The 241511-nt window shown below is 34.4% G+C and overlaps 4 protein-coding genes across 8 annotated transcripts; 2 read left to right on the plus strand and 2 right to left on the minus strand.

The window, feature by feature from the left end:
- The first annotated feature begins 37618 nt into the window (after positions 1-37618).
- On the plus strand, positions 37619-156326 carry LOC129743641 (cGMP-dependent protein kinase, isozyme 1-like). The gene is made up of 12 exons (XM_055735719.1): positions 37619-38484; positions 112716-114607; positions 122324-122581; positions 123529-123935; positions 138181-138461; positions 138557-138726; positions 138886-138988; positions 146818-147081; positions 147146-147597; positions 155270-155433; positions 155501-155686; positions 155821-156326. The coding sequence occupies exons 2-12, from the start codon at positions 113132-113134 to the stop codon at positions 155981-155983; spliced, it is 3924 nt and encodes a 1307-aa protein (XP_055591694.1). The 5' UTR covers positions 37619-38484; positions 112716-113131; the 3' UTR covers positions 155984-156326.
- On the plus strand, positions 125194-132617 carry LOC129743640 (uncharacterized). Its single transcript, XM_055735718.1, has 2 exons — positions 125194-131167; positions 131230-132617. The coding sequence occupies exon 1, from the start codon at positions 125798-125800 to the stop codon at positions 131099-131101; it is 5304 nt and encodes a 1767-aa protein (XP_055591693.1). The 5' UTR covers positions 125194-125797; the 3' UTR covers positions 131102-131167; positions 131230-132617.
- On the minus strand, positions 156126-186542 carry LOC129743642 (lysosomal alpha-mannosidase-like). 4 transcript variants are annotated; one of them, XM_055735720.1, is made up of 7 exons: positions 186217-186542; positions 185552-185579; positions 185263-185349; positions 176600-177310; positions 176394-176527; positions 169337-171014; positions 156126-156692 (listed from the first exon to the last, which is right to left on the minus strand). In XM_055735720.1, the coding sequence occupies exons 1-7, from the start codon at positions 186318-186320 to the stop codon at positions 156318-156320; spliced, it is 3117 nt and encodes a 1038-aa protein (XP_055591695.1). In that variant the 5' UTR covers positions 186321-186542; the 3' UTR covers positions 156126-156317. The 4 variants fall into 4 exon arrangements, with proteins under 4 accessions (XP_055591695.1, XP_055591696.1, XP_055591698.1 ...); XM_055735721.1 differs by lacking the exon at positions 185552-185579 and having other exon boundaries at positions 185263-185469; positions 186386-186542; XM_055735723.1 differs by lacking the exon at positions 185552-185579 and having other exon boundaries at positions 186408-186529.
- Positions 186543-199847: 13305 nt separating this feature from the next.
- LOC129746784 (lysosomal alpha-mannosidase-like) lies at positions 199848-229755 on the minus strand. Of its 2 annotated transcripts, none has more exons than XM_055740664.1 (6): positions 229090-229755; positions 222281-222383; positions 221600-222207; positions 202198-202331; positions 200379-202137; positions 199848-200321 (listed from the first exon to the last, which is right to left on the minus strand). In XM_055740664.1, exons 1-6 carry the CDS (start codon positions 229285-229287, stop codon positions 199905-199907), a joined length of 3219 nt encoding a protein of 1072 aa, XP_055596639.1. In that variant the 5' UTR covers positions 229288-229755; the 3' UTR covers positions 199848-199904. The 2 variants fall into 2 exon arrangements, with proteins under 2 accessions (XP_055596639.1, XP_055596638.1); XM_055740663.1 differs by lacking the exon at positions 202198-202331 and adding an exon at positions 221396-221529 and having other exon boundaries at positions 229090-229754.
- Between the last annotated feature and the right edge of the window lie 11756 nt (positions 229756-241511).

Genomic DNA, 241511 nt, shown 5'->3' on the forward strand with positions numbered 1-241511 from the left:
TTCAGAATTCAGATTCAGAATTCAGATTCAGAATTCAGATTCAGAATTCAGATTCAGAATTCAGATTCAGAATTCAGATTCAGAATTCAGATTCAGAATTCAGATTCAGAACTCAGATTCAGAATTCAGATTCAGAATTCAGATTCAGAATTCAGATTCAGAATTCAGATTCAGAATTCAGATTCAGAATTCAGATTCAGAATTCAGATTCAGAATTCAGATTCAGAATTCAGATTCAGAATTCAGATCAGAATTCAGATTCAGAATTCACATTCAGAATTCAGATTCAGAATTCAGATTCAGAATTCAGATTCAGAATTCAGATTCAGAATTCAGATTCAGAATTCAGATTCAGAATTCAGATTCAGAATTCAGATTCAGAATTCAGATTCAGAATTCAGATTCAGAATTCAGATTCAGAATTCAGATTCAGAATTCAGATTCAGAATTCAGATTCAGAATTCAGATTCAGAATTCAGATTCAGAATTCAGATTCAGAATTCAGATTCAGAATTCAGATTCAGAATTCAGATTCAGAATTCAGATTCAGAATTCAGATTCAGAATTCAGATTCAGAATTCAGATTCAGAATTCAGATTCAGAATTCAGATTCAGAATTCAGATTCAGAATTCAGATTCAGAATTCAGATTCAGAATTCAGATTCAGAATTCAGATTCAGAATTCAGATTCAGAATTCAGATTCAGAATTCAGATTCAGAATTCAGATTCAGAATTCAGATTCAGAATTCAGATTCAGAATTCAGATTCAGAATTCAGATTCAGAATTCAGATTCAGAATTCAGATTCAGAATTCAGATTCAGAATTCAGATTCAGAATTCAGATTCAGAATTCAGATTCAGAATTCAGATTCAGAATTCAGATTCAGAATTCAGATTCAGAATTCAGATTCAGAATTCAGATTCAGAATTCAGATTCAGAATTCAGATTCAGAATTCAGATTCAGAATTCAGATTCAGAATTCAGATTCAGAATTCAGATTCAGAATTCAGATTCAGAATTCAGATTCAGAATTCAGATTCAGAATTCAGATTCAGAATTCAGATTCAGAATTCAGATTCAGAATTCAGATTCAGAATTCAGATTCAGAATTCAGATTCAGAATTCAGATTCAGAATTCAGATTCAGAATTCAGATTCAGAATTCAGATTCAGAATTCAGATTCAGAATTCAGATTCAGAATTCAGATTCAGAATTCAGATTCAGAATTCAGATTCAGAATTCAGATTCAGAATTCAGATTCAGAATTCAGATTCAGAATTCAGATTCAGAATTCAGATTCAGAATTCAGATTCAGAATTCAGATTCAGAATTCAGATTCAGAATTCAGATTCAGAATTCAGATTCAGAATTCAGATTCAGAATTCAGATTCAGAATTCAGATTCAGAATTCAGATTCAGAATTCAGATTCAGAATTCAGATTCAGAATTCAGATTCAGAATTCAGATTCAGAATTCAGATTCAGAATTCAGATTCAGAATTCAGATTCAGAATTCAGATTCAGAATTCAGATTCAGAATTCAGATTCAGAATTCAGATTCAGAATTCAGATTCAGAATTCAGATTCAGAATTCAGATTCAGAATTCAGATTCAGAATTCAGATTCAGAATTCAGATTCAGAATTCAGATTCAGAATTCAGATTCAGAATTCAGATTCAGAATTCAGATTCAGAATTCAGATTCAGAATCAGATTCAGAATTCAGATTCAGAATTCAGATTCAGAATTCAGATTCAGATTCAGATTCAGAATTCAGATTCAGAATTCAGATTCAGAATTCAGATTCAGAATTCAGATTCAGATTCAGATTCAGAATTCAGAATTCAGATTCAGAATTCAGATTCAGAATTCAGATTCAGGATTCAGATTCAGAATTCAGATTCAGAATTCAGATTCAGAATTCAGATTCAGAATTCAGATTCAGAATCAGATTCAGAATTCAGATTCAGAATTCAGATTCAGAATTCAGATTCAGAATTCAGATTCAGAATTCAGATTCAGAATTCAGATTCAGAATTCAGATTCAGAATTCAGATTCAGAATTCAGATTCAGAATTCAGATTCAGAATTCAGATTCAGAATTCAGATTCAGAATTCAGATTCAGAATTCAGATTCAGAATTCAGATTCAGAATTCAGATTCAGAATTCAGATTCAGAATTCAGATTCAGAATTCAGATTCAGAATTCAGATTCAGAATTCAGATTCAGAATTCAGATTCAGAATTCAGATTCAGAATTCAGATTCAGAATTCAGATTCAGAATTCAGATTCAGAATTCAGATTCAGAATTCAGATTCAGAATTCAGATTCAGAATTCAGATTCAGATTCAGATTCAGAATTCAGATTCAGAATTCAGATTCAGAATTCAGATTCAGAATTCAGATTCAGAATTCAGATTCAGAATTCAGATTCAGAATTCAGATTCAGAATTCAGATTCAGAATTCAGATTCAGAATTCAGATTCAGAATTCAGATTCAGAATTCAGATTCAGAATTCAGATTCAGAATTCAGATTCAGAATTCAGATTCAGAATTCAGATTCAGAATTAGATTCAGATTCAGAATTCAGATTCAGAATTCAGATTCAGAATTCAGATTCAGATTCAGATTCAGAATTCAGATTCAGAATTCAGATTCAGAATTCAGATTCAGAATTCAGATTCAGAATTCAGATTCAGAATTCAGATTCAGAATTCAGATTCAGAATTCAGATTCAGAATTCAGATTCAGAATTCAGATTCAGAATTCAGATTCAGAATTCAGATTCAGAATTCAGATTCAGAATTCAGATTCAGAATTCAGATTCAGAATTCAGATTCAGAATTCAGATTCAGAATTCAGATTCAGAATTCAGATTCAGAATTCAGATTCAGAATTCAGATTCAGAATTCAGATTCAGAATTCAGATTCAGAATTCAGATTCAGAATTCAGATTCAGAATTCAGATTCAGAATTCAGATTCAGAATTCAGATTCAGAATTCAGATTCAGAATTCAGATTCAGAATTCAGATTCAGAATTCAGATTCAGAATTCAGATTCAGAATTCAGATTCAGAATTCAGATTCAGAATTCAGATTCAGAATTCAGATTCAGAATTCAGATTCAGAATTCAGATTCAGAATTCAGATTCAGAATTCAGATTCAGAATTCAGATTCAGAATTCAGATTCAGAATTCAGATTCAGAATTCAGATTCAGAATTCAGATTCAGAATTCAGATTCAGAATTCAGATTCAGAATTCAGATTCAGAATTCAGATTCAGAATTCAGATTCAGAATTCAGATTCAGAATTCAGATTCAGAATTCAGATTCAGAATTCAGATTCAGAATTCAGATTCAGAATTCAGATTCAGAATTCAGATTCAGAATTCAGATTCAGAATTCAGATTCAGAATTCAGATTCAGAATTCAGATTCAGAATTCAGATTCAGAATTCAGATTCAGAATTCAGATTCAGAATTCAGATTCAGAATTCAGATTCAGAATTCAGATTCAGAATTCAGATTCAGAATTCAGATTCAGAATTCAGATTCAGAATTCAGATTCAGAATTCAGATTCAGAATTCAGATTCAGAATTCAGATTCAGAATTCAGATTCAGAATTCAGATTCAGAATTCAGATTCAGAATTCAGATTCAGAATTCAGATTCAGAATTCAGATTCAGAATTCAGATTCAGAATTCAGATTCAGAATTCAGATTCAGAATTCAGATTCAGAATTCAGATTCAGAATTCAGATTCAGAATTCAGATTCAGAATTCAGAATTCAGATTCAGAATTCAGATTCAGAATTCAGATTCAGAATTCAGATTCAGAATTCAGATTCAGAATTCAGATTCAGAATTCAGATTCAGAATTCAGATTCAGAATTCAGATTCAGAATTCAGATTCAGAATTCAGATTCAGAATTCAGATTCAGAATTCAGATTCAGAATTCAGATTCAGAATTCAGATTCAGAATTCAGATTCAGAATTCAGATTCAGAATTCAGATTCAGAATTCAGATTCAGAATTCAGATTCAGAATTCAGATTCAGAATTCAGATTCAGAATTCAGATTCAGAATTCGATTCAGAATTCAGATTCAGAATTCAGAATTCAGATTCAGAATTCAGATTCAGAATTCAGATTCAGAATTCAGATTCAGAATTCACATTCAGAATTCAGATTCAGAATTCAGATTCAGAATTCAGATTCAGAATTCAGATTCAGAATTCAGATTCAGAATTCAGATTCAGAATTCAGATTCAGAATTCAGATTCAGAATTCAGATTCAGAATTCAGATTCAGAATTCAGATTCAGAACTCAGATTCAGAATTCAGATTCAGAATTCAGATTCAGAATTCAGATTCAGAATTCAGATTCAGAATTCAGATTCAGAATTCAGATTCAGAATTCAGATTCAGAATTCAGATTCAGAATTCAGATTCAGAATTCAGATTCAGAATTCAGATTCAGAATTCACATTCAGAATTCAGATTCAGAATTCAGATTCAGAATTCAGATTCAGAATTCAGATTCAGAATTCAGATTCAGAATTCAGATTCAGAATTCAGATTCAGAATTCAGATTCAGAATTCAGATTCAGAATTCAGATTCAGAATTCAGATTCAGAATTCAGATTCAGAATTCAGATTCAGAATTCAGATTCAGAATTCAGATTCAGAATTCAGATTCAGAATTCAGATTCAGAATTCAGATTCAGAATTCAGATTCAGAATTCAGATTCAGAATTCAGATTCAGAATTCAGATTCAGAATTCAGATTCAGAATTCAGATTCAGAATTCAGATTCAGAATTCAGATTCAGAATTCAGATTCAGAATTCAGATTCAGAATTCAGATTCAGAATTCAGATTCAGAATTCAGATTCAGAATTCAGATTCAGAATTCAGATTCAGAATTCAGATTCAGAATTCAGATTCAGAATTCAGATTCAGAATTCAGATTCAGAATTCAGATTCAGAATTCAGATTCAGAATTCAGATTCAGAATTCAGATTCAGAATTCAGATTCAGAATTCAGATTCAGAATTCAGATTCAGAATTCAGATTCAGAATTCAGATTCAGAATTCAGATTCAGAATTCAGATTCAGAATTCAGATTCAGAATTCAGATTCAGAATTCAGATTCAGAATTCAGATTCAGAATTCAGATTCAGAATTCAGATTCAGAATTCAGATTCAGAATTCAGATTCAGAATTCAGATTCAGAATTCAGATTCAGAATTCAGATTCAGAATTCAGATTCAGAATTCAGATTCAGAATTCAGATTCAGAATTCAGATTCAGAATTCAGATTCAGAATTCAGATTCAGAATTCAGATTCAGAATTCAGATTCAGAATTCAGATTCAGAATTCAGATTCAGAATTCAGATTCAGAATTCAGATTCAGAATTCAGATTCAGAATTCAGATTCAGAATTCAGATTCAGAATTCAGATTCAGAATTCAGATTCAGAATTCAGATTCAGAATTCAGATTCAGAATTCAGATTCAGAATTCAGATTCAGAATTCAGATTCAGAATTCAGATTCAGATTCAGAATTCAGATTCAGAATTCAGAATTCAGATTCAGAATTCAGATTCAGAATTCAGATTCGGAATTTCGATCCAAAATCCTAATTCAGAAATCTTATTCATATTATTTTTATCTTTTACAGATGTGTTAACAAAAATGTAAGAGAATTTTTCTTTTTTTTCTTAAGGATTCCACGAAACAAGTATGTGATTTCGGATTTTTTTTCAGAAATGCTTACATTTGTGAATTTTGTGATTTTTTCTAAAACATCTTCGATCCGTCAAACCAATTTTGTGTCAGAAATTTGTTAGATGGTTTGCAAACTACATAGTTTTGAAGATTTTTGAAAACTTATATCGGTGTCAGATTGTACTTCAAGCCTCCAGGTTTAAGTTTTATTGGTTATTTATAACTTGTCTTGAGCAGTTATGATATTACCAATGAGAAATTCTAAAATTTTGCGATCTTATAGTTCAAGCAATTAAAATATTATGGAGGTTTTAACAAAATCCGCAAATTTATGCGCCTATGTGTAGGAAATGTTTTCTTTTTAATTAAAACACGAGAATTATTCTAATTATTAAAAAAAATGTTCAAAGTTTTATCAATTCTTCATATTTTGCTTAAAATTTGTCGAATATCTAAAACACACAACCACCCAAATGAAGTGAAGGTCGTCAGGTGGAGTAAAGAAGGAAGAAAAAAAAAATGAATAAAATAGTCGCATTTCTTATAAAAATGTAACGAACTAAATTCATCCACGATAAGAGAGTTTAACCAAATAAAACTAAACAACACCCAAATTAAAAAAAAAAACTTGAGAGAAAAACGTTGGTTAAAAGTAAAAAACCATACACTTAACGTCTCGAACGAGAAAGGCGCCAAAGTTTCCCGCAACCTCAAGCCAGCATGACCAAAACACCTCTGTCCGCCTTTATGTAGGCTGATCGGATGTTTTGGTGATTAGAGAAGATGGTAGAAAATCTAAAAAAATTGAAACGCGAAAATCGATGCTTCTTTATAGGATTTAGAGAATAAAATCGGCAAACGATTGAGAAGAGGTAAAAACCAGAAACCAAACTGACATATTAACCACCAAAGGGACTCAAAACGATGAAATCTTGTTCCGTTGTGATTTTTATTGAGTTTTGAGAGTTTTTTCTTGACATTTTTTATCGGTGATCGAACGGCCCCGGAAATGGGACTATTTCCTGTTTTGGGGTGTTCCGTTTGCTGGTTGTTGACTTTCTCCTCGAATAGAATTAAACTACAATATTGATTGTACAGAGTTTAACTAGACAAAAATTTGGTTGACATTTGCGTTCGATAACTCGTTAAGCTATCTGTTTTTAGTTTATGGAAGTTTCGATAGTTTAGCATACTCTATAGATGCAAAGCAAACATAAGGAAAAAAATAGCGATAATTCTTGATAAGGAATATCATCTCCGGAATACATTTCAAGTTGGTTGTACGTTGAAAGCATCCAACTGATTGGACAACTTAAGCTGCTTGCGTCGTCAGTGAAAAAGAACAACTTTAACAACAGCAAAGGAACAAACATAAATGAAAAAAATATAACAGAACTACATCAATTGAGGCATTAAATCATGAACTTGAAGCACAAAACACAAACGGAGATAAATTTAAATCAATTAATAATTAAGTGGTAGTTAATTGAAAAAAAAAAGAAAACAAATAAAAAAGTATGTGATTAGATAAAGAAGCAGATAATATTTTGCCATCGCCCTCTTAAGGATGAATCAGCGAAGAAGCTTTTCCAGAATGGGAGCTTCCGCAAAAATAAAGCAAATAAAAAGATTTAAAACAAAAACTTGATCATCCCTAGCAGTGCTGGGGGTGGGCAGCAGTTCCATCTGCCGAAATTTCGGGGCTCTCCTAAGGAAAGCATCGCTGAGAAAGTATTTACGAAATTCTATGAATTTTCAAATAGTACAGTAAACCGAATTGTGAAGTTGACTATACGTTAAGAGGTAATCAATTTATTGAAATATATAAAATAATCAGTAATTCCTCACCCATTCCTCACGAATCACACCGAATACACGAATTGCACATATACATATACAAATATACCCACATACGAACGAATTAGGAGTGATCAGAAGCCCAACTTAAAAAAGCAAAGAAATAAAAAAAAAAAACAAAATGGTGATAGCCAAATTTGGAACTTCGACTTTGTCAACATCCTTCAGCCAAATCTTCTCAAATCTTTTCAAACTGACCATTGAGGGTCTAAAAGCATCTCCTGGTTTCTAAAATATTTACAGCAAAAACCAATTGAAATCCATTTGCCATTCGAAGGCTCTCTTTAATAAAAAACTCCACCAGATTAGAAAAGAAAGAACTAAATTCAATCCGCTATTGGATGATACTAAAAATGTACCATATCAGTAAATTAAAACAAAAATGAACTAAAAAAGTAATAGTCAAAATCACTTGGGGCACCAAATTTAAAATTTTTATTTGTGGCTTCCATTGATTTCCATTTGAAAACGCTGAAAGATTAGGTTGTTTAAAATAATCACTTCGTACTCACACAAACACAACCCGCACTCACACTATCACATAGACTGCAAGATGCGTTAATTTTTCCCATCGACCTATAACTTATACCAGATTTGAATTAGAATAATTTTACAATGTCGAGAGAAACGCAAAAATCAACTACAAACCGTATCCCACTTGACTGTCCTACCAAAACAAACTAAACGAGAGATCTAAGAATTGAAATAAAATCGGCTCATTTAGTGCGGCTCAAATTATACTTGGTACCTATATTTTCGTAACCTTTTGGTCCACAACCTTTTTGAAAAACGAAAAAAACCTGGCAAGAGCAAGAGAGAAACGTTGAGAGTCAAGGTAAAACACGGCTCAAAACTGTCGATGCTCAAAAACTACCAAAGGGCACACACACAAACACTCTCTTTGCTTCCTTCCCATCGAACACCGAATCAAAGAGTATTTGTAGTAGTCAAGCAAAATTATATGTAGCACAAACACAACAAAAACACATATGCAGAAGGAGATTTTGATTATTGAATAAAATTATGAAGGAAAAAAACCTGTAAGCAAATAAAGCCAAGCATCGACGAGCTGTATTAAAACAAAATAAAAAAAAACTAACAAAATAAAGAATAAAATCGAAGAGGTTAAAAGAGTTGCAAAGTAAACTAGAGAAAAAAGTAAAACAAACAACCCTTGTAAGTATAACAATTAAAAGCAAATGCAGCAAACGGAAAGAAAAAAAAGAAGGATGGGAACACTTCTCAATCACTTTTTGTGCAAAACATGGGTAACCCGGAGAAAAAAATTAAACAAAATAAAACCCTAAAAGAGACGCGAGAAAAAGTAGAAAGGGCGAAGCGGAAGGAAAAACAAAGACCCAAGAAACAAGAAAGAGAATTAAAGTAATCGACAAGAACTTAAAAACGGGAATGAACATTTTCTACGCAGTTTACATCAAATTTGATAAATGTGAATATTTTAATTAGAATAAACGAAAGTTAATGGACACAGTATGAAAAAAATCCATAGCATTCAACATTTTCCATACCCATACGCAACCGAAACAGAAGGATATGATTTTATTTCATCGCCGTACTTTTGTTGAATTATTAATGTAATGGACTAAAATTATTTTCTGTGAGGAAATAATTTTCTCTAAACAAAAACTTGACTCTTAGAAAAAAGTTCAGAATATCCATCCTGAAACACAATTTGAATTGTGAATTCTGAACTCCAAATCGAAATTTCAAAATTGAATTTAGAAGCTGAATTATTCTTTTTGAATAAAAACTTCGAGTCGGAATTCTGAGTTGGAATACTAAGCGAAATTCTGAGAAAGAAACCGGTGTCGGAATTCTATGTAGGAAATCTGAGTCGAAGTTCTGAGTTGGAGTTCTCAGTTGGAGTCCTTAGTAAGAATTCTGAGTTGATATTCCTAGTAGAAATTCTGAGTCGAAAATCTCAAAAGAAATCCTGATTAGGAATTCTGAGTAGAAATTTTCAGTCGGATTTCTGAGTCAAAATTCTGACAAGCAACTCTGAGCCGGAGTTCTGAGTAGGAATTTTAAGTCGGACATCTGAGTAAGATTTCGGAGTCGAAATTCTGAAATGGAATTCTGAGGAAGTTCTTAGTCGAAATTCTAAGTCGGAATTCTGAGTCAGAATTCTGAGATGCAATTCTTAGTCGGAGTTCTGAACAAAAAAATCTGTGTCGGAATTTTCAGTGGAAAGTTTTAATCGGATTTCTGAGTCGGAATTCTAAATCGAAATTCTGAGTCAGAATTCTCATTGGATAAACTGAGCCGGAGTTTTGAATCGAAATTCTGTGTAGAACTCTGAGTCGGAATTCTGAGTCGGAATTCCGAGTCGGAATTCCGAGTTGGAATTCCGAGTCGGAATTCTGAGTCGGAGTTTTGAATTAAAATTCTGAGTCGGAATTCTGAGTAGGAGTTCTGAACTCTAGTTCTGTGTTGGAATTCTGAGTAGAAATTTCAAGTCAGATTTCTGAGTCGGAATTATGAATCAAAATTCTGAGTCTGAATTCTCATTGAGCAATCTGAGTCGGTATTTTAAGAAGAAATACTGAGTTGGAATTTTGAGTCGGAATTCTGATTCGGAATTCTGAGTCGGAGTTCTGAGTAGCAATTCTGAGTTGAAATTCAGAGTCGGAATTCTGAAAAGAAATTTTTCTCGGAATTCTGAGTGGAAATTTTTAGTCGAATTTCTGCATCAAAATTCTGAGTCGGAATCCTGAGTCAGAATTCTGACTCCGAGTCAGAATTCTGAGTCGGAGTTCTGAGTTGGAATTCTGAATCGGAGTTTTGAGTGGAATCGAAATTCTGAGTCGGAATTCTCATTGGGCAATCTGAGTTGGAATTTTGAGTCGGAATTTAGATTTGGAGTTCTGAGTCAGAATTCTGAGTCGGAGTTCTGAATTGAAATTCTAAGTCAATATTCTTAGTCGGAGTTCTGAGTTGAAATTTTGTTTCGGAATGCTGAGTAGAAATTTTGAGTCAGAATTCTGAATCGAAATTCTTTTTATTTTGATTCGGAATTCTGAGTCGAAATTTTAAGTCGAAATTCTGAGTTGGAATTTTGAATCGGAATTTTTAGTCAGAATTCTGATTCGGAATTCTGAGTTTGAATTCCGAGTCAGAAATCTGAGTTGGAATTCTGAATCGGAGTTCTGAGTGGAAATTTTTAGTCGGATTCCTGAATCAAAATTCTTAGTCGGAGTTCTCATTGGGCAATCTGAGTCGGAATTCAGAGTTGGAGTTCTCAGTCGGAATTCTGAATCGGAATTCTGAATTGAAATTCTTAGTCGAAATTCTGAGTCGGAGTTCTGAGTTGAAATTTTGTGTTGGAATTCTGAGTAGAAATTTTGACTCAGAATTCTGAATCGAAATTCTGAGTTGGAATTCTCATTGAGCAATCTGAGTCGAAAATCCGAGTTGGAATTCTGAGTCGGAATTCTGAGTTGGAATTTTGAGTCGGAATTTTGATTAGGAGTTCTGAGTAGGAATTCTGAGTAGAAATTCTGAGTCGGAATTCTAAAAAGAAACTCTGATCAGGAATTCTGAGTAGGAATTTTTAGTCGGATTTCCGAGTCGAAATTCTGAAAAGCAACTCTGAGTCGGAGTTCTGTGTAGAAAATTGGAGTCGGAAGTCTGAGTCAGAATTCGGAGTTGCAATTCTGAGTTGGAATTCTTAGTCGAAATTCTGAGTCGAAATACTGAGTCGGAATTCTGAGTCAGAATTTTGAGATGGAATTCTAAGTCGGAGTTCTGAATAGAAATTCTTTGTCGGACTTCTGAGTGGAAAGTTTTAGTCGGATTTCTGAGTCAGAATTCTAAATCGAAATTAATTGTCGGAATTCTCATTGAACGCACTGAGCCGGAGTTTTGAGTCGGAATTCTGAGTAGAACTCTTAGTCGGAATTTTGAGTAGGAATTCAGAGTTGAAATTATAAGTCAGAGTTCTGAATTGAAATTCTTTGTCAGAATTCTGAGTAGAAATTTTGAGAGAGATTTCTGAGTCGAAATTCTGAGTTGGAATTCTCATTTGACAATCTGAGTCGGAATTTTGAGTCGAAATTCTGAGTTAGAACTTTGAGTCGGAATTCTATGTCGTAATTCTGAGTCGTAATTCGTAGTCGTATTTCTGAGTCGGAATTCTGAGTCGGAATTCTGAGTTGGAATTCTGTGTTGGAATTTTGTGTCGGAGTTCTGAGTTGGAATTCAGAGTCGGAGTTCTAAGTAGAAATTTTTTGTCGAGATATTGTATGGAAATTTTTAGTCGGATTCCTGAATCGAAATTCTAAGTCGGAATTTGCATTGGGCAATCTGAGTCGGAGCTCTGAGTTGGAATTCTTAGTCGGAATCCTGAGTCGGAATTCTGAGTCGGAATCCTGAGTCAGAATTCTGAGTCGAAATTCTAAGTCAGAATTCTGTGTCGGAGTTTTGAGTTGGAATTCTGAGTTGGAGTTCTGAGTTGGAGTTCTGAGTTGGAGTTCTGAGTTCGAATTCTGGGTCAGAGTACTGACTGGAAATTTTAAGTCGGATTCCTGAATCGAAATTCTGAGTCGGAGTTCACATTGGGCAATCTGAATTGGAACTCTGAGTTGGAATTCTTAGTCGGAATCCTGAGTCGGAATTCGGAGTCGGAATTTGAGACAGAATTCTGAGTCAAAATTATGTGTTGGAGTTCTGAATTGGAAATCTGAGTCAGAGTTCTGAGTCGAAATTTATTGTCGGAATTCTGAGTAGAAATTTTAAGTCGAATTGCTGAATCGAAATTCTGAATCGGAATTCGCAATGGACAATCTGAGTCGGAATTCTCATTGGGCAATCTGAGTCGAAATTCTGAGTCGGAATTCTGAGTCACTATTCTGTGTCGGAGTTCTGAGTTGGAATTCTGAGTCGGAGTTCTGAGTTGGAATTCTGGGTAGGAGTTCTGAGTGGAAATTTTCAGTCGGATTGCTGAATCGAAATTCTGAGTCAGAATTGGCATTGGGCAATCTGAGTCGGAATTTTGACTCAAAATTCGGAGTGGGATCTCTGAGTTGGAATTCTGAATCGGAATTTTGAGTTCAAATTCTGAGTAGAAATTCTAAGTCGAAATGTTGAATACAAAATCTGAGTCAGGATTCTGAGTGGGATTTCTGTGTAGAAATTTTTAGCGGAAAATTTTAGTCAAATTTCTGAGTGGAAATTCTGAGTCAAAATTTTTAATCGGCATTCTGAGTTGGAGTTGTAATACGGATTTTTATGTAGTAATTCTAAGTTGGAGTTCTTAGTCGTAATTTTGAGTCAAATTCTGAGAAGGGACTCTTAGCCAGCATTCTGAGTCGGAACTTTGAATAACATTTCTGAGCCGAAATTCTGAGTCGGAATTTTGTGTCGGAGTTCAGAGTTGGATTTCTTAATTGGATTTCTGGATCAAAATTCTGAGTCAAATTTCTGAAACGGATTTTATTTATTCTGAGTCGAAATTCTTGGTAGGAAATCTGTTTCGGAATTATGTGTAGTAATTCTGAATAAAAATTCAGAGTCAAGTTCCAGTGTTTGAATTCTGAGTAAAAATCTTAAGTAAGAATTCTGACTGGGAATTTTCAGTCGAACTTCTGAGTTAGAATTCAGGGTTAAAATTCTGAGTCAGAAGCCTGAATCGATATTTAAAATTAAGATTTTTCAATCTGCACTCTGGATCGGAATTTTGAATTTTAATTTGGAATCTCAGTTCAGACATCTGAATCCTAAGTGAATTCCGTTGTGTAAATTCTTAATACGGAGTTTTATATTCAAAATTTTATTTATTTTTCTGCAGATTATCATCAAAATAATAAAAAACTAATTTTCAAATAACCAATCATAGACTTTATTTGTTCCCTTCAAACCCAACTAAAACCAAATCATGAAATTGTAGATATGACATTTATCAAATTAAATAAAATGAATAAATAATAAATCCATTGAACATAAAATCAACCGAAAAGATTCATTCTCACAGTCTAAACCTACTAACTTTGCTCGCACTTTTGGGTCCTGTAATCACTTTGGCTAGGATTGTTTCAACAGAGACGGGCTTTGCATCGAAATGTCCACCTTCAGCTATTAGAGTCTGAACCAAAAAAGTGAAGCGAACGTTTCTCCAAAATCAGTCTAGAATAAACAATTATTCTCTTTCCGCCAAATCTTAAGCAAGACGAGAAAATCGAATCAATACAATAAGCATAATGAGAACAAAATTTAAAAAAAATCTTTTCATAGCTCTAGACAACCCATCACGATAGCAGAAAATCCCTCAAATTAGCGAAGAAGCAAAAATGAAGTTAATGGAACTCAAGCATAAAATCCGACAAAAAAACAAAAATCTTAACGAAGGCAATTTTCCGACAACTCTTATCGGGAGCATCTAGTCTCCCAGACAAATTGTGATTTTGTACATACTGAAATTAATTTTAGGAATCAAATCGGAGCACTTTAAAACTAATGCAAAAGAAATCAGTAAATAATGACAAAAAAAAACAAGATTATAGGAATGGTATGGAAAGTCACCCCATTGCGAAAAAAAACCAAAAATGTTTCATTTGGGTTTATTTGATCACCTCATCGGTTTATTTTCTATCGTGTTTTTTGGTAAAATTTTTATAACACTAGCTCATAGTGGACTAGAGAAATTAACTCAAATCACTGATTTGTACTGTTCCTCATAGAAAATTGTTGATATTCGAGTCGTAAGAGTATTAAAATGAAAGTAAAACATAAACAAACTAGTCGTCAGTTCCACATAAAAACAGAAATTTCAAAAGCAAATAATTTTTCGAGTACTACCAATTAAAACTAGATATCCGAAAACAAACAGAAGGAGAAGAATGAAGAATAGGGGAAAATACCGATAAAAACACAAAAAACGATAACACAGAAATGCGCCTCCCATGCGTTGATGCAGAACATAGATCAATAGAATATTCCAATACTGAAATAAAATAGAAAAATCCATGAGGTAGCCAGATAATACACACAGAATCAATAGAACGAAGCATGCAATTAAACGCTGCAACTCAACCAAATCGTAAGGAAAACAAACACAAACAATCGAACAAAAAGTAAGCAAGAAAAGGAATTTCCCAAATCTCACTCAACGGTCATCGAGAACAGAAGAAGCAGCAGCAGAAGTATACAAAAAAGGGTAAACAAACGTTAGCAATTTTTCAATCAGACTCTAGTTCATAAAGGTATTTAAAAATGAAAGTTAAAAGAATAAATGAATTCATCCAATAAGTGAACGAGGCAAACATTATTTTTATATTATATTATCATCGTACAAAAGAAACATTTCGTTGGCTCACTCCTCTCAAAGAAGTAAATAAAAAAAATCATATTATTAGAATTGATACACGATTACTCTTTCTCACGATGAAAAATGAATGAAGGTGAAAGAAAAAAACTAAACAAATGGATCTAATATTTTTGTTATTAGGTTTTGTGAATATTTGTTGAAGAAACAAGTAAACAAAATACACAAAGTTGACGTCTTTGATGCCAAAAGAGAGAGAAAGAGAACAAGTGGAACAGTTAAAATGTGTAAGATCCAAAATTGGAGAAGGAACGAAACAAAAGAGAAAAATCACGTGTTAAGACGAGTAAATTTAGCCGAATTCTATTTAGACCCTGATTTCGAACAATTTTGTACCTACACACAAAAAATGCAGAAAGAAAGAGAAGAACAAGCAAATGGCAAGCAAAACGAACGGCGCGAAACAGGGGCAATGTGCTACGGAGAAGAAGTAAGAGAGACAGAAGAAGTCGAAAATAAAAATTGAAATTTAAAATCTTGAAACAAACACACAAAAACCAAAAAAAAAACTCCCCAAACTCATGTTTCCGAGAAGGATGTGAGGAGAAATGAGAATAGAAATGAAAAGTATTTGAAAAAAAACTTAATTTTGTTTTACATATTATCCTAAATCCTTTATCTTTCTTTTCTATATGTATCTTCCTTCTATCGTATAGTTGCCAGATTGCCTGGTTTTATCCTGGTTTGCTTTGATATTTAATATAAAATTTGGAAAAGATCAGGTCCGGCCTGGTTGCCCGGATTTCATTGGAAAACCTCTGATTTTGCCCGGGTTTATTCTCATTTTCTAATCAAACTTAAAAAAAACAAATTGTGTTTTTAAATTTAATTTTTAAGTGTCCGAAACGAAATTTTTTGATCAAGTTTTATACAAATAATCTTGATAAGTTTTTTGAAAGCCAAAAATACAATTCAAAATCTGGTAGTAAATTTAAATTAAAAACTTTGTCCAAGTTTTTTTAAACGAGTAATTCCTAGGATTGAACAAAATTTGCCTGGATACTGCCCGGATTTTGATCGACAATTTTGGAATCAAATGCCTGTATTTTGCCAGGTTTGTAGACAAAATAGACCGGATTTGTCCGGCTCGGATAGGTTCTGAATAAATTCTCGCAATCTTTTAGGGAACAATGACCCTGGCATTTAAACTCCATTGAAAAAAAAATCTCGCAATCTTATTCTATACGCATAATAGCTTAAAGCGCAACACATTCATTTTGCAAACATTGGAATAAAAGCTCAAAAAAGGTGTTTTTGTAATAAATTCCTTATCTTCTCCTGAAATTGTAAACACTTTAATTTTATCCTGACTAGGAGTGAGGAAAACAAAGCAATGGCTTTTATAAGCTTTCTTGTATTAAAGATCCCCCAAAGAAAAGCTCTATTACCTTCATTCGAAGTTGAAATATCCGAGATATTTTTTCATAACTCTTCATTTGACATAAGAAAACTTTAAAAAAAAAAATATTTTAATTTCTAAATTTGTATAAAAACATAAAAATATAGGTAGCCAAGATACCCCACAAAATGTGGCCCACGATTTTCCACAGGCTATGTTTTGCAAATTGGTTGCGTTTGTGTGACTTATTGATGTTTCATCAACTATTTCTTTCCCACGTGAAAGAACATGGCAAAACTAAGATCAAAAGCGTATGAGTATATTTTTGTTATGAACTTTAGGTTCTCCATCGATGCAGTTAGTGGGTGCAAGTTTAATTATGTAAGTTATTTAGAAAAAAAAAACTTGAAAAGAACCATATGATGCGTATTAAAGTCAACAAGATAAAGAAAAATATGCTTACGCAAAGGGACAGCTATGACAGTTGGATTGAGAATTTTATTTCAACACACATCTAAGATATTCAGAGTGGCCCATGTTTCCCCACGGCCCACGTGACCCCACTCTCCCACACATATTTTTCTCTGTTTCAATGGTTTCAATCCTTCTCATTACTTTAAAAAAACAGACAGTGTGAAACCGGTGCAGGAAGACTGAATGAAAAAAGATAAAAAATTCAAACGTCGAATTTCTCTCATCAATCTACCGACCAGTGCGAAGGTTCTAATTTTACTTTCTTATAGAGTGATTTTCAGTAAAACTTGTTAATGCTGAAAAGCACCTGTTTTTCATTTATGAAAAATTTTATCAGCTTCCAAAGCTTGAACGGAATTTGAGCGAATTGACACGAATCAACCTTCAAGAATGTGTCAGAACAAAACAAATCCTTATTCAATAAATGTTAGATAAATGAAAAAGGTGCTTTTCAAGTTATTAATGGTTGTTCAAATTATAACAGAAATCGATTTTTGGTAGTTCTCATGGATCAAACATCATTTTTATATAGTTCAAAATGTATATATTTACAATAGAGTTGGCAGACTGCCATTGGATAATTTAGCTGTTGTATTCAATTTCGATGTTTACTTTTGAATCTGCTGCAATTTACTCAGAAGACGCATTCCACGCGCTTGTACCGCTCATAAGTAATTTTGTTCCGTTCGCTTATCGAGAAATCTCAAACTTGTCAATAATTTTGATAATTCAAATCACACAAAACCAACGGAAAAAATAATTTATTAAAATGTTTCATGAAATTTGGAAAATGTTTTTATTGTAAGGTGTAAATTTTGACAACTTTTACAAAATAAGTAATTAAAACAAATAGATTGATTTGTTTTGGAAACTTTTTGAATATGATTCGAACCTCAATGCTGCTTTATTGTGTAGGAAAAATAACTCGTTTATACCCATCGGATTGTTTTAAAAAGTGAACAGAAACAGTCGCAAATGAGTCACGTTACCGAAAAAAAGAAACTTCTAAATTTTACTAGAAAACTTTGACAATTTATAACAATAAAATAAAGATCTTCTTTGAAAATGATAAAACAATTCTTATACACTAAACTTTATAGAAATCGGTTGGAATTCATCTGAATTACAACAGCGCGAATGAGTCAAAAAATTAATTTTTTTGTGAAAGTTTTCCAGAGAAATATGCTCTACTGTTTTGAGCCTCCAGATTATTTTCGAATAAATAAAACAAAATAAAAAAGAAATAAAAATTGATTTTTTTTTGTGGTGAATCTTCGAATTAAGACTGCAAGAAACAGTGATTATTTTAACGTGATTATTTTTCCTCAATATATTGCTATTCAACTGCCAGTCAAAATAAGAAAATAATTAGGAAAAAGTACCTACTGAAAATTTATGATTGTACATGTTCGAATATAGAAAGTGTACAGAAAATTTGAGAGAGCCTTCTCTAAAGAATGATCTGTAAATGCTCATCTAAATAGTTGTATAATTTCAACGTGCTTTCGCGAATCAATTTGCAATTAATTTTTTTCTCAAGCGGTTTTTTCAACCCTCTTGGTTTAAATAGATGAGATGCTTGGACTGTCATCTTGACCCAGCTGATTCACTTTCAAGCTGTCCTCTCGACTCGGAAGTAAATCAATCAATTAATCTAGTCCTTTGGATTTCGTCACTGTTTAATGTCATCAAACTATCCGCAACATTGGTCATTGATTTTTTTAGAAACGAACTCTCCAACTTTCTCTCAACAAGCTTGATGATTAATCAGAAGAGCTGCTTTCTCAAAACGCTTTAAAATTCAAAGTTGTTATTTCGACTCACTTGAATTATGAAAAATCCATTCAAACTCTCCTCTCGCAATGATTCAAAGATTGTTCTTTTCTCAAGCTGTTCTTTCAATCTGCTTAATTTTCAATTTGGTAAGTAACTTAGGCTATGCTCTGAACTTGCCTTTAAGTTTCAAGCTATTCTTTAAATTCACATGGAATTCTTATCAGTAACTTAGCCTGTCTCCTCTGAATTTAGCTTTCGATTTCAAGTAGTCCTCTCGACTCGCTTGTTTTTTCAACAATAACTCAGGCTGTATTCTCAACTCGCCTTTCGATTTCAAGTTGTCCTCTCTACTCGCTTGATTTCTTATCAATAACTAAGGCTGTCCTCTCAATTCGCCTCTCGATTTCAAGTTGTCCTCTAAGCCCGCTTGTTTTATCATCGATTACTAAGGCTGTCCTCTCAATTCGCTTGTATTCTCATTAATTACTTTGGCTGTCCTCTCAACTCGCCTTTCGATTCAAAGCTGTTCTCCCAATTCGCTTGTTTTTTCATCAAAAACTCAGGCTGTTCTCTCAACTCGCTTGTTTTCTTATCAATTACTCAGGCTGTCCTCTCAACTCGCCTTTCGATGTCAAGCTGTCCTCTCAACTCACTCGGTTTTGGCTGTCCTCTCAACTCACCTTCAAATTTTATGCTGTCCTCCCTACTTGCATAATTGTTTCTAAAACGTCCAGGCTGTCTTCTCAACTTGCCTTCCAGTTTCAAGCTGTCCTCTCAACTCGCATGAAATTTTGAACATGATCAAGCTGTCCTTACGACTTGCTTTATATTTCATTTTCATTCTTATTTCGGCATTATTTCATAAGCCGCACATTTTCCAAAAAAAAAAGTCCGGTTATTTATCACATATGGCACTAAATTTTAACTTCTACTACTTCTCGCTTAAGGAGTATTTGAATTACTCATTTCACTACGTTTATTGCGCAATGCGTAATTTATAAAGTGTTTGATTTCTAAGCAACTTTGATTATAATTTTCTCAACGTTTTTCTGTTCGATTTTTTTTTATAATTTCTCGTTTAACTAAGATTACGGGAAATTATCTGTCACGGTCGCCAAATGTGCAGACCTGTGCGGAACTCCGAAGCTCAGACGCAAAACCGATGAACCGCCGGATCACGAACTACCAGGGGAACACACACACACTAATTGACTCGCTCCTTGATCGCCGACTGACTGGATGACTTCCTGCACTCTGAAGACGAATGCCGCGATGTCAGTTTATTCCGTTCACACACCTCCCTTCGCGGAAATATTGAAATCACAAATTTGTCTTCGAAAATAGACGGGCTGCCTTGAGAAAACATTTGAATCATTAGAACGTATGGCATCTATAAACTCGTATGCAAGCTCATCAAAGCAAATAATATGGATCGTTCGTACTTGCTTTTCTGGATATTATAATTATTTGTATCATAGACTTTATATCTAGTAAATAGGAACTATTTCTACATTAAACTAACGTATCTATATAAGTTGCTTGTTAGTTAATATCAGTTCTATCTAGTTTATCTTCGAATAAACATCCCCCATAATACAACCAGTTCAGTTTAGTGTCAAGCTATCTAACATTGCGAAAAACAATAGTTTACCGTAAAACGGGGTAACTATGATCACCGGGGAAACTTTGACCAACAATAAATTTTTGCACATTACCATTAATAACTCAGTCTATAGTTTGAATTTTTGAAAACTGTTTTCTACATTTGAAAGCCTATTTAGTGAGTATCGAATAGGCAAAATTCTGTTTGCATTTGGAAACTTTTTCTGTTGGTAAAAATGTTATTTGAAAATCCTAGAGTATATATTTTTTCCAAGGCTCGCAAACAAACAGCTCTCTAAATGATACCAAAAAGCATTTAGAAGCAAACGGGTTGTTGAAAGTTAAAGAACTACTTTTTTTCTTTTTATGTGTATAGCTATAGTGCTGTTTTTGAAGAAAAAATTAAAATGGAACAAAAGGGAGGGCCAACAGGAATGTGTGATGATAAAATTTCATTTGTATTTTGTAGCTCAAACTATTTAGCAATTAATTTAATTTTTGCCCCTAAATGTATGCACCATTCTAGTTCTTTTTTCAATTATAATTGTTTTTAAAAGAAAACGTTAAAATGGTAGGTAAAATTTATAAACAGGCATTTGTAAATATGATGAAGGTTTTTTGTATCCTTTATGATAAAGAAAACTCGTAAAAACCGTCGAAAATAGAGACTGATCAATATTACCCCAAAGCATCAGATTCAAAACAGAGACGAAATAGATTTTTAAATCAAATTTAAAGTAGTCTAATAAATTTCTGCAACCATGTTTTACGTTCATAGAAGTCCAGTACTGGTTTTAAAAATATGAAACATGCCATTCCCCTGTACAGAAAAAATAATAATAAAATATTGAAAAAAGTGAGTAATACTACCCCGGATTACGGTATTACAAAATGGCTTTGAATTGTGACAATTGATTTAACATGTTACTTAAACACTCATCATCAAAAATGTTTCTTCGGGTTGACTCTGGAAAATGAAGACTGATAGTGTATTTTGGATTCCTAGTGTTAGTTTTTTAACTCCTGAAATAAAAATCTGTTCCACAGTATACACAAAAATGATGTTGATTTTTCACTACAAAATATTCAATTTTTCCATAAAAACCTAACAGTTGAAATTTACTCATGTAAAGTTACTTAAAAATTATGCAAACATCATGGATGAGTTTTTAACCAAAATTAATCTTTTTAGACCCCACGTTTGGTAAATTCAAAAATGACCTCAAATCAACTCACTCTGTTGATTCATGTAAATAAAGAAAGCGCCTAAATTTACTCTACAATTCCATACATTTTCCGTAATCCTGCAAACATAACTTTCGTTATGCAACAATGCAGTCAGCAGTAGCATATTCACCCTGGCCATTTGGGTTTTCCGGAAAGATCTGGTGCAGAACATTTCCACCATTCAAAGGACACAGGACAGAAGGAAACATCACATCCATCTATTGGCCAGACAAAGGTCAGTTATACCGGAAAATCAATTCCACTTCGTGATGATATTTACCCAAACGGCGGGTGGCTTGCCAGGTATCGATTTCACAGGAACAGGGTCAAATTTTGTAAGGCGAAAAGCTGGGTCCCGCATGTTTGGTACCAAAGTCGCGGTCAAGGAGCTGAATCGGACTCTTGTGTTGGTATTTTGGTTTAAAGTGATTCAACTTATGTTAAGTACGACGGAGCGGACGACGGATTTCTTCTTACAATGCGATAAAATCCAATTGAGATGAACCAACCTAACACACCTACGCGGCAACATGAGGCTAATTTATTATTAAGAATTCAATCACTGCCGAATCACGGAATGCTTTTTGGGTGGCAGAACATTCTAGTTTGTTATTTGCTGATTTTTTTTTTCCAAGAGAAATATAGGTACAGGATTTTTTTTCAAATTTAAAGCTTATTATTTTTACCTACACGCATAACCATTTTAAGCATTGGTGAACTGCATAAAATATGTTTGAAAAGAACAACTCTTGTATACATGACATAAATTAAAGATTTTAGTTTGAAACTTTAAGTTTGAAGCGTCTGCAATATAAGTAATGTTAAACAACAACCCGTAAGATATATTCCTAGCTGAATTTTCACCTGAAGTTTCAAAACTAGGTTTACGATCAACATTAAAGTTTGATTAATTTAATTAATTTTAAGTATCCTGTGAATAACTATTTTAAGATAAAATCATAAAATTATATTAAATTTTTTTATTATATTTGTAATTTCTTCTGGTTTGTGTTGCCAAATTGACTCTGATATAGAGTACATTTTTTATTTTGAATCAAGATTCTTTTTTTTGTAAGTTAATTTTAGGCATATCGGTGAAAATGTATATTCTTAGAGAAAGAATAACAGGATTAAAATCAATTAAGATGAATAAAAAATTTAGTAGAAAATTTACAGATATAGGAAAGAGCAAAAGAGCATTTACTATTCTTCATTAATTTTCAATCCTTTATCCAAGAATATACATTTTCACGGATATACCGAAAATAAATTTACAAAAACGGTGGTTAACTTATCTAAAGAATCATGAATCATAATTATGAAACTGTGATCTCTTGCTAATTGATTCCATAATGAAATTCTCACATTGATATTTTAATCTTCAACTAAACTTAACTTTAAAGCTGAAGTTTGAATTTTAATTCCGAATCTGAATCCTGCTTTTTCAATCTGAGTTCAAAAACTGAGTTCTGGATTTTTGGACGGTTTTTTAATCTGAAGTCCAGATAAAAATGTCTTTGTATTATGAACCAAAAAGCATAATTTGTTTCAGAATCCTCAACCAGGAATCGTTTATTCGAATTCAGAATTTTTGGATATAATCACAATTCTTTCATTATTAATTCATTCTTAATTCAACTTGTGAATCCAAATAAAAATTACGAAGGAAGAACTGTTTCATCATTATGAAATTGATTAATTGATTCCAATTTTAAATAAGATTTTTTTTGTCTTTATTTAAGAGGTTTTCAGCCACAGGCTGGTTCACCTCTGGAAAATAAAAATTAAAAGTATAAAGTTCTAATCCAAATCTTTCAAATGGTTTAAAATTTTGAATTTTTTCTTTCATACTGCGAAATTATGAGTTTCCAATATGGATATTGCCGCTAATTTAAGCTTGAAATGCAAAACCAAGATTCGATTAAGGATTATGTCCAAACCAGTTTAAACCCGAGACATTAATTTCAAAATTTTTCTCAAAATCCAGCTAATTTTCGAGCAAAATTGAAAATTATTCAATGCAAATTTATAATTTTAAAGACTCAATTCAATTTTTTTTTTATTATTCCAATAAAGTGGAAAAATGGTAAGAAATATGGGCAATCTGGCAAACTCAATCTAATCTTGTTAAAATTTGATATTCGGAACGAAATTTTTATCAACCAGTGAGAATTATTTTTTTAAATCTGTTGTAGAATTGTGTACCTGGGAAAAGATTTCAAGGGTTTGGCTTTAGTCCAGAGCCAAGATTGTTACTCTTGAATCATTTTGGTCGTTCTCAAAAATTTTTCGGGAAATTGAAATTAAAGTCTGTTTCACATAGAATCTGGTCGCATCTTTCCATTTAGTGCAGCGCCCCTAGTTGTCACATCGCGAATCTATTGACAGTGTTTAGATCCGAATGGTTTGTTTATTTAGTGGTGAAAATTTCATCAAGATTAAAGCAGTCAGTCAAAAGTTATCGACGATGGAACGCGAAAGGCGAGAGAAAATTCTGCACACTCACGTAGAGAAACCGACGTGGTCAGGGGTAAAGATCACGAAATTCCTGAAATATCCAAAATCGACTGTAAATTCGGTGCTGCAACGTTACCGAGAGACCCTCACGGTGGATCGAGCAAAACAAACCAGGCGTAAAAGTGGAACATATGACCGGAAGCTGCGAGCAAAGGTAATTCGATCAGTTCACAATAATCCTGGAATTTCTTGCGTGATTTGGCGAAAAAGTTCAAGACGAACCACAGTACAGCTCGACGAATTTATTTGCGAGAAGGCTTGCGGTCGTATCATGCAAGCAAACACCCCAATAGGACGCTGAAACAAAACCGGGTTGACAAAGTAGCCAAGTTGTACTAGAAAGTTTTGACAAAGTACAACGGATGCATTTTGATGGACGACAAAACTTACGTCAAAATGGATTTTGGACAAATACCCGGTAACAAATTTTACCTTGCGAAGCGTAAAGGGAATGTTGCGGGTAGATTCAAGTTTGTTTTCGCAGATAAATTTGCTCGTAAGTTGATGATATGGCAAGGGATCTGTAGTTGTGGGAAGAAGACTAAGATTTTCATCACTGGGGACTGGGGACACAATGAATGGAAATGTTTACAAAGAAGAATGTCTCCAGAAGAGGGTTTTACCATTCATTTGGTCTCACAAAGGTCCGGTGAAGTTCTGGCCGGACCTGGCAATTTGCCACTACAGCCGAGATGTAGTTAAAAAAACGAACACACACATATAGGATCTCAGTGAAACATCATGTTTCTTTGAAGAGATCTAATTTACTTAACTCTAAGGCGTACAATCTTTCAAGGATATAATTGGCTAGCATCTTACAAATGCTAAAACCACCAGACCACTGAAAGTGTACTATGTGTGCCGTGATCGGGATTCGATCTCATGGACTCTGGCTTAGAAGACTGGAACGCTGTCCTCTAGGCCACGGCCGGCGGCTAAGATGTCGTACCCGCAATGATGGGTATTTGTCAATTGGGATAAGCTATAAAAAGTTTATTTTTGCATTCTGACGCTATCTTTAAATCCAGGATGGGCTAAATGATAGAAGTCAAATATCTCTTTTCGCGTTTCTCTGAAAATCTGTAAGTGACTGAAAATCCCACAAAAAGCACTACAATACAGACCCCGTTCGTTTTTGGCAACATTCGATTTTGGCAACATCGAATTTGGCACATGTGCCTAAATCAGACGGTTAACAGAATAGGATTGGTCGATCTTGGATCGATCCTTGCAGAATCGATCTTTTCAACTCCGATTTTCGATTTTTTGGATCGATTCTTCGGCCAGGAAAAGATCGATTAGATCAGTTTATTTTCGATTCGATCTTTCGATCTTTTTTTCTCATTTAGGAGAAATAAGAGCATAATGGCCACATTTAGGAGGACGCTTATTTAACCATAGAAAACAGCTATAATATGTGAATTACATCATTGTTTCGTGTTCAGACACTAAAAAAAGTCAATTTCCTAACTGAATGAAACTTTAAAAAGGTAGACATAAACGTTTAAAAATGCATTTCTAATTTTTGTGCCGAAATCTGACAATCAGTCACGGTAGGGGCACCATAGGCACCATCAATCGGGGCAAGATGAACAATTTCTGCCGTAGAATATAGCAGCGAATTTAATTTGATGAAGTCAACTGAGTTATACACTTGACTTATTTACATCTGATGATTTACCTATTGTTAAGGTGTCGGAGAGATAATCAGAAAACTCGAGTGCGATTCCTGGTCGAAGCGATTTTTTTTTTCATTTAGCATTCTTGATTAGTTAAAAAATAATTTTAGAAATTTTCAATTTATTGCAATACAATTTTGCAAATTATTTCCAAACCTTGTGAATTGGGTGCAGAAAGGTGTTTGTGATTGATTCAGAAAAAAAAATTTGCAAGAATTAGCTAATCTTAAGAAAAAACAGCGATTTTCCTAAAAATTACTTTTGTTTTTTGATTTTTTTCTGCATATTTTATTTGATAACTCTAATATACATTAGACAATCTTAATAAAAATACCTAATAATAATTTCTTTTCATCTTTTGAATATTTCTTGTCAGTAAATTTCTTAAAAATTTCAAAACTGTTCCGAGTTTTTTGGATTTGGATTGGTGTTGATTTTAAACACTTACTCTGGTTAACCTTACATTAAAGCGCCTAAAGTTTTATTCTTTCCATATGTAGAAGGATCCTACAAGTTTGAAATTTTGTGTCGTTTTTTTATATTTTTAAATAAAAAGGCACAAATGGAAAAGATCGATTAATCGGAGATCGATCTTCAAGCTCCGATTTTTTAGATGGATCGATCCCAGAACCGTTTATCTGAATCGATCTTGTAGATCGATCTTTTTCCGAAGATCGAACAATCCTATAACAGAAACAACATAACCTTATAGTTTTCGCTAGAATAAGACCAATACAATTTAGACATAATAGCATGATAGGAATAATAAAATTACATAAATGGCAAAAAATCAAATACTATAAACAAAACAAGAAAAGTTCTAAATGCATTAGAAACCTTATGAAAAATAAGAAAAGTGATATAAAGTGATCTAAATTATCTTAAAATAGTAGTTTTAATGTAGTATAACGTGAAAAAAAGTTGTGTTCAAGTGATTTTCATTGATTAACAGCATTTTAAATTCAGTGGAAGCTGCCATCTTGGATTCCAAGATGGCGTCGGAAAGAAAAAAAATCCACATCTTCTAGCTTAGCCTTTTTATTCAATACCCGTATAGTGGTGGTTTAATGCGATTTTTGTCAACATTAAGCATTAAAAGTTGAGCGAATGCCGCCATCTTGGTTTTCAAGATGGCGTCTGATAGCGAAATTCAACTTCTACTCGTTTAGCCCTTTCACCCGATACCCATTTTGTTGGGGTTTCATGCCATTTGAAGTCATTTACACCATTTTAAAGTTCAGCGGAAGCCGCCATCTTGGATTTCAAGATGGCGTCAGACAACGAAATTTGACGTCAACTCATGATTTATTCCACCGGTCATTCACAACCAATCCCTTTTCATTCAAAAAGTCTGTCCTCATTTACTGTACTAATGATTAACAACTCAGAAATGAGGAACTCAACCTTAGCGTGTAATTGGTTGGCTTGCGAGAGAAACGTCAAATCGTAGCTTTTTTTGGGGTCATCATTAAACCATAATAAAACTATGAATTGACTCACGCCATGTTGGTTACAAAATCGAAGAGCACAAAATGACGCCATGTTGATGGATTCACAATGCAAGCATTGGAAAATATTTTTTCAGGCCTTTTTTCATCAATTCCATCATGATTGGCCATCAGATTTGACGAGGCGCATTTATTTTAAGATACTATTTCATATACATTTTACCTAAAATCTTGACTGGCAGTAGAAAAGACGCTCATTGTATGGTTAAAACATTGGTTTTTTAGCTATTTTACCGGATCATGTCTGAATAATGTAATCATCATTCATCAACCATTATGGTTGCTGGAAAAAATAAAAAAAACTCCGAGAACTCACAGAATCGAAAAAAAAACAAAAATTTCTAACATGTTTAATAATAGCTTTTTAAAAACTTTGGTGACCAACATTGATGACCAACAATGATTAGTCTTAATGACGTTTCTAGGGTAGGGCCAAATTAGGATTGTTCGATCTTCGGGAAAAGATCGATCTCCAAGATCGATCCAGATGAACGGTTCTGGGATCGATCCATCTAAAAAATCGGAGCTTGAAGATCGATCTTCGATTAATCGATCTTTTCCATTTTTAACAAGAGGGAACTGCTATTTATTAAAAATACGCAAAAAAGACACAAAATTTCAAATTTGTGTAATCTTTCTACATATGGAAAGAAAAAAAAATCAAGCACCTTTATGAATGGTAAACTGGAACTAGTGTTTTAAAACAACACTTATCAAAATCCAAATATTTCGGATATTTGATATTTTATATAATGTACTGACAATAAATATTTAGAGCTTAGAAGAAATCATTTCAAGATTTTATTGTATATGAGAGGCATCGAACAAAATATGCGGAAGATTTTTTTTTAAATCGCTGTTTTTTTTAGATTAGCGGATTCTAGCATTTTTTTTAAATCTTAATCAACCACAAACATCTTCCTGAGCCCAATTCACAAGGTTTGGAAATAATTTTCAAAATTGTGTTGAAATGAATTAAAAATTTCTAAAATAATTTTCCAACTAATCACGAATGCTTATTGAAAAAAACTTAGTTTTCTTTATTATCTCTCCGACACCTTATAAATAAGTAAATCGTCAGATGTAAACTAGTCAAGCTATTGCTCTATAAATCAGTTGACTTTATCAAATTATATTCTCTGCTAGATTACACGGCAGAAAACGCTTTATATCTTCTTTTTTCAAATTGAGAAATTGACTTTTTTAGTGTCTGAATACGAAACAATGATGTAACTCACATATTATAGCTGTTTTCTATGGTTAAATAAGCTGCTTCCTTCAGGTGGCCATTATGCTTTTTTTCCCTAAATAAGAAAAAAAAGATCGAAAGATCGAATCGAAAATAAACCGATCTAATCGATTTTTTCCTAGCCGAAGAATCGATCCAAAAAATCGAAAATCAGAGTTGAAAAGATCGATCTTCCAAGGATCGATCCAAGATCGACCAATCCTAGGCCAAATAGCCTAATTTTGGCTTTATAAGAGTCCAGGTGATGTTATAGAATGCGTTTTAGCTTTTGATGAAGATTATTGCGATAGTCCAAACGAAATTTTGCTGACCATAATAAAGCTTAAATTGTTACTTGGGGGTGGACCACAAAAACAGATGAAATTTCAACTTGTGAAAAAATCGAGCAAAGTAGTGAACTTTGAAAAATTCCAGTTAATTCAATTTTTGTTGCATCAAAAATCTAAAGACAACAAAATGTCAGTTTTAGAATAAAATTTGTAATGATATTTTTTCAAAAGTTCTACCACCGCTCAAATAGTTTTTACTAGCAATCGAATGAAAAGTAGGTTTTTCAGACCACTTTTTTGACCATCTCATTAAAAAAAAAAAATTGAAAAATATTTCTTGGCTTCATGATGTAGGCATTAATTTCAGCTTTCATATGCACAAGGCAAATATTTTTTGGACGTGTTATATATGAACTACAGCAGTTTTCCTGAGGCATGTTTTTTCGGATTTTTTTTTCTTTCATGCTGAATAACGAGAAAACTAGAAGCTTTAGCTATATATAATGTTCTAAACATATTTTACTGACATTACAAGGTTTCTATTGATATAAGTTTTATATGAAATTCATAATAATTCAAACGACTTTAATAGATTTTACTTTTGGAGTGTCAAAATGACACTCTAAGTCGGAAAAGGGATTTTTTTTTGTCCAGGCTTCCAGGGTTCGTCCATAAATAAAGATACAATATTAAAGAACTTTTGAATTCATTTAGGGTACCCGAAGAAATTATTGTTTTTTGAAGCTGCTGAAAAAAGTTAAAAGCCTTCAAACTTTCAATAGTGTCAAAATGACACTCTAATGTGGATGAGAGTTAAAGTGCAATAAACACCCTACAAAATGACATTTTTACTTTTGTTGTACGTTATTTATTTGCGGAGAAATGATCTATTTTATCCGATCAGATTCTATTTGAAACAGACTTTATGAATTTGAAGAAGAACATTTCGCTTGTCAAATTTGGACCTTCATGGGGGGGAGGGGGAATGTTTAACCCCCCAACCCCCCCCCCCCCCCTCTCCCCGTTTCTACGGCCATGGCAGGAGTAAAACGATTTTTATATTTCACTATATCAGAAACCACTGGATAAAATTCTACAAATTTGAATATCTTTGAGTTCAATTTTGTAAATTTATAGAATGATTTTTTTTTAGAAGTGTAAAAAGGTAAGAAAAATAAAAGATATCTCATGAATCATGTCTCATGTTTGAAATATCATGTATCATTTCTCAGGTACATCCTAGCAAAAATTTAAGAAGGTATATCGCAGTAACAAAAGAATTATTCAAACAAATATACCAGATGAAAAGACTGTATTAAACTAACCAAAATACCATATAGCTACAGAACTGGAGGCGATATATCTACAATGACAAGATTTTAACAATTCGATTCCTCCACAAAAAGCAAAATACACGATTTCAAGTAATTTGAGTAAAACGAAGTTGGCTGCCCGGTATCTTACCACGATGCCAACTCATCAGTTGATATGATTCACGCTATAACTCTTTATCTAAGATTTTCTGTTCACGAACCGGTAAAAGTAAGAAAGAAAGAAGGATCGCCCATTTATCGTAAATCAGTTCACTCAAATCGTAAATGTCGAATTAGCATATTCTTAACTATTTGGAGACATCCGATTAAACTTTTTTTGGACAAAGCTTGTCGTAAATGAATGATAGAAAATCACTCAACACCAACTTATTTACGATTGTTCGCTACGAAAGCTGCCAGCAGCAGCGAGCGATTCCCAACACGCGACGCCGATGTCCAGCAACGACGTCCGGAGCACTCACGAGAAGGAGAAGAGTGCCACACCGACGCGAGAGTACCGCGCCGAGAGAGCGAGGAGGCTGCTCTCGCTGAAAGTAAGAAAGTAAGAATATTTAAGGACGCATTCTCAATGCGCCTTGAGCATAGATGCCACACCTACCGATTTTTCGGTATTCATACCGATTTTTGGGCAAATTTTTGTCCAAGAATCGGTATATACCGAATACCGATTTTTGGCAAAACATACCGATTTTATACCGATTTTTGAGATTTTGATACAAAATGCAAAATATATTTCAGTGTAAGCGAGACTATCGAAAATATTGGCTTTCTGTTCAATTGAAGACGACCTAATTTATTTGGCGTTATCTAAGTAAGAAACACTTGAAACTTTTATGATAAGTGCACGTTTTTCAATATTTCAATCGAAATTCTCAAATTTTGAAGGAAAGAAGTATTTAGTTTTTGATAGTCGAATGTTTAAAGATAAGTCTACGAATAGAGTTTTAACTATCCTTTGGAATTTGGAGGTAATTTTTCCATTGAGAATGTTGGAAAACTGTCGTTTTTTATAACATATTGCGCCAAGATAGCCAGCGGAAATTAATCTAATGAGGTTTCGTATATACACTGCCGGCCAAAAGTTTGGGATCACCCGCTAAAAAACATGCAAATTTTGATCGTTCATATCTAAGCCGTCTTATAAGACATATTGCAAATCTTCTGATCTCATTTGAAAGATAATGAGCAATAGCTATTTCGGAGGTATTTTGTGCAAAAATTTAACAATGTACTATTAATTAATAAAATAGACACTTAAGTTATCGTCCAAAAGTTTGGGATCACCACTAGTATGGTGTATCGGCCAAAAGTTTGGGATCATTCTTTTAAAAACATGAAAATTTATTTCATTCATATCTTTATCATCTAACATCGTATAGTCCTATTTGCCGCTAGTAGTATTCGTGTTATAATTCAGGGCGTTTCACTAACACTTCTTCATTTTTGGAACATTAACCTCAAAAACGACTGTGTTCGTCGGCCGGCTGCTCAATTTTTGCACTGGAATTTTTGGAGGTTAATTGTCCCGTTCTCGTCCGTACACGCCAGTGGAACGCCAGTTAATGTGCGTGAGAAATGTTAAAAACAACTCTATTGCAGATCTGGAGGGTGCATTTGAAAGCTTAGGAATTGTTGTTTTTTCATAAATTCATTGAAAAATTATATTTTAAATCCATAACTATCAAAAATTCACAATCATAAGTGTGACTTTTCAAAAAACAATTAATTTCAGGTAAATTTTGTATGGTTATCACTTTAAAATATAATTTTTTATTGATTTTATGAAAAAACAACAATTCTTAAGCTTTCAAATACACCCTTCAGATGTACCTTCGATGTTAGATGAGAAAGATATGAATGAGATAAAATTACATGTCTTTGGTCGATACACCATACTGAGGGGTGATCCCAAACTTTTAGACGATAACTTAAGTGTCTACTTTATAAATTAAAAGTACATTCTTGAATTTGTGCACAAATTGTGTGTGATTGTGTTTTGAGAAGTATAGAATAAGGATTCTAATGCAACTTCAATTTTGAAATTTAATTCACCCTATCGCGAGATGATTGGCTTTGAATATTGAGTGCGATTTTTTGAAAATGTTCTAACTTTAGGTTAAGTTTTAGGTGCAAAACTAAAACATTATTTATGGGCAAAATACCTCCGAAATAGTTATTGCTCATTATCTTTCAAATTTGATCAGAAGATTCGCAATATGTCCTAAGACGGCTGAGATATGAACGATCAAAATTTGCTTGTTTTTTAGCGGGTGATCCCAAACTTTTGGCCGGCAGTGTATTGGTTTTCTGAATTTTGAAAATATAAAAAAATTGTAACATCCGATTTGCACGCGATTTTTTTTGTTGTGTTTGTCTTCACGCGAAGAAAAACACAATGGTGAGACAATTTCAAAAACGTTTTTGTGGAATTTGAAAATCAATTTTTAGTTTTTATTCGTATCAAATAAAAGTCATGGCATCCAATTTCCATTTTTTTTTTTCATTCAAATCACCCAGAGTAGGAAGGCGCCAAAAGCAATCAAGGCTTACTAATGTTCATCCATCTACCTATCTATAGGAAGTTTTGGCGCCCATTTTTATTGCCAGTGTACTTTTCACGTGGCACCAGTCAAATGGATACTTGGATATGATTGTCCCCATGGGGTGCTGCAACTAGCCGGTAAGGGGCCGTTCAAATATTACGTAACGCGTTTAGGGGGGGAGGGGGTGTAAGAGTTTGTTACGCTTTGTGAATTAAGGATAGAAAATATGAGATGAATGTGTTACGTAGGGGGGTGGGGGGGTTCAGAATGATCGAAAATTGCGTTACGTAATATTTGAACGGCCCCTAAGAAGCATATTTACGAAATTTGTTTTTTGTTGTATCAGAATCAAGGCAATTTAATATTTCTTAGATGATTGTTCGTGCACCCTTAATTTTTTTTGAAATGTCATATTCTTTTAGTAACTCAAGCAATATGGATGTAAAATTTTCGATAGACTCAAAACATTACCATTGCCAAATCATTTTTGATTAGTTTTGATAACACCAATAGAAAGTCATATAACTGATAAAAAATTACCTTTATTTATTTTTTGTTGATTCTAAAAGATGTTAGGAATTTATCCAGCCGGTTTGAGAATTGAATGTTATCAATTTTATGATTCCAAGTAAATTGCATCACTATCATAAGAACGCATTGGAGGATCAGGAAACATTGAAAAATGCACGCTACCTTTTATTTTTTATGCTCAGTGGTTAAAAGAAACTTTTATAAAGTTTAGCTATGTAGGACTTTAACTTAATATTAGATCCAACTCTCAGTTTCAAAAGTCAGAAAAAAGGATCGTAATCAAATATATCATCAAACTTGAAAGAATATAAAAATTTAACATTTAAGTAAAAAGCATGCCACCTAAAATTTCGGAACATTTAAGTATGTATAGAGAAAAATCTGAACCAATACAAAAAAAAATACAAAAAAAAGTTTCGATATCAGATAAAAAAAAACAATCTATCAATTGTGAGTTTAAGAATATAAACACTTGAACTCGATCAACAAAAATAAAATCAAGATCATAGATAATCAGCTTTTAAATTTTCGCTCAAATATAACTGAAAATCCATATTCATAAAGCTAAAATCAGAATATTGATATAAATAAACAATAAAACATTTTTTTTACCTGTTTGGATTACAGTTTCTTATCTTACGATCATAAACCAAAATTTCAAATAATTTGTGATTGTTTTGAATTTTTATTCCAAATACTCGAAATAGATTTCCCTTCATTCAAGGATTCAAATGCTAAGAGAAAAGTAGTCCAAAAACATGACAGTTTAAATTCTTTTTTTTTTAATTTCCTTAATTTAAATGACAAATTTTAAAGACATTTTCAAACATTATATTGATTAGAAAAGTGTTGCTGTAAAATGAGAAGAATAGTGACTTTTCCTGAATTATTAAATATTTGTCAAACTCAGCTATGTCAATTCACAATAAGATTTGATTAGGGTTTTTAATACAAATTCCGAAAAAAACGACATATGAAATAATGAAAAGAAAAATTACAAATTATGTTTATTTTCATTATTCTTTAAATGTTCTGGTTTTGTCCAATTCATTTTTTAATTTTTTCTATTCTGACGATCATGCTTAAAGAAAACTTCAATGTTTTTAAACACAGAGGTAAACACAAATCGAAAAAACTCAGTTTATGACGACTCCAGCAAAAAGATCCATTTTCTGTTAAAATCAATCTTCAGCAATTATAAAATACTTGATCAGATAGGAGTTTTTGAATAGGAATGATGGCTAAACTAAATTGAAACTTGATAGATTAAGCGTTCTTAAATTACCGGAAGAAAATTAGTTCGCTAACCAAAAGTTAGCGTAACTTATTTGTATATTGAACTATAATTCTGGATTTTTTTTTCTGACACAAAGGTATCTGTAGTATGGATAAAGAAATAAGCAAAAACAAAAATAAAAAGATTATACATCATGTCAATAAAATTATGTCATGAAATAAAATTAATTAATTGGAAAAAAAACGCATTTGCAAAAAGAGATAAATACCGAGGCGGCTTCGAAAAGTGGTCATTCGTTTACAGACATTGCAAGAGGTCAGAAGGTGAAGAAATCTTCCTTCTCGAAGCGAATAAAACATTCGGTGAACTCTCACAGTGTTGAAAGAGTTTACTGTACCGAGTCACTGACTGTTTTGTTTAGCCTAGGAAGGAAAGTAAATTGAAAAAAGTAGGAATAACGGAGAAAAGCCAAACCCCTAGACAAAAAGTGGATCCGAAAAACCAGACATGGCCAAGGAAAACGACAGTATCTACTTGCTTTTATCCACTCAGAAGGAAGGCTGACTAAGGAACAGTGCTAAAATATAAAAAAAATCTCAAAAATACAGGTTCAACAAAGTTTGCCGGGTCAGCTATAGTAATGTATAAAAAAAACGAGCACACAAAATACTATAAGGCATTTATTAGAAAAAGTATTAAATAACAGACTTCAGAATCACTATCGAAAATTTTTTAATTGCCGTAAAATACCGATTTTCATACCGATTTTTCGGATTTCAATACCGAAAAAAGAATTTTTAGGGTTCAAAAATACCGATTTAAATGTGGCATCACTGGCCTTGAGTTAGTTCCATTTAGTAGGCAGTGTTGTTAAGTTGTATAGAAATAGAGTAGTGAAGAGAAAATAAACGTGACAAGAGACAAAACTGGATATTTTTATTGGTGTTCCTGCCTTTCTCGTCTTGGAGTTTATTTCTCTGCTCTGTTCCGCTGCTTGGATCTCCGGTAGTGATTAGTGACGCAATCCCGGTTCTTGTCAGAACCAAATCCCAAGAGTTTAGTCTTCTCGCGTCCAGACCAATACTACCGATCCAGTCTGCCGTGTCTAGTGAAGAGAAGGCTCTCTTCAGACACGTGTATCTCGGTGCGCTGTTCGCACATCGCTTGCCAGTCCGGAAACAATCAGTCCACTAGCTGATCCACCCCGTGTGAGTCATATGTTAAAAAACAACGATCTTTATTCAAAATGTCTTAATAAAAGGTGATTCGGTTAAAATTTGGTCAAGGGAAAATGCGTGTAAATCGGTGAAATCGTTTATTTAAAAAATCAAATTAAATTTGTTTTTCAAGTTTAATTAGTATAAAATTCAGGAAACATATTTAGTTAGGCTTCCGCTTTTCCAAATCCGAATTGCCGGGCCTTACGGTTAATCTCTGCCATCAGATTTTGTACAGCCACCTTGTCCACCTTCTTCGCCGCAGAAAGCCAGTTTGCCTTGAACTGCTGCTCGTACTTAGCAGTTTTTTTCGGTCTTCTTTAGGTTCCGCTTGACAATAGCCCAGTATTTCTCAATTGGGCGGAGCTCTGGCGTGTTGGGAGGGTTCTTGTCCTTGGGAACCACCTGCACGTTGTTGGCGGCGTACTACTCCATGGCCTTTTTACCGTAATGGCATGATGCCAAATCCGGCCAAAACAGTACGGAACAACCGTGTTTCTTTAGGAAAGGCAGCAGACGTTTATCCAAACACTCTTTACGTAAATTTCTTGGTTGACAGTCCCGGAAGCTATGAAAATGCTGCTTTTCAAGCCACAGGTACAGATGGCTTGCCAAACCAGATATTTCTTCGCAAACTTTGACAGTTTCATGTGCTTGAAAATATCTGCTACCTTTCCCCTTCCTTTTGCCGTATAAAACTCCTGTCCCGGATGCTGCTTGTAGTTGGCTTTGACGTTGGTTTCGTCGTCCATTACCACGCAGTCAAACTTCGTCAGCATCGTCGTGTACAGCCTCCGGGATCGCGCTTTGGTCGTCGTATTTTGTTTATCATCGCGATTTGGAGTCACTACCTTCTTGTAAGTCGATAGTCCGGCTCGTTTTTTGGCTCGATGCACGGTTGTAGACGATACACCCAGCTTATTTACGGCATCTCGGAGAGAGAGCTTAGGGTTTCGCTTGAAACTACCGACAACTCTCTTTGTCGTCTCAGCGGCTTCCGGTTTTCGATTTCCTCCCGTTCCAGACTTCCTGGCTGTCGACAAACGTTCCCCAAACACTTTAATTATATTTGTAACGGTTGATTTGGCAACTTTTAGCGATTTTACCAGCTTTGCGTGCAAGTAGCTCGGATTTTCGCGATGCGCGAGCAAAATTTTGATACGCTGCTTTTCTTCCTTGGACGGAATTTTGACAACTGAAGAGTGAATTCCAAAATCAAAATAGGAGTAACATTCTACACACACACATCTTCAAAATGAGGGGTGTTCAGGTTTTTTAAATGCAAAATTGAAAGAAATACGTCAAGTTGATATTGACCTAATTTTGACCGTATCTCCCTTTATTCGATTTGAATTATCCTTTCTTTTACGATTTCATGTTAGCTGGGACATCTCACCAATTTCATTTTCAAACTTTATTGACACTAAACGAACCGGAGGGTGGTCAAATGACGGTTTTTAAAATTTCAATGATGGTTACGCGTTATATAATTTTTTTTCTCGCAAATTTAACTACAGGACTATTTTTATTTAAATTGTTTTAATTTTTTTATTGTTATAATTCTTTCTAGATGACTTAGTATCTTTCTGAGAATCATATTTCAGTCACATTTCCAGCTATCCAAAACTTTGACTACATCTTGTAAAAATCGACTAAAAAACAAAAGAGTTTTAGCGAAACAAGTGTTTGCCGTTATTTGACCGCTCACGGTTCAAATAGGTATAAACAGAGTGTCATTTTGTCAGTGTTAAAAAAATTTAAAAACATCCGGAAAAACTTCTCAATATCTTTTTTGCTCGGGTTCTCCTCGAACTGTTCACAGGGTTCTCCAAAATTCACCCCTTCATTCAACCCCCACATGGCAAAGGAAAAACAAAAACACACAATCAACCGCACCAGAAAAAGTTACTTATCATTGGCGCACGTATGTCTATAGGTATGTTTATCGCTAGGTATGGAGCATGAATGAATATATGTATCCGTGACCGGGCGGGTGTCTCTCTTTATGCCGGCAACAGCTAGAAGTGTAGCAAGTAGGAAAAAAATGTAAAAAAGAAAAATCACCCAGAACAGACAACCATACATACCTGGGGCAGTTGGGGTTTGTTACTGACTTATTGTGTGTGGACGAGGTGTTTCTCGTTTGTTGTGTTTGCTTTGGAGACTCGGGCACCTCGACGGAGCTGCGGTCGGCTTAGTTAGTTGTCTTCGGATGGCGTAGCAGAACGGTAGCGTGACTAGTCCGCGAAATACCTTTGCTACCGTTTGGCGTGTGAACGAATTCGCCGGTCATTATCCGTCGTCAGTCGGCCGCTGTCAGCCTTCGCTCACACAGTTTAACTTACACGTATCGGTAGTACACCCCCGCACTTCGATCCTCACCAAACAAGTGTGGCAACGGAAAAACGGAAAACGAAACGGCTGAGCAAAAGTGAAAACGTGACTTCCGCTGCTGGAAAGTTTTGGTGAAAACGTGGGAAAAACCCGGTTAACCCCGGTAAGGATCGTTTCAATGAGTGCTTTAGAGTATGGAAAGAGTCGTAATGAAAATCAACACCCTTTATAATTGGCTGTAAGACGACTGCCGTTGGTTGATGATGTACCTACTTAGTACAGTATAGTGAGTGACCTTGTGCTCAAAAGCACCCAGCGGATGTGCGAAATGAGACACGCGGCTTAAGATTAATTGGAATGTCAGAAAGGCAGTCATAAGAGCGCAGATTTGCTGCCGGTCACGAAATCCAAACCCGCGCGGCTTCTCGGTGCAAAATATCGGTCAAACATGTGATACAAAGAACGCGCTAAATTGGGGCAGAATCACCAGCAGTGTCATCGTCGTCTTACAGAGTGTGGTGGCGAGCCGTGTTGAATAAAAACATAACACAGAAATATATACATCTAACTACATAACAACAAACCTAACACTGATTCGTTGAAAGAAGAGTAAGTAATCCGGAGAAGTTGGTTGAAATAGCATAGAGGCACAAAACAACGCCGTCGTCGACACTTGAATACCGAATTGGTGACAATTCTTCAGAAAGGACATTCGACTCGGTATGTATGGTGCCTATAGTAGTTGATTTGTTCATTTGTCATTAATCATGCGTCTCCTCCATTCAACGAAACACGTCCGATGAATTTGGAATTTTAAACAGTTGTGTGGCATCATCAATGATGTTGGTAGAGCTTTATTTAGGTTTTAGCTCTGTATGAACCTCGAACAATTTGATAGAAATCATTTGGAGAACGGTCCACAATGAACCGCTCAATCAATTATTGATTGAATGATTTTTAACTCATAACTCAAATGATGTAATAAATCGTCCTTATTCAATTCACAAGGTGTCTCTCTAAAAAAGAGAAATTTAAAATTTTTAATTTAAAAATAAACATTCGCATAAGACACCATAAATGTTTCTAGTCATTTTGTTGCTAATTTATACCGTTGGATAAGGTCAACTGGGTCACTTTATGAACTACTGGATTCAGCTCGATTACGCTTTTTTGTTTTGATGTTAAGCGGTGTTTTCGATAAATATTTTTCAAACCTCAAAATCTTTGAAATTTGAACAGTAAAAAGTTGTAATATAGAAGCTGAATATATCTTCTATGTCTATACATATAAACATGAATTTCTGTCTGTCTGTCTGTTTATAAAAGACTCGGAAACTAAAGGGCGAGCATGAAATTATTGCGACACCGAAAATGGCATGTCAATTTTATATTAATGTTTAGAATCAAACCAAAACTTTAGGGTTGTTTTCTACATATGTTTACTTCAAAAATCAAAAGGAAAGGTTATTCGATGCAGCATTAAGTGTAAAATTGAGCGCATTTTCACTTGATGCCCTCCATCAAAGTCTTTACAGTGTCATCTGATACCAGTTCCTCAGTTTTTCTTCCATTTTCTTCCATTTTCTTAACATGTCCTTCTCGTCTTTGACCGTCTTCTTGCTCTTACAAAGTTTCCGCTTTATTATTGCCCAGTACTGCTCCACCGGGTGCAACTCCGAACAGTTTGGCGCGTTCATGTCCCTAGGAACAAAATGGACAGAATTGGCCCCATGCCACTCCAGGACATGTTTAGAATAGAGGCATGATACCAAATCTGGCCAAAATAGCGGAGCTTCGTCGTGCTGCTGCAAGAAAAAGGCACTTCTCGAGGTACTCAGATTTGTAGATGTTGGCATTATCTGTGCCCATTGTCACGAAAGGCTCACTCCTCAGCCCGCAAGAGCAGATGGCCTGCCTAACGTGATCTGGAGACGAACTTCGACATTTTCTTCTTCTTAAATTTGTCATCTACATCGAACTTGCTCTTGCCGCTGAAAATATCCAACCCCGGAACTTTCTTCAAATCGGCTTTTATAAACGTTTCGTTGTCCAATACACAGCAGTTATATTTTGTCAGTATCTTCTCGTAGCGCTTCCGTGCCGGAGCTTTAGCTGTCGATTGTTGCCACTCATCCCGGTTTGTGAAGTCCTGTACCCTGTATGTAGCTTTCTTCTTTGCATTCTGAACGTAGCTCTGCGGCATGCCAATCTTTTTAGCCAAATCACGGCTTGAGACGTTGGAATTTGCTTGGGAATCATCCCCTTCACCTTTCCTCCGTCTTTTTGATCTCCAGTCCCGGTTTTCTTCCAGTTACTTTACCGTGGTCCAACGTCAACCGTTCCTGAAACCGCTTCAACACTCTGGAGACGGTTGGTGAGTGTTCAACATTTTTCCCAAATGCCGGTGCGACAGGTAAGAAAATTCCAGGGTTTTGGAATGAATTTATTCTCTCGGCTCGCGTTGGTTTACCTCCATTCCATCGAAAAACACGACTTCGAGTGTGACAGCATGTAAACTATACACATCTATGAAAAAGTGTGCAAAATTTGCTTGATTTTACCCAATGGTAAAAAAGTTATGCCCTGTTGAATGTGTCGCAATAATTTCATTATCGCCCTTTACTCCTTCTTCTTCTTTTGCCAACATAGCCAAAACATGTAAACATCCTGGAAAATGAAAAACTATTGTCCTTTATTGCTCTTTTCAACGTAATATCTGCTACATGTAAACATGCATTGCAGAGATTACTACGGCCAGGCCAACCATGTGATAAATACCGCATAAGATACTGGAGGAAAGCAAATAAAGCGTGGAGTTCCCTGCCAAACGCTTCATATAGTTTTTTTTAATGAAAATAATGTAGAGTGTAAAATTATAAATCTGTTAAAAGGTTGGTTCTCACTCACTTACAACTGGATTCGATGTTTTTTTTTTAACTATTTTTTATACTTTTTTCTTTCTCCGTGAAAAATTTTTTAACGGAGAGATAATTTTGACCTTACAAAACAACGCCTATTTGAACTCTCTCATAGACTTGGAAATTTCTGAACCGATTTACGTGAAACTTAGAAAGTGGGGGTGTTGGAGTCCGGGGGAGGTTCCAATTATGGTTTGAGACCCATCCTCTTCAGAAGATTGAGTAGAGGACCTCACAAACATATTTAAGACAAATGTTTGCAGAACTCGAAAACCGGTCAAGCAAATGGTACCAAACTTGTCATGGGACGATATTCGGGCACTGCAAATGTTCATATGATTATTTTATAGATCGATGATTTCTTTTTTCAATAGGGATATAGCAAAGGGGAAAGGGGGCTACATTACAATTTCTTACATTACTCAAAAACTAATCGAGCAAATGAAACCAAATTTGGCATGGGATGGAATTAGCGCATGGGAAAGCATGTGACGAGAAATGGTAAGATGATTACGGGAGGGAGGCTCCTATACTTTTTTTTGCACAACTCGATTAGGGCATGCGAAAACTTAGACACCACCCTTCTTCCAGTGAGTTCATAGGATAAGGCCCTAACAAAATTTTATTGACCTATATTGAAAATTAATCAAGCGAATGGAACAAAGTTTGATATGGAAAGGAATTTGGGTATGTGATATATTCCCATGATTGTTATAAACCCTTTTGCCTTGCAGGGAGGAGAGAAGACAGATATAGGGAGGACGAAGGACGGACATATACAGTGATCGGCACAAATAAAAATTCACCCATCGTTTTTACCTTAAAATGCCGATATTTTCAGTTTCTCAGAATCTTTTAAAATTCAATGAGTTCGGATGGTTGGTAATTTCAAAAACATTTAAAAATAAAATTGATTTTTTTTAGCTCAGTTGCATACTTTGTGGGTATGACATAAAAAAATCCGTTTTGTGATTAAATTGATAGATCTAATAAAAACTTAATAACCATTAGTTAAAATGACCTTCATTGGCCTTGATGATTCACTGACGACACACTTTTTGCAAGTTTTTTCATGAGATTTTGGTAATATTTCAATTTATCGTCGTTTGGAAAAAACAAACAAACTATATCGCATTTGCAATTTTCTTGCCTCAATTTGCCTGCATGAAAATTTATCTTTCATCTTCATATCAGTTAGTTAGCTATTCTTATCAAACCAAGCTCGGTAGCCTGCCAGTAGAGGCACGAACCGTTTTTCAAATTCCTGTAGTCCACAACATTTCCGTACATCAGGTAAACTTTTTCAAATTCCCATTGTCCAATATCAAGGCACCCAAATGGCTGCCTGCTTGATCGCGCTATAGGATTGATTTTACAAATTTTCAAAAATCGACCAATTTAAAGAATTTCAATATCTAGTGAAAAACGTTTGTTTTGAAAGAGTGATAGAGGGAATCTTCTGCAAACTGACCTTTTATTATTAAATTAATATAACATTATATCACAGACAAAATTATATTATTATCATAAGCTCATTTAAGAATATCAGTCAATTTATAAATGAAAATAATGCAGAGTAGAAAATATTAAGAAACTTTTCAAGTATTTTTAGTGAGCTTCTTCATTACAAAAACATACATTTGAGATTGAAGGGCACAATATTCACAATTTTCATAACGATGCTCTTGAAATAATTAAGGAATAATGAAATGAAGAACCAATTTCTGATAGCATATGCCGACAAAAACCACATTGATACAAACAATTTAAGGATTGTTGTAGACTGATTTAGGATTTTTTGAAAATTTGTGCATATTTTTAGAAAAAAAAATGCAAAATACGCTCTTTGTGATGTCAGAAATGAAAAAGTTCTATGATTTTCATTTGAATTTTCTAAAAGTTGTTTTCTACCTAGTTTTTGGTGTTTATGCTTTACTTATGCGTATGATACAGACACAGTCAGACCTTGTCAGCATCCCGGGGACCCAAGTAACACAGATTATGCCAACTAGCATTAGGAAGTTTTATCATGGTTTAATTATGGCATTTTTTTGTGCAGCTTGTTTTATGGCGGTTTTATTATGGTCATGCAGAATGCTTATAATTTTTTTTCGACTATATGTTTTCAGATGGTTTTGAAAACGCTAATAAAACTTTTATTAAACATGCTGTTTTAGTTATTTTGAAAGAGTTGTGAATGCTTTTTTTAAACTATAATAAAACACAAACCTAGAAGTTTGCTCCAAGCTTTCTTTTGCATGTTCTATAATAGCACTCAGTGCATGATTATTAAACCGCCATAAAACTTAGTGACAGTTCTCGATCAAGATGTCAAAACAGGACACGCTCAGATTAGATAGCACATATTTGAATTGGAACTCCCATTTTTACACATTTTTGGTAAGTTATGCGTGTTGGTTTTGAGTTAAAATTAAAAAACTACATCTTTGAAAACTTGAAATCACCGAAAGTGGTATGAATATCTTTACAATATGAGTATTGAGTGAAAGGGCCCAAATAGTAGGAAAAAAAAATGTTGCTTGACGCCATCATTAATTCAAGATGGCGGCTTCCGCTTTTATTTTCAAAGCTGTAAATTACTGAAAATATCGTGAAACCTTCACAATATGGTTATTAGGTGAAAGTAATAAGAGAGTAGAATAAGAGTAGAAGTCAAATTTCGTTGCCCGTCGCCATCTTAAATCCAAGATGGCGGCTACCACTCAACTTGAAAATACTATAAATGACTGAAAATCGCATTAAACCTATATTATAGGGGTATAAGTTGAAAGAAATCAACCGGTAGAAGTTGAATTTCGCTATCTGACGCCATCTTGAAATCCAAGATGGCGGCTTCCGCTAAACTTTGAAATGTAGTAAATGACTTAAAATGACATGAAACCCAGGTGGTAGTGGGTGGAAGGGCTTAACGAGTAGAAGTCGAATATTGCTATCTTACGCCATCTTGAAATCCATGATGGCAGCTTTCTATAAACTTTAAAAATGCTCTAAATCATTGAATATCGCATGAAACCTCCAAAATATGGGTGTTTGTCAATTGGGATAAGCTATCAAAAGTTTATTTTTTCATTCTGACGCTATCTCGAAATCCAAGATGGTGGCTTCAGCTGAACTTAAAAATACTGTAAATGAATGAAAATAGCATGAAACTCCCAAATATACTGTATTGGGTGCTAAGGCTAAATGATAGAAGTCAAATATCTGTTTTCGCGTTTCTCTGAAAATCTGTAAGTGACTGAAAATCCCACAAAAACCACCACAATACAGACCCCGTTCGTTTTTGGCAACATTCGATTTTGGCAACATCGAATTTGGCACATGTGCCTAAATCAGACGGTTAACAGAAACAACATAACCTTATAGTTTTCGCAAGAATAAGACCAATACAATTTAAACATAATAGCATGATAGGAATAATAGAATTACATAAATGGCAAAAAAAAAAACAAAAACTATAAACAATACAAGAAAAGTGCTAAATGCATTAGAAACATAATGAAAAAAAAGGGATTTAAAATGATCTAAATTGTCTTAAAATAGTAGTTTTAATGTAGTATTACGTGAAAAAAGTTGTGTTCAAGCGATTTTCATTGATTAACAGTATTTTAAATTCAGTGGAAGCTGCCATCTTGGATTTCAAGATGGCGTCGGAAAGAAAAAAATCGACTTCTAGTTTAGCCCTTTCACCCAATACCCGTATAGTGATAGTTTAATGCGACTTTTTGTCAGCATTAAGCATTAAAAGTTGAGCGGATGCCGCCATCTTGGATTTCAATATGGCGTCTGATAGCGAAATTCAACTTCTACTCATTTAGCCCTTTCACCCGATACCCATTTTGTTGGGGTTTCATGCGATTTCAAGTCATTTACACCATTTTAAAGTTCAGCGGAAGTCGCCATCTTGGATTTCAAGATGGCGTCAGACAAAGAAATTTGACTTCAACTCATGATTTATTCCACGGGTCATTCAAAACCAATCCCTTTTCATTCAAAAAGTCTGTCCTCATTTACTGTACTAATGATTAACAACTCAGAAATGAGGAACTCAACCTTAGCGTGTAATTGGTTGGCTTGCGAGAGAAACGTCAAATCGTAGCTTTTTCTGGGGTCATCATTAAACCATAATAAAACTATGAATTGACTCACGCCATGTTGGTTGCAAAATCGAAGGGCACAAAATGACGCCATGTTGATGGATTCACAATGCAAGCTTTGGAAAAAAAAATTTCAGGCCTTTTTCCATCAATTCCATCATGATTGACCATCAGATTTGACGAGGCGCATTTATTTTAAGATACTATTTCATATACATTTTACCTAAAATCTTGACTGGCAGTAGAAAAGAAGCTCAATATATGGTTAAAACATTGGTTTTTTTAGCTATTAATTTTACCAGATCATATCTGAATAATGCAATCATCATTCATTAACCATTATGGTTGCTGGAAAAAATAAAAAAAAACTCCGAGAACTAACAGAACCGAAAAAAACAAAAATTTCTAACATGTTTTATAATAGCTTTTTAAAAGCTTTGGTGACCAACATTGATGACCAACAATTATATGTCTTGATGACGTTTCTAGGGTAGGGCCAAATAGCCTGATTTTGGCTTTATTAGAGTCCAGGTGGTGTTATAGAATGCGCTTTAGCTTTTTATGAAGATTAATGCGATAGTCCAAACGATATTTTGCTGACCATAATAAAGCTAAAATTGTTACTTGGGTAAGGTAATATTTAAAGACAAAAAACCTTAAAGACATCTTAAGATAAAAATTAGCTACAATGATTTTTTTGATTGGGTAATTTGATTGGCTCAAAATATACGTGAGTTGAACGTTCCTCGATGTATCTTTTATCAGTTTCTTACTCGTTCGATTAGAGCTAATCTTTGATTCATTCGAGTTGATTTTAGAATGAAATATTTTTTATATTCTTTTATTCAATTTATGGTATTTTAGCGAATTATGAAAATCATGGTAGAATTGTTAGGACTAGGATTTGTCAATCTTGGATCGATCTATGAAATATCGTTCTTTCAACCTCAGATTTTCAATTTTTTTTGGATTGATTCTTTGGCATGAAAAAATGTTATGCTTTGAATTCCGCATCTATTGGTATATCTTTTTGTTCTGTGCGCTGTTTACATTGAATTTAATACACGGTTTACCGAAAAGTGGGTCTTAAAATAAATCTAACGTGAGCACAATGTAAAAATGTGAGCTAAAGCTTTTGTGTAGTTTTGAAAATTAAAATGCAATTGAAATTATAGAGTTAGTTTAATTGTCTTTATTATGCATTCTGTCAAAATCGGGATTGGTAATTTAAAATGTATCAAGAAATTTAGAATTGAAATTTATTTAAAAGTAACCACAAGAAGAAACAAATTCATTTCCTTAATTTCAAACTTTGTTAGATAGACACTGAAAAATACTGGTTTTTCTATGTTAAACATGTCCGTTTTCAATTTTTCACTCTATGAAAAATTATCAAAAATTGAATTTTATAAACCTTCTAAATCCCGGGGTTTTTTACAATTGGCATGAAACTCAAACTTACTTTATGCACGGAATGATTTAAAATATGTTAATCTAACAATCAATACCTAGGCAACTGTTTGACAAGCAGTTGTCAAAAGCTTTATCTGAGAATTTACCTTAATATGAGAAAACTGGAAATCTTTTTTTTTTTTTGAAAAACTACACTAGGCAACAAAATTCACATTTTTTCGATGGCCAAGAATTTTTGAACTAGTTGATAATAATTTGGGCACGCTCGTTTTTTTTCTAGCAGCCCTTGTTTTTGAGCTATTTTCCAAAAACAGGTTAAAATTCATTTTAAAAATTTGAGCACTTTTTTGGTCAAAAAATAGACCAGAACGAAAATTTGAAATCAACGATTAACTTTGTAGATTTAATTTATCGGCCTAGCGATGAAAAGTGAGGAACAAGCCGCTAATTTTCAACATTTTTCATTTCATCTAACCTTCTATCCACCTATATAAAACAAATTTCATAATCCTTAGATGTCTCTACTAAAAAGGACATCACTTTTCACCGCTAGGCCGATAAATTAAATCAACAAATATAAATTACGGTGATTAATCCCTCATAAAATCAACGATTGACTTTCCCGGAAAACGGGAATAATTTTGACTACCCAGGTAAATATAATAAATGTTTTATTTTTGTTTATTTTTCCCAATTCTGTAAAACACGAGAAACGGGACGAAATTTCATAAAGGTTTTAAGACAAATGAAATCTGGGTGATTTTTTATTTAAGAGAAAAGTCAAATTGTTTTGAAATCTTCCATATATTTGTTGAATAAGTGAAAATCATTAATATAAAATACTTAAAGACTTTCCTAAGTGATATAAAAAATTGTAATACCTATTAGAATATTTAAACTTCTAAAAATTATAGATTTAGTAATTTTGAAGAATAAAATTATTAATCCTTTATTGAATGGAAGATAATAAAGAAATTTAATTGGTTTTCGTTTTTAATTTAGTATTGTTAAGTCATCAGCTATAATTGATTGTTTTTTATTCAAAATTTATCACTTTTAATGTTTCCTTCCACCGATCAATCAAAGCTAGAGGTGATAAACAAAATCTGCCAAATGAATGAAATACAGAACGCCAAAATCTTTAAAAATTAAATAGATGTTTAATCATATGCACCAAAACTGCTGTTGCCTAGTGTTATCATTTTAGTCGCGTTAGAAATGATTGGTTCATCCCAAGCAAGTTCCAAAACAAGTCTTAGTGATCTTCTATTCAGCTCCCAGCGGCCTTTTTATTCAGCTTCCGAAAAATCTTAAAATGAGCAAAAAATTTCTTTCTATCTCAACTGCACCCTTGGCATCGGTTTATTTCACCTTCTCTGATTATTTACTATGTTCTGTACATGGTGCCGCCATGATGCCACGCACCGGATTCCAAACTTGACCAATTGCTCAATTGCTTCTTTCCTACATTTCCTACATATATCGCATCGGAATGGTCACTCAATTACCAAATTACTTATTGAAAAAAACTTGCCTGGCTTGGGGATCGAACCCCGACCTTCGTGGTGAGAATCGCACACGCTACCACTAGACCACGCCTAGATGTTGATCTTACTGAAACTAAAATTCGATATGGTGATTTGATTTTGAAAGCACCTCAATGCACTTTTTGTGACTTAGTAAAGCACGTTTGTACCCTTTATGTGATTTAGTTAATCCCGTTTTGAGCACTTTTGTACCCTTTATGTAACTTAAGTCCCATACAATGTACATATTAATCACTTTTGCAGCTTTCAAGTTCATTGATGAGTACATAAAGTTCACTTAAGGGAATCGGGCAGTTGATTCTCTTTGTCAGCCAATATGTAACTTTCAAAGCCTTCATTCAAGTAAATATGTGACTTTTGGTTGCATGGGATGTGTTTTTTCGATTTAAAATAGCTATTGACAGTACGGTTTTAAACTTACCACCATTCTGGTTTTTATTCCTGAAAAAAAATGATCCAATTGTTGTAGGTAGAATATCAGAAATATTAAACTCTTAAAATAACGGTTTTGGAAAAAAGACAACAAATCGACAATTAGGTTTAATGATTGTAAGCAAAAAAAAGTACTGAAATAAAGTGTTTTAGCCCATGTGGTTATGCAATTTTCGGAAAAACTGTTTCCGAAACGATGAAGTTATTCGTAGAACTAAAGTGGTATGTAATCTTAAAACTAAACTTCTGTGACTTTTTCAGCTCAAAATTGGTTTTAAGAGATTTAATATTTAATAATGAGTACTTACAATATCAAAAGAAAGATATGAAAGTTAGACAGCCAGTAGAAGTCCTAAGCTTTTGAAACGCCTATCAGAAAATTGATCACTCCAATGGAAAATTTGACTGCAATTTGTTCGGCAAACATTCCCTCGGAATAGAAAATTTTGAAAATTCAAGGGTAGACCGACTAGGAAAAGTTCTATATTTTTATGAAGTTCAAGCGCTTTCGTATATTTTTGACGGGATTTTCCCGCTTGGGGGGGTGCTCACCCCGATCACTCCCCCCCCCCAAAGTCCGCGCTTGATGCCGAGAAACACTTAAATTCGGCATTCTATATCTCAGACACTCCTGGATCGATTTCATCAAATACAACATCATTCAGTTACGGCAAATGTTCTGTTTAATTTTGTCGAATTAAGTTAAGCAATTAAACACAGAACATTTGAGTAATGCACACCGTTGAAGATCGGAAAAACGAGATGTCTCGTGTTTGGTCCGCAATGTGTTAAAATTCTTCGAGTACTGGATTATACCTCATTTTGATATGAAAAAATTGAATGTCTCATCTTGATATAATTTTGTTTTTTTTCTTATGATCGGGGATCAAGAAAAAAATAACATCTTGGTTGTACTTGGTTGAGAAATACGCGCCCAATCGTTCCATTTTTGCAGCGATGACTGATCAGCATGCTTTGGTTTCTATCCTCTCGCGATTGCTGTCCATGGAGTCGAAAAACAAACCCCCTAAAGAAAAACTAAAAAGTCGTTGAAAATGGATGCCACGACTTTTCAATTTCAGATTTTAGCATTAGTCAGAAAGCTCTGAAAAAAGAGACCCAAAATAATCCATCCTCTCGTATTAAAAAATGTGGCTTTTTATCGATATGTCTGTCAATTTTTTTCTTTTTTGTTGGTTCCCTTTCCATACGAGTTATCAAGAAAAAAAAATAATTTTATTTCTGCGCAAGAGCTACGGAACCCTAGTCTTAAAAAATCATAAACTTGCCAGACGGAACGAGCAGTAAAACGCTTGACCTAATCAAGTGTCATAACATTGCTCGCGGTTGTGATAATTGCCTATAATCATCGAATGCAGCTCCGATAGCAAACATGAATTCATTGACTGTAAATAATAACGACGCAACGCATAGATAAACCAGCGTCGTTGTCGTCCAATAGCACGTGGCTTAGTTTTAGCTAGTTACAATTATTGGATTATGTAGTTGTGGTTCTTGAGGTTAAACAAATTTCAACATTCATTCAGAGAGCAACCGAAACAGTTCTTAAAACTTGAATGATTTTGCGGTCTTCCGATAGACGACAAAACGGCTTAATCTCCGGGAATAACAACCGAAGAAACCGTGAGCAGTGGAACGTTGATAGAAAACCGCAATTGTCATCAATCATCGATTAGATTATTGTTTGCCGATCAAGACGAAAATCGAACCATAACAGAAAATTTTCGATAAGCGAATGGATGGCCAAATTTGTGGAAGCAAAAAAAAAGAAGTTCACAAAATTTTGTAAATAATCGAAGTAGTTAAATCGATGAGTCATTCAAGTGAAGTTACTTTCCAAGCAATATAGTTTGTATATTTATTTTATTTGACGTTCGCATATTTACGTAACAATAAGTACCTTAAACACGTCGTTAACCTGATGTTGACAATACACTTGCGTCTCGAGTTGTATGATACAGGCGTAATATAGAGCTCGTTCGTAGCAAATCTGATGGTTAGTCTGTCAGTCATGTAGTCAGCTCAGCGGTGAAATGAACCACACATCATATTGCTGACAAAAAAGTGACAGCTATTATGATGAATCGTTTGAACAAATGCACCCATTCCCAAACGGTTAACTGAACTTAAGTGATATAATTTGAGTAACTGATAGCATATCACTAAACTATTGGGGCTTGGAAGGGGTCACGGTATGAAAACAAATGTTTGAGCAAAACCAGAATTAGTTGCAGAGTAAATTATTCGATTCAAATAGAAAAGACTACAGCAGGCCATTTTAAAATATCTGAAACGTAGGAACGAAAAACTATTTTGTAACTGGGTATGCTGGGTGTTGATATTCATAGTTGAACTTCCCAGCCCAGCAAACATTTTTGTATGTATATTTCTTAATAAATTTGGTTGTACGTTTCATATACGTTATAGAATCATCGCATAAAACTCGAAAAAACAGCGTTTTCCTACAAAAGTGGAGGCATTATAGATACATATTTTCTATTTCTGGCTCATGCGCTAAGAATTATACATGTTGGACGATATTCAACGCCTGATTCGTCCTTATTCGTATCCTAAAAGTATGCGAGAGAGCGCAAGTTTTTTTCTTAATGCATGCAAACCGTTGCCAGCGACAATATTTGCTGCTTGTCTCGTTGGACAATTTTCCCTGCTTTCCGCAGAGAGTAGAGCAAGGTTGTTATTTCACTTGAATCCCGCACGGGAGAACAAATGTTCAAGCATGGCAGGCTTTTCATCATATCCGATTGTTAACGATCTGAGCTATCATTTCGAATACGATTTTATGTTTGCTGGGTTAAAACTCTGTGTATCTTGAGCTCCATAATGGTACGTAAAAGAGTACCCGCTCGAGTTTCCATCAGTACTGGCGAGGATGAATCTAGCAGAGCAGTGCGAGAAAAAAGCAGAAGAGAGCCTTTCCTCAACATTTCGCTAAGTAAGTCGGCGAAAATGCAAGTAGTAAGCGTTGGAGTAGTCCTAAATCAATTCGGAAGTTTGCGGAAACCGAGTCCGGTGGACAAAACTTTGGACCGGAAAGTCAGGTGTACTTACGCCTGTAGGAAGACTGCCACAATTTGGGATGTGATCAAAAATAGGGATCCTCTCTCAGCATCCTATATCTTGCCAAGGTAGATGCCTTATGACATAAAATAAGCAGAAGAAGCGGATTCAAAATCAAACTCCCTCCGTTAAACCACCAGGTCGTAAATTATACGTACGTGTTTACGTCCGAGAGTGCCTGAACCGTCGATTGCTGGCCATGGTCTGAAAGGATCATTACCCAGTACTGTTTTGTCCGCATTTGGCTTCAGTTCACTACTCAAAGGACACGATAGCTTGGTACAAATTCAAAAACGTCCAGATCTTACCGAATGAGATAAATCCGCCAAATTGTCTTGAAGCAAGACCGATTGAAACTTTTTGGCCCGTTACCGAATCAAATTTGAGAAAACATGTGAAGCCTGTAGATTCTATCGAAAACTTTGCAAAATACTGAAGAAAAGTGGATAAAATCATCGCAAATCAGTCTGGGCTGAAACTTATGGGCAGTCTTCGATCAAAAATTTGATCACTAGCCTATCAATAACCGGAATCAAATAACGTAGAAAAAGACTTAAGAGTGCATAAAAATGAAAGAAAAATTCCTCCATAATTAAGTTTGAACAATTAATTTTAAATCGTGCTGCTGGACACAACTGATCGGCACCATGAAAGGAAAAAGCGAATCTTCCGAAAGCTACACTTTTAAAAGCTTATTGCAAAATTGTTAACTTTTTAATTCATTGGTTTCACCTTGTTGGGATTTTTTTTATTGTTTCAACTTCACCATGAACTGCTTTTCTGTGTATTTTTTGCACGAATATTATCTATTTTTTCCTGAATTAATTCAACACCTGATTTTAAGAAAGTCATAGACGAACGGAAATCTATTTTAAGACATTTTGAAACATAACAAATGATAAAAAAAATTTCGCTCGGTAAAGTAGAAAATAATGTTGATGAACGACATCTGTACCTTTTTAATTGATTTTTTTAAATCACTAGCTGACCCGGTAAACTTCGTTTTACCTTTAAATAAATAAATCCTTTGAAGGATTGACCTTAAACTAAACGTAGAAAAAGTGAGATTCTTGAAACTATAATACAAACCATCTCTTATCAGAAAAACCTTCCGATACCCAATTTCACTTCATTCCGACCGACCGTTTATACGTGATGGTGTTACAAAAAAAACGCCTCCATTTTTATATATAAGATGAAGAAGAGATTATTTGTATGGGTACTCCCTTCGATAAAAAGTGAGATTCTTGAAACTACTATACAGATCATCTCTGACCCGAAAAACCCTCGGATACCAAATTTCACCTCATAACGACCGTCCGTTTATACGTGAGGGTGTTACAAAGAAAACGCCTCCATTTTCATATATAAGATTATTGAAACGGTTTCAGGAGCTTAATACTAGATGTTTTTCGATAAAGCTGCTGGGGATATTTTTTTATTATCTGACAATTTGCGCCGGGGGTCTTCAGATTTTCCCCAAAATTGAAAATTTGGTTCATTTTTGCGACTTAAAAACACTTGTATTTTTTTAGATTTCTAAAATTTTTATTTTTTGAGTTAGCTTCGGTTAGATTTTTTTGTAAATAAAAAATAACCATTTTTCAAAGTTACATAGCTCTGTTATTTTTCAACGGAGATTATAAAATAGCACATCAAAATGCATTGAAATTTTATCAGCTTTCCAAATAAAATAGTTGAAAAAAATTAAATAATGACCTTCAACATGAAAAGTTGTAAATAAACCTTAAATGGCGTCTAAAAGTACCGGCTGCACCACCGAATATTTTGCAAAAAATACCATTGTATAGCTCGATTTATGATGCAACTTTCATCTGAAGACACCAAAGTGGGCCATTAACACCTTGAAGAGTTATGAAAGAAATAATGAAAATAAATCTCTTTTTTTGCATAGAAAACAAACAATGGTCGAACAATTTCACTCACATATGTAGATAGCCAGCACTTCTAACAACATAGAAACAAAAGAACTTACCAAAGCAGGTAAAAAACACTACTTTTTCGTGCTTTGTAGAGTGTTTGCAGCAAAACTGACTTTAAATTTCAACCAAAATTCTTAGTATTGTATTGTTAATGTGATGTAACTAATAATGAGAATGTTGCTTTTACAACCTGGTCATATACAATATAACTTATTAACTTTTCGATCAAAGATCGTTGTGAAGCATAATCAATGCCAATAGTAGAAGATTCAGTACCTGTGTTTGGGATCAAAAAAATGTGATTAAAAAATGAAATATTGACGTGCTTTACATGGTTTTTATATCGCGAGCTAAGCACTGAACACCAAAATCATTTCCCATTGATACTTTTACCGTATTCGTTTTCTACATTCGCCCAGTTTTGAGGTTTACCATACTAGAACGAACATAATTCGTCGTCAGTGTTTTGCTATCTCTATCGCTCACACACGAATCTACAGTGTTCCACCGTCCATTATAAATCAAATCTGGGGAATTACGGATGCAATACTAAGCGCATAAACTTCTAAAAATGACAGTAAAATGTGCATAACTTGTTGTGACCTGGTGCAAAAATGAGTAAAAACGAATACGATATTAGATTTTTGGATATAACATAAAGTCAATCTACCGCCCCTACTTTCATAAAAGTCCCATAGGCCAAAACAAACAAGCGAGGAAATCAGCTTTTTCTGTTTCGAAATATATTTTTAAATAGTGACCACCACTTTCAGCATAAACGAAAATCGTTACTAGGTTGTCATAAAAAATCGTTAGACCTGAAATTTTCGAATTTGGGTTATTGGTAAGGTCGAGAGTACCATTTTTATTCATTATGGAACTGTTAATCGACCATATTTGAAACTTTTTTTAAATCTTCTCGCATAACAGTCCCATACAGAATATATTTTTCTCACCAAGCTAATTTCTAAGACTTAAATTTGATCATTTTTGAACTTCTAAATGAAATTGTCAGAAAAAGTAATATACTTTGGGGAAAACTATCGCGAACTCCACATTGTAAGTTGAAACTTTTTACGAATTCTGATTGCATCCGATAGTTTTACGCTCAGTAAGTCATTCCTATGAAAGTCAGACCTGCCTTCGAAAACTAGTGTGCATCATTCGATATCAAGTGAGTTAAAAAAATGTTTAAATGATTCAAAGCAATAAACCAAAGACTATTTCGCCGAAAGAAGCATTGAAAAGTAACCAAATCCGTGGTATTTCACATATAGGACTGTTATTCAGGTATATTTCATATAGGACAGCCACGAAGTGATATTTTTTTCGAAATTTCTAGAACAAAACCTCTTTTTTAGTGATTTATTTTGAAGTCTTATGTTGACAAAAAATGACAAAAATTCATATGGGACTGTTATGCGAGTAGGGGCAGCCTGAAAAGGACGAAAAAAATAGTTTTTTTACCTGCTTTGGTAAGTTCTTTTGTTTCCATGTTGTTATAAGTGCTTGCTATCTCCATATGTGAGTGCAGTTGTTCGATCATTGTTTGTTTTCGATGCAAAAAAAGAGATTTATTGTCATTATTTCTTTCATAACTCTTCAAGGTGTTAATGGCCCACTTTGGTGTCTTCAGATGAAAGTTGCATCATAAATCGAGCTATACAATGGTATTTTTTGCAAAATATTCGGTGGTGCAGCCGGTACTTTTAGACGCCATTTAAGGTTTATTTACAACTTTTCATGTTGAAGGTCATTATTTAATTTTTTTCAACTATTTTATTTGGAAAGCTGATAAAATTTCAATGCATTTTAATGTGCTATATTATAATCTCCGTTGAAAAATAACAGAGTTATGTAACTTTGAAAAATGGTTATTTTTTATTTACAAAAAAATCTAACCGAAGCTAACTCAAAAAATAAAAATGTTAGAAATCTAAAAAAATACATGTGTTTTTAAGTCGCAAAAATGAACCAAATTTTCAATTTTGGGGAAAATCTGAAGACCCCCGGCGCAAACCCGTCAGATAATAAAAAAAAATCCCCTGCTGTTAGAACCTTTTTTTTTGTTTTCTTGGGTGGCACCATGGTTTCCAGTTATTTTTTGGTTCAAATTACCACATGTTTTGGAAACTAAGTTTTGGCTATCACTGGTACTTGTAAAATATTCTTAACTTACTACTTAAATGTTAAATAAATAGTTTTGTTTAATATCTGGTTGCAGGCTTCCAGGCTGTAGTATTCAAAATATTAAACCATTCTTTTTATTTTATATGAAATATCCAAATGAAAAATTCAAGCAAACCTGAAATCTAATGATTTTGTTTCACGTAGGAGAGATAAGGGCATAATATCCACCTTAAGGAAAACGCTTTTTTAACCATAGAAAACAGCTTTGATATGTGAATTACATCATTGTTCCGTGTTCAGACTCTGAATTAGTCTATTTCCTTTTTGGCTGAAACTTGAAAAAATGCGTTTTAAAAATTTTTGCCGAAAGCTGAAAACCAGTCACTGTAGTGGTCAAGGCCTTGCGAACGGGAGGGGTTTAAACCCCCCCCCCCCCCTCATGGAGATTTTTTCTAAGTAAAATTTTCAGTTCAAGAATCGAAATTATCTTAGTAACGTGAAATGTCAGAAAATTGGCTCGCCTCCGGCCGTATTTAGTCTTATACCACTCCAGGAAATAGACATTTAATTTTACGAGACACCATGACGTTCACGCGTTGAAACTAAATTTTCACTCTCTATTTCAATTAGCAATTTATTAAACCTTCTGAATGAAACTCAAATCTTGACTCACAAAATCCCTATCAAGTCTTTAAAATTGGTTTCTTTTTAAGAAGTGTCTCTAAACTTGTTCATCCATTGCTTAATTTTTTCACAATTGGATATAAAAATCGTTTGTATCATTCTAAATTTTATGCTGGTATGAAATATTCTTAAACAAACCAGTTGCATGCTCTATTTTATTTTGATTTTCTTGTTTTCTAAATGCTCAACTCCCCATTTAAAAAGGTTTTGATAAATTACACAAGGTTATCAAATTCACATTTTTCTGAAGTTAAATGAATTTAAGAACTAATTTTATTTTTGGTGCCCTAAAAATAGGTTAAAATTATTTCTTAAAAATTTTGCATTTTTCTTTTAAAAAAATTTAACGTTTCAAAAAAAAATTTGAAATAACGTTCTTATCAAATTTCCCCAAGATCGCAAGTAATTATGACCTCTGCGAAAAAAGGTACAGAATTTGTTTTAATCATTGTCCCCAAATAGTCATGCTGACTCCAACAAATTTGTTAAATGAAATAGAACTTTTTATTTGAAACTTTTTTCTGATGAATATTTTTATATTCCTTATTTTGAATGTGAAAAACTTAATATCTTGCCTTTGTTTTATGAAATACTCTATATTTAAAATGACGTCGAAAAAATATTCAGAGCTTGAAATTGTGAACTTAAACTGCGCTTGAAAATTGATAAACGTTTCACTTCTTTAAATTATTTTTATTCATCTTTTCTTGTAGCGATCATTATTATTATTCTATGAATAGTTCGAAAAATGAGCAACTTAAAGCTTAGTTTTTATGGGCAATGTGAACTAAATTACTATTTCCTTTGTACTTTCAATATTTAGAACAAAGCTTGATATTCCTTTTTTTATTTTTATCAGTTTTATATTTGAGCATTCAAAAAATCACTCATTTCCCAAACTGTACTTTGTCAGTGATTATGAGCTGAAAATGTTGTATTTTACGTATTTGTTGTCGGTATACTATGAAAATAAAGAATAAATATTTAAAACTAGCTGACCCGTTGTGCTTTGCTACACCTTCCGGAAATAAATGTAATTTTTAATTTTTTTTTTTTAATTACACATCATCATACTTAAGAACCAACAACTTTGAAATGACAGCTGCAGCTGCAGTTCTGAATTGCAATTCAAAGATGGTATATATTATTTACTGAAACTTGATTTATAAACTCGTTTTTCAAGATCTGAAATATGTACTCTGTATCAAAAAAAAACCTTTTTAAATATGGTCCCTTCTTTGAAAAGCTCTTTATCTTAAATTTACATGGGAGCTCTCCCATCTTTTCCAATTTTGTCCCCCACTGCTTGAAGAAGGTAGGCAAATTTAACCGGCTTGAGACTCAAAAAGCACTTATCATGGTAATGAAAAATATATTAAATTAGTTATGTATTAGATACAGTGCAAATTTCTTTATTTTTTAAATAAATTTACTGCGGCAAAAATATAAATATTAAAAAAATATCAGTTGCATCTCTAAATAAGTTCTCAGCGTTTTTTTAAATTTTCTCTTTGAAAGTCAAATATTCAAAAATGTTGGCAAAAACAAACTTCTAAGTTTACATTTGTCCCGTATATTAGGGCAAGTGTCAATGCAAAGCTTATTTACAGATGCGTCAGAGTAATGGCTTTAAAATGGATTGAATACGAATTCCTGTTTTTTGTTCTATCAAGTTTCACTGATATATCTGCAGTATTCCTGCAGTATAAATTTATGTTTGTTACTCCACTTTTAACGAATGCTGTTCAAAGGGAATGACCTTCATTTACAAAGACATTTAAGAATTTTCAATATCCCTTCTGGTCTTTCCAACATAATGAATCATTTTGAAGATGAATTGCTTCAAAGTTCGACGTTTGCCCTTACCCCACCGTGTAAGTTGACAGGAGGGAATATTGTTTTTAACGCTTTAAGGGTATACTAAAAATTTCTCATAAAGATTTTGCGTCCAATTGAATATCAGTTCTAAAGTCTCGCTTTTCAAAAACCGAAGCGGATCAAAAGTCTGTTTTATGCAGCCAGGTAACACAAAAACACTTTTCATGTTAAGTACGTACTTGAATTGGTATGTAAGCTAAAAGTACGATGGTTTTTTTTCAGAATTATTTAAAATAAAAAGCTCCCATTTTCATTTCTGAATTCGTTTCAGTTGTGTATTTGGGCCGAAGTAACAATTTCTAGAAGAAAACATAATTTTAAATTTTTTTTTTTTAACAGAAAAAGTTGAACGTTTGAACATGTTCTAATGTTCCTTGAATGAAAAGTCGAATGCTGCCTACATTAACACGAACTAAATATGGAAGTATTTTTGCAAATCTTTCAATTGGGTTTGATTCGATTGATAAAATAACAATCCGTGTCACATCTAGGCGTCATAATCCGTGGTAATCCACGTGCAAATAAGCAAGAAGAAAACACATCTAGGTTGCATATCGCTCCCACGTGCATAAAAAAAAGGTACTTGGTTGAGAAACAGGCGCCTGATTGTTAAAATTTTCCGGCGATCAATGAACAGTATGCTTTAGTTACTATCCACTTCCGACGACGTTTGGTTGACCATAGAGACGAAAAACAAACCCCTCAAATAAAAGAAAATCTCTAAAAATGGATGCCATGACTTTTCAATTTCAGATTTTGGCAAAAAAATGTATATGTTTTATTCGATCGGCAAAATGTCAATCTGGGTCTCATCTAGGCGTCATTCATAACCATGTGCTGTACAAATGAGCTAGGGATCAAGTCGAAAAAAAAATCACATCAAGGCATATCATATCATATCGTCACCCCTTGCATTGAAAATATGCTTGGTTGAGAAATACGCGCCAAAATATTCCCACTGATCAGTATGCTATGCCTGGGTTACTATTCTTTTGCGACGTTGGCTCGCGACGCCTCGACCATGGAGACGAAAAACAAACCGCCCAAAGGAAGAAAAAATCTCGAGAAAATGGATGTCATGACTTTAATTTGTTTCGAAAAACTACAATTTTTGTATGGAAGCCCCTCCTCCCGTAAGTCGGATGGAGTTTTGACTATTACAGAAACCATCCCCGGCCTCAAAAACCCTCAGATGTCAATTTTGACGATGATTGGTTCAGTAGTTTCCGAGTCTATAGGGAACAGACAGACAGACAAACATTCATTTTTATATATATAGATATACAAAATAATTATTGTGAAGTCAATGAAACATGAACTTTAAAGCATATTGTATAAAACAGATTTTTTCTCTGACTTAGATCGCTGGTACTCCTGAAATAAAATTAAATATTTTTGTATTGAAATAAACTTCAGTTATTATCTTCTAATTTTGAATAAAATCTGTCAAGTTTAAAATGGATATTTTCCCTTATCGATAATTCTAACTTTGAATTGTGATTTCAAATTTAAGATATTTCAGAGGAATTTTCCTATCAAGCTTTCAATTGAAAATGAGGAAAACAATGTGAATTCATATGAATAATAACAAACAATTTTTATCGATTTGCTCAACAGTTTTGAAACATGGTTATTTTCTGACCTGATTTGAGTTTTATTTAAAATTCGGACTTAAATAAATTTGTTGTTATATTTGATGTATCATATTTCTGAGCACTGATCTTATGCCCGATGCTTCAAATTCTGTTTTTATTCGAAATCCTAATTCGCATTCGTTTTCTGGTGTTTTAAAATATTGACTTTAAATTTCTAGTTCAGAATAAGAATCATCATTTTGAATAATTTGTTTATAAATAACCGGAAATAAAATTGTATTAAAACTTTGACTTCGATTTATTTTGATCCGTACCAGTAAAACTTTGTTTTTGAGTTTATGTGATGGTCATGAGTTTAAATGAAAATGGTTTTAAAAATTTCATTATTTTTTGTGCATTTTTGGTATTGTTATTATATCTAGCTAAATTTGAATTTCGAGGGGGGGGGGGTCCCCCATTGACGTGTCCTTTGCACGGGCCTGGTAGGGGCATAATGAGAACCACCGTTGGGGCAGTATAAGCACCATAAATCGAGGGGAATATAGCAGCGTGTTCAACTCGATGAAGTCAACTGAATGATAAATCTACAGTTTGACTTGTTTCATCTGACGATTTGGTCTATTGTAAGGTCGGAGAGATAATCAGAGGTCAAATCGTCAGATGTAAACTAGTCAAGCTCTAGCTCTGTAATTCAGTTGATTTCATCGACTTGAATTCGCTGCTAGATTATACGGCAGAAAACGCTCATCATCATCATCGATTTAAAGGTCATAAGAGTTTATTTCGTGGTGCTCAAAAATTATAATGTTTTCGTCACTTGAGGACCTAGCTAGATTTTATTAAATATTTCTGTAAAGATGAAAAGGAGGTTTCTTTTTAGGTGAAAAATTTATACTATAGGAAGTAGAAAACAAATCCTCACGAAGATTTATTTAAGAAAACACGTACTTTTGTCGAGAAGAGAAGTGCTTATTATGCCCCGGGTGCTAGATCCCAAGTAACAATTTTAGCTTTATTATGGTCAGCAAAATATCGTTTGGACTATCGCATTAATCTTCATAAAAAGCTAAAGCACATTCTATAACATCACCTGGACTCTAATAAAGGCAAAATCAGGCTATTTGGCCCTACCCTAGAAACGTCATCAAGACATATAATTGTTGGTCATCAATGTTGGTCACCAAAGCTCTTAAAAAGCTATTATAAAACATGTTAGAAATTTTTGTTTTTTTCAGTTCTGTCAGTTCTCGGAGTTTTTTTTTTATTTTTTCCAGCAACCATAATGGTTGATGAATGATTGCATTATTCAGATATGATCTGGTAAAATTAATAGCTAAAAAAACCAATGTTTTAACCATATATTGAGCCTCTTTTCTACTGCCAATCAAGATTTTAGGTAAAATGTATATGAAATAGTATCTTAAAATAAATGCGCCTCGTCAAATCTGATGGTCAATCATAATGGAATTGATGGAAAAAGTCCTGAAAAAGTTTTTTCCAATGCTTGCATTGTGAATCCATCAACATGGCGTCATTTTGTGCCCTTCGATTTTGCAACCAACATGGCGTGAGTCAATTCATGGTTTTATTATGGTTTAATGATGACCCCAAAAAAAGCTACGATTTGACGTTTCTCTCGCAAGCCAACCAATTACACGCTAAGGTTGAGTTCCTCATTTCTGAGTTGTTAATCATTAGTACAGTAAATGAGGACAGACGTTTTGAATGAAAAGGGATTGGTTTTGAATGACCCGTGGAATAAATCATGAGTTGAAGTCAAATTTCGTTGTCTGACGCCATCTTGAAATCCAAGATGGCGGCTTCCGCTGAACTTTAAAATGGTGTAAATGACTTGAAATCGCATGAAACCCCAACAAAATAGGTATCGGGTGAAAGGGCTAAACGAGTAGAAGTTGAATTTCGCTATCAGACGCCATCTTGAAATCCAAGATGGCGGCATCCGCTCAACTTTTAATGCTTAATGCTGACAAAGAGTCGCATTGAACCATCACTATACGGGTATTGGGTGAAAGGGCTAAACTAGAAGTCGATTTTTTTCTTTCCGACGCCATCTTGAAATCCAAGATGGCAGCTTCCACTGAATTTAAAAAACTGTTAATCAATGAAAATCGCTTGAACACAACTTTTTTCACGTAATACTACATTAAAACTACTATTTTAAGGCAATTTAGATCATTTTAAATCACTTTTATTATTTTTTCATTATGTTTCTAATGCATTTAGCACTTTTCTTCTACTGTTTATAGTTTTTGTTTTTTTTTGCCATTTATGTAATTCTATTATTCCAATCATGCTATTATGTTTAAATTGTATTGGTCTTATTCTTAGGAAAACTATAAGGTTATGTTGTTTCTGTTAACCGTCTGATTTAGGCACATGTGCCAAATTCGATGTTGCCAAAATCGAATGTTGCCAAAAACGAACGGGGTCTGTATTGTGGTGGTTTTTGTGGGATTTTCAGTCACTGACAGATTTTCAGAGAAACGCGAAAACAGATATTTGACTTATAGCATTTAGCCTTAGCACCCAATACAATATATTTGGGAGTTTCATGCTATTTTCATTCATTTACAGTATTTTTAAGTTCAGCTGAAGCAACCATCTTGGATTTCAAGCTGGCGTCAGAATGCAAAAATAAACTTTTTATAGCTTATCCCAATGGACAAACACCCATATTTTGGAGGTTTCATGCGATATTCAATGATTTAGAGCATTTTTAAAGTTTATAGAAAGCTGCCATCTTGGATTTCAAGATGGCGTAAGATAGCAATATTCGACTTCTACTCGTTAAGCCTTTCCACCCACTATCACCTGGGTTTCATGTCATTTTAAGTCATTTACTACATTTTAAAGTTTAGCGGAAGCCGCCATCTTGGATTTCAAGATGGCGTCAGATAGCGAAATTCAACTTCTACCGGTTGATTTCTTTCAACTTATACCCCTATAATATAGGTTTAATGCGATTTTCAGTCATTTACAGTATTTTCAAGTTGAGTGGTAGCCGCCATCTTGGATTTAAGATGGCGACGGGCAACGAAATTTGACTTCTACTCGTTTATTACTTTCACCTAATAACCATATTGTGAAGGTTTCACGATATTTTCAGTAATTCACAGCTTTGAAAATAAAAGCGGAAGCCGCTATCTTGAATTAATGATGGCGTCAAGCAACAATTTTTTTCCTACTATTTGGGCCCTTTCACTCAATACTCATATTGTAAAGATATTCATACCACTTTCGGTGATTTCAAGTTTTCAAAGATGTATTTTTTTAACTTTAACTCAAAACCAACACGCATAACTTACCAAAAATGTGTAAAAATGGGAGTTCCAATTCAAATATGTGCCATCTTATCTGAGCGTGTCCTGTTTTGACATCTTTATCGAGAACTGTCACTAAGTTTTATGGCGGTTTAATAATCATGCACTGAGTGCTATTATAGAACATGCAAAAGAAAGCTTGGAGCAAACTTCTAGGTATGTGTTTTATTATAGTTTAAAAAAAGCATTCACAACTCTTTCAAAATAACTAAAACAGCATGTTTAATAAAAGTTTTATTAGCGTTTTCAAAACCATCTGAAAACATATGGTCGAAAAAAAATTATAAGCATTCTGCTTGACCATAATAAAACCGCCATAAAACGAGCTGCACAAAAAAATGCCATAATTAAACCATGATAAAACTTCCTAATGCTAGTTGGCATAATCTGTGTTACTTGGGATATGCCCTTATCTCCCCTACACCATAACGCTTCAAAAGTAACACAAAGTTGTTATTGAGCTTTTAACTTTGACGACAGTGTTGCAGGAAGTAATTATAATTTTCTTTTCCATTTTTTTTTTAACTTTTACCATAAAAAGTTCCATAAAAATTCGTTGGTCTTTGAGGGCAGCCTTATTCATTTACCATTGATTGATACAATTTTAGGGAATGGGAGCTTGATTTAAAACAAAATTGGAAAATAATTGCCACCCTCGTAGTTTTCTATTCTATTGATGTTTAGAAACGTTATTTGGCGTTCAAAGAGACTTATTTATTTTAAGTCCTTTAATGCTCAAAATCAGTGTTAATGGATTTCCAATTAATTTTCTATACAGAGCGTCAGAGATCACCTTTTTTTGCATATGACAAAAATGACAAAAATGACAAAAATGACAAAAATGACAAAAATGACAAAAATGACAAAAATGACAAAAATCACAAAAATGACAAAAATGACAAAAATGACAAAAATGACAAAAATGACAAAAATGACAAAAATGACAAAAATGACAAAAATGACAAAAATGACAAAAATGACAAAAATGACAAAAATGACAAAAATGACAAAAATGACAAAAATGACAAAAATGACAAAAATGACAAAAATGACAAAAATGACAAAAATGACAAAAATGACAAAAATGACAAAAATGACAAAAATGACAAAAATGACAAAAATGACAAAAATGACAAAAATGACAAAAATGACAAAAATGACAAAAATGACAAAAATGACAAAAATGACAAAAATGACAAAAATGACAAAAATGACAAAAATGACAAAAATGACAAAAATGACAAAAATGACAAAAATGACAAAAATGACAAAAATGACAAAAATGACAAAAATGACAAAAATGACAAAAATGACAAAAATGACAAAAATGACAAAAATGACAAAAATTACAAAAATTACAAAAATGACAAAAATGACAAAAATGACAAAATTGACAAAAATGACCAAAGTCTGACCAAAACATATCGGGATGGTTGTGGGATCGAATGAACGACAAATGCGTTTTTGGAGACACTCTTTTTGGTATAGTTCCGACACCATTGTCTTATTTGTAACGAAAACATTCGTTTTTTTTCCACAGCCCACATCAAATCATAAATTTTCGTGCAAATTTGTCAGCAAAAACAAATTTAAATTTGGCTGGAACATCCCCCCGAGCCGTTGCCACATAACATTTTTGACCTGGAATTTGCTCGAAGTCAGCCTTGACATAGGTTTCATCGTCCATCAGGAGGCACCCGTCGAGCTTCGTCAGCACCTGGTTGTATAGCTTCCGAGTTTGGATTTTTGCCACACTATTATGTTTTATGGTCCGATTTGACTGTTCGCTAACTCGATACTACTTGATTCCTTCCCTGAGTCGAATTCTACTCACGGTACTAATAGGCAACAACAAATTTTCTGGCCAAATCACGGTCAGACAGATTGGAATTCCTCTTAATGGTCTTCAAAATCTTACCACGCAGTTTCCGGTCAACAGTTCTGTAGAATATAGATATAACGCAAAATGAAATATCTAAAAATAGTACAAACCACGTTTTGAGTAAACTTTGACAATGAATATTCTTTGTAGAGCGTGTAAATATCGTTTTGGAGCGATTATTGAAAAGAAAGGGAGAAACGGAAGTTTCCTGCGAAGAATCCGACAAGTTCCACTCCGACGATTGTCTTGAGGCTTCCGAATCGGCCTCAATGTTTCAGCTGTTCAGCTGAAATGCCTAGATGCCTAGATACCTAGATGCCTAGGATTTCCCAAATAACTATGCATAATTTTTTTTCCTTCTTTCAGCTTCCACGTTGATTGTTTACAAAGAACACTTAAGTTTTTTTTGTGTTGTATGAATTCCGTTGCCAACGTATAGGACTTGGAATATTTTCGCTCAACAGTCGATTCGGGGAATGTCAAAAATTTATACGTGAAGCTTACAAAAGTCCCGACACGTGAGCGCCAAGAACTTCGAAATCTGCCCACCAGGAGCGTCTCAATATGAGCAAAAGTTTGTTCTCATTCTAAATGAAGCAAGCTTTAGCTATCATCGATTGTTGTTGTTCAGCAATATGATATATAGATTAAAAATAGATTTTTTTCATTGAAAATTTCAAATATATTCTTTGTTTCAATTATAGTCGTTTTATCAATCTTTATGACATTCACTTATTTATATCAACGGTGCATTTGGTGGACATCTATTGAAAAACTTATCCGGTAGAATTCGCGAACATCGGCGCAAGAGGCAACTGACTTGCCCACTTTACTATATCACAAGCCCATAATAATTTCCTCCTGAAAAATAGTTTTATATCCATAATATTAGCCCACCCAGACGCCATTACTAAACGAACTCTTACTCTTTGAAACACTTTGCACTTTCCGGTTGCAACAATTGATTCACACCAAATCTTCTGTATAAGTACCTACACAAAACAGTAAACTAAAGGTAATCACATGTACCTCATTGAATATTCATTTCCACCCGGCGAAAGCAGCAAACATTCCAAAAAAACCACTCATCGTTTTACCTCTTCCCTGGTCCCTGAAGCCAAGATTTCCAGCTGGCCGTTGAGAGCTGCTGGAGAAGATCAAAGCCAAGTGCGCCCATGAGAATGCTTTCCGGAGCATTATTTATCAGTTTCCCGAGCTATTTCTGACTTCATCAAACAAACATCCGCCGATATTTTTGACCGCACGTTTGAGAAATTAGCCATTCCGTCTCATTAGCTGCTCCTTAGCATTGTTATTTTTGGAAGCTCTGATTTTAGTAACACACTTGTTTCTGCCAAACATTGGATCTGGTTTTCTGTGATAATTGGACATGGGTTAAAAAATTGTAACTTTAGATGATTGATTACAAAAGGTTTGAAAATATTGTTTGGTCACTGTTCTACTTGCAGTCGGGCATTCTGCGGGATGATACAATTAAGTAGGTATATGACGCGTGCTCAAACAGTCGGCGCAGCTGCGACGCCTCGTGACAGTTGCTGTCAAAATGGCTAGCGTGGATCAACCAGGGGGACAAATTATGACGATAGTTCTGCGCCCTACTGTAATAGCAAGAGCGTGTTGGAAAACAGCATTCATACATAGCTCAGAGCTAAGTTCATCCATCCAATGTGAATGGAAGCAGCACATACCTACCTTCATTCGAGGAAACGATCGTTCTTCTCTTGAATTGAGCCGGGGATTATCCGACTAGCTAGTTAGATGTCTAACATACCTCAATGAAATTGGACCGGGCTACGATCAACTACGATATGGATCGTGTTGTTATGTGATCGAGTAACTGATCATAAAAGTTTTCTACTGCAAATTAAGTTAAAAAAATTGAATTGAATTCCTTGTTTTTTTTTTTCAGTCATCGATCAGCAACAATCAAATGAAGTGATCTGACAAACAATATCAGAACGAGCTGAATTTCGTCGCTCACACCGCAATTTCATATGGCTTTACGAGGAATGTAAACATACTTGAGTCGTGTTCGTCTTTCTTAGAACTACAACATTCTCAACACAATTTAAAAGGAAATGCTTGTCAACATCAATTGGTTTGGTTTAGGTGCACGTTTCCTGCTGACAAAACTAGATACACACTTGCTAGTTAGTCAATAAACTGCAAAACAAATGGAACAACATGGTTTTTGATGGGTAAATTCGCACAACGATAATGCAGTTGTTTCTGCCCCAATGATTGCCCCACTACAATTTCGCATAAACGTTTCTACGTTCTTGGTACAGTCAGAGCTTCTGGGAAAAAATACCGTGATACATTAAGGCAGAAGAAATATTTGGAAAAAAGTTAAACTGTTTCAACTGAAAAAAATTCATATTCAGAATAAAAACCAAAAACCAAAAAAAACAGGCAATCTGAGAAAAATGACTTAAATATCAAACAAAAAAAAACTGATAAAAACGACAAAAATAACAAAAATGACAAAAATAACAAGAAAACAAAAAAAAAACAATGAAAAAAATCAAACGTAAACACTGATAAAAATGTCAAAAATGACAAAAATGATGAAAATGACAACAATGACAAAAATATCAATCAAAAAACACTGATGAAAACGACAAAAATGACAACAATAAAACAAAAAATATTAAACATAGAAGATACTGATGATAAAAATGACACAAATGATAACAATAATAAAAAAAACAAAAATGAAAAAAATGACAAAAATGACAAAAATGACAAAAATGACAAAAATGACAAAAATGAAAAAAATGCCAAAAATGACAAAGATGACAAAAATGACAAAAATGACAAAAATGACAAAAATGACAAAAATGACAAAAATGACAAAAATGACAAAAATGACAAAAATGACAAAAATGACAAAAATGACAAAAATGACAAAAATGACAAAAATGACAAAAATGACAAAAATGACAAAAATGACAAAAATGACAAAAATGACAAAAATGACAAAAATGACAAAAATGACAAAAATGACAAAAATTACAAAAATGATCAAAATGACAAAAATGATAAATTTGACAAAAATTACAAAAATTACAAAAATTACAAAAATTACAAAAATTACAAAAATTACAAAAATTACAAAAATTACAAAAATTACAAAAATTACAAAAATTACAAAAATTACAAAAATTACAAAAATTACAAAAATTACAAAAATTACAAAAATTACAAAAATTACAAAAATTACAAAAATTACAAAAATTACAAAAATTACAAAAATTACAAAAATTACAAAAATTACAAAAATTACAAAAATTACAAAAATTACAAGAATTACAAAAATTACAAAAATTACAAAAATTACAAAAATTACAAAAATTACAAAAATTACAAAAATTACAAAAATTACAAAAATTACAAAAATTACAAAAATTACAAAAATGACAAAAATGACAAAAATGACAAAAATGACAAAAATGACAAAAATGACAAAAATGACAAAAATGACAAAAATGACAAAAATGACAAAAATGACAAAAATGACAAAAATGACAAAAATGACAAAAATGACAAAAATGACAAAAATGACAAAAATGACAAAAATGACAAAGATGACAAAAATGACAAAAATGACAAAAATGACAAAAATGACAAAAATGACAAAAATGACAAAAATGACAAAAATGACAAAAATGACAAAAATGACAAAAATGACAAAAATGACAAAAATGACAAAAATGACAAAAATGACAAAAATGACAAAAATGACAAAAATGACAAAAATGACAAAAATGACAAAAATGACAAAAATGACAAAAATGACAAAAATGACAAAAATGACAAAAATGACAAAAATGACAAAAATGACAAAAATGACAAAAATGACAAAAATGACAAAAATGACAAAAATGACAAAAATGACAAAAATGACAAAAATGACAAAAATGACAAAAATGACAAAAATGACAAAAATGACAAAAATGACAAAAATGACAAAAATGACAAAAATGACAAAAATGACAAAAATGACAAAAATGACAAAAATGACAAAAATGACAAAAATGACAAAAATGACAAAAATGACAAAAATGACAAAAATGACAAAAATGACAAAAATGACAAAAATGACAAAAATGACAAAAATGACAAAAATGACAAAAATGACAAAAATGACAAAAATGACAAAAATGACAAAAATGACAAAAATGACAAAAATGACAAAAATCACAAAAATGACAAAAATGACAAAATGACAAAAACGACAAAAATGACAAAAATGACAAAAATGACAAAAATGACAAAAATGACAAAAATGACAAAAATGACAAAATGACAAAAACGACAAAAATGACAAAAATGACAAAAATGACAAAAATGACAAAAATGACAAAAATGACAAAAATGACAAAAATGACAAAAATGACAAAAATGACAAAAATGACAAAAATGACAAAAATGACAAAAATGACAAAAATGACAAAAATGACAAAAATGACAAAAATGACAAAAATGACAAAAATGACAAAAATGACAAAAATGACAAAAATGACAAAAATGACAAAAATGACAAAAATGACAAAAATGACAAAAATGACAAAAATGACAAAAATGACAAAAATGACAAAAATGACAAAAATGACAAAAATGACAAAAATGACAAAAATGACAAAAATGACAAAAATGACAAAAATGACAAAAATGACAAAAATGACAAAAATGACAAAAATGACAAAAATGACAAAAATGACAAAAATGACAAAAATGACAAAAATGACAAAAATGACAAAAATGACAAAAATGACAAAAATGACAAAAATGACAAAAATGACAAAAATGACAAAAATGACAAAAATGACAAAAATGACAAAAATTACAAAAATGATCAAAATGACAAAAATGATAAATTTGACAAAAATCACAAAAATTACAAAAATTACAAAAATTACAAAAATTACAAAAATTACAAAAATTACAAAAATTACAAAAATTACAAAAATTACAAAAATTACAAAAATTACAAAAATTACAAAAATTACAAAAATTACAAAAATTACGAAAATTACAAAAATTACAAAAATTACAAAAATTACAAAAATTACAAAAATTACAAAAATTACAAAAATTACAAAAATTACAAAAATTACAAAAATTACAAAAATTACAAAAATTACAAAAATTACAAAAATTACAAAAATTACAAAAATGACAAAAATGACAAAAATGACAAAAATGACAAAAATGACAAAAATGACAAAAATGACAAAAATGACAAAAATGACAAAAATGACAAAAATGACAAAAATGACAAAAATGACAAAAATGACAAAAATGACAAAAATGACAAAAATGACAAAAATGACAAAAATGACAAAAATGACAAAAATGACAAAAATGACAAAAATGACAAAAATGACAAAAATGACAAAAATGACAAAAATGACAAAAATGACAAAAATGACAAAAATGACAAAAATGACAAAAATGACAAAAATGACAAAAATGACAAAAATGACAAAAATGACAAAAATGACAAAAATGACAAAAATGACAAAAATGACAAAAATGACAAAAATGACAAAAATGACAAAAATGACAAAAATGACAAAAATGACAAAAATGACAAAAATGACAAAAATGACAAAAATGACAAAAATGACAAAAATGACAAAAATGACAAAAATGACAAAAATGACAAAAATGACAAAAATGACAAAAATGACAAAAATGACAAAAATGACAAAAATGACAAAAATGACAAAAATGACAAAAATGACAAAAATGACAAAAATGACAAAAATTACAAAAATGATCAAAATGACAAAAATGATAAATTTGACAAAAATCACAAAAATTACAAAAATTACAAAAATTACAAAAATTACAAAAATTACAAAAATTACAAAAATTACAAAAATTACAAAAATTACAAAAATTACAAAAATTACAAAAATTACAAAAATTACAAAAATTACAAAAATTACAAAAATTACAAAAATTACAAAAATTACAAAAATTACAAAAATTACAAAAAATACAAAAATTACAAAAATTACAAAAATTACAAAAATTACAAAAATTACAAGAATTTTATTTTTTTAAAGTCTAATAAAAAGTCCCTTCAGATGTTCCTTCAGAAGTCCCTTCAGAAGTCCCTTCAGAAGTCCCTTCAGAAGTCCCTTCAGAAGTCCCTTCAGAAGTCCCTTCAGAAGTCCCTTCAGAAGTCCCTTCAGAAGTCCCTTCAGAAGTCCCTTCAGAAGTCCCTTCAGAAGTCCCTTCAGAAGTCCCTTCAGAAGTCCCTTCAGAAGTCCCTTCAGAAGTCCCTTCAGAAGTCCCTTCAGAAGTCCCTTCAGAAGTCCCTTCAGAAGTCCCTTCAGAAGTCCCTTCAGAAGTCCCTTCAGAAGTCCCTTCAGAAGTCCCTTCAGAAGTCCCTTCAGAAGTCCCTTCAGAAGTCCCTTCAGAAGTCCCTTCAGAAGTCCCTTCAGAAGTCCCTTCAGAAGTCCCTTCAGAAGTCCCTTCAGAAGTCCCTTCAGAAGTCCCTTCAGAAGTCCCTTCAGAAGTCCCTTCAGAAGTCCCTTCAGAAGTCCCTTCAGAAGTCCCTTCAGAAGTCCCTTCAGAAGTCCCTTCAGAAGTCCCTTCAGAAGTCCCTTCAGAAGTCCCTTCAGAAGTCCCTTCAGAAGTCCCTTCAGAAGTCCCTTCAGAAGTCCCTTCAGAAGTCCCTTCAGAAGTCCCTTCAGAAGTCCCTTCAGAAGTCCCTTCAGAAGTCCCTTCAGAAGTCCCTTCAGAAGTCCCTTCAGAAGTCCCTTCAGAAGTCCCTTCAGAAGTCCCTTCAGAAGTCCCTTCAGAAGTCCCTTCAGAAGTCCCTTCAGAAGTCTCTTCAGAAGTCTCTTCAGAAGTCCCTTCAGAAGTCCCTTCAGAAGTCCCTTCAGAAGTCCCTTCAGAAGTCCCTTCAGAAGTCCCTTCAGAAGTCCCTTCAGAAGTCCCTTCAGAAGTCCCTTCAGAAGTCCCTTCAGAAGTCCCTTCAGAAGTCCCTTCAGAAGTCCCTTCAGAAGTCCTTTCAGAAGTCCCTTCAGAAGTCCCTTCAGAAGTCCCTTCAGAAGTCCCTTCAGAAGTCCCTTCAGAAGTCCCTTCAGAAGTCCCTTCAGAAGTCCCTTCAGAAGTCCCTTCAGAAGTCCCTTCAGAAGTCCCTTCAGAAGTCCCTTCAGAAGTCCCTTCAGAAGTCCCTTCAGAAGTCCCTTCAGAAGTCCCTTCAGAAGTCCCTTCAGAAGTCCCTTCAGAAGTCACTTCAGAAGTCCCTTCAGAAGTCCCTTCAGAAGTCCCTTCAGAAGTCCCTTCAGAAGTCCTTTCAGAAGTCCCTTCAGAAGTCCCTTCAGAAGTCCCTTCAGAAGTCCCTTCAGAAGTCCCTTCAGAAGTCGCTTCAGAAGTTCCTTCAGAGATCCCTTGGGAAGACACAGATACCTTTTTGTTTATGATGTGAAACATGACAATTTTAGCACAAATCTTTAAATTTTGAACTATTAAAAATTGTCGGTAAATTTTTTAACAATTTATAAATTTCGTTAAGCATTTTATTCTTGTCATACCTTCAGTTCAAGTTACCTTACTCAGCATTGTGGTGTTTGCCGCGGTCTAAAACAAAACCAATCGGTACATGCAAAGGTATGGAAAACTAAAAATAAATCCCCTTAATCACCTTCTACTACTATAGAGGTAGGTATTGCTACTACCAGCTCATCTGTCTAGCATTTATCGTTCGCCGCAAACATTTGTTTTGATTTCGTTACGTTTTTTTCCCGGTGCCTGTATCATTTTTCTATTTTCATCTTTCTACTGAGAACATTTCTTGTGTTCCTTCCGTGCATGCAACAACATTTGCTGTCATTAGGTATCACGCGATATCCATGCGCCCTCTCAATCGATATGGTTTGACAAATATTAACCTACTTACGGCCTGTCGTCCGTCGTTCGTTGGCCGGACAGTTCGCATTTGATGGTAATTGCAATCCGTTGCTAAATATAATTAAACGATGTGACTTGGACTTTTTTTAACAATCCACTGTCATTCTCAACAGAGATTGAGATTGAAAAATTTCAAGCTGCGCAATTTGCGTGAAAATAATATTTTTAAAATTTAAAGCATCCAAAAAATTTTTTAGAATGTCAAATCCAACCGTCTACAAAAAAGTGTATTTTTCTAAATTCAAATGTAAGAACCTAATTTTTGTTCATTGAATTACCAGGTACAATCTTTATCTGGCATTCAAAAACCTTTCGAAACATACATATGTACGTACATACACTTCCATGAAATAGTTCTCGTGAACAAACTCTTGCTCATTCCATGTGGTGGGATTCCAAACGAAAATTAGGATAAGGATAACGGAGCACAAATTTCGGCAACACATTGTTGATTCAGATAAAGCACAATCAATTAGACGTGCCGACTTAAGTCAATCTATTTACGAAGCATCGGAAATGGGCAGCAGTTTTTCGTCCCTCTCATTTATGCCGCTCTTTTTATCGTTTTAACTCATTTAGCTGATTATGTTATCTCGTGCAAGGTAGCAGTTTCGAATGATGGTAACCCGCTCAAAGGTAAGAGTACCTACGAATGTTCTGGAAAAGTTTGTTGATGGCACTTCAACGATTAAACGCAGGCTAATACATTCTGAAGGCAGTTTGACCAATTTTTTGAAGGTTGCGAAAAATACCCGGAACAATCATTTCAAATCTGTTACCCATACCTCTTTCGAATAACCGATCAAAAAAGCATGTCAGACCGTCGTCATGCTGATAACAGGTACATACAGAAGTCCCAACAACACCGGTAGCAGAAACAAACACAGAAGTGACAGAATTATCTAGAGCGTGTGAGGTGCATAAATCTTGGGTAACCGGTTCATTCGCAGTTCTTGGTGAGGACTTGATTCAAACTTGAGGTAAAAACTATGCCTATGTAAAAGTTTCTATAGTTTCGAAATAATGCTGGCAATACAACAAAATGTTCAAAATGTACATAAATACCATAAAAACAAATTTTTGTGTTTATGTTTACATTTTCATTGCATCGGTTAGAATTGTTTCTTTAAAACTATTTAGTTTAAAATAGTCGGCCCACTTACATTGGTAAATGTTTCTATGTAGAAGCTAAAACTTTCTTTTTTGGCTGAAGAGATCGAGAAAAGTAGAAACGCACTCGATGACGGGATTTTTCCTCTGAGGTTTAGTTAGAGAATGTGTATTTTTTCATTGCTCATACATTTGACATTCAAATTCGTGAGCTTTTCTGTCGTTTTCACTATTTGCTTCAGCATTAAGCAGCCTTGGCAGCACTCCTCTTACACGACATGCTTAAATAGCTATCTGTCAAATAACGAATTGCTTATAATAGTCTGATGTTTGTCCATAGAATATAAATTGGAATGTACCGTTCATATTTGGCTTGAGATCTACAGTTTGGAAATGATATTCACAGTTACAAATCGAGAAGGGCATGTGATTTTAGCCTTTCAATTGCTAAGAAAGAAATTACAAAACGATCTATAGGGTCCGGCAATTGAACTGCAACATTACTTCATCAGTAATTATTTTGTTGCACACAAAACTATATTGAACGACCCCTCGTCGCTTTGTTTACATTAAGTCTTAGCTATCATTGGATGTAAGTGTTACTTTTGTAATCAGGTGTTATCCGGGAAAATGGATCTCGAACAGAAACGTAGCGATGTGGTTGCCTTGTTTCTAGCTGGCAAACGGCAGAAGGACATAGTTCGTGAGCTGTCCGATATAAGTGTGTGCAAAAGGTTTGTATACCGTACAGTTAAAAGATACCTGGAGACCGGAAGTGCTAAAAAACGGCATTGTGGGGGACGCCGACCTGTCATGGCGAAGATCGTCAAGAAGCGCCTTAGGAGAAATCCTCGTCGTAGTTCCACTAAATTGACAGAGGATCTCAACATATCGGATCGAAGTCTCCGTCGGATCCTGAAAGTTAAACTTCAGACTAAGCCCTACGAGATCCAAAAGGTTCAAGACCTTACGGTGAAGCAGAAACAAGAACAGGTGAAAAGAGCGAAGGCACTGCTGAAGAAGGCCGCGGAAGGAAGGTTGAAGAATACTGTGTTTACCGACGAGAAACTCTTCACCGTACAGCTGGCTATTGTCCCTGAAGGAGTGAAGATCAACCAAAATACATATCGGAAACTAGTTCTACAGAATGTCGTCGAACCGTGGGTACGTCGACATTTTGATTCCAGGGATTGGGTTTTCCAACAGGGCTCGGCGCCGGCTCATAAAGCGAAGAAAACCCAACTTTAGATTGCGCAACATTTTCCAGGGTTCATTCCGAGCTCCGAGTGGCCGGCGGTTCACCAGACCTGAACTCTATGGACTTTGCTGTTTGGAGTATGTTGGAGGTCGAAGTCTGCTCTAAGTAAAATGAAGGTGTGGAGGTCCTGAAGCGACATCTCGTGGCAGCCTGGGATAAAATACCACAAGAACGCCTGCGGGTCTCATATGATCCGTTCCTCGACCGTCTGCGGCGAGTGGTTTAACTCAAGGGCGAACAAGTCGTACTTTACCAATGAATTTTGAAAAATTATTTTGTTTTCAAGAGAAATTGAATGAATTTGAAATAAAAAGTTGTTGTTTTGATCAATTTATATGCTTATCTCAATGCCGTACCCTAAATATTCTACAACGGCTTGTAGATGTATAACAGTTAGCCGCAAGACATCGAAGATAACTTACATGAAAAGCTTCAAAAGAATTGCAATACTATATGTAAAGACAACCTTTTAATATGTGCAAGAATTCCAAATCGGATCATTATAATGTGATGGAAATCTGATATCAGGCATATAATCTGTAGGGGAGAATGAGGATACTTGATCCCTGGGGATACTTGATTCCTTAGCTATATCTCGAAACTGGAATGTATTACAAAGATCAAATGTTCTAGAAAAATGTGCCAAAATGAGCAAAATAACAATGCTTGCAGTTTAAAATTTTTTAACAAAATAATTGTTTGAGTAATTGAACTTTGTTTGAAAAATTTCACAAAATGTAACTTGAAGATCTTTTTTCATCACTTTAAAATGTTCCTTACATGGGAAAATTATGAAAAAAATATTTGTTCCAATGTATCAATCGCTCGAGCGTAAAATGAACTTCATAATGCCATATTTTCAAAGCAATGGAAAACTCTCAACTTTTTTCAAAAAAAGTTTTCTAAAATGTTGATTATGGGCACAATTGATCCCCTAGAGGTGGGTACAATTGATCCCCCTTCCAAACGGCATATTCTTCATCTGAATTGATCGTTATAGTTGCTGATTACGAAATTACTAATATTTATCCAAAAACTAATATTTATCAAAAAATTGTCTGAAGAAAAGAGCAAAAATAATTAATTTTCTCCTTATTATAAAAAATAGCGCCTTTTAAGTATGCAATGTTATTAGCGTTGAGACAAAGTTATAAAATTTTCTTCTTATGTCTGCTATAAATTGTGAAATGAGAACAAACAATTAACATTCTATCTTGGGGTTTTGTTTGATTTTTATACAAGGATTACGGCTTCCTGAATAAAAGATCAAGTCTCCTTCAATAGGGGATCAAGTCTCCCATAACTTCAGAAAAATCGCAATTTTTTTACTCCCACGAAAATGCTTCTAGTTCATCAACGGGTTCAAGTATCGATCTAATTTTTGGAGCATAGAAACTTGAAGTTACAAGCAGTCAGAAAATGTCAAAGACGGCGAGTTGCTAAATTTTTCCAGAAAGATATGGTGAAAATAAGAAAAGGGGATCAAGTATCCCCACTCTCCCCTACAGTGAAGGGGATACGCGGGAGCTGATAAGACGACCAAGTGGTAAAGAAAATGACAAAGGAACGTATAAACAAATATCCAAAGGATAAATTGTTCCTCCCACTTCCAGCTTGACAACGACGCTTCTGTACATTCCCGCAAAACATGATGTGGTAAAGAAGGACGCAGACTATCAGCAACGAACGTCTCGATGGTGATTGCCTTCCTTGATGGTTTTCAACCTTCTAGGATCACAACTGATATGTATCAGTTCTGAGCGATGCGTAAAGGTCACAATATGATTTTTAATTTTTGGCTTTGCGTAGAAGAACAAAATCACTACTAAGTAACCGTAATTAATTGTCCAGCATGTGCTACGGCTTTTTTCAACATGTGGTCCTGGTATTCCTTCAGATTTTCCTTCTGAGACATTAATGATCGTCTATTACCAACGAACATTATCAACAATGATGCGAGTATAGGCGTTATTGAATGATTGTGGGAACGACGTTCAAAAGTTATCATCAAGTATGTCGATCACCGTTGATAAGCCACGTGACTTGGCATGCGGTCAGCGATGGGTTCACCCGGATCATGACTGCCCTGCAGAGGAGCTGGAACCAACGGCAGTCCGCGAACGGTGTAGGATGACTCCATCGGCGGGAAGCATCTGAGTAGTGTGCGTCCGATCCCTTGATCGAAGCTACAAAAATAAGGCAACATCTTCTGCGTAGCGGAGGTCAGGGGTGCGCCGCGAACGTGTGTAGGTCCGGGGGTATCCGAGTAGTTCCGCTTCCTAAGAGGGAAACTGCGGGGATATGACTTTACCTTCCTCGTAGCGGATCTCGAGGGAAGAGGGTTAACCACTGTCGGGGGATACCCACGGGTAGAGAGGCTCTCGACGCCGGGCGAGCCTCTCGAGTCGGTGTAGGATGTCGTCACCGTCAGGAAACATCCGAGTCGTAGCGTTCCAAGTCCCGAATGTGTGCCGTACCAGGCGCGAGTCTAGGATAAGCTGCTCTTGATTTGGCACACAACGGGCAGGAAAATCCGCGGGCCAAAAATCCTAGGGTTGCCAACCAAGGGGGATAAAGAAGACCGGACAACGGTCGGAGTAGACTGACCCCATCGACGGGGGGCTGTCGAGTAGAGTGCGTCCGACCCCACGGTTTGAAGTTACAAAGATAAGACAATACCTTCTGCGTAGCGAATGCCGTGGGTGCGCCGCTTTCGTGAGTAGGATGCTCCATCTTCGGGGAGTATCCGAGTAGAGCGGTTCTCAACGACAGAAGCTGCGGGGATAAGACATGACCTTCTTCGCAGTGGAAATCGTTGGGAAAGGGTTATTCCACGTTCAGGGAATACCCACGGGTAGAGTGGCTCTCGACGCCGGGCGAGCCATTCGAGTCGGTGTAGGATGACGTCTTCGTCGGGAATCATCTGAGTCGTTGCGTTAAGTCCCGCGCGTGTGCCGTGACAGGTGCGAGTCTAGGATAAGCTGCTCTCGATCAGGCACACGACGGGCAAGGTGGCAAACCTCGAACCCTGAAGATAAGAGGTCGGTCCTCGAGTCGTTAGAGGAGAGGTCAGGCCTCAAACCTTCAGGCAGAGAGGTTTGCGTGGTAAACCCCGAGTCTTTATGATAAGGGGTCGGGTCTCGAGTCGTAAGAGGAGGGACCAGGCCCCTTACCAACAAGAGGAGGGGTACAAGTGGTCACCTCGAGTCATTACGAGGAGAGGTCAGATTTCAAGTCGTTAGAGGAGAGATCGGGCCTTGAATCGTGCGAGGAGGGGTCGGATCTCAAGTCGTTAGAGGAGAGATCAGGCCCCAAGTCGCGAAGAGGAGAGGTTTGTGTGGGAATCTCGAGTCATTGCGAGGAGATGTCGGTTCTCAAGTCGTTAGAGGAGAGTTCAGGCGTCGAGTCGTAAGGATGAGAGGTTTTGCTGAAAGTGGTCTCGTTAATGAGTATTGCCTTGGAGAGCACTAGCGCGAATAGTCCTCCCACTATTGAAGCATAGTGTACTAAACAGTTCGAGGTGGGAACCAGGTCTGCGGCCCCAGGTGGAGTTTAAGGAGTAGGGGGTATACACGGAGTATATCATGAGTCTTCCCATTGTACCCATGGACCCAGAGTAGCAAACTGGGGGGACGCGGTGGCTCGCCGTGCCTTGGAATACAATCCGTAAACCGGGATTTACCACCTGTGGTTACCAACTAAAAAAAAAAAGCCACGTGACGAATAGCAACGGTAGCCCCCGATGGGGCATTGTATATTTTTATGTATCTAGTTAGTGTTGATGTTCGACAAACATTCAACGGATACATTCACCACGTGCGTATCACAGCACTCGGAGGTGTAGGGTATTTCGGGGGAATATGCACCTGCTAAGGGAAATGATCGAGTATGCGGAATACATAACTTGAACATCCGAATCCATTGCAACATGTGCTTCGTATTTCTATCTTCTACTCATATTCTGCCAATAATATAACTTTTTATTGTAAAAACTATGAAAAAATTCGATTTTTCACAAACGCCTTTAAAAGTAACCTTCGAAATCATTGGATGTTAAACGCCCCAGTGTAGGCAGATGATGCTCCAAAACATTGGATCAAAACAACTCAAAAACAACACAATATTCACAGTAGAAATGAATTAATTCTGTTATTTAATTAGGAAAAAAATGTAAAAAAAATTTTTCTCAAGTTTATCTACACATGAAAACAAGTGTTTTGTTTACATTTCCCAGTGAAAAAATGAAAATCTTTGAAATTTTTGACTTTATTTTGAACTGTGTCAGTTTCAACCAAATTATTCTGCTACTTTTGGCGACAAATTCAGTGAACCGGTTCGATTTTCGGTGCACGTTTTTTACGCAAACCCGATCGAAAGTTGTAATTATAATGCATCCTAATGACAATTTAGGACTAAGCAAAGAAAATGATCGGTATATCATTTCGAAATTCGGTCTGTATTCATGGAAAACTGCATTCCAAAATTTAGAATAAAACACGTGGTTTTGTTTACATCTTACCGAACAGCACCTTGAGAGGAGGGCGATTAGTCCAAAAAATGACGGGGGTATTTTAATCGGATATTTAAAATTTGATAAATCATCAGTTTACCATAAAACAAAAATTTATCACAGTTTTCCATTAATTGATAATTCTAACATATAATTTGAATAACCAATCAAATCAATAATGAGGATGTTTCAAGCGATCATCTTGGGGTAAAAGCTTATTTCATTTGATCACTTTTACAACTTAAGTGATGGATAGCCACCACAAAATTTAATTTGATTGATATTCGTATTTTAATGAAAATCTAGTTATCATTTTTATCAAAATTAAAAGGTATTGATTTTAAGAACACATTTGGGTAAAAAGAATCCACTAAAAACTTCGCAAATCTTCAAAATTCATCAAAATATAGTCGCTGGCGTTTTACCCCGCAAGGGCATTATAGACAGAAGTGCCCTAAGTATTCTAGCTTGCAACGAATCCTGATTACTTTTCTTGAACGATTTTCCTAACATTGCTTCCAATGATGCGTGTGGGGTAGAGAAAGAGCACTAATGGGCCTCATGAGCCCATCACTAAAATTCAAAAGATCGATCTTGCGAAGATCGATTTTTTTGATTCGATTTTTTAGGTGGATCGATCCTGAAACCACTCAGCTGAATCGATCTTTGCCAGAACATCGAACAGTCCTAGTTGGCAAGGTTCCATAGAATTTTACTAGTTGTTAAGGTCGATGGATGTGATTAATTACTTAGCAGGGTTGCGCTTTTAACACGTTATTTGATAGTACGGGAACTATATTGTACTCTCTTGCTTAAATACTTCACATAAAATTCTTTAAAACAGGGATATTTGTTTACTTTTTCAAAAGTAAAAATAATCTCCTACTTATTGATTCTCCCGTTCAAGGATAACGCATTCGATGCAAAATACACGTCCAAAGTCTTCTCTCGGAAGTTCAACCACAAAATGTCATCCTCGATGGCCGTCCTTCACTCGAGTGCTTCCAAAAATATATAAGACACTTATTCTTCCTCCGGTCCAAATAAAATATTGGTACCAGGGATCGAGTGTAGCATGCGGCCATCAACTTTCTTCCGCGCCTCCATTAATTCTGACTTGTTAGTTTGCTGTTTTGTTTTCCTGCTTTGTTTCACCAACTGGCTGGCCCATAATATAATCTATTTTTATCGTCAACCATAATAAAACCAACAACGATTCCGTTTCATACTTCTCTATTCTCTGACTGACTGAGGTGTCCCACAACCTTCAACCCGAAACCAGCTGAGAATGGAAATGATAAACTGCACCGAGGAACAGGGTGGTGATTAGGTGGTGGAAGATTAGGGTGGGTCGAGAAAATTGTTGTCACAGTGAGTTCCTCGTTGTTGGAGTCGTGGAAAACAAAAGGTTCCGATTTTTTTTTCTCCCAGCCATAACGTCAAGGCACTCTGCGGGTTGGGGACTTAACGATTCCGTCCAAAGGTGAACCGGATTTCTAATTTCGTCCAATACTATTTACTATGCAACTGGGACGCTGATGGCATTTGAGCTAGTTCGGTATGGATGAATACAATTAAAGGACATCTTATATCGTAAGAAATAGAGCAACCATTAGGGGAAACACTGGACAGTTGATGTACGGTACGATAAACTGAACAACTTCTTTAACCTTATTTTACATTGATGTTTAGGCGGTTTCATCATGTCCAGAAATGAATGGAACATCATATTCACTAAAATTGTTTTCTTCTGAAAACTTGTCGCGATTTTAAGATATCTGGGTTCCTCAAAAGGATACGCCATAAATATTTTTTTCTGTACGTTCATAACAAACTAGCCAATTGTATCGTCTCGATTTCCTTCGAAGTTCGAAATTGAAAGTGAAACAAGATGATATAACTCTCAAAAACCAACAGCCACTGATTTTAATCAGAACCGAATCCCACTTTTTTCTAAAGGAAAGTAAATATTTCTTAGCAAAATTGCATATGATTATTTCGACGCTTCATTTGACTGAAGGTTGAGGCTTGGTTACTCATTTGGAGGCGTCTGTTATGAATGCGACTGCTTCAACTTTATTACAGTCACAGTTTGTTGACTAATGACGGTGACTTTTTTACGCTCTGTTTAAAACCCATCCGACTTAAGGAAGGGAGAGAGTGGAGGGGAGGAAAGGGGAGAGGGCTCTCATACATAATTAAAGGGTGATGCGGTGAAAATTTGGTCAATATCAGCTAGACGTATTTCTTTCAATTTTGCATTTAAAAAACCTGAACACCCCTCATTTTGAAGGTGTGTGTGTGTGTAGAATGTTGCTCCCATTTTGATTTTGGAATTCACTCTTCAGTTGTCAAAATGCCGTCCAAGGAAGAAGAGCAGCGTATCAAAATTTTGCTCGCGCATCGCAAAAATCCGAGCTACTCACACGCAAAGCTGGCAAAATCGCTAAAAGTTGCCAAATCGACCATTACAAATGTAATTAAAGTGTTTGGGGAACGTTTGTCGACAGCCAGGAAGTCTGGATCGGGGAAAAATCGAAAACCGGAAGCCGCTGAAACGACAAAGAGAGTTGCCGGTAGTTTCAAGCGAAACCCTAACCTCTCTCTCCGAGATGCCGCAAATAAGCTGGGCGTATCGTCTACAACTGTGCATCGAGCCAAAAAACGAGCCGGAATATCGACTTACAAGAAGGTAGTGACTCCAAATCGCGATGATAAATAAAATACGATGGCCACAGCGCGATCCCGGAGGCTGTACACGACGATGCTGACGAAGTTTGACTGCGTGGTAATGGACGACGAAACCTACGTCAAAGCAGCTTCCGGGACAGGAGTTTTATACGGCAAAAAGAAGGGGAAAGGTAGCAGATATTTTCAAGCATATGAAACTGTCAAAGTTCGCAAAGAAATATCTGGTTTGGCAAACCATCTGTACCTGTGGCTTGAAAAGCAGCATTTTCATAGCTTCCGGGACTGTCAACCAAGAAATTTACGTAAAAGAGTGTTTGAATAAACGTCTGCCGCCTTTCCTGAAGAAACACGGTTGTTTCGTACTGCTTTGGCCGGATTTAGCATCTTGCCATCACGGTAAAAAGGCCATGGAGTGGTACGCCGCCAACAACGTGCAGGTGGTTCCCATGGACAAGAACCCTCCCAACACGCCAGCGCTCCGCCTAATTGAGAAATACTTGTCAAGCGGAACCTAAAAAAGACCAAAAAAAACTGCTAAGGACGAGCAGCAGTTCAAGGCAAACTGGCTTTCTGCTGCGAAAAAGGTGGACAAGGTGGCTGTACAAAATCTGATGGCAGGGGTTAAGCGTAAGGCCCGGCAATTCGGATTTGGAAAAGCGGAAGCCTAACTGAATATTTTTCCTGAATTTTATGCTAATTAAACTTGAAAAAGAAATTTAATTTGATTTTTTAAATAAACGATTTCACCGATTTACACGCGTTTTCTCTTGACCAAATTTTGACCGTATCACCCTTTAATAAAAATATTACACAATTCAAACAATTTGCGGAAACTACTGAGACAATAAACGTGATTTTTTTAATAACCTTTTTCTGGCCCGGGAATGGTTTCTTAAATAATTCTTAAAAAGGGGGGTTCCTCTACTAATTTATCAAAAATTTGACATAATTCGAAAAATTTTCGAATACTATTGAACTGATCAACGTAAAATTTGGTGTGCAGCCGTTTTCAAGACCAGGAATGGTTTCTATAACATTTTTAAACCCCTCTGAATCCGAAAAAGAGGAGGGGAGGGGGGTGGTTCCCATACAAATTTATTAAAAAATTAACAAAATTTTAGAAATCTCCGAAGTATTTTTGTTCAAAATTCATGAACGTATGCGTTTTGGCATAATGATAATGATTTATCGAATTCACAAATAATATGATGATATGCTATATGTGAGTGGAGGACAAATCCTAACTTATTACTTGCTATTTGCATCTCGATATTACATTTTTTCACCCCTTGTAACATCTGAATGCGGCTCTATGTGGTTTATCTATAGGTGGGGACAACCAAAAACTTTAGTATCGTCAAACGGGGCATCATGCAACAGCGGGGTTCGATGCAACATTTATATAACACTACATTAAATCAATTTTTTATTTAATGTATTGTTATAAAGTTATCTTTTAATGATCACAAAATGATGATGACATAATTTCTCACATCTTAAGCTAGTTTTCTTAAGTTTTTTATTTTTATGTGAAATTTGAAAAGTCGAGCAATAAATGTACATATTTTAACATTTTTTTATGCCGAAAAAAACTTTACCCAGTATGACGGATCGGCTTGATAATATTACCTACAAACTTTTTACTGGTTTCCTCATGTTATACCAACACTGTTGGTGTAAAAATATTTTTCGAACAATCACCCAATTTTTTTAAATTAATATTTTTAAAATTCCGTTAGGTGTCTGGGGTTAAATGCAACAAAATGAAAATCAAAGAAATACCTTGTAAATCTCGTTTCCATGTGTTGGAATACGAATGTTTTGCATCACGCGTTTGTAACATTGGAATTTCATTCATACAAACATTTTTTTTTTAATGATTTAAGCTATAGAATTTTTCGTAGTATTATTTAACCCCTAAATGTATGCAGCATCTTTATTTTCAAAAAAAATGTGAAAATTAGTTATTATAGACCCAAAAACTATTGCAATTGGTGTTGTCATGCGTAATGATTTTTAAGGCATCGCTAAAATATTAAAAACTATAAATTTTCGTACGTGTTCATAAGATTTTTCATTAAAAACAAAGTTTGTTGCAAGTTACCCCATTTTCTAAGGAGGGTGAAAATCGCATGTTTTTAGAAAATTAAAAAAACTGAAGAAACCTATAATTTTTCTAACTACGCCAATTTGATACCCCAGCATCCTTAAAACTTTTGATGCATAAGAGGTAGGATTAATTGTGAACATAAATTTTTTAGAAGCCATTGAAGTTGAAAATTGTTGCATGTTGCCCCAGTTGACGGTATAAGTTCGTTCTATCCATACAGTTGTTTATGAACGATTGTGACGTAACACGATGCCATCACAGAGTCAAGTGTTAAGCGTCCAAATCTTACCATGGAAACTTATCAGGTGGAATGTTTGGGACGCAAATAAAGTTGTTTATTATTGAAAACAAACAGCGTCACCATGCTGCGTGTCAGGAAGAAATACCGTAAATAAAGGGTGCTTTGATTGTGATTTTCGAAATTGCATGAAATGTTGTATGCCTCATGAACGTTTGTGACGTAGCAATCAAAACATTGAAAAAAACTGATTCTCACAATCGTGCAAGGGTAGTCTTATCCCCACCTATAGATAAACCACATAGAATGCGGCTAACATCTCATCATACACGGACATCAAAAACGACCCACTTTTGAATACTTTTGACGTAAATCGCCACCTCAGTGCAGGAACCCACTCGTGACTTAAAGCGCAACAACCTAAAAGTAGGTAGTTGCGCTTTAAGGTCCCAGTGGGTGAAAATGATTTACTTCATCAACTTTTGGGAAAATTAAAAAAATCGATAAAATTGCAGTAAAATGTATAAAAATAAGGAAAATTTCAAACTTTCAGTATGGGAAATAGTTTTCAGGCTTCGTTAGATCATGGATGTTGTGTTCGATTACAAATTAAGGGGCTTTCGAAATTAATTTATAAAATTGTATTTTATTTTGCATCTCACGGTTCATGGGTTTTTTTTTGTCTGATTTAGACCGTTGCGACAACATTTTTGTGGTCAATTAATAAGCAAACCTCTATTTAAAAAAAACTACCTTCCTCGTTCCGCGATAGACGCCACGCTACTGCGCTGGTGGAAAAGTTCGGTATTTTGTTGCAGCTCGTAACTCTGTTTCTGAGGGTTCTATTTCTAAACTAATAAATCTTTGAAATACATTCTCACTTCTGTTGTCGGTCTTAGCAGTTACTTTCCGGGCGCTTTGTTTTGAAATGCGGTTAGACCTGGATGAAATAAGAATTTCATTGAATTTAGTTTTTACCATTCCTGTGTATAATGCGCTCACTTGAGTGAGAGCTAGTTTTTTCTTCCCGATTGATGTGCGGACAAAATTGATGGGTGAGATGAACCCCTGGCTGTGGATGATTAGGGCTCCGAAGAATACTACCGCTAGGAAGGATCCATCAATCAATCTTTGGCTCTGTTTTGACGTGACTTCATGTGCAGGCTTCAGTTTTATTTGCATTGAACAAAGGTTCTGTTATGTTGCTTCTTGACAATTTTTCGGAACAAGAAAAAAAATCGCTCCGGGAGCACGAATAGTCTGGAAAAGCGGATACAGGAGCGGTAGCCAATTTTTCACACGGGAAGCAGCAATCGAACATCCACACAGATTTTTCGGTGATTGTGACCATAGGATTCCCGATTTCGTTTTACTTTCTGCCATCTTCGCTTTTGGTTCCTGCATGGTAAACCGCGGTCGTTCGCTTTGCGGACCGATTTTTCGCTGGAAAAAAAAATCTTTTGATTCGAGGAGTTGCATTACATATATTTCAATAAAATCCAATCGGAATTATTTACCTGACTTGCCCTGACTATTTTCCGGCGGAATATGTGGCTAACTATATTGAAGTTATGCAGAACAGGTGGTAAGCTGCGGAGAAAATTTTAACACACGCCACAAGCGTCTAAAAACTTTAAACAATATGGCGACTTCGTAGTGGGTAGTTTTTACTGGATTTGGGTTAATCGTTGAAAAGCCTCCAAGTGATCTAAAAGTACTCACTCAAAACTACGTACTTTAGGCTTAATGCCAATCAACCCATCAGTGGGTAGTACGGTGGGTAGTTTTTTTTTGTTCGTGTAAGTTTACTCTCGCACTCACACAACTATCGGTCAGCCAGTTCGAACAGCAGCACGGCCTCGACAGGTAACGTTCGCGGTAAACAGCAAGTGGTCAAATCGGTACTCGTCCAAGCCCATCTTGCAATCGGAGATTCCCGATTAAGTATAAATCCTGTGTCTTACAATAAATTGTATTGGTTGATGCTTTCCATTTTATTGAATGAAGATTCTCATATTCAATAAACTTAACATAGGGGATTTTTTTTTTATTATCTGACAATTTGCGCCGGGGGTCTTCAGATTTTCCCCAAAATTGAAAATTTGGTTCATTTTTGCGACTTAAAAACACATGTATTTTTTCAGATTTTTAACATTTTTATTTTTTGAGTTAGCTTCGGTTAGATTTTTTTGTCAATAAAAAATAACCATTTTTCAAAGCTACATAACTCTGTTATTTTTCAATGGAAATTTTAAAATAGCACATCAAAACGCATTGAAATTTTATCAGCTTTCCAAATAAAATAGTTGCAAAAAAATAAATAAAGACCTTCAACATGAAAAGTTGTAAATAAACTTTAAATGGCGTATAAAAGTACCGTCTGCACCACCGAATATTTTGCAAAAAATACCATTGAATAGCTCAATTTATGATGCAACTTTTATCTGAAGACACCAAAGTGGGCCATCAATTCCTTGAAGAGTTATGAAAGAAATGATGACGATAAATCTATTTTTTTTTTTTTGCGACGAAAACAAACAATGGTCGAACAACTGCACTCACATATGGAGATAGCAAGCATTTCTAACAACACGGAAACAAAAGAACTTATCAAAGCAGGTAAAAAATACTACTTTTCGTGCTTTGTAGAGTGTTTCTGACTGTTTCTGACTTAAATTTTTACTAAAATTCCTAGTATCGTATTGTTAATGTGATATAACAAATAATGGAAATGTTGCTTTTACAACCTGGTCATATGCTATATATCTGATTAACTTTTCGATCAAAGATCATTGTGAAGCATAATCAATGCCTATAGTAGAAGGTTCAGTCCCTGTGTTTGGGATCACACAAATGTGATTAAAAAATGAAATATAGATGTGCTTTACATGGTTTTTATTTCGGGAGCTAAGCTTTGGACACCAAAATCCTTTCCCATTGATCAAAAACAAAGAGTGTGGCACAAATGAAGAAATTATCGAAGAGCTCAGTATGGCCAGCCCAGGCTGTAGAAAGCATCATTTCCATTGTAGGTAATATGACATTGAAAATATGATACTTTTACCGTATTCGTTTTCTCCATTCGCCCAGTTTTGAGGTTTACCATACTAGAACGAACATAATTCGTCGTCAGTGTTTTGCTACTTCGATCACTCACAAACGAATCTTCAGTGTTCCACCGTCCATTTTAAATCAAATCTGGGGAATTACGGATGCAAAACTGAGCGCATAAACTTCTAAAAATGACAGCAAAATTTGCAAAACTTGAAGTGACCTGGTGCAAAACTGGTTATAAACGAATACGTTATTAGATTTTTGGATATAATATGAAGTCAGTTTAGCTGCAACACTCCACCGCCCCTACTTGCATAACAGTCCCATCTGCAAAAACAAGCAAGCGAGAAAATCAGCTTTTCCTGTTTTGGAATACATTCTTAAATTGTGATCACCACTTTCGGCATAAACGAAAATCGTTTCTGGGTTGTCATAATAAATCGTAAGACCTGAAGTTTTTGAAATTGGGTTATTGGTAAGGTCGAGAGCACCATTTTTATTCATTATGGGACTGTTAATCGTCCATATTTGAAACCTTTTTCAAATCTACTCGCATAACAGTCCCATACAGAATATTTTTTTCTCACCCAGCTACTTTCTAAGACTTAAATTTGATCATTTTTGAACTTCTGAATACAAATTTCAGAAATAAAAAACGATTGTATCCCATTTACCCGAAAACCATTGCCCAGAATGAATTTTTCCCAGAATGACAAATACCCGAAATCAAACCCCAGAATGAACCATTTCCCAGAAAAAAATCCCCAGAATGCACCATTTACCAGAATTTTTTTCCCAGAATGGATCATTTCCCAGAAGTTTTTTCCCAAGAATGGAACATTTCCCAGAATGGCACAAATCCCAGATTTTTTTCCTCTGGTATTTTTATTTGTTTTTTTTTTTTTCTAATGAATTCTTGTGAATTTCATATGATTCGAAATTCTTTTTTTTAAATGATTTAAATGACTACAACTTTGAAATTTTCCTACTAAATTTATTTTAGAATCAATATTATGCTTTGTTTATGGTTTGGGTACTTAAATTGATTCAATACTTACCATGCTCCTTTAAAAAACCGTTTTGGTATCCGACTCCTCACGCTGCGCGTGAGTCAGACCTGCCTTCGAAAACTCGTGTGCATCATTCGACATCAAGTGAGTTAAATTTTTTTAAATGATTCAAAGCAATAAAACAAAGACTATTTCGCCGAAAGAAGCATTGAAAAGTAACCAAATCCGTGGTATTTCACATATGGAATTGTTATTCGGGTATATTTCATATAGGACAGCCACAAATTGATATTTTTTTCTAAATTTGTAGAACAAAACCTCTTTTTTTTAGTGATTTATTCTGAATCCCTATCTTGACCTAAAATGACGAATATTCATATGGGACTGTTATGTGAGTAGGGGCAGTCTACAAAGCACAAAAAATAGTGTTTTTTACCTGCTTTGATAAGTTCATTTGTTTCCGTGTTGTTAGAAGTGCGCGCTATCTCCATATGTGAGTGCAGTTGTTCGACCATTGTTTGTTTTCGATGCAAAAAAAGAGATTTGTTGTCATTATTTCTTTCATAACTCTTCAAGGAGTTGATGGCCCACTTTGGTGTCTTCAGATGAAAGTTGCATCATAAATTGAGCTACTCAATGGTATTTTTTTGCAAAATATTCGGTGGTGCAGACGGTACTTTTATACGCCATTTAAAGTTTATTTACAACTTTTCATGTTGAAGGTCTTTATTTATTTTTTTGCAACTATTTTATTTGGAAAGCTGATAAAATTTCAATGCGTTTTGATGTGCTATTTTATAATTTCCGTTGAAAAATAACAGAGTTATGTAGCTTTGAAAAATGGTTATTTTTTATTAACAAAAAAATCTAACCGAAGCTAACTCAAAAAATAAAAATGTTAGAAATCTGAAAAAATACATGTGTTTTTAAGTCGCAAAAATGAACCAAATTTTTAATTTTGGGGAAAATCTGAAGACCCCCGGCAAATTGTCAGATAATAAAAAAAAATCCCCCATACATAATATTAATGAAACCGATGTGTTTTCAATGTTTTCATAAAGTCTATCACATTTTTCAATTTTGATCGAATTTGCTGTATCGGCGATTTATTTTTTGATTTAAAAGGTTTTTTTTATATTATTCAATACCACTCTTTTTTCCTAAAGGGATGCTCCTTCAACCTGAAAACCTTCAAGTTACATTGAGACCTATCAAGACAATCTAGAAGCTTAGATGCCATGAAAAATAGTTCTCCTTTGAATGATGTTGAAATTTAATCAAAAAAGAAGTTAATGTCAATTAAAATCATTTTTACGCACTTCATTTTTTTCCATAGAAGGGGCAGCAAAATTAAACTAGGATAGTGAGAATATTTTTTTGTATATGTGATAAAATGAAATTGATCAATGGTATGGATTTCTATGTTTGAATGTATCATTTATCAATAATCCACAGGGATTTTAATAGACGAGCAATCGTTCTCAGGTACCCCGAATTTTGTGTAAAGCGTCGGTACGGGACGATATTATTCGTCATATTAACAACTTACTTTTTTCTTAAAAATGTGTAATACATGTTGACCACTAAAAATGTCAAAAAGCAAAGAACCGATTTGAAAATCTTTGCAGAGGGATGTAGTGATAAAATCAATATGATTTTATGTGTTGAAGTTTGAATTATTGTACAACGGAAAGGAATAATTCTTTTGAACCCTCCCCCGTTTTGCGACATTGTCGTGAAAATTAAACGGGCGAACGTTTGAATTCAATAACGGGATTCGAAAAGAAACTGTTATGTCGTTTATGAAGTTGGGCTCCTACCTTATCAATAAGGGTACTCTTAAAAGGAAGGTACCTACCTATTTTTCTTCAGTGTTATTGAGTAAATAAAAAAAATCAGTGTTATTGAATGAACATCAATCTGATCACCGTTTTACTGAAGTTCGTACGGAATCAGCTAGTTATCAATTAAATTAAAATAATTATATGAATTATTTTCATTTAGTTCAGCAAATATCAGCAGTTTTAATATTCGGTGACCAATAATTGTATGTGATCCATTATTGTAGGGGGTTGTTTTTTTCTGCATTATTCATATTCTAACGAATTGTGAGAAGACAAATGAAAATAAGTACGGAAGCAAACAAATGCAAAGAAGGAAATTCAGACAGCAGATTCATGATTTTTCTAACCACTGAAAGGAAATTCAAAACACGATCAATGGCTACTCGCCGTTACCTATCCGCAGATATCGCGTAGAACTTTTCTTGATACTTTTCAGACCAAACAACAACAAAAGACGTACCACCATCAACAACCTAGACCAGTGGTTTTCAAAGTGGTCCCTACCGCCCCCTTGGGGGCGATGAGAACTTCCAGGGGGGCGGTGAGCTCAATTTTGAAATTTGGGGGGCGTTAAAAGGGCTCAGGAGGGCGGTGAGGTCGTACTTCATATTTTCACAAACCACGACACAACGTAGATTAGAAATAATAACGAATAAGTTCGATGCAAAAGAATAAAACTACGTTACAGAACTAAACATCAGGTTCAAGATTTAAATATCTACAATTGCATAAAGCTGCAAATAAATTTTTGCTGTCATTTTTTTTTAAATTGTCCCAGATTTTGAGTACGCTGTATATGTTGATCTTCCCGAATAGAAAAATATGGTGAAAAAACCATGAATTCCATATTCACAAACCATAAATTATGCGGTTTTCACTATAATTATTATCTTCCTCGATACCGTGAATGCACATTGAAATTCATATTTTTCGACCATACATTTCATAGTTTTGACGAAAATAACAATGAAAAAGGGGAATTGTTATGCAGCGTGACCATGAAAAAAATGGCGATTTCCCATACATTAGAAAGCTCAAAACTATAAAGTTCATGGTGATAACAGCTTCCATTTTTTCATGGTAAAACCATGAAAATCCATTGATTTCCATTGTTTGCCCGGTGAAATAAAAATTCTTGTTCAGGGTTTGTAAATGGTGGGATTTTTTCGCTCGTACATATGATTTGTACAATGAAAAATCTTATTTTTATGTATTGCAAATAACTTGATTTATTTTTCAATTAACAAAAAAACACATAATTTCACATATTTTTTCACTTTAATTATTCACTCAACGGCATCACCACGTACCCCTTCTGATGAGGATCCTTCGCTGGGAGGCTGGCTCCTTTTTGGCCACTTGGTGCTTCCGGTCCGGTGGCATTTTTTCCCAGTTCGAGACGAGCAATTTGTGTTCTTTTATCCCTATAATTGAAAACAAAATTTTTATTTAGAATGATCCTCACTTACGTAGACTTTTAAAAACTCACCGTTTCGAAACTCGAACACCTTTCAATCCTCCGATTAGAGCACTATTCTTAGAACAAAAGTCCTGCTGCCGATTGAAAAATTCTCCTGCGAAAAAAAAAACACGTGTCGTACGGTCAGATTGTCAACCTACACGAAAAATATGAATTGTTATAATTTGCTATAAATATTAACGCTCGGATGTTGTTTAAACTGTGAAGTACATGGTCACATTAGAATTCATTGGAACATGAATGTAATACCATGGTTCTGGCTATTCGGGTTGTTTTGTAATTTATACTTCAAAAGATAAATTTTATATAGCAATTCATGATAATCTTTAAAACCTATTGTCTCAAAAAATCTGCAAAAAAAACTTCGAAATAATCTGTGTAAAAAGGCATCATCTGTGATAAAGTAATAGATTTATTGGAAAAAATATATGAAGGATTTTATTTCTGCTGCAAAATTTTGAACAGGACTGAAATTCAGGTATCAAGAAAAATACTAGTTTAGTCTTACAAGAACACAAAGCCAAAAGCTAATGGCAGAGGTCGGCATTACAACGCTATTCGCTAGTTAGTCCGCTAAATTTTTGTTTGTATGTTTATTTTTTAACTTTATTTTTGGGGAACTTACGGCTCAAAAAACTTGATCACTTTATAGAAAATAACATTTATCAACATTCCTGCTTGAATAATTACACCATGTGGAGTTTGTTTCTCCGTGTTTTCAACAGAAATTCCGTATGAAAATAAAATTGCCAACAAAAAAGTAGCGGACTAATTAGCGATTAGCGATTTAACGCCAGACACTAGGAAAAAGCATGTATCAGCATTCTTCCTTGACTGATTACTTGTGGTGACGTTTCTCTATCTGCTAGTATAAAAGTTTGGTGAAAAAATAAATGAAAACGATAGTTATCTAACAAAAACGGAGCAGACAAATTAGCGATTAGCGCTTTAATGCCGAACACTGGCTAATGGTTTTTAACGATCCAGATTATTTTTTTTTTAAATTTCTGAAAATTTGCCTAGGGGGGCGTTGAGCTCGAAAATTTTGCAGAAGGGGGCGGTGAATGAAAAAAGTTTGAAAACCACTGACCTAGACACATACACACATTGTCATGCAAATCACCTAGATAAGCGCGCACATTTGTTGTGTGGCAGCAATTGTCAACAGATGATGAGACGCGTTCCATCCCGAACCATCAGATCAGATAAGAAATTCTAATTTTAGGATTTGTGTGATGTGTGTTGCACTTTTGGTTTGTGCATTTTGCTTTCGATGGAAAGTTTCTGATTTTCGTCGTCTTCTTTGACTCAAGCAAGACAACTTAATCGAAAATTGCAGCTTTTCAAAAACAAGAACAACAAAGCGTTAACAGTCTTCGAAACAGTTCGAAACGCGTTTCAACTGGTGGATCTGATATGATTTGGTCAATGTTTGTTGCCAATTAGCTGGTGATAACATGTCTCGATAATTGCTTCAACAAATATGTGATGACGATCTCAAGAGGCCATACTCGTCTGATCTGCACTGGGAATGAATGCGCCTGGTAGGTAGGCAATTGATAATGACGCTATTAGAACGGCGCGATGGTTCGGGGAAGATTTTTTTAAGATTCAGATCTGAAATCTTTCTCGAGATTTAGTTTATTTATACTGAGATGCTTTGATAAAAAATAGCTTTTTGATTTATCATTTGCCTGAGATTTTTTTTTCCAAACTCGTGTTGTAGAACTGTACAGCTAAATAGTCTGAATCAGCAACCAGGGATCTAGGCAAGATAGATTTAAAAAAAATTAAATACCTATTTGCCTAGATATACATTTTGTCGTTAGGGAAAGATTTGAAATGTAACTCTAAATTTATAGGAGCCTCTAAAATATCGTTTTGGTTATGGTGTAGGGAAAGCGAGTTAGTGCAGCACACTTTCCCTTTTCCTCCTATTTGATCTCATTGAACGAAATCAGAGGTATTAGATAAGTTTCTGAAATTATCTTACTTATCTTCTGCATACACTTATTTCGATATCCTTTAACACAACTTCAATCTGCGAATCTACATATAATGTTCCATGCAAGAAAATGTTGATAAAATGGTTTTCTTTGTTTGTATACCAGGGAGTTAAGCAAATATCGAAAAATAAGCACGTTTAAGAATCTCTTATTTCTTATTGTCAATTAATTAGATGAAAATAACACATTTCATGTTGATTAGAAGGAAATTTTAAGGAATCTATCAATTATCTTTTTTAATGAGCTTCTTTATATTAGCACAAGGTTTACAAACCGAAATATTATTGATCCTCATTTGGAAACTTTACGTGCGAAAATGCGAATATTTTAAATGAAATTATTAAAACAATCTCTATGAATTTAAAACAGATTTTGAAACTCTGACAATTGATTATTTTTCTGATTTTTTTTTTCTGAATAAAGAATCTGAAGTATCGTGTAGTTGTTATTTTTTATCTGAAACTCATTTCTTATTGTGAATTGTGGCCGAAGGATTTTGTTTTGTTTTTTTTCCTTGATTTTTGTTGAGTAATTCTTGTGTTTTGGCAAAATTTGCTTGGATTATGCCCGGTTTTTGGAAATCATGTGTCCGGATCTTGCCAGTTTTGATAAAACTGCGCGAATTTTTCCGGCCCAGATACGTGCTGAAAAATTTTGACAACCTGACTCTAAAACTCAACCCGTATTTTGACAGGGTTCACAAAAGTTTACGTAACACCATACTGTCAAAGGAGGCATCATGCAAAAGCAGGGTTACATGCAACATTTGTATTCCACCATAGTACATGGAAAATAACAGGTAGGCCATTGCGCTTAACTTCACTTCGAAGCTCCGTGTATGTACACAGCACGCTTGCGTACCAACAAAAATAGTTATGAGAATTTGGCAATTTTATATAGAATGGCAATCAAAATTATTAATTTCTCCGTCGATAGCCATTCGATTCTTTTGAAAAGGGCTTCAGATTAAAGGTAGTTTCTTCAGGGTCATCGGAAACTTTTTTTTGCATTGGATTTTTGGATCTGAACCATAAATAATGAGCATTCAAAAGAAAATTTTCTCGCTGTCCCTGTTTTTTGAGAGCAAGCAATGTAATATTTTCTTCTGTCCACGTTAAAAATTTGATTAATGATCTAAAACACTTCATGTTTCCGTGTTTAAAAGTCAATTTGTTTGAATTTTTATACAAATCGTACAAGGAAAAGGCCACACAAGGCAAAAATATCACCAGATTTTAGTTTGAAATCGACAAAAAGCCCATTGCATATTACTTTTAGGGATTTTGAAAAGCCAAATATTGTTTGTTGCTTTAAAAATGCATAAGTGCATATTTTTGTCATAATTTTAATGCTTGTCAATTTTAAGAAAAATGTGATTTTCTGATAAATTCCATACATTTGCCAGTTTTTTTCATAACTATTTTTCGGGGCCTCCAACTAATACTTTGAAAGAGAGCGGAATGGCCTACCTTATATATTTCTCAAAGTACTATGGTATACCACAACACTCATTCAATTTTTATTTCAATATACTGTAATAAAGTTATCATTGAATGATAACAAATTGATGATGACATAGTTTTTAACATCGTGAAAGAGTTTTTTAAAGTTTTTGATTCTCATAAAAAATTTAAAAAATCGAGCAACAGATGAATAAATTTATACATTTTTCGATGCCGTAAAAATTTTACCTAGTATGGCGGATTGCCTTGTTGATATCACCTACAAATTTCATATTGCTTTCATTATCCTATACCAACACTGTTGGTGTATAAATATTGTTCGGACAATCTCCAAATTTTTATAAATAAATATTTTTATAATTCAGTTAGCTGTCTGGGGCAAAATGCAGCAAAATGCAAATCAGAAGTAAAGCTCATAATCGCGTTTCCATATGCTGGGATATGATTATTTTGCATCATGCGTTTGTAAACATTAAAATTTCATTCATCCTAAGATTTATTTACATGATTTAAGATAATATTATATTTTGTAGAATTTTTTACCCGTATATGTATGCAGCAAATTAAGACTTTTTTCTTAAAAACATTGTTAACAGAAAAAATGTATAATTTTTAATCGAGCAATTCAATTACTGCTATTTTTGCTTAATGCGTTATGACATCACAAATGTATCAAAAACTATAAATTTTCAAGTTTTTTCTTTAGATTTTTCATTAATTACAGAGTTTGTTGCAACTAAGAAGGTTGAAAATCGCTTATTTTTTTAAATTTTGAAATTTCCTAATTTTCCTAACTGGTAAAACCAATAATTTTTCTGACTACGTCAATTTGGTGTCTCACCAACCTTAAAACTTTTTATGTACTTAAGGTATGATTATCTGTAAGAATTAAGATTTTAGAAGCCATTGAAGTTGAAAATTGTTGCATGTTGCCCCAGCTGACGGTATCCAATTATTAATATTTCACTTTTGCGCAGAATATTTCAAGGCACTGTAGAGAATATTGATAGAGTTATAGTTTAATTTGAGTTAACAGGATTGAAATTATATTAACTGTTGAGAACACTGATAGTTATAGTTCATGAAAACTATAAAATAGTAAAAATAATAATTACAAAAAAAAATCAGGGAATCATTACATGAAATTTAGTGTGTACATCAGTCATTAATCATTAAGCGAAAGGTCAACTTTATTCCGAATGGTTTGCTAGTATAGGTTTCGTACGTTCCTATCATCGTGGGAGAGTTGAACCGAGAGAGTCTTTGGGTATTGAAAATGGGGTGCTTCCAATTGAGCTTTTTGGGTGTTGAGTGTTCTCTCAGAGGAAAAGGAAAGCTTGGTCGACCTGGTTAGAGCAGTTTGTATAGAGTTGTGATAAAGCGCAAATCGTTTTCGTCGTTTCTAGCGAGAATTTAAGTGAATCGGATAGGAATCTGTGTAGAGTTCAAGTGTATATTGAGAAAGAAGAACCATCAGTCACGACAATGGCGTGGTTGGTAGGCGTACAATATGTAACCCGTAAGGGAACTGTCCCAAATTAAGGAATAATATCTGGTACGGCTGATTGTTAGTGCTTCGAAATGGATCTTTTTCTCAAGATGGCGGCCAGACAAATTCCGTGTATTGTGTTTTTCAGTGATTGTACTGCAGAGTTGAGTGAAGAAAATTTGGATTGTTGAAAAGAAGATTGTGTGAAATGGTTTAGGGTAAATGATCTTGAGCGGAACTAATTGGCTCAATTCGACGCAACTCAGAACAGTTGATCAAGCGGTATGGCTTTGTGATAGATCCGAACAAAATTTTTTTCAGTTCAGCGGATGGATCTGGGTTTCTGCTTTCCGATGATGATTTTCAAAATATTTTAGAGTAAATCCTTATAGCTCTAGAGCTGTTTTACTGAAGTAAGAATTCTGATCTTGAGCGGAACTACGCTGATCTTGAGCGGAACTAAAATATGATCTTGAGCGGAACCATTTTCTTATGTCAACATCTTTAATAGCACTTATTCCTAATACTTGTGTAACTGTGAAAACTTCAATTAAATTTCATCTTTGAAGATTTTAAAGTTCAAAAATTAATTTTTTTTACGTAAAAACAGAAACTTAGGGTTCCAAAGTTGTTCTGAAAATATCCGTTCAAATTTATTTCTTGCTTTAAAAAAAGTCCAATTTTCACTTTGATTCACTGTATCCTATATTGAAGAAATCGATTCTCTAAACTAAAATTTTATTTTATTTTTCAACTCAAAAATTAAACTCGTAAGAATATTTGATTGATTTTTTTAATGTGCGTGTTTAGAGTCATATTGCCCCGAACAACTTTTGAAGGTAACGACAATGTCAGTAATACAAAAAAAGGTGCCTTAAATTACAGATTTAGCAAAAAAAACTGTACTTTGCTCAACATCAATGTTTTGAGAAAAAATCTTTTTTTTTATTTCTTATTCCTTTTATTCCTTTACTTTATTGGAATCTCATGATAAATTGGTCATTTTTATATTTTAGTTGGCAAGAATCAGTTTACGTTGAAAATCTTTTCATACTTTTTCTTTTAAATTTTAGTTGGGAAAAATCAGTTTACGTTGAAAATCTTTTCATACTTTTCTAATTCAAAGTAAGAAACTTAATTTTTTTATAAACACAAAAAATTATAATTATGGAAATCCATTCAAAATTCAAAAATTCTGTGGATCTGTAAATATTTCAAAATATCGTGCTTTGTGACACAGATGCTGTGATAAAAGTTTCCTCAAAATTCTGTAAAAAAAACAGATTTTTCTGCGATTTCTGCAACCTTGCTCTGGACAACTGGTTCATAGAATACATTTTATAATAAGTTCCAGTTTCTTATGAATCACGTTAATATTTATTTATATTAAAATTTATGGAATCATTATTTATTTCGCTCAATTGATAAAACAATTGTTTCTCAAACCTATTTCCAGTTCGAGCTCAAGTGTAAAGTCAAACACAAGGAAATCGGATAGGTTTTCAATATTTGGCCACCAATTGAATCGTGAAATATCATAAAATTACTAACCCAGTGTACTTTGCTACACTTTGTAAAACTGAAGGAATGTGTGTAAAAACAAATTGGATTTTTTGTTTATTAGATAGTATATCGTTTTCAATTGGATTGTGAACATTGAAAACAACCTACCTAGAAAGCTACTTCTTAAAGTACAAAAAGTAAGGGCCAAAAAGAGTGATTATTATTCTGAAATAATGACTTAACTTTATTGGCTGCATTAGTACTCGAATTATGCCGAAAAATATGTATGAAAGCCTTCCTCCTCCCGTCGTCCCTCTGAAAAAAAGAATCAAGAACTCATTTCTTGTACCCCTAAAAATTAAACTTTTTGTGTGCCTAGTTTGGTACGCTGTGGCACCAATTAATTAGTTTTTGTTCTATTCGAACTTAATTTTACATCTTTTCTGTCCCTAAAGTTTATATATAAAAGGTGCTGCATACATTCAGGGGTAAAAACCACGCGTGAGACATAAGGCAAAAGGCAGCGCACCTAGCGGTTTATTTCGGAAGCTAGTAGTTCCGCTCAAGATCAAAGATGGTTCCACTCAAGATCATATTTTACTTTTAAAAACAACGCCATTAATTGATATTTTGATAGAAAACTTGTTACAAAAACCTGAATAATGCTTTTTTATGAATTTTTCTATCATTTTATTCATTGAGAATCAGTTTACATAGGTCAAGGGTGACATAAATTGACGTTCAAAGTCAGCGTAGATTGATGAAAATTGCAGTAGAAATGAATATGTTTTTAAATCTTCTAATAACATTATTTCAGTTAATAAATTTTAGAAAAAATGTCAATGCTTGTATGAAAAGATCTTGAAAAAGAGTTTTTTCAACAATTTGATAAGATTTATAAACAATCATTGCCTAAATTTTAGGAAAAGTAAATGGTTCCGCTCAAGATCAGATTTTGACTAGTTCCGCTCAAGATCATTTACCCTATGATTGAATTTCGGGGAGGTAATCTCAAAAAGTGATATGGAACTGTGTCCCGTTGGGATAGGAAAAGTCCCACTAGGGTGAATTACAGTCCCTAGTGGGAGGAAAGACACAAACATTTGAAAATAGTCCCGTTGGGGTAGGAAAAGTCCCCAAAGGGTCCCACTAGGGTGAATAACAGTCCCTAGTGGGTAGAAATTATTGAAAAATTGTGCAAATAGTCCCGTTGGGGTAGGAAAAGTCCCCGAAGGGTCCCACTAGGGTGAATAACAGTCCCTAGTGGGAGGAAAGAAACAAAAAAAAATCGAAAATAGTCCCGTTTGGGGTAGGAAAAGTCCCCAAAGGGTCCCACTAGGGTGAATAACAGTCCCTAGTGGGAAGGATGAATTGAAAAATTGTGGAAATAGTCCCGTTGGGGTAGGAAAAGTCCCCAAAGGGTCCCACTAGGGTGAATTACAGTCCCTAGTGGGAGGAAAGGCACAAAAAAATTTGAAAATAGTCCCGTTGGGGTAGGAAAAGTCCCCAAAGGGTCCCACTAGGGTGAATAACAGTCCCTAGTGGGTAGAAATTATTGAAAAATTGTGCAAATAGTCCCGTTGGGGTAGGAAAAGTCCCCGAAGGGTCCCACTAGGGTGAATAACAGTCCCTAGTGGGAGGAAAGAAACAAAAAAAATTCGAAAATAGTCCCATTTGGGGTAGGAAAAGTCCCCAAAGGGTCCCACTAGGGTGAATAACAGTCCCTAGTGGGAAGGATGAATTGAAAAATTGTGGAAATAGTCCCGTTGGGGTAGGAAAAGTCCCCAAAGGGTCCCACTAGGGTGAATTACAGTCCCTAGTGGGAGGAAAGACACAAAAAAATTTGAAAATAGTCCCGTTGGGGTAGGAAAAGTCCCCAAAGGGTCCCACTAGGGTGAATAACAGTCCCTAGTGGGTAGAAATTATTGAAAAATTGTGCAAATAGTCCCGTTGGGGTAGGAAAAGTCCCCGAAGGGTCCCACTAGGGTGAATAACAGTCCCTAGTGGGAGGAAAGAAACAAAAAAAAATCGAAAATAGTCCCGTTTGGGGTAGGAAAAGTCCCCAAAGGGTCCCACTAGGGTGAATAACAGTCCCTAGTGGGAAGGATGAATTGAAAAATTGTGGAAATAGTCCCGTTGGGGTAGGAAAAGTCCCCAAAGGGTCCCACTAGGGTGAATTACAGTCCCTAGTGGGAGGAAAGACACAAAAAAATTTTAAAATAGTCCCGTTGGGGTAGGAAAAGTCCCCAAAGGGTCCCATAGGGTGAATAACAGTCCCTAGTGGGAAGAAGGAATAAAAAAATTGTGAAAATAGTCCCGTTGGGGTAGGAAAAGTCCCCAAAGGGTCCCACTAGGGTGAATAACAGTCCCTAGTGGGTAGAAATTATTGAAAAATTGTGGAAATAGTTCCGTTGGGATAGGAAAAGTCCCCGAAGGGTCCCACTAGGGTGAATAACAGTCCCTAGTGGGAGGAAAGAAACAAAAAAAATCGAAAATAGTCCCGTTTGGGGTAGGAAAAGTCCCCAAAGGGTCCCACTAGGGTGAATAACAGTCCCTAGTGGGAAGGATGAATTGAAAAATTGTGGAAATAGTCCCGTTGGGGTAGGAAAAGTCCCCAAAGGGTCCTGCTAAGATGAATAACTGTCTTTAGTGGAAAGAAGGAACAAAAAAAATTTTTTTTTGAAAACAGTCCCATTGGGGTAGGAAAAGTCCTCAAAGAGTCCTACTAGGGTGAATTACAGACCCCTAGTCAGTCAATTGTTTAAATTATCTAACGTTTAATGAGTTTAGAAAAGAATTAATGTGTAAAAAATATAAAAAAAAGAAACGGATGAAGAAGTCAGAATCTTATGTAATATTAAAAATGTTTAAGAAAGGAAATTGAAAAAAACCAATGGTATAAAATCACGAGTCATGTGTAGGAGCCTTTACATAAATGTCAAGTGATTAAGAATTCAAAAACTCAAAGAAAAAAGTCAGACGTCAGTTAAAATTTGGGTTTATAACGTCAAGAAATTAAGTAAGTCAAAGTCGAAAATTAAAAAAAAAAAAAAGAGTAAAGAATAAAAAGTTAAGAAATTCAAACTAAAAAAAAAGAGTAAAAAGTACAGAATCGAAAGTTATTAGTCAAAAGTATAAAATCAAGGTTAAAGAACCAAGAAAGAGGATTCAACTTGCAAAAGTCCAGAATAAAAAAAAATGGAAATTAAGTATTTTAATTGGTTGAAGTCGATGCTGAGGAGTAAAAGTTTGAATGTAACTTAAACAAAAAAAAATAGTTAAAAAAAAGATTCGGTGAGCAATTTGTCTATTGGCAACAATAGTGAGTTTAAAGTAAGAAATCCATAGTCAATAAAGAAGAAAAGAAATTCTAAAAAGTTAGAGTTTCTACGAGTCGAAAATTCAAGGAATAAAAACATATCATGAGTCAAAAGTAAAATGTCGAGTGAATCAAATTTTATTGTTTTATGGGACCAGAATTGCAAAGCAATAGTAAAAAAAAAAAATACCTTAATGTCGGAAGCAGAAAAAAAACAAACTAAACATGCTCATGAAATAATCAAGAGTCGAAGATTCAACAGTTGAAAATTTAGTTTTAAGAGTAAAAATTGAAAGTTGTTTTATAGTCAAGAATATAAATAATAAAATAAAAGTCAAGAAGCAAAAGTTGAAATTGAAACGCCAATAATCAAGAAGCATGATTCAAGAACCTATAAGGAGCCAAAAGTGAAGACGTATTGAAAAACATTGTTTTTCATAACATAAAAATGTATTCAGAGATTTCAGTGTAAAAGGTAAAAAAAAAACCATAAAAAATAAGGAGCTAGGTGACGAGTTACGAAGACAAAGTTAAGTTATCGAGATTAAAAAAAAACAGTCTTAATTCAAGAATAATCCAAACTAAGAAAAGGAATAACAGGTCTATAGATGAAGACAAGAGTCAATAGTATGGACCAGAATATAGAAACGAGAGTAAAAATAAAATAAAATATTTGAATGTCAGATTGACTCATGAAATAGCCAAATGACAAGAATGAAAAGTCCAGTAGTTTAAGTATAAACCATAGTCAATCGTTCAAAAGTCAAAAGTTTAAAATAAAAAAAAACGTGAGTTAAGTAACAAATGATAAAAGATAAAAATTAAGTATTCAACATTGAGTCAAGAGTAAAAAAAATCAGGTTGATAGTTTAAAATTCAACGAATAGAAGAAGAGAATCAAAACCAATTGTCAAAGGTCAATGGTCCAAGAGGGAGTTAGTAATTAAGAATGAAGTTCAGGAGTAAAAATAAATCTAAAGATAAATATATAGCGTCAAAAATTAATAGTCTAGAGTTAAAGAAAAATCAAAAGGCATAAGAAGTGGCAAGAACCAAGAGGAGTAAAAGTTTGAATGTAACTTAAACAAAAAAAATAGCTAAGAAAAAAATCGACAAGCAATTTGTCAAGTGGCAACAATTGTGAGTTTAAAGTGAGAAACCCATAGTCAATAAAGAAGAAAAGAAATTCTATAAAGTTAGAGTTTCTACGAGTCGAAAATTCAAGGAATAAAAACATATCATGAGTCAAAAGTAAAATGTCGAGTGAATCAAATTTTATAGTTTTATGAGACTTAAACTAAAGGCTAAAATTAAAAGTCAAAAATGAATAACACATTAAAGACAAGAAAAATGTCACAAATAAGGAGACAAAAGTGAAGACGTATTGAAAAACATTTGATTTCCATAACATAAAAAAGTATTCAGAGATTTCAGAGTAAAAGGTAAAAAAAAAACATAAAAAATAAGGAGCTAGGTGACTAGTTACGAAGACAAAGTTAAGTTATCGAGATTAAAAAAAAAACAGTCATAATTCAAGAATAATCCAAAGTAAGAAAAGAAATAACAGGTCTATAGATGAAGACAAAAGTCAATAGTATGGACCAGACTATAGAAACGAGAGTAAAAAAAAAATATTTGAATGTCAAGAGATAAAAATAAATCAAGATCAAACGATAAAGGATAAAAATCAAGTATCTAACATTGAGTCAAGAGTACAAAAAATAGGTTTATAGTTTAAAATTCAACGACTAGAAGACAACAAGCTAGCGTTAAGGGTGAAGGATCAGATATTGATAAAAATCATGAGCGAATAATCAAAACCAATTGTCAAAGGTCAATGGTCCAAAGTAATTAAGAATGAAGTTCAGGAGTAAAAATAAATCTAAAGATAAATATAAAGAGTCAAAAATTAATAGTCTAGAGTTAAAGAAAAATCAAAAGGCATAAGAAGTGGCAAGAACCAAGAGCCAGTAGTGAGAATGTAAGAATAAAAAAAAAATTTTAAAAAAAATGTGATAATTTTATTATTCAAGAGGCAAAGGTAAAAAAAAAACAAGACAAGTTCAGAAATCTACATTAATTTATGAAAACATAAAGATTTTAGAATTGATAGTAAATGTTAAAAGTCATGTAAAGACGAATGAATAAAAAGTAGTAAATCAAGTGTAAAGATTAAGAATCAAGAATCATAAATAAACCAGAGTATAAAAAAATTAGATAAATATTTTAAGTTCCTGGGTTAGAAGTCAAGAGTATAAAAAAGGTTGGAAATCAAAAGTGAAGTTATGGACTTATTGAGAGTATACAGTCAGGCGTTGAAAACTTATGGAAGGATTACTGAGAAAAGGGTAAAAAACACCAGAAGGTAAGGCTTCAAAAATCAAATATAAAGTTTAGAGAGTAAAGATGCAATAATTTTGAATTATGTTTGGGAAGGAAAGAAAAATGAAACATGAGTTAAAAAATTTAAAAATTGAAAATCAAGAGTCAAAAATCGAAACAAAACACAAGACATCAGTCTTTACAATCAAGAATCATGAGTCAAAAGTAAAGATCATAAAATTAAAGCATGATCAAAAGATCATTCATTTAGTAATAGTTTTTTTAGAGAGATATCAATTGATTCATTTACAAAAATGTTATAGATGAATCATTCTTCAGGAAGAGAATCCGGAGAAAAAAAATGTTCTTAAAAAATGCTTTTTTAATTTTGCCAACCCCAATTTTCATGATTATAACTTTACGTATCTGAAAAACAGATATAAAATCCTATCTCCTATCTGAAGAATTTTTATTTTGAATAATGTCTAATAAATTAAAACGGGTCCTTATAGATATTTTCATGCGGTAATTTTATTTAAAAAGAGTAGAGGTAAAGGCGAATGTAGAGAATATTGATAGAGTTATAGTTTAATTTGAGTTAACAGGATTGAAATTATATTAACTGTTGAGAACACTGATAGTTATAGTTAATGAAAACTATAAAATAGTAAAAATAATAATTACAAAAAAAAATCAGGGAATCATTACATGAAATTTAGTGTGTACATCAGTCATTAATCATTAAGCGAAAGGTCAACTTTATTCCGAATGGTTTGCTAGTATAGGTTTCGTACGTTCCTATCATCGTGGGAGAGTTGAACCGAGAGAGTCTTTGGGTATTGAAAATGGGATGCTTCCAATTGAGCTTTTTGGGTGTTGAGTGTTCTCTCAGAGGAAAAGGAAAGCTTGGTCGACCTGGTTAGAGCAGTTTGTATAGAGTTGTGATAAAGCGCGAATCGTTTTCGTCGTTTCTAGCGAGAATTTAATTGAATCGGATAGGAATCTGTGTAGAGTTCAAGTGTATATTGAGAAAGAAGAACCATCAGTCACGACAGGCACGTTCATCTAACATCTTGCCTCTGATCTGTACAGATTCAACGATCTCACTCGAATTTATCAATCTTTAAAATTTTACTGTCAATTTTGCAATAGATATATTTTTTTCATTTAGAAGGCCATCATATGAATATTAAAAATATTTTAAACGGAAAAATGTAATTTGAATTTGAATGAAACTTTAAATTATAATTTTTGTGTATCAAACGAAAAAACACACTTGATATTTTTCATTTTCGAATTAAGAATAAATTATTCATAACTAAATATATTATTAAGTTAAAATCTGACTTATGATGCTGAAATCAAGAATCTACTTTTTTTTAAATTAATACAATCACTTTTTGTTTTGAAATCAAAGTTTTGTTACAAAACTTTGATATTTATTTTAGATCTTGAGTTTGTACCGATTTAAAAAAAAATTGAACTACAAAAACCTTAAAGGCAACTAGAATAAAAAACCCGATTTAATACACTTGACAGTGGATTGTAGCCTTTCTTACAGCCTGTAAATTATATTTGGGTACATATAAAACAAAATGAACTATGAATTATGATTAATGAATTTCATACGCAATAAATCCAAAATGAATTTAGGAAATAAAGATTCAAAGTTTTTATTAGGATAAAAGTATTTTTATATAATCATAAATTTCATAAAAATAACCTTATTTGCAACTAATTAGAGATTTTTGAATAACTAGATTCTGGAATATCATGTATGATTCCGTTTCTATGACATTATAATCTAACTCAATTTACTCCTTTTGGAGTTACAGCATATGATATCTTCAAAATGGAAGGGGTATAAAAATTAAGAATACAATTTAAAAAAAGATACCTGACCATGTATTTCAAATAATTCAACCTCTGAAGTAGAGGAAACAAATACATAGATAAAATTATTGGATAAAATTTCAATTGCTAGAGTAAAATACGATACCAAAATGTAGAAAATCTGTAGAATAAATTTTGAAAATTAATAATATTGAAAATTTTGAAAGCGTAGTATTTTTAATTTTGTTATTTTGAGATTTTTATTCTGTTTTGTTGATTTTGTCTATTTCGTTAATTTTGTTAATTTGGTCATTTTTTTCATTTTGTCAATAATGTCAATTTTATCAATTTTCATGATTTTGTCAGCATTGTTAGTTAGTAAATTTTGTCAATTTAACCAATTTTCTAGATTTTGTCGATTTTAACAATTTTCATGATTTTGTCAACTTTTTCAAATTTGAAAATTCTGTCAATTTTTTCAAATTTGTCAATCTTGTCAATTTTGTCAGCTTTGTCAATTAAGTGCATTTTGTCGATTTTGTCATTGTCAATTTGGCCAATTTTCTCAATTTTGTCAATTTTCTTCGATTTTGTCAAGTTTGTCAATTTTGTCAATTTGTCAATCTTGTCAATTTTATCAATTTGGTCAATTGGGTCAATTTTGTAAATTTCGCCAGTCAATTTTGTCAATTTTTTAAATAAAGTGAATTTTATCGATTTTGTCTTTGTCAATTTTGTGAATTTTGACAATTTGGTCGTTTTGGTCAATTTTGTCAATTTTGTCGATTTTTGTCAGTTTTATCAATCTGGTCAATTTTGTCAATTCAGTGAATTTTGTCTAGTTTTTCATCGTCAATTTTGTCAACTCTGCCAATTTTCTCGATTGTTTCAATTTTATAAATATTATCAATTGTTATGATTTTTTCAGCTAAGTGAATTTTGTCAAATCAATGAATTAAGCCAAGTTTGTCAATTTGGTCGATTTGGTCAATTTTGTCAATTTTGTCGATTTTTGTCAGTTTTATCAATCTTGTCAATTTTGTCAATTTAGTGAATTTTTTTGATTTTGTCATCGTAAATTTAGTCATTTTTTTTCAAATTTGTCAGCTTTATCAATCTTGTCAATTTTGTCAATTTAGTGAATTTTGTCGATTTTGTCTTCTCTTTTGTCAATTTTGTTAATTTTTTCAATTTTGTCAAATTTGTCAAATTTGTCAATTTTGTCAATTTTGTCAATTTTGTCAATTTTGTCAATTTTGTCAATTTTGTCAATCTTGTCAATTCAGTGAATTTTATCGACCAATTTTCTCGATTTTGTCAATTTTATAAATTTCATCAAATTTTATGATTTTTTCAACTAAGTGAATTTTGTCAAATCAATGAATTATGTAGGTTGTCAATTTCGTCAATTTTGTCAAATTGGTCTATTTAGTCAATTTTTTCAATTTTGTCGATTTTGTCATTTTTGTATTTGGTCAACCTGGCGAAAATGTTTTTTTCTGTTTCTTCGACATTGTCAATAATGATTATTAGCTTTTTAGCTTTTTATGCATGTTCCAAAAAAATCCCAAATGCTTCAAACTCTACTATGGAGGGCTTGGTGGCGCTACTGTTTGGTTGTCATCTTCCATTGGCTTCAGCAAGTGAAAGTTCAGATCGACCTCCAAGCAGTCATCGTTTTTGCAAGACACCAACCCCAACAACAACAACAACGCAACGTTAGATCTGAAGAGAGGAAGAGAAAAGGGAACAAAAAAACAAGCCCGAGAGCTTAAAGCTCGAGAGTATTCAGTAGCATTTGTCTTATTAGATTTAATTTGCTTCCACGGGCGAAATACTCTCCTGTCGTTGCTGCTTAAGAAAAAGCTTCGTAAGCACGAACGGCATGTGAGAAGATGAGAGGACATTCATCGTCCGCGTATCCGTGTTGCTTTCCCCTTCTCAGAGCAATCTGTGCCTGAATATAATGTTGGGCGAAGTTACTATCGCTTCCGTACCATGCAGTGTGGGCATGACGTACTCATCAACGACTTCATCAATTTTGGGGTAGTACCCCTTGGTGAAAACCATTTTTATGATTCAAATTAGGGGCTTCGGTTCCGAAATTTTTGTAATGGATCGGTATCAAACTGATCCATAAAAATAAAAAAAAATCATAGGCCGGGAAAATTTTAACTGTCTTCTTCCTCCCATACGGTTTCTGTCAGGATGACATCAAAACCTGAGTGGGAGTGAAGCCTCTCTGTTCTCCCTTCCACACATCGACAGGTCCATACTTTTAAATAGCAAGCGCGTATCTATGACGTCACGTATAATTTGACGTCATATATACGATAATCTTGAGTTTAGTGATTGCTGGTTGTGGCTAGCCAGCCATATTGACACGTTTTTGGAGTGATGATTTGATGATAATTACTATGAAAATTTATTTTTCAAACTATTTTGTTTTTTTTCTTTCTTTTATACATTGAAGAGGGAAAAAAATCTATTTTTTTAAGACAAAAATCATTTTTATTGTACTTCCCAGTTTCGCAAAAACGTCGTGACAAAGTTTACAAAAAATCACACCAGCACACACAAATACACTGACATCGTCTGAACTCGTCGAGCTGATTCGATAGGTACCTATAAAGGTATATCTAAGACCCATAATTAATGATCTCCCAAATCGACCGATTACTATACCTTTCTGTAAGAAAGGCAAAATAATATACGTAAGGCTAAAATATTGTCCCCCAAATAAACCAGAGCAATTGCCGGCAAGTTAAAACATAGCACTTTTTTCCTTCAAAAGTGTTCCAAAGTACATCCAAACAAGATTGTTTTTTTTTGTATGCGTGTTTTTGGGATGTGCTCTGTAAAAAACAGTACTTCCCAGTTACCCTCAAGAACCCATTTTCGTGGAAATTTTTAGCCAAACAGTTTTCAAAAGCCATACCAGAGAAAAGTTTTAAACATCAGGATACTGGGACTTGTGACACTTCAGTATAGCACACGGGGGAATCACCCAGCGCAAGCGTGAAGCACCGACCCGAATGCCATCACTTTCATTGACCGAAAGAGGCCCTTACATTAGCAAACCCAAACGCGAGAGATCTTGTCAACTGACAGCTAATGGCAGTGCTGCCTTATGTCCATTTGAGTCAGCCGAGAGACACTGTCAACTGACAGCTACTGGCAGAAAACGCGTGTAAATTGGTGAAATCGTTTGATTTAAATAATCAAATTAAATTTCTTTTTCAAGTTTAATTAGCATAAAATTCAGGAAAAATATTCAGTTAGGCTTCCGCTTTTCCAAATCCGAATTGCCGGGCCTTACGCTTAACCCCTGCCATCAGATTTTGCACAGCCACCTTGTCCACCTTCTTCGCCGCAGAAAGCCAGTTTGCCTTGAACTGCTGCTCGTTCTTAGCAGTTTTTTTGGTCTTTTTAAGGTTCCGCTTGACAATAGCCCAGTATTTCTCAATTGGGCGGAGCTCTGGCGTGTTGGGAGGGTTCTTGTCCATGGGAACCAACTGCAAGTTGTTGGTGGCGTACCACTCCATGGCCTTTTTACAGTAAAGGCAAGATGCCAAATCCGGCAGAAACAGTACGGAACAAGCGTTTTTCTTCCGAAAAGGCAGCAGACGTTTATTCAAACACTCTTTCACGTAAATTTCTTGGTTGACAGTCCCGGAAGCTATGAAAATGCTGCTTTTCAAGCCACAGGTACAGATGGCTTGCCCAACCAGATATTTCTTCGCGAACTTTGACAGTTTCATGTGCTTGAAAATATCTGCTACCTTTCCCCTTCCTTTTGTCGTATTAAACTCCTGTCCCGGAAGCTGCTTGTTGTCGGCTTTGACGTAGGTTTCGTCGTCCATTACCACGCTGTCAAACTTCGTCAACATCGTCGTGTACAGCCTCCGGGATCGCGCTTTGGCCAACGTATTTTGTTTATCATCGTGATTTGGAGTCACTACCTTCTTGTAAGTCGATAGCCCGGCTCGGTTTTTGCCTCGATGCACGGTTGTAGACGATACACCCTGCTTATTTGCGGCATCTCGGGGAGAGAGGTTTGGGTTTCGCTTGATACTACCGACAACTCTCTTTGTCGTCTCAGCGGCTTCCTGTTTTTGATTTCCCTCGATCCACACTTTCTGACTGTCGGCAAACGTTCCTCAAACACTTTAATTACATTTTTAATGGTTGTTTCGGCAACTTTTAGCGATGTTGGCTGCTTTGCGTGCGAGTAGCTCGGATTTTCGCGATGCGCGAGCAAAGTTTTGATACGCTGCTCTTCTACCTTGGACGACATTTTGACCACTGAAGAGTGAATTCCGAATTCAAAATAGAAGCAACACACACACACACACACACACACACACACACACACACACACACACACACACACACACACACACACACACACACACACACACACACACACACACACACACACACACACACACACACACACACACACACACACACCTTCAAACTGAGGGGTGTTCAGGTTTTTTAAATGCAAAATTGAAAGAAATACGTCAAGTTGACATTGACCAAATTTAGACTGTATCACCGTTTATCCGAGCAATATCCGGGCAAATTTTCTCAAAACTGAGAAATTCTTCAACAAAAATCAAGAAAAAAATTGAAAAATATTTGTTTTCATCTAAACTCATCGATAGATTTTCAACCATATTTAAGGCTTCCAAAAAACCTTTCATGATTATTTTTATAAAACTTACTCAAAAAAATTCGTTTTTGAGGTGTTTTATGTATTTTTTGTTTGGTTTGCCAAATAAAGTAAATAAATCCGGGCAAAATCCGGGTATTTTTCAAAGAAATCCGGGCAACCGGGCTGGGCCGGACTCTTCTCAAATTTATTATTAAATATCCGGGCAAACCCGGGTAAATCCGGGAAATCTTGCAACCTTATGAAACGACCGCAAGCCTTCTCGCAAACAAATTCGTTGAGCTATACTGTGATTCGTCTGGAACTTTTTCGCCGAATTACGCAAGGTGATTCCAGGTTCATTGTGAACTGATCGAATAACCTTTGCTCGCAGCTTCCGGTCAAATGTTCCACTTTTACGCCTGGTTTGTTTTGCTCGATCCATCGTAAGGGTCTCCCGGTAACGTTGCTGCACCGAATTTACAGTCGATTTTGGATATTTCAGGAATTTCGCGATCTTTACCCCTGACCACGTCGGTTTCTCTACGTGAGTGTGTAGAATTTTCCCTCGCCTTTCGCGTTCCATCGTCGATAACTTTTGACTGACTGCTTCAATCTTGATGAAATTTTCACCACTAAGTAAACAAACCATCCGGATCAATACACTGTCAATAGATTCGCGATGTGACAACCACAGGTCCTTTAAAAAAAATTTTGGTATCCGACTCCTCACGCTGCGCGTTCGAACTTGAAAGACATGTTGTCATTCACGCTGTCGCGTGGCGGACGGAGCTAAGAGATCACCTCTAACTTTCACGCAGACCTAGGAAGCCGCGGCAGACCTAGACCAATGTATTTGGGCCCCCGCTTCCGACGGCGGGTTGGCGGCCACCTCGGATTTGGGAGCTTCGGTGGCTTTGTGCCGCCTCGACCCCTTCATCCTCGTTGGTTGCGGCTTTGCCACAAAAGATTAGTATTATGAGAACCCAATTTTTGTGGAAAAAATCTATTTAAATTTTTTGAATTTCAGGTTGGATAAAAATATTAAATTTTCTGGGAAATGGCAATTCTGGCGAAAAATTTTCTGGGAAATGGTTCATTCTGGTAAAAAAATTTCTGGGAAATGGTTATTCTGGGAAAAAAAAATCTGGGGAAGTGGATTTCTGGTGATTGAAATTCTGATGATTTTTCATTCTGGGCAATGGTTTTCGGGAAAATGAAGTACAACCATAAAAAATCATGAAATGCAAGGTAAAGAGATTTAAGAATTTGAGGCAACGAAATGGGGGACTTAGTCTCTTTTGTAATTATGAGTCAGGTAGTGTAACACTATATCGAAAGAGAATTTGGTACAAAACCGTAACACTGTAATTTCACTAAACGGAGAGTTGATGAGTAGCACCAACAGAAGTTTAAGGCGACTGTTCAAACGTATGTGAAAGCGAACTTAAGTTCTGTAGCCCATGTGTTAATGAAATTTTTGACAAATTATATAAACAATGTATCCTAAACGATCAAGTTATTCATAGAACTTAAGTTGTATGTAGTCATAGAAAAAAATTGTGAATTTATAGAGAATAAATTAATTGGATTCTTAATAACAGCTACGAGGGTAAAAAAAAAATAAAAAAGTTGACTGCCAGCAGAAGTGCCTATTGCAAAATTTATCGCCCCAACGGAAAATGTGACTCCATTTAAAATTTTCTTACCATAACGGCTTCAAATAACTTCTCTTTTGGTTTTTAACATCCTCACGGAGTGGAAAATTTTGAAAATTGAAGGGTTTACCTACTAGAAATAGTTCTAAATTTTGAAACGGTTTTCCCGGGAGGGGGGGGGTGTAATTACCCTGATTATCGCCCCCCCCCCCCTTCATAGTACCACGCATAAACAACGATTGGCATAGTAAAATATTTTCGTAAAAGTTCTCAGACACTTTAAAGGGAGTTAAATCAGAATCTACTTCAGTCAAATTGAGACATTCGAATAAACATTGCCGGACCGAAAACCACTACTTAGTCTTCATCAAACACTTTCTCGACTTCATGAAACGTTTCCATAAATGTGTGCTGGTGGAAAACATGTCCCTTTATTTACTTTCTGTCTTCTGATTTGCCTTTTCAGGAAACATTAACGCTGGACTGACTGGAGCTGCTGCCCTACATTGCCCTTACCCGCGGGAGGCAGGGTTTGAAACCGGTGCCGGTGGGTAGGTTTGTGTAATCGTAAAAAGAAATCAGAAAATCAAAACATAACAGCCGTTGCTGCTGGAGAAAATCGACCACCCTCAGCAACTCCACTCATTCATATCGAGGACTTTGGAAAAAGGGGTCACTCACCAGGCTCACCTTCACACCGGTCACCGGACTCACCGGGCACAAAAGCTCGAGCACCGAGATTGCACAAGAAGTTTTGTTTTGGGTAAAAGTAGCACTTCTCTTGGTGGGCGGAGGGCGGAAAAAGGTCGACCTTTGCAGCTGCCCGCTCACAATAGTTGTCGGTAACATAGTTAACTCCGGCTCACCGATATAGTTTTCAGAATGGAGACGATTACGAGAGAAAATATACAAATAAGAAGTGATAATAGAATAGTGGTGTTGGAGGATGAAGGGGGTGTGATTGGTAGAGTGGCGGCGCGTCCGGGGGAAGTAGACTCAACAGCAGCAGCCGGACTAACACAATCAAATGTGTCGATTGTGGATTGCTGCGAGGTGCGAGACGAAAAGTCCCAAAACGACAAATCAGTTCAGTCTCAGTCTCAGCCATCGAAGCAGCCAGCAACGGCTTTGGGACTTCGCGCGTGGTTCCGCAAGTCTAACACTTGTGGCAGTTTGTACGCAAAGTGCAATTGCAAACATCACGGATTGTCCTCGTCGGGATCGCACTCGGTAGAATCGCCAGAAGGTGTCAATAAAACGATCGTTGGAAGTGAGCACAATCGAAGTAGGCCGATATCGACATCGGAGAAAGATTTCCGTAAAATTAAGCTTTTGGAGGCTTTCACGCATCCCGATACGCCTACTGTTTTTACGCAAGAGAACAAGTACGCAAGCAATCTGAGCGAGTCTCCAAGCCGATCTCAAATAACGTCCGTGCAGACAGGAGGCTTCGAAATATTGCACTCAACACATTCCAAGAGGCTCTCAACGCCAAGTTTTGGTTCACACTACAAACCCTTTCATCCTGAGTTCGTTGTGAAGAAACTTGGACCCAAGTCCGCACTCTCAAATGAAGAAAAAACTCCCTCTATCTCGATTCCTTCACCACGAAGAAGTACTCTGAAGAAAAGTCACAAAAGTTTTCCCGGACTATCTCCCTCGGATAGCAGTGCGGAATTCGTGTCGCACTCACTGAAGCACAACTTTTCCGCTTCTTCCAGTGTAGACGAATCGCAAGAAGATTGTCCTGATGAGCTTTGTGATCGCCAAACAAGTGGAAGTGAAGATCTCAGCAGCTCCCACGAATCCTACATATCCTTCACGGCCGGCCGAAATCCGCTCTTTAACAACGGAAATATCCGGCAGCTTTCCCTCAAATACGCAGGTATCACTGGTACCAATATCCTAGCCCCGAAAATATCCCCGAACCCGGAAAAAACTCCCACAAAAGAAGAACAACCCCCGGTGTGCGAAAATCACGTTCTGCTAGTGAACCCAATTCAAGCCGATCCATCGATCGTTTCTAGTGAATCGATCCCATCGGCACTCCCCAATAATCAGTGCTTTAGTGATAGTGCCTGTGAAAGTGACCAGAGTTTGGATGAATCTGGACCAAACAGCAGCAGCAGCAACAACAACAGCGATAACGGCAACAGTGTTACAAACTTTCAAGTACCTTCGGTCAAATCCGCTGCCAGCACCCCAACCAAGGAACCTCCAGCAACCAAGCTCAATCCCTCGGCTCAGGAATTTTTCATCCAATCGGGCATCCTCGGACCAATGGGCAATGGATCGTCGGTACTCAATCGCAAAACTTCCAAGATCGTGCCCAATGTGGATGCGCCAGTCAAAGAAAAGGTAAGTGATCGATCGAATGAATATGATCAAGTGACGCGATTTCGCGACGCTAATTGGTTCAATCAATACAACACATCATCGAATCGGAGGAGATTGTGAATTTATCGAGCGTTGATCACGCGACGCCGAATGGTCGAAGCGATACAACCCGCATTTTTTTTGCTTCTGAAAATTGTGTGTCCTCTGTCGAAGATTTTCTGTTTGTTGAATTGATGTTTTGCAGCAATTAATCTGGTGCTAATTTGTTGGCAATTGGTTGAGTCTACAGATGACTCAAGCTTTCTGGAGCAAAAACAAAAACGCCAATGTGATGGCTTTATCTACGGACACATGTTTGTTGATATTGAAAATTATTGTGTTTTTAGAAGAGAGAAAATCTATTCTTATTTCGAAACCATCAAATCAGTTCAAAGTATCATAATAATCTTTCTAATGTACCGAAGAACTGAGATTTTGAGATTCCTAATAATTTCTATGAAAATTATAATGAAATTTTAGTATAAAAACTTTTAATAAATCGGTTTATTGAAAAATGAAATGCTTTGATTAAGTAAGAATGTGTATCTACCGGAAGCAAAACCGTGCGAACGAGTTTAGGGGTTCACCCTCCCTTCCACCCCCAAGGAGATATTTTCCAAGTAAAATTTTGTAACGGGAAATTACTTGATCTTAAAAGGTGTTTGATAAGTGTTAGAAAGCAAGTTAGAAATACGCTCGCCTCCGGCGGAAATATGTCATAAATCACCCTAGGCTTGAGTTATTTAACTTTACTACACAACATATGAATTCAACCTAAAATAAAAATCCTATCTTGTCTTTAGATTGGGTTTTTATTAACCAAGTGCAGTGTTTTAAATTTACCATTTCAACTTCAAAATAAGTTCATCTAATACTAATTTTATACATAAACAAGTTGCAAGCCATGTATCAGATGTTTACCACTCACGGTGGTCTTCAGAATTAGCAAAAAAAAACAAATTCCTAGTATCCTCTACCTTATTACTTAATTTTTTTTGTAGCGGCTCCCCACATTCCCCCACACCAAAAAACTTATTTGAGCCTCCTGGTAATGCTACTATTATCAGCACGTCTGGCAGTAAAACAAAAGAAACTTAAACTCGAACAAACTTTAATCATGCTGAGAACACAAATATTTATAACGTAGTGCGAGGAAATGTATGGTTTAATTGAAATAGATTTACTCTCTCTATAATATTTTCTTCCATAGGTCGTTGATTCAAATATTTTTTTTATGTGATGAACGAAACAACATGTAGGTATTTAGAATTTTTGTATAGTTAAGAGAAAGTAGGTGTGTGTTGAAGTATTTTGATAGTTATTTCAAATCGTTCTCCATTTGTTGAATGATATTATCGGTTGATATTGCTGGGTAAAAAATAGGTGTGTCATCAGCAAATAAGCGGGCTGTGCCATAGAGTGATAAGTTATAGAGATCATTTGTATACAAGAGAAATAGTAACAAGTCAATATTACTTCCTTGAGGAACACCAATATCAATTTTGCTCAAGTCGCTTTTTGTATCCTCGTTAGCAACAAACTGTTTTCTTCCCAATAAATAGCTGCGAAGAAAGTCATTAGTTGCGCCTCTTATCCCATATTTATTCAGTTTAGACAACAATATATCGTAATTTTGAGTGACAAAAGCTTTCTTAAGATCTAAAAACAGTGCATCAACAATATTTTTGGAATTGACTTCAGAAATAATAGAATCAACTAACTCAGTAAAAGCAATGAACGTTCTACTCGATCTGAATCCATGCTGCAAGCTATATAATATAATTTCCTGGTTCAAAAAATGCACAATTCTGTTCAATAAAAGTTTTTCAAAAACTTTGCTGAAGACAGATTGAGATAGGGTGGTTTTTATTTACGTCATGAGGTTCGCTTGATTTTAAAATGGGAATTACTTTTGCTATTTTTAGGCAATCCGGATAAACTCCTGTCTCTAAGTAGTGATTGAAATATAGCATGAGTAATTCAGAAAATTTTTCACTGTTAAAGCATTAATAGGAAATCCATCAGTTGCACGGCTCTTTTTGTTCTTAAGGGATAGAATTATTAGTCGGACCTCATTTGCACTAACTGGATATGAATACAAATGTATTTTGTACTCGGTGAATATGGGATAGATGATCACTTTCAGAGTTAGTTGGAATTTCTTCAGCTAGTTTTTTCCCAATCGTGGAAAAATTTTGTTGATTTTTTTCGCTTACCTCAGTATTGTTGGTTTTATCACCTTGTTCATCAGGAAGATTAATTGGAGTGATAGCTTTATTTTTGCCAATAAGTGTGTTTATGTTTTTCCAGAGCTTGTAATGAGGAGTTTTGCTCGATATTCGCTCATAATATTGTTTTTTGCACTGTTGTTTTTTATAGTACATTTTTTTTATATGAATGAGCATTTCTTTTAGTTGAAAATTATCAGAGTGCCTCTTGCTACATTTCAATATTTTAATTTTTGTAAGCGCCCAGAGATCTAACGACATCCATGAACAGTAATTGTTTTTAAGTTTAACCTTTTCATTGACTGTTTTACGGTTGTAACATGTTGTAATATGTTGAAAGCCATCATTAACGTTTTCTGGAAGTTGAATATTATTCATATAATCTAGAAACAAGCTGTTTTTTCTTACTTTCTTTCTTTCTCAAGGATTGTCCCTTTTTTCTCGCATCAATGTCAGACGTTTAGACGATCAAGGTCAGTTCGTTTTGAAATCACGTGGTCTTATAAGTTTATAGTTTTTGGTCTAGTTGGAATAGTGTTTGTGCAGGCATAACCGAAAGATTCTAAAATTGATTTATAATTCATAACAGCGTTCAAACTAGCCTAATTTTTGGGAATATTCATGGCACCAAGCAGGCGCTGGCGAAGGACTCGTCCATGGGGGGTGAGTTTTTTCGAAATTCAAATTCAGCTAGTATTAACAACAATACCAAAACAAACAATAAACTTGCAGTAACGCTTCCATTTCCACTAAAAGTTAAAACATTTGGTCGGTGACCCCCCATCCAATATATATTTTTGAATTTTTTTTAATTTGAAATATTTCGAAACGTTTAAAAATATATATTTTAAGTGTTTTACAATATCAGTGATGCTTATTCTTTAATTTTAACTTTAAATAATATGAATTTAAATGGTTCGCAAAAAATTGTCATCCAAATCCATGAAAGTTTTTTAAAATAATTTTAAACTAGTTACAGAAAAAAGTGATTAAAACAAAGAATATTGCGTAACAAAATATCTCCTAATCTTAACATTTGAAAATCGGCTGGCAATTTTTGTCAGCATTCTTGAAGGGTTGAATTATCTGAAATCGTAAAAATTATCTGTAATCATATAAATCCATAAATGAGTCCATTCTCTTTAGATTTTCTGATTGTGAAAACATTTGTGAAATTGTTATTAAACAAGATTAAAGATGAAGAAAATCACTATATATTTGAAACCAGTTTAACTTTTTTTTGTGGTAACGCTTATTGTGATGCGATCTAGAATTGAAACGTTTTTCATAATTTATTATTTGGGAAAACTCAGAAAATCAAATAGTTATTGAGTCAACATTGTACATTAAAATGAAGCTTTGAAGTTGCCGCTTCGAATTATTTTTCAACACAAAAATTTTGATTTGAAAAAGCGAGACAAACTAATGAAAATTGTTCAAATTTTTTAATGGTTTGACTATAAAATTTGGTAAGTCTATCCAAAAAAAATTAAATTTATTTTTTTGAAAATTATAATAAAATGTTAACTCAATTTATCTGCCTTGTCGGTAAAAGTCACGTTCTTCTAGTAATAACATTTCAAATAAAAAAATAGGGTGTTAAAAGCCCTAATGTAAAATTTAATCGTCTTGCAGGTTTGAACAAATTTTATTAAAAAAAATTAAATTAATTTTAAAACTTTATTCAGTAATGTTAGGAATATATGTTATGATATCCTTCCAAATTTTTAGAAAAATGTAGAATTTACCTTTTTAGAATCATGCATCGTCATTTTAAAAAAAATTTCTCTAATCGAATGAAATAGGTATTATAAACAAAATCAGATTCAGATTTGTTACGCTTAAATCTTTCAAATCAACCAATAAATTAGAAGCACAAAAATCCTGTTCCTTAAAATAAATCCTTTTTTCTTTGAAGTTTTTAAAGGGCTATACGAGTTAATGGAAATAAATCCATCTTAAATGTTAAAAAAAAACTTATTTCTGTATTCAAAACATTTAACATTAAATTTTGTTTTTATTTTCAAATAAATTTGCCGTCAAACTCTATCAATTTTATGAAATATTTTTTTAAAGATTGTTTTTGTTTTTTTATTTTTTATTTTGAATTTTTGTGGTCTGAAAACATATTCTTCTTGGAAGCCTGCATAACTTAATTTTTATTTTTTTTTACCTTCTGTCATTTCCAGGACCCAATACTTTATTTGCAAGCGACAAAATATTCAAAGCTTGAATTTTTAAACTTTAAAACCTTCGATTGAAAATTTATGAACATGTGATTAATTTTAATTATACTCAATCATGTTTTAAATCGAAAATTCGATTCCGACAGTTACCGATGTTTACAGCGACTTTTTGGGAATTTTCTAATTTAAACTTCGATGTCGAGCTAATGTGCATAATTTATTCTTATTTTCATGTTGAACCTACCAATAATTTATAATATTCTTTTGGTAATAATATACCTACTATTTTTAGTCAATGAAAATTGCAGCTCGATACCATATTAAATTGTTTTCACATAGAAAAGTAAACAAATTCAAACATTTTTACTGATAAAGGAAGAGGATTTCATCACCTTTTACGGTATAATAACTTCAAAAACTTGGTTAGAGAATTTTCAGTCAGAATGCGGAAAACTTGTGGAACTGCTTAATCTATATTATTAAGCGTAGGGTCATTTGACTTTTTAATTAATTGTTGTTATTTTTCAGGTGAACATATAATTTCATTAATTTACACAATCATAAGGGAAAGTCGGGTAAGACGGACACTTTCAACATCACAGTTAACTGATCATTATGCACATTTAATCATAGCACCCACCGGATTGACATAATACCGTTTGAAAATAATTGTTTTTATTACATGATACACATTTACAAAAAAAATATTGTTAAGCTTTTTTCATGATACTCGAGACTTATGTTAAAATATTAAGCTAGCAAAGTTTATGATCCAAATTTTTGTAATCCAAGATATTCGTTCGTTCAATGTTTCGTTTTCCATTTGTCTCGCTTATGACTGACATTAAAGTCAAATCATATCGTGTACAATTTTTTTAAAACAATCGATTCGGTCTGGTCAAACACCGACTATTTTTATTCCTTTTTTTTCATAATTTAATATAATATAATATAATTTAATATAATATAATATATAAATATAATATAATTTTTATTTATTGTTGATCAATTTAATTTTATTGTTGATTTATATCATATCTCATATATTTATTTCATATCTAATAAAAATTTCAATGGGTGCATCAGGGTGTCAAAACAAAGAGTTGAGCGCATGGGTATGTATCTGTGGCAGTACTTCTCTTATTAAGTTCTCCTGCTGTTTGACGCGCTCTTCTAAAAACAAATCTTGGGGGCGGGGACTACAGAGACTTGCATAGTAAGTTAGTTGTATATTCGGCAATAACTTCTCGATACCAAACTATCTTTACCCTTCGGATATAGTAAGTTACTCTACTTACGAATCCATTCCCTTGAACGTCTCATGCAGCAGATATTAACCGAATATATGGTAACCTATGGTGACTTGTTGCTGAAGCCTTAGCCACAACTGCGGTGAATCCATGCACCCAAGGTGGCTACCAAACATACATATGTACATACATAAATTATGGGACACGTTAAATCTGGACGCATTAAAAGGGTCTATCTCGGAGCTGTGTAAACAAAATGAAAATGTTTTGTACTCAAAGTGTAGAGTTTTTATTGCACTTTAAAGGAAAAATAATAAAAAAATATTCCGATGTTGTTTTGATGAAATTTCGAAAAACACCCTATTCGCTGACCTCAGCGGCCATTTTGTTCCACAATCTCTTCATCTCTGTTACATCCCGAGTCGTCCTACCATTCTTCTTCATCGTCTGCTCGTCAATTGCCCAAAATTTGACGAATTGAGAGCAGCTTGGTGGGTTGATGTCCTTTTCGACAAAATCCACCCGTTGGCCCGGTACAACTGTAGTACCTCTTTGATGTAGTTGCAGCTTGTCAAATCTGGCGAAAATTTTACTGGTTCTTTGTGAGATCTAATGTACGAAAAAAAAAAACGTTCTTCAGGCACTCCTCTTTGTACATTTCGGAGTCCATGGTCTAGTTTTTTACAAAAACTGGGGTTTTTCGTCCGCAGCTGCATATACCTTGCCAGATCAAACACTTTATTGCAAATTTATCGCCAAAAACGAATTTCAACTTGGCGGGGACATCCCCTCGACCGGTGGCTTTGTAAAATTTTTGGTCAGGAAGGCACCCAAAATCCATCTTCACGTACGTTTCGTCATTCATGAGAATGTATCCGTCGTACCTCGTTAGAAACTTGTTGTACAACTTCCGGGCACGTCCTTTGGCTACTACATTCTGCTTCAATATCCGGTTTGATTGCTTACTGGCCCGATAAGATCGTATTCCTTCGTGCAGACGAATCCTTCTGACGGTCGGCATTGAATTTCCTTGCGATGTGATAGTCCGACTGCCCTGGATTTACCTTGATCGTTCTCAACAGTTTCAAATGCAGTTTCCGATCCGTAGTTCTATTATGACGCTTGGTATCAACCTGCAGATCGAGAGTACGCATCTCACGGAAACGTTTAAAAACGCTACACACGGTCGATTTGACCATTTTTAACGATTTCGCGATGTTTGAACCCGACCAAGTCGGATTTTTGACATGGGTGTCCAAAATTATAAATTAAATTTTCAGCACTGATAGAAAAAACATTCCAAAACAAAATACTGTCAGAACATTCTAGATCCGACAACTAGGAGTTCTATGGTATAATAAACAATGCGTCCAGATTTATCGTGTTCCATGCTTTAGCCGTATAATGACAACAATAAAAATAATCGTTCATGAATGGTAAATGGAGAAAATACCTCTCTGACACCTTACCCATAAGCTAAATCGTCAAATGAAACTAGTCGAGCTGTAGCTCTTTAATTCAGTTGGCTTCATCGAGTTAAATTCGCTGCTAGATTCTACGGCTTGAACGCTCATCGTGCCCCGATTGATTGTGCTCTGTTTGCCCCGAGTCAACAAATGAAGTAAAAACGCGTTTTCTAATTGATTTTAGTGAAAAAATAAAAAATTAAAGATGGTGAAAATTGAGAAATAATGTGTATATCATGTTGCAGTGCGTACATTATAGATCAAAATGATTTAACCATCATAAGAGCTTATTTTCCGGCGCTCAAAAATTATAATATATTCGTCACTTGAGAACCTAGTTGGTTTTTTTCAACATTTCTTCAAAGATGCTGAAGATATTTTTTTGCTGTTGAATTTATACCATAGGAATAACGAAATTAATCCCCATGATAATTTATTTCAGAAAATTCGTACTTTTGAAGAAAAGAGGAGTGCTTACTATGCCCCGGGTGCTCGTTATGCCCTTATCTCCCCTATAATCTTTTGTATAAAAATCTAAGGTTCTACATTGATACCCCATTCGTTTCAGATCCGCAAAAACTCCAAGCTGCTGTTTGGCAAGCGGACGGTGCTGAGCGATGGCCGCCGGAAGTCCATCCCCCAGTCGGGATTCAACTGTGATAGCTTCCAATCGTACGGAAGCACCCCAACGCTCAACAGCCAGACCAATAATGGCCCGAAAGGCGCCGTCGCCAAAGCTGAGGACGAAATCCACGGGTTGCGGCAGCTGCTCAAAATTCGCGACGAAGAAATCAACCGACTCAAGCGGGAGATCGACAAACTCAAGGTAAGGAAGCGTCATCATGCGTGTGAGATGTAAGGCGTTTTTTTTTATTTCATTAGAGGGTTAGGTTTGGTTTTTTCGTTATTTAAGACAACACAGGTGACAGGATTAGAATCTGTTTTGCTCGAGCAATTAAATCCTAGGTGTAAATTTGTTATTTTGAAAGTGATAATTTTATATGAAGAATTATCAGATTAGCAACCGTATAATTCATTAGTACTGTATTGAAAAGTTTGTCGGCTTAAAGCTATTTTGAGTTGATTCAACTCTCATCTGCTCTCAACGTTGAATATAATGCTATTATAAATTTTACGTTTTTTTTTCACTGAGATGATCCGGTGAACCTTCTCTAAAATTTAAAGATGAGAGATTGTAGACTCTTATCTTAGGTAACGTCAAAACCTTTCATGCATCCCTAACTCAAGCCATTCCTTAAATATCCAACCGAAACCCACTAACCTTATCCAGAAGAAATGTTAAGAATCCTTTGAAGCCGAAATTTGTAAAATAACATTAACTTTTCCATCTACCATTCTTAATTTCTTTCCTGTGGCTTTATCAATTTTGACGATTGACCGATTTAAAATCATGGTTTTAACACGATTTTTATTTACTTTTTTTAATGGCCAAGGTCTTAAAAATTTCAAATAAAAAAAAATCAACATGTACTGGTTAAAAATCTGAGACAGATGAAGGTTCACCAATAAATCAATTTGATTGATATCCTTTGTTGAGTTTCACTCAAAATTTGCATCGGAACATTATGGACGGTTCTCTGGCAAGGTCGGCTGTCTATCCAAGAATGACTGACTACCATGCGTTGGGTTTGCCATCGTGTCGCGTGTCTTGAATGGTTAATTTTAACTTGACCACAATAATTGTACTTTACGATGGGGGTGAACTCATAAAGCGCTAACCAGCCAATGTTTCTGTTCTTCCTCCTACCCCAGAGTGTTCTCCAGCAAACGGCCACAACCAGTCTGGATCGGCAGCAGCAGTTGGAAAACAGCACGGCGTCCTCCCATCAGAATGAGCAGCAGAGCTCCTGCAAAAGTTCGACCGAGGGTGACCTGCTGTCCAGCATTCAGGCCAACTACGTCATGGCCGGTCAGCAGCTGCCGATGTCCGAGTTGTATGGAGTTCCCGGCAAGGGATTCAACCTTAAACAAAACGGTGGCGGTGCAGGAGGAATCATTCACAACGGGACCGGCAACGGAAATGCCGGACAGTACCAGATCAACAACAACAGGACCTCGGTGTTGCTGGCCATGAAGAGGCACGGCGTTTCCGGCGAAAGCTGTGAGGTCATGGGCAGCGCTTCCGATATTAAGATACCGAAATACGACAAAGATTACAGGTGAGTTTGGTTTCGGTTGTTTAGCAGGCTACTTCGAACTTAGGAAAACTAAATAATGTTGGACCTAGAAGAAGCCATTTCGAAGATTTTTTTTTCCTGGGTTAAGTTATCTTTCTTGATGGATATTTGGGAAAAAAATTTAGAAAATATGAAAACACTTCTTCAAAACTCTAGATTGTTCACTCTAGTTCACATTTTTTTTTAATCGTAGACTTCATCAACTGGCCCATATTTCTAATGTTATATTATCCACTGAAACCGAAAATGAAAATTTAAAAAAAACTTAATAGAACAGTTTTTGAGCTATGTTTTAAGTACGAGATTTTGCTAAGTGAAAAAAGTGTTTGAAAATTTATATTTTCTAAAATATTTGAGATGTCATTACACATAGATTACCAATTGCAGTATTTTTTTGGCTTTGTTCAAATTAAATTTTACATTTTTCTGTCAAAGATGTTCTTAAAGAAGAAACATTAATGTGCTGCAAAATATTACACAAAGTTCTACTAGCTGAAATCATAAAAATTAATATTTGGATGGATAATATATTGAAATAAAAAAAAACGCGTGTTCAAAACAATCATATATCAGCATATGGAACAAGATTTTAAAGGTGAATTTTTGGTATGCCTTTTGATGCATTTTAGCCCTGACTGGTAACTGAATTACAAAAAAAATATATTTGAAAATATTGGTAATTGTCATTATTTTCACATCAACAATATAGGATAATAATAGCAATATCAAATTTGTAGGTGATATCATTGTTGGTACCAATGAAAAATCTAAACGAAAAGATCTTTGAAATGAAACATAAAAATCTAAATCATTTTATTTTGTAGTCACCTTAATAGAGCCTACTCACAATCGGAATTGTTTTAAAGTAATGCTCTGAGTAAAGCTCTCAAATTGTGTACCTTTGTTCAAGGTACAACAAATGTAAAAAGTTCAATAAACTAGTGTATAGTTAGAACCTCATTCTGCTCGGTTGCGCGTTTTTTTATCCACCAAAGACGAAGCCTAAAATTCCCTAAATAAAAGGTTTTCAAACTTATTTAATTTCGTCGAAACCCGTTGATTTATCCCGGCAAAGTGTGCCGTTGTTGTGCGGTGTTAAGTGGCGTTTGCAGATTGCGAAATATTGGTGCTTTTGCGGAGTAATTTCACCCTAGTTGTTCAAGTGACGATATACGACATAAATTTTCTGGACCGTTTTAATATTCGCAGAGTAAACGGTAGCAAACCCTTCGGTACATCTGGTAAGCCCGATCTAAGCCCCAACATTTGGTCCTTCGAGCCGGATCGAAGGAATTTCCAACCAGAAAATAGCCGGTGAGTACGCAATTTAGTTACTTGTATGCGGAAGAGGCTTGGCACCAAGAATAGCCATATCAAAGCCTAATACAATTGGTGGTAGCACAAAACGCATGAGCAAGCAACAGCAGAATAGGAATTCCCGCCAAACAAAGTCATTCAATCACTACACTGGGTGATCAGATAGCGCGCAACGCCTGAGGCACATTTTTTATTACTTTTGGCACTTTGAATATTTTTTGCGCAAATTGAAAAAAGGCAATTTTGGAAAGTTTGCCTTCAAACTTAGGTCTTGTGGGTGGCAGTCAATCGCGTAAGAGTGTTGTTCCGCGTCGGGAAGGATTTTGTCGTTCGATTTGTTCAGCACTCTCGGTAAAGTTGGTACACCGCGACGGGAAGGAGCAAATCGTTCGATTTGTACCAATCTTTCGTTCCGTGTAAGAGACTGACATCCGCGACGGGAAGGATTAATCGTTTCGATTGTGTCATTCTCTCGAAGTGTGGTGGTAGTGAAGTGAACTAGCGGTGCTACTAAAATCAGTGCTAAAATGTCGAAGACAGCAGCGAAGTTGGCCGATGCCATGAGCCGCAGAGATGTGATTTTTGCGATGGTTGATGCAGTGGAAGAATTTATTGCGCAGTATAACGGAGATCGTGATCATCGACAAGTTCCAGTTCGGATGGAAACCTTAGACAGACTGAATCTGGAGTTTGCCGAAGCCCAAACTGACATCGAACGGAACGACGATCAGGAGAATAAGAAATCCCATTTAGAAGAACGTGTGCAGTTCGAGGCCCGTTATTGTGAAGCGAAAGGTTTTTTGCTCTCTACCAGTCCCCCAGCAGACGCAAATCAATCTTCGGTGTGCAATGCAACCTTGCTCGGTTCTGTTCCCCCTTCGTTCCATCTCCGCTTGCCAAAAATTGATCTCCCAAAGTTTAATGGTGACTTTTCTCGTTGGCTGTCGTTTCGGGACACATTTTCTTCAATGGTTCATTCAAACTCGGACATCCCAACCGTAGCCAAACTGCAATATTTGCTGCAATGTTTAGAAGGAGAAGCACGTAAACCTTTTGAGTCAGTTGATGTTGAGGCCAACAATTATGGAAATGCCTGGAGTACACTTCTTAAGCGGTACGATAACCGAAAGTTATTGAAGCGACAGCTATTTAAGGCCATTTACGATCTCCCACCAGTAAATAGAGAATCCCCAGAAGATTTGCACAACCTGATTGATGATTTTGATCGACATGTAAAGGCGATGGCGAAACTAGATGAACCCGTTGAACATTGGGATACCCCACTTCTGAATCTTCTCTCCTACAAACTAGATCATGTGACATTGCGTGCTTGGGAAGAGAAGACCAGCGAAAATGATGACGTTAAATACACCCAAATGATAGACTTCCTTCATCAGCGAGTTCGTGTACTGAAAACAGTTATGCCAGCTAAACTCCAGCAATCGGAAGTGGCCAAATCGACTGGTTCAAAGTACACTTCCAAGAAGATGGTAGCAAACACAGTAGCAGCAGGGGCAAAGTCCACCTTTCCTTCTTGCGTCGCCTGTAAAGAAAAACATCTGTTATTCCAATGCCCAAGGTTTGAGAGTTGGCCCGTTCATCGTCGCCGTGAATTAGTAGCATCTAAGCGCTTATGCTTCAACTGCTTCCGATCAGGTCATGTTGCCATGAAGTGTGTATCCAAGTACACTTGTCGAACATGCCACGAAAGGCATCATTCTTTACTACACCTTCCCTCGTCATCGAAGTCTAGCATACAATCCATCCCACAGTCCATACAACTCCAAGCCGCACAACCTCAAGCCGTACAACCACAAGCCGTACAACCATCAGGCCTACAATCGACAGCGATAGAACAACATGGCACTTCAGCACAACATGTTAGCCTATCCGTCCAATCGTCAAACAGCACAGTATTACTACAAACAGTGGCGCTGTTAATTGTTGATAAGCACGGAAACGAGTTACCGGCCCGTGCGCTATTAGATTCCGCCAGCATGTGTAATTTCATAACGAAAAAATTATCGAATGCACTTGATCTTCGTCGAAAAACAGTTGACATCGCGGTTTCAGGAATCGGAGATTCTGCGAAGCAGATAAGATGTCAGTTAACTGCAACGATACGTTCACGAGTTTCTCCATTCACAACCAGTTTAGAGTTCCTAGTTCTCAAGAAACCGACAGCATGTTTGCCAACAGTACCCGTTGATTTCTCACAATGGGGAATGCCTGATGTTACGTTAGCCGATCCATCATTTAACATCCCTGCCGACATCGATCTTGTTGTTGGAGGCGAAGTGTACCACGAATTTTACAATGGCAGCAAGATCTCTCTTGGCGATGGATTACCAGTTCTCGTCGACACTGTGTTTGGATGGACGATATCCGGGTCGGCACCGATTAAATCAAATCAAGTCCCTCTAGTGTGTCACCTTAGCACTGTTGATCGTGATCTTGAACAAGCAGTGCAACGTTTTTGGGAACTCGAATCTATAATACCGTCATCATTGTACACAAGTGAGGAGAAGAAGTGCGAAGAATTGTTTATCACTACCACCACTCGCGATTCGTCCGGTCGTTTCGTCGTTCGACTGCCACTCGCGTGTGACCCTCAAGTAACCATCGGCGACTCCCGTGCTATCGCTGAACGTCGCTTTCACAGTCTTGAACGAAGACTGTACCGTGACCAGCAAATCTGTGAAGACTACACCAAATTCATCGAAGAATACATTCGGCTGGGCCATATGATCAAACTCGATGATCCTGTTGATGATTCTTACCCGCATTGCTACCTTCCGCATCACCCTGTATTCAAAGAATCGAGCACCAGCACAAAGATCCGTGTAGTCTTCGACGCATCCTGCAAGACGTCGTCTGGTTTTTCAATAAACGACCTGCAGTTAGTTGGTCCAGTAATTCAAGACGATTTGCTGTCGATCGTCTTACGTTTCCGCAAGCACCCAATAGCCCTTGTAGCAGACATCGAGAAGATGTATCGCCAGGTGAAATTACATCCGAATGATTGCGTCTTCCAACGAATCCTTTGGCGAACCGATCCCCAAGATCCCATTCGCACATACGAACTCCAAACAGTTACGTACGGTTTTGCCTCAGCACCATTTCTGGCCACCCGCGCACTCCAACAGGTGGCCGAAGAAGAAAGCGACAAGTATCCCGTGGCGGCAGCAATATTTAAAAGCGACTTCTACATGGATGACTGCCTTACAGGTGCAAATGATATTCGTTCAGCTATTGAGTTCCGCCGACAAGCAACAGATTTAGCCAACTCTGCCGGTTTTCCATTAAAAAAATGGGCTTCCAACGAATCAGCCGTCTTAGAAGGAATTCCACTAGAAGATCTAGCAGTTTCGCCTGTTCATAGCCTTCAAGATGAGCAATCTGTTTCAACTCTTGGTCTTGTGTGGGAGACCAAAACCGATGTGCTCCGCTTCCGTGTACAGTTGCCGTTACCTGCAGCTGTGCTGACTAAAAGGAAAATAATGTCCTATATTGCCCAGATTTTTGATCCCCTCGGGTTGGTGGGTCCTATAATCACAGTTGCTAAACTGTTCATGCAGTTGTTATGGTCGCTTAAAACCGAAGAAGGCCACACATACGAATGGGATCGTCCACTACCGCCGCAGTACCAGGTTGACTGGAAAACCTTCCACGGGACGCTAGACACCATCACCACCCTCAAAGTTCCACGATTCACATCAATCGCCCAGGCAACATCGATTCAGCTGCATTTTTTCTCAGATGCCTCTGAGAAGGCGTACGGCAGCTGCTGCTACATGCGTTCCGAATGTGCCGGAACAGTACGAGTTTGTCTGTTAACATCGAAGTCGAAGGTAGCACCCCTAACCAGTCACCACTCTATCGCCCGTCTAGAACTGTGTGGAGCAGTTTTGTCGACTACGTTGTATGAGAAGGTTTCACGTGCTCTCCAGGTTACCGCTGACGTTTATTTTTGGACAGACTCCACCACCGTTCTCCATTGGTTACAGTCCACCCCGGCACGTTGGAAGACCTTTGTTGCGAACAGAGTATCCGTGATTCAAAACAAAACCGATATCAAATCTTGGAAACACGTCCCCGGTGTATCAAACCCCGCCGATGCCTTATCACGTGGAATCAGTCCAACCGAAATCTCTGATCATCCACTCTGGTGGACTGGAGCTCCATGGCTTGCCTTGCCAACGAAGGATTGGCCTCAAACAGAACTATCAAGTGCTAAAACAGTTTCCATCCCCGAAGAAAGAACACCCGTGGTGTCTTTAGCTGTATCCGATCAAACAGAAGATTTCGCCTCCAGATTATTCGGCTTATACTCCAGTTACAGCAAACTGCGCCGCACGGTGGCCTACTGTATGAGATATCTACGTGCCGTGAAGGCTGTTAGGCGAAACGAGAGACTCGAACCATTTCAATATCTGGAATCTACCGATTTGAAGGACGCAGAACTAGCTTTGTGTCGTCTAGCTCAGAAGCAGCACTTGTCCGAAGAAATTGCCAGCCTAACTAAGAACGGTCGTGTTTCTCCATCATCGCCATTGAAATATCTACGCGCTAGACTCGACCCTGACGGAATAATCCGACTCCGTGGTGTTCTGAGCAATGCACACCTTCCTGATCATGTCAAACATCCAATAGTTCTGCTTGCTAAGCATCCGTTGGCGAGCCTGTTGGCCGATTACTATCACCGAACTCTACTCCACGCCGGCCCGCAGCTCATGTTAGCAACAATTCGCCAAAGGTTCTGGGTCATAGGTGCACGTGATTTAGCCCGTCGTGTTTATCATCAGTGCCATAGGTGTTTCCGCAGTAAACCCAAGATGATTGAGCAGAGCGTAGCAGATCTTCCAAGTTCCCGAGTTGCTCCAAGACGACCATTTGCAGTTTGTGGTGTTGACTACTGCGGCCCAGTGTATATCAAATCTCCGGTGCGGAACCGAGGTCCAACGAAGGCCTACATAGCAATTTTTGTTTGTTTCACTACTCGAGCCGTGCATATAGAGCTGGTTTCAGACCTGTCAACATCAGCTTTCATCGCAGCCTTACGACGTTTTGCCGCTCGAAGGAACACACCACACGAAATCCATAGCGATAATGGAACAGCTTTCCGAGGTGCCCACAACGAACTGAGACGTATTCACCAGATGTTGAAGTCCGACGCTGATGGTAGAAAACAGATTCTCGACTGGTGTGCCGAAGCAGGTATAACTTGGAAATTTATCCCACCTCGTTCCCCCCACTTTGGAGGATTGTGGGAAGCAGCGGTTAAGTCGGCAAAACATCACTTGCTCCGGGAGATTGGACAAACCAACATCACGTACGAAGACATGACAACATTGTTAACAGAAGTTGAAATGTGTTTAAACTCAAGACCACTCATTCCAATTCCAACTGAGCCCGACGACATAGAAGCGCTTACGCCTGGACACTTCCTTGTTGGAGGAAGCCTGCGAGCACCACCCGATGAAGATGTTGCTGAAGTTCCCGATAACCATTTGACACACTGGAAGCTTACCCAAAAAAGGTTCCAGCGTATATGGAGGAGATGGTACCCAGAATACCTTCAGCAACTACAATCCCGAGCAACGAAGCACCAGAAGCCAGCAACTGTCATCCAAGAAGGAAGTATGGTCGTTATCCACGATGACTTGCTGCCACCCGCTCAATGGCCGCTTGGTATCGTCAAGAAACTGCACCCCGGTAAAGACGGCGTTGTTCGAGTGGTAACGCTACGAACCGGAAAACGAGAAGATGTTAGGAGGTGTGTCAACAAGCTGGCCCTGCTTCCAATGCCAGATCCGCCAGCTGAACAATGAATCCTGAAATGAAGACCTGGTAGAGCACGCCGAAATTTGCTCGAGGCGCTCGTGGGAATATCGCAGGTAATTGCGGTTCCAAATACTCCAATCCAATCGTTCGATCTACCTGGTCTTTCTTTTCCCAGTTGCAGAGGTTCCGTGGCACAGTGTTGTGCCTATCCGTATCCGCCCGAGTGGCCTGGTAGCAAGTAACGCTGCCAAATCCCAAGATCCTAGTCCGTGAGAGAGCCTTGTCCTGTCGATGTCCCAAACGATCGACAATTCCCATGATCATCCATCCAGCTAGAAGTGTTGATCATCTGTACGTACGCTGACTGCGATAGTTGGCATCCACCTGAAGACGGCCGTGTTCCCTATGTTGCGGCCAACCCCCTACGCTATAGCAATCCAGCTTCCAGCTAGCCCTGCTGAAGATCAGCAGTCCCAAGATATGTCGAAGGAGAAGTATCATTTTTGTTATTTTGAAATAAGCCATTTCAAGGTGGCCGGAATGTTGGTACCAATGAAAAATCTAAACGAAAAGATCTTTGAAATGAAACATAAAAATCTAAATCATTTTATTTTGTAGTCACCTAAATAGAGCCTACTCACAATCGGAATTGTTTTAAAGTAATGCTCTGAGTAAAGCTCTCAAATTGTGTACCTTTGTTCAAGGTACAACAAATGTAAAAAGTTCAATAAACTAGTGTATAGTTAGAACCTCATTCTGCTCGGTTGCGCGTTTTTTTATCCACCAAAGACGAAGCCTAAAATTCCCTAAATAAAAGGTTTTCAAACTTATTTAATTTCGTCGAAACCCGTTGATTTATCCCGGCAAAGTGTGCCGTTGTTGTGCGGTGTTAAGTGGCGTTTGCAGATTGCGAAATATTGGTGCTTTTGCGGAGTAATTTCACCCTAGTTGTTCAAGTGACGATATACGACATAAATTTTCTGGACCGTTTTGATATTCGCAGAGTAAACGGTAGCAAACCCTTCGGTACATCTGGTAAGCCCGATCTAAGCCCCAACAATCATAAAGCCAATCCGTCATACTGGGTGAAGTGTTTTACGGCATCGAAAAAATGTTAAAATTTGTACATCTTTTGCTTAATTTTCTAAATTTTCTCTGAAAATCCATAACTTTAAAAAACTATCTCACGAAACATTCAAGGGAAAACGATACAAAAGGTAATCAAAATTGTTTACGCTAAAACGAAGTGTTTTAGGCCAACAGTGTGTTCAGGACATTTTCCCTTCATTACAAGTACTTCAAAATGAGCTATTGATAAAAGTTATTTAATAACCCAGTAGTGAGTTGGAAAAATTTTTTTTTGTAAAAAGTGTAGTAATTGTTTTGCAGACGTCATTGAAAACGAAAAATATTGAAAAAAAAATATGAAAAATAGCTGTTTTCAAATAACTGTATCTTCCTAGTTCGGGTGAGTTCGGTTAATGTTTTGGTTATATCATAATCAGGCGGATATTACATTTGTGAAAACGTTTATAAACCGTTTTTTAAGCTGTATGATTGATTTAAGCTATAGACTTTCAAGGGTTTTTAGAGCAAATTTAAAAAATGGCAATAAGCAACCCGTTTAGTTCGGTCACAACTTCGGTTACAGCATGAGGTTGTTCAAGCCTCCGGAAAAGAACATCTGATCGGCCAAAGCTTGATTTTCAAACATTGAGCGCTATTATTATTTTTAATCTTTCCGTTTGTTACCATTCTTATTCTTATAAAAGTACTCATAACAATAATTTTACATTTTCTTTTACCTGAAATATATATTTAGCTACATTTGTACTCAAAACTTGCTTACCTTAAATGTTGAATTTATTCTTGTTTATTGATCAGTTAAAATCCATTTGTCATGAATAAAAATGGTGATTTAATAAAAAAGTTCGCTCCTAAAAACCATTGAAAATAGCTAGTTAAAATCATTCATGAAGCTATAAAAAACGGTTAAATGTTAAAAACTTTATATATCCATGAACGTAAAATCTGCCTTATTATAATGCAATCGAAACAGTAATCGAACTCACTTAAACTAGGAGTACAGTTGTTTAAAAACAGCTAATTTTCTTTAGTTTGTTCGTTTATCTCTAAATATTCATCATTATTTATGGTTAGCTTCTACAATGATGACGTCTTCTACAAAGCTTTTAGGGGAAAGTCGAGTAAGACGGACACCCTAAGGTAGAATTTCAATAGAAAATCAGATATCACTTTTTTCATCGCAGTTTTCGTGCAGATGGGAAATTTAGGTTGTTTGCTATCGCATTAACCAATGGAATTAGTGAATTTCTTTCATCAAGACTTTTTAATAGCTGTCTAAAACATGCTTGAAAATTACGCTTTTCAAAAATGGTCGGGTAAAACGGACACTGCTCAGAAAAGGTACATTTTGTCGCAAAAATGGCTGTAGAAGTAGATATTTTTGTAAGTTAAGTATTTGAAAACGTTTTTAAACCAAGAAAATAACATGAAATAATGGATCCTCAAAGTTGTTGTTTGTTTTGTTAACTATTATGGGACCTTGCATGCTATAAATAAACGAAAGGTCTCGAAAGTGTTGATACACTAAGGCGAACATGTTTCCATCATTAGATTTGTGCCAAACATTGGTATTTTTGAAATATTGAAAGTGTCCGTTTTACCCGACTACTTTTTTTCATTTCAAAAACTTGCGTGGTGACGTGGTAGCTCTAAAATTAAAACTACAAAAAATACTTTTCTATCTCACTTCTAGGTGATTTATTCACCATCATCGAAAGATCATTTTGAAGTACCGAAAAACGGGGTAACATAAATCACCGGGGTTACTTTGATGAACATAAAAATTTTCCACATATTCAGTAATTACTAAGTCTAAAGTTAAAATATCTCAAAAACAAAATTTCTTCGTTTAAAAACCTATAAGTTGAGTTCCAAATTGGGAGAAACTTGATTTGTTTTTAAAAATTTCAAATGTAAATAAAAGTGTAAATCTTCAGTTATCTATTTTTTCGAAGGCTCGCAAACAAACATGATGAAATCGATGCGTTTAGAAGCAGCTGGTTTATTTATGTGAGAGTTCACCTTTTTCCCTGGTAAATGCATAGTTTTGGTAAAGTTTTTGTTGTATTTTGAGGTAAGTTTTTGATATTTAAAAAAAAGGACATTTTCCAAGAGTTAATAAGACAGTCTAGGACAAAAGGCTAGAAATCCTATCGAGTGGTGAAGATTGAAGAAATATAATAAAGAGGAATATTGCGAGGGCATAGTAAATTGAATGAAGGCAAATTGTTTTTTTGTAAACCCATAGAAGATGTTTCGGACTTAACACATTAAGGACCGCACATTAAGGACTTAATCAAGAAACACAGCAATTCAGCATTATATATCTCAGAATTCACTGGACCAAAGATTACAAATTTATTATCTTTGAGCCACCGGAAGTTTTGTGTTCAATTTTGTAGAATTTCATCATGATTACTTGATAAACTAGTATTTGTAAATGTTATGAAGGTGTTGTGTATCCTTTATGATCAAGAAAATTCGTTGAAACCGTAAAAATAGGGACTGATCAATGTTACCCCAAAGCTTTTAATTCTTTACAAAGACGAAATCGATTTTTAAATCAAATTTAAAGTAGTCAAATAAATGTCAGCAAACATGTTTTACGTTCATGGGAGTCCAGTACTGGTTTTAACAATATGAAACAAGCCAAATTCCCTTAACATAAAATATTTTTTGTTTCGATTAAAGTCGTTTCAACATCTTTATGTCATTCGCGACTTATATCAACGATGCAGTTGGCGGACAGTCACTGAAAAACTTATCCGGTACAACTGTGATCGATGTTTACTCTTGGGCTCAAACTCACGAACATCGGCTCAGGAAGCAACTGTCTTGCCAACTGAGCTATATTACAAACCCTTTTAACAGAAAATATAATAAAAAAGCATTGAAAAAGGTAATTAATCTTCCCCGCATTACGGTAGTTGTAATGTTGAAAAATGTTTCGAAAACACTATAGGTCTTAAACTTTTCGTTTCGGCGTAAACAATTTTGTATCGTTTTTCCCTGTGTGCGATGTGAGTTGCAATGTCATCATCATTTTGTTATTATTAAATGATAAAATAAAAATTGAATAAGTTTTATGGTATACAAATGATGCATCATGCATGATGCCCCGTTTGTCGGCATATTTCATCAGAAGGCCACATCATGATTGGAGTTTTAACAAATAGTTATTGCAGTTCAAAGTTTGCATAAAAATCCCAAGGTTCAGCTTATGTTTGAGAACATCGAGTGTGTCGAATTGCAACTTTTCTCGAATTTCAAAAACTCTGTAGTACAAAATGTTTCCTTTTTGGTCAAAACAAACGACAGAATTATTGCAAATTTTTACAATGATTTGTAGATATTCGCGTTTTGGTTCGAGATTTTGTATGAAAAAATTCGCAAAAATTTGTTGGGAAAGTGTAACATTTTTGGTTTTGTTTCAATATTTTGCTCTCCCGTTATATAATCGAAATTTCTTTATACGATAAAGCGGTAGGAGTAGCGAGGAAATAGTTATAATGCCCCAAACAGAGCGTTCTTTTGTCATGAAAATGAACTAGCTAAACTGACAAATTATTCGTCCAATTTTTGGAATATTGTTTTAATAAGAATTTTTTTGATTTTTGAGTCTTGAAACGTTGTAATGCAACGATATATTAGATTGTCTATCATTTGCAAAAAAAGTAAGGACATCCAGAAGGTAAAAATCACCAGATGCAATGGTTTTGAAAAAATTAAACTAAAATTGGGTGGTGCTATTTTTTTACTTCTTCAAATCACTTTTTGTATTATGTTTTGGCATTTCCAATCTTGCAGTTTATTGGGATCGATATCTGAGGACACCGACATTATCTTACAGACGTTTGATACCTTGACTATCTCATAGCTTTTTTATTTATGCTTCAGCGATTAAAATGATAATGAAAGCAATAATGAAAAGGTCAGCATACTTCATTTTCTCGAAATAATTCATGTGTTTCAATCTATACTCTTTCGAAGAGAGGGAATGAGATTTTTCTGTAAATAAAATTTTTAGTGTGAGAAAGAAAAAACAAAATGTTCGTAGCCGGTTAGGGTCATATAGAGCTGGATAACTATTTTTGCTGTATCTTTTTCTACATGTTCACTGTCTATTTCTGAAGAAAAAAAATTAAAACAATTTGGTTGGTGTCTGAAAATAGAGCCGAAGTACAGAATGGTCAAAAAAAGATAACGTTTTTGAACGAAGATCGTGACCATCTTGGTTAAAAAAAGGAAATTTCACAATGTTAGCTAAACTTTGGCTAATTTGAATAACTTTCGTTTTATAATAATATTTCCGAAAATTGGACAAAATATTCATCATCACGGCTAGTTTCTCTCCATGAAAAAATAATGTTTTGAGCGTAACAACTTTTTTATCGCTACCCCTATCGCTTTGCTGTCTCGGGTAAACTTGTAGCCAGTGCATTTTTCAGTAAACTGCAACATTGGAATTTTATATGAATCACATTAGAACAAAATATTGAAAAAAAAAAACAAAAAATGGACATTCTCCGAAAAAATTCTCGCATTTTTTCCATACAAAATTTCAAGTCAAAACCCAGGTAACTGAATCTTATTTTACTAATCAGCAGACCAAAAAAACTTTTAAGACAATGAGGTTTTTGAAATTTGAGAAATGTTGCCTAATGCTCAATTGATTGAAACAAGAGTTTCTTAAATTATTGACCTTATTTGGAGTATTGTTTAAGTAAGGAGTGTATTCGAGTAAAATGTAACACTTTGTTTTGTGATTAACTTTTGAATGTATGGATAAAAATTGATATATTTTTCAGCGAAGTTACCTGTTAATGTGATGTTCAGATATGCAAATTTTTGTGATGTCCTGTCAAGTTGTTTTTGAGATAGCATCATATGAATAATTTTTTCGACTTTTATTTTTGGAAAACACGTGCGCCATTTATAATTCATACTATGAATCACTTGTTTATGGCAATTTTTGATTACCTTTGCTATTTCCTGAAGCTTGACCTTCAAAAGCCCTTAACCCGAGCTGCCCGTGAAGCAGCTCAAGTAGAAGAAGAAGAAGAAGAAGAAGACCTTCAGAATAACTACAATTTTTTAAGTTGGTCGAAGCTATAACCAATTTAGCCAACTCCAATACAACTCAAACAGAGTACAAACTATGTGGGATCTATTGAAGAGCTTTGCTGAGAAAGCGGTCGCATTTGGAGGCAGTCTTCTTTGTATGTTTAGCCATTTAGCCATTAATTGTTATGAAACAATCAGTAATTTGCAGTTTCCGCAGAGCCAATGCCTCCGCTAGTACCAGAACTTAAATTTTTCATTTTTTTTTATCTTTTTTATCTTTGGGCAATACAGACGAGACTTGTCAACGGAAAGTTTCTGGTTGAAAACCTGCCAGGGGACTGTTAGAGAGTTCGTTTTGCTTTTTATTGTGAAATATACAATATACTCTCCACAAACAGTCCAAATGTTTTGCAGATGATTTTGCCACCGTATTTTGTTTATTTTACCGGTGGGCAGCTTTTCTGCCTTGTAAAAATAAAATCAAGCCCATATAAATATACTTATAAAAGTCAGCTAGACGGACCAGTCAGAACAAAAAAAACTTTTTAATCACTTCCACTAATTCATATTTTCGGATTGAGCTTGATAATACCTCTCGCATTCCTTTTACTTCATGGAAAAAACAATCTTTTGGACCATCTGAATTTTGTTCGAATAGTTGATCTCCAGATGTTTTCGGGTCTCCCACTGCTGGGACTTCTCTGGATTTTTCACGATCCTGCCCAAAAAATTTGTCAATGAACTTCAGTATCGTACGCTTTCTCAAACCACTAAACAGATTGTCACCAAATTTTATGCACATACACATTACAATACTAGGTGCCTTCACTGAAAATTTTATTAATTTCCATCCATGCATTCAAAAGTTATTCACGAACAAAGTGTTGCATTTTTTCGAATTGGCTCCTTAAATAAGGAATACAAAAGTTATTGTTAAGATGTCAACAAAAACCTTTTTTTTATTTATCCAAACTAGCGCCAAACAATTGATCAAAGACGCCATTCTGGACAACGACTTCTTCAAAAACATAGACTCGCTGCAGATAAGAGAAATCGTCGATTCGATGTACAGCCGAGAGTTCCAGTCGGGCGAGTACGTCATTCACGAGGGCCAGGCCGGGTCGCACCTGTACGTGTCCGCAACCGGCGAGTTCGAGGTGCTGAAGGAGGGCAAAAATCTGGGCACCATGGGACCGGGGAAAGCTTTCGGGGAACTGGCCATTCTGTACAATTGCACCCGCACCGCTTCCATTCGAGGTAACGTAGAGTTTGTTTTTTAATTCTTCAGATACGAAAATGTATGGTAGTTATTCAGAAAAATACTTTAATTAGAGGATTTTTTTTCTAAACAGCTTTCACAAACGCTCGAGTGTGGGTCCTGGACCGCAAAGTCTTCCAGCAGATAATGATGCGAACGGGAATGCAACGGATAGAAGAGAACGTAAGCTTCCTCCGGTCGGTGCCGCTGCTCAAGAATCTGAGTAATGACGTACTCACCAAGATTGCAGACGTGCTTGAAGTGGTAGGTATCATTTTGATACGTGGTTTTGAAGGAGTTGTTTTATTTTCAAATGATTTCCTAGGAAATATATGTTTCCCGTTCTGATAACATCTTTTGGAAAATTTCATTTGTAAGTTTATGTTATTAAAAAAAAACAATTTTCTTTAACTCTTTCAACAGGAATTCTACCCGGCAGGAACGTACATCATACGTCAGGGAGCAGCTGGAGACACTTTCTTCCTAATCAGCCAGGGCACGGTAAAGGTCACGCAGCGACTGCCAGGTAAATGGGATCACTTGCTTTGAAGATGATGTCTGTCACCGGCAAAGACTGCACAGTGGGGAAAAATTGATGATGATGTTAACTTTTGCCAATCACATTTTAAATCAAGTGTACAAAAATTTGTAATGTTTGCCTCAAAATCACTTTAGGCGCCATCCATAAATTACGTAACGCAAAAATTGCACTTTTTTGACCCCCTCCCCCCCTTATGTCGCAAGTTGTAACGCTTCGACGTACCCCCCTATGAAAATTACGTAACGCTGATAATTACCCCCCCCCCCTCCCCTCATCTTCTCATGGTTTTGAATACTGATTTTCGAAGGTAAAAAAATATTTTAACATAATTTTTTAACGTTCTTCAAAACGGAATTAATATCGATCCATCCAAATCGCTTCTTAGTACTCATTGATGATAACTCTCTCATAAAATAAATTGATTGTCTTGTTATGAGTTGCTCTTTGCTTGTAAACTGTTGATCTACCTTGTTTACTTTAATTTGTTCAAGAAGCCTAACTTGTTATGCGAAATATATTCCACTAAGTAGTATTCGTCGCAAGAATCAAAATAGCATTTTTTGATTAAATTGAGAAAAAGTTATAAAATTTACGTCTTAAGGTTGAATTGAGTTCTAAAGGGTAAATGTACCTAAATGTAGGGGTATTTTTCATCCATTGTACGTAGGGTCGTATGAGTTCTCTGCACCTGAATGGTTTAGTTAGCTGTTTCAGACCATCCCTTCTATGATAACATTGACTTATCACGGTGTGCATTGTGGTATCTCACTAATACTCAATACCAGCACTTGAAACGAGTATTGCATCCAGATACTTGTTTTGGCATCTTGTGTTGGGATTGATCATTAGTTGTTCCTCGTGTATCAGCCAATGCAAGATGTGTGTAGTCACCCTATGCTATGCTATGCTATGCTTAATGTAGTGGTTTTTTTCAACGGTTATTTCACGGATAATTAATACACCTTTCAAGTCTATTTCAAGTCTATTTCAGAATCTTTAAAGAGGAAATAAAGAGGAAAAAATCAGTTTATACACTGATATTTTAGCTTGCTCATCTGTATCCTACAACCAGTTTCAATCATGTTGAAGCTTACAAATTTTAAACTGATTTTGGTTTGCATATCATTCTGCCAAAATTGCATGACATAAAAAAAGCAGCGATTAAACTGAAATTTTTAAGGAAAAAATCGTTACGTAACGATGAGCATACCTCCCCCCTCCCCTATGCCACAATTCGTAACGTTCGAGCTAACCCCCCGCCCCCCCCTAGGAGCGTTACGTAATTTATGGATGCCCCCTTAAACAGTTGAAAAATAAACTAAAATCAAGAAAAATTTAAAAAATGAAGAGGGATATCTATAGTTTTCATTACAAAAAAAATGCTTTTATGCTCAACAAATTTGCAAATCATAGCTTGTGGGAATTTTTGGCATTGATCACACATAATACATTTCGGTAGCAAATTTTGAATAAGTGAAAAACCTCGTTCGAAGACCTACATTTCGCTGGTATATAATTATTTAAAGAATATTTGGTTTTCGAGAAATAAAGGAAACAAAATTATTTTTGCTGGAAGTTTATGGAGCTGTCAAACTTTGAAAGCGTTTTTCACGAAACATCAATGTTGGCGCATTCGCCGTATCCAATATTCGATAACGATTTTTTCTATTTAAAAATTTTTCACATGACAAATGAAGAGTAAGAAATAAACTCTATTAATTTTATTGAAAGAGAAAGAGTCGAGCATAAATCCTATATAAGGAATTCTATCAGAATTTTCGCGAAACAGGTAAAATAATATAAAAAAAACCCTTTTAAAGCAATCAAAGCTCGGGAAATAATATTGATATTAAATTTTATAATTTTGACTCATGATACGTGTGAAACGCAAAATCATATCGTTTAAATAGGGCAGAATGGGGATACTTGATCCCTTTTTCTTATTTTCATAATATCTTTATGGAAGAAAAAATGCGGATCACCGTCTGTTTCATTTTTTAACAGCGTTTTATTTCGAGTTTTTATGCTTCAAAAGTTATATCTATAATATATGAACCGTAATTAAACTAAAAACTAGACTGTTTTCGAGGGACCCAAAAAATATGTCATTCTGAAAGTTAAAGGAGACTTGATTCTTTAATCAGGGTGCCCTAAGCTTTGGCAAAAATCAAGCATAATTTGAAGATAAATGTTCCAATGACTTTTTTGGCCATATTAGTTTTCATTTCACAGTTCATAAGTTTCAGACAAAAAGTATTCTATAAGTTTGTCAACTACCCTATACTCATTGCATACTTTAGGGGGCATTTTTTTAAATATTCAGATAAAAGTACTTTTTTGAGTCCTTTTTATCAGGAAATTATTGGATCAATAAAAGTCATTGGATAAATATTAATAATGTTCTGCTGAGCAATAATCAACATCCATTCAGAAGAAAAAAATATCTTTTTGGACTCGAGTGATCAAGTGAACCCATATCATACATTTTGGAAAGCTTTTTCTTGAAAAAAATAAAAGTTTCAGAATGCGGGTAGGCTTAGGGGAGAGTGGGGATACTTGATCCCCTTTTCTAATTTTCACCATATCTTTTTGGAAAAAATTAGCAACTCGCCGTCTTTGACATTTTCTGACAGTCTGTAACTTCTAGTTTTTATGCTCAAAAATTAGAACAATACTTGAACCCGTTGATGAACTAGAAGCATTTTCGTGGGAGTAAAAAAATTGCGATTTTTCTGAAGTTAGGGGAGACTTGATACCCTATTGAAGGAGACTTGATCTTATATTCAGGAAGCCCTTATCCTTGTATAAAAATCAAACAAAACCCCAAGATAGAATGTTAATTGACTATTTTGGTCATGTTTGTTCTCATTTCACAATTTATAGCAGACATAAGAAGAAAATTCTATAACTTTGTCTCAACGCTATTCACATTGCGTACTTAAAGGCGCTTTTTTTTTTATAATTAAGAGAAAATTAATTATTTTTGCTCTTTTCTTCAGACAATTGTTTGATAAATATTAGTTTTTGGATAAATATTAGTTATTTCGTAATCAGCAATCCTAACGATCAATTCAGAAGAAGAATATGCCGTTTGGAAGGGGGATCATTTGTACCCATAATCAACATTTTAGAAAACTTTTTATGAAAAAAGTTGAGAGTTTTCCATTGCTTTGAAAATATGGCATTCTGAAGTTCATTTTACGCTCGAACGATTGATACATTGGAACAAATATTTTTTTCATTATTTTCCCATGAAAGGAACATTTTAAAGTGATGAAAAAATATCTTCAAGTTACATTTTGTGAAATTTTTCACACAAAATTCAATTACTCAAACAATTATTTTGTTGAATTTTTGTAAACTACAAGCATTGTTATTTTGCTCATTTTGGCACATTTTTCTAGAACATTCGATATTTGTAAGACATTCCAGTTTCGAGATATAGCTATGGAATCAAGTATCCCCAGGGATCAATTATACTCATTCTCCCCTAATAGCGGCACGTTTTTCAAACATACCGGGAAATTGCGCCTATTTTTTTGAGATAACAGATTATATGTTATGTTCAATTTGGAAAATTTTTCTTGAATATTTTTGAATCAAGTTTCCCCAGAGATCAAGTATCCTTATTCTCCCCTATCTTTTTCATTTTATCTTATGTGATTAACAAGTAATGGAGTATAGAAAAAATGAAAAAAAATACCCCACTGTCTCCTACTTTATGAGACGAATGGTTAAGAAACTAAAATCTTTAATCTCTACTACATGAAAAATGAAATTATTTCTTTTTTTTTAATTCAATAACTTTGTACTCCTACTCCAGTGGTCAGCAACCCTTTGAGTCGGAAAAGAAAAAACTTCAGATGTCCATAATTTTACAGTTTGAAAGAGCCACATTAAAGATTTACTGTTTTTGTTTTAATTTAAAAAAAAATCCAAGATGTCTGAATGATCAATGAACATTAGTTTTACTAAAGTAATTTCAAACCCATTAGAGTTTTTGTCAAACTCTTGAATTTTTTTAATCTGTTTCTGATCACCATTATAGAAAGGAATTCTCTTTTGGATCGCAAACTCTGCAAACACTTAATGATTTTATAAAAAATTTAAAACATTTGCAAGTATCGTGTCAAGAAAATTTTAAATCCATATAAAGTTTAAATGAACACTTTGCATGATGTGAAGAGAAAAATATGAACATATTTTCATAAACAGAATATATATGATGTCTTCAGCAAAGAAAAGCTATTTAAATAATAAACCCAAGGGAAATAAATTTCTCAAAATTATCAACTATTTTTATGACATTCCCCAAATTTAGCTCATAATCTTCAAAATTATGCTTCGGTCAAATGATAGAATTTTGAAAATTCATGACATCAAGAGAACGTGTCTTTAGAAGTTTATGAATCTGAAAAATCCAAAATCTTATGTCACATGTAATTTTTCAGTACAATACATTTTATATTAATTAGAGTGTTCGTTTCGCGGCCATTTTTCCGTTCCCGGAAAAAAGATATTTTTAATTGTTCCAGATTTTGTACACGCTCTACCTGTTTATCTTTTTTTGTTAGATTATTTTGGGTTATACTAACAAAGCCTAATTTTAAATGGTAAAACTTGATAATCTAAAAAAGTATTGTCTCAGATAATCTGCTAAACAGAAAAATACCTTCAAAAAATCTTTGTGAAATGGCGTCATCTTTGATTTAGTGATGGGTTTTTCGAAAATAATGGAAGAATTTTTGAATTTAAGAGAATTTTAAAAAATATGCAAAAATTTGCATTTTTTTTTCGAACAAAATGGTATGTTAATAAAATAGTTTGAAAAACGAAGAATCGTTTGAAATTTTTAAATCAAAATCGATCATTTTTACAATTACTATTCCCCTTACTCCTTCGGCTTTGACGGTCTCATTTAAATTTGAATGAATGTTGAGATAACTCTTACTACAACATTAATCCAAAAGCTAATGATTTTTCAAGCATCCAAATTATCATTTTTTTTAAGGTTTTCTAAGAATTTGCCCAGGGGAGCGTTGAGCTTGAAAACATTGCAAAAGGGTTCAAAAAATTAGAAAATCACTGATTTAGAGAAACAATTCTGATTGCTGGAATTGCGTGTAAATATTAAAGTAGTTGACCCAAGAACAAATATGCTTGCACTGATGATTTGTTGCATAACTTCCTTTTTTTATTTGCAATAAAACCTTCTTCCAAACGAGAACAAAATTATTGGCTTTTAATTTATTTTAAAAGTTAATAGAATTGCAATCAAAAAAATTATCGGTTAATTGAGTCGAAACACACAGATAATCAAGACACCGGATAATCTTGTCCAGGGCCGTAGGAACAACTGCCTTATGGGAGGGGTTTTGGTGACAAAATTTTTCCTATAACATTTTTGCTAGAAAAATGCGTACATCAAGAATAGTAAAATCAAGTTATACTAAGAGTACCTCTTTATTTGGGTTTAAGTTCTTTTATATTATTAGTTATTAATTTGAAATCATTACTTTTTAAAATAAGTCTTAAAAAAGTTCAGTTTTTTGGAGCTTGAAAAAATTAATGAGGGATCTTGACAGGAAAACTTGTTTTGGGTTCAAATCAGATATGTTTTCAACTCTTTTAAACTCGATATATCCAGATTTAAGTTAAATCTTTGTTTTTGAAGTTTCTACAATATTAATCATGTCAAACAACAAACAAATAAAATATTTTTCCAGCTGAATTTTCATGAATCTGAACATTAAGAACAAGTTATTTTATCAACAAGAAATTATTATCAACAATTTCTTTCATTATTCAAATCCTGTATAAAATATAAAAATTAAAATTTTGATTTTTCAAAGAACGCAGTTTTGAAAATAAGTTCAGATTTTTTTTATATAAGTGGTTTTTACCTGTTTTTTTTTTGTTTTTTTCTGGGTTCAAACCTTAAAAACAAATTTTGAATTCCTATTTTGAAATCGATTTCTGAATCTAAATTTCAAACAAAAATTCCCAATAATTATGAACAGCACAATCAGAATCCTTAACCAGAAATCTCTTATTGGAATTTTTTAATTTTTGATTTTCTAAATGAATGTTTTCTTCAAATATTTATTCGTGATCCCTTGGTGAATCTGAATGAAATTATGGAACTTTTTTAAGGTTTAATTCTGCATAAGAATTAAGAATAAATATGATCAAATCATTTTTAAGATTTGGATTTGACATTTTTACTTTAATATTTTCATTTCAAGATTGATGAGATTCGAACATGGAAAATGAATCCAATTCTAACTTAAAATGCAAAACAAAGATTCGAATAAAGATTTTGTCCCAATGATCAACCATACTGAAAATCAAGAATTATAAATTGAATACATATTGCACATTCCGGGCACAGGCAATAAATTTAGATTAAAAAAAAATTATCAAACAAGAACATCGCAAATGATTCTGAACTAAGATCAACAGATATTTCTTCGCACTAAACTTTGCAAAATCCGGGCATTCGATTTCAAAGTTTACAGCCCAAAATCTGGGCATAATCCAGGCTAACTCAGGAATTCTTCAATTAAAATTAAGAAGAAAAAACACTGATCGATCTTTGTACAATTGGTCACCCTGATAAACGCCTTTAAGTATAGTATCCAGTGGCACCATTTAACCTTTGCCATAAAGTTGCCAAGTTGTTTGTTTTATTGTTAAGTGTGTGAATTGTTTTTTTGAATTCGCGGGAAAAGTTATAATATTAAATGGAGACGAAATAAAATTTCTCTTTTCTGTTAACTGTTCACCGAACAAGAAGTGTTTTTTTTTGTATCTCCGGAAAGGTCTGACACAACAAACACTAAAAGTTGTTATGTTTTTCATCGAAACACATCAGCCAGTTTATTTAGATAAACTTTGTTAAAAAGTTTGTTTTGAATCCAAAAAAAATAATTGTTATCAGGCAATTTAATTTTATTTTGATTTTTCAAATAAAGTGAAACATTCGGGCAAAATCCGGGCAATCAGGCAACCTCAGTGAGGCTAATCGTATAGAAAATTCGATATTCGAGACTATGGACTGTAACCAAAATTCATGTATGTATCTATCATCAAGTGAGAAATTTTTGGAAAATCTATAGTAGAATTTTGGACTTGGGATACGATTTTGAGGTTTCGACCTTAGTTCTGAGTCGAGATTGTTACTCTTGATTCATTTTAGTCGTTCAGCAAAAATTTCATTAGAATTTAAAAGTTTGAGGTTAGAGAAGATCATTTTGCTTGACATTTTTTTTTGTCTCTAATGGTGGGGAGGGGAGATAATCCTCAACACCACAACTCCTCTCCCCCTTCCGTTCTTACTGCCATGATCTTGCTGATGTAGAATCGAGTCCGACCTGTAGAGAGTCAATAAAAGATTATATTTATCTAAATTAGAATTGTAAATACCTTTTGATTTTGTTGGCTTGCATTAAACAGTGACTCTCCCAACTTGATAAATATGAAATCTGAATCCAACTAGAAGAATTTGTTGGAACCTATGCTTTTTTCTAACTACCTTGCACTGAACAGTTAAAATAAATGAAATTTAAACATTGAAAGTTGAGAAAATTGTTTGCAAGCAACGACTGCAAATTAAATTTCAATTTTCCCATGTATAGTGTTGGCGTAAGACTCACGTCAAAAGCAATTTTCTTCCACTGTGCTCCATCAAAAAGCCCTCCAATTAACCACAGTTTCACCTTCTTTTCACGTTTTCAAACATCTTCACATCACCCTTTGACATTTGAAACTAACCGAAAAACAACCACCCTCTCTTAAAAAAAATAACAAAAAAGGATGCTCCACCGAGGAAGAGATCCGAATCCTGGGCCGGGGGGAGTACTTTGGCGAGAAGGCACTCATCAAGGAGGAAAAACGGACGGCCAACATCATCGCGATGTCCCCGGGGGTCGAGTGTCTCACCCTGGACCGGGAATCATTCACCAAACACATCGGGGATCTGTGCGAGCTGCACGAGAAGGACTACGGCGACGAGCAGCGGGTACTGGCCAGCCGGAACCTGGAGAACCAAACTATGTCGTTGGATTCGGTTAATCCTGGTTTGTTTGTTTCATTATTTAAGAATTTTTAAAATACTTACATTTTTTTAAAATATTTTTTTAGAACTCATGGATGTGGAAATGAGTGATTTGGTCAAGGTGGGAACCCTCGGTGTTGGAGGCTTCGGAAGGGTGGAGCTAGTCAAGTTGGAGCGGGGCTCGGTGGTGCAAGTTTATGCACTCAAATGTATGAAAAAGAAGCACATCGTCGATACCAGGCAGCAGGAGCACGTGCACAGTGAGCGAAAGATTATGATTTCCTGTCTCAGCCCGTTCATCTGTCGGCTTTATCGAACCTTCCGGGATGATCGGTACATTTACATGCTGCTGGAGGCCTGCATGGGCGGGGAGGTGTGGACGATTCTGCGAGATAAATCAAACTTTGACGATGGAACTGCCCGATTCATTGTAGGATGCGTGTTGAAAGCCTTCGAGTTTCTGCACTCGCGTGGCATCGTGTATCGTGATTTGAAGCCCGAAAATCTACTGCTCGATTCAAAAGGATACGTAAAATTGGTAAGTAGTTGCTGGTTTTTCTCGTTCTTGTTAAAATTTGATGAAAATAGACAATTTTAACTTATAGGGAAAGTCAAATAAGAGTGACACCCTAAATCAGACAATGCTTTTTTCATCGCAGTTTTCGTACAAATGGGCAGTTAAGGTTGTTTGCTATCGTATTAACCATTGAAATTAGTGAATTTCCTTCATCGATATGGGAGAATGAGGATACTTGATCTCTGGGGATACTTGATTTCTTAGCTCTATCTCGAAACTGGAATGTCTTAAAAAAATTAAATTTTCTGGTAAAATGTAGCAAAACAATGATTTTTTGGATCAAAAAATTTAAACAATATAATTTTTTAAGTTATTGAACTTTGTTCGAAAAATTTCACAAAATTTGACTTGAGGTTTCTTTTTTATCACTTTATAATGCTTCTAACATGAGAAAATCATAACAAAAAATTATTCCAATATATCGATCGTTAGAGTGTTATTTGAAATTTATATTGAAATATTTTCGAAGCAATGGAAAACTCTCAACTAATTTTCAGAAAAAGATTTCTTAATTGTTAATTATGGGTAAAATTGATCCCTAGGATTCAAAAAGGTATATTCCTCTTCTGAATGGATTGTAATCGTTTCTGAGTACGAGATTAATAATTTTAATCCAACTTCTAATATTTATCGAATAACTATCCGAAAAAGCGTTAAAATATTGATTTTCTATTAATTCTAGAAAATAACGCCTTTAACCCTTTCCTTCCCATGGTAGCACAGGTGATCCACAACTTTGTACAGCTCGAATTTGACTTGGGTACTTTGGATCAACACCATTTTTTCACCGAACGTGCCGGTATGAGTGAAGAATCATTGCACAAAATTTGAAGAAAATCGATTCACTAGTTTTTGCTTGGCAGATCAAAAGCTGCACAAAAGTCAGATTTTTTTTCGAATTTAAATCAAGTCGTGTTTTGATGTTCAATAACTTGACCAGTTTTCATAATTATCCTCAAATAAAAATACTGACGTGCAGAAGATTGCCAATGCAAGCAGAATCAAATGATGGTTTACTTAAATTTCACCTAAAGCATATAAATTTTCGAATAAGTAAAGTGGATTCCTGGTGTTATCAAATGGAGCATAAAAGTAGTCTTAAATTATGCATGTTCTGTTCTAGAACCTTAGTGATAAATCAATATTTCTATTTTTGAAACGTGAAAAACCTCGTGGGAAGGAAAGGGTTAAGTCGGCAATGAATTTAGGGTTGAGACAAAGTTATGGAATTTTGGAAACATGACGAAGGACTGTATAACGACTTAAACTATATTACAACAATGACTTATTCCGACACAAACATGTCCCTTTTGGACTTCCTACTATGGCCATTCCTGCCTCTGATTTGGCCGCTCAGGCCTCTGACACTGGACACGGGCCGCTGATAGTTGCACCGTGATCCGTCTTCACTGGTTGTTGGTTTGAAAAAAGAGAGGCTGAACCTTGGGCTGACTTGGGCTCGACGCTTTGGAAAATCTCTTCGTACCCGAGGAAAACCGATGATATTTTGCATGCAGCTTGGCAAACATACATAAATTAATCTGAAACATGCTTGCAAATTAAACTTTCCAGAAAAAGTCGGGTAAAAAGGACACTGTTTAGAAAAGGTAAATTTTGCCAGAAAAATTGCTGTAATAGTACATATTTTGAGATAAAAGTATTTAAGAACATGTTTAAACCAAAATAGAACCAACTAGTCCACGCCCAGAAGCGAAACGGAGTAGTTTTCGGAATTTCGAATTTTATAGACCATGGGTGGTCAAAACATGACCCGCAGTCAACTTTTTGTGGGCCGCGAAGCTCATTTTTGAAAAGCCATGTTCTAGGAATTGGTCGGTTTTCTTTGTCTGCATACATCATTTGGAAAAACTTATCTGAATCTATTCTAACTAAATTCAAAATAAAGATCTGAAAATCTTTTTGAAGTTATATAAACCAAAGGGGTAAAAATGAATAAAAACTTATTTCGAGAAATTGTTGTGTTTGGCCATTTTCCATGCATTTTTCGAACATTTGCATTTTTCTTTCGAACGTAAAAGTATTATTTACTCAATATCGATCATTTTTGCCCTTATACCCCTTAGGCTCTGCGGGTCTTATAAAATTTTACAAAAAAGGTTAACGTTACTGTTTAAAAAAAACACTTACAATTACAATTTTTAAATTATCAGAATAGTACGATATTTGACACATGATCTGTAAATTCAACCACACATTTTTCAATGTTTCCCGAATGGGTTTTGGTGACAACATGTCATTGGTATGAAAAGCATTCATGCGGACTCAAGTTTTAATATTGAGGAGTTTGGATAGCCTCTGAAAAACAGAAATATCGTATAAAAATCGTTTAAAAATCGTAAGAAATCACCGAAGCATATCAACAACAAAAACTTCAACCATTCGTAACATCAATTCTCTTTGAACAACGTCGTTGATCCATCCAAATTTAATAAATTTTTCAAATGCAAAATATCGAAGTTTGCTATGTAAATTTTTAAAATTTTATATTGTTTGCTAGGCTTTAACAGAGAAGAGTATATTTATAAAAATTAAACCAAATTTAAAAAAAAATTAATTAGCATCTTGCTCTGTATTCATGAGCATCAATGATGACAAACAAGAAAGAATTTACAGTTGGGTAGTGTAGTTGGATAATTCCACTAGAACCCGTTTGGTACTGACAAATCTCTCAGAAGATCGACTTTTTTTTTTTGCAAAATTTGACTTCATTTAGTGCAATGATTAAACAAGACTCAAATTCGTAAACATCCTGTTCACTAAGGCTTTTGAAATTCACTTGTCAAATCGATATGTTATTGAAAAATTTGGAAAAAGTTGGATTGATTTGAGGTTGAGGTCCGTACTTTGAAAAATCAATGTTATTTTCGATATAACTAGAGTTTGTTGAAAAAATAATTTTTTTAAACATCAAAAACTTGAGAACGCCACTTTTTTCCAACAATACCATCATGCGTTTTTTTTATTTGTCCATCAAATTTTTCTAAGAAAAACGGTGAACTTCAAAACTTTGGAAAATGGACTTTCATTTTATATATTTGGAGACCATAAAATTGACTTTATGTCCATTCTAGTCACGTCATATGACATTCCTGGGATGAATAAACCGATAAGATTTAAAATGTTTTGAAAAAAATTGACGTACAAATATAAATTAGGAGGTATAATTAATTTCGTATTCCGTAATATTTATACTATTTTTCAATTGGAGCAAAATTTGTAAAAATAAGCAAGTAACAAAAATGACTAATTAAGATTAATTGAAAATTCATATATAAATAAAATAGGTTGCCAGATTTTTTTCAGCACTTATCCAGGGCTTAAAAATCCAAACTATGTTTCATCTGAAACCTGAAAAAACCCGGGCATTTGATTTTAAAATTGTTAACCAAAACTCCAGGCAATATCAATAGAAAATCAATAACAAAAAAAAGAGTTGAAACTTTTTTTTAATTTTAAATCGTTTTTTAGGCTTCCACAAAACCATTCATGATTATTTTTATTAAACCTACTCAAAAATTCTTGTTTTGGATGTAAATTGTACAATACAATTAGATTTTTTGTATGATTTTGCAAGACAGATGAATGAATCCGAGCATTTTTTCAATGAAATCTGGGCAACCAAGCCGGACCGGACTTTGTCCAAATTTTGTGTAAAATTACCGGGCAAACCCGGATAAAACCTGGCCATCTGGCAAGCTTAATATTCAATTGATGTGGCTTAGGCTAATGTTTTAAAGCGTTTTCAAAAATCAGTTTACCCGACCTTGAGATGTCCGTCTTACCCGCCATTGCAACTTTTTTTGCAAAACGTTTGTTTCTCAAGCCCTTAATCGAATCCTGCGGATGGTTTAAAGGAAGCCTCATTAATATTTCACCTTTGCAAACGGTTGATACTATAGAAAATGTGGAGAGTTTTGAACTTTTTTCTGAGGGAAGAAAATTACATCAAATAGTGGATTCTCAAAGTTTTTGTTTGTTTTGTTTACTATTATAAGACCTAGCTTGATGTAAAAAACAAAGAGTCTCGAAAGTGTTGATACGCTAAGGCGAACATATTCTCATCATGAGATTTATTCCAATTATTGTTAATTTCCAAAAATTGAAAGTGTCCATTTTACCCGACTTTCCCTATTATTCAAGATTAGCGATGTACCGAATAGTGCTATTCGAAGAACGGCCGAATACCGAATATTGACCTTTTCAACTATTCGGCCAAACGAATATTCGGCCGAATATTCGGTCGAATATTCTATTGAGTTTTTAATAAAAAAAACTAAAGCGATTATTTCAATGCTTTCTATTTCTTCCGTATTAATGCTCCTCATGTTTTAAGTCGATTATTTTCAACCAGATGATATTTTCGGATGAATTATAACAAGATATTTTTTAAGTAAGGGCCTTTCTGATTATGAAAATGTCACCAATTATTGAAAAGACATCAGCTGACTAGTCGCTTCTAGAGCGTTTATCACCAAAGAGATAGCGTTCCTGTGAAATCTAGGATAAAACATGTCGAAACTGGTGCCAAGCTATTTGAAATTGCTTTTCTGATATTGAATTGGATAAATATCGAATTAGAGCAAAATATCTTCAAAATAGTTGTTGAAAAGATAGATGATCTTTAACCTTAAGCATACCATACTTTCAACCACACGTATCCACACAGTCAGGCATTCAAGACGATTTTGGAAAAAAAATAAAAAAAGGTCATAATTTTTGTATATTTTCAAATTTTTGAAAAATTGTTATTGAACACAAATTTTAATTTTTTTTAAATAGGTATTTGAGATTTCTATTTGAATTAGCAAATCAACTCGGGAAATTTGAAACATTATCTGGACATCCCGGCCAGATTTAACTTATCTGGATTCTTTCCTGGATTTATGGGCAAGCCTGAATATATTTTGAAAATCTGGAATAAACTTTAATCAAAGTATAAAGCAATATCGTTCAGCATTCTCCTGTACAATCTACAGTGAAAGATACGCGGATGCACCTTAGATGTTTTTATGAATCCATAAGTTGTATGTTGATTATGTAGCTTTTACAACATTATTTCTGGATATTTTATAAATTATCCAAAATTATTTGAAAAATTTACAAGCCTGTAGTAGATATTCGGCCTATTCGGCCTATTCGGCCGAATACTTAGCTCAACTATTCGGCGAGCGAATATTCGGCTTAACAGTTTTTCGGCGGTATTCGGCGCCGAATATTCGGCCGACCGAATATTCGGTACATCTCTATTCAAGATAAATTCATTCAAAACTATGTCATCTTGTTACATTTTACATGTAACTATTTGTTTAGTGATGTTTTTAAAAATTCGCTAGTTTTACGTTTCAGTCTACTTTTAATCGATCATCTTAAAAAGCTATGTGTAATACAAATGACACGATTTTTTTCAACATTAAATTGTTTTCCACATAGTGTTTGAGGATGGTCGAAAAAAAGTAGTCAGAAACGTAAAACTAGCATTTTTTTTTAAACATCGCCAAATAAAATTAACAAAAGAAATACCGTTTTTTTTTTATTTTTGAAAAGATAGAAAATTTTATTGAAATCAATCTTTCTCAAAATTTAAAAAAAAAACTTAATCAATGTCTTTCTCGTAACTTTTACATTTACATCTAAAAGTATAGCCTTTTCTCAATAACTTTTAGACAAAATAAAGTATTTGGTACATTGAAACCTCATACAATTTACCTTTTTTAAATGAGTAATTTCTTTTTTTTTCTAAAGCGACGAAAACTACACCATTTGGATGTTATCCGACACCTTATTTGTGTCTATCGGAGGAATGTTAGAGAGCACAAGATTTTGCTCTCATAGCCTTCAAATCGTTGCATTGATCAATATTACTCAATTCCCATCTGATTTTATGCCATCTGGATGCACTGCTGGTTGTAGGGGAAAAAAATCGATGATTTTTTTTCACTCGAAACTCGCGTGGGATCAAAATCATTTAAAAGTTTACAAACTTGACGGACTTCCTATCATATCCGATCTAAACTGACTTCGAATGACATTTTGTACGATCTTTTTACTATGCAGTTGGAATTGCGACTCGCAACACCATTGTAAGCGACTTAAGATACCAATTCTGATACGATTTTATGTTTGCTGGAACCTGCCAATTTACAATTAGTCCGCTAACTTGAGTTTGAGGTTTAATTTAGATAGAATTATACTTTTCGTTTTTTTTTTTAAATTAGGCCGGAACAAATTTTAAATCCTTCTTTTGTCACTCAGAGTTGGAACATCGCGAGGGGGGGATAATAAAAAAATAATGTTAAAAACAAGTTAATTGAAATAAATTTCACGAAAGTTTGTATGCAACTAAATTGCATACACAAAACCTATAAATCAAAAATCAAAAACACAAAAGGTGAAATAAGTCCCATCTTCCAAAATTGTTTTTTTTGTCTTGTTATCTTTCGGATATTTGTTTTTTTTTAGATTTTCATGGAATACTTCCAATTTTATTTATTCCCACCTGAAGAGTTTTTTTTTCAATATTTAACAACTTTTAACAACAAGCAATATTTTTTTTAGATATTCCCCTAATGCATCAAGAATCACGTAGAAATCTGTGCCCGAAAATACAAAAAATCGACGTTTTGTATTTTTACACCCACAGTAGAGGTTGCAAAAATTCAATGCCTATTTAGTTAATTTCTGTGCCGAAAATGCGCTGAAAAGTGTTTTGTATCAAAGATTATATGATAGTTTTTTGTCATAATCCTTCTGCCACCGCCCGATAATAAAAAACGCACAGCATTGGCCGTCTGCGTTTGGCCGGTGAATTTTATTCAGCCTCCTTTGTCTATTATGGGAATGAGATGGAAATGGGAATGGAATGGGAACATATTATTCGACAATTTCCTCGTTGGTTGATTGTTTCCATCCTGCGTTGTCTTGTAATGGGATATGGGATATGTTTTGATTGATTTCTTTCAGACATAGGCAATGCGATTGCCCTGGGAAGACAACGCCAGCGTTGAAAAAGCTTGTTTGTGCCGGTCTGGTATAGAATCTTTTTCCGATAATTCCACCTCCAAGGGAGATCATTATTGGAGTCGAGTCGAATTTGTGGGTGTATTTAGAACAATGATGAAGAACTCATTGTGATTTTTCTTATACAAACGATGGTGGCTTTGATAGTTGAATTGTACCACAAATTTGTCTTAAATAATATTATAGCAGATACAGTTGTACCTCGACATACGAGTTTAATTCGTTCCTCTACCTTACTCGTACAAATTACTCGTATCTCGAAGATCCAGACAAAATCGGGAAGGTTGACATCACTGGTGTTACTACCGAACCGAACCGAACTCGTATCTCGAATTTTGCTCTTAACTAAAAGCAAAAAATCACTTGCTCGTCGGCTCGTATCTCGAAAAACTCGTATGTTGAGGCACTCGTATGTCGAGGTACCACTGTATTGATCGTAAAAAAGATGGGTTACAAAAGCTAACCCGAAACCTGGAATCGTATTCTTTGGAAAAATATTAAATTGGTGCAAGACATAACTTTTGAAATGTATGCGTTTCACTCTAAATAAATGTTTAAAAAAAATCATATCTTAATTGTTTTCTTTTAATTTTAGGTCGATTTTGGGTTCGCCAAGTTCATCGGCTACAGCAACAAAACGTGGACCTTCTGCGGAACTCCGGAGTACGTGGCACCGGAAATAGTATTGAACAAGGGTCACGATCGGGCCGTGGATTGCTGGGCTCTGGGCGTCCTGATTCACGAGTTGCTCACTGGAATGTAAGTCTGAGTTTGCGAAGTTTCCAAATTAAAATCTCTTACTCAATAGGAATTTTCTTTGTTACAGACCTCCTTTTGCATCTTCTGATCCTATGAAAACATATAACATCATCTTGAAGGGTATCGATATGGTGAATTTCCCCAAATATATGTCCCGGTCGGCGATAAGTCTGATCAAACGACTGTGTCGGGATATCCCCTCGGAGCGGCTCGGATACCAGAGGGGAGGCGTTCAGGACATCAAGAAGCACAAGTAAGCTTTTTTAAAATTTTAACTTTTTACTAATAAATTTAGGCGCATCCTTGACAAAAAAATGAGCATCATAGTTTATGTCCTCTAACATAAAATTTCAAAATTGATCATTGATTTCAAAATTGATTTTCCAGATGGTTCCAGGGATTCGACTGGGAAGGTCTGTCCAATCTAACGCTCAAATCTCCGTTGGCACCTCGGCTCAAAGGACCGCTAGATATGTCCAACTTCGATGCCTTCCCTCCGGAAGCGAGCACCCCGCCAATCGAAACTTCCGGATGGGACGCGGGATTCTGAGTGCGGCTGGTAATCTTCTACTGCAGACGGGAATTGGTGAATGGTGATATGCATGTAAATAGTACGGAGTGACAGCAAGAAAAGAAAGAAAGCCGAATGCAAAAGCAATAGCATGTAGCCCTGGAGGTGTGGTTTTTTTTAATTTTTGAAAAGGGGTATGCAACTGACGAGCTTTATTTGTACAAAGTGAAATATTCTAGCTAATAGAACGCACTAAAAAAAATCGACGTAAACAGTTTGATTCTGCCCAAGGCCTTAGATTTCCTAGAAAAATGTTTTTTTATCTCAATTTGTTATGTTTGGTAGGTTTATCTGTATCAACAAGAATGGTAAGCTAGTGTTGATGTATTTCAATGATGAATGTCCGAATTTCCATGGGATTCAGGGTTACTTGGAAGCCTTCGTCGATCTTTGATGAACGCTGCTCGTGTTCAGTGTGTTGAATTGGTTCTGGATCGTAGAAGAATTTTAGTCGGGTGTTGTCTTCCTTCCACTGGTTTCCAGCCAGAGTTGTTTCGCGAAGATTGGTTATGTGCACGTTCGATGAGAAAACGGCTTCCAAATCAACCGTTATCGGGGTTGAGTAAAGAGTGCTTTCACCATTTTCCAGGAGATGTTCAAGGCGGATCAAAAACGTGTTTGGTGCCTTCCAAGGTTCGAATGTTAGAAGGTTGACACTTAGTGGGAGCGATTCCTTGAAAATGCTCATCTAAAACGACAAAAAATCAAAAAATGAAACTTTAATCAGATACATATACATGGAGGCAATGACAGATACAATTTTGTTAATTTTGTCAACTTTGCCAATTTTGTCAATTTTACCAATTTTGTCAATTTTGTCAATTCTGTCAATTTTGTCAATTTCATCATTTTGTCATTTTGTCAATTTTGTAAATTTTGTCAATTTTGTCAACTTTGTCAATTTGATCAATTTGGTCAGTTTTGTCAATTTGGTCAATTTGGTAAATTTTGTGAATTTTGTCAATTTTGTGAATTTTGTCAATTTTGTCAATTGTTTCAATTTTGTCAATTTTGTCAATTTTGTCATTTTTGTCATTTTTGTCATTTTTGTCATTTTTGTCATTTTTGTCATTTTTGTCATTTTTGTAATTTTTGTCATTTTTGTCATTTTTGTCATTTTTGTCATTTTTGTCATTTTTGTCATTTTTGTCATTTTTGTCATTTTTGTCATTTTTGTCATTTTTGTCATTTTTGTCATTTTTGTCATTTTTGTCATTTTTGTCATTTTTGTCATTTTTGTCATTTTTGTCATTTTTGTCATTTTTGTCATTTTTGTCATTTTTGTCATTTTTGTCATTTTTGTCATTTTTGTCATTTTTGTCATTTTTGTCATTTTTGTCATTTTTGTAATTTTTGTAATTTTTGTAATTTTTGTAATTTATGTAATTTTTGAAATTTTTGTTATTTTTGTAATTTTTGTAATTTTTGTAATTTTTGTAATTTTTGTCATTTTTGTCATTTTTGTCATTTTTGTCATTTTTGTCATTTTTGTCATTTTTGTCATTTTTGTCATTTTTGTCATTTTTGTCATTTTTGTCATTTTTGTCATTTTTGTCATTTTTGTCATTTTTGTCATTTTTGTCATTTTTGTCATTTTTGTCATTTTTGTCATTTTTGTCATTTTTGTCATTTTTGTCATTTTTGTCATTTTTGTCATTTTTGTCATTTTTGTCATTTTTGTCATTTTTGTCATTTTTGTCATTTTTGTCATTTTTGTCATTTTTGTCATTTTTGTCATTTTTGTCATTTTTGTCATTTTTGTCATTTTTGTCATTTTTGTCATTTTTGTCATTTTTGTCATTTTTGTCATTTTTGTCATTTTTGTCATTTTTGTCATTTTTTGTCATTTTTGTCATTTTTGTCATTTTTGTCATTTTTGTCATTTTTGTCATTTTTGTCATTTTTGTCATTTTTGTCATTTTTGTCATTTTTGTCATTTTTGTCATTTTTGTCATTTTTGTCATTTTTGTCATTTTTGTCATTTTTGTCATTTTTGTCATTTTTGTAATTTTTGTAATTTTTGTAATTTTTGTAATTTATGTAATTTTTGAAATTTTTGTTATTTTTGTAATTTTTGTAATTTTTGTAATTTTTGTAATTTTTGTCATTTTTGTCATTTTTGTCATTTTTGTCATTTTTGTCATTTTTGTCATTTTTGTCATTTTTGTCATTTTTGTCATTTTTGTCATTTTTGTCATTTTTGTCATTTTTGTCATTTTTGTCATTTTTGTCATTTTTGTCATTTTTGTCATTTTTGTCATTTTTGTCATTTTTGTCATTTTTGTCATTTTTGTCATTTTTGTCATTTTTGTCATTTTTGTCATTTTTGTCATTTTTGTCATTTTTGTCATTTTTGTCATTTTTGTCATTTTTGTCATTTTTGTCATTTTTGTCATTTTTGTCATTTTTGTCATTTTTGTAATTTTTGTAATTTTTGTAATTTTTGTAATTTATGTAATTTTTGAAATTTTTGTTATTTTTGTAATTTTTGTAATTTTTGTAATTTTTGTAATTTTTGTCATTTTTGTCATTTTTGTCATTTTTGTCATTTTTGTCATTTTTGTCATTTTTGTCATTTTTGTCATTTTTGTCATTTTTGTCATTTTTGTCATTTTTGTCATTTTTGTCATTTTTGTCATTTTTGTCATTTTTGTCATTTTTGTCATTTTTGTCATTTTTGTCATTTTTGTCATTTTTGTCATTTTTGTCATTTTTGTCATTTTTGTCATTTTTGTCATTTTTGTCATTTTTGTCATTTTTGTCATTTTTGTCATTTTTGTCATTTTTGTCATTTTTGTCATTTTTGTCATTTTTGTCATTTTTGTCATTTTTGTCATTTTTGTCATTTTTGTCATTTTTGTCATTTTTGTCATTTTTGTCATTTTTGTCATTTTTGTCATTTTTGTCATTTTTGTCATTTTTGTCATTTTTGTCATTTTTGTCATTTTTGTCATTTTTGTCATTTTTGTCATTTTTGTCATTTTTGTCATTTTTGTCATTTTTGTCATTTTTGTCATTTTTGTCATTTTTGTCATTTTTGTCATTTTTGTCATTTTTGTCATTTTTGTCATTTTTGTCATTTTTGTCATTTTTGTCATTTTTGTCATTTTTGTCATTTTTGTCATTTTTGTCATTTTTGTCATTTTTGTCATTTTTGTCATTTTTGTAATTTTGTCATTTTGTCAATTTTTGTCATTTTTGTCATTTTGTCATTTTGTCATTTTTGTCATTTTTGTCATTTTTGTCATTTTTGTCATTTTTGTCATTTTTGTCATTTTTGTCATTTTTGGTCATTTTTGTCATTTTTGTCATTTTTGTCATTTTTGTCATTTTGTCATTTTTGTCATTTTTGTCATTTTGTCATTTTTGTCATTTTTGTCATTTTTGTCATTTTTGTCATTTTTGTCATTTTGTCATTTTGTCATTTTTGTCATTTTTGTCATTTTTGTCATTTTTGTCATTTTTGTCATTTTTGTCATTTTGTCATTTTTGTCATTTTTGTCATTTTTGTCATTTTTGTCATTTTTGTCATTTTTGTCATTTTTGTCATTTTTGTCATTTTTGTCATTTTTGTCATTTTTGTCATTTTTGTCATTTTTGTCATTTTTGTCATTTTTGTCATTTTTGTCATTTTGTCATTTTTGTCATTTTTGTCATTTTGTCATTTTTGTCATTTTTGTCATTTTTGTCATTTTTGTCATTTTTGTCATTTTTGTCATTTTTGTCATTTTTGTCATTTTTGTCATTTTTGTCATTTTGTCATTTTTGTCATTTTTGTCATTTTTGTCATTTTTGTCATTTTTGTCATTTTTGTCATTTTTGTCATTTTTGTCATTTTTTGTCATTTTTGTCATTTTTGTCATTTTTGTCATTTTTGTCATTTGTCATTTTTGTCATTTTTGTCATTTTTGTCATTTTTGTCATTTTTGTCATTTTTGTCATTTTTGTCATTTTTGTCATTTGTTTTGTCATTTTGTCATTTTTGTCATTTTTGTCATTTTGTCATTTTGTCATTTTTGTCATTTTGTCATTTTGTCATTTTTGTCATTTTTTTGTCATTTTTGTCATTTTGTCATTTTTGTCATTTTTGTCATTTTTGTCATTTTTGTCATTTTTGTCATTTTTGTCATTTTTGTCATTTTTGTCATTTTTGTCATTTTTGTCATTTTTGTCATTTTTGTCATTTTTGTCATTTTTGTCATTTTGTCATTTTTGTCATTTTTGTCATTTTGTCATTTTTGTCATTTTTCATTTTGTCATTTTTGTCATTTTTGTCATTTTGTCATTTTGTCATTTTTGTCATTTTGTCATTTTTGTCATTTTTGTCATTTTTGTCATTTTTGTCATTTTTGTCATTTTTGTCATTTTTGTCATTTTTGTCATTTTTGTCATTTTTGTCATTTTTGTCATTTTTGTCATTTTTGTCATTTTTGTCATTTTTGTCATTTTTGTCATTTTTGTCATTTTTGTCATTTTTGTCATTTTGTCATTTCATTTTTGTCATTTTGTCATTTTGTCATTTTTGTCATTTTTGTCATTTTTGTCATTTTTGTCATTTTTGTCATTTTTGTCATTTTTTGTCATTTTTGTCATTTTTGTCATTTTTGTCATTTTTGTCATTTTTGTCATTTTTGTCATTTTGTCATTTTTGTCATTTTTGTCATTTTTGTCATTTTTGTCATTTTTGTCATTTTTGTCATTTTGTCATTTTTGTCATTTTTGTCATTTTTTGTCATTTTTGTCATTTTTGTCATTTTTGTCATTTTTGTCATTTTTGTCATTTTTGTCATTTTTGTCATTTTTGTCATTTTTGTCATTTTTGCTCATTTTTGTCATTTTTGTCATTTTTGTCATTTTGTCATTTTTGTCATTTTTGTCATTTTTGTCATTTTGTCATTTTGTCATTTGTCATTTTTGTCATTTTTGTCATTTTGTCATTTTGTCATTTTTGTCATTTTTGTCATTTTTGTCATTTTTGTCATTTTTGTCATTTTTGTCATTTTTGTCATTTTTGTCATTTTTGTCATTTTGTCATTTTTGTCATTTTTGTCATTTTTGTCATTTTGTCATTTTTGTCATTTTGTCATTTTTGTCATTTTTGTCATTTTTGTCATTTTTGTCATTTTTGTCATTTTTGTCATTTTTGTCATTTTTGTCATTTTTGTCATTTTTGTCATTTTTGTCATTTTTGTCATTTTTGTCATTTTTGTCATTTTTGTCATTTTGTCATTTTTGTCATTTTTGTCATTTTGTCATTTTTGTCATTTTTGTCATTTTTGTCATTTTTGTCATTTTTGTCATTTTTGTCATTTTTGTCATTTTTGTCATTTTTGTCATTTTTGTCATTTTGTCATTTTTGTCATTTTTGTCATTTTGTCATTTTTGTCATTTTTGTCATTTTGTCATTTTGTCATTTTTGTCATTTTTGTCATTTTTGTCATTTTTGTCATTTTTGTCATTTTTGTCATTTTTGTCATTTTTGTCATTTTTGTCATTTTTGTCATTTTTGTCATTTTTGTCATTTTTGTCATTTTTGTCATTTTTGTCATTTTGTCATTTTTGTCATTTTTGTCATTTTTGTCATTTTTGTCATTTTTGTCATTTTTGTCATTTTTGTCATTTTTGTCATTTTTGTCATTTTTGTCATTTTTGTCATTTTTGTCATTTTTGTCATTTTTGTCATTTTTGTCATTTTTGTCATTTTTGTCATTTTTGTCATTTTTGTCATTTTTGTCATTTTGTCATTTGTCATTTTTGTCATTTTTGTCATTTTTGTCATTTTTGTCATTTTTGTCATTTTTGTCATTTTTGTCATTTTTGTCATTTTTGTCATTTTTGTCATTTTTGTCATTTTGTCATTTTTGTCATTTTTGTCATTTTTGTCATTTTTGTCATTTTTGTCATTTTTGTCATTTTGTCATTTTTGTCATTTTTGTCATTTTTGTCATTTTTGTCATTTTTGTCATTTTTGTCATTTTTGTCATTTTTGTCATTTTGTCATTTTGTCATTTTTGTCATTTTGTCATTTTTGTCATTTTTGTCATTTTTGTCATTTTGTCATTTTTGTCATTTTTGTCATTTTTGTCATTTTTGTCATTTTTGTCATTTTTGTCATTTTGTCATTTTTGTCATTTTTGTCATTTTTGTCATTTTGTCATTTTGTCATTTTTGTCATTTTTGTCATTTTTGTCATTTTTGTCATTTTTGTCATTTTTGTCATTTTTGTCATTTTTGTCATTTTTGTCATTTTGTCATTTTGTCATTTTTGTCATTTTTGTCATTTTGTCATTTTGTCATTTTTGTCATTTTTGTCATTTTTGTCATTTTTGTCATTTTTGTCATTTTTGTCATTTTTGTCATTTTTGTCATTTTTGTCATTTTGTCATTTTTGTCATTTTTGTCATTTTTGTCATTTTTGTCATTTTTGTCATTTTTGTCATTTTTGTCATTTTTGTCATTTTTGTCATTTTTGTCATTTTTGTCATTTTTGTCATTTTTGTCATTTTTGTCATTTTTGTCATTTTTGTCATTTTTGTCATTTTTGTCATTTTGTCATTTTTGTCATTTTTGTCATTTTTGTCATTTTTGTCATTTTTGTCATTTTTGTCATTTTTGTCATTTTTGTCATTTTTGTCATTTTTGTCATTTTTGTCATTTTTGTCATTTTTGTCATTTTTGTCATTTTTTGTCATTTTTGTCATTTTTGTCATTTTTGTCATTTTTGTCATTTTTGTCATTTTTGTCATTTTTGTCATTTTTGTCATTTTTGTCATTTTTTGTCATTTTTGTCATTTTTGTCATTTTTGTCATTTTTGTCATTTTTGTCATTTTTGTCATTTTTGTCATTTTTGTCATTTTTGTCATTTTGTCATTTTTGTCATTTTTGTCATTTTTGTCATTTTTGTCATTTTTGTCATTTTTGTCATTTTTGTCATTTTTGTCATTTTTGTCATTTTTGTCATTTTTGTCATTTTTGTCATTTTTGTCATTTTTGTCATTTTTGTCATTTTGTCATTTTTGTCATTTTTGTCATTTTTGTCATTTTTGTCATTTTTGTCATTTTTGTCATTTTTGTCATTTTTGTCATTTTTGTCATTTTTGTCATTTTGTCATTTTTGTCATTTTTGTCATTTTTGTCATTTTTGTCATTTTGTCATTTTTGTTTTGTCATTTTTGTCATTTTTGTCATTTTTGTCATTTTTGTCATTTTGTCATTTTTGTCATTTTTGTCATTTTTGTCATTTTTGTCATTTTTGTCATTTTTGTCATTTTTGTCATTTTTGTCATTTTTGTCATTTTTGTCATTTTTGTCATTTTTGTCATTTTTGTCATTTTTGTCATTTTTGTCATTTTTGTCATTTTGTCATTTTTGTCATTTTTGTCATTTTTGTCATTTTTGTCATTTTTGTCATTTTTGTCATTTTTGTCATTTTTGTCATTTTTGTCATTTTTGTCATTTTTGTCATTTTTGTCATTTTTGTCATTTTTGTCATTTTTGTCATTTTTGTCATTTTTGTCATTTTTGTCATTTTGTCATTTTTGTCATTTTTGTCATTTTTGTCATTTTTGTCATTTTGTCATTTTTGTCATTTTTGTCATTTTCTTTGTCATTTTTGTCATTTTTGTCATTTTTGTCATTTTTGTCATTTTTGTCATTTTTGTCATTTTTGTCATTTTTGTCATTTTTGTCATTTTTGTCATTTTTGTCATTTTTGTCATTTTTGTCATTTTTGTCATTTTTGTCATTTTTGTCATTTTTGTCATTTTTGTCATTTTTGTCATTTTTGTCATTTTTGTCATTTTTGTCATTTTTGTCATTTTTGTCATTTTTGTCATTTTTGTCATTTTTGTCATTTTTGTCATTTTTGTCATTTTTGTCATTTTTGTCATTTTTGTCATTTTTGTCATTTTTGTCATTTTTGTCATTTTTGTCATTTTTGTCATTTTTGTCATTTTTGTCATTTTTGTCATTTTTGTCATTTTTGTCATTTTTGTCATTTTTGTCATTTTTGTCATTTTTGTCATTTTTGTCATTTTTGTCATTTTTGTCATTTTTGTCATTTTTGTCATTTTTGTCATTTTTGTCATTTTTGTCATTTTTGTCATTTTTGTCATTTTGTCATTTTTGTCATTTTTGTCATTTTTGTCATTTTTGTCATTTTTGTCATTTTTGTCATTTTTGTCATTTTTGTCATTTTTGTCATTTTTGTCATTTTTGTCATTTTTGTCATTTTTGTCATTTTTGTCATTTTTGTCATTTTTGTCATTTTTGTCATTTTTGTCATTTTTGTCATTTTTGTCATTTTTGTCATTTTTGTCATTTTTGTCATTTTTGTCATTTTTGTCATTTTGTCATTTTTGTCATTTTTGTCATTTTTGTCATTTTTGTCATTTTTGTCATTTTTGTCATTTTTGTCATTTTTGTCATTTTTGTCATTTTTGTCATTTTTGTCATTTTGTCATTTTTGTCATTTTTGTCATTTTTGTCATTTTTGTCATTTTTGTCATTTTTGTCATTTTTGTCATTTTTGTCATTTTTGTCATTTTTGTCATTTTTGTCATTTTTGTCATTTTTGTCATTTTTGTCATTTTTGTCATTTTTGTCATTTTTGTCATTTTTGTCATTTTTGTCATTTTTGTCATTTTTGTCATTTTTGTCATTTTTGTCATTTTTGTCATTTTTGTCATTTTTGTCATTTTTGTCATTTTTGTCATTTTTGTCATTTTTGTCATTTTTGTCATTTTTGTCATTTTTGTCATTTTTGTCATTTTTGTCATTTTTGTCATTTTTGTCATTTTTGTCATTTTTGTCATTTTTGTCATTTTTGTCATTTTTGTCATTTTTGTCATTTTTGTCATTTTTGTCATTTTTGTCATTTTTGTCATTTTTGTCATTTTTGTCATTTTTGTCATTTTTGTCATTTTTGTCATTTTTGTCATTTTTGTCATTTTTGTCATTTTTGTCATTTTTGTCATTTTTGTCATTTTTGTCATTTTTGTCATTTTTGTCATTTTTGTCATTTTTGTCATTTTTGTCATTTTTGTCATTTTTGTCATTTTTGTCATTTTTGTCATTTTTGTCATTTTTGTCATTTTTGTCATTTTTGTCATTTTTGTCATTTTTGTCATTTTTGTCATTTTTGTCATTTTTGTCATTTTTGTCATTTTTGTCATTTTTGTCATTTTTGTCATTTTTGTCATTTTTGTCATTTTTGTCATTTTTGTCATTTTTGTCATTTTTGTCATTTTTGTCATTTTTGTCATTTTTGTCATTTTTGTCATTTTTGTCATTTTTGTCATTTTTGTCATTTTTGTCATTTTTGTCATTTTTGTCATTTTTGTCATTTTTGTCATTTTTGTCATTTTTGTCATTTTTGTCATTTTTGTCATTTTTGTCATTTTTGTCATTTTTGTCATTTTTGTCATTTTGTCATTTTTGTCATTTTTGTCATTTTTGTCATTTTTGTCATTTTTGTCATTTTTGTCATTTTTGTCATTTTTGTCATTTTTGTCATTTTTGTCATTTTTGTCATTTTTGTCATTTTTGTCATTTTTGTCATTTTTGTCATTTTTGTCATTTTTGTCATTTTTGTCATTTTTGTCATTTTTGTCATTTTTGTCATTTTTGTCATTTTTGTCATTTTTGTCATTTTTGTCATTTTTGTCATTTTTGTCATTTTTGTCATTTTTGTCATTTTTGTCATTTTTGTCATTTTTGTCATTTTTGTCATTTTTGTCATTTTTGTCATTTTTGTCATTTTTGTCATTTTTGTCATTTTTGTCATTTTTTGTCATTTTTGTCATTTTTGTCATTTTTGTCATTTTTGTCATTTTTGTCATTTTTGTCATTTTTGTCATTTTTGTCATTTTTGTCATTTTTGTCATTTTTGTCATTTTTGTCATTTTTGTCATTTTTGTCATTTTTGTCATTTTTGTCATTTTTGTCATTTTTGTCATTTTTGTCATTTTTGTCATTTTTCATTTTTGTCATTTTTGTCATTTTTGTCATTTTTGTCATTTTTGTCATTTTTGTCATTTTTGTCATTTTTGTCATTTTTGTCATTTTTGTCATTTTTGTCATTTTTGTCATTTTTGTCATTTTTGTCATTTTTGTCATTTTGTCATTTTTGTCATTTTTGTCATTTTGTCATTTTTGTCATTTTTGTCATTTTTGTCATTTTTGTCATTTTTGTCATTTTTGTCATTTTTGTCATTTTTGTCATTTTTGTCATTTTTGTCATTTTTGTCATTTTTGTCATTTTTGTCATTTTTGTCATTTTTGTCATTTTTGTCATTTTTGTCATTTTTGTCATTTTTGTCATTTTTGTCATTTTGTCATTTTTGTCATTTTTGTCATTTTTGTCATTTTTGTCATTTTTGTCATTTTTGTCATTTTTGTCATTTTTGTCATTTTTGTCATTTTTGTCATTTTTGTCATTTTGTCATTTTTGTCATTTTTGTCATTTTTGTCATTTTTGTCATTTTTGTCATTTTTGTCATTTTTGTCATTTTTGTCATTTTTGTCATTTTTGTCATTTTTGTCATTTTTGTCATTTTTGTCATTTTTGTCATTTTTGTCATTTTGTCATTTTTGTCATTTTTGTCATTTTTGTCATTTTTGTCATTTTTGTCATTTTTGTCATTTTTGTCATTTTTGTCATTTTTGTCATTTTTGTCATTTTTGTCATTTTTGTCATTTTTGTCATTTTTGTCATTTTTGTCATTTTTGTCATTTTTGTCATTTTTGTCATTTTTGTCATTTTTGTCATTTTTGTCATTTTTGTCATTTTTGTCATTTTTGTCATTTTTGTCATTTTTGTCATTTTTGTCATTTTTGTCATTTTTGTCATTTTGTCATTTTTGTCATTTTTGTCATTTTTGTCATTTTTGTCATTTTTGTCATTTTTGTCATTTTTGTCATTTTTGTCATTTTTGTCATTTTTGTCATTTTTGTCATTTTTGTCATTTTTGTCATTTTTGTCATTTTTGTCATTTTTGTCATTTTTGTCATTTTTGTCATTTTTGTCATTTTTGTCATTTTTGTCATTTTTGTCATTTTTGTCATTTTTGTCATTTTTGTCATTTTTGTCATTTTTGTCATTTTTGTCATTTTTGTCATTTTTGTCATTTTTGTCATTTTTGTCATTTTTGTCATTTTTGTCATTTTTGTCATTTTTGTCATTTTTGTCATTTTTGTCATTTTTGTCATTTTTGTCATTTTTGTCATTTTTGTCATTTTTGTCATTTTTGTCATTTTTGTCATTTTTGTCATTTTTGTCATTTTTGTCATTTTTGTCATTTTTGTCATTTTTGTCATTTTTGTCATTTTTGTCATTTTTGTCATTTTTGTCATTTTTGTCATTTTTGTCATTTTTGTCATTTTTGTCATTTTTGTCATTTTTGTCATTTTGTCATTTTTGTCATTTTTGTCATTTTTGTCATTTTTGTCATTTTTGTCATTTTTGTCATTTTTGTCATTTTTGTCATTTTTGTCATTTTTGTCATTTTTGTCATTTTTGTCATTTTTGTCATTTTTGTCATTTTTGTCATTTTTGTCATTTTTGTCATTTTTGTCATTTTTGTCATTTTTGTCATTTTGTCATTTTTGTCATTTTTGTCATTTTTGTCATTTTTGTCATTTTTGTCATTTTTGTCATTTTTGTCATTTTTGTCATTTTTGTCATTTTTGTCATTTTTGTCATTTTTGTCATTTTTGTCATTTTTGTCATTTTTGTCATTTTTGTCATTTTTGTCATTTTTGTCATTTTTGTCATTTTTGTCATTTTTGTCATTTTTGTCATTTTTGTCATTTTTGTCATTTTTGTCATTTTTGTCATTTTTGTCATTTTTGTCATTTTTGTCATTTTTGTCATTTTTGTCATTTTTGTCATTTTTGTCATTTTTGTCATTTTTGTCATTTTTGTCATTTTTGTCATTTTTGTCATTTTTGTCATTTTTGTCATTTTTGTCATTTTTGTCATTTTTGTCATTTTTGTCATTTTTGTCATTTTTGTCATTTTTGTCATTTTTGTCATTTTTGTCATTTTTGTCATTTTTGTCATTTTTGTCATTTTTGTCATTTTTGTCATTTTTGTCATTTTTGTCATTTTTGTCATTTTTGTCATTTTTGTCATTTTTGTCATTTTTGTCATTTTTGTCATTTTTGTCATTTTTGTCATTTTTGTCATTTTTGTCATTTTTGTCATTTTTGTCATTTTTGTCATTTTTGTCATTTTTGTCATTTTTGTCATTTTTGTCATTTTTGTCATTTTTGTCATTTTGTCATTTTTGTCATTTTTGTCATTTTTGTCATTTTTGTCATTTTTGTCATTTTTGTCATTTTTGTCATTTTTGTCATTTTTGTCATTTTTGTCATTTTTGTCATTTTTGTCATTTTTGTCATTTTTGTCATTTTTGTCATTTTTGTCATTTTTGTCATTTTTGTCATTTTTGTCATTTTTGTCATTTTTGTCATTTTTGTCATTTTTGTCATTTTTGTCATTTTTGTCATTTTTGTCATTTTTGTCATTTTTGTCATTTTTGTCATTTTTGTCATTTTTGTCATTTTTGTCATTTTTGTCATTTTTGTCATTTTTGTCATTTTTGTCATTTTTGTCATTTTTGTCATTTTTGTCATTTTTGTCATTTTTGTCATTTTTGTCATTTTTGTCATTTTTGTCATTTTTGTCATTTTTGTCATTTTTGTCATTTTTGTCATTTTTGTCATTTTTGTCATTTTTGTCATTTTTGTCATTTTTGTCATTTTTGTCATTTTTGTCATTTTTGTCATTTTTGTCATTTTTGTCATTTTTGTCATTTTTGTCATTTTTGTCATTTTTGTCATTTTTGTCATTTTTGTCATTTTTGTCATTTTTGTCATTTTTGTCATTTTTGTCATTTTTGTCATTTTTGTCATTTTTGTCATTTTTGTCATTTTTGTCATTTTTGTCATTTTTGTCATTTTTGTCATTTTTGTCATTTTTGTCATTTTTGTCATTTTTGTCATTTTTGTCATTTTTGTCATTTTTGTCATTTTTGTCATTTTTGTCATTTTTGTCATTTTTGTCATTTTTGTCATTTTTGTCATTTTTGTCATTTTTGTCATTTTTGTCATTTTTGTCATTTTTGTCATTTTTGTCATTTTTGTCATTTTTGTCATTTTTGTCATTTTTGTCATTTTTGTCATTTTTGTCATTTTTGTCATTTTTGTCATTTTTGTTATTTTTGTTATTTTTGTCATTTTTGTCATTTTTGTCATTTTTGTCATTTTTGTCATTTTTGTCATTTTTGTCATTTTTGTCATTTGTCAATTTTGTTAATTTGAGTACTTACGGAAGGTTCATAATTGGATTGCCATTGCTCATACGAGATCTTAGTTGCATCGCTGAAGAACGTCCAGGCCGGAGTAAGAATCTGATTCTGCAAAAAGCGTTCCTTGTCTTGAGTTTGCATTTTCTTGGATCCAATCATTAGGTAGTGTTTTCCTCGAGTAACCACACCTTTGCCGAAGGCAGTTTCGTTCAGTGCTTCCCCAACTCCGAAAGCATCATCCCTGAGTAGTCTCCGATGAACCATCAACTCCAAGACGCCATCCTGCAAACTGGTTCCACCTTGAGCGCGATCGTTCAGAACTGCAATTCGACTTTTGTCGTCTTCCATTGCGATTTTAGCCGTTATTGGATAGTAGTTTCCGGCTACCGGTTCAAGAAGTTCGAGATCCCAAGTTTCGCGGTAGTCACGAACTCGTTTTAACATTTCTCTTCCGTTTGAATCTGTGTAAAAGGTTCCTTGAGAAGCAATGTCCGTGTAGAAACGACTAATGATTTCTTTGCCCTTATCATCGTCTATCGGAATCGGTCCCACCAACCATTCGAATTCAACATGGGAATCACCTTCGAAAACACGAATAACCTGGCTGATCCAATCGTTGAACACCTGATGGACTTCCTGGACCTGGTTTCCGTAAATCACACTGATTTGAACTTTCTCTGCGACATGTTTCTCCGTGCCGTTTGGTCTGAAAATGTATGCTCCTGAGGATCGATTTTCGAATACTGCATTGTTACCGTAGGCCCCTTCGTAGTACAGGAAGTCTTGTTTAACATTATGAACTTCTCCATCAACCAAAATCGAAGCCAGGAATCCGTTTTCATCGAAGTTTAAACGAAGGTTTTCATTGCCGATTGTAGTAATATGTGGACGAGTCAACTGTTCTACATCATTGCTTGATTCAGGTTCATAGACTTCCGATACGTAAAACGATTTGAAGCCCATCGGAGGAATTTGTTGCGCCAAGAATACCAATTCACTAGCAGCAATAGCCTGTCGATATTCCAAATCAAATACCGACTTAGGAACAGGGACAATATCGATTGGTAGCTTCACGCCCTGATCATCCCTCACGGCGTAGTTGTTTCCATTGACTGGTACACGAACGTACTCCGAAGTAGAATGGCCCAGAGGATTGTACAAAGTAACTACGAACGCTTCGTTTTTCTCTGATACATAACACTGGCTTATGTTCAATTGCAAACATGATTCAAAAGTCAACGGTGTAACCGTATCGAATTTCCTCGTAAGCGAGCCCAGCACATCATTCGCATTGGCTTCGCAACCTGCGAAAGCCGCCGTCAGCATTCGATGATAATCGTCAGAAACGTGCTGTTTCTCCGTTCCGGTAATAGCGTCGTGGTGTTGCATTACTCCAATAGCCTCTCGCAGCTTCGTCAAACGATGTTCGTTGTAACTTTCCCCTCGCAGAACACTGATCGCCGACAGTTGTTTGCAAACCTGCAGGAAGTGATTGCCCATTCGTTCGAAGCGCTTGGAGTTGGGACGCGAGGTGAAGTATCCGGTCCAGTACGCGTGATAGTCCGTGGCGTACGGGAAGAAGTCGTCGGTCTTTGCCGGCCAGGTCAGCTGCGCATCGTGAACGGCCTTCAGATAGCAGGTCGGCGTCGAGTAGAAAACGTTGATTTTGGATCCTTCCTTTTGGCGGGCGTTGGTGTACCTGGGCAAATGAGAAGTAATCAGTGAGATTGGCAGGTTTCCATAAACAAGCATTAGCGTCTTACTCTAACAGAATACGATGAAGGAATTTTGCCATTAGATTAGCTTTAAAATACGACGAACTTTCTTTTTTTTTTTTCAAATACATAATAAACAGGTACACACGATTGGAGTTGCAGCGGTAATTTTGTCTGCCTTTTTATCAAATCTTGATGAACGAAAAAAAAGAAACCCATCTTTTAAATGCGGTTTATATGATTTTTCATGCGGTCTTTTCATCAGGTTTTCCGAATTATTGCGTTTTTTAACGCATCGTTCCCTATAAATTCTGGATATTGGGTGACGAGCTGAATGAAATCAAATTTAATTTAGTGCTCTGACGCCATTTCTAAAATCAAAGTGCCAGAATCGGTTAAACTTTCAAATGCTGTAAGTGGCTGAAAATCACATGAAACCCCTACAACATGGCAGCTTCAAATGGCATAATTCAACTTACATTCGTTAAGCTCTTTCACGCAATACCCATAATGTAGGGGTTTCATACGATTTTTCTGTGATTCAACTCCTTGAGCCGTCGGACACAATACCAATGTTGTGGGGATTCATGCGATTTTCAGTCAATTACGACAACTTTTAAAGGAACGTTTTCTTTGATTTCAAGATGGCTTCAAATAGCACAACAGTACAAGTACACAAACTAGTAGAAGATTGCCACCGACCGTGGCCTAGAGGATAACATTTAAGTCTCCTAGGCCAGAGGTCATGAGATCGAGTCTCGGTCACGGCATACATTTTATTCCTCCTGTGGGCTGGTTGTGTGAGCATTAATAAAATGCTAGTCATTCTATCCTTGAAAGATGAACGCTTTAGTCTTGATAAAAATTTTGATCTCTTCAAAGAAACATGAAGTTTCCTTGAGATTCTATATGTGTGAGTTCGTTTTGTTCTATTACGAATATATATTTATATACTCTGAAGTTCAATATTTACTATGCAATTTATTAAATCCTGTTCGCGATCCTTTTTGGCATAAGTTTGCTAGAATTTTCAGCTTGTATCCAAGCTGGATAATCTTATGTATAAAAATGGAGGCATAAATATGTGCGAACACGAATATCTCTAACAGGGTTCATCCGATTTGCATGCAATTTTTTTTATTGTGTTCGTCTTCGAGCGAAGGAAAAACGCAACGGAGAGATCATTTCGAAAATGTTTTTGTGGAATTGGATTATTTATTTTTAGTTTTTATTCGTATCAAATTAAAGTCATGGTACCCAATTTTCTTTTTTAATTCAAATCACCCAGAGTATGAAGGCGCCAAACCCAATCAAAGCGTACTGATCTTCATCCAGCTTTATGTAGGAAGTTTTGGCGCCCATTTTTATTGCCACTGTACTTTTCATATGGCAACAGTAAAATAGATACTTGGATATGGTTGTCAATCTTTCTGCGAGGTGAAAAAACGATACTAGCCGGAAAAAAGCATATTGCTGAAAACAGTTGTTCTTGCCTTAGGATCAAGGAAACTCAAACATTTTTTAATCTGATCAGCCCAAACTTGCCAGATTGCCCATTTTTACCCGGCCAAGTCCAAACATTTGAAAGGTCCGGTCCAACCCGGTTGCCCGGATTCCGTCGGAAAGTCGTTAATATTATGATTCCATAAGAATTTCATCATTGTAAAAAACAATTGGATACTGAGCAGATGTTAGAAAATCTCCTCTTCTTCTTTCTTTGCTTAGATGTTTAAAAATCAAACGGAATAAAGAAAATGAATAACGTTAACTTTGTAAAACTAATACCCATCAAAAGATTCAGCACTCAGTATCAGAGGTTAGAAACAGGAACACACACATATACGATCTCAGTGAAACTTCATGTTTCTTTGCAGAGATCGAAATTCTACTTAAGACTAAAGCGTACATCTTTCAAGGATAGAATGGCTAGCATTTTACTTATGCTAACACCACCAGCCCACAGAAAGAATACTATGAATACCCTGACCGAGACTCGACGCCTGAAACGACGAAGACTGAAACGCTATCAATTCAATAACATCTTCGGACACAAGAAGCGAGAAAAATAAAAACTTTAGTCTCAACAAAAATTTGAACCAAGATCCAAAACAAATAAAGACGGTGTAAATCAGATATGAGAGCTAAGAAAAAAATATAAAATTAAATTTTGATAATATGTATCCATTTACATTGGTTACACTCAAATGTTAAAAATAATACATTTCTGATTTTGTTATCCAGATCACAAAAAAATCAAACTATTGAATAAACTTTAAAAAATGTTAGCACATATTCCTAAAGGTTGAATAAAAGTCTCTGAAATTAATTAGAGACTCTTAAAAGGTGTTCTAAAAAATTTAAAAAGAAAATTTAAGTTTGAAATACAAATTATATAATTTTCTACGTAAATTGAGAGTTTTCAATGCCTTTTTGTTAAATAAAAGATTTTGGCACTTCGGAATACATTGAAGAATTCATTACATTCTTTGGCGCATTCATCTTGAAGCTAATCAAAAATGGACATAATAATGTCTAGAATCCTCTGTAAACGAAAACAAAAAACAATGTAAAACGGAAGAGAATTCATTTTTAAGTTTATCCCAGAAGAAATACGCTTTCAGCTTTCACTAGAAATCAAGAAGTAAAAACAAATAATTTTTTTCGTTTATTTTTGCCCCATAGATAGGGAGGCACCAGCATTTAATTTTTTTCAAATATAAGTCTGTTGAAAAAAAGTAATTACAGGGAATTTAAATAAACAAACAAATACGAAGCAAAACGCAAAGCATAAATCCACGTTCGATATGATGGAAGCTCAAATGAACGTTTATCTCGATTAATTAGCAACTGTCCTTATTCACCTTATTTGGAGAGTGAATTAAAATAGCTGATTGAAAATTGTAAGTAGAAAATCTTACAACTTTTTTTTTTTATTTAGTTCTGTGTTAAGATCCACTTAATATAATTTGACAGAAATATTACAAAAATAGTCCAAAATCTGCACCGAATCTCCCCATTTTGCAGCACCGAAACAATTTCATGATAATTAATAATCATTTACCATCTACTTACATGTTTTTATTGTTGGGAAAATTCAAAGGCTGAACGAAGTTGTCCTGGTCAGCTAGTTTTATATAAAACCATGCCAAAATCCGGGAAATTGATTTCAAAATTGACGAAGAAAAATCAGGGCAATATCCGTGCAAAATTTTTCAAAACCCAGAAATAACTCAACAAAAACAACAATTGAGAAAAAAAAAATAAAACATCAAAACTCATCGACAGATTTTACATCATATTTCAGTCGTCTAAAAAACCTTTATGATTATTTTTATAAAACTTGCTCAAAAAATTTTGTATGATTTGCCAAATTTGGAGCATTAAGCCGGGCAGAATCCGGGAATTTTTCAAATAAATCCGGGCAACCGAGCCGGACTGTTTCCAAATTTTGTATTAAATTTCCGAGCAAACCCTAATAAAGCAGGGTAATCTGGCAACCTTATCCTAGTAGGCTTTTTTCTACGATTATTTCGTCTTTAGATACCAGTTCAGCCGCCTCACGATAGTTTTTTAAATGACATTTGGGTGTACCATATATTCATGTCAGTTTTCTTTAACAACATTGAGTATTGAAGAGCAGAATCTCAACTTAGTTTTGAAGGAATAATTCCAATTGCAAATACTAAAATACTATTAAATTTTAATAGTTGACAAAATTGAAAGAACAGTAAAGATTTTTTTTGTATTCCATGGAATCAACATTAGAATATGGAACATGATTCCACAATAAGAATTCTAATCAGAATTCATATTAAGGATGAAAGAGCAATTAAAATAAAACTAAATTCAATAAAATAAAATTAAAAAATATAAATCCACGGCCAGAGTTGAGTCATTGAGATAAGAATTCTTAATTAGTCTATAGTTTTAAAAACAATTATCACAACTCAGATTAGAAAATGACTGGATGATCTGAATAAAGAGCATTTTTGTCACTTCATTATTACAAATGGCTCAAACTTTTGATTAAAATAATGAGCATTGTAATTTTTAATCAAATCATTTATTGAGTCTTTGTGAAAACAAAAAGAAAAATACTTCAAAACTCGGATATAGAATGTTAACAGATAGCTATGAATTTTATAATTGAAATATACAAGAATGTGTTCGTTTTTTTGTAATCAAATTTTAAAACACTTTGAATCAAGCGTCTTACTTGAATTAAACAATAAGTTTCATGATAAATTGCAGTTTCAATATAGTGGAGTTTGAAATTAATCTCTTAGAAGTAAAACACATTCTTTCCATCAACAACTGTAAAATTTCAGCTCAATCGGGCTTTTTTGAGGGATGCCTCAAAGCGCTCTATTTTAGGGTTTCGACCCTCAATGTGGGAACTGGAAGAGGAAATCGGAAAAATCAAAATATTCATTTTGATACCAAATGTCTTGAAAATGCATAAAACGTCAAAATAGTGTGTTGTTTTGAAGAATCTTGTTACCAAAAATGGACTTAAGAATTTTAAAAATCACGTTAGAAGGGACCAAAGGATATCCAACAAATCGAAAATTTAATTTTGATGCCAAATTAATAAAAAAAAGTTTAAAACATTGGGATCCATTGTGGCCTCGAAAAAATTTATTTGGTAAAAATCGGCTCTATTATATGTTGTGAGTCTACATGGTTAAATAATTCTACTGAATTAAAGCTATCAAAAGATTCCCTTAAATTCAACCGCGGTATAAGAAAAGTTCAGATACCAGTTTAACGATAGCAAGTTACTATCTTCTTCAATGAGCGTTTTTGAAAACTGCGGCTCACTGAAGAAGAGTAAGGTGCTATCGAAATACCGATATCTGAACTTTACTTATACCGTGATTGAATTGAAGGGATTCTTTTGATTGCTTTGATTCAGACTTCTGGAACTTTTCGGAAAAAAAACTTTTCCCAGAAAGTCAATTTTAAGCCAATTTTTTTTTCGAAAAAAAAAACTAGATCTCGACGTGTCATGCATTTTTTAGTCATTTCGCATGAAAATAAAAAAAATCCTTTTTTCCTATTTTCATTTTTCCTCTCTTACATGATTATTGAAGATAATAAAAATGAGACTTTGAGCTCTTTTAGACACTCCTAAATCAAGTCCGGTGTGAAATTTTTCACAGCTCAGTTTTTTTAATTAATCTTAAAATGTATATGGTCGGTTTGTAAAGTTCGACATGACTCATTTGACTGTCAACCTTATACACATTGTAATGAAAATTATAGAAGAGATTTTTGAGCATTCTTAATTACAGATTTTAACAAAACTCCAAGTGAATTATAATTTTATCACAAGGACTGAGGCAATTTATCACTCTACTTACTTGATCAATTTATCCATATTTTTATAATTCATGATGGCATCCATATAGTTGAAGTCATCTCCCATGGTTATGATAAGATTATTGGAACGGTACCTTTGCGACATATTAGTTACAAAGCTGATGAATTGATCAATCTGTAATTGAAATCCAGTTACTGTTTTCAATAAAAAAAAATACATAGGACATTCACTATGAAAAAAGTTTACCTTTTCTTTGACATTATTCTCGGCACTATATTGCCCATCTACAAAGGCATCATCATTGCACAACACGTCGAAACAAAATCCGGGTGGTGCGCTGTAGTGATTGTAAAGAACCGATGTGAACAATTCACTGTCATCCAGATTAACGCTCGATTTCCAAATCATTTCCGCTTTTTTCTCCTCCAACCGTTTCGTTTTATCTCTCCAGTCCAGCCGAGCGAAGAACGTTCCGTCATATCCCATCTGGGCGAAAATCGACGCCTGCTCCCGGGAATGCCCGAAAGGATCAATCTGCCATCCCGCTCGAGGACGCCCACATTCTCCGAAGGTGTCATTCAACAGTCGCAGACCCCAGGTGAACTGATCGATCACACTCTGATAGTGTACCGCCGCTTCATCGTTCATGCTCCAGGCTCCACCCACAAATTCGAAGCGACCCTCCTGGACCAGCATTCGGACCTGGTCTTTAACTTCCTCCGTTTGCTCATCCCACCACATGAAGAAGAAGGCCGTCTCCACCTGGATAAACCTTCTGGACGGATCTTTCAACAGCTCCTGGACAACCGAGTCTAGAATGTACTGAACACCGGCCCTTTGGTGGTTGATTTTGCTGCCATAGTAGTACTGATCGACGGTTTTCAGCCATCCAACATCGTCGTGACTGTGGGGGACCAGGTGAACGTTGAGCATATCTTGCTGCGGTGCTGGACAGGACTTGAAAAAGGTAGAAATTTTATAAGTTATCGGGACATGAACACCAATATCATTATTTAGATTACGACACAATTTTGTAATGCCAGTCATAGGAATAGAAAAAATGTTTGCAATAGATCAGTACAGTTATATTAAATTTACTTAACTTTTTTCATTCCTTAAGCTATGAGCTAATACAGAGCCTGGCTCAGCCTTTCGGGCTAAATAATTTTTTAGCTTGAGAATTAATATTTATTTATTTTTCTTGAAGTCTTGTGATTTTTCATAGTGTTATTCTTATATACATAATCTTATCCTTGAGGGTGAACGGGGAGACTTGGTCCCATATTTTTGTTTTCATTACATCATATTGTACAAATTAAGCTATTCGATGATTTTCTTGTTGGATTATAAGCATTTTCGTATTCAGTATCCATTATTCAGGGAACCCTAACTTCTAGCGAAAACCGAACAAAATTGAAGAATAAAAGGCCCATTGATTGTTTTTGGCCATTTAACGGTTTATGAGTCTTCGAAGAAATTTTTTAATGTTTGTCTTCAACCCTATAGCATACATACAGCCGAAAATTTCTATCTTTTAGACAAAATCAACCCCTAAAGTCCTTTTTACTGGGAATTTTTTCTACAAATTCAAGTTGTTGGATAAATATTAGTTACTAGTTGACCCGGTATGCTTTGCAAAACCTTAAGAAATTAAGGAAATTTTTTTGAAAATGATTTATATTTGGTTTTATTTGTACAATATTTAGATGAAAAATTCAATCTCAACATCAAGCAGACGGAACAAAAAAAAAAAGAGAACTGCAACTTGTGTGTTTGGGAAAACAATACAAACATAAAATACAATGATTGATTTAAATCTGCAAATCAAACTTATTTTGAAGGGAGAGGTTACGAGCTACGACCCTACCGTAGATACAGGTATATTTGCTACATTTGCTTGATAAGTTTTCTAATTAAGCCAAACGGCTTGTATGAGAGCTACCCTTGCCTTCAAAACTCACCACTGGAAAGAAAAAGGGGTTTAGAATAAGGTTGCCAGTTTTTTTTCAGCACGTATTCGTGCCGGACAAACTGGGCAATATTTTTATAAAAACCTGGAAAATCCGGGGATTTGATTTAAAAAGTAACGACCTGAAATCCGGGCATATCCAAGCAAATTTTCTCAAAACCTTGAAAATTACTCAACAAAAATTAAGAAAAAAATTTGAAAAAAAAAATTTATTTTCATTAAAACTCATCGATGGATTTTGAATCATTTTCCAAAAAACCTTTCACGATTTAAAAAAAAACTTGCTCAAAAAATTTCGTATTGGAGGCGTTTGTTGTTTTTTTTTGTATGATTTGCCAAATAAAGTGAATAAATCCGGGCAACATCCGGGCATTTTTCAATGAAATCCGGGCAACTGGGCTGGGCCGAACTGTTCCTAAATTTTGTACAAAATATCCGGGCAAACCCGGATAAAACCGGGCAATCTGGCAACCTTAGTATAGAACATAGGTCGCCAACCTGTGGCTTTTTGGACATAAAGCTGCGGCTCTTAAGCTCACTGCAAAAATCCATAATTGAGTCTTGTGACCTGGCACACGGATTCTAATAGGTCTTGAAAAGAAGTTTCAGTTTGCATGTGCTATAGGAACATGCGGAAAGGACCAAACGGCGAAATATCAGTTTTTGAAGCCTTATTTTACGATTTTTTGCTTTTCACTGTTTTTGGGGCTTCAGCATAGAGATCAAGTTTTACTTTATAATTATCCGCAAATACAAAGAAAAACTTGAAACAATAAAAACTTAAATAACATAATTTATTTCTGAAACGTTTGTATTTTTTTGAATCAATCAAACGCTTGAGCTGTTGAGCTGTAGCTAACAGGAAAATCAAAGTTTATCGTTTACAAAAAAAAGGAGTTCTTAGATAGCCTCTGTTTTGGTTTCAAAAAACGTAATCATCATAAAATGTTATATTTAAAGCACTCTCAAAAACTTTTTTGCCCTCTATGATTATTGATCAGTTGAAATTTTCAAAATTGTATCAGAATTAATCAATCATTTCGAAAAATATTTACAACTTTAACACGCAACAAGATGAAAATATTGGAAAAACCACCTCAATCCTATCAAAGTTATTTGAATTGAAAACGATAATTCTAATATATCTGAGAATAGATACCTCAATAGCGTTCCAGTTAGCCTGGTTTTAAACGGGCAAGCCCGGATTTAAAAAAAAAAAGAGACTGGGAAATGCCCGATCCCGTCTGGTTGCCCGGATATCGAGAAAAAATTCTCAGTTTTTCCCTGATTATTCACAATTTAAACGAAACTCCAAATTTTCAACTTTTTTTAACGAAATAAATTCGCATGCATTTTTGAATTGTAGGAGAAGATTTGAATGCCGCTGATGTGCCTCAGTAAAAATTATTTTTCGTGTGTTTATTTGTCAGTTCTTTTCCAAAAAAAAAAATTTAGGAACGTTTTAAAAAGTCAGTTAATACAAGAAATTGAAACACATTATCCCAAAACTAAGAATTGGGAACTGAAAATTAAAGTTTGACAGCTTTTTAAACTCGAAGCAGTTTTCGATAATGAAATACAACTGTGATGCCTGTGCCTGTGACAAAAATTTACTAAAAACACTCGAATTTTGAACGTGGAATCAGTAACGCACATTTTTTTTTTAATTTTTGATTAACTCTACCGAAGGGGGTCAACTGAAATTTTTTGAACTTCAAATGACCCCCGGTGGTATAAAAAGGTGTACCGTATACATTTTTCGAAATCTACAAACTTTAAAATAATTATATTTATGAAAAAATATGTGCATTTTAAAAATAAAAATAGCCATAAAGAAAAATTTGCGAAAAAAAAATTATACCTAATGGGAGTTAAAGTCATTTAAAGTTCAAAAAATTTCAGTTGATCCCCTTCGTTCAAAATTCGAGTGTTTTTAGTAAATATTTGTCACAGGCATCACAGTTGTATTTAATTATCAAAAACTGCTTCGAGTTTAAAAAGCTGTCAAACTTTAATTTTCAGTTCCCAATTCTTAGTTTTGGGATAATGTGTTTCAATTTCTTGTAATAACTGACTTTTTAACACGTTCCTAATTTTTTTTTTGAAAATAACTGACAAATAAACACACGAAAAATAATTTTTACTGAGGCACATCAGCGGGATTAAAATCTTCTCCTACAATTCAAACATGCATGCGAATTTATTTTGTTAAAACAAGTTGAAAATTTGGAGTTTCGTTTAAATTGTGAATAATCAGGGAAAAACTGAGACTTTTTTCTCGATATCCGGGCAACCAGACGGAATCGGGCATTTCCCAGTCTCTTTTTTTTTTTTAATTTCCTCAAAAATCTCCTGTTTCTCAACCGATTTTGAAAAAATTATAGTTTTGGAAAGCACATTCTTGTCAAGAATTGCACCGCCGATCTAATTACATCACAAGAACTAGAATCTCTTGTGCATATAGTTTTTTTTTGTCAAAATCGTGTGTTAACATGCGCAAAATCCAGTGCAAAGCCGAAAATAGGTTTTAGAATAGACTCAGAAAATGCAGATTGATAAAAATTTCTATAAACATCTACTTTGAATACCCGTCAAGAATTATGTTTTTCGTGTTTTTTAAATCAAAAAACGCCAAAATATCACAATTTACGTCTGTTTTCTAATTCACTTTTCAAAAATTTCTACTGTGACTGAAACAGCTTTGGCGGTTGATTCATTAAAAAATACGTTTTGAAAACGTTTTTTTTACATTTTTTGTGGCCATGGTCCTTAGAAATTAAAAAAAATATCTCCATAAGTTTCCAAAGGGAACATCCATAAATGACATAGCATTTGGTGGGGGAGGGAGGGGGTTTGACTTTGTGTGACGATGTGTGACGAGAGGGGGGGGTAGGGGTTCAAGTAAAGCTACGTAGCTTTAATTAAATATCGAAAAAAAATCAAAATTGTTTTGAGTAATTTAAAAGAGGACACGAAGTGCTGGTCATCACTCCGGAGGACGATAGAGAGTGGGTGGAGGCAGCTGACATCGCAGATGCAATTATTCCAGCCGAACAGACGATGGAGGAAAGCTGCCCAACGATTTCATTGGAATCCAGAATGGAGATAATTTGGACCGACACAACTGATTGAATACTTACTAGCTATCCTGTTTGTTGAAAGATAGCTTGATTTTTTTGACTGATTGATACGCTTTTTCAAAATTCCATTTATAACTTCTTTCCCTTTTTTTGTTAATTTTTGTATTATTCTTGCAAAATGCTGATAATAAAAGTAAACATTAAAAATGGGGGGGGGGGTTTATTAAAGCTACGTTATTATCTAGGGGGGGGGTATAAAAACTCAACAAAAAAAGCTACGTCATTTATGGATGTTCCCAAAGGCATAAAATTCTGAACACAAGTTTGCTTGATGTCATGGCTTTTGAAAATCTATCAGTTGTCAAGAGTATAACTTTTTAAAATTAAAATTTTTGACTACATAAATTTCTGGATTTTTGAAAGGATTATGCAGCAGTCGAAAAAGCCATTTACGGAAAAGTGATTTTTCTTTACTTTGTTATTGTACAAGCTTTTCTTTGTCGAAGAAGTTATAAATATTCTACTTGTGTTAATATGTTCAAATATTTCACTTCAACATCATGCAAAGTATTCATTTAAGCTTTATAACGATTTGAAATTTTCTTGACTCGATATTTGCCAACCCATTGCAATTGAAAAGAAATCAAACCACGTAAGAACTGTGAAGAGGATCCAATTTTTAATAGTTATCAGAAACAATTTCAAAAGAAATATCCAAGAGTTAAAAAAACTCTAATTGTTTAAAAGTTGGTTTTCGTAATACTAATGTTCATTGATAGTTTATATATTTTTATGAAAAACAAAAACAATGAATCTTTATTGCAGCTCTTTAAAACTCTGAATTTTGATAATTTAAAATTTTGGCTATTTCGACTATAAATGTTACCAGTGCACTGCCCAAGAATAACCATCGAAGTATTTGTCGTTATCAAGTACCCTCACGGTGTATTTCTAGAAAATGTCTAAAAGAAAAAAAAACAGTAACTCAATTTTTTCAGAAATTGAAAATATAGCCTTTTCTGAGTCATTTCCAGGCAAAATTAAAATATTTGGTCGGTGAGTCTCCAAACGATTTGTGTTTTTGAAAATTTATAGTCTAAATTCATAAATTTTCAATCTAAAAAATTACTCCAGTGCAATGGAATTGCAATGTTTTTCTTTACAAATTTATTTTTTTCGTTTTTATTCAAGTTTTTATTATTCAGAAGCATATAACAAATCGCAACGCCCAGAAAAATTAGTGATTTGGATTGAAAAACTTATTTTGTATGAAAATTTTATTCCAAATATATTATTTGGAATATCCTCGTTATAATTGGTGCTATCCAAATGTAACTTAAATTTATATTCATATGGGTATATGAGTACATATGGGTAAAATCTTTTTTTTCCAAACTTGTTCTTTGAATTAATTAAACAATATTTGTATGCTCAGATGCATATGAATACGCATTTAAGAAAAATAAAAATAAAAGTTTTGGTGATACCACTCGAGTATGGTATTTTTCAATTTCTTTTACCTCAGATTTAAATTTAAATAAATCTCAGCATACCAGTTTTCAACAGAATTTAAAATATAAAATTTAGTTAAAAGTAAAATTAATGGCTCTGGAATCCGTACATCTTCGGCTAAATAACATCAAATTCAAATTACTTTTTCTCATCGAAGGTGAATAAATTATTTTTTTTTCAATCACCTGAACTTCATTTTTGCGTGAGAATTTAAATACTGTTGATATTTTTGAACTAGTGAATTAAAGTAGAAAAACCATTTTTTCAGGAGAAGTTTCAATTTCTTCGACAGTTTCAGTCCAGATTTTTGCATCTTTTTTTTTTTAGATTTTATGGTTTTCTATGAGTAATTCAAACTTATTATTTCCAGAGGTTTTTACCACAACTGATATAAAATTGTAGAAATTATGATTTTTTTACTGTTATATTTATGCTTCATTAATGTTCTAATAAATAATAAAGAAAAACTCAAGTGTTCAGTAGAATAACTAAAATAAGTATGGGAGCAACAAAACATGATAAATCTAACGCTTTTCAGGCTAGATTGCTATATATCATTTGCAATTCACTTTTGCCAACAATACTGTTGATTTTTATAAATTTAAAATCGACAAAAAGATAGAAATGTTTTTTTTTCTTGGAATAAATTCAAATTTATCACAGTTTAAACTAGATTCATCCATTTTAAAAAAAAATTCCTAAAAATTTTAAAATTCAATCCAAAACAAAGATTTCAAGAGATTATTTTAATAATATAGTGGGTTGAAAACTGTAGAATTTAACCTTGCTAGTCTTTGAATAAAATTGGAGAATCACAGTGTAGAGGAGGGTTACTAAAATTGGGCTTAAAAATGGAAATAAAACGTTTGATAAAATACTCCAGGCTTATCATGATCATTTTATCAAACGAAAGTAACATGCAAAATTGGGCCAAGATTAAACTGCTGTAGTGACTTGTATTAAGTCTGAAGTGCGAATGGGTTTTTAAGACAGGAAAAGTATAAAAACTGAATTACGGATCGTTTACTTTTGGATATTGATTTTTTTTTTCATTTATTTAAAGTTTAAATTAAGACATACGTTTCTACTCCAGATCGCATCACGTTAAGCGTTATTCCAGAAAATTTGAAGCGGCTACTAGTATTAACTGATTTTCTTAATCATTGAAGTTTTTCATTCTGATAATTTAAGATAATTAAACTTTCTCAGTCTGCTGACAGAATTTACCAGCTGATTTTTAAATTTTAGGATTAGAAGAGATTTTTTTCAATATTCTTCGTTTTAATAGCTCTGTAGCTAGTTTGAAATAATTCTAAAATTTTTGTTGTTATGATTGTTGAGCCACCAGTTCAAATAAAAAATATTAAAAGAAAGAACTAAGAGAGTTAGCACCTCTGAAATCAAAAACAATTAAAATATATGTTTTTTTTTCATAAATTTCAAATAGAAAATTTTCAAAAAAAAAAATTTTGTATGGGGGGGTCACCGATTTTAATTCTTGTTGGAAATGAACCGGGAAAAGCTCTTCTTTCTGCCCATGCAAAAATTAGCGTTACTGTATTTTTTTTTTCTTTAAGTCCTTCTACGCAACACACCGTGACCTACCATGACAAATTTGGTTTCATTTGCTCTACTACTGTACAAAAAATTTTTGGATGCAACTCCTATCGTTCATTCTCCTCTCTCCGCTGGAATGTAAAAAGAGTATCAATTAATAATAGAAACATTCCTCGTTTCCAAATAACCCTCCCCTGCCAAATTTGATTTTGCTTTTTCAATTTCTTGATAAGCTCACTAGTAATGCCAACATTAAGTAGATATAACATAGAAAAGGAAAGCCCTCCTTCCTCTTTCTCATAAACCCACTGGAAGGATAGAGCATACATACTCCCATGCCATGCCATACCATGGTTTTCCTTGCTAGTTAAGTTTTTGAGTCATGCAAGATCTGCATTTTTAATCATTTTTAGGGCACTGAGATCCAATTGGTATGCCATAAGTTATTTTATGACAGTTTGAATTTTTGAGATTCAAGTGAAGAATTTTATACGGTAGTAAAATAATAAAATCATATTTCAACATTTATTGCAACACTGCCGAATATCACTATGATTCTTATATGAAAATTTATCAACTAAACTTCTCAAACAGCGCAAGAAAGATTGGATGGTGTGAAAGAAAAAAAAATTTCAAACGATTATCAATTGGCCAGAAAATAATTGGAAATGGAAAAATTTAAGTAAAACAGTGGCCAAGAACTGTATAATTGTATTAGCATTGATTCTTTGTAGTTCTTAAACAAGTTTTTAGGGACAAAATCATAGTTTTTTTTCTGTAAAATACCTTACCTCATATCCACATTTTTGTTGTTCCCTCACTTGGAAATGGTTCCAATGATGAATGGATGAGTCCACTAGAAAGCCACTTCCACGGTGCTTTCCAGGTCGTGCCGATATAGTTCCGAGCAACGCAAACGACACCAGTATTATCGCAAACGGCGTCATCGAATTCCACATAGAATATAAACAAAATGCAAATTCTAACGCCTTCCCATATAGGGGAAAGGTTTCCTAAATGGGCCTATCGGGTTAAATGACCCTACGGCTGTTTGATGAAATGGCTGACTAGACAGCTTACCTGACCACTGCATTTTGAGGGTGATACGCTTAGAACATAAGGCAAGAAAGAATTTTATGAATTCACAAACTCAAAAAAATTTAAAAAATCATACAAGGTTTTGAAAAAATTTGATGTAATATTTCGACTTTTAAAAATTATACCCTAAGAAGCTTAAAACAAAAACTAGGATGGTTTTTGTTTCTTACTCAAATGAACTTAAGAATTTAACATATTTTAGCTTTTGTGGAGGTTTAATAATGATTATATAGTGAAATAATAGAGTGTTTTTGTATGCCCCCATCATGTTTGTAAAATGCCTCCATCCTTAAATAACAGGTTAAATAGAATAAATAAATGATTTTTATCATTGAACCTTCAAATCTAAGCTCTGAATAACATCTTTAGAGAGAGTTGAAGATCTAAAAACAGATTTGGTAAAGTTTTTCTCATGGAAGAACTGCCTCCATAGTATGGCAACCCTAACTTTTGTTTTCTTCCATAAAATTATAATATACATAGATTTTTTTAAAACCTCAACTTTGTCGCACGGAAATTATTACTTTCTAGCAGTTTCAATGGAATTATACGGAAATATTTCCCAAAAAACAGAAATTTTGTTCAAAACATAAATAGGCGCATTTAGCCCGCACGGTTTGAGGTTCGGCATTTTAGACAACACTTACAATAAAATCGTTTTCTCGGAAACAGAAGAAAATTTTAACATAAAAATTACTCCATTGTATAGAAAACAGATGCCTGCACAAGTGTATCTAGTTTTTGTACACATATTCGATGTGGTATTTGATTAAATCAGTGTTCTGCTTAATAGGCGCATATAGCCCGCTCCTCCCCTAACTATCGGATGACTACGCACTTTGTTCTCGTGTAAACCGGCCTATCAATTCCACTACAGGGTTTTCGAAATTTCTTTCCACTAATTGATGATTTCCGTTATAGTTAATTGGTCCAACCACATCCGTCGAGCCCTCGGACCAAACTGCGATCGGACCGGGATGGTCAGTTTTATACCGCTCCATTCCATTTTGAACAGAATGCCTGAAATTGACTCTTATCTTTTCTTCATTAAACGCGCATCGCATCGTCTTCGCTTGCTTTTTCCAGCTCCTTTCACTGCGTTGATACCCGATGTCGAAGAGCTTGCTTGTCATTCAACTTTCCGGAGAACAATTGATCTTTGATACCGAAGTATATTCATAGTTAGTGCAAACAGAAATGCTGCCCAGCAGCAGCTGATTAGGTTGTGGGGGGATGGGCTTACCTGATTTATACGAGCTGTCAAGTATCAATTTATCTGTTTATTTTGATAACCGATCTAGGGTGGCGATCCAAAAAGCTTCAATTTGTGGCACCATTGAAAAAAAAGTTTAACTTTAAGCATAGAGACGTGTTAAGTATGGTGCGATTCTTTTGAGTCTGTCGAACTGTTTCGTATACTACTTGTATATAAGATGGAGTTCAATTTAAAAAAAACCACCCTAACGTACAACATTCTATTGACAACTTGTTTACAAAATCAGATTGGTTTCGGAGGGGGCAATCAGAAAATTGTTGTTATCATAAGCCGCTGCAATATGGAAACTCATTTTTCGACTAACCCACATTGGGATGCGCCTTGATAGAGCAATGCGAGTAAATAGTAACAAAGTCACTGAGGAGATGTTTAAAAAGTGAAGTTACAATTTTAGATAAAACGAGTGAAGAACTTTCCGAATAACTGTACTACAAAGTTTTGAATAAAAAACTTCCAACAAACTTACTAGACTTCTACCAATTAGATAGCGAAAAATGATATTTAGCAGTTTTATTCAAATTGCTGTTATTGAATTTACCCATGCCTTCATAATAAAATGTAAATTCACCTGGATTTTGAAGTAGGCGCTCATATGTGAATTTTTACTTGAGGACACAAAAAAGGACACATTCGATTCGTGAAAATACAGTGATGTACACACAAAAAAAGCATAGTAAAATTACTAGATCCGTGGTTTAAATGAACAACACGCAACCATATTTTTGAGTCAATAATATTTTGTTCTTGATATTACCATGCACATAGTAATTTTACTTTGTGTTAATTTTTGCTGCGCATAGTAATTTCGACTACGTTCATAGTAAAATTGTCAATGAAATCATGAGTATTTTTTACATCATGCATGGTAAAATTAATATGTTCAATTTTGAAAATAGTATGTGTTATGATAGAAACAAGTATATTAACATGATCCAAATAGTAAAATTACCATGCAGCATGGTATGAATATCTCGTAGCATAATCGATTTTACGAATTATTGTGATATTTTGAGCCCTTTAATTGAAAATCCAAATTTTTCATATTGCTTTTTTATTTCATCAGTATATAGTGTTTCACAAACATAATTTTTCTTCGTGTGAAGCACAGTACGCCGGACTGAATCTCATCTGATGATTAATTGGAATATTCTGAAAACAAATTTATAAAAATCGATTATTGGGCATATTGATATTAATTATTTCAACTTACGCTTAAACCGCTGAATCTCGATTTTTTTTTCCATACCGATTTGGGATGTTTCGGAACTCCTTTTGGCCATCGATGATAAACTGCCGGTTGGGGTCTGGGACTTGAGCAAGTGCCTCGTGAAATCGAAGTGCCAATGAATAAAATTCGGCTTCCGGCTCCAGCTTCCGGCTTACAGTAGAATTTTTTAGCAATTTGAGCCGGAATCGAGAGTTGGACGTGTGGGAGGCCAGTTTTATGATCACAAATTGATTGTTAAACTAAACACTTACAATTTTATCCACGCCGAACAGCTTGTTCGCGTTCCTAAATCGCGACGAACGACCGCGCATCATGCACATGGTAATTTAGACACGAGAAAATTACTATGAGCTGTCAAAGTTCGCATAGTAAAAATACTATGTTGTAGTACTTTAACCCAAATTTCTGGTAGAAAATACTAAATCGTGGTAGAAAACTCTAGATCGTGGACATAGTAAAATTATCATGATCCTGTATTTGGAAAACCCATGCAATATTTTTCCGTGTAGTCAAATATAGACAGATTTAGTACGTTAAAAGTGATTTTTAAGTAACTATGGATGGGTCATGCATCTAAAATCTTTTTGAAAGAATACAGGCATTCAATATGGCCTGGAATCCAAGCTTTGTCGCAGGTGGGCAGACAAATATAAACATTTTGGAGCTGTTTTGTAATTATTAAAAATATCCCTTTTTAATTGTTATTTAATCGTGTTTTTTAAATTTTTATATAACCATCACATTTATTGTCGGATTCTTTTCAAGAAACTTCCGACCAACTTCCATTTGGATTGAAACACTCGCGTGCTTCGCCTCTAAAATTCGCAAATAGACTGACCGTTGAGTATCTTTTCGTTTTATGTGTTTTTTTTTCAATAATCCTTCCAATGCGAAATTTACAAGCTCTATAAAGAATACCAATTGACAATCAAAGTTTCGCAATCCAAGTTTTATATTATTTTCAGACATTTAATTTTGTATTTTCAATACATCTAGGGGAGATATGGGCATAATGACCACCTTAAGGAAAACGCTTATTTAACCATAAGGAACAGCTATAATATGTGAATTATATCATTGTTTCGTGTTCAGACACTCAAATAGTCTATTGCCTAACTGGATTAAACTTGAAAAAGTAGATAAAAACGTTTAAAAATGCATTTTAAAATTATTTGCCGAAAACTGAAAACCAGTCACTGTAAGGGCATAATGAGAACCCCCTCCCCCCCCCCCCCTGGGGCAGTATAAGCACCATTAATCAAGCTGTGTGGTGGCTGTGTGGTGGCGGCTTATAGAATACTACCACTGGGATACTGGTCCACGTCGTAAAAGGCGACTTATCCAGTACTTCCCATATGCGTTAGTCATTCTTCAAATGCGACTATCACATTGGGAGGGGGGAACCTTGGCTTGGTTCCAAGCCAAGTTTCTTCAGGGAGGATTCACCAATTGTGCTTATTGCTATTAATGCGCATGCACAAGTTGTATTCTCCTAAATTTTGTAAACACCCGCTTCAAGGTGGTTCTGTGCCTGCGGGCCCCAAAGTGGGGGTAGGAGGGTGTATAATAATCCTATCTTAAGCAGAACGTTGTTAAGGTCTGCACTATAGCCAGGCACTGGTGCAAAGGGCCGTATTTTTCCTGGCAACTCGTGGGATTCAGATTATACACACGATTTTAAAATTTTCATCCTGTATGGGATACCCCGCTTCATGCGTCGATATGAAGGTGCAGAGGTTCTTGTGTGTGATGGAATTATGTGTGGAATTCTTTGATAGAAATGCTTTCTATTAAGGTTGCACAGATAAATCTGCAGCACAAAAGAACCGCTACACTTAACTTATGTCGTTTAATCCTTAATGGAACTGCATCAATCGCCTTGGTCCAAGAACCCTATTTCCGAAATGGAACTTTTTACTTAGGGAATTTGCTCAAACCAAACTTTACTGTGTTCAGTGTAATTGGAATGACTAATGCCCGAATAATGCCTCGTGCATGTATATTGATAAACAATTCTTTAAATGCAACACTTATACCCAATCTAACAACAAGAGATATTTGCGTCGTTCAGGTTTCGCTGCCTTATAGAAAATACGTCTACTGTTCAGCATACTCACCATATGAACAATCATCCCCTACGGATGATTTAAAAAATGTCATTTCATTCTGTGAATCACAAAATATACCTCTTGTAATTGGCTGTGATGCCAATGCCCATCATTTTGTATGGGGTAGCTCAGATATCAATCTGAGAGGCTTAAATTTAATGGAATATTTAAGCAGCACTGATTTAGAAATTCTAAATGTAGGAAATAAACCAACTTTTGTTAGGTGTGACAGAGAAGAGGTGATTGACATCACACTTTGTTCTAGAACAATTTCTCAGGAAATTTCAAATTGGCATGTGCCTAACGAAGAATCGATTTCTGACCACAGGTTTATCTATTTTGAACACTCAGGTGAGTTTTTAGAAACAATTACATTCAGAAACCCAAGAACAACTAATTGGGACCTATATTTGGAGCATCTTGCTACTAAATTTCATGGATATACACCTGAAATTACTACTCCTTCTGAGTTAGATGAAGTGGTTGCAAAAACCACCGAAATTATTTTAAATTCTTATGAAGAAGCGTGTCCTTTACGAACGTTGAAATTCAACAAAAACAGTACACCATGGTGGAACTCAAATCTTAGTAAATTACGAAAAAACTGCAGACGCTCTTGGAACCGAAGGCGCACGGAAGGTTTTGATGCTTTCAAGTTGGCTCGCAGAGCTTACCGGAAAGCAACAAGAGCTGCCGAACGCTCAAGTTGGCGGAGCTACTGCACAAACATTTCAAGCTTGCACGAAGCAAGTAGGTTAAATAAAGTCTTAGCCAAATCAAAAGATTATCAGGTTTCATACCTTAAAACCCCTAGTGGTGATTATACATCAAACGACGAAGAAACATTAAGTTGTCTATTCAATACTCACTTTCCAGGATGTGTTGATCAAGATTCATCGATAGAGCCTGAGTTCTTTTCTGGAAGTCTAGATTCCTTGCATTTTGCTCGGAAAATAGTTACTACAGAATCGATCAAATGAGCAATCGATGGTTTTGCTCAATACAAATCTCCTGGAAGTGACGGTTTATTTCCAGTTTTGCTTCAAAAAGGATTCGATCATTTCAAACACATATTAAGAAAAATAATGATAAGCAGTTTTGCTCATGGATATATTCCTAAACTTTGGCGGCAGATAGCCGTGAAATTCATCCCTAAAGGGGGACGATCATCATACGACGAAGCCAAAAGCTTTCGTCCTATTAGTCTAAGTTCATTTCTATTAAAAGCACTTGAACGTTTAATTGATCATCATATCAGGCAAGAATGCCTTGTCCAACATCCGCTTAATGCGACACAACATGCATACCAAACAGGAAAATCAACATTAACTCTTCTGCACAACGTAGTACACAATATTGAAAATAGTTTTTCACAGAAAGAATCATGTCTAGGAGCATTTCTAGACATAGAAGGAGCATTTGATAATGTCTCGTTTACATCAATAATGGATGCGGCACTACTTCATGGAGTGCCTAGTGTTATAACTAACTGGATTAGCGCAATGTTAAGTAACAGGAATCTTCATTTGTCTTTAAGACAGGCTTCAATAACAAAAGTTAGCACACGTGGTTGCCCACAGGGAGGTGTACTATCACCCCTTTTGTGGAACCTAGTTGCAGACGGCTTGTTGAGAAAACTCAATGACCGTGGAATACCAACCTATGGATTCGCAGATGATTATCTTCTGCTGGTAAGAGGTTTGTGCATAAGCACATTATTTGATATAATGCAACAAGCTCTGCGCTCTGTTGAACGATGGTGTTCTCATGTAGAACTGTCAGTTAATCCTCTCAAAACTAATATTGTATTATTTACTAAAAAACGTATCACCCGCGGGGTGCGCCCTCTGCTGTTTTATGGTTCCGAAATCACCGTGTCTGATCAAGTTAAATATTTGGGTGTCATTCTTGACTCCAAATTAAACTGGTCAGATCACATCGAATTCAGAATCAAAAAAGCATGCATGGCCTTCGGACAATGCCGACGTGCAATCGGAAAAAACTGGGGACTCAAACCCAAACATATTCACTGGATTTACTCCACAATAGTAAGACCAATTCTGGCCTACGGGTGTCTAGTGTGGTGGCAGAAAGGAGGAGTTGCAACAGTTCGGACTAAACTAAATCACCTTCAAAGAATGTGTCTCTTAGGGATGTCCGGATCGTTCACTACAACTCCTACTGCAGCACTAGAAGCTCTGTTTTCAATCAAACCTCTACACTTGTTCCTAAAACAGGAAGCCTTTTCATGTGCTTTTCGTCTACAGGCAGTTGGTCTCTGGCTGTCAGGAAATATCGAAAGATCATCGAGTCATACAAATGTGTGGCCTGAATTAGTTAGATTAAACAAGTTTAATCTAGCGCCAAACGATTTAACACTCTCGAGTAGTTTTCCCTACATGGGGTTTAAAGTCAAATTTCCTTCTCCTCAAGAATGGTTATCAGGTTTCGTAGAGGACCAAATGTCCTCTCATATTGTATTCTATACTGACGGTTCATTATCAAACGGCCGTGCAGGTGCAGGAATTTACTGTCACGAGTTGAACATAGAATATGCTCAACCTCTAGGAAAATATTGTACAGTCTTTCAGGCTGAGCTATATGCTATGATGTATGGAGTGCAAATTCAACTTCAAAAGAAGATTATGTTCAGAACAATTTATTTCTGTTCAGATAGCCAAGCAGCTATCAAATCACTCAGTGCTTCCAGTTCTAGATCAAAACTGGTAATCGCATGCCGGAAAGCAATCGAAGAACTTGCTGAAGGCAATGGATTAAACCTTCTGTGGGTACCCGGACATAAGGGAATTTTTGGAAACGAATGCGCCGACGAACTCGCTAGAGCTGGGTCGGAAAAGGAATTTTACGGACCAGAGCCGGCTGTCCCAATATCACCATGTTGGTTCAGAAACCAAATTCAAACTTGGTCCTCTAACCAGCATGAACGATACTGGGAAGAGTTGGACACTTGTCGTCAAACTAAATTATTTTTAGAAAAACCATCTCCAATCATATCAAGTTACTTATTAACTTTAAATAAATCTCATTGCAGCATCTTGATCAGAGCACTCTCCGGTCATTGTAAACTCAACTATCACATGCACAACATTCAGCGTGCTGAATCTCCAGTATGTGTTAGTTGTGAATCAGATGTGGAAGATCCCTTCCATCTTATATGTAACTGTCCCTCATTTGCCAGACTACGTTTTCGTACTCTGGGATCTTACGCTTTAAGCGAATCTGAGTTTAAGAAATTAAACTTAAAAAACATTCTATCATTCCTTACCGAATGTAGAAAAGAGCTTTAATGCTAATAATCCCTAGTGGAAAGGCTTTATGCCATCTTAAATAGATTGAATTTATTTCTTCCTTTTATAGGTTTTTCAGGTTTCTCAGGTAAATGATGAAATCTTGGATAAAAAAGGCTAGGCACAATTTTCCCGTATGTTTGGATAACGTGCCGCTATTAAGCCTACCCCCATTCTGATACCTGATACCTGATGGCCTGGAATCCAAGCTTTGTCGCAGGTGGGCAGACAAATATAAACATTTTGGAGCTGTTTTGTAATTATTAAAAATATCCCTTTTTAATTGTTATTTAATCGTGTTTTTTAAATTTTTATATAACCATCACATTTATTGTCGGATTCTTTTCAAGAAACTTCCGACCAACTTCCATTTGGATTGAAACACTCGCGTGCTTCGCCTCCAAAATTCGCAAATAGACTGACCGTTGAGTATCTTTTCGTTTTATGTGTTTTTTTTTTCAATAATCCTTCCAATGCGAAATTTACAAGCTCTATAAAGAATACCAATTGACAATCAAAGTTTCGCAATCCAAGTTTTATATTATTTTCAGACATTTAATTTTGTATTTTCAATACATCTAGGGGAGATATGGGCATAATGACCACCTTAAGGAAAACGCTTATTTAACCATAAGGAACAGCTATAATATGTGAATTATATCATTGTTTCGTGTTCAGACACTCAAATAGTCTATTGCCTAATTGGATTAAACTTGAAAAAGTAGATAAAAACGTTTAAAAATGCATTTTAAAATTATTTGCCGAAAACTGAAAACCAGTCACTGTAAGGGCATAATGAGAACCCCCTCCCCCCCCCCCCCCCCCCCCTGGGGCAGTATAAGCACCATTAATCAAGGCAAGATGAGCGTTTTCTGCCGGGGAATCTAGCAGTGAATTCAATTCGGTTAAGTCAACTAAATAATAGAGCTGCAGCTTGACTTGTTTCATCTGATGATTTGGCCTATTGGTAAGGTATCGGAGAGGTTATCAGTAGACTCGAGTTCGATTCCTGGTCAAGGTGGGTTTTTTTCATTTATCATTCATGATCGATGCATTTTGCACTATACGGTGAGGCGTAGATTCATCAAACAAAGCAATAACAAAATAATCTAGGTCTGTTTGTAGAATTCAAACAATAAACACATGCTCATACATTATGTTTCTGGAGTTTTGTTTGACGGGTGATGCTACTAGCCGTATAATGTAGGGGAAAACTGTACAAGACGCACCAGCGGGGTAAGATGGCCCATGTCATTCTTTTTCAAATATACACTAACCTACGGCTTCGAATGATGTTTTTCTTCATTTTTATTGTAGCAAACAAGCTTTTTCATCATTCAATAGATGAAAAGTTCACAAAATCTACTTTAGTCCTTAGAAACAGAGGAATTTAAGGAATCAGCATGAATCTTGTTATTTTTCATAAGTAACATGTAAGGTTTTATGGTAAAACACCTTGCGCAATCTGATCAAACTACAGCTTATCGTTTTACCACTCATGTGCACTTTCGGAAGACTATAAATATTTTGTTGTATTTTATTAACTTCCTACCAATTTTATCAAAAATCAATCATATGGAAATTGGGGCAGAATGCCCACAAGACCACGTGTTTTACGCTCAAATTTTAAATGCTGTTAACTTTTGGGAAAACCTGAATATCAATACAAAATGCCATTCTTTTTATTTGCTGACTCTCAAATTACGATAACAATGCATAGTTATAACATATTTTGTCCTTGTTCGAGTTAAAACGGTGCATCAAAATTCGACTTGAAAAAATTATCGGCCGCCATGTTTGCCGCGATATCACTATATCAGTCAAAAAAATTGAATTTCGTTGCCTACTTGAAGGCGTTTTATCTATAAGGATATAAAAAAGTGTATTTTGAAAAGCGAAGTTTTTGATGAGTTTAGCAATACTTAATTATTTTAAGCAAAAGAATAGTAGTTTGCAATAATACGATGAACATGTAATTAAACATTTGATGTTTCAATAATAACATTCCGTATAATCATTGTTCCATTTCTTACCACCCTTCCTGTTTGGTGCGTTCTGTCCATTAGTTTTGGCGTTCTACCCCGCGGTTTGTTTTCTGGCTGTTCCAGTTTTTTACAAAAATATAGTCAAAATCGTGTTTTTAACATATTTTTTCTTTTCCATAATACGTAAATTTCATCCTTGAATCGTCGTCAACTTTCAATTTGGTTCTTAAATGAGTGGTATCGCTGTAAATAGCAATTATGCTTAGCTGGTGCGTCTTGTACAATTTTTCCCTAACAATCAAAAAAATCAATCATGAATGGCATGTAAAAAAAATCCTCGAACAGGAATCGAACTCGAGTCTACTGATAACCTCTCCGATACCTTACCAATAGGCCAAACCGACAGATGAAACAAGTCAAGCTGTAGCTCTATTATTCAGTTGACTCCACCGAGTTGAATTCGCTGCTAGATTCTTCGGCAGAAAACGCTCATCTTGTCCTAATTGATAGTGCTCTGTTCGCCCCAGGACAACAAATTTAAGTAAAAACGCGTTTTAAAATTGATTTAAGTGAAAAATAAAATTTTAATCAATTTAAATCAGATGAAGATGATTTAAAGGTCATAAAAGCTTATTTGATGGTGCTCAAAAACTATAATATTTTCGTCACTTGAGAAACTAGCTGGTTATTATTTAATATTTCTGTAAAGATGATAAGGATGTTTCTTTTTTGGTGAAAAATTAATACAATAGGTAGTACGAAGCAAATCCTCATGAAAATTTGTTTATGAAAATACGTACTTTTGTAGAAAAAAGGAGTGCCTATTATGCCCTGGGTGCTCGTTATGCCCTTATCTCCCCTAACCTTTTATTTATCTTAGCAACAAGAAAGCACGAATTCGATTTAAAAAAAAAAAAAAAACTATTGAATCACAACGGATTTTTTGCCCAAATTTTCAATATTTTCTTCCTTTTCCTTTCATGAAGTTCATATTTAGAATATCATATTGTTAAATCATTTCACTTTTTTTTATTTAAGAGCACATTTCATACATTTTTTCTTATTTTTCTTACTTCATAACAAGAAGCTTTCTTTAAATTTGGGAACATCAATTCCTATCTGTATATTTTCACAAATCACATGGACCAGTTTTAATAGAAACTTTCAAATAACAACCAGCCACAACCTTCAAATTCCTTTTTTCCTGATTTTAGACGATTGTCATTGTATTTTTTTTTTTTAAGTAATCAAATGGATAAAAAATGTGAAAATGGATTTCTACAACCATTTTTTTATTACTGGTAATCAAACAAACGCCAAAAAAACACAATAAAACATAATCAAAGTTTCAAATTATTGATTATTCCGGTAAGTCATTAATAGATCATTCAAAATTGTGTGATTCAAGCATATGACTTTTGTAAAAAAAGTTATTGAATTTTTTTTTAAATTTTTTTCAAATCTGTCAATAACAGGAATTAAGACAAAATTTTAACTAAAACTAGATTGAATCTGGGATATTTCTTAAAGCAAGGGTCATATGGTTTCGCAGTTTTAAAAAATTGTTAAAAGATCTGAAAGTTTTCATTTGTATCTAATACTTAAAAACTTTCTTGGATGATGTGATGATGAATTTTTCTTAAGCATTGTAACCTCGAAATAAGAATAACTAAGTTAAATATGAATCCTTGATTCTATGATAGGTAATGAATCGATTCAAAGTCAGATATAAGTTTTCATGTAATTTCATTAGTTCACCAGTCACTTTGATCAATTTTACCGAGAAAAAAGCTAATCAATATTTAAAGTTCTAACCATCTTACTTTACAGTTCTCAAAATTATGATTTTAGTGGCATTTATCAATACAAAAACGTATGAAAACCGTAGCTTTTTAATTTTTTTTTTGTGAAAAACGATGAAAGTCGAGAAATGGACGAAACCACAGCAATCATTCACTTTTTGCTCCCATATGTGCATTCGATGCATTCTAACCGCACCCAGCATCATTGTTAAATTTGAGATGATTTGGTTGGTTCCTAAATTAACGCAACGTGTTTCCATTTTGTATGAAAATTTGTATGGGAGAAGAAATTTTTGCGTGTTAAATCATTAAGAAAATTTCTTCAGGACTAACTAAAGGAACTAATTCAGGACTCAATAGCTTCCAAAAAATTTATTGCTATTTTTAGTTATCAAAACAACCAAAAAAATCCTAAGAGGTGCAAAAATGAATGAATATAAAATTATCATTCAACGCTTGCATTGGTCTAATTCTAAATACACAGCAAGTTTTTTTGTGCTGGAAACCAGCAAAATTTAGCTGGTTTTTGTCCAGCTGATTTTCCAGAAAAATTTCCAGCAATTTTGATTGATTGAAGATCAGCAAACTCAATTGCTGGAAAATCAGCAATTGAAAAAAGGCATTCGAGAAAACCTACAAATCTTCGATTTAAATAGATTATTGTTTATTCTGCTTAATAAGCTATATGAAAAATTTTTCCCATAAAAATTAACAATTTTTGCATGATTCTGTTCAACATAGTTTATTTATTCCTTGAAAAAAAAAACAATAGTTTTGTGATGAAAAATATTGATTTGAATAAATTTTTTTGCCAAAGTAACGTTTCTGTCGTTTGGAGATTTTCGGTAGTCGGACACAATCTTCGGTCCCAACAACGTTTGATTAACGAGCGAGTACTTATTAGCTCATTATATTTAAGCTAAAAGTATAAATGAAATTTTACCTTCTAACAACCACCTAGGCCCTCCTACTATTCCACTTTTTTCACCAAAGTTAACCATTTGATAGGGTTGCTAGCCATTTGAGCTATACGGGCTTACTCCTGGTAAATGTCCAGTTTTCTTAATATGTAAAATTTATCTCTAAATGACTATCAAAATGTCACAATAACTATAATATTCACAAGAAAAAAGTTGACATTTCACATTTAAAAAAACCCGTAGGCTTCGAAATACTTTGGTTTCATCAGAAGAGGCGTTTGATAGCTAGCCTTCGAATATATTGACAGGTATTTTAAGACTTTGAAATTACATTTTTACTTACAGCAAAAAAAGTACCACTATATGTTTTGCTTGTTAAAATATGAATGATTGAAAATCACGGAAATTTTCTTCGATTTCTTCAGTTTGTTCTGAATTGTTTCACGGATAAATCAAGCATAAGTTTACTTTTTTTTGACGTAGCAATTGACGTTGAGGACCAAAAATGTGAAAGAAGGGGTGCGAAATAAGAATAGCAGGTACCACTTGAGTTTTTCAACAAAAAAAAAAGATTATTTAAAAAAAATTACTGTGTAAAAGTGAATAATAATGCTTTTACGAAGTATTTGAATAGATGACTGCATTCTAAGCAGTTTTCTAGAATTCCAAATGTTTCCAAATGTTTTAAAAGGGGATTTAAGAGATGCTCCTCAAGCGTTAAGGAATTTGTTATTTGAGCTGTAATTCTTTACCAAACTACTTACTTTCTGCATTAAAATGACGTGAAAGGATGAAACAAACATTCGGGATTTATTTTGAATCAGAAAACATAGGTTGTAAATCATTAACTTTAATTTTTTTTCAGTAAACCACACTTATTCCTGTTTCAAGTCGTAGATGGAAGCACTGTCTTGCAGCTAAAACCAAATTAAGTCTCTATATTGATTTTTTTCGTTTGTTTAAGTGATCTTAGAATTTCGAAAGCGTTCACACAGTACCATGTATTTAGTTCTTGACCAAAATCATCCAGCACACCCTAATTAATCCTGGATATTCGAAAATGGGCATGAATTTGGTTAAATTGCAAGATAGTGCTTCCATCTATGACTCAAAACTAGAGAAATAGTGTTTGACTATTAAAAAACATTAGTATTTTTGAATTCCAACCTGTTTTTTGGATTCAAATTAAGCCTCAAATCTATGTTTCATCATTTTTCACCATACGTATGTATGTTAATGAAGAAATCAAGCAGTTTGATAAAGTTTTATAGCTCAAATATCAAAATCCTCAACGCTAGAGGAGCATCTCTTAAAACCTCTTTTTAATACCTTTGAAAACCTTTGGAATTTTGGAAAACTCCTAAAATGCAGTTTTCTATTCAAATAATTCGTAGAAGCATTATTATTCACTTTTACATAGAAACTTTTTTTTTAAATAATCTTGTTTTTGTTGATAAACTCAAGTGATTAAAACTCACATACCTAAATAAGGATAAAAAATTCCAGACACAACTGAATGACAATAATCAAGAAATAACATAATATTTAAAATTTTCAATGACATTATATAAGGAATATTATTAATTACTTGCTACACAGAAATTGTTCTATGAAGTCATCAATGGAAGTCAAACGATGGAAGAGCAGTAGGTACATATCATTAAAAGTTTTATTTCAGTCGTGACAAAATGCAATTACGAAACAAATTCTATGGCCTAAATTCCAGCTGAAGCACAAAAGTACGAATTTCCATCGGTTGCAGCACGATCTCGTACCCTTCGTTGCTAACGTTCCTCAAACTTTCAGCCGGTTCCTCTCCAGTTGCTGGAATCGGGCCTTCAAACAGATTGTTATTCTCGTGTTTCAGATAGTCTGGATCCGGCTTAAACTTGAGCCGACTGTTGTCTTCCTTCCACTGGTTCCCGGCCAGGGTCGTTTCCCGGATCTGATCGATGCTAAACGAACGGAAGATATCCTGCAAGTTGAAACGGACCGGTTTCGAGTAGGTCGGATCTTCGTTCTTTTCCAGAAGATGCTCGAACCGGACCAGCAAACTGTTGTCCTTCCACGGCTCGAAGGTGAGCAAATTAACGTTCAAGGGCAGCGAAAGGGAAACAGCGGAGTACTGTGTATGGAAATGTGTGATTAGTAAATTTTATTTACTTAAATGCTGAAAACTTACGATATTGTTAAACCGCTTCTGCCAGTCTTCATACTTGAAGTTGGTGGTATCACTGAAGAAACTCCACGTCGGCAAGAGCACTTGATTCTGCAGGAATCTCTCTCTTGCCTCTAGAGTTGGATTGCTCGTTTTCTTGGATCCGAAGACTATGTAGTGTTTTCCGCGTGCAACCAGTCCTTTACCGTATGCGTGCTCATCTAGGGCCTCTTCTACTCCGAAGGCATCATCGTGCAACAGTCTACGGTGTACCATGAGTTCCAGGGAGCCATCCTCCATACTGGACCCACCCTGAGCGCGATCAGTCAGCACAGCCAGCCGAATGTTGGAGTCTTCCAGTGCAATCTTAGCCGTTACCGGGTAGTAGTTTCCGGAAATGTTTTCCTCAAGGTGAAGATCCCAGGTATCGCGATGGTTACGTACTCGCTTGATCATTTCACGACCGTTCGAATCGGTCCAGAAGACTCCATTCGATTGGGCAGCGGTGTAGAATTTGGAAACGATTTCCTTGCCCACACGATCGTCGGTTGGAATGGGCCCAACAAGCCACTCGAACTCGACGTGTTTTTCATCGGCATAAACCCTTACGACTTGGCTGATCCACTCATTGAACACCTGATGAACTTCTTGGACCACACTACCCTTGACGACATTGATGCGCACGGTATCGGCAACGTGGTTTTCTGTTCCATTGGGTCGGAAGATGTAAGCTCCCGATGAGCGGTTTTTAAATTCTTCGTTGTCTCCCAGAGCCCCTTGGTAGTAGATGAATGTTTGACGTAATCTACTGCTGATTCCGTTGGATGTTATGGAGCTCAAGAAGCCATTGCTGTCGAAGCTAACGTTGAGGTATTTGTTTCCTATTGTGACCTCCTCAGATCTCCACTTTTTCTGAGGTTCATCCGATTGCAGCTGAGCTGAGGGGCTTTCAGGTTCGTTTACAAAATCATCAACAGATTCAATGATCCTCGACACAAAGTACGATTTGTAGCCCAAAGGTGTCAATTCGTTTGCCAGGAACACCAACTCATGAGTAGCATTGCTGAATCTATAGTTAAGAGCTAGGACTGATTCCGGAATCGGAAGCAGCTGCGATGGGATCTCGATTCCTCGGTAGTCTTTGACAATGTACTTATTTCCGGTTACCGGTACCCTGACATATTGATAGCCTGAATGGGCCAGCGGATTGTAAAGTGTCACCATGAAGCTGTCTTTGGACTCGGTCAACTCACACTTGCTAATATTGAGGGCGTGACACGACTCAAAGGCAAAAGTAAAATCTTGCTTGAATCCATGCTTTTTGAATGAAGCCTTCTTTTGCGCAGGATCAACCATCTTGTTAAGAATAACCTTCGTGTTTGAGGCACAAGCCTCGATGGCCCGGTGCAACATCCTAGAATAATCGTTGGCCACATGTTGTTTCTCCGTTCCGGTGACCGCGTCGTGATGCTGCATGACTCCCATGGCCTCACGCAACAAATTCAAATGAGGCGTAAAATATTTTTCCTTCGTCGGGGCCAAAGCCGTAAGCTGTTTGCAAATCTGCAGGAAGTGATTGCCTACCCGTTCGAATCTTTTGACAGTCGGCCTGGAAGTGAAGTATCCAGTCCAGAAGGAATGCGGATCCGAAGCGTACGGGAAGAAGTCATCGCTCTTGGTAGGCCAAGTGATATCGGCGTCGTGGAGTGCCTTCAAATAACAAGATGGTGTCGAGTAGAACACGTTCACATTGGACCCATTCGCCTGTCGAGCGTTGGTGTACCTGAAATATTTGTAGATGAAATTAGCTTAAGGTGGTCTTTGAACAAAGCACAATCCATACTTTATTAGCTTATCTTGGTTTTTGAACCACATTTCAGCATACTGATAATGGAAATCCTCGCCCATGGTAAGAACTATGTTATTAGTGCGGTATGATAGACTCATATTCTGTACAATGGTTATGAACTGGTCAACCTGGGGTGAAAGATTAAAATGTTGTATGTACAAATGATTGACACTTATCGCGCTACTAACTGTGACCAATTTCTGAAATTAGTTTAACCCACTCGAGACGGATTGCACACCGTGTGTGCAATGACTTTCCGAGGCTATAAGACCGATTGCACACCGTGTGTGCAATGGAAGTTGTTTTAACTTTTTCATGATTTTGATTAAACTAGTGGACCAATTTTATTGGTTCTTGAACCAATAGAATCTTTAAAGCATAGGTAAACATAATTTGACAATGGTTTCACTGTGAATGAGAATGTTTTCAAAATATCTGGGGATGAAAATGACATAAAATTAGCCAGCGCAGACAGATGTTCGTTTCGTACAGACTATTGTCGATACAGACAATAGGGCATTTGCAGGCTATTTGTGCTGTTGTTGTGGAAGTTTGCGTTGTTGATTGTTTAGGTTATGGTGTGGAGAGAATAACTGAAATTGATATGCACCTTGGACCTGGTGTATAGCGTTTGTGTGAATTCCGTGTTGTAAAGTCTTATTTTTAACCTTCCTAGGCCGTTCGGGTCAATATGACCCGAAGCAAACTTTAAAATCGTCATAACTCCTTTGAAAAAAATCGGAAAAATATGAAATTTGGAACATATTACTAAAACCACGAGATACATAACCTGTAGAAAAAGCAACTTCCTGTGACCACCGGAAATGCCACAACTGGCAAGCCGAAAAAAAAAGTTACACAAAAGCCGTTCGGGTCAATATGACCCGAGAGTCTGCGCGCGTTCCCCTGATGATATATGTTAACCGATTTTCATGATTTTACATTCATTAGTTAGGAAATTTATTCTAGTTTCTGAATGTATAAAATTTCACTTGATGTAACTTATCCGAACGTCTGGATTCTGCTCCGAATGGAAAAAACCCCCGAAAATAATGTCTTTTCAGAATTCCCATATCTTCTCATTGCTTTGACGTATTGAAATTATCTAATAAGTTTTGAAATTGTGAAAAATAAATCTTTTTAAACATAAAGAAAAATTGATGGTCATATGGAATTTTCGGTCGCTAGCGTGGAATTTCTGAAAAAAAGCTTCTTTTTATGAACTTTTGCTTTGCAGTGTTGTATCTCATTCTTAACTGAACCGATTTCCAAAATTCAAATTTTAGTTTTATTTGGATAACATGATAATCATTTTCACTGAATACACTTAGTATCTCAAATATTACTGTTGATCGTAATACGACAATGAAAACAAGAAAAAATCGTGATTTTCGAACCCGTCTGTTATGATGCGCACATTTCTCATTTTGTTATCGTGATTTCTTAAAACTTTTCATCAAACCTGCCCATTTTTTATATACCCAATGATAATTTCATTCAAAGCTTCTTTTAATTCTCATAACACCACGAAGAGTTCAAATTATGATTTAAATTACTTTTATGCACATTTTGTCTTATATTTCACATGTAAATTAGAACTCGATATTTATAGTATTATAAACTTAAAGATTTAAATCGTTGTAATATTGGTTGTGATTGTTTTTCATATAACAATATCCACGCGCTTCCGGAATCATTTAAATTAAGTGTCGTTTTGAAACCACACTATGCATTAAAGATAAAATAAATTCTGAGCTAGGTCTCTGTAACTTTGAAAAGCTGAAAAACAATCAAAATGATGAAGACAATGACTTAGCTATGAATTAGGTACGTAAAAATATTCATACGTATCAGCACAAACCACCCTAAGTAACCGTGCTGGCGATTCCTTCAGTCTGCCATAGAACGGCAGATTTCGAGAGCACGACTGGGAGAGCCATGGATTTTGTTCGATTTACGCTCTCCCGGGGGGTTGTGCTTGCTTGCTAGAAAACTTTTGAAAATCTGGACGAATTCCGATATCTTTTAGTAAATTCGGAAAACGTTGCTACAAATTTTTGAAAAACCACATAAACAGCATATCAATCGATTGTAGAGATTAAAATCTATCATTGGGTATATAAAAAATGGGCAGGTTTGATGAAAAGTTTTAAGAAATCACGATAACAAAATGAGAAATGTGCGCATCATAACAGACGGGTTCGAAAATCACGATTTTTTTCTTGTTTTCATTCTCGTATTACGAATAACAGTAATATTTGAGATACTAAATGTATTCAGTGAAATGATTATCATATTATCAAAATAAAACTAAAATTTTAAGTTTTGAAAATCGGTCTAATTATGAATGAGATACAGCGCTGCTTAGAAAAAATGTTACCTCTTTTGAAAAGTGAGAATTTTTTTTCCGGTAATTCCAAGATCGCGACCAAAAATTTTTATATATGTTTAAAAAGATTTATTTTTCACAATTTCAAAACATATAAAAAAATGTTTTTACACCAACCTATACTGCAGATATAAGAATTTAAAAATGATGTCTTTTTTCTGTTCAAAGCGTTCTATAGGTCATCTGCTAAGTCAAATCGATTTAAATTTTTTATATTTGAAATCTTGAATAAATTACCCAAACAATGAATCTAAATTCATAAATATCGGTCAAGATATGTGACCAGTGGAACGAAATCAATTTACTAGTCAAAACCAGCGAAAAATAATTTGTTCAAAATTTTGCGAACGGCCTAGGAAGGTTAAATTCTCAAGATTTTGAGTGTGCTATTGGGTTCTTTAGCCCTTGGCGGGGAGTTTTAGTAGATTCTATTTTCACAAAGGTGTTCTCGAAATCTTTATCTTATAGTTGAAAATATTATTTACGGTAGCTATCGAATGATCAAATAAAATTTAAATTATTGGTTATTTTTTACAATTTATTTTAAAAAAAAAACAAATGGAATAAACTTTAGCTCTGTAAGTGTTTGCTTATAATATCATCATCATTGAATTTCATTCTTTTTCATGAAATGTATTCAAACAATCAATTAATGAATTTCTAGGAAATTCTTGTTTTATATTGTATTTTTTTTTTAATTTGAACGCTCCGTTCGATGTGCCTTCATGAAATGTTGGACAAATCACCCTTATTCCAAGGTGCTATTCAGAAAAATGTACGAAAGATTATGTGATGAACACTAAATTTTTCATTGCATATTTTTATGAAATATAGTTCTAAATTAATACAAGAATAAGTTAACCGGAGTTTAATAGTTAGACTACTTAAAAAGTTCTCGGATAGAAAAAAAATCCACAGGAGAAAAACTTGGGTAGAAACCGACAAAGTAGTAACCATCGTCATAAATCACAAGAGTAAACATATTTTTATTGGAAAAATTTTTAAAAGCACTAATTGTTGGTTCAAACCACATTACATAATATTCCTTGCATTATACTTTTTTCTTTTATAACCAAACAAAAATTGAAACGAAGGTTGATCATGTTTTAAATGGTGTATTTTCATTTTTCTGCCCATTGCACACCGTGTGTGCAATGCGGCTCCTCGAAATAATTTTATTTCGAGGAGCGGACTGCACACACGGTGTTTAATGGACGTTTTTCGTAAATTTACGATTAAATTTTGAAAATTTCGTTGTATTCATGTTTTTCAGATAAAAATTGATCGAATCAAAGAATAAAAATTTTTGGCTCCTGGGGGACGCGTTCGAAAAAAGTCGCCGTCTCGAATGGGTTAAACCACAGATGAATTTTAACTACACAAACCTTTGTTTCGATAAAAACTCCTTAAAGTGCTTATCCCGTAAATTTAGAAGATACAAAGATTCCCAAGCATCCAAAATTTTCATAAAACGGGTACGAAAAAGCTTAGTCAGCCCCCTCGAAGTACGTTCTATGCAGCTCAAAATTTACGTTGTCATTGATTCTTTCAACTTCCAAGACAAGTATAAATGATCTTCTATTGAGCTTCAAGCTGTGTTTTAATTCAGCTTCCTAAAAATCGTAAAATTAGCAAAAACATACTCTTTCTATCTCATTTCCACCCTACACATCAGTTGATATCACCTTCTCTTGATGATTCAGTATGATTAGTAGGGTAGAAACACTAGTTATTGAACAGGTACCAGACATTGAACTCTAGTAAAACATTAACAAGTAAAAACAATGATATACAGTAGAAAAATTAAACAAAACGCGTTGTGCCACTGTTGGAGCATTTTCTAACTCTGTAAAATTTTTTATCAAGATTTTCGGACTCTTTGAGCCACAATCTGCAAAACTAGAATATTTGTTCAAGTTTCGAAATGATTTTTTGACTGGATGAAGAAAACGACCGTTTTTTAGATGGGGAGAAAAATTGGATTAAAAACAAATAACACTCTATAGTAATATCATGACTGTTTTCCGATAAGTCTTCTTAATTTATTTCTGGAAGAGTGGCAGCCATTACTCTCTGTATTTTCTTAAAATTTTACAAATTAAAGTGTTCAATCATTGGATCACCGAAAACGTCAATGTTTCAATAATTGAACGTTCAATTTTGCCATATCCGTTTTGAAAAGAAATGCATGTACCAATTATTTAACAAACATCGGTTGGGTGCTTGGAAATGTAAACAAACTGTTTCTTGGTTGCTAGCTCAACTCAGAATGCCCCGGCAAGGTATTTAATTGAATGAAATACCCCAAAAAGTATACAAGGAATTCCAATGTTTGAATGTTCAATAATTGAAACACTGACTGTTCAACATTTGAATCATCGTGTTCAATAATTGGGGCCAAAACAATTTTTAGTAAAAAGGCTTCAATTATGGTTTTAAAACAAATTTCTGCTAAAAAATCATATCGATTCGAAGCTGTGGAGCAAGCTTTAACTACACTATCAAAATATCATCTAAAAAACCTTTCTTTATTTTTTGTGGATCACATATCCGATGAATCTCAGAGATGGTGTTCAATATATAGTGTTCTTACCCTACATGTTACCACCATGATGCTACGAGCCGGATTCCAAACTCCACAAATTGCGACTTGTCGAGATTTGTTCAATTTTTAAGTCGATTGCTTCATTCCTACATACTTATATCGCATCAGAAAGGTCACTCAAGTTTCAATATACTTAATGATAAAAAACTTGCCCGGCTTGGGAATCGAACCCCGACCTTCGTGGTGAGAATCGAGCACGCTAGTTCATACAATTCACACCAGGATGTCGTTCCAACTGAAACTAAAACTCGAAGTGGTTATATGATTTTGAAGCATACCTGCACTCGCACCCGCCCTACCAGACAGTCAGCAAGTCGGGAAGAAAGCTCCTCAATGCACTTTTTGTGGCTTTGTGAATTCCGTAATAGCTTTGACCTATTTCCCATTTTTGTGATTTTAGTCCCTCTCAACGTACATATGAATCACTTTTGCAACTTTTTAGTTCAATAATGAGTACATATAATTCAGGAGTCTGAAAACTGTGTGCTGATGAGCGGAAATCTGTTTTATGTGCATTAGAAAAATTTTTCTGTTGAAATTTCCCACCGTTTTCGGGAATTTTATTTCATAATATAAGTAGTCAAAATAGCCGATTTTCGGAACCGGGCGGGTTATATGTGCATATTTATGATTTTAGCTATATTCAAGTTCCGCTTGCAATATTTTCGTATAATTCAATTGAAAACGAAAGGAATTGATGCTTAGCTTACATCAAAGCTGAAATTTTGGCGAAATTTTAGATCTAGTACGAAACCTAGTAAGGGATGCCATAAGATCATATTTCATGGTAATATTTTGTTCATATAATATTTTTATCAAATCAGTATTAAGCTCTTCTATTTCCATTGTCACATTGTAATTAGGGAGAGATTATGAGATTTTTCATACATTACACAGGAAACAAACTAAAATCTTCGTTTTTCGTCATTTGCATAAAAAAGTTAAGTCATTAGCGTAAAGAATCTAAAGTTAGTGATGAAATAATTGATTTCAGTATGAAACATATTGAATGAAGTGGAATCATTCAATGACTCGAATTAGAAAATAGTTATGAGTCATTGAGAGATGATTTATCAATATAAAATTTTACTGTTAATGAACTAGAAATTTGCGTGTTGAATGATTCGATAGGACTATAAGATGTGTCCTCTTGCAATATTTTAAATTTTTTTAGCTTACTATAGGCCCTGACCATTCCGACACTCGATTTCGTTTTTTGGATAATTTATCCAACAGTACGCAATATCGATTCCAGAATGCACATCGATCGATTTGAAGCATTTCTTCCCGGCAACGTTACACGATTTGTCTATGTATCGTGTGACCAACATCTTTTAAATAAGAATTGATGAATCTCGTTTTCAAGCTTTTTTTCCTCGCATTTAAGCTTTTTTTGCCTTGAAAGCATAGGAGATGAAAGCTCAAATCTGAAGAAAAAAGCTTAAATCTGTCAAAAAGGGGAAATCTGAGAGATGTTCTCCACACGGTTTGTTTAACATTACCGGGAAGTGGCGGCACTTCGGTTTGGCACAGTTCTTTAATTGTGTTGTGTTGCAGAAAATCAACACAACGCAGTTTCCAGTTGTGTTTCGTCAACTATGTCGGATTTTGTGTCGCACACAGAACTGTGCTGTGTTGCGGCTGACATGCAACTAAAGTAGATCAACACAGACACAGCACAGCTTCGTTTCGGATGTGTCGTGTCATCAAATTGTGTTGCACTTACTGTGTTCGTGCTGTTTTCGGTACCTGAAAACAATGCTCTCTACTTTTCATAACAACTATGTCATCATTCTGGAAATCTGTCTACCTATATGGCGGATGCGCTTGTAAAGGGTATAGATAAAAAAGAAGAAGATCAAGAAATTGAATTAAATTAAGCATCCACAAACAGAAAAAGATCTGAACAAAAAATCTTCTCTTTATCAATTTTAATACAGAGTGTAAAAACCCGTCGATTTGGCTCCGCCCATTTCTCTGACGCTCGGGTATTTGACGCTATAAAAAGAGCATACCCAGCGCAGTTGGGCTCATTCGTTTAACTTATCTCAAAATGAAAGCATAGGTTCCTCCAGTATTTACCAAGAGGATGGTTCCTCCAACGCCTTCCAAGTTGACGGTCCCTCCATTCTCCAAGAAGAAGGCAACGGATGGATAGGGAGATTTGCCAACATTTAGAGTTTATCTTGAGGTTCATTCCAGAATAATTGGAAAATTACGACAGAGCTAACCTGTTATTTCGAAGAACTTTGAATGAGCACAGACTTTTTGCATGAAAAGTGAAATAACCCGTGGAATGAACCATGAGTTGAAGTCAAATTTCGTTGTCTGACGCCATCTTGAAATCTAAGATGACGGGCTTCGCGGAATTTCATAATGATTTTAATAAATAAAAATCAAATGAAATTTTCACAATATGAGTTTATTTTATTTACATAGTATTCCGTCTCACGACATAACTTGACGAACATAATTCCTAAAATTCACTCGGTTCATAGCAACCGTTCTCCAATTTCTCGGGCACCCCACGTTCGCCAGATCACGCTCCACTTGGTCTAACCACCTCGCTCGTTGCGCCCCCGCTCGTCTTGTTCCTACCGGATTCGTAGCGAACATCTGTTTTGCAGGACAGTCGTCCGGCATTCTCGCAACATGTCCTGCCCAGCGTATCCGGCCAGCCTTCACCACCTTCTGGAAACTGGGTTCGCCGTAGAGTCGCGCGAGCTCGTGGTTCATCCTTCGCCTCCACACTCCGTTCTCCTGTACGCCGCCAAAGATGGTTCTTAACACTCGTCGCTCGAATACTCCGAGTGTACGCAGAGAACAACCGGTCTAATGAGCGTCATATACAAATTACACTTCATGCGAGGGCTAAGTCTTCTCGACCGCAGTTGCTTGTGAAGTCCATAGTAGACACGACTTCCGCTGATAATTTGCCTCCGGATCTCACGGCTGGTGTAATTGTCTGCGGTCACCAGTGAGCCGAGATAGACAAAGTCTTCGACTATCTCCAGCTCGTCGCCGTCGATCGTGACCTTGTTATTATTGGACAAGCGGGTTCGGTCGGTTTCGGATCCGCAGGCCAGTATGTACTTCGTCTTGGACGTATTAATCATCAACCCAATCCTTCCTGCTTCGCGTTTCAGTTTGTGGTAGATCTCCCCCACCGCCGCAGATGATCTGCCGACAATATCAATGTCATCGGCAAAACAGATAAGTTGACTGGATCTGTTGAAAATCGTGCCCCGCATTTCGCCCACCACTCGTCGAATAACACCTTCTAGCGCCACGTTGAACATCATGCAGGATAGACCATCACCTTGTCGAAGCCACCTGCGCGATTCGAATGAACTCGACAATTCACCCGAGATCCGCACACAGCACTGCATTCCATCCATCGTCGCCTTGATCAGTCTGATCAGCTTCCCGGAAAAGCCGTTCTCGTCCATGATTTTCCATAGCTCGTTACGGTCGATCGTGTCGTATGCGGCTTTGAAGTCGATAAATAGATGGTGCGTAGGGACGTGGTGTTCTCGGCATTTTTGGAGGATTTGCCGTAATGTGAATATCTGGTCCGTCGTAGACCGTCCCTCCATGAAGCCGGCCCGATGACTTCCCACGAATCTGTTTGCTTGTGGCGTTAGGCGGCGGAGTAGGATTCGGGACAACACTTTGTAGGCGCATTGAAGACAGTGATCGCTCGGTAGTTCTCACAGTCCACAGTCGCCATTTTTGTAGATGGGGCATATTACCCCCTCCTTCCACTCCTCCGGTAGCTGTTCTATGTCCCAGATCCGGACTATCAACCGGTGTAGGCAATCGGCCAACCTGTCCGGGCCCATTTTGATGAGTTCAGCTGCGATGCCATCCTTCCCAGCCGACTAGTTTCTTTTTAGCTGGCGAATGGCTTCCTTAACTTCACTCATCGTTGGGAGTGGCTCCTCTTCGTCGTTGGCTACGCCGGCGATGTAGCTTCCCCTACCGTCTTGATCTCCTGCATGTGCGCCGTTCAGGTGTTCATCGAAGTGCTGCTTCCACCTTTTGATCACCTCTCGATTGTCCGTCAGGATGCCTCCGTCCTTATCCCGGCACATTTCGGCTTGCGGCACGAAGCCTTTGCGGGATGCGTTGAGTTTCTGATAGAACTTTCGTGTTTCTTGGGAACGATGCAGCTGCTCCAGCTCCTCGAGCTCCTCCTTCTCCAGGCGGCGCTTTTTCTCCTGGAAAAGTCGGACTCGCTGCCTCTTCCGCTGTCGGGGATTTTCCACATTTCTACGGGTGCCTCTTTGCACTACTGCCGCCCGCGCGGCATTCTCTTCGTCCATCACCCTCCTACACTCCTCGTCGAATCAGTCGTTCCGTCGAGATCGCTCCACATAACCGATGACGTTCTCCGCAGCACTGGTGATGGCTGTTTTGATGGTATCCCAACAGTCCTCGAGAGGGGCTTCGTCAAGCTCGCCCTCTGCCGGCAGCGCTGCTTCGACCGATAGCGCGTAGTCTGCCACGACCTCAGGTTGCTTCAGTCGCGCGATATTTAACCGAGGCGGGCGCCGGTTTCGCTTGTTGTTAACTACGGAGAGTTTTGGGCGCATCTTCACCATCACCAGATAGTGGTCTGACTCGATGTTGGCGCCTCGACAGGATCTGACGTCGATGATGTCCGAGAAGAGCCGGCTGTCGAACAAAACGTGGTCGATCTGTGATTGCGTTTGGTACGGTGATCTCCAGGTGTACTTGTGTTGGAGGCGGTGCTGGAAAAAGGTACTGCGTACGGCCATTCGTTTGGAGGCGGCGAAATCGATAAGTCTGAGGCCGTTTTCGTTGGTCAGCTCGTGCGCACTGAACCTTCCAATTGTCGGTTTGAATTCCTCCTCCTGGCCGACCTGAGCATTGAAATCCCCGATGACGATCTTGATATCATGTTTTGGGCAACGGTCGTATTCACGCTCCAGCTGCGCGTAAAATTCGTCTTTGTCGTCACCGGTACTTCCGAGGTGAGGGCTGTGCACGTTGAGGATGCTGATGTTGAAGAACCGGCCTTTGATTCTCAACCGGCACATTCGTGAGTTGATCGGCCACCACCCGATCACGCGCTTTTGCATCTTTCCTATCACTATAAAAGCTGTTCCAAGCTCGTGTGTGTTGCCGCAGCTCTGGTAGATGGCACGACCATCTGGGTACGTTCGTACCGTGGAGCCCTTCCAGCATACCTCCTGCAGCACTACGATGTCGAATTTGCGGCTCTTCAATTCGTTGGAGAGCACGTGGGTACTGCCCACAAAATTTAGAGATCGGCAGTTCCATGTTCCAAGTTTCCAATCGCTTGTCCCTTTTCGTCGCGTGGGTCTTTGCCGATTTCCATCCGAAATTTGTTGTTCGTTGTTCGTTGCTTATGTTTTTTTAGTAGTCACAGACTCGCAAGGCCCGCAGCTAACCCCATTATCTCGCAGGTGAGTATGATGATTTCCACCCAATATGAGTATTGGGTGAAATAATAAATAGAAGAAGTCGAATTTCGCTATTCTTCTAACGAACTTCTATTCGTTTGGTCCTTTCACCCAATATCCATATTGTGGAAGTTTCATGCGATTTTCAGTGATTAACAGCATTTTAAAGTTCAGTGGAGGCCGCCATCTTGGATTTCAAGATGGTGTCTGATAGCAAAATTTGACTTCTAGTTTAGCCCTTTAGCCAATTTTCATATTGTGGGGGTTTCATGCGATTTTCAGTCATCAACAGCATTTGAAAGTTCTGCAGAAGCCGCCATCTTGGATTGTATTATGGCGTCGGATAGCGAAATTTGACTTCTACTAGTTAAGCTGTTTCTTTCAATACTCATATTGTGGGGGTTTCATTTGATATCCAGCGATTAACAGCATTTTAAAGTCCAGTGGAAGCCGTCATCTTGGATTTCAAGAAGGCGTCGGAATTAAAAATCGACTTCTTCAAGTTTAGCCCTTTCACCCAATATCCATATAGTGATGGTTTAATGCGATTTTTTGTCATTTACAGCATTTAAAGTTTTATGCGATTTTCAGTCATTTACAGTATTTTAAAGTTTAGCGGTAGCCGCCATCTTGAAATTTAAGATGGCGACGGACAACGAAACTCGACTTCTACTCGTTTATCACTTTCATATGATAACCATATTGTGAAGGTTTCAAGATATTTTTAGTAATTTACAGCTTTGAAAATAAAAACAGAAGCCGTTATAGTGAATCAATGATAACATCAACTAACAATTTTTTCCCACTAAAGCATGGATCTTCTTAAATCTTTACGCACTGTTTATAATACCGTAGCGCTCCTAGTTGTAGGGTCTGGAATGTTTTGACAGTTCTTTGTTCGGAAATATTTCCTCTATCAGTGCTGAAAATTTCATTACGATTCGTTTTGTTCCAAAAAATATAAACGTGATGGAAGACGCGAGAAGAAAATCAATTTTTGACACCCACGTCAAAAACCCGACGTAGTTGGAAATACGATCTTATCGGGCCAGTAAGCAACCAAATCGGACATCGAAGAAGAATGTAGAAGCCAAAGGACGGGCCCGGAAGTTATACAACAAGGTTCTAACGAAGTACGACGGATGCATCCTCATGGATGACGAAACGTACGTGAAGATGGATTTCGGGCGGCTTCCTGGCTGAAAATTTTGCAAAGCCACTGATCGGGGTGATGTCCCCGCCAAGTGGCAAGGTATTTGCAGCTGCGGACGAAAAACTCCGGTTTTTGTGAAAAAAAGACCATGGACTCCGAAATGTACAAGGAGGAGTGCCTGAAAAACGTTTTTTCCGTACATGAGCTCTTATTAAGGACCAGTTAAGTTTTTGCCAGCTTTGGCAAGCTGCCACTACAGCAAATAGGTACTACAGTGGTATCAGGCCAACGGGTGGATTTTGTCGAAAAGGACATCAACTCACCCAACTGCCCTCAATTCCGTCCTATCAAAAAATTTTGGGTAATTGTCAAGCAGAAGATGAAATAAAAATGATAGGACGACTCGGGATGCAACAGAGATGAAGAGATTGTAGAAAAAAATGGCCGCTGAGGTTAGCGAATAGGGTGTCCAAACTATGATGAGTGGTACTCGACGAAAAGTTCGAAATTTCATCAAAACAACATCGGAAGAATTTATTTATTACTAGCTGATCCCATACGAACTCCGTTTCGCATTTATTTAATTTAGAATATGTCATGAACAGTTTGAATGAATGTCAATTGCCAGACCTTTTCAGATGCGGCCAAATGCATTGTTAGGCAATAATTACAAAAATGTTAAACACATAATATGGACGATCACTTTTTTCTGTAGTATGCTACTAAATTTGAAATCAGGAATCAATTGACCGTGTCAAAAAAACCCCGTATATGAATTTTCTTCTCGATGCGATACGAAATTATTGCAAAAACAAATTTATCAGTTAACTTCGACTCGATCGTTGCTTAAAAACGGAATTATTGAGAAAAAATTAAACCCCTTTCGGTGGCCTCTTTTCCAAACTTCGGTTTCGATTGTTCGTCCCTCGAAACTCCCGTGTGCGATTTTTCAAATCAATTCTTTGCATAATAACGTCAACATCTCAAAAATCAGTGAATAGTTAATATGGGCAACCCTTTTGGAGGACCTCTGACCCAAAATTGGATAATTTGAATCAATTGTTTGTTCTTATTAATTCCTATGTGTAAATTTTCAACTCAATCCGATGTATAATAACCAAGGCCGGATTAAAAGGGGGGCAAAAGGGGCAATTGCCCCGGGCCCCCCGAGGGAAAAAAGTTTTAACATTACTTTAATCATACTACTTCAATTTCTTTGAATCAAAACTAGAAAATCGGGATGAAAACTTGAAGTGTAACAACTAAAAGGGCCCCGTGAAATAATATCTTGAATAGTTTTTTCATACATAAGTTAAGGAGGCCTCCCTGGAGTAAGGAGTGAAGGAGGTCTCCCGCATTTTGCCAACTGAGAATATCAAAATCTTGGTATTGAATTTAAAAAAAATTAACCCAAAATCTGGACAAAAATAATGTTAACCAAATTCGAAAAAAAAATTGACGTTTGAAGCAAAACATCACAAATTTACATTTTTTCCAACGAAACATGTCAGTAAAGATATGCTGTACAGAACAGGTAAAATGAAGAAAAATATCTCCACATTTTCATTACATACAACAATCGTCTTGCACGATAATAATATAATAGTGAACTTTCCAAGTTATGGTCACGGCACTAAAATAGCAGCTGATTTTTCCAAAATGGGCTCACAGTGCTGAGAGAGAACACAGAAGCTTTATTTGAAAATTTTACCCGGGCAGTATCGGGGTTGATACCGGATATTATTATAACTTTTCACTTTTCAATTATTACTATTGAAATTTCCGTTCGTTTATAAAATTCTTCTTCGTTTTCTCTACCTATTTTTGAAAATAAAATAAAAAAAAAACTGTAGTTGGACCAACCGACAGTACAAAGTTTCTATATTGAATTTCCATTCCAATTTCTGTCTTAGACTTGAAATTCATATTTAAACAATTTTGACATATTTAACAAAAGTAAATTTCCTGAACTCAGCATATCATTTTCCAAACAATCATTTTCAAATTATCATGAAAACGATCTCATAGTTTAGTTGCTTATATCATTGAGTGATTTTCTTAACATGAATATTTCTATGTCTATAATCTTATCTTTTTTCAGATTCAATCCATTGAGATTTTCAAGTATTGTGTTTATTATTCAGTTATTGGAGATCAGTTTCACGATTTTCCTGAATTTTGAGAACTCATGATCTTTGTTTAAGGTACTAAACTCATTTGGATTCCTTATCTGCCTTTTTTTTTATGAGAATGATTTAATGATTGTGTGTTTTAAACATTTAATCCCTTTTCAGATTTTTTTTCAATTAATCATTTAAGCACTTTTACCCCTCCGGCTTTGAGGGCATCGAATAAAACTTGTGTCACATTTAGAATAACAATTTTATAAAAAAAATTTATCTGATGAGAATTATATTCTTAAACATCTCATGAAAATGTTTTTTTGTGTTCCAAAGATATAAATTGAAATACAAATTTGGTGCAATTTCTGCTTTGGCTCTGATTGTTACTTTGAATCTCCCTTTTTTCTTAAATTTTATTTATATTTTTTCTTTAAACTAAACTTTATTCGAAATGATGATTTAAATATAATTATATTGTTTTCATGTTGAATTTTTTATTCTTTGTTTTTAATCTTCAAGATACTTCCCAATTGTCATTTGGTAAATATTTTTCGATAAGCATAAACCAAACGATCGATGATGAAATGAAAAACATTTAGAATATCTATCCGGCCATTCTTCTGAATCAGAGAATTTTAGTTGATAAGAAGGGTGTTAATTGAGAATTAGATTTTGCATTTCGCAGCTTAAACCAGAACTTTCATTTTTGAGTAATTTCTAAACACTTCCGCAATGTTTGCGCGTGATTAATTGACAATGTATTTTTGAATAAGTACCAGAAACTATCGTCTACGCAGACAACATGGCTATTTTAAGACAGTACACCTAGGTTTTTTTTTACGCGGTTTATTTTTACACGGTTTTTTTTTACACGGCTTTTTTTACACGGTTTTCGGGAATTAACACGGTTTTTTTTACACGGTTTTCGCGAAATAACACGGTTTCCTTTTCAAAGGAAAACACTTAGAATCTTTTTGAAGTTGGGAAAATCTTAGCTCTGAGACTAAGAACGTGAAACATGAAACCCCTGAGACCTGAGACATGAGACCTGAGACATTAGACCTGAGATTTGAGACCTGAAATATGAGACCTGAGATCTCAGACACGAGACATAAGACATTAGACCTGAGACATGAGACCTGAGATCTGAGACATGAGACCTGAAATATAAGACCTGAGACCTCAGACACGAGACACGAGACATGAGACTTTAGACCTAAGACCTGAGACTTGAGACCTGAGACCTGAGACTTGAGACCTGAGACCTGAGACCTGAGACCTGAGACATGAGACATTAGACCTGAGACATTAGAAATGAGACATGAGATATGGGACATGAGACCTGCGACATTAGACATGAGACCTGAGACCTGAGACCTGAGACATGAGACCTGAGACATGAGACATGAGACATTAGACCTGAGACATTAAACATTAGACATAAAACATGAGACCTAAGACATGAGACATGAGACATTAGACATGAGACATTAGACACTAGACCTGAGACATGAGAAATTAGACCTGAGACATGAGACATTAGACCTGAGACCTGAGACCTGAGACCTGAGACCTGAGACATGAGACATTAGACATTAGACATTAGACATTAGACATGAGACATGAGGCATTAGACCTGAGACATTAGACATGAGACATGAGACCTGAGACCTGAGACCTGAGACATGAGACCTGAGACTTGAGACCTGAGACATGAGACATTAGACATTAGACCTTAGACATTAGACATGAGACATGAGACCTGAGACCTGAGACCTGAGACATGAGACCTGAGACTTGAGACCTGAGACATGAGACATTAGACCTGAGACATTAGACATGAGACATTAGACCTGATACATTAGACATGAGACATGAGACCTTAGACCTGAGACCTGAGACATGAGACCTAAGACATGAGACATTAGACATGAGACATGAGACATGAGACATTAGACCTGAGACATTAGACATGAGACGTGAGACCTGAGACCTGAGACCTGAGACATGAGACCTGAGACCTGAGACATGAGACATGAGACATTAGACATTAGACATTAGACATTAGACATTAGACATTAGACATTAGACATGAGACATGAGACATTATACATTAGACCTGAGACATGAGACATTAGACCTGAGACCTGAGACCTGAGACCTGAGACCTGAGACCTGAGACTTGAGACATGAGACATGAGTCATGAGACATGAGACATGAGACATGAGACATGAGACATGGGGTCTGAGGTCTCAGGTCTCAGATCTCAGGTCTCAAGTCTCAGGTTTTATGTCTCAGGTCTCAGGTCTCAGATCTCAGGTCTCACGTATCAGTTCTCAGGTCTCATGTCTCAATTGTCAGGTCTCAAGTCTAAGGTACCAGTTCGCAAGTCTCAGATCTCAGGTCTCATGTCTTAAGTATAAAGTCTCAAGTTTCAGGTCTCAAATCTCATGTCTCAGGTGTCATGGCTAAGGTCTAAAGTGTCTACATGTCTTATTGTTTCAAGTTTCAAAGCTGCATAAATTTAAAGTCCTTTTTTTACACGGTTTTCCGCAATTAGCACGGTTTTTTTTACACGGTTTTCGGGAATTAGCACGGTTTTTTTTTTTACACGGTTTTCGTGAATTAACACGGTTTTTTTTTACACGGTTTTTTTTTACGCGGTACGTATATCAGTGTAAAAAAAGATCTAGGTGTATACTGAACTCATCTTTAATTCGTTTACACGTTTAAAATGTTTTGTATTCTCTGATAGCATTTGAAAAAAAAGTGAATCATAGGGGCCCCCCGAGACTAATTGCCCCGGGCCCCCTGATGGCTTAATCTGGCCCTGATAATAACCTCAAAAAAATTATAACCTCAATATCACAAAAATATTGGAAAGTTAATATGGACGACCCCTTTTGCTCGTCTCTTACATTGAATTTGATACCCAAGATCGATTGCACGTCATTCAAAACTCTCGTGTATCAATTTTCATCTGAATCCGATGTATAATAAGGTCAATATCGCAAAAATAGCGAAAAGTTAAAATGGACGACCCCTTTTGTTGGCCCCTCACACAAAATTTAAAACCTGAAATCGATTTCCCGTTCCTAAAAACTCTCGTGTATCAATTTTCATTCGAATCCCATGTACAATAACGTCAATATGGCAAATACAGAGAGAAGTTCATATGGACGACCCCTTTTGTCGACCCCTGAGCCAACATGGAATACCTAAAATCAATTGCTCATCTCTCAAAACACCCACGTGCAAATTTTCATCACAATCCGAGGAAAAATAACGACAATATCGCGAAAACAATATTTGTCTTATATGGACGACCCCCTTCAAAAGGGGTCATCCGGAAAACTGAAAACATTTTTCATCATTCCTGGTCCTAATGAGCATCCATGCCAAATTTCAGCTCTCTATCTCTTAAAACGGCTGAGTCTAGAGAGGACAAACAAACAAATAAACAAACAAACAAACAAACAAACCCACAGAAATTGCTATTGCTTTAGATTTTTCCTTTAAATTGCAATTAAAACTCTACACTTTAAGTACAAAATATTTTTATTTTGTTTACATAGCTTCAAGAAAGACCCTTTTTAATGCGTCCAAATTTAAGATGATCCATGCTTTATTTAGGCCCTTTCACTCAACACACATAACTTATCAAAAATTTGTAAAATGAAAATTACAAATTAAATATGTGCTATCTAACCTGAGCGTGTCCTGTTTGGACATCGTGATCGAGAACTGTCACTAAGTTTTATGGTGGTTTAATAATCAAACACTATCATAAAACATGCGATAGAAAGCTTGTAGCAAACTTCTAAGTTTGTGTTTTATTATGGTTTAAACAGAGCATTCATAACTCTTTCAAAACAACTAAAACAGTATGTTTGTTAAAAGCTTTATAACCTTTACAAAACTTTCTGAAAACATATGGCCAAACAAGAATATGAGCATTTTGCATAACCATAATTGAAACGAGCTGCACAAAAAATGCCATAATAAAACTTTCTTATGCTTATTGGTTTAATCTGTGTTATTAACCCTTTAATGCATGACTTTTTTTAAATGAGAATATCAGCTATTGGTTTATTGAAATAATAACATTTTAATTCGAATAACACAACACAACAGGTTTGAAGTCGTTATTTTAAGTATTATAAAAGTTATGGCCCATCAAAGTTGAAAAATAATTTTTGAAATTCTTAATTTATTACAATACGAATTTGCCAATTCCTTTCAAACCTTGATAATTGGGTGCAGGAAGGTGTTTCTGATCGATTGAGATTAAAAAGTTTGTTAGAATTTGCAAATCTGAAGAAATAACAACGATTTTCCAAAAACTACTTTAAAAAAAAAATAAATAAATTTGATTTTTGCAATTTTTCCGCATACTTTGTTCAATATCTCACACATACATAAGAATATCGTAATTAAAACACCATGGACTGATTTCTTTTAATCTCAAGATTATTTTTTGTGAATACATCACTCAAAAATTTCCACGTGTTTTCGAGATATTTGGATTTTGATTAGTGTTGTTTTAAAACAACACTATGCATTAAAGGGTTAAGGCTATCAATCCTAGTAACTGAAAACTGTTTGACAAGCAGTTGTTAAAAGTAACAGCTTGGAGACGCTTAAAACCATGAGAAATCTGTAAATGGACTAATTTTTATAAAAAATTATCAATCTGGTGGTCTCATAAATCATTGGAAATGTGTTTTTATTCCAAAAAAAATCATTGGCGGTTAGGTCAAAGAATTCAACAAATCTAGATTGATTTTATGAGACCAAAAAAAAAACATAAGTAAGGAAGGAGAGATGAAATATAAACTCCGGCTACAAGCGGGGTTGGGAAAGTGCGACAACAATTCCAAAAATATGCACAGTATCAACTTTTCATAAGTTAAAAACATCTCAATTATTAGTGAGCCAGTTAAAACAAAAACTTCTTAAATATATAGCTATGAATCTGTGATAATATTTTTTTATATTTAGAAAAAAAAAGGTTTAAGTTTGAAAAAACAACAACCGAAATGCACCGAAAGTGAAGTTCTTCTCTTCTCATCTTCTGCTAAATGCAATTAAAAAAAATGTCATAATTTTTTATCTATGAAGTTTTTCGTAGAACAAAAGTTGTTTGTTACCATTAAACTAAGCAAAAAATAGGGTTCTAGAGAGTTAACGTCGGTTCTCCGCATGTTAATAATCCTCGAACTCGTCCATCACCGTTTACTGTGAATGGAAATGGACTAAGGCGTTTTTGCACCAGCTTAGTAGCAATATGGCGTAGATCAATTTCCCGATAAACTTCAAGCATATTCAAAGGAACGTGTTTACAAATGATATTATTTACATAGTGCATATTTACATGTGCATGTATTAACATAGAGTGTATATAAACAGCGCTATTTCGGACAAAATCACACGCAAATTCGAAACAAACGATTACGGCTACGTTACGTTACCTTATCAGCTTGTCCAAGTTTTTGAAGTACACATTAGCATCCATGTAGGTAAAATCCCCTCCCATAGTCAGCACAATATTGTTGGTACGATAGTGTCTCGCCTGGGAATCTACATAGAACAGAAATTTCTCCACCTGATGGTTTCAGAAATTGGTCATAATTTGAATTATTTTTTAACTAAACAAAAACTGTAAACAATCTTACCTTAGAGTTGACATTATTTTCGGCACTGTAGGGGCTATCCATAAACGGTTCATCCGAACACAGAATATCAAAACAGAAACCAGGCGGTGGCTGATACGTGTTGTACAGAACACCAGTAAACAAATCTCCATCTTCCAGATTGGCACTTCCCTTCCAGATCATTTCGGCTTTCTTGTTCGTCAATCGCTCTCTCTTATCTTCATAATCCAATCGGCCAAAGAACATTCCATCGAAGCCCATCTGGGCAAAGATCGAAGCCTGCTCCCGGGAATGCCCGAAAGGATCAATCTGCCACCCGATCCTAGGTCGGCCACATTCGCCAAAGGTATCGTTCAACATTCCCAGACCCCACGTAAATTGATCAATGATGCTTTGATAGTGGGTAGCCGCTTCATCGTTCATGCTCCAGGCACCCCCGATAAACTCCAACCTCCCCTGGTTCACCAAATCCCGGACCTTGTCCTGCAGCTCCGGGGTCTGTTCTTGCCACCATTTGAAAAAGAATGCCGTCTCGACGTAGATAAATTTACGCTTCGGATCTTTCAGCAACGATTCGATCACCGAATCCAGAATGTACTGGACGCCTGCCTTCTGAATCAATGTTTTGCCTGTGAAATCAGAAAAAAACAACATCTGTTAGTGGAAGAATAAAATAAAACATCTATTCAATCCAGGCCATACTTCCGTAATAGTACTGATCAACCGTTTTGAGCCAACCGACATCGTCATGGGTGTGCGGCACCAGATGAACGTTCAGCATATTTTTCTTTATCTCCGGACAGGACTAAGTGGGAATAAATAAAAAAAACAACAAAATCCATTGATGAAAGATGCTTTGCGGTCAGTTGATCGATAAGCAAGGGAGAATGGCCATGATAACTCCGAGTCAGCGCGTTTGTCTTTGGTTAAGTCTATTTTTACTACAAAGAAGTGATACATCGGTTGCCAATGGAATTTTTCTGTTTGCTGAACTATGCAGACGATTGTTTAATCTGCAGAAGCTGGAACAACAGAATGGGAATTGAGACCAAATATAGATTGAACTATCATCACCTCATGTGTTCGTAGACAATTTTGCAAATCTAGCAGATCGTTCCCTTGTATTCAGCTTATTGGAGATGTTTTGTGATAATTCGAGAGATTCCATGAAGATTTTCGAACGGATGTAAACTCAATTAGCTTTGACCCAGAAATAAATTTACACATTACTCTTATCATAGGAATGTCTTGAAGTAAAAAGATAAAACAAATAATGAAAATTGTTATTCATGAAAACAAAAATGGTCAGAAAATCAAAAGGTTCCGAATCTAAACTTGGGGAATAAAATTGTTCATTGGTTTCACACAGGACTGACTGAAGGTTGCGAATTTTCAGATGACCATTTGGAAATGAAACTCACCGTAATGAGTATAAATTCAGCAGCACAAGGAAATTCGTTGTGACGCTCAAAGATCTCGATGTCAAACAAAATTCGCTGAACATCACATCGAGAAAAATCACAAATTCAGAATCCAATTGAAGAAATCTTCAGCTAAAGGGTGATATTGTTAAAATTTGGTCAATATCAACTTGACGTATTTCTTTCAATTTTGCATTTAAAAAACCTGAACACCCCTCATTTTGAAGGTGTGTGTGTGCGTGTAATATGATGCACCTATTTTGATTTTGGAATTCACTCTTCAGCTGTCAAAATGCCGTCCAAGGAAGAAGAGCAGCGTATCAAAATTTTGCTCGCTCATCGTGAAAATCCGAGCTACTCGCACGCAAAGCTGGCAAAATCGCTAAAAGTTGCAAAATTAACCGCTACAAATGTAATTAAAGTGTTTGGGGAAGGTTTGTCGACAGCCAGGAAGTCTGGATCGGGGGGAAATAGAAAACCGGAAGACGCTGAGACGACAAAGAGAGTTGCCGGTAGTTTCAAGCGAAACCCTAACCTCTCTCTCCAAGATGCCGAAAATAAGCTGGATGTATCGTCTAAAAACGAGCCGGACTATCGACTTACAAAAAGGTAGTGACTCCAAATCGCGATGATAAACAAAATACGACGGCCAAAGGGCGATCCCGGAGGCTGTACACGACGATGCTGACGAAGTTTGACTGCGTGGTAATGGACGACGAAACCTTCGTCAAAGCCGACTACAAGCAGCTTCCGGGACAGGAGTTTTATACGGCAAAAAGAAGGTTAAAAGTAGCAGATAATTTCAAGCACATGAAACTGTCAAAGTTCGCGAAGAAATATCTGGTTTGGCAAGCCATCTGTACCTGTGGCAACCAAGAAATTTACGTGAAAGAGTGTTTGAATAAATATCTGCTGCCTTTTCTGAAGAAACATGGTTGTTCCGTACTGTTTTGGCCGGATTTGGCATCTTACCATTACGGTAAAAGGCCATGGAGTGGTACGCCGCTAACAACGTGCAGGTGGTCCCCAAGGACAAGAACCCTCCCAAAACACCAAAGCTCCGCCCAATTGAGAAATACTGGGCTATTATCAAGCGGAACCTAAAGAAGACCAAAAAACTGCTAAGGACGAGTAGCAGTTCAAGGAAAGCTGGCTTTCTGCGGCGAAGAAGGTGGACAAGGTGGCTGTACAAAACCTGATGGCAGGGGTTAAGCGAAAGGCCCGGCAATTAGGATTTGGAAAAGCGGAAGCCTAACTGAATATTTTTCCTAAATTAAATACTAATTAAACTTGGAAAAGAAATTTAATTTGATTTTTTAAGTAAACGATTTCGCCGATTTAATTTAATGTATCATAATGTGATTAGCTTTTCACACTAGCGGCACGCTTAGTTGAACGACTCCAAAAGCTTCCATAAAAAAATAATTACGAAAACCCTCTAATGACTGGAGTTTATGTAATTTTTTTTATAACGAAAGTGTTAAAGCTCATGAAACCTATGCTGCAAAACAGTGTCAAAACACTACCTTATAAATTTTGGGAACAACACTTGAGTTTTTATAATATTATTTGCCAATACGTAAATTTGTATCTAAACAATTTATAACGTAGTTTCACAATTCAAGACAACTGCTATAAAGAAATATTGATATTAAGGCGTTTTGATGGTTTTCAAATATTAAATGCAAAAAACATAACATGGAATAAACAGCAATATATGAAATCAATTTTTCTGGCGATTTGGAACCAACAAACAATGATACTCGATAAGTAAAACATAGAATACATTAAATGAAGAAAAATCTTTTAAAATTTTTTAGGGCTGAAATGTTGACAAAAAGAGGAGATAATGATTCCAGTTTTCAGGGATATTTTCTTTGTGTTTTCTCGGCTATTAACATACAAATTAGACTTGAAAAACGGGGACTTGAGCTTAGTTGGTGAATCAGTTGCTTCCTGGATGAGGTGCTTGAGTTCGAGCTCAAGAGTAAACATCGAATAAATAAATAAACAAAAAAAAAGTATTTTGAACGCTTCATTCAGAAAAAAAAACATGTTTTATTCACTTACATTAGCGAGCATAACTATTTTATGCATGGGTGGAAATGTATAAAAGATTCAGAAATAAAAATAAAAAATTAGGATATAGGTTCAAATAAAGTCCAATCTTGAAAACTCAATCAAAATTTATTATTTTAGAAATTTCCAAAAATCCCGAAGGGGGAAAATAAATAAAGTATAAAGTATAAGTATAAATAAATAAAGTTTTAAGTATTTTATGGAATTTTCGAAAACAAATTTCAAATGTCCTAAAGATTACAAGAGCAAAAACCATATTGTGGAAGTTGGGAGTTTAATCACCACTTGTATTCTTGATTTTATTGAATTTTTCGATAAATAATTACACCAAGGTTTTTTTACACGGTTTTTTACGCGGTTTTTTTACACGGCTTTTTTTTAAACGCTTTACGGGAATTAATACGGTTTTTTTTACACGGATTTCGCGAATCAACACGGTGTTTGAGAGAAAATAGAAAAAAGTCCTTTTCAAGAAGAAAAAAAAACACTTAGAATCTTTTTGAAGTTGGGAAAATCTTAACTCTGAGACAAGGAACATGATACATGAGACCTGAGACCTGAGATCTGAGACCTGAGACATGAGACATGAGACTTTGGACCTGAGACCGGAGACAAGCTACTAGTATTAGTAGCGCGAGAAATTAGTTTAGCTCCGATTTTAACTTTCGACCGATCAAGTGAAAGGATTTCACTTGTAGGTGATGAACATTGTTTTTCGCCACCTAAAAGTCAATCCCTTTCACTAGAGGGGTCGCAAGTCTGAATCGGAGCTAAACTAATTTCTCACGGTACTAACATTAGTAGCTTGTACTAGCGAACTCGCGACACTATTTTTCGTCACCTACAAGTCAAACTCTTTCTCTGTAGGGGTCAAAAGTTGAAATCGGAGCTAAACTAATTTTTCACGGTAATAACACTTGTCGCTGATCTCAGGTCTAAAGTCTCATGTCCCAGGTCTCATGTCTAATTTCTAATATTTCACGTCTCTTGTCTCGGGTCTCATATCTCATGTCTCATGTCTCATGCCTCATGCCTTATGTCTCATGTCTCAGGTCTCAGGTCTCAGGTGTCATGTCTTAAGTCTCAAGTCTCATGTCTCAGGTCTCATGTCCCATGTCTCAGGTCTCAGGTCTCGTGTTTTATGTCTTATGTTTCTTGTCTCAGGTCTCAGGTCTCAGGTCTAACGTCCCATGTCTTTAGTCTCATTCTTCAGGTCTCAGGTCTCATGACTCAGGTCTCAAGTGTCATGTCTAAAGTCTCAGGTCTCAGATCTCATGGCTCTAGTCTACATTCTCAAGTCTCAGGTCTCAAGTCTCAAGTCTCGGGTCTCAGGTCTCAGGTCTTAAGTGTTAGAACTTCAGACCTGCAGAATTTGAATGGTCTTTTTTTATACGGTTTTCGGAAATCAGCACGGTTTTTTTACACGGTTTTCGGGAATTAACACGGATTTTTTAACGGTTTTTTTTACGCGGTACGTATATCAGTTTAAAAAAATCTTACTGTACTTCATTTATAAGTTTTTTGCAAGAATATTGTATGCGATTTTGCTGCATACAAGATTTCTTGCAATTTAATCCAATTTATCAGTTTTTTGCATTATTTTTATTGTCCCCATCCTCCCCCTACAACTCCGAGTGACAAAGAAGGATTTTAAATTTGAGAATAAAAAACAAATTAAACAAGTAACCTTTCACAATTAAAATCCTGTAACTAAAGTTTCCACAACTAAAATCTGTATTTTTCAAAAAAACAAATTCTTCGAAATGAATCCAGATCTTATTGTTTATATGTGATTTTCACCAAGTTTGTGTTTTTGAACTGACTTTGCTTGAATTTAAAATTTTAATTTTGAATCAAGAATCAAAATTATGAAACCACGATCTTCTTCAATTTGAATCCTTAATTGAATTTTAAAATTCATATTTCTTCATATATTGATTACAAAACATAAATTTGAGCTTTGTATTTTGTATTTTGAACCCAAATTCACAACCTGAATCTTAATTCCAGATAAGAAACCCTATGAATTTGAAACCAAAAGTGAAATTTGTATCTGAACCCTTAACTAGAAATATTTGAATTGATTTTGGATTTGTGGTTTTAAATATGATTTTTTTTCAATTATTGAACATTTTTCAATTCTGAACTCATGAAACTTTCTTATGTTTCAATTCTAAATATAAATTTCGGATAAAAATTTCAGATCCAAAGCTTCAAAATGTTTTCAACTTCAAATATTAAAATTAAATTTAAAAAATTTCACTTGGCCTTTTTGGTCCTTCATGGGAAGAGTTTAACCACATAACCCCCCCCCCCCCCCCCCCCCCGTTCCTACGGCCATGTCTCAGGGTATAAGGTTACGAGTCAAATTTCTACTATGTATGAGGCCCATTTATCCTTTCACAGGGGGATAAGATGTGGAAAAAGGGTTTCCCTTACAGTTTTATGCATCACTCGAGAACTAATCGAACAAAAAAAAAACAAAATTTAACATGGGAGTAGATTTTAGTACGAGAAATGTTACGTTTTTATGTTTTTAGACCCCTCACTCTCTCCAACGGGAAGTGGGGAAAGAGGAGGGAGATTTTCAAACAATATTTTTGGATCACTCGAGAACTTATTATTCAAATTTAGTAGCAAAGGGTATTGGGTAAGATTTTTTTCTATGATTGTTTAAGGCTTCTACCTCCTTTCACTGATTCGATAGGGAGGAGGAAGGGGAGCTCTCATAAATTTTTTTAATAACTCGATGGCTAATCTAACAAATGGTAACAAATTGGGAAGAGTATTTAAATTCAAGATGATGAATTTTCGATGATTTGGTTCCCCTAACGGGATGGAAAGAGAAGAGATGTGTTGTACGTTTATTTTGACAAATTCCAGAGCTCATCAAATAAATTAAAGAAAATTTTGCAGGGGAAAGCATAAGAATCCGAGAGGGGATGATTGAGGGATTGGGGGGATGAATAACACGAGAGTGCAAAAAAAATGTTTCTATTTTTTTAAAGAAAAATTTCATTCAGTGCCGAGCCAGGAATGGGGGAGCTTTTATCGCATAGTTTTAAAAACTTTTCAAGCAATAGACACCATATTTTACATGAGTTTACATGAGGTTTTTTTTCAAAGATTCATGACCCCTCCTTTTTTCAGAGGAAAAACGGGAAAAAGGATAGTATGTAAAGCTTGAAAACTTATCAAGCAAATAGAGCCATATGTGAAATGGCAGTTCGTGGACCCTCCTCACATTGCTGGGGAGAAAAGCAAATAAAATCGGGTACTTAATATCAGATTTCAAAACAACCATCGAAAAACATGTGATGTGAAAGATCTTATTGTAGAAAATATCGAAAATTTATTTATTTTGAAACTATGTTCAACAATTTATTGATTTTTAAAAAGTGCAGCTAAGCACATCGGGTCTGCTAGTATTTTATATCATTTCTGTGCTCGATTTTTATGTCCGAATCTTCAAACTCTTGAGATATTTGAAATTTCGAATCGAGTTCTATTTCTGGTGTTTCTGAAATACTGATTTCAATTTTGTAAACTAGACTGCTTAAATTAATGTTTATACAAATTTATAGTTCAGAATAAGGATCGCCATTTTGAATGATTCATTTGCGACTTACCAAAGCTATAGAAAAAAATCAAATGAAATTCAACAATTCTTCAAATGTTCTTAAAAAAACTTTTTGGGATTTTTAAATCATAAAGAACTTCGGAAGCTGCAACATAAAAAAATTGTAGGGAAAAGTTTTTTAGATTTAAATTTTTCAAAGCCTCAGCCTGAAAATAATTGAAACATACATTAAAAGATAAAATTTTAGTTTTGATTTTAATGCAAATTAGTTATTCTCTCTACTTAGTTCTCAGAAATCGATTCAATTTTTTACTCCCGATATCATTCCGTTAGAACAACATCCGGTCCAACGATTTTTTATTCTATAATGCTCACCGACCAGCTGAACCATAAGCATTTGCTTAAGTTAAAATTCCACCGAGCTCATTTACCTCGTATCCACATTTCGCATCTTTGTCGTTCCAATCGGTTCGATACTCATCTCGCCGGCCGCCGCGCAACTGGAAGAACCCGTTTCCATTTCTCCAGGAGGCCGGGGGCGATTGCCTCCGGGGGCTGGCCGCGGTCAGACCCACCAAGACCAAGGCTAAGGCCACCACAATCGAGAGCAGTTCTTGCACTTTCGCCATTGTTGTTCGTCAATTGATTTCCGCCGAAGCAAAACAGGAAAGGAAAAAAAATCGAATCGAAAACGCATCCAATTTCACTGAATGGTTTGATTCATTGAACTCCCGGTTCTTTTGTCTGGGGGCACTTAAAATTTCGGTTCTCACGAAACGCGCTTAATCGTAACTGATGGTGGAGCTAAACGTAAAGATCACGCACGAGGCACCAGATTTCTTGGAGCGTATAAACTTGAACAGTAAAGTGTTTTGTTATTCCCTGACTAGCGTCTTCAATTGATGGCAATAAAACAAGCGAAAAGTAACAATAAAAAAAAACACAAAAAAGATGCGCCGGAGGCAGTGAAAGAGAAAGGAAAAAATTGGAGGAAAGCTCCAAAGCGACCGCAGAAAAACAAGAACGAAAACTCGCGACGTTGCGCCTCAACAACCCGGCTGGCGCAACGGATCGTCTCAGACTGAACCTTGGTGCTTGAGTCAAGTCCCGGGGAGGTTGAATCAACAACTCTCAGCTCAGTACCTAGGCGGTCTTTATCATTCATACTGAGCTTAGTTCGGTACATTCATATGATCCTCTTCAAGTTACCAACATCATTGAGGAATTATACTCTCAAGTTACACTTTTACTAGGCATTATAGAGCTGAGAGATGCGCACTCGAACTTCGCGTCGTTATGGGCTTATCGCAAAGGTTTACAAGAGATGATTGTGGATTATCAGCTTATGGTTGCAAATTAATGATAGTTTTCAATCCGCTTTGTGAGCTTGTTTTCGAATGATTAAATTGGGTATCAAGTTCGGACTCATCAGAAGTTCGTTTCTGAACTTCAACTAAAAACTTGTTACATTTTTGCCTTTCTTTCAGAAAGGTATAGTTATCGGTCGATTTGGGAGATCATTAATTATGGGTCTTAGATATACCTTTATAGGTACCTATCGAATCAGCTCGACGAGTTTAGACGATGTCAGTGTATTTGTATGTATTGGTGTGATTTTTTATAAACTTTGTCACTACGTTTTTGCGAAACTGGGAAGTACAATAAAAATGATTTTTGTCTTAAAAAATTTGATTTTTTTCCCTCTTCAATGTATAAAAGAAAGAAAAAAAAACAAAATAGTTTGAAAAATAAATTTTCATAGTAATTATCATCAAATCATCACTCCAAAAAACGTGTCAATTGGCCTTGCTAGCCACAACCAGCAATCACTAAAATCAAGATTATCGTATATATGACGTCAAATTATACGTGACGTCATAGATACGCGCTTGCTATCTAAAAGTATGGACCTGTCGATGTGTGGAAGGGAGAACAGACAGGCTTCACTCCCACTCAGGTTTGATGTCATCGTGACAGAAACCGTGTAGGAGGAAGACGACAGTTCTAATTTACCCAGCTAATAATTGTATTTTTTCATTTCAATGGTTCAGTTTGAAACCGAACCATTTCAAAAATTTCGGAACCGAAGCTCCAAATTATTGAACATAAAAATGGTTTTCACCAAGGGGTACGACCCCGAAATTTGTGAAGTCGTTGGTGAGTACGTCATGCCCACACTGCATGGTACGAAAGCGATAGTAACTTCGCCCAACATTATATTCAGGAACAGATTGCTCTGAGAAGGGGAAAACAACACGGGTACGCGGACGATGTATGCACATCCTCTCATCTTCTCACGTGCCGTTCGTGCTTACGAAGCTTTTTCTTAAGCAGCAACGACAGGAGAGTATTTCGCCCGTGAAAGCAAATTAAATCTAATAAGACAAATGCTACTGAATCCTCTCGAGCTTTAAGCTCTCGAGCTTGTTTTTTTGTTCCCTTTTCTCTTCCTCTCTTCAGATCTAACGTTGCGTTGTTGTTGTTGGGGTTGGTGTCTAGAGAAAAACGATGACGGCTTGGAGGTCAATCTGAACTTTCACTTGCTGAAGCCAATGGAAGATGACAACCAAACAGTAGCGCCACCAAACCCTCCATAGTAGAGTTTGAAGCATTTGGGATTTTTTTTGGAACATGCATATAAAGCTAAAAAGCTAATAATCATTACTGACAAAGTTGAAGAAACAGAAAAAAAAATTGACTAAATAGACCAATTTGACGAAATTGACAAATTTGACATAATTCATTGATTTGACAAAATTCACTTGATTGAAAAAATCATAAAATTGACAAAATTTATAAAATTGACAAAATCGAGAAAATTGGCAGAATTGACCAAATTGACGATGAAAAACTGGATTAAAATTCACTGAATTGACAATATTGATAAAACTGACAAAATTAACAAACTTGAAAAAATTGACAAAATTGACAAAATCGACAAAATTGACAAAATTGACAAAATTAACAAAATTGACAAAAGAGATGACAAAATTCACTAAATTGACAAAATTGACAAGATTGATAAAACTGACAAAATTGAAAAAATTGAAAAAAATGATTAAATTAACGATGACAAAATCGAAAAAATTCACTAAACTGACAAAATTGACAAGATTGATAAAACTGACAAAAATCGACAAAATTGACAAAATTGATTAAATTGACCAAATTGACCAAATTGACGAAATTGACAAACTTGGCTTAATTCATTGATTTGACAAAATTAACTTGGCTGAAAAAATCATAAAAATTGATAATATTTATAAATTTGACAAAATCGAGAAAATTGGCAGAATTGACAAAATTGACGATGACAAAATCGACAAAATTCACTGAATTGACAAAATTGACAAGATTGATAAAACTGACAAAATTGAAAAAAAAATTACTAAATTAACGATGACAAAATCGACAAAATTCACTCAATTGACAAAATTGACAAGATTGATAAAACTGACAAAAATCTACAAAATTGACAAAATTGACCAAATTGACCAAAATGACCAAATTGTCAAAATTCACAAAATTGACAAAGACAAAATTGACAAAATTCACTATATTTACAAAATTGACAAAATTGAAAAGATTGACAAAATTGACAGGTGAAATTTATAAAATTGACCCAATTGACCAAATTGACAAAATTGACAAGATTGACAAATTGAAAAAATTTACAAAATCGAAGAAAATTGACAAAATTGAGAAAATTGGCCGAATTGACAATGACAAAATCGACAAAATACACTTAATTGACAAAGCTGACAAAATTGACAAAATTGACAAAATTGACAAAATTGACAAAATTGACAAGATTGACAAAATTGACTAATTTGATAAAATTGACTAATTTGATAAAACTGACAAAATTGACAAAATTAACAAAACTGACCAAATTGACAAATTTGACAAAATTGACAAAATTTTCAAATTTGAAAAAGTTGACAAAATCATGAAAATTGTTAAAATCGACAAAATTGACAAAATCTAGAAAATTGGTTAAATTGACAAAATTTATCAACTAAGAATGCTGACAAAATTATGAAAATTGAAAAAATGACCAAATTAACAAAATTAACAAAATAGACAAAATCAACAAAACAGAATAAAAATCTCAAAATAACAAAATTAAAAATACTACGCTTTCAAAATTTTCAATACTTTTAATTTTCAAAATTTATTCTACCGATTTTCTGCATTTTGGTATCGTATTTTACTCTAGCAATTGAAATTTTGTTCCAATAATTTTATCTATGTATTTGATTCCTCTACTTGAGAGGTTGAATTATTTGAAATACATGGTCAGGCACCTTTTTTCAAATTGTATTCTTAATTTTTATACCCCTTCCATTTTGAAGATATCATATGCTGTAACTCCAAAAGGAGTAAATTGAGTTAGATTATAATGTCATAGAAACGGAATCATACATGATATTCCAGAATCTAGTCATTCAAAAATCTCCAACTAGTTGCAAATAAGGTTATTTATATGAAAATTATGATCATATAAAAATACTTTTATCCTAATAAAAACTTTGAATCTTTAATTCCTAAATTCATTTTGGATTTATTGCGTATGAAATTCATTAATCATAATTCATAATTCATTTTGTTTTAAATGTACCCAAATATCATTTACAGGCTGAAAGAAAGGCTACAATCCACTGTCAAGTGTATTAAATCGGGTTTTCTTTTTTGAATTTTTGAATCCAAAAGTTTTAATAGAAAAATGTTGAACAACAGGTTTTTTAAGTTCTGTTACACATATATATTATATCACTATAGCGTAAAAAAATAGGTGATTTAACAAATTTCCAAAAATCTACCACTAAAAAAGAGCTTAGCTTAGTTCTGTAAGAAATGGGACACTTTGTTTTAATGATAGGGTGATTTGCCAATCGTTGCACAGCTAAGCACTTGATTTTGGTGTTTATGCTGTATTTTAGTGATTTAAACCAAATTGGTCACCTAGACCCAAAAGTTCAAGTGCTTGAAAAAAGTGACATAAAAATATAAAAAATCATTTAAAACAGCTTGTCTGTGCCCAATAGTTGCACAGGCAAATTTTGTGTCGTGCATAATGTTGTCCGATTTTTTCCAATGGTTGCACATTTTAAAAATCAGTCACCATGAGGTCGAATAGGCTGATATTTGTTACGGAAGCTTATTATGAGATCTTCTAGTTCAAATGAAATCTAATTTTTAGACGGCCCCTTATGAGGGGGAAGAGGGGGGGGGGTCTTCCATATAAACCGTCCAATGTACTTTCCAATTCCAATTCGGCCTCAAATAAAAACACAAAGCCGCCGGTTTGAGTGTCTGGAATAGCATTTATCACACGTGAAGTTTTCTCAGAAACTTAAATCCACCTCTCAATTTTCCCGAAGCCATTTGAGTGGAGTGTTATTTAATCTAATTTGCCCAGTGTTGAGCCTTTTTCTTTATATGTCCTACCAACATAAATCTGTATGTCTTCAAAATCCCATAGAATGAACTGAAAGGTATTTAATGCTTGATTTTTAAGTGGCTATTAACAGGTGAAAAAAATAGAGAACGTGATCTGTTTTGCCACCTTTCACCCCTATGAAGAAGATCCGATTTTACAAAACAAATGTTTTAGGACTCACTTGGAAGTCGATCGATTTTAAAATAATGAATCTCAATTTAAAACTTGAAAATGGACACAACCACGCCTAAAGTTTCAGATCGTTTGACTGATTTTTGCTCATGCTATACAATTTTGTATAAGAATTTTTTTTAAGAAAAGTTAATTGATTTAAATATCTTTTTCATATAAGTGGGTTTATTTGTAATTAATGTAACCTCTGTAGCATTTCATCAATCTTCAGGAAAAAATCACATCACATAGAAATGCTTCCCGAGAGTTTTCCGGCTGAAAAACTGTTTTGGATCAAATTAAGTTTCACAAAGCCATGACTGTTTATTTTTCTGGATGATAAGGGCCAAATAAAGCTTCACTTAGATGTCTCCAGTGACGGCAACTCGACGGCAGATTCGAATTCCTGAGAAAATTGCACGTAAGATAAGTAATACTTCGGGTCTTCCAACCTTCGACTTCTAGTTTCTGAGATTAAGAGTCGTAGTTTTCCTTCTGTACAATATTCTGACAATATTAATAACAATATCAAAAAGATCGCTGTTGACATGGAATAAAATTCTTTTAAATTTGTCGTCACGAAATTAGAGAAACAGATTTTTTCAGAACAGCTTTTAGATTCTTTGCATAAAATGTTGAGTAAATGGTCGGGATAAAGGATTTCAAAATAAATCTGATAAAAAAGTAGTCTCTTAAAGCCAATGCAGTTGAATTGACTTTGACATTTTTCAGACAATGCAAATTGACCGACTTTCATATAAAGAACTAATAATAATAATAAAAAGTAAATAAAAAAAATTAAATTTTGAAAACATAAGTTTTTCAACGAGTTTAATAATTTCAAAACTTCATTTTTAAGATTTGACGGTAGAAAAAATAAACTTATGGATATATAAAGTGTCTTTGAATTATTGAATTAATTATTAGAATCAACATTGAGTGCAAAAAATGTGAAAATTCTGAGTGTAAAATAATTAATTAAAGCACAGAATTTACTAAAATTACTAGTTAAACGTAAATATCCACTTATTCAGAAAAAAAACATGTCATGTCAATAAACAATTCGAGTTGTTTTAGTTGCATGTAGTCAATGAACGTGTTCTATGTTGTATGACAATTTGTATGCAAGAAGAACTTTTCACATATACAAGTAATTCAAATAAGTTAGAAATGAATTTTGTTTTAAATTATTGATTTTGCCCATTCCTAAGAATAATTGTTTGCCAGCATGAGAAGAAGCAAAGTATTTCATGAAAAGAGTTATAACAATTTCGAAATAAAAACCCGATTTAATACACTTGACAGTGGATTGTAGCCTTTCTTACAGCCTGTAAATTATATTTGGGTACATATAAAACAAAATGAATTATGAATTATGAATTATGATTAATGAATTTCATACGCAATAAATCCAAAATGAATTTAGGAAATAAATATTTAAAGTTTTTATTAGGATAAAAGTATTTTTATATAATCATAAATTTCATATAAATAACCTTATTTGCAACTAATTGGAGATTTTTGAATAACTAGATTCTGGAATATCATGTATGATTCCGTTTTTATGACATTATAATCTAACTCAATTTACTCCTTTTGGAGTTACAGCATATGATATCTTCAAAATGGAAGGGGTATTAAAATTAAAAATACAATTTAAAAAAAGATACCTGACCATGTATTTCAAATAATTCAACCTCTCAAGTATAGGAAACAAATACATAGATAAAATTATTGGATAAAATTTCAATTGCTAGAGTAAAATACGATACCAAAATGTAGAAAATCGGTAGAATAAATTTTGAAAATTAATAATATTGAAAATTTTGAAAGCGTAGTATTTTTAATTTTGTTATTTTGAGATTTTTATTCTGTTTTGTTGATTTTGTCTATTTCGTTAATTTTGTTAATTTGGTCATTTTTTCCATTTTGTCAATAATGTCAATTTTATCAATTTTCATGATATTGTCAGCATTGTTAGTTAGTAAATTTTGTCAATTTAACCAATTTTCTAGATTTTGTCGATTTTAACAATTTTCATGATTTTGTCAACTTTTTCAAATTTGAAAATTCTGTCAATTTTTTCAAATTTGTCAATCTTTTCAATTTTGTCAGCTTTGTCAATTAAGTGCATTTTGTCATTGTCAATTTGGCCAATTTTCTCAATTTTGTCAATTTTCTTCGATTTTGTCAAGTTTGTCAATTTTGTCAATTTGTCAATCTTGTCAATTTTGTTAATTTGGTCAATTGGGTCAATTTTGTAAATTTCGCCAGTCAATTTTGTCAATTTTTTAAATAAAGTGAATTTTGTCGATTTTGTCTTTGTCAATTTTGTGAATTTTGACAATTTGGTCGTTTTAGTCAATTTTGTCGATTTTTTGTCAGTTTTATCAATCTTGTCAATTTTGTCAATTCAGTGAATTTTGTCGATTTTTTTATCGTCAATTTTGTCAACTCTGCCAATTTTCTCGATTTTTTCAATTTTATAAATATTATCAATTGTTATGATTTTTTCAGCTAAGTGAATTTTGTCAAATCAATGAATTAAGCCAAGTTTGTCAATTTGGTCGATTTGGTCAATTTGGTCAATTTTGTCGATTTTTGTCAGTTTTATCAATCTTGTCAATTTTGTCAATTTAGTGAGTTTTGTCGATTTTGTCATCTCTTTTGTCAATTTTGTTAATTTTTTCAATTTTGTCAATTTTGTCAATTTTGTCAATTTTGTCAACTTTGTCAATTTTGTCAATTTTGTCAATTTTGTCAATTTTTTCAATTTTGTTAATTTTGTCAATTCAGTGAATTTTATCGACCAATTTTCTCGATTTTGTCAATTTTATAAATTTCATCAAATTTTATGATTTTTTCAACTAAGTGAATTTTGTCAAATCAATGAATTATGTCAAGTTTGTCAATTTCGTCAATTTTGTCAAATTGGTCTATTTAGTCAATTTTTTCAATTTTGTCATTTTTGTATTTGGTCATCCTGGCGAAAATGTTTTTTTCTGTTTCTTCAACTTTGTCAATAATGATTATTAGCTTTTTAGCTTTATATGCATGTTCCAAAAAAAATCCCAAATGCTTCAAACTCTACTATGGAGGGCTTGGTGGCGCTACTGTTTGGTTGTCATCTTCCATTGGCTTCAGCAAGTGAAAGTTCAAATTGACCTCCAAGCCGTCATCGTTTTTGCAAGACACCAACCCCAACAACAACAACGCAACGTTAGATCTGAAGAGAGGAAGAGAAAAGGGAACAAAAAAACAAGCCCGAGAGCTTAAAGCTCGAGAGGATTCAGTAGCATTTGTCTTATTAGATTTAATTTGCTTCCACGGGCGAAATACTCTCCTGTCGTTGCTGCTTAAGAAAAAGCTTCGTAAGCACGAACGGCATGTGAGAAGATGAGAGGACATACATCGTCCGCGTACCCGTGTTGTTTTCCCCTTCTCAGAGCAATCTGTGCCTGAATATAATGTTGGGCGAAGTTACTATCGCTTCCGTACCATGCAGTGTGGGCATGACGTACTCATCAACGACTTAATCAATTTCGGGGTAGTACCCCTTGGTGACAACCATTTTTATGATTCAAATTCGGGGCTTCGGTTCCGAAATTTTTGCAATGGATCGGTATCAAACTGATCCATAAAACTTTAAAAAAAATCATTGGCCGGGAAAATTTTAACTGTCTTCTCCCTCCCATACGGTTTCTGTCAGGATGACATCAAAACCTGAGTGGGAGTGATTTCTGTCTGTTCTCCCTTCCACACATCGACAGGTCCATACTTTTAGATAGCAAGCGCGTATTTATGACGTCACGTAGAATTTGACGTCATACATACGATAATCTTGAGTTTAGTGATTGCTGGTTGTGGCTAGCCAGCCATATTGACACGTTTTTGGAGTGATGATTTGATGATAATTACTATGAAAATTTATTTTTCAAACTATTTTGTATTTTTTTTTTCTTTTATACATTGAAGAGGGAAAAAAATCTAATTTTTTAAGACAAAAATCATTTTTATTGTACTTCCCAGTTTCGCAAAAACGTCGTGACAAAGTTTACAAAAAATCACACCAGCACACACAAATACACTGACATCGTCTGAACTCGTCGAGCTGATTCGATAGGTACCTATAAAGGTATATCTAAGACCCATAATTAAGGATCTTCCAAATCGACCGATAACTATACCTTTCTGTAAGAAAGGCAAAAATCGTAATCCATTGAAAAGTATAGTAAAATTGCAGGTTTTGCTTTCTGAAGCTTTCAATAATTTCATGACATGTTTTTGCGAAAGTTTTGAATCATCACACCTATTGGCTATGCAAAGCAGTATAATGCGATTCTTATTTTCATCTGGTTAACCAGCTTTCAAATTAGCTGTCAATACACTAAAATTAAAAAATATTTACCTTTTTTGAATTTTTTGTATGTCAACGACTATCATTTCTGAAGTACAAGTTAGGTTTAGTTTTTGTTCACATGCAATGTATTGCAAGATCCAAGAAATATTTTAAAAATACAAAACTATGTTTTTGAACTTTCAGTACATCTCTGATGGTTTTTTAATGAAAATTTGGATTTTTCCGTACAAGCCTCCATACTAATTCAAAACACGTTATAATTCAGGACTTAACCAATCGCTTTCAAAACTTTTATTGCTATTTTTTGTTGTAAAAACAACAAAACAAAGTTATTGGAGGTATACGAATTTAAAAATTTGAAATTTCCAAACAAATTTTGCAGCGGAATTATGTACAACAATGGGGCTGGAGGAGATTGAGCGGACCAATTGTTGCACGATCCAACATATTTTCTGGTTAAGTATGGATCATAATTTTTTTTTCAAAATCATGGTGCTAAAATTGTCCAACTAACGTTTCGTATAGAAAACTGATACGAAAAATGTTTTGTTCTGACGTAAAACCTTATTTGCCGTAGAAGGAATGTTAAGGTTTTTGTTAACAATTAGCACAAAAATCGCGCGAAAAAAAACAAGAAAAATTAAAACTGTCGTAAGATGCACACTTACCAGCAGAAAATATCACAAAAGCCTCATTTCATCAGAAAACATTCCGAATTACATGATTCAGTATTATTTTTGAGGAAAAGTTGAAAAACAGCTAAAATATTGACAATTTAAGTCATGCTGTGCAACAATGGGTTAGGGGACAACGATTGGCAAATCACCCTAGAGCTTATTTCCTTGTTATCGTACAAACAAAATTTTGACAGTGTTTTGTTGTGTTGGTTATTTAAAAAAAATCTTTGTGTGAGTGGGGGAAAAGAAAATAAAATCTGTCAAAAATGTCTACAAAGCTCGAATCAGGCGTTGGAGTGGAGCATATTATCTGCAACTAAAGCATGGATCACTACAAATCTGGACGCATTGAAACGGGTCTATCTCGAAGCTATGTAAACGAAATACAAATGTTTTGTAATCAAAATGTAGGGTTTTTATAGCACTTTAAAGGAAAAACAATAAAAAAACAAATATTACGATGCTGTTCTGATGAATTTTCGAACTTTTCGTCGAGTACCACTCATTATAGTTTGGACACCCTATTCGCTGACCTCAGCGGCCATTTTGTTCCACAATCTCTTCATCTCTGTTCCATCCAGAGTCGTCCTACCATTCTTCTTCATCTTCTGCTTGACAATTACCCAAAATTTTTCGATAGGGGGGAATTGAGGGCAGTTGGGTGGGTTGATGTTCTTTTCGACAAAATCCACCCGTTGGCCCGATACCACTGTAGTACCTCTTTGCTGTAGTGGCAGCTTGCCAAATCTGGCGAAAACTTAACAGGTTCTTTGTGAGATCTAATGTACGAAAAAAAAAGTTTTTCAGGCATTCCTCTTTGTACATTTCCGAGTCCATGGTCTAGTTTTTCACAAAAACCGGAGTTTTTCGTCCGCAGCTGCAAATACCTTGCCAGATCAAAAACTTTCTTGCAAACTTATCAGCAAAAACGAATTTGAACTTGCCGGGGACATCACCCCGACCAGTGCAGTGCACCACTGCAGTGGCTTTATAAAATTTTTGGCCAGGAATCTGCCCAAAATCCATCTTCAAGTACGTTTCGTCATCCATGAGGATGCATCCGTCGAACTTCGTTGGAATCTTCTTGTATAACTTGCGGGCACGTCCTTTGGCTACTAAATTCTGCTTCAATGTCCGGTTTGGTTGCTTACTGGTCCGATAGGATCGTATTCCTTCGCGTAGACGAATCCTTCTGACGGTGCACTGGTCGGCGTTAAATTTCTTAGCGATGTCGTAGTCCGACTACTCTGTGTTTGCCTTGATCGTTCTCAACACCTTCAAATGCAGTTTCCGATCCTTAATTCCACTATGACGCTTGGTATGAACCTGCCGATCGATAGTATGCATCTCACGGAAACGTTTGAGAACGCTGCACACGGTTTATTTGACCATTTTCAACAATTTCGCGATTTTTGAACCCGACCACGTCGGGTTTTTGACTTGAGTGTCCAAAATTAATTTTCGTCTCGCGGCTTCCATCACGTGTAACTTTCTTGGAACAAAACGAATCGTAATGAAATTTTCAGCACTGATAGAGGAAACATTTCCAAACAAAGTACTATCAAAAAATTTTTGATCCGACAACTAGGAGCGCTGTGGTATAATAAACAGTGCGTTCAGATTTGTAGTTATCCATGCTTTACAGTTAAGGGTCATCATGGAAGTCAAGGTGCATTCCAGAATTTTAAATCTTGATTAAGCGAAAAACTAAATGTGGATCGCTGAAATGTCCCAAAAATTTTTCTCAGATGAGCTAAAAGTCTTGCATAGCTATGAGTCATAAAACCAAACCTCAATTTTTTTGCTAATTCTGGAGCTTGTAAGCTGTGAAGCCGGTACCGAGGCAATGAGACAGATGATTTCTGATGGACGACAAAACTTATGAAAAACCCTATTTCAAACAAACTCAAGCTGTTGAATCCTATAACATTTCTGATCGTGGCAAGGTCCCTAACAGATTGCAGTGTGTATTTTCGGGTTGTTCTGTAAAAAATATAATAATTTGCCAAGATTCTGCTTCTGTTAAAAAACAACAATTTTCTACACAAAAATTTTGATTTTCAATGTTTTTAAAGCTAAAAAAAGTACTCTTGTATATATCTTTCGCAACCTACGATCCTAACTAACCGAATGTACTAAAAGTTCAAACTCATGATCATTCTGCTTCGTTTTTGTAAGATTTTGCCAGCAGATATTCCAGTA

Source organism: Uranotaenia lowii, chromosome 2, assembly GCF_029784155.1.
Source record: "Uranotaenia lowii strain MFRU-FL chromosome 2, ASM2978415v1, whole genome shotgun sequence".
NCBI lineage: Eukaryota > Metazoa > Arthropoda > Insecta > Diptera > Culicidae > Uranotaenia > Uranotaenia lowii.

Coding starts and splice junctions, on each gene's coding strand:
- LOC129743642 (XM_055735720.1), bottom strand. CDS start 186,320: ATGTGTACAAAAACTAGATACACTTGTGCAGGCATCTGTTTTCTATAC. Junction 177,311..185,262: donor AACAAAAATGTGGATATGAG/GTAAGGTATTTT, acceptor ACCTTTTTCAAG/TCCTGTCCAGCACCGCAGCA. Junction 176,528..176,599: donor AGAATAATGTCAAAGAAAAG/GTAAACTTTTTT, acceptor TTTCAATTACAG/ATTGATCAATTCATCAGCTT.
- LOC129746784 (XM_055740664.1), bottom strand. CDS start 229,287: ATGGCGAAAGTGCAAGAACTGCTCTCGATTGTGGTGGCCTTAGCCTTG. Junction 222,208..222,280: donor TGATCAGTACTATTACGGAA/GTATGGCCTGGA, acceptor CTGATTTCACAG/GCAAAACATTGATTCAGAAG. Junction 200,322..200,378: donor AGAAGCGGTTTAACAATATC/GTAAGTTTTCAG, acceptor TTCCATACACAG/TACTCCGCTGTTTCCCTTTC.
- LOC129743640 (XM_055735718.1), top strand. CDS start 125,798: ATGTCGAAGACAGCAGCGAAGTTGGCCGATGCCATGAGCCGCAGAGAT.
- LOC129743641 (XM_055735719.1), top strand. CDS start 113,132: ATGGAGACGATTACGAGAGAAAATATACAAATAAGAAGTGATAATAGA. Junction 123,936..138,180: donor AAATACGACAAAGATTACAG/GTGAGTTTGGTT, acceptor TATCCAAACTAG/CGCCAAACAATTGATCAAAG. Junction 155,687..155,820: donor CAGGACATCAAGAAGCACAA/GTAAGCTTTTTT, acceptor TTGATTTTCCAG/ATGGTTCCAGGGATTCGACT.